The sequence below is a fragment of the Ammospiza nelsoni genome, chromosome 3 (assembly GCF_027579445.1).
Source record: "Ammospiza nelsoni isolate bAmmNel1 chromosome 3, bAmmNel1.pri, whole genome shotgun sequence".
NCBI classification, from domain to species: domain Eukaryota; kingdom Metazoa; phylum Chordata; class Aves; order Passeriformes; family Passerellidae; genus Ammospiza; species Ammospiza nelsoni.
This window is the reverse complement of record NC_080635.1, coordinates 96,971,082-97,214,874: the sequence shown is the minus strand read 5'-3', so window position 1 is coordinate 97,214,874 and position 243,793 is coordinate 96,971,082. Positions and strand designations below refer to the sequence as shown.

The window sequence follows — 243,793 nt, the reverse complement described above, 5'->3', positions numbered from 1 at the left end:
TGTGCCTGTCTATACCACACACAGGAGCAGTGCAGGAAGAGCCCCAGGTTATCATGGAGAGGCTGGCTCTGAAACTGGAAGCTCTGCAGTTGATTTCATGTGGCTTTGCATCTGGGTTCCCAATCCTGCTTCTCAGTTCGGCTGCTGGTGGCTCCACAGCTTTGGTTTCTGAGTCTGCATGAATTTGATGCTAGCCAGAGGATACAGACCAGTATTAGTGCTGTATTGAACCTAACAGACAATCCATAAATAAATAACTTATTTTTTAACAAAATCCTGGACTAGAAAAAACGCTCAGCCCAGCCATATGAACTAAGGATTTAAATTCATTTCACATGAAAAAGGCAGCTTCATCAGAACTCAAAATGAAGAAGTGCTTTCTAGTCTCCTACATCATACCTAAGCAAACAATTATTTCCAGGCTTCCCTATGTTAGTTATTAGTGAGAATAATCCATAAATTCATTATATCTCTAATAAGCAATGTTATCTCTAATAAGCAATGCTCATCAGTGCATCCAGGCTTGATAGGATACCCTTTTTGTGGCAGTTCTTATATACAGCACCCAAACTTTAAAAATGTGCTGAAAACAAAGACAGCTTTGGACTGAGTGAGCTGCTGTTGCCCAAGGTTGTCCTCATTCAGGGCTGTCAGACCATCCCTCTTTACAGGGACAAACAGGGAGGCAGCAGAAAGCACATGGGATATGTGTGGGATGTCAGTGGTCCCTGTCCCCAGTACTCAGCTGCCACGTGCCAAAGAGGGACAAGGTTGACAGGTGGGCTGATTGATGATACATCTTGGATACAAGTGGATTTTTGTGAAGGATGAAATTAGATTTCTCTAATGACAGTTCTGCCATTTATAGGAGCAAGCTGCCAGTTTTCTGCTCATATCGGTGGACAATACAGTTACCAAGAAATGCTTCCTCCACCTAACGGGAAAGAAGCCTGCAAGATATATTCTCCTAAGAAGAAGTCCAGCCAAGGCTAAGGAGAGATAAAATAACAAAAAAATTACGAGCCAGATAAGAATTTATCTGTGCAGGTATATAAAAGCCTATCCAAACTGCCAAGCCAGCTTCTGGCCTATTCAGCAATCAGAACATCTTCAATAACATCTGGCTTTTGAGATCCACAGGCATTATCCAGTGCTGAGCATCTTTTAGTACAAAGCTACTGAATTTCTGAGGCAGGTCTGAGGTGTGTTTAGGCCTGGTGAGAGCTCGTGTCAGCCAGGCACAACTACTCCAGTGTTTTTTTGGTTGTTGGAACTGACTCCGTGGGACCACAAAGCAGTTACTAAAGCCTATCCCAAAACAACCAAGGACAAAACCAAAAAATGGCAGCCACTGATAATTTCTGTCCTTTTTAAAAGGACTGTCCTTTTTAAAAGCCTTGAGACATTCACATGCTCCTGATAAAACAGATGCAAGTTTCATTTAAATCATTAATCTCCCATGAACTGAAATCTCTTCCACAAAAATTAAATTTCCAAGTAGCCATGGGTTCAGCCTGCAGTAAATTTCTGCCAGCAGTACAATCTCAATCATATTTAACAGAAATAAGAGGTGCTGAGAACTCACAAGGATGTCTCACAAAGCTGATTTTGATACTTCATGACAATCAGCTTCTCATCCCTCTGTCATTTGTCCCAACCCAGCATCAATCTGGCTCTCTGCCTTCACAGTCAATTTCCTGTTTGCATGTCTGCATGCTAAATCAATTGGTGACAAAAATATTAAAAGAATTCTATGCAAACACTAATGTAAAATTTAACATTGCTGCCACCTGACTGGACTGAAAGACCCCTTCAATTAAAAGCAAATTGCCCGCATTCCAATTCCTCTCTGCAAAACAGCTACAGAGTGAGGTGTTGAGAAAGAAGCACACACTGGAAGTCTGAAAAACTATTTTTTATACAAATTTTCTTTACATCCAAGATTTTTTTTTTTCAGATAGAAGTGGAAGAAGAATAGGATTTTTCTTCAGACAAACAATCATTCTGTTTGCAATAGGTCTCTGAACAAACTAATTTTCAAGCTACACGTCGCACTCGTTAATGAGAGAGTAGTACCCAGCATCCCTCCTCCTCAACGTTAAAGACTACCAGTTTTATTACTGCCGTTTACAGCCGATTTACTATTTGGGTATCACGTACTGATAAAAAGTCTTACTTCAGAACGAGAACTTTTTCTCAATAAATGCTCATTAGCGCCCGTCCAGCACCGGCTGGCAGGTGCCCCACAGCGGGCCGGGCCCGCCGCTGCCCCCACCCCCCGAGGAGCGCTCTCCCCGCGGGCCGCTCTCTGCTCCGTGCCCAGGCCGGGACAGCGGGCACGGGGAAGGCAGCGCCGGCGGCAGAGGGCAGGCCTCCCCCGTCACGGCGAGCGCCACGAAGGGCTCTCCGGGGAGCGGGCCGCGGGGGGAAAGCAGCGAGGGCTGAGCCCTGCGTGGGTCGCGCTCCTCCCGCCCCGGGGCTCTCCTGGCCCTTGGGGGCCGCCCCCACCGGCCCCGCGGAGCCGCGGGAGGGGCCCGAGCCGCGGCCCGGCGGCAGGGGGAGCACGAGCGCCAGCCGGGCGCATCGCGGGGACAGCCGGGGCTCCCGCTGCCAGCAGCGGCCGCCGCGGGAGCCGCACGGGAGACTCCTCGGAGCCGGAGCGAGGCGGCGCGGAAATCCCGGCGCGGGACCGAGGATGCGGCCGCTACCACCGGCCTCTGCTTAGCCGCCGGCGCAGCCCTCCCAGCGGCGGCTCCGGCACCCGCCGCCCCTCGGCGCCGGGCAGCAGGAAGCGGCGCTCGGCCGGCTCCCAGCGCCCCCCCTCGCTCCCCGCCCAGCGCAGAGCGGGCGCCGGCGGCACGGGCCGTCGCGGGAGCAGCAAGCGCTGGCGTCGGATGCCTGCGCTACGCCATCCCGGTGCTGCCGCGGCCTGGACTCCGCGGGGAGCACGGGCGATCGGCGGGCAGCGGCGGCCGCTCCTTTGTGTCCCAGGTCGGTGCCGGGGAGCGGCGAGGGGGTACAGGGTGGTCGGGCAGAGCGGCGGGACCGTGTCCGTCCCCTCCCGGAGGGCTGGGGCAGGCGGGCAACCCTCCGTGGCCGGCCTGTCTCCGGGGCCGCGGGCATGGCGGGCAGGGGACTTGTTTGTGTCGGTCTGACCCCCCGCTCCCCGGCAGGAAAACTCGGGGAGCCTTTCCCCAGCCCCACCGGGTGGGCGGCGAGGTGGGGCGGGGGCTCGGCCGCCGCCGCCGCGGTCTGGAGACTCTTTCCGAGCCCCCGGTCGGGGGTGGTTCGTGGCCCCCGGGAGCGGCTCGTGGCCGGACAAGTTTGTGCCCAGGCAGCGTTTGGCCGCCGCTGTTGATTGTTTATCGCTCCGAGACGGCGCCGAAAATAGGTCAGAAATAATGTCCCGCTCGTCCCCGCCGCGAAGTGTCCGAGGGCCGGCCGTGGTACTAGGAACTGCTGGAGGCAATGGTGCTTTCCCCCTCCTTCCTTTCCTGAGACATACGGGACCCTCACAGGGTTTGAAACAGAGGCGAGGGGGCGAGGAAGGGGCGTTAATTTTTTACTTATTTATTTATTTATTTATTTATTTTAAATGTCGGCTTCTGCGTGCGGTGTGGAAAGTTGCTGGCCGAGCGTTAGGAATAACTCCCAGCTATTTCCTGGTGCGCGGAGGGCGGCACTGGCGGCCCCCGCCTCCCGGTGCGAGCGGGAACAGCCCGTGCCCCTCGGAGCAGGCAGGGCAGGGCAGGGCAGGGCTGGGCTGGGCGGCGGGGCCCTGCCTCCCGCGGATGCTCCTCACCCCGCTGCCCACCCTGGCATCGCGGCAGCGCTCAGTTAACCTCGGGGCGCGCTCGGCTGGATTTGCACGATCACTAAGCGCTCTGGTGCAAGTAATGTTCGTTTCTTATTTTATTTCACGCAAAAATTCGAACAGAACCAATTTGAAAGCTTTATTTGATAATTATGCGTTGCAAATATACTGCTTGGAAGAGAAGTTGCGCAGTGTAACAGATTTTTCAAAATTGTAATTTGGGGATTTACAATCATGTTGATACTATACCCAAAGAGATATTTGTGCTGATCTGTTTAAACCCACTTCCCCTTTCTCCTGGTTGCAGAGAATTTTGCTGGCTGAAACATAAATAAGCTACTGTTTGAGATCTTACATTTTATCAAGTAGAGTGGACATAAATGCCTATTTTGTTTTACTGGGTTTTAATTTATTTTTTTAAGTAGTTCTTTCAACTTGCTTAATGTCTTATAAATAGGCAAAGCCTGAGGTAAGTTCCACACGCACCACCTTTTGGTTTGCTTGCCTGATAGCAAGTAGCAGATGCTGCAGAATCTGTATTACTCTGGAAGGGAAGGCATTACATTTTCATCCATTAAATAACTCCAACTTTGCAGTTTGACTGTGAAGACAAAAATTGCTTGGCCTTTGCTGAGGGATAAATAGCACAGTCCAAACCCAGTTCAGTAAATCTCTGGTTTGCTGGAACATTACGGCTTTTTTACAATGAAAGAATTCTGGATTTGTGGAGGAACAAATTAGGTACTCCAGCATAGTTTTTATTGTTCTGTTCAACAGTTCATTGCCCATTAGAACTGAATTGTTTTGTAGGAAGTGGACAATAATCTGGGCTCTGGCTGCATCTTTGCAAGTACTTTAAATGAGTGAAGGACAGAGTTGTGATCTTGTTCTGTTTCTTCCATATGACTGTATCAGTAATGACAGTCTGAGTACCTGCATTTGGTGTGTCAGAGCACAGCTGTAAATCTTAGTCTGCATTTTCCTTGGATGGACCAATTGTTTTCTTTCCCCCCCTGTAAGTGGCATAAGTAAATTCTTAAGCTTTCCTTTGGCAACTGATAAAAGTCAGAGAATACAAATTTGAACTCATTCTTTGGAGTGGTTTAAATATCCCCTGTGTGAAATACAATCCTACACTACTGTTGAGAGTTGACTGATATGTGAAAATACTGGTTTTGGACTTTAATTAGTCCTTTATTAGTAAAACTGATTTGTTACTTTCAATTCAAATTACGGTCAATTTGACTGGCCTGTATAAGGTTTGGCATGAATAGTAATCAGTAATAGTAAAGTGCACACAGCAACCAAATTCTGTCTTCAAAACTGTGATTTTGAAAATGTGCCAGACAAACCAACACAGTTATTGATTCAATTTGATTCCATTGCGATAGAATTTACTTTTGTTTTGAGCGAAGTAAAACCTCAAAAATAGCACATTGGGCTCTGTTCAGATTTCAGAAGAGCTAAGCCCTTGCGTCTCTTCTGAAGCCCCAGTGATGATGTGATGCTGTTACCTGACACTGCAGTATTGTGGTTTTAGCATTTCCCTTGGCAGCCCATGGGGTTCAAAGCTCAGTTCCAGGACTGTCTCTGGTGCTTTTTTCTCACAAATACAGAATTAGTGAAATCAGTTCCTAAGCAGGGGGAGATGTAGAAACTGAGATCCGTTGCTCACTCCAACATTCCTTGTTGACTTTGCTAGTCAGTTATCTGCTGACAAAGACACTGACAAGTTCTAGTGGACTTGGTTGTGGTTTTGAGATATGATGAGCACTCTTTGACAGGATGTTTCTAGCAGTATCTCATTCTCACCAGGTTACAATCTGGCGTTTTGGTGCTCTCTTGCTGGAAGTGATTAGAATGGGATATGAATGCCACAGCCATCTGTTGGCCTGGGGAGGTGCACAGGAAAGCAAATCCTGGCAGAGGAATGAGGCAGATTACTTTGAGTGGCAAGGTTTTGAACTACTGCAGGTAAAGGTAGGGGAGCCCTTCGTGAGCTCTGACTCTTGCGCTGTTTTTTCCTTGAAGAGAACCTGGTTGCCTGCACCAGCCTAGGAAGCAGGTAACCAAATGTTTATTAATGTAATGCTGAGAGTGCTGGTGCCTGTGTCTCTCTCTGGGACTGGTTGCTGTCTTGAATAAATTTGAAAGTTAACTCAGTACCAAAGATGGACCTCAGTGTGAGAATCAACAATCAAGGGTTGTGAATTCTTGTTACTGTTGACCTTGTTTCAGTGTTTGAAGTTGTTATTGTGATGAAGACTAATGTTACTCATCTTTGCTTGGTAACTGTTTCATCTTGCACTTTGTATTTTCTGTCTTGAAGTCTCTTTTGTTCTTTTTCATCTCCCAGTCCCTACACAGTATAGGACAGCCTTGGCAGAATATAGTCTCTTGTTAGCCAAGGTGGAAGAGTTGCAGTTTTATTGTGTGGGTTTTCCCCTTCCCCTTTTTCTCTGTATGGAAAAATACAGTCTCACTAGTGCTTTGTTTTCATGGCAGGAAAGATGAGTAGCACCTGTGTGTTGACCAGCCTTTGTCCCTGATGGATGTTTGTTTTGACAGCCTGTTATTGTATGTCAGTTACCTCTGACAGGCTGTTGCTCAGAGAACCCGTAGCCTAAATGTACTACTGTGTCAAGTACCAGAACATGAGTTTATTTTGGTTAACTAAGAGCATAGCTCAGAGTTTTTTGAATTATTAATTATTTAATTTTGCATTCAGTATTCCTCCTAATGAACAAGCATGGAAGGTGTGATTTTTCTTTTTTGTTAATGAAAAGTTTGTTTATTTTGCAATCTTCAAAACTTTTATAATTTCCTATATCCTGGTGGTACAGTTCAGTGGTTACCGTGGTAGTGCTGGGTTGCCATTTGGACTTGGTGATCTTTAAAGATCTCTTCGAACTTGGGATGATTGTATTCAATGGTTCTAGAAGTCACAATCCTGCTGCTTTAAAACAGGAGTGAGAGATTGGGGAAATCCACTCAAAAGTCACATTTTTGGTCCCTTTGAGCTTGTTACAATTATACAGTGCTTCTGTAAAAAAACTAGTTCTATGTTTTTCTGCCACAGCTAGGCAAAGCAGTAAAGTATGTCCTTACATTCTGTTAATATTAGTGTGCCATGTGTTTTCTCCTTGGCAAGACACGTGATTTTATGTTTGCTACACATCTGATGATTTTGGCCTTCTCTAGCATTTTGCTAAGCACCTTTTGAACAAATTAATTTGTTGGACACGTGTCATTAAGTATTGTGTGTCGAAAAATAAGTTAACTGTTGAAGTAGGGACATAATTAAATATTTATGCTTTCATTTATAGCAAAAGCAGTTGGTATTTAGTGATGTGGTGTTGCTGATATTTGTAAAAGTCTGTTGTACAAACCATCTTCCTCGAAGAACAATGTGTGGAACCTTTGTGGTAACAAGAGTATATAACAAAGAGTATACAAGAAAAAAATCTGAAAGGGAGGAAATAAGTTGGCCATAGTTTTGGGTCAGGAAGAAGTCAGGTGAGCAAATTGTGTTTACTTCTAGCAGGAAATTTGTGACAGCATTGTTCTTGGAAAGAACAGACAGAGAAGTAAGAAACAGAATCAAGAGCTCAACTTACAAGTGGAACAAAAGTTGAAAATGCTAATGCAAATTGAAATTGCATCAATTCTGTTTTTTGTTAAATAGTTTCAGTGCTTTTTTTGTAATGGATTTTCTGTAGAGGTTTTGAAATTGGGAACATTTTTGATGCAAAGAATTTTGAACTTTATATTGTGCAAGCAATTTTGTTGGAAACAAGATTAAAAGTTTCACTTACCAGTATTTCTTACCAAAACTAAATAAAACATGTCTGCATTTCTGAATTACAAGTCCTGTATCAGAAAGAAAGGAAAGCATATGTATTTAGCTTTCTAGTGAAAAGTTATATTCTAGTGAAAAGTTATAAATTTGTTAGCTCTAAAACTATAGAATTATACACATATATTCGTACATATGTGTGCATATGGTTTGCTGAATCTTCTTTGTGAAATAAATCACAAACCCATACACATCATACCCCCAAGTCAAGAAGAAATCTATAGCATTCAACAGTTAATTTTGCAGGAGGATTTACACTTGACCTCCGACATTTTGAAATAACAAACTGACTTGTTCTCCAGATGCAAGTCTGCTTACTATAATCACAACCTGTTCACGTGCTGTGACCTCAAGAATTAATCCATGTTACTGACAATGCCATAGGTCACTCATTACCTGTTGCATAAAGGATCTCTCAACAGTTGAGAGATAATGCTTTCTAGTGCTTTCTAGCTATAAAATAAACTGAATTCCCTTTATGCTTTAGATTATTTTTCTAAAGTTAATAAGAAAGCTTTCCCTTTCAATTTTCATATTAGAATGGCCTGCAGTACATTTTCTGTCTTCTTTCCATTGAAATTTACAAGGAAAATGTTGTAGTATTTGTGCTTCTGTAGAAGAAGCTGTACTTTCTCCCCAGGCTGTCAATTCTGTTATCGCTTGATTATTTCTCTGCATAATGATTGTGTATTTCCATGTAAAAAATCAGTCCAAACAATGTAATTAATGCTCCTGAGTTTTAGTAGTAGAGGTAGTAGTAGTTGCATATAAGCTTTTAAACTTAATTATGCTTGCTTTTCTGTCTATTTATATGTGGCCCATCTAGCTTTCTATAAATGCTTATATATGTTTTAAAAGATTTTCTGGGTAAATTCCAAGATGATAGCTATCAGATGATTCTAGAGCTGATGTTTCCTGGTACCTCTGACCTTCAGTCCCTCACTGTGTTGAAAAAATCCAGATTGAAACATGCCAAGGTATTGAAGATATTTGAAGTACTGAAACAAGAAACCATAGATAGTAGAAGACATGTTTTACTGCTTTACATGTAAAACAGCTTAGAGGAAAAAACCTTTTAATGAGTGAGGTCAATACTTGATCTGAACATGGAAGTCAGGACCTAGATCTCCACATTTGTCATCATTCTTTCATGCTAGGCTTTTTTTTCTTGTGAAGGCCCTTGTTGCTGGGGCAGAAGCTCTGAGCCATAGGGTTACCTGTTATTAATTTTATTTTGCACGTCCTTAAGAGACAACCTGTGGAAGGTGCATTGTGTACCTGTGAAATTGGTTTGAGTGCCAGCTAATGCTACTAATGTTTGAGCTGAATTTTGAGTCTGTGACTCGAAGCTCTAGCAGATGTTACCCGCCTTTTGATGGAAATGTGTAAAACCTGATGAAGTTTAGCTAGAATGATGAATTTTCATCGCCAGTCACTTTGCTATTCTCAGGTGGGAAAGGAAGGAACAATAACCTTTTGAAAACCAACTAGCCGTGATAGCAGGGTAGGGAAAGCCTCTGATGATTTTGTTCCTAGTTGTTTGGCCTTTTTTTCCCTGAATATTTGTGCTGTATTTAAGGGGTGGTACTTGTTCTAGTTGTAGCAAATGTGAAAGCAGCATGTGAGGGATTTAATGATTACAAAACGTTAGTACGAGAATTTCTAACTAAACATGACAAGTAAATTGTAGGAGAAAAGGAGTGAACAAAAACTGTTCCATACAAAACACTGTCAAAAATTGTTTAAGTAGCATTGGTGATGGTTCAAGCTAATTCAGAAAACAGTTTTCTGATTTGTTTTGATGTAACCCTGCAAGTGTACCCATTGAAGTTGCTAAAGGTGATAATTAGATTTGTTTTGTTTCCAATGTGCTATTTTGGAAACAGAGTCTTGCCATTTTAGGTTTGTGTCAGTGTTTTTAGCAGCTTATAACACGTCAGCATTGTTCTGTAAGTGAAATGCCATGTGGGGAGCCGAGGTAAGAGGAGCATGAAACCTTCAAGCTGCAACATAAACAAAAGCAGATCTTGAAACTGAATTTGTTAATGCAGCTCTACTTGCCTGTTTCATAGGACTCTTCAGTGAGATACTGTGGCAGTGCATTGGGGCAGGAGCAGTGCCGGCGCTCTGAGGGAGGGCTGCAGCCTGTGGAGCTCGGATGGAGCGGGCTGCACTGACTCGGGCAGCCCTGTCCCTCTCTTCCTCCGTGACAGGGAGCAGAAGAGCCCTTCTTCAGCAAAAATGGTGCCTGTCTCCTGACACCAGATGTGTTGGTTGGTCTCTCTGCAGGCAGAGCATATTTTTGGACCATTTGGGACAAAACTGCTGGAAGCTGCTCAGCTTTCCATCTTTCTGTGCCTCCTTCTGGAAGGAGATGGCCTGGGGTGCCAAGGAGGGTTCCTAGGTGAGACGTTGGCTCCCTGGGAAACCAGGCCTGTGAGTAGAGAGCAGAACTGCCCTGTGGGGCAGGGGGAGGTTAGACTGAGCTGCTGCTTGGGCTCTGGGGTGGTGTCCATCCATGGTAGAAGTGGGGCAGGGGTAGGGAGTTACTGTCCAGCTTTGGGGGTGAATCAAAGAAAGGAATGAAGGGTAAAAATACCACCTCAGGAATGGCTGTGAGAAGGGGCAGTTTCTTTCACCCTGCTACTGAGATCTCTTTGCTTTGCTGTGCCAAGGCTGTGGCTTATGGAGGCTGAGGGACAACTGGCCAGGGAAGCGCTGTGCTGTGCTGCTGCGTGCTTCCCTTCCCCATGCTCCATGGCACTGCTATTTGTGGAGCTGTGCTTTGAAACCGGATAAGGAAGTGATCTGATCAAGCCCTGCAAAAATAGATTATTCTAAAATGGTAACTAATTAATTTTAAAATGCTGTCCCACAAGCACTGTGTTGGCAGTGTTGAGGGGGCGATTGTATTGATGCTGTGAAGATGTGAATGAGCACCTGAGGCAGAAACTTCTGAAGCTGTTTCTAGTGTAGGAGACTCAGTGCAGTTTTCTGGACAAAGTTGGCTTAAATTCTTGCTGTGCCCTCACTCACTTCTTCGGGGTTAGATGTTAATATAGCCATACTCTGAGGTAGATCAGTGCAGCTGTTTGTGGAATCATGCTGTATTTAAATGAGTGAAATGTTGCAGTTTAAATTAAAAATAAAAAAAGCTAACCAACTGCCCCCCGCCCCCCCAACCACCAATATCTTACAGAATAACCTACAAAATATCTGTAAAGGTTTGGTTTGATGCTGTGGGGCTTTTTGCCTCCCACAACTGCTAACACAATTGCAAAGATGGCTGTTTGTGGCGTGGGTGCAAGCAAGTCTGCAAGGGTAGCAAAAGGATTTAATTTAAAGACTTTGCTACTGATATATAATGTGCTGTTTTCTCAGGGTGCTTACTGGCATCCAATCTTATAGTGTGCATGCTAAGATCTGCTCAGTTTGCGCAAGCTACCATCACAGCTGTCCACCAGTGCTGATCAGTGTTATCTTTACTTGACACTTGTTTCTTTAAAGACTTTTTTGCCTCAGCATTTCTCAATAAAAAAGCACACACAGTACTCTGCATATTGTTTAGTCCCTTCTCTTCTAAACAGTGAAAAAAAGTAGAAAATGATTAAATTTTATTGCATTTTTTTTTCTTGGGAGTGGGAAGCGTGGGTTGGTTGGTTTCATTTGTTTGTGGGGGTTTTGTTTGATTTTTGTTGGTTTTGTTTGTTTGCTTGGATGGTTTGCTTGTTTGTTTGTTTTCTGTTAGGTCAGATCTGTTTTGCTCCAGGCTTCAGTGGCAGAAAGAAAGAGTGTGGAACATTAAGGACAGAGCATTAAAATCTTGTGCTTGGCTGGTTTGGGTAATAACTAAGTGAATTTATTAGTTTAGATATGTTTCAGCTTAGTGCTCTTAGATTTGGAAGTGCTCAATTCAAGCTGCTGGAAGTGCCACCTGAGGTTGCAGAGAAAAGTATTTCTTCCTTATCTGGTCAGTATGAAGATAAGTGAGCATCAAGAGAGCTTAAAGCCTTGGGCCAAATTGACATATAGGTGTTTGTTTGCTACAATATGTTTTTGAAAAGCTTTGATGCACGTTCTGAAATACTTTTTATGACTTCATTAGGTCATGGCTTGCAGTGACAGTCTGCTAAATTGTCCTTCCACTTTGCACTTGTATCATTGAACCAGAACTAAATTGCAATTTGTACTAGAATAATATGGATTTGACTGTAAAATTAGTGCATGTTTTGTGTAGCAGAAAGGTTACAGACAGGGTCTTAGAAGAAGGATCAATTGAAGAGAGGGTCTGACACTCTTCATTGTCAGAAAATCATTAACAAAGGAAGAACAAAACAAGAATATATGACTTTTTTCAGGTGAGTATTGAATAAAAACTATGGGCAGATATTATGAGATGTTAAAAACAGTGTTTTATATTTCCAGTTTGTAGGTTTGGTTTTTTTGCACTGAAGATCAAAGAGTTAAACTTTTAACCTAAATTTATGTGTTATAATGCTTACCTCAATTTGTTTGTTAATATGGTAGGAAACTGGAAACCAAACCCCAGGGAAATCAGCACTAGTGTGGCCAGCAGGAGCAGGGCAGTGATTGTCCCTCTGTACTCAGCACTGGTGAGGCTGCATCTGGAATCCTGTGTCCAGTTCTGGGCCCCTCACTACAAGGCAAACATTGAGGGGCTGGAGTGAGTCCAGAGGAGGGCAGCAGCACTGGAGCAAAAGTCCTGTGGGGAGCTGGGGGTGTTTATCCTGGAGAAAAGGAGGCTCAGGGAAGACCTTATCACTCTCTACAACTACCTGGAAGAGGGTGTAGCAAGATGGGGGTTGGTCTCTTTTCCCAAGTAATAAGTGATAGAATGAGAGAAAATGGCTTTAAATTGTGTCAGGGAAAGTTTAGATAGGAAAATTTCTTCACTGAAACAGTTGTCAAACACTGAAAAGAGGTGCCTTAAGGCAGTGGTGAGATCACCATCCCTAAATGTGTTTAAAGTGTGGAGTTGGCACTTGAGGACATGGTCTTGTGGTAGAGATAGCAGTGTTTGGTTAAAGGTTGAACTTGATGATTTTAGAAGTCTTTTCCAACTTTAATGATTCTGTGAAAAAAATGAAGTCAAGGATTATGTTTTTAAAGATGTACTAGATATCCCCAAATCAGCTGCCTTTATATTGGGTTATTAACTTTAGATGTTGAAAAATAAAATAGTTTTTGATACAGTACTCCTGTGTCTTTCTGAAAGCAATTATATTTGTAAGAATGCCCTGTCAGAGTCAGTGTTTTTCTTTGTTGGCTGATCCAGCCTTATCACCACCAATGCTATTACTGTAGCAACTACCAAGGAAGTGGTTTTGTGACCACTGATCCTGGATCAGATTTACTATCAGATTATCCCCTAATGTAGCTTCGATCAGGCAGCCGAGCTATCACATTTCTTAAGTTAATAAGAGTGTGCAATATATCATTTGTGCTAACTTAATGCCTACTGTGGGAGGAAATACAGTAACTATTTGGCATAAAGCCTTCCAATACAAAATCAACCTGTCAGATCTAAACTGTATTTACTGTCTTGTCAAAGAATGACCTCAGAGCAGATATTGGAACAATGACTCAACTCTGTAAATTGTGTTGTTTTATTTACAGAGGACAATAATACAGAATTATTACCTATTAAAAATAATTTATTGATCATATAGCGTTAGTATTTTTCATTTCTCTTGAAAAAAAGGGTTTATTTTTTTGAAAACAAGTTTACTTGTGGTGGGAGAGAAGTTGCAGCTTTCTTTTGGAGAATTTTGATTCATAAAATATGGCAGAGTAATGATGTTAACAGTCATTGGAGACATTTTAATGCCAAATTGATCCATCCATATGAAAGCTATTTTTTATTTAATGACATTTTTGGGACATGGTATTCAAAGAGAGAGAGCTTTCTTCCTTTGTGTAAGTAGGAAAATGAAGTATGTTTTAAGTACACTTAGATAGACCCTTAAGGTTTTATGAAGAACGTATTCCACTGGATGGAATCAAATTATTTTAGTAAGCATCCCTCTCCTGCTTTTTTAATTCTTATCTGATGCATCCTTCATAAACTCAGTAGTTTGGGCTATGCAATTTGGGTATTTTAAAGCCAAAATACTACAGCCTGCAATTTATTGGGTTTTTTCCCATTTACTGTAAAGTTCTTACATGCTTTTTATGTAAAGTTCCAAAAAACTTTGGTTGATTGTTTAGTATAAGCACTTCATTTTGGTTTTTCCTCTATAATGCTCCTCTGAATAGGTTAGGAAAAGATAGATTGTGAGTTCATTAATGGAAGATGATAGGCAAAGCAAGTAATAAATTTACAGATGTATTTCTGCATTTGCAGGTGTATTTCTACATAACTGCATTACTGCTGCTATAGTCAGAGGTATTTATTTTCACCGCTGTTGTTGAGGTAGCTCAGCTTTACTGCTGATTTTCATGGTCCACTCTCCATGGTTCTTGGCATGAGTGTGTGGAAGTTCATTTTTCTCACTCAGCCAATGTGTGGGATCAAAGTGGGACAAGGTGGCTGGCATAATGTAGTAGCACATATCCTGAACTGCTACTGGTTATCATCAAAATGCTTCATTTTAGTTGTTTCCGACTCAAAAGCAGTCACATTTGTGCAAGTTATTTCATACCCCTTTCATAATTTTGAAAATGTGGGTTTTATTTTTATGGGAGGTCTTAGTAAAAGGCAAATAAAGCATTCAGTTTGGTTTGTTCATGTTCTGTTTCCATTTTTCAGTGCAAATTACTGTTGAAACCATTGCTCAGTTCATTTTAATGAGAAAGAGGAGAAGGCATCTCAGAGATGATGCAGTTTTTGTTTAGCATAAATGGTTGGCTGAAGTGAGAAGAAGTTAGTGTCCATACTGGGAGGAAAAATGCTGACATCTGTAAGCATGGGGTCTGTTTTGCAGCAGGGGTTTTTGTGGTGGAGGGAGAACACATCAATAAGAAAGAACTTTTAACTGTGCTCCCACAGAACTTTTCCTGTTGAAGTTTTTAATGAGGAAGCTTAGAAATAACATGTCATTTGTCAAACAGACAAAGACCAATGCTAGGATAGAAGGGAATATGCCTAATAAGTGTTCAAGATGAATTATTGTATCACATGTATGATCTATTAATAGGGGAGAAGAAAAGAAATAAATGCAACATCTTAATGACTTCTGTGCTCAGTGGGAATAATCAAGTTGTCAGCTCAAAGTAGTGACTGTGTTGTTTTTATCAGTGTGCTGCATAAAGGATGAGATATTGGTGCTAAATTTAAAGCAAAAAGTATGAAAACTTGAATTTTAATGCCTGATTAAGTTGGCTGTTTATCATCTAGCACATTAAAATGTCATCGGTACCTTGCATTATCTTTGTTAGAATCAAACCTTATGGTTGGCTGGGAAATAGTGTAGTCTTAGAGAACTGGGTATGAAGAAAATTGTAATAGTTGAGTTTTGCCCTGAGCCCATGAAAATCAGGTCATTGTTTAACTATATGTGTAGTTATTTACTTCACATAATTATGATAGCTGTGAAGCTTTAAAAAAAAAAGGTAATTAGGAAATCCTGATGTAAAACAGTCTGTTCTTATGTATTTGTCTAGTGGTGGTGACGTTGTCTTTTTAAAATCGGGATAATGAGTTGAATAAGGTATTCTCAATATTTCTGCATAAGGGTTTTGTTTGTTTATTTGCTTGTTTTACCACATGATGATTATGCAATCCAAAACTCAACTACCATTTCTTTTCTACACCCTCACCTTTTGAATTATGGAGGAGCAGGGTTTATTTCTAGTGCTGGGAAGCTCTAGTCTCAACCAGAACACTGTGATATTGAGTGCTGCACAGCTCTGAAAGGATTTCAAAGGACACAGGAGTTGTGCTTGCAGTAGTCCAGGCTCTCTGCAGGGAATGCAGAGAGAAAGGTGAAATGATCAAAATAACAGGCTGATTCTTTGCAGCACCATGCTGAACTAATCCATGCGGTGAATTATGCTTTTTCAGCCTCACAGTAATTAAAATAAAAGGATATTAGCTTGGAAGAGTTTTAGATGTATGGGTAGATGGGACATATTTCTAAGTGAATGCAGAAAAATTTGGCACATCTTCTGTATAGTCTTGCCAAAGTCTGTGAGACCCCAGAGAAATTGAAATGAAAAACAGTGTCCAGGTTTGCAGTCAGATTGTGCCAGTGTGCACACCCAGAAAGTAGGCATTAGGAATAGTCTGGTTGGTCAGGTCAAGAACTTGGTTTTCACCACATTGAGTTTCAGCTGAAGGCAGTGTCCAAGAAACAGCTAAAATTGGAATTGAAGGCAGTTCTCAGGTGGGGGGAACATGCCTGTGAGTCATCAGCACAGAGATAGATGGTGGCTGAGTTTGTGTTGGCAGGTGCTGGATCTCTGAGCATACAGGAAAAGAGGACTGGTAAAAAAGCTCAGGAATGGTGGTGTACAAGGCTTCTACAACAACTTTGAAGAAAAATACTACTTGAATGTTAAATGAACACCTTGAAACAGACTGGACCAAAATGAATGCTTTGTTCTATTTTAATTAGTAGGTTCTTCAGTTTTACTTTTGATTTCCACTGAATATAAAATACAAAATCCAAGGCTAGAAAAAATTCAGTTCCTCAGAATTTTGCATTTTTTTCTCTCTCTCTTTCAAAAAAAAGAACTCAGTCCTCTTTAAAAGAGAACTGGTATGACACAGGTTGTAATGTATTGTTAAATAAATGTAATATATTTGGTCGGTGCCATATTTATGTGGCATTATGGCTTCAGGATTTTACTAGGTTATTATTGAAAATTTGTGGTATCAAATATGTAATACCAACATGACATGCACAAGTGAAATCTGTTTAGAAAAAATCCAGATAATATTTTTTTTTATGTTCTACTTTCTCTGTTTTCTTCCCTCTTGAGCTAATGCAAAACCAGTTTAGTTTCACAGCTTGTCTGCACAAGCTGTGATAGATTTTGTCTTTGTAGTTCTCTGAAATATACATACAGAAAGATGCAAAGTTCCTTTAAGAGGGTAGAACTAAGTGTTCTCTTTTCTGTGTCTTTGAAATCTAAAGGCCATCAGATAAAAAAGAGATTTTGCAATTTTTTATTGTATTTTTAAAGTACCCTGATGATTTCAGAGTGCAGGAGAGATGAACTGCTTCTTAATAAATAAAGTAGTGGTTTATCAGGAGCTCCAGGGAGAGTTTCAGAATTTTAGGTGGTGTTGACCTACCTGTAGTGTTTGCTCTAAGAAAGTGAGTTCATGGTCTTCTCCTTGTCCCCTGAATTTTGGCTCCTGTGGAGAAGGGACATGAGATTTACCAGGAGAATCTCATCAGACCTGTTCTTGTAAGTTGTCTCCTCCCTGGTGGCTGTGTAAGGCTGTGTGGGGGCTTCAGCTGTATTTGATGACTCAGGCCGGAATATCCTCCTACCTCTTTGGGGCTGTGTTGCTCCTGGAGAGCTGAGAGTCTCTCTGAAGACTGGGGAGGCTGGGGGTGTACCAGAGTCCTCTGGGAGCTTAGGATTCTGTGGTGAAGACAGGGATAGTTTGGCTGGGCATAGCAATGTCAGCTTTGCCATAGTATTGGCTTCATGAGAAGTTATATTTTTTACTTATATATATATATATATTATATATAATATATAAAAATATATAATAAATATATATATTTTTTTTTTACTTTGTAAAAATACGTATCAGGACATAAGTATTTTTAGGAGAGCTGAAAACTACAGTGCAGGACCCAAGGTCAGACTGGAGAATGATGGTAGGCAGTTCCTGGGAGATTGTTGGAGAGGACATGATAAAGGTTGTTATTAGAATGCAGGAAAAGAGAACAAAGTGCATAAGTACTGAAACATTCTAGAGATGTTGCTCATAGTAAAACGTGTTTGTTTGTTTGTTTGTTTTTCAGTTCAAGCAGTATGTTTTTGACAGCAAAGAACTGGAAGACTGGTTGATTGACATACTAAAATGGAGTATTTACCAGTGCAGGTAAGACATTCTTTGAACATTTTTTTGCAGTTTCATTTCTCATTTTTTCATTTGCAAAAGTGTGGTTTTGCAGTTCCCAGTGCAAACAGCTAGATTAATGGCAGTGTTACAGAATCATTTTTCTGAAAACAAAGCTGGTTTAGGAGGTTTCTGTATTTTCAGTTCACTCTCAGGTGCTCTGATGCAACTGCTGTAAAGTAGCACTAAAATGATCAATTAAGGAAAAAGAAAACCAGAAACAAGAAACAAAAGAAACATCCTTTTTTTCCTTCAGACAAACATTAAAAATATGTTATCCTGTGATCCAGTTTGTATTTTGTCCTCAGGAAAGGTTAGTTTGTATAACTAAAGAAAGTGGTGAGATGATGTGGGGACAGCGTGGACCAGCCAGGATATATAGGAGATTTTCCAACTTAGAAAAATAAGTAAACCTTCAGAAGTATGAAGAAAAGGAAAGGTTTGGCCCTCAGTTGTAGGATCAAGTAGCTTTAACTGACATTTTAACTATTGGAAATGTGAAATGTCAGTGCTCTGAATACTTTTGAATATAGAAATGCTATTTGGATTGTAAAAGTTAAGTAGCTACCAAAAGTTTAGAACCCCCCTTTCTAATTTATGTATTAAGGTACCGTAATTTATTATCAGACCTTCTGGTATGGGTTTATATGCTGCATTAAACTCCATTTCTCATGTAGAGAGCTCCTACTGAAGGATTCTTTTGTTTCTTAATGCAGTTTAATATCTTGGTTTCCAAATGCTAATAATGTGCTTTAAAATACAACAGTAAACTCATGAAATATTAATTTGAAGTTTGTGGAGTGCAGCTGTAAGTTTGACAGGAATCTGTACAACAAATACCTCTACATGAGTTCAATTTTTTTGTTGGCTTTTGTATGATTAGTGTAGAAGCTTAAGACATTGTCCAAGTTGAGTTTCTCCTTTAAAATATTTATTCACTGCATAACACTTTCTATTACATAGTTCACAGAACTGTAACTGTTCTGTACTAACTGTTTTCCTTTGCACTGGTACGAAAGACTTTGGCAGAAAAGTAGTGACGTGGTTTATGTCAGCCCAGGGCAGTGAATGTTCCCCTTCTTCCAGTTTAAGGTGCACGTGGAACACACTGAAGCTCAACAAAGCAAAAGCTATTCTCAGTGGTCAGCTGGGTACCTGCTTGCTGGATGTGCTGTTCTGTGAACTGTGCCACAGTATTTCTTACTGGTTTTGCAGTTGGTACTGGAGCAAGGCATAGACACTGTTTTTTCCAAATGCAGTTTGTAGTTGAGCAAGAGCTGTGTTACTGGATTAAAATGCATGGTCTTGTGTCATGCAGGACTGTGGTTGCTGGACCCTGTGCTTGGTCTGCAGGGAAAAATTGCATGCCAGGCAGTTTTCAGTGAACTGGCTGGGAGTGCTAAGTAAGCTCAATAGAGGAAGAAGGGAGGGAGTGGGCCCAGCTAGAGCCCTATTATACCCAGTAGGAATACCACAAGTTCACTGGGCAGTCCTTTTGGCAGTCATGCAAGATATGACTCTCTTAAGTTTTGGGGTTTTTTGTTGAATTAACTCATTCATGAAATGGACCTAATTGGACTGGTTCTGGGTTGTTCTGAGTTTTTCTGCTGGGGACTTCAGGGACCCAGATCAAGGCCCAACAGCAACCTCAGGAACAGTCTTCACTTCATGAAGGCAAACTGCTCAGGGAGTTAGCACCACTCATTGTGCCAGGACACCAGAGCCTTGTCATGTCTTCCTCTCTTTAGAATGTAGTTCCATCAAAATGCAGATTGGATGAGACTGCCCCATGGCATCCTTAAAAAGATAAAGATTGTTTTACTTTTCCTTGAGTGCTTTGAAGTGGCTTCCTTCTGAGTACTGGACAGTTTCATGCATAGCACACAGGGTTTGTTGCCCAGCAGCCAAAGGTCACAGAGGATCTAGGGTCTCTGGATCTCTGCTCTGTGGCAGGTCAGGTTTCATTTGCAGATTATATACTTGCATTTTGGTAGGTGATGCCCCTGTGATAATGCAGTATTGCAGCTCCAGAGAATTACAGTGCAGAACATTTTGTATCTAGCTTTAAAGACCACAGAGGACATCCCTATACAGTACTACAGACAAAGCAGTGGAAGAGGGAATTGCTGCAAAGCCCTGTAGGCTGTCACTGCCAGTCCTAACACTACAAAACTGTAGCATAACTTATGGCATCATTCAATTAGTCTGTTGAAGGCCTTTGATTGAAATTCAAATGATGACAAGATTATTTTAGACAAGCTGGATTAATAGCATCATCTAGATGCTGTAATTTTGATCTTGTGGTAAGAGCCCTTGATCCAAGTTCTTCATGTTGTCCTAATGCAGCAAAATTCCTCTTCCCTCATCCCCTGTTACACCAATAATATACTGTTCCTGTGTTTTTGTAAAGTCCATTCAGAGTCCCTGTATTGGCTGTTAAACCAAGATCAGAATTAATGTCTTGTTTAGAGTTTAAAATCTACACTTGTGTTACAGGGCTTGAAGTCTTTCAGCTCCTCTAGAGTGAGTACAGAAAGGGAGGTCTTATCTTGAGTCATATTCTAAGACAATTTAGTTGATAGGCTAGAGGTGGTGCCTCTAAAAGTAACTTTGCTTTCAGCTGAATAATCCCTGCTGCAGTCATGACTTTTTTTGCCACCTGCTCTGTTTAGTCTCAGTACTGCCTGCTACTTCACAAACACCCAAATGCATGTTCAAAATTTTAGAAACAATAAAACCCATAATCCATTCAAGCTCTAGACAATGTTTATTGCTTCTACATCAGAGCCAGAAAAATTGACTAATGTGTATGAAGGACAGCCTGCTCAATTTTTTTTGTTTGCTTAGTCCTCAAACCAGACAGTGCTTGCAGAAACTAGTAAGTTTAAAGTCAAGTGTTGGTGGAAGGTGTAGTGTGTTTCATTAGTCTAGTGTTGAAGGCAAACCAGCAGAACTTAGTAAAATCTGTAGGATTTAAATGTAGGTATCAGCAGGCAGCTGTAAAGTAGCAGGAACTTGCTACTCTGTGGCTGTGAAGATGACAGTGAGAATTATCACTTTACTATTACACCACAAAAAAAATTACTAAAAATAGGCGTGTTGCTTGCTTAACTCCTGCCTTCCCCTGAAATCTCTCAGTCTAAAGCCTTACAGGACCTGGTCAGACACTTTCTCTTTACTGTTTGGCTACACTGTAATTGAGCTGTTGCTGTCTTCATGCCAGAGTTGTGGCTCTGCTGCCTGCATGGACATTCTGCGCCAGCAAGGGCTGGAAGCAGCCCATGCTCTTTTTCTCCTTGTCAGAGAGTATTTTTCCCTCTCCAGCCAAGAACCTGAGCAGAGCTGCAGTATGCAGGTACCAGGAAGTGCCAGGATTGTATTATGCTGACGCTGTGTTGTGATGCTTCTCTGATAACACTTGATTCCTTTGCAAGAAAGGTAGAAGTTACTGTGAGCTGGATTTGGTACATCCTCTATTCTTGTTTACCTCAGGGCCTGCATATTTAGGAAAGCTGTGCAAAACTGTGTGTAAGCATTGTCCTTTTTAGGACCAGATGTGCACTATCCCCAGCTTGTGTTCTAAATAGTTTGTTTTCTCTTTGTTTTCAGTAACTAAGGTGCTGACAAGTTTTGACTTCTTCATCCTCATAAACATGAGTGAAGTTCAGGCTATGGTAGAATTCTCCGTGGAGCTCCACAAATTCTTCAATGTGGATTTGTTTCAAAGAGGGTAGGTAGCATGTTCTTTCAAACTTTACTCCGTTGGATGGCTTGTTGGAAAGACCTTAATGGGTACTCTGTCATGCAGTGTTGCTTCATGTGTTACTGACTATTATTATAGGGATTTGATTTTTTAAATTCTGTTTTGGAAAGTCTTATTCTTTCTAGGGTTTTAATTTTAAATATTAAAATATTTTTTCTTAAAATTTAATTTGTAATACAATATTTTTGTCTAATTGGAGATGAGGGAAAACCATTAGATATGGAGAGTGCATTATATTCTTACCCAGACCTTTACCCTTGTATATGTTAATTTCTGTAACCCCTTTTGTTTGAAATATGATAGGTGTTTCTCTTCAATATTTAAAAAATGGTCTTGCCCCAATTAACCTACTCGTTTATCAGTTTGGCAGTGGAGAATTTCACCAGCCTCTCTCTTCTCCCTGTGCTGTGCCTCCAGTTGCACAAAACTCCAGGCTGCCTCTTTAGACTCTCCTGACCTCCTCTTACTCCACCTTATCTCTGTAGAAGTCTTTTCCACATTCCTTCCATTGGATATTACGTGATTGTCCTAGATTACTTTCAAAGGTCCTTGTTTCCCATGGCTATGCAGGAAATAATCCTTTGTAGCTTACTTTGGAGCTATTAAAGATTATTGGTCCTTTTGTGTTGTGGTACATTAGCCTTCTGTCAATCCTCAAGTAGACTACAGTAAAAATGCATGTTAGAGTTTAGGCTGTGTTAGTGTTTGCAGAGATGGAACAGGGTGTATCAGTGTTGATTTACGATAGCTGCTTTTTCCAAAACATTGTAGAGTCACTTTCCTCAGAAGTAGTGATAAGAAAATATATTTGTGTTTTTAGCGTTGCCTTAGTTCGAGACTGGGGTGTGGGTGTGTGCATGTGAGTATTGTTTTCAGTACAGTTGGGGAGGTGTTTTGACAGAAATGATGACCCATTATATTTGGCACTATATGCAGTCAAAGTATATACAACAAACTGACCTCTTTTTAGGGAAAATTGTAATTTCACTCTTCATTGGAAGAGAAGGATTATGGAAGGCTTAAGAGGTCTGTGAAAACACTGAGAATATTCTAATTACTTCAACAAAAAAGCACAGTCTTTTGAACTGTAGCCTTTTTAAATCTTTGAAATCAGTGAGCAAGGAGAGGGTAGAACATGGCAGCACATTTACTCTAATGGAGAACCTGAAGAGAAGAAAGTGTTTTGGTTGTCTTAAGCTTACAATTCAAATGGTTCCTCAGAAAGGTAGTTGAGAAGCAAAGCACAGCAGTATAATTACCAGTGCCTTACCTGGCGTATTTCTTTTTAGCTTACTCTTGCAGTAAGCTAAAAAACAGTAAATTCACAGGGCAAGTTCAGAGAGGTGAAATGCTGACACAAAGAGAAAAGTGACTTGAGGAGATAACTTCTCTGGTTTTGAGCTGAACCTTAAACTGTGGGCACATTCCTGTAGAAATTAATGTCAGGAAGAAGAGAGACCTTCCAGAATAATTTGACAGACCAAGTAATGTGACTATTGCAATTAATTTAATTTGGGTAGGCCCCAGTATTTTTCTAGGAAACTGTTTATTTGAGACCATATGTAATACTTCTGTTGCGGCAGGAGCTTTTGGATAATGGATTGAATGAGCAGAAAAGGAAAATCTTTAGTTTCATTGTTAGCCTCCTATTTTTTAGCTATGACTGTGTTTAGCATGGTTTGTCTTGCCAAAATCAAGTACAGAATTGATTGTATTGTGTGCATTTAAGCCTTCCCAGTGTGGCATGCTTGTCTCATGGAGTTAGAAACATCATGACCTTCTGAACTGTATAGAATAAAATGTCAGCTATTGCAAGTAGTCACATCAAGTTCCTTATTAGAACTTAGAAGATTTTACTCCAAAAGTATTTGTTTGCAGAGTGAGTCCAGATTCTCACTCATTTGATTACTGGAGATGTCATCATTCCCAGCCTAAATTTCCTTCTGATCCATTTTAGCTGTTTTTCTTAACGGCTTTGTCTTGTGAATCACTCTATCAGTCTAAAAGTTCACCCTTATGTATTTTAGATGTCAGTCTTTTGTCCCTTTTATTAAACATGAGCTAACATGAGTTTGGTCATTGGAATTTGTGGCATATTCCCCACCCTCCCCTCCTTTTCTGTAGAGTCCACATACCCTAATATCCAGTCAAACCCATTTTACTGTCTTCCTGCTTTTATAACTATTTGAAGAAATCTGCCAACTCTCGCATCCCAAGTGTCTCATATTTTCTTGCATTTGTATCTGTAGTGGCACTACAGTTGCCAGAAGCACTTGTGACTGTGTTTACACTAACAATTAAGTTTGGTATTTAAGGAACGAATTATGAAAAGCAGTGCTGATGTCCATACATCTGTGTGGTTCCATGGTTACTTCAGACCAGATTTTAACCTCATCTTCTGCTGAGGACCAGACATTTTGTATCATGAGTGTACTGGGAAGTTGGTTGTATCAGTAGTTGGTTCAGACTGTTTTGTGCCCCCAGGGGCTGAAGTGCATTTTGTGACAGGTAGATCAGAGTAGTTCGACTTCCTTTGGAGACATCCAGGTTCTGTGACTGGAAAGCTCTCAGTGAACTGAACCAGCATGCAGCAAACTGGGGTCATTGGGGAAGGTGCCTCAAATCCTCAAAAGATCAAATCTTTTGATCGAAACTCAGTGCAGACTGAGCCCAAATTTCTCATAGTATTTTACTCAAGATCATATTTATATGAAGGGTTATAACTATCTTATCCTCCTAAGTGACCCTCTAAAGCAGACTATTTTCTTTACTTGAAGATAACCTACTATTCCAAGAAGGGCTAACAGACAGTGCATTGTAATAAAATATTTGTCTTATGTATCCAATACAGCTATTTTGTTATGTTTTCTTATAACTGTGCCATTTGCTTTAGACCCAGCTTGTTACAGATGGCTCCTCTGGTTTATTTTTATCTGTTATTACATTCAAATAAGGCTTCACACAATTTTTGTTTTGAGCTAGTGCGATGTGATGATAGGAGTTGTGTTCAAACAGTGATTGATATGCGAGTATCGTGTAACAAAATGAATTAAAGAAATGTATCTGTTTGGGACCTGTGAGAATGATAGTCTGAGACAGTGAAGTTTCAGGCTGTTTTGTCATCTTAGCTTGTAAAAGTTCACACCAGTAAGGTGGAGGCTCCATAGTACTGGTCTTCTATAAAGACAAAGGTAGCATAACATAACTTGATTACAGAAGGGGAGAATGAGTTGAGTGGAAAATCGGTTGGATGATTTGGCTCAAAGAGTTGTGGTCAGTGGTGCGAAGTCCAACCTAAAGCTGGTGACCAGTGGCACCTCCCATGGACTGATACTGGGTCGGCAGTCCCAGCAGTCTTTGCATAGAATCATAGAATGACTTGGGTTGGAAGGGGCATTAAAGGTCATCCAGTACCAACCCTCCTGCCATGGGGGAGGCACCTTCCGTCAGAACAGTTAGAGCCCCATCCAACCTGGCCTTGAACACTTCCAGGGATGGGGTGATCACACCTTCTCTGGGCAGCCTGTTGCAGTGCCTCACCACCCTCTGACTGAAAGAATTTCTAATATCTCATCTAACCCTAGCCTCCTTCAGCTTAAAGCTGTTCAGTTTCAAAGACTTTGCTGTAAGAACAGGTTGCTTAGCCCCTCATTTACATATGTTTTGTATGTGTCAGGATACATATATATCCTGAACTGAGATATAAATGTGTTCAGAATGTCTCATTCCAAGGAACTGCTTACTGAAAGTGCCTCAATACTTTGTAGTGCTCAGTTGAAGTTCCCATGTTCCCTATGGGATGATGGGTCCTGATGTCTAACTTGGGACAGTCACACCTTTTCTGTGGGCAGGAAGAGTTTCCTGGTAACCCTCACTTTTGAGAATGTGAGGTTTGCATTTCGCCAGAGCTGTGTATTGCTTTTTTACCCGTAAATGGCAAATCTAATGAGCTAAAGAGACTTAGCTAGTAGTTTGTAGTTTAGCATAGTGCACACATTGCTGCAAGATCTGCTTGGAAAACAGCTTTCATCTACATTTCCCCCATCTCTGTGCATTCGTATAATCCCAGTGTTAAGTTCTTACTTTCTCACTAATCTTTTGTTACTTTGTCAGTAGTATGCATGCACACACAACAGGCCAAAGCTGGCTTTAGAATACTTGTAATAGTTATGTCTATGTGTTTTGCCCTTTTTTTTTTTTTTGGTACCATTTTAATTTGTAAGGTACAATACTTGCAGTTTCATTGTGGGTTTCAGAAAAAGAACTTCCTAATGGTTTTTTTGACTGTATAAATTTCTTGTTATATAAATGATGAGGAGAGGAGGTAAAATAGAGTAGTAACAGTAGCTCTTTATTGCATATTTACTGTTTAGTGTGTCTTAGTTTTCTTTTATTTGACTTTGTTTTGGGTTAAAAGATTCTTATAAAACCACATAAAGAACTTATATTAGTAATATAAGTCTACCACACTTTTTAAAAGTCTTTTTGCTTTTAACTGTTGGGTAACAGATGAAAAGAATAATACTAAATACCTTCCACAGGAGAGACTTTGGCAGATTCTAACCTAAAAGGTATTTTTGGAGATATATCATATCTGAAAGGTTATTGGTAGGATTGCAGCATAAGTTGCTTGTGAACCTAAATCCTATTAAAAGTCAAAGGAATTTAAGCTTCTGAGACTACTGAAAATTTAGCCTTATGATATTCTTCTGTTCCATAGATTTATGTTTTTCCATGTGTAGATTCTCACTGATGTATCTAAGCAGCATTGACATTTTATGCTTTCATGCATGTGGTTGTGTAATGTAGCTTAAAAGAAAATAACACTGAATCAGAGTATGAAATTTAATAAATCTTATTATGATTACTCAGTAATGTCACGAGAAATAATGCAATATATAAAAGGTTGTATTGTTTTCTGGATCCAGTGAGTTGCCTACATTAATTTAAAAATTTTTAGCAAGAAATTAAAATTCAAAATGTACACTTCCAGCAGGACCATATTTCTTCCTCCTGTTTATATCAGAAATGAAAAGTCCTTAAATGAAGGACTTTTGTCCTTAAATGAAGAAGGAGCCCTTGCTAATGGTTTGTGTTGCTAGCATATGATCAAATAACAAACTCTTGATGGACAAGGAACATTCAGGTTCACCTGTTTGGTTTTCTTTTTAATTCATACAGCTCAGACATACTTTTACTTTCAAACTACATTTCTGTATGACATATTTTTCTGGAAATAAGTGTTGTGAACTGCCTTCTGACAGGATAGCTTATCTTTTGAAGTATTGTACTGTGATCTTTACCTAATGTAATGCATTTTCACAAAGAGGGAAGAAAGCTGTCAAATTTGTCCAACAGTTGTAAGATGAGCTCTGTTTTTCAGTTATGGTTTTACAGCAATACAAATAGCAATTATACAGGTTTAAGATTTGGAAGGCTAGGCTGTAAACTCAATGGAATAATCTGTCTAGGAAAAATTATGCAAATATTTTTGGTCTTGAGTTTTTTGTTGTTGTTTCATTGTTTTGGTTTTTTTAAGTGGATCAGTTTCTGATTGGAGTTTGTCAGTAGATGCCCACACACAGGTCCTGCTTGCTTTGAGGCAGGAAAGGGTAAGACTGGGAATGAGCAGTGAGAAAGTCTTATTTTAAATTGCCATTGCTGCAGAATTTGAAACTTAGTATCATCAATTATCTATTAGCCCCTGTGATGCAGCGTGTCTGAGACACCAATGACATGGTCCCAAAGAGCAGTTACAATTTAAGACAGATTCTTGTCTCCTGAAATATGACATCTTATTTTTGTTGAAAATAGGGATTAGAAAAGTAAGTAGAAAACTGAGCACTGTTTCCTTTGAGTTAGCTGAGAAATTAAGGTTTTTTGAAGCACACTGAGTAGAACTGAAGACATGGATAGGTTGTTCTGCTTGTCTTCTTCAGTTATCTGAAGACTTCAGTTACCTGTGACGTCGAGCCACACAGGGAAGCTTGTCTGGGAGTCACCTACAGCCACTGTAAATTGGACTCCTAGTTTTGAATCCTCCTTCCTGCTCTTCTCTGTGGTAATTCCTAGAAGACTATACTCCAGGTTAAGAAACGAAATGAGATACAGATGCTTCAGGTTTTAGCTGCATGTTCTGACCCATAAAGATGATTGTACAGATGCTTGTTTCTTCAGTCATTATACATAGAGGTATAGCTAAGAGTTGGTAGTTATAGTTGTCCTGAGGGTATGTTTATTTTCCTGTATCCCCCCATATTCCAAAAATATTACTTCAATGTTTTATAATGTTCATGGGTACTCATTGCATCTTCTAGACTTATCAGATATGGGATACAAATTTCAAATCACCTGAATTTTATTCAGATTTTAGCTCTTGCATTAAAGTAGTACTTTTGGACATTTTAAAAATAACAACTTTTGCAATTGAAAATATGATTTTGCAATGGAAAACATTTTCTCAACTCAGAATTAAAGCTGTCTAATGGCATCCTCAAGGCATTCAATTTGGCAAAATTCCATTTTCTAAGAACAAAAAGATGAAGAGCACAGATGCCTGGTTATGCCATCTTGCCGCCTTTCTGGACCTGAAAGGGCTGTGGTAGGGACAGCTCTTTGATGTGAAAGTCATATGGCATAATTTGCCATCCTCTGAGAGTGCTTTTGGAGGGTCTTTGTAATTCCTTCTTTCTTTATGCAACTGAAGAAATAGGGGTCTTGTGTATGTAACACCAGGTACCGTTTCACACTGCAAAGTAACAATTGTACTTCAGCATGCCTTGCCATGAAGTCTCTCAGGAGAAACATGATCAACGAGTTTAGTTTAGTGAGGGAGTAAATGGCAGTGTAAGACAGGAATTAGTATAAGGGGATTTTGTCTGGAGAAGACCCATTCTTTATTCTGTAGAACATATAGCACTCAGCTGTGTATAATATGAAGGTAGAATGGGCATAGGTGTTAGTTGAAGGCATCACAATAATGATTTCTTGAATATGCACCTTTTTCTAAATGGAGTTTTACTGAGTTCAGTATTATGGAGTGGCATGTGACAGCAGTAACAGTTTTAACTTTGCATTGAATACATACTTAGTTACTAAAATTGCTACTTTTGAGATTCTTTCAAGTGTTAGCACCCTTATGTGCAGAAGGTTGTAGCTTGTGCATAGTCTTACAGTTCAGACCTGACACTGTGAGATGGTAGCAAAACCCAGAAAAATCTGTCATTCATGGGTGTTTTGCCTTATTTATGTGTACTTGGTTGATACACATAATAGTTACAGCAGAAATATTATTCCTTAAGTTAGTTTACCATCTATAGCTATCTGAGGGAAGAGAGAGAGAGAAAGATGTTCATCCTGTGTTTCAAAGTCTTGACTGCCTCACAATACAGCAGAAGTTTCTGGTATGGTGGTTTTTTGTGCCTCCTTTGCTGCTTGCACAAACTAATAATATCTTGATGTGTACCTCTGTCTGTAATCACAAGCAGCACTTTACTGGATCATCACAAACTGCAGAGAGCATATAGCTTTTTGAAATAGGGAACCAGGCTCAGTCCCACCACCAAACACAGCCTCAGTCAGTGACTCCAGTCAGGTGTTTGCTTCAAAATCTCTTCCTTTTTTACTTCTTATGCCTCCTGCCAATTACTGTACTCCACACAAAATAACTCATCAAATTTTTGAATATTTTTTACTCTTATTTCACCCCACTCCACTTGTTCAGCCTTTCCCAGATTCTGACTCACATTGGCCATGGGGGAAGAAGCTTAAAATATCTCCAAATACTTAGAGGCCCTCTAGACCTGACCATCATGTTCATGCTTATGTATACATAACTTCCTTTGTTGATTTGCAAAGTTTTAAAATTGCTTTAAAATTTTGTCTCATATTTTCTCAAAAAATATGATGAATACCTTAGATTAAGTGATCAAGACCTGCTGCTAATAATTTTTTGTATTTGTGTATTTTTACTGCAAAAAGTAGCATCCTAGTTATTGGAGGTGATCAGGCTAGGAAGAAAAAAGAGGTGTATTTTTCACTTGTGCATGTTTCTTTGATGTGGATGGTTGTGCCTGAGCTCCAAGGTTTTCTGGTGGAAGGAGAGGGTGAGAGAGTATACCCAGCATGGCCCACTGTTGGTGTCATGAACCCAAATCTGGAGTGAAATAGCATTCTATGGATTTATATTGGGCCTGAGAATGTATCTGCCAAAAGGTGGGATATGCATGGTCTTCTCCTGCTTTGTCTGCTCCTGCAGTCAGGTCAGTCAGATGGGCTTGCTGTTGGCAGCAGTATAGTCAGAGAGGGGGTTAAGCAGGCAGGAGCACAGGGATAATGGTAGAGATCTTACAGGTATGGAGATGGGTTGGATAGCATCTGCCTGAGTAGGGTGATCCTGCTTCTGGTGCTTCCTGTGTGCCTGCAGCCATGCTCTTTCACCTTATGGTTGGTCAGCTCAAAGTGGTAAACCAGCAGGAAAAAACTGGCAAAACCAGAATCATTCTGGGTTATATTTTTTTAAATCTCTCTGGTCCACATCAGCATCAGATATTCTGTCAGTGATGGTGCAGAGTATAGAGTACCCAGGAGGAATGGGATGCCTACTTGTGTTACCAGCTAGCTTTTGGGTTGGTTTAACTGTAATCCTGGACTACAACTAATCCTGAGAGAAATGTCCATAAAAGTTCCAGCCTCTATGTTAGGAAGACATATCTGGCACAGGAGAGGCCATTATGTCAGTATGATGTGCTCAATGACAGCAGCCCAGAGATCAGTATGTTTTGAAACAAAACCTCTGTTTGAACTTTTGCATTCATCTCAGTTGGCATCCGTGCCCCAAGGATACAGAGTTATGACAGACGTCAGGTATGTCAATTCTAATTTCCCTAAGCCCTCATGTGGAGATACAGAGCTTGCCTGGCAATGCCAGTTTGCAGTTTCCACCTCCCTTGCTGCTGGCAGCGTCGTGCCACTGCAGTGCCCTGCCCTGTGGGTTGTGCTGGCTGAGCTGCTGGATCTCACCAGTGTCCAGAACTGCTCTGCAAGTTGTGCATTGGTGTAATTGAGAAAGGTGGCAAATGTCTTGCAGGGGAAAGAGTTGAGTGCCTGGGAGGACCGGACAGAGGAAAAGGGGTAAACAGAATTCCTTAAACTTAATTTCTTGCAGAAGTCCTTCTATGGTAAAAGCACAGTCTAAATTTCAAGACATTATTCTTGACATTCCCTTGCTATAAGAAAGGATAAGGTTTCCCAGATGCCAGCTTGCTTGACTGGCACAGAGAAGGAATCAGATTATTGCAGAAGTCAGAGAGATCCAGCTCTGGTACTTAGCAGAGAAAGGGCCCCTAATCACGTCCAGAATGCACAGTCCCTTTTCTGTAGGTCAGTTCTGAAAGGGGGAAGGAGGAGGTGATAGAAGGGGATCCAGAGCAGCAGAAACCCTCAGCTTCCAACTCTGCAAGGAGACCTCGGGCTCTTCTTCAGTGGATTTTGCAGATCTCAGCTTACAGGGAGCACTGGTGGGAGGTCAGCCTCGTAAGGGGAGCAAAATGAGTTCGACACCCAGATGCGTGGAAAGTTAGAGGCCCCTCAGTGTATGTAGAAAGTAAATCATATGATCACCTTGATGACCATCTCTACACTTCAGTCATATCACTATGATTAGTGCTTCTTCTTTGGAGTTTTTCTCTTGTCCTGGTTATTTTCTCAGTTTTCATCTCATAGTACTTTTGCATGCCTTCCTTTCAGCAATTTGTTTCCTACCTTTCCTGAATACATTCCTACATAAAATTGATTTCAAAATATTTTGGATATCATTTGAGGTTTTCTGTGGTGCTTTTTATGGTTTTCTCAAAACAGAAGCCTTTGAAAAATGTAGACTTTAGAAAAACAAATTGGTTTTTTGCTTGCTTATATAATTTTTTTTAACTTGTGAACAGGTTCAGCAGGTACTGTGTGTCTTCAGGGTATCCAGCTTATGGAACCTGGCAAGAGAAAAAGGGATTTGAGTACTTAGTGTGTTTGTTCTCCTGTAATTTGTTTCATTTACATAAACTGGCCTCAGAAATTTAGTTCTTGTGAGTATACTGGATAGGGTAGGTCTTAGGAGATGGAAGATACTGTTGCTGTAGGAGGTGGCTCTATCATGTCAAAAAGTCTGTTCAAGAACAGTAACTCTTCTTTTTTATGAAGGGGAAAGAAGTGGAGTTTTTGCTTTCAAATCTTGAATGTTCACTTTACTCTTTGACATTCATAAGCTTTTAGGATCATCGTAATTTAGAGAAACAGGTCTTAATTTATGCTGCTAACTTTTCATTACTTGCTTGTGACATTGTTCTGGTAATATTCTCTGAGGTTATTTCTTAAGATTTATTATAATAATAAAGCAGTTCTGCCTCTCAGTGCTTTTGGAGTTGAAACTCTTGAAGTTGAGGAAAAAATAATTTACCAGAAGTGGCAGTACAGTTTCATATTATTTCTGAGCATGGAGCCCCACCACTAGCTCAGCCTTTCTTAAGCCCCTGTCATGTCACACTTTTTCCCCTGGCTGTATGATCCTGCCTTCTGTTAATAGCCCCTACTGGATTCTTCTTTTCCCTTTTCAGGTGGATGAGCATGTTGGTTTCTTTTACCATAGATGTGATGGACCAGCAAAACTTATTTGAGGCAGGACAAAAATACGCAAAAGAGGTTTTGGTCTGCAAAATGCTTCTACCTGGGGCAGTACTGGCTTAAGGTGATTTAAATGAATCATGAAAGTGTGCCTTGCTTGAAGGAAAAAAGACACTTCTAAATCTGAGAGATTACTTTTCTTTCTTAGTGTGCTAATAACATCTCAGAGCAGTATGTTATATTTGAAACTACAGTGTTTCAATGTAAAAAATTAAATGACAGGAGCTAATGTCACTTTTATGAATTACACAGCTTACTACAGGGGCAAATATGAAAGGGATGAAAGTGAAAGAGACCTGCCTTTTTTTGATTTATCTTACATAAGATATGGTAGCTCACATGGGCTCTTCTGTCATGATTTTTGCAACAGTTTTCTTTGCGGTACCTGATTTTTCCTCTGGTTAAATGTTTGCTATTTGCAATTAAAGCAGAGATTGCCTTTCATTAAAATTAGGTGCAAAGTGAATTGTAAGGCTTGTGTTCTTGTGTACTGATAGATGAGAGGAACAGAATTGCACAGCTGCAAAACTTACAACGTTTGAAAGACTAGTGAAGGCCAGAAAATGAGTTGTCTTCTGGTCTCCCATCTGCTGTGTTTGCTAAACTTTGATTTTGAAATTAATATGTTGTGATATGTCTTAGTAAAAACTGATGTCTGTTTGCAAGGGCTGAAGTTATAAAATTGTGACCCTGTATGCTAGGAAAACCTAGCATCCCATACTTTTCTCCCCAGAAAACTGAAAAGTTCCAAGCCACAAAGTGGGTAAACAATGGTGATATATCATTTGCAAGGCTAGTATGAATCAAAAAGTCAAACGAAAAATACTTTCAAGCTAAATAAATATAGTTTAAAAGTTGTTATAAGAGAATGAGAAATCATTATTCTTGAAGAAAAGCTTTATGGGACTGTTGTACTTTAAAGATGTAAGAAAATTTAGTATTATTTCTTTCTTTTTCTCTTCAGTAAGAACAGGAAGTAAAAGAGGAACTAAAATTATAAACATAGACTAATATAAGTTAACATATATTTGATTATATAAGAACTCATCTGGTACTGCATGTTTATGTGTCTCTTTAAAAAAGCAATAATGATTTGAGACTGTTCCCCTTTCAAGTTTTTTAATAGATGTTCATAAGCATTGCAGGAATTCTGCCTGAGTATGTTTTGTGGAAAGAACATGGTGAAAAGGCTTTTGTAGTAATAAGGCAAAATCTCCAGTTGCATTTACTTTCCTCTCTCCTGTTTTACGTATTTAATCCTGTTTCATAACAAGCTGCTGTGACTCAGTTGAGGTATTAGTCTATAATAACTCTCATCAAACTTTTGGTCTAGTTACTATTTTGTTTATATGTAAGACTGATTTTCAGAAATGTGTGCTCTAGGCATGTGAGGTACTTCAAAAAAGTAATTAACTTTCAAGGAAACTTACTTTCAAATGTATAAGAACCTCTTACCTGTTTCCTGTAAGTTTGCCCATTCATTGTGTTATTCGTCTTAATAAAAGTCAGTTGGGAATTACATGGATTTTTCAATGAAGGGACTGCTAAAAGATTTTAAACATAGGGCATAAAAGTTTTCCTGTTACTCAATTATCTGAATTAGAGTTTCTCAGATAAATCCCACCATTATCACAGAATGTAAATCTCATATTGGTTCCTACTAGAAGTACTTATTACAAAATGATTGCAAGATATGAATCTTTCTATGCATTCTATACTTGTATTAAATAATACCCTGTCGAGATAAACCCTCTACCTAGTTTGATGTCCATTTGTTATTTTGTGGGCCCCAACTGGGTTTGGTGGGATTAAATTTTTATAGACAACTGCAAGTCTCCTGAGGAACAAGTCTAACCAATACTCATTTTAATTTTGTACTTCAATAATCAACTTTTTATTGCCTGTGCTTTATTGCGTCTTTCTCTGTTCTCTTACTTCTGTTCCATTGCACCTTATTTTATTTCTGTTGTGATTTTCCTCTTTGCCTGGGTTGCCTTTTTACAGAATGCTTAGGAGGTAACAAAAAAAACCTGGCAAATTTGTGGTAATGTTTACGATAGAGTATTTGTGTTCCACAATCATATGGAATGCTTTAAATGTTACAGGTGTACTCAGATTGCCTAGAAAACTACATCGGCATTTGTCAGTGTTGGCTTGTAACTGTGGGAAATGCTAAATGTCTTAACTGCTTTTTCGATTGGTTTTATAAATGCATAGAAGAATTAGGGATGTAGGGTCTCTCCAGTAGCAAGGGGCTTCTCTTGTAGAACAGAGGGGTGTTGAACAGAAATAAACTAATATTTTTCTCATTGTTGGATCCTTTCAGTATTTGCGGACTCAGCCTCTCTGTGCAGTGGGCGTTTCTGTCAGTGCCCGTTTGCTGCCGTGGGAATCTGTAGGTGTGATCTGTGGGACAGAGCTGTGCCAGGGTCAGGCTGATGCTGCCTCCAAGAACTGCTGCCCCCAGAGCTGCCTGCTCCTCTGGAGACTTGCTCTTCTCTCTGTTTTCCCTGCAGTTCCTCATTTCACTGCCACAGTCTGTAGCTGCTAAACAGCGCTTCATCTCCAGCTCTGTTTCCTCCTGCACCAAACGAGTCCTGTTGGCCTGAGCCACAGCTCACCTTGGAGAAACAGAGAAATCTTAGTGGTGGTCTGAGTGGAGGGTGTGTTTTTAATAGGGCCCTGCACTCGGTAGATCCCAGGAGCTCTCCTGAGGTTTTGCATATACAGAGTCACAGCTGTTCTTCCATTTGGTTAACTATAAATTTAGAATCTGCCCTGCAGGTGACCCAATGTGCATGTGAATTTTACAGTCCACGACATTCAGTGCTTGCTCTTGTTAATGTGATTGAGCACATTTAAGTGTGCAGTGGGATCTAGGGAAGAGGAAAGCTCAGATTCCGATGCACATGCTTCTGTCTTTCCTCTTCTGATGAGAGAAGCAGCAAAAAAAATTTTGTGGGAGAGGAACAGCAAAAAAGTTTTACCTCAATGATGAAGTGTGTTAGGAAGCTTTTTCAGAATGTACACTTGCCTTGGAATGTTCTTTAGCTGACAAACTAAGTGGTTTTTCAAGTGAAGTCTTGTGCAGCTATTGCCATAAATACTCATATGCTTTTTTAATGCTGAGATTTTTTATTTATTTTAATAATGGTTGTACTTTATGACTGCATTTGCATGCATTACTCCCTGAAGTTCCATATGGGAGCATTAAAAAGTCAAATCACTATTACTTCATACGTTTCTATTTTTGTCAGTAGCAAGATACATTCCAGTTATTGATAAACCTATTTCCTGCTCAGATTATAAGTTACCATTTTCCACAAATGTGGTAAAAACTCCCTTACTCACATCTATCTAAATGAAGTTCCCCCATAGTGGGGATAAAAAAAAGGAAGCATATAAATTTTCCTGTGTGGGAAAGCATTTTCTGGCGCATGCCAGATTTTTAAATCTTCAAGATTTTATTACAACTTGATGAACAAAATTTAATCATTTATACACAAGATGGACAGTGGAGATGTCCTCTGCCTAAAGGAGAGCAGTAATTCTAGCTGTTTATTTCAGAACACCTTTTTCTACAAGGTCTGTCATAAGGACACTGAGCTCCAGATATCTTTGAACCTTTTAATATCATGGTTATATATTTGCATGCAGTGACATTGAGGACCAAATGACATAAACAGACACGAGTGCATATATTTACTGAAGAATGACTGCGGAGGCTGGGTTTGATAGAAATCACTTGGATATTTATAAGCTGTCTACTTCAGCTTTGCTTGTGTCCTGTCTCAGTAGACATCTCAAATGTTTGAACTATCTCCAAATTTGAAGCAAAAGCAAAGGTACCTTTTGGGGGGGTTGATATCAAACTGTTTCAGGATAAAGGTTTTAAGTAGTACAACTAGAGCAAGAGATCTGGTATTTTTCATCCTAGACCTCATGTCTGTTGCCAAGATGAATAAAGTAAATGCTGTAAACATTTAGAGAAGGAGAGGTTGGCAAATTTTCAGAGGTGGTGTTGTAGGTCATCTTTTTTTTTTTTTCCTAAGTCAATGACATTTAAAATTTTATAGGAAGTAAAAAATGCTGCCTTTCAGAGAAGCTGTTGAGAGGGATTTTGCCTGTGTAGCCTTAAGACCAGGAGCTGAAATACGCTCTGCTGACAGGTGTGTCTGCAACTTGTTCTGTGTACCAATTCCCAACCATATGTGCTTTTTACTGTGTTGCCTTTCAGTCATCAAGTTGGAAAGTGCTGAACCCTGTTTTTCAGGTTTCCTATAACTTCTGTGATCATAGACTGATTGAGGCTGAAAGGGATAGTAGCATATCGTACAGTTCTGACTCTCTTCCTGCTGAAAGGAGGGTCAGAACTTGATACAAACCATATTGCTTGGAGCACTGTCCCCTCATGTCTTGAAAGCTTCCATAGGGGGAGATTCCATAGCTTATCTGCTCCAATGCTAAAGTATCCTTAAGACTGTTTCAAGTTCCATTTACTCAGCCTCCCTCTGGAGCCTTTAAATCACATCACCACCCATGAACATCAAACTGTAGCAAGCGACTTGTTGTCTTGAAAAAATGGTTCTCAAGACTCATTCAAAATCTGTTCTTGGTGTAGTCAGACCTTCATCCAGCTGTGTTCCCTGCTTGTCACTGCTTGTACTGCAGTGACTCTTGTTAAGGCTCAACTTCCTTAGCTGCCATAGTAACCCAGCCTTTTAAAGTGACAAATGCTAGCTGTATCATCTAACATCACAGTATCTTGCTGAATTATCAGGTGCTGATTCTTAACATCATGGCATAATCTGTCAGGGTACTTTAACAGTTAATGCATATCAGGCTCTTGCTCATGATTAATTTTTTAGTGCATTTTCTGTCATACTGTATATTAAAGTTCTTGGTGGTATTTCTGTTGGTTTGTTCTCTGTTTAGTGAAATACAGGGTAATCTTGCTTGAGCTGATGGCACAAATGATAGTGTGAAGGATATGGCTGTTTTTTACAGGTCATTCTTACAGTATACCACCTTTCTGAATGCCACTAATTCTTTTCTTCAAAACAGAGTAACTTTAAAACGTCTTTGTCAAAATACTTCTGACTTCTTTGTTATCTTAAAAAATCAATGATGATGTGGCAGTTTCAGTTAATAATCTGAAAATGGTGGGGGTTTTTTTCATGTAATGCAGTCAAAACAGAGATTAACGGAGAGATTGTAACTTTTTTTTTTTTCAAATTATTCTTTTAAAATCTTCTCATAGAAACACAGCTGTTCTATGCTTTAAGAACCCTAGCACTTTTCTGGAATCTTAATGCTGTCTGCAAAGCTTGAGCTATTTTGTTTTTTCTAGTATTTCTGCTCTGGCAAACAGTTTTGCATATAGCTTTATATGAACCTGAAGCCCTGTCTCTGTTACTAGTAGAGCATTTGTCTAGGCTGCTCTCAGAATCAGGACTTGAAAAAGTACCAGACTGGTGCAGGATCAGTTTGATAATTCCCCTGTCATGTTCCTGTGACTTAGAGATGCATGTTAAAGAAAATGTGCTGTACTGAGGTTGGGCATGTGAGTCTCACTGGCTTTGCTTCAGCACGGGCCATGCTCTGGGATGTTTGTGCTGAGTTCTGCCTTCCAGTGGGCTTCAGGAAAGCAGTGTACTATAGACACACCAATGGACCCGAGCTGTTGTGTCTGAAAAGTTCTAGTGGTAAGCCTGCAAGTGTCTGTTTAAGTCTGCCATGTTCCACCATTTGGAAGAAGCTGGAGTGGGGTTTGAAAGCATTGGCAGCCTGGAGTTTACTTCATCAATTTGGGCACGTTTGCTGCACCATGGGTTGTGTGATCTGTAGCACTGTTATCATCTGGAATTTTCCACTAGGCAGGATACCTTCATTCTCTCATTACATTAGATAGTGGGGAGTTGATACGTGAGACAGTGGAGAGCTGATTGTATTCAGATCCTATTTATGGAGTGTTTTAAGGATATTTGGGAGAATTGAATGTGAGAGGTGAGTAACAAGTCCTTGATACTGAATTGCTCTGTGTAGGCCCAAGCAAATACCATGGATCAGGTTTGTGTCAGCTGTCCTGACGAAAATTAAACAATGTTTATAGTACAGCCAGGAAATAATTGAAAGTGACTTGGTTTTGTTTTGGTTTTTAATAGAAATGGAAGCATTGCAACACAAATTGATTCGTGGGTTGAACAAAAGATGGCAAGATGAGGAGGGCAGGGCTTGGGGAAAAAGAGTGATTAAACTTGTTCCATTTTATTTCATTACTTTTAAAATTTGCTGTCAAATGAGAAATGTATATCATAACTTTAAAAAAGTATTTCCTTATTTACAAATTGCAAATATAATACCTTTGTGAATCAGGTATCCTGTTTCAGTGTAATAGCTCTTCATTTGCAGATAGATCCTTAATCTATACAGCATTTAAAGATGAATGACAGTGAATAATTCAGGTAAATACTGTGTAGGGGGCTGTCTTTCCTATTTAAGTAACTTAGTGCAGTTAAATAATTTTGTCATCTATCTAGACATAAGATTTTGAATTAGTGTTTGCGTATTTGCCCTTAGCTGAACTCCTACAAGATTTTATTATTCAGCATAACAAGTGAATGTTTTGTGTTCTAAACTGCTTAAAGTATAAATCTGCTGAAAAGCTAACCCATCTGTCTCAAACAAGCAAACAAGACACCTTCATCTCCTTATGAAACCAAATAAAAATATCAGGCAGGTAAAGGGTTTGCTGAAGAAAAAGGATAGAATGGTCTGCTCTTGATTAATTGCAAGCAACAATAATAAGAAAGAAAGGATGTCCTAACATCCTTTTGGTTTCACAAATTACATTTTAAGCATGAACAATTCTATTGATCGTTTTCTTTGAGGCACAAACTCTAAACAGTCACTTAATAGTATCTCTAGGGTGAATGAGCCTTATTGGATTAAGTAATGGGAATATCCCATTGCACCTTTTTTCTGTTCAATGCTCAGTTTTTATTTTGCTTTGCCTTTCATTTTACCTTGTTACAGTCCTTATTCGGTAATCTATCCACATTTGGTAAAGTTGTTAATCCTGAGTTAAATTTATGCTCTGCAGAGCTGTCACATGCTTCTGAACATCAGCTGAGAATTATGCAGGTTTTGGATTTTTAAAATTCTAATAGAATGACAATTTGGTATGAATAGTTTGGTAGGCTAAAGCCAAGGTGAATTAAAATATGTGGCATATCTCTGAACTTACTGAGATGTGATGTTTTAATAGAAAACTGCAACAAAATATTGCATGTAAACCATATAAATAATTTTACATTCTTTTAATACAATGAAATAATTTCTTTTAATGAAATAACAAGCAGCATGCTTTACCATGACAAGCTGGTCATCAGGATCATGGGAAGATGCAGCCAGTAGTGGTAAGGCATCAGTCTCTTGATGAATGTTTACTGTGGATCCAAAAATGACACTGTGAAGCTGGGGCTGGTGGAAAGTATCTCCTTGCTGAGGCTATTGTACATTATCATGTATCATGTTTCTTCAGTATAGGTGAAATGAGTCACTAAATGAATGATGGAAGTCTCATCTGACCCAGAAAAAAGGAGAACATCACTGTACTGTGCTGTATCCTCCTGGGTTACTGTTGAGAGGGCACTCTTCATCTTCTCAATTCTGTATACTCTTGGAGGAGATAACAGTGAAAGCTTAATGTTAATTCATATTTCTTTAACCCAATACAAAATGAATTAATTTACTATTTATTAATCACTTAGAGAGTGTATTTGGAATCATGTTTGACCTGTGGGTTTCAAAAAATGAAATGTAACTAGTAGCTTGCAATAGGTTAAGTTTTGCTCTACTTTTTAAAAGTAGGAATCACTTAATCTCTTATCTCTAACAATGTTACTGCTTCATTATAAAGCATTCTTTGATATATAAGTTTTGATGAATTTAAAGTTGACTTTTAATTTTGTGAAAGAATTAAATTAAAGGCTTTTTCATTGGCTGCTTGTTAGGCTAATTCACATTCAGTCCCAGATGGGGAGCTTCAGTTGAAATGTTAGAAGTCAAAATCAGAAAACAACAAATACATTAGTCTGGGTTCGGATTTTTGGGGATGATGAAAACCATGACCGTGATTGGGTGTACACTGTGGGTGAAATATGAGGGGTAAAAATGTACTCCTAAGGGCATTTATGACAATGCTCCTATCAAAAAAGGTGGGGTTTTCTTACCCTCTTTACCTGTGTTTGTGCTGCCTCTTTTACTCGTCCTAGTCTTCGTGGAGCTGTGTGGTAGGTCACATCAGCTCACTGAGGAACTGAAGCTAATTCTTCAAACAAAAATAAATTATCTGAAATGGGATGGGATGGTTAGAAGGTGTCATCTAAGGGTATTTGTGGGTGTTTGTGTTATGTAGAGGCTTCCATAAAATCAGTCTGGTGACAGTTAAGGATTTCTTAGATGAAAATCAAAGTTGGAAATGGTATCGAACTGAATGAGATGAAAAATGGTTTAGAGATGGGGTAGAGACCCCAAAGACTTGTGTTGGGGTTTTTCTCAATTTTAAGTTTGAAGCCTGCAGTTCCTGGCTTTGATAGCATAAAGGTACTGTCACGTTTTGCTTAGTGTGACCTTTTATTTGCACTTTTGCATAGCTGGTGGCCACAAACCGCACAGGGAGTGTCTGGTAATCAGTGTTTTTTCAGAGGTTCCTGGAGGGGGGGAGTTGTACAAACTGCAGTTTCACCTCCTTCAGTGTCACAACTGATTATAGCAGTCCTGTAGATGTGCAACATGGCAGATCCTTCTGAGATGACTGTAGTGAATGTGGTAATCCTGATTTTTCATTCATACCAGTTTCCCAGTGTAGTTTACTGCAGGTCTTTACAGGTATTTCCCCCAACTCTGTGGGGTGTGGAAAAGCTAGTGTTGGGATTTCTTTTTATTCATGTTTGACTATTACTTTGGTTAATAATTAAAAAAAATAAAATATAACAAGGTAAGGGTCAAGTGAGACAGTATTAAGCTTTGTAGACTTCCTTGATCTGTTCCTTATTCCCATTATCCATTCCTGCCTTTGTCAATTTATCTGTATATGGTAAATGAGATGTACTGTAACACATCTTTAGCAAATCACTCTTTTGCTTTAGCTTTTACCAGATTCGTGCATCTATGAAAATTCCTCCAAGAATTCCACACATATTGGAAGCTAGTTTGTTACATGGAACTGGTAAGTGTAAAACCTTTCAGTAAATTAGGTCATTATCTTGCCTTGCTAATTGAGGAATTACACTTTTTGTTGTATATTTTTCTTACTAATACAGAAGTGTTTTTAATTTTGTTACTAACACAATGCAAATACATTTTGTTCTTAACAACAGGACTTAAAAGTTAATTACAGAATTTGTGTTACTGTTTTTCATCTGCTGATTGTCTCTGCTGGTAGCAAAATATGGTGATTCCTTTGTATGAGTTTCTTCTGTTTTTTTCCACTGATTGGCTCAGTCTTCTCCGTGTTTCAGGGTAAGATGACCAAGGGCAGATCTAAGTAGATATCTGGAAGCAATGGAGAATTTCAGATACAGACTCTTACACAGATTGATAAGCCCATTCTTTTTCTGAAAAGAACACTTTGAAAGGATGCAGTTTTCAAACTTACTCTGTTGTTCTCTAATGGAACACTTGAAAATTGATTTAGCCTCCTGAACAGATTTGCCTTATCTTTTTTCTTTTTTAAACCTGTCATTCACTTTTGATTTCTATGTCCATGCAAACTAAATCCAGAGAAACCTCTTGGGGCTCGCCTAATTCTGTGTAGGCCATACCTCAACATGGTGTAAAAATGTGGAAAGCAAAAAATTAATTAAGTTTTCAAATGTTACATGGAATTATGGGAGTTTAAAGGAAGAAAAACCCAATATAGTCTGAGAAAATGTAACCGAATATAGTCTGATAGGATGTAACTGAATTTTTGAGGCTATTTTGAAAGTAGCTCTGAGTACAGCAACAATGTAGATACTGGATTTTGGTCAAGCTTCCTAAATATTTATTGGATTTGTGTGAAATAAATGAATAGTTCTGATGAGCCAAGATTACTCCACTTCAAAGGCAAAGTTTAATGCAGTTTAGAGAATTTGAGTCTGGTAAACATCCTTTAGTAAAACACACTTTCTGTGAAGTGACACTGAATAATATGATTGATATTGCTGGAAAAAAAAAGTTTTTCCATTTCATGGTATATTTTTGAATGATCTTAGGTTATTTTTTTGTCAGAAAGCTGCAGTCTTGTTGGCAAATTGTGACATGTGTGTTAGCTCTTGTTTCCTGTTACTAGGCATAAAGGGGTACAAACATTAAGACTGCAGTTTGGTGTGAGTTTAGATCAGCAGTTCTGACAAAGAAAAAAAAAAAGAATGCTTGATTCCCCTGGCCACTCTGTCTTACCTTCATATTGCTCTGTGTGCTGTTGACACAAATGTTTGATTTGGTCTGTAACTCAGCTGGGGAACTCTTTCAGTTGACAAGCAGCTGTTTTTCAAGAAACCCAAACCCCTTCAAACCCTTTTTGGGGCCCTTTTTCAATCAGTTTCTCAGTTCTGTTTTCAGGTAGTTACTGATAATGTTTGTCTCACGACAAAGCAGAAGGAAGGGTACAGGCTGCTCAGTGAAAGGGGGTTTGTTTGTCCTTCTTGTGGACATGGTAGTGCTAGGTCTTGCTGAGAACCTCTGCTTTCCATTTCCATTTAGCCACCTGCTTGATTTAGCAGAGCTGGATGCTGTAGGCTCACATGCAGCCCTCCTGCTCTAGGAGGAGGAATAGCTGATAGCAATTCTGAGACTGCTGTTATGTGCAGAAAATAGCTGCTATTGGTCTCAGCATAGAGTAGCACAGTGCTGATTCACTGTGTGAAAATGTTGCTTGCTGACCACAGAGGAGGCTGGTCAGGATCCCCACTCTTGGGAATGGTGTCCTGTATTGATCAGGTGCTTCTTTCTGTACTTTCCTCTCTTTTCAGTCTTTCTCATATTTGCCTATTCTAAATTCTGTTCGCTTTGTCATGTCATGATTTTCCCATTCCTCTCCAAGTAATTTTGCCTTCTTCTAGGCACAAGTCATATGCAGTTTCCTTACTTTGGCTGTGTTTTCCCCTCTCCTACAGATCATTTGTTTGATGTCTCTCCTCATTTTATTTTCCCAAGTCAAATACACAGTCTTAAGTTTTTCCTCTTTTTCCAGTTCACTTTTATCTCCTTTCACCCCTTGCCCAGCTCTTCATGCAGTCCTCCATTAATTTAAATAAGTATTTTTTTCCATTTCTATTTTTCACATCTTTTAGTAGCTCACGAGAACTGCTTGGGAAACAGCACGAGTGTCATTACAGATATGATAAAGCAATTCACTTGCTTTAGCTCCAGTCTTGTGAAGGTCTTTTATTATTCTTGGACTTTGAAGAAAGGTGTAGTTGTGCTGTAGAAAATGAAAAGAAAAACATATTTATTTTTAGCCTTTATGAGGTTGTTTCAGATTTGAGGATGTTCTGAATTCCTCCTTCTCTCAAAAATTCATGGCTGGTTTTCAGAGAAAAATAAAAGGGGGAGGAAAAACCAGCGAAGGCAGACTAGGAAGGAATGAGGTGTCTGGTTTTATGATGCAAGAGTAAATAATCTTCTAAATAAATAAATAAATAAATATATATATATATATATATATATATATATATATAAATATAATAAATGTATATGCAAGAGTAATGAATATGTAAGAGTAAATACATCATTTATATGCAAGAGTAAAAAAATTCCCACTTTTTTTCTCCTCTGTTGTGGAAACAGCCTTTTGTGTGGATAGAAGCTTAGGAACAGTCCTGGCCAGTCAGTGCATCTTTGATTTAAAAGACAGCAGTTTTGCCTTGATGACCCCACATTTGTGAGACCTTGCTCCCCATGTGGAAGTGGCTCAGCCTGTTCCTGACTCAGCTTTTGCTCTGCAGCTCCTCTCTCTCTTCTGGGGATGCCGGTTTGTGTTCCGCTGAGGTCAGCAGAGCTCAGGGCTGCAACCCAGGGTTGGACACTGCAGAGCGAGTGGGACCTCAGCCATTTGTCTCCATTACTTCTTTTGTTTCAGACAGGAGTGGGAGATCCCTTTTGCTGATGCTGTGCAGTTATATCAGATTATGTGCCAAGTGAAACCATACCTGCTCTGCCCTTCAGCTGTAACAGATGACACAGATGGATGTAAGCTGAAAGTGGCATTATTCATAGGGGAATTACACAGTAATGATTCAGCCTTTGTAAGCACTTTGTCCAGGATATCTAAACTGATGATATGTATGAAAACACTTCAGCAAAACCCAGTATTTGTACATTTCTGATGACAAGTTGAATTAAGATGTTACTAAGAGTGGGAATGTTTGCCAAGGGCAGTAATATTCTATCAGAGGCCCCAAAGCTGTAGACTGAAAACTGCAGATTTTTTTTTTTCCTCTTGTGGATTCCTTTGAAGTAATTTATTAAGAAGAATCAAAAGAATTTTAAAAATCTTTTGCACCCTCATTTACACGATTTCTAAAACATTTTGTCTTGGAAGATGTTGATGTTATTGTGCCATTTTTTAAGAGGAGTTATAAGTGTCAGTATTTCTGTTATTTCTGTTCTTCAAAGTTCCAACTTCTTCTAGGTTTTTTCCAGAGGATAGTAACCATCGTGATACTTCCTGTGTGATAATCCTTTGCTATTATGATGTTTCCTCAATTACTGTTTTAAATCATTCCCTTTCTCATTTTTTGTCCAAATCTTTTAAGTCTTTTTTTTTTTTTTTTCCAACAAAAGATTCCCCAACCATTTATCACACTTTTCTGAGCTCTTTGTGATGAGTAGCCTTTGAGGTGTCATATTCCATGCACAGTGCCAGGTTCAGGTGATAAGCTTGGTATTAGTTTGGCCTGAGTAGGATGCAAAGATCTTGAAAGAAAGAACAAACAATCTCTGTTCTTGATTGATTCAGTGGAGTGCTATATGTCATTTAACCTCTTTGCCTCATCTGTAGGTAATTTTGTTTTCAGTGTGGTTAAAACCTGCAAATTAACATGAATGCTAGATGAAAGACAATTCAGGATTTTTATTGCAATTTTTGATGCCTAGAATGTCTTTTGTTTGTAACAAAGCAAAAATTCTTCAGAACTTATATTAAAAGCAAATTATATTAAAAATACTGATAGTGTTTCTTTGAAACAAAATGTACCCCTTCAAACTTCATCAGTCACTGACTGAAAACTACTTACATTACTGATGTTGTTACAATTCTAATATTAATCATGAAGCTGATGGAAATTATTAATTTTCTTTTTTAAAAGTTAATTAAAATATTAAATTATTAAATAAATAAAAATTAATGCTTTTTTCTCTCTTCAGGTGCAACAGATCTTGCCTTTCCCGCTTCAGTCCATGACAATATAGTTTGCAGTAAAACATTTCAGATTCTTTACAAAAATGAGGAAGTTTCTGTGAATGATGTGATGATTTTCAAAATAAAAATGCTGTTAGATGAGAGGAAGGTAATCTGCTGTTCAAATTTACTATATTCGGATAATTTAGGCTTTGTTATATGCAATTTGAGTTAGTACAAATAAGGGACCTGAAAGATTTCATGCTTCTACAATTTCTTTGTAGATTGAGGAGTCGCTTAATGAAATGAATTTTCTGCTAACATTAGATTTACACTTCACGGATACAGACTACTCGTAAGTTTAAATATAGAAGATTTTGTTAAAGCAAGACTATATGTTAACCCCTTAATCTGTTTAAATCTGTGTTATTTATAGATGTAGTTTGTTCATATTAGACATAAATGATGGTAAAAAAGAAATCTAATGCTGAAGTCGCTTAAGATTTCATAACTGGTTTGTCTCATTCTAACTTTTTTTTCTCTGGGGGAAATGCCATTGTGTTCCTAAGTATGGACTTATGATAAATTGCTGTCTGAGTCAGTTACTAATAACTTGCACTTTAAATATGATTGTTTTAATTGTATGTTGTTCTGTTGATTTCTTTTTAGACCAGATGACCTGAGCACACTACAACCAATTAGTAGCCGAACTTTAAAGTTGCACTTTAACCTCCACCAGGGCCTTCATCATTACGTCAATGTTATGTTTGATTACTTCCACCTTTCTGTCATATCGGTTGTAGTCCATGCTTCTTTGGTTGCTCTGCATCAGCCATTGATAAGGTAATCTCTCACTAATAAAATGCAAATCAATTCTTGATTGTCCAATTGGAAATGTTATAAAACCGGAATACTTAATAAGGAGTTAAATCTATGGACAATATTGTTTTCTATGATGATTTTGGAATTCTCATTCATTTGGAATTTCTCATCCAGAGGGATGAGAAACTTTTTGTTTTTTAAATTTTCTGAAACAATTTTTGAGGGCTTTTTAATTAGAAATAAGAGTGTGTAGTATAGAAGAGAGAGAATACCCAAGGCCAGAGAAGTGGAGGATTGTATAAACATCTCTATTTGTAAGTGTATGTTTATATGTATAAATATTTATGAATTTCTTTAATCAGGAAGATCTGCTGTACACTATACACACTGACTGAAATAGCTGCTGTTAATACAAATAGGGTGCCTTCTGTTAACTATCTTCACAGTTTTCAGTTACTACTGCAATGGCAGTGATGTCTGCAAATGATACATTTAGCATTTTATTCAGTAAAAGGAACTGGAGAATTAACTTCTTTCTTTAAAAAATACTTTGGCTATTTTTTGCTGGAGCCTTTTAATTTCATCTACTGGTGTCAACCTTTGCAATCTCTGTTTACTTTGCATCTCTCTCTGTGTGAAAAAGGGCTGTACAGTCAGTAACTCATATGAAGTATTCTTTGCACACCTTTTTTTTAGCATATCTATCTTTTCCTTCTTTCATGGTCTCCAAATACTCCATGCTACTGCCCTCAAGTTTCCTCATATTCAAGGCCGATCTGTGCCATAAATGCCCAGACCTCTAGCTTCAGGTATTCCCACTCCTTGTGCCTGTCTTCACATCATGGAAAGCAGCATCTCTGAGTGTGTTAGACAGCTGTTCTGTGCTGGAGGGCTGGGCTGGTCTGGAGGATTCAGCTGACTTTCATGGGTTTGTGTTGTTTTTCCCCCTGCGAGTTGGTTTGAATTGTTTTGGTGATGTGTTTTAGACATGGTTATATAGTAAATGAACTAACACATCTGAAGAGATGGCACAGCCTTATTTGGGAAAGAAACAAGTACTGAGAAGGTGGGAATTGTTGTTGAAGACATAATCTGATAAATGCACTTTTAAATTTACTTAAAGTAGCATCATGTATGTAAAATGTACATGGTCATACTGTCCCACAAGTGAGATTCAGTCATTTAACCTATATTGATCATTTGTTGTTAGAAAATGAAAAGCAGGTTTTGATACTAATTTTTATGCACAAACATATTTTTCCCTACTGACCTTTTTCAAAAGTTGCAGTAAATCTGAGGGGTTTCCTATGCATTTTTCCTCAGTTTCTGGCTTTTCAAGTGATGATATAGTAATGCTATTTAATTTTAAACCTCAGCTTGATACAGTTTGTGTAAGGAGGTACTGAAACAAAACAGCATCTTCTGTGCTGCTTTTGTTATCTTGAGAGTAGGGTGTTGCTGTGTCCACAAAATTAAGTATTCAAGTTGTCCTTTATGATGGGGAGAGGAAGAAACTTTTAAATTTACAGTGTTTTATTTCAGCTGAGCTGTCCCATGTAGCAAATGCTTGATGGTTGCTGGATCCATATCTGGCTCACTTTTCTGGAGCACTTCTTTTTGAAAAAGCTGAGAATTGCAGATACCACTCCTTTTTGTCCTTTGGGCTTTCATGGGTGACAGTTTGGTCTTCTGTTTGGATCATGCTCACATTATTGGCACCTCTTCCTTTCCAAGGAGTTGTCACTTTTTGAGTGTTTTCTTCTGAGTAGCATTCAGACTCACCTTGTGTTGGGAACTGTTAACCAGTGTTAACACTGCCCTTGAAAGAGAAGATAATTCTACTTGGGTACAGCCCTGGACTCCTGTATAATATACGCTTTTCTTTAATCTGTAATTGCTTATTTCTGCCTGTTATCTAATAGTCTCCACTTTCTGCATTCATTCATTTTTTCATTCATCTTTCCTAGTTTTTATCACAAGGCTCCTGTTGCAGGATGCTCTGTTCTTCCAGGAGTTCAGGAATCCTCTTCCTGAACTCCTCCTCAGCAGGCAGAGGTCAGGCATCCTTTAGGAAAACAGCAATGTCAGTTTGTGTAACAGCTTTGAACTTCCTGCTGCTGCTTCACTTTTAAGAGGTTAAGTCTTCACAGCAAAATCCACAGAAACTGAATCCTTTATACCTGTATAGTTCAAAATTTATCTTTCTGGCTTAAACCTTCAGAAATATTGTTTAAATTAATTGAAGTTTGCATTGGAAGTAATGAGGCACAGTATGTTCAGATTATCAGTTCTTTTGTGCTTTTTGCAGTTTTCCTCGCCCAGTGAAGAATACGTGGTTGAACAGGAATGCACCAGCACAAAACAGGGACTCTGTGATTCCTTCTCTTGAAAGCGTGGTCTTTGGCAATAACTACACAAAACAATTATCAGCAGACGTAAGATTAAATAGCAGTTTAAAATTTCATTTGTATTCTGTGGGGAGGTGTGAATTTTATCTTTTCTGCAGGAATATTATTTGATAAAGAATGAACTTTGTTAAAGTGGTTTTGGGGTGGCATGTGAAAAGGGAAATGAGAAAAATTGTTCCAAGAGACTATGTTACCTGCTTCAGGAATGTACATATGGGAAGCTTACAGTATTAAATGTTTGACCTCCTTTTTTAATGTCTTGCAATCCATTGAAAACAAAAATCAAGTTTGTGAAAAGAGGCATTTGCTTATATCTTTAGTCATTCTGCTAACACTTCATTTATTAAGCAAAATTAATATGTGCCTTTTCTTTTTTATTCTAGGGTTGCAGTTTTGTTGTTTCAGAGTCTTTCCTCAGCCATGCTTATAATTTCCACTATACACTTTGTGCCACTTTGCTGCTTGCTTTCAAAGGGTTACATAGATATTTCATTACAATAACCAAGGATCTCCCCTCTTCTCACCGAATTGAACTGGGTATGTTCAATTTCATAAAACTTATCACTTTCTTGTGAATGTTTATAAGACCTCTTCTAGATTAACCTGTCATTGATGGCATATCTCTTACATCTGTTTTTTGCTTAAACTGATCTGAAATTTAATAACTGAAGAAAAACAAAGGAACAAGTACTATCTCATCTCTAATAAAAGGAGGAGATAACAGCCTTAATCTATGGAAATATATATTTTTCTTCTTGGTTTTGATTTGCTCTTTTTTCAAATTACTGTGTTTAGTGGTGAGAAAGTTAGAGAAGCTCCTAATCCAAGTAGCACACTGCACTTTGTTTGTTGTAAGGAAACATTGCATATTTGTACAAAAATCTAAATTCTGTAAGCTTTGAGGAGAATATTTCACTGAAAACTTACATGCAAAAAGACCTACAAGAAAAAACTGCTGCTGGCTTAATTTGACTTTTTAAGCAGACTTAGTTGCCATGAAGATTTCTAGCTAACCACATGTGATAAAAGTAACTGCAAATGTATTACATGTAATGTATGGAAATGTACGTGTACATTTCTTTTCTGTAGAATGAAGATATATTAGAGAGCCTAACCTTGATTTGTGGACTAGAAGAGCAGTGGAAGTAAGAAAGGAAAATATATTGGCATTGTAAACAACAATTTAGACTTTTTCCTCATCAACCATATACTTCTTTTACTCATGGTCTACTAAAGAAAAAAAAGATCATTTGGCATTTATATGGATTGTAGACAATACTTATTTATTTTTGTATTGTTTAATTTTATCAGTGTCAAAACTAAGCACAGTGAAACAGTAAGGTTGATGATTGAGATATGAAAGATATTTTAAAAACGTGATGTGGTCAGTTAGTGATTCAAAGAAAGAATGTTTCATTTCTTTATTTATATATCTTCATTAATACTAAGGCATTTGTCGTGGAAAAAAATTCAGGAAGCGTATTACAAAGCTGTCCATAGAAAAATACTAGAAACTGAGGTGTTTTCTTTATTGAAGCAAAAATACTGCTACAGTTACTGCTACAGTTTTCTGCCAGTTATCTTAGTTTTGATATGGAGGGAAACACCTTATTAAAGGAGTGACTCAACTCTTAGTTTTCCTTGTAAGGTGAAAATATACTTTTTCTCAAACCATAGAATCAGAGGGTCATTTAGGTTGGAAATAACTTCTAAAAATCATGAAGTCCAACAATTAAGCCAGCAACACCATGTTCACCACTAATCCACATCTCCCAAGTGTCACATCCACAAGCCTTTAGAATGCTTCCAGGGATAGTGACTCCACCACTTCCCTTGGCAGGCTGTTCCAATGCCTGACCACCCTTTCAGTAGAGAAGTTGTTCCTAATATCCAATATAAGCCCCCTCTAGTACAACTCAAGACCATTTCCTCTTGTGCCACTTGTTAGCTGGGAGAAGAGGTTGACACCTGGCTACACCTCCTTTCAGGCAGTTATAGAGGAGCAGTAAGACCTCCCCTGAGCCTCCTCCTTTTCTCCACGTTGAAGAATCCCAGCTCCCTTTGCTGCTCCTCACGGGACTTGTGCTCCAGACCCTTCACCAGCTATTTGCCCTTCTCTGGATTTGCTTTATCAACTCAATATATTGAGTTTGATGGCAATATTGTTGTTCTAAGGATAGGCTTAGACTAAATCTTAATGCTTAAATGTTTTAGATATGATCTTCAGTTTCCCTAAAATATTTCTTCAAAATATATATGTAATAGAAAAAAGCTGCCATTGAGTTGCATACTGGCAATGCAATATTGGGTTGTATCTTACAACCACATTGAAGTAACCAAAACCACTCACAAGCTTCAGTGGAACTTGAATCAGACCTTTTCTCATCTATATGGGTAATTTAGCTTATTTTTAGGAATGTAGTTTTGAACAGAAATGCTCACAATAAATATCTGAAGAGAAAATGACAACTTAGATTTAACATTCATTGTACGTAGTCTACTGACAGTTTGTTTCCTGTGGGTTTAATTTTTTATTTTCATTTTTTAAGTCTCTGCTAGAATTACTTGTTTTTTTCATATTTATAAATATCTTTTTCATTTACTTTGGTTATTTTGTTTGTACATTGATTGGGACAATTGATATAACAAGAAGTACTAATAATGTAAGCTTTAATTATTACTCACATTTTGCTTATGAAAAATAATGCCTGCCATTAACACTAATGTTTCCAAAATCCATCAGCAGTTAACAAAAAAAAAGCTATGTTTCTGCTAAGTTTCTGTAAAGAAATTGAGGCTCAGTAGACTTCACAAAGTACACAATTGTAATTTGCACTTTTAAAAAATTTTTAAAGTAAATTAACTTTTTTATAGTGGATATTTTATCTGTGAAGTTTAAATATGCATTACAGAAGATAATATGCAGTCCTGTTTAAACTTCAGAATCATCACTTTTTTGTTTAAGATAAAATTATTCTCTCTTTAATTTTGTTTCTTCTGTTTGCTTTGCTATTTCTCTGTCATAAAATTTTAACACAAGGCACTGATTTTGCAGAAGCATGTGAAGACAGCTGTTAGACTCTAACTGTAATTGAGCATTTAAATATTACTGGTTTCAGGAAATAAAAACCACTATCTTAATGTGTATCACAAGTGCTAATCTAGAAACTACCCTAAAATGATTTGTTTTCATGTACTGATCTAACTGCACTAATTGCTAGGCTAGCAGTAAACTCTTTTACTAACTTTAAGGCAAATAATAAATCACAGGTGAAAAAAGGAGTGTAGTAACTAGTCATGTGTGTACAATCCCTGTAACTAGCCAAGGCCAGCATGCAGGTCCTTTATGAACGCCTTCTCAGAAGAAAATATCCACGAACCCAGAGAACCGCCTACCTAGGTATGTTTCCAAAGCAGGTGATATCATCCCTCAGATTTTTATTGATATTATAAAATATATTCTTATTAATGATATAAAATGTTACTCCTTTTGTAGAGAGAAACAATTTCAATATTCTGCCATAGCAAACGTGTTGAACTCTGAAGTCTGCAGAATTGAGCTACTAAATTTTAGGCTGATAAATAGATGATAAAATGAGACATCATTGCTGTTTTTTGGTTTAGTGTTGTTCTACTTTACTAAACAAAAATGAGTGAAAGTTCAGTCAGTCGTTGACATTTAAAAAATAGCTTCAAATTATAGCTTCATTTAATGCAACACAGACTCATGATTTTTAGGTATTTAAAGATAGTTAATACCTTTGTTTTCTGAGAAATCTTTCAGATTCCTTCTGGTATCTCAAGACTTAATTCTTCCAAACACTACCAAGACATTGTCAGTGTTTAGGGTGTATTTGTCCATATCTACATGGGCCAGTCATCCCTCTGGAGCATCAGTGTGGGCTTAATGCTGGACAGAAGATTGCAGAGCTCTTTAAGCACAAGGAAGTTTCTGTTGGGAAAAGGATAGAATAGCAGGTCACTACTTTAATCATCTGTAAGTGTGTTTTGGTTTTAATATAAAAAGGAAACCAAACTGGTTTTTAGCAGAGCCAGCAAAATTGCATCAAATGTTTGCTGGTTAACATTACTGCTATAGAATGTAAGTGCTTAAATTCCTTTTGTGTTGTGTTAGCTCTATTCTGTCTTCTCTTTTTAATATAGCATTGGGGTATGAATATAGTTAGGGGTTTTCCATAATGATTTTAGATTTCAGGGTTTTAAATCTTGTTCCACAAGCCTGTTCTCAATTGAAGTGTGACAAGCAAATAATCAGTATGGTTTCATAAGTAAACCATTTAATTTTTTCACTAATGACAAGATTTGTGTGGCCATACCAAAACTAGTATTATAGCTTAAATTATTTTTCAGAAAAATTATTATGAAGTGCTGTTTAGCAAAAGGTACATGTAGATACTTTAAACAACTTTTGTCAGCTTGTTTCTGAGAACATCATACATTTCTGCAATTTGTTTTGTTCCTCAGAACTCGTGTTGTGTGAGTTAATTTGTGTGGCATTAAGATCAAACCTAAGCATGGTGAATGCTGTTAGTTCAAAATCAATATATACTTACCAAGTATAGGTGGCATAATTAGAGAGAAGTTGAGTAGACACACTGCTGCTGTTCTGTACACCTTTGTTCATTATCCATACCCTGAAGTTACTGTTGGGGCTTTCAAGGCATATTTTGTTGCTGTCTGTTTTCAAGAAATATTGAACATTTTTGTCCTTAATACTGTGTTTCAAAAATGAAATATAAATTCTTGTTATAGGCAATTTTAGGGTTTATTAATTGTTCCCTTATTACTCATACTTCAGATGCAGAAGGAAATTAAACATAATACCAAATTATTATTTGATTTATCAAATCCTCCAAAGTAAACAGGGCTGTTTAACAGGGAAAAATATCTTTGTGAAGGAATGTATCTGTTCTCTTCATAAATGAGTGACTCAAAGTTCAGATCCAGTTTAAGCTGCCATACTGTGTTAGATTGATTTGCTCTTAACATTGAGCTACTGAGAGATCACTTAAAGAACACTTTAATTAACTAAAGAAATTCCTCATACAACTAAAGATTCGTATTTATATTCATGTATCTTGTAAATTATATACCTTTAGAAAAATGATATGGGAATAAGGCTTCTCTAGAAAATCTGGTAGGAGAGGAATTGTATTACCTTGATTTGAAATGATGACATTGCTGCTGAATAGCAGTGGATAATCTGAAAACTCTATCATCTAAACTACAGTACTTTCAAATTTAATTTTGAGTAGAAAATTGTTGTCCTTGACAAGGTGTCATGATAAGCAATCATGATAATTGCAAATTTTTTTCTTAATTATGTTCTGTCCTCAATCTCAGAAATTGCTATGAAGAATTTTAATGGAAGTTTATAGTTTACTTAATAACTGTGGCACTTAATATGGCTTCAAGTTTTATTTGATGAATTCTTTTTCATGTCTTAAAATTGTTTTGTGAGATAATTTGTTGTTTCACTCTGCAACTGAGAAAGTACATTACTCATGGGTATGTCCTCTCATCTTTCCAGAAAACATAGATGTAGAAATTCGTCTTACAGAATTGTGTGAAGAAGTCAAGGTACAGGGCTTTTTTTCATGTATTAAATAAGTGAAATAACTATAAAAGTAGAATGTGCTGATTTTATATGCTACTTGGGAATAAACTCTTTGTTTCAGGGATGACAGCATCTATGTTTTTCCCAGCACTTATTTAAACTCTTCCTCCAAAGAGAAATTGCGCAATTGTCGCCAAAACTGAACTGTTGATCTGGTGGCTTGGTGTGTCAGTGGTAGCTGTGTAACTATTTATGTCATGAAACTGAAAGTTTAGAAAGGTGGATTACTTGTATGGAAATCACACTTTCAATTTTCTGCAGTTAAAATTAGATTTTTTGGAATTGGATGTTACCAAATAGCAATGATGCAAGATCAAATAGTAATAAGTTTTACAAAAGGAGATTCAGCAAGTCATCCCCTCATCTAAAAGCACTTGTTCTGATGCTGTCTCCTTTTCCTGTTTCCCTACATTCTTAAGGAAACACTGTCTGCTTTAAATGGCTTAGATTTGTCTCCCCATCTCTCTCCATAGTCAGAGCTAGCCCCAGCTGAATAACCAATTTCTTGGTCATGGTGAAGTCTGAAGGACAGGTTTTAGAACTTCTTGAAAGTTTATCCACCCTTTGCTGGCAAGTGGGCCCAGCTTGGAAGCTCACCTTTAGTACTGCAGTAGTAGTATAACTGCCATAAAGTGTAATGTGGCCTTTTACAGGATGTAATTTGTATAACTGGAGACAAATTCAGCTCTGCTAGCTCTCTATGGGCAACGAATAATCTTACTTTATGTATTAAAATAGTTTTTGTATTTACATAGCTTCTCTAAATTCGTTAGTTTCTCCCTTAGCTTGCTAAACATTTTCTGTTTTCTTCATTCTGTTTTGTACAATTCATATCAAAAGTTTCTCTTATTTCTTTTCTTATTGGTTAAGTTGTTATTTCTATATTCCCAATCCTTTTTTCTACTAGCTCTGTAATATTGCTAGAGTTGGTTCTTTACTATCTTTTCATAACTTTGCCTCAGTGCCTTATGGGCCTACAATGAGTTTCTGAAAAACTGTGTTATTTTCTAAAATGGCAGGGAACATAAGCCTAACTATCTACAATTGCTGTGGAACTGTATCACAGGATTACATTAAATTGTAAAAAAAGCAAAACTTGTTTCACACCGAATTTGTCCTGGTGCGATCTAGTTCTTGGAAGGCTGTGCTATAACACTGCTTCCTGGCTATGCATAAAATGTATGTAGATACATAGCATCTTATAAAGGTTAGTGTGAGTAATAACTATTCTGAAATGGAGATATCTTTATTAAATTCTTAAGATTTTGTCAAAGTTGGACTAACATAGCAAGTGTCAATTTTTGGTTTCCTGATTCTTCTTCCTTTCAGGCACACAGGACTTTTACATGTTAGAAAATACAACAGTTGAACTCAGTTATCTTTGCCATAAGTGGAATTATTGCTTTAATTTTTGGACAGGAGTCCTAATTCTAAAAAGCAATGGGATAAATACTTAATACAACATAAAATAATCTAGTACTGTTTTAACATAGATTTATCCATTGTCTTGTTTTGAGGAAACTCCAGGACATCCAGTTTTGATACTTAGTTTAAATGGTTCTCATTTGAAAGTTGCTTTTTAAATTAAAATTCCCCCTAAGATAAAGTATATATTTTTATTATTATTCCTATGTGTACATTATGGTTTCATCAGTGAATCACATAAATATTTTTTCCTGACTTCAGAAAATGGAAAATCCTGATGAACTGGCAGAACTTATAAATATGAATCTTGCCCAGCTTTGCTCACTTCTGATGGCTCTCTGGGGGCAGTTTCTGGAGGTCATTACCTTACAAGAGGAGGTCACAGCTTTGCTAGCACAAGAGCATCACACATTAAGAGTAAGTATTGACCCAGAGACCTTCATATGTTTACTGGGACACATTGTTATGGCAATGTTTATCACAATGAGCCTCCAGATTACCATTTTTCTATTTATATTCTGGAAAGCTGGTTAGAATTGTAAAGGGAGCTGTTCCATTTCATTTGTTACCTTGTATATAATGTATAATGTTGCTGGAATATAATGCATAAAACATACTATTTATGTTTATGAACCAGGTAATTCATTGTTTTTTTGAATAAGAAATGCAGTTCAGAAGACAGACTGCAGGATGTGGAATAACATATATTTGTGCAGACTTTTCTGTAGAAGCCATGTCTTGTGCCCACCCTACATATTACTTCTCTGCATTTAGGCTGCCTGCTTACATCATAAACAAAGTGTATTTCTTTCTGAATTAAGGATTTATGATGTTAATAAGTTTTGAGAAGTCTTTTACATGGGAATATGTAAAAGAAGGGTATGTAAAATGATCAGGCATGTGTTTGTGTGTGTGTGTGAGTGTGTGTACTAACCCATGTGTAGTGCTGTTGGTCTGTCTGGGGGTGTGTGCAATTGCTCTGGGCTCTCTGCAAGCAGAACCACAGCAGTGCTCTTCCCATAGTGAAATATAACCACATATGGACTAAAGCATTGCTCTTCCTTGATAAATCATATTGTTTAGTGAGGAAATGGTGGTTGTGGAAATAGCCTGTTATGGAGAATAAATGGAATCTTTCACAAAGAATGCAAAGGGTTATTAGTTTGATGTGCTAGCCATAAGAAAGGTGTCATTTTATTGTCTCTCTATGAATCTTACCTTTCGGTGGGTTTTGTATAAATACTGGAATCCCTCAAATTAACTGGTGGAAGGTATGGAACAAGAATACTGTTTCGTTTAGCCCGCATTTGCATTCAGCTGCTGGTATGTTAGTGTTTGTAAAAATTTATATTTAGTAAAACCAAAGGAAGAAGTAATATATGAATTTTTACTGCTCCAGAAAAGACTATTATGTATTTATCTTCTTAAATGTGGTTCTTTTAAAATCTGTGCTGTAAGTTATCCTCCTTAGGTCATAAATGCCTTAATTATGGAGTTTTCCTGCAATTGTTTTAGGGAGTATAAATCCAAATATTTCACTGTACTATGGGAATTGAGACATTGCACATATTAAAAGTATTTCTCTGATGCTTTCCAGTTTGACAAAAATTCAAATAGGAGTTCCCTTCCTCCCTATGAAAAAAAAAATAGTATAATTTGATTACACATCTGCATGCCCTGCATCATTATGACTTGCTGTTATACTCACTCCTTTTGTTACCTGTCACTGTACTTTGCAGATACTCTATAATCAGTCAAAGACTGGAGAGGAGATGCAAGGCATGGGTAATCCTAAAATTACATTTTTATTTAGTGCCTGATAGCAGAAAGCAAGCAGGCTGACTGAGCCAACTTAGAACCAACAATGTGATATTACTTCATTTTAAAATGGACACTTGTTTTCGGCACTCCAAGATTATATGAGTTTGAATACTTTGCAAATACATGTAATTAAAATATACGTAAGAAACCATTGCTCCACTGGGCTTCCCATGTGGCAGTAGAGCAGGAACTCATAATCCATAAATTCAGTATACCTTTAAATGAAAAAGAGATGCTAAATTTCAGCCTTTTCTAAGACTGTGTTCAGATGGTTTTGGACCTTGTTTTGCAATGCTTAGTATAATAAATTGTAACTTTTATTAATAATATCTTGAGAATTTATATTCAGAGGGATTGTATAAACATACCTCAGGAAATCAATATTGATGAGCATGTTCCACTGGAGCCATTATCTGCACCAGTGGAACATGCTCATCACCAGGCCTACCCCTAGATAGGCCTGCCACCTGTATTTGGTCAAATGACTTTCACCCTCTTTGCACAGATGATTATAAACCAGGCATAAACTGGTTTATAAACTCTTTCTGCTCAAGAGTTGTTCATGTATTGAAATTGTTATTTTAATAATTTTACTTATGTTTACTCTAGTGTTTCACTATTTAACTATTTTCAAATACTTGGAAAAGCCCTACATTAAAAAGTGAGGAATACTTTAAAATTGAACATCCATCTACTACATGGATCATACTGATCTACCTGATAAGGTTTACAAATGTATTTTATTGAAAACACTGCTCAGAATATGTTAGTTGATATTACAAAACATTTGAACACTAAACTGGTTCATCTCTTTATTCTGTAGTGACATCTTCTGGTAGGTCTGAATATATTCTTCCAAAATTATTTCTTTCAGTTTGATTAGTCCTAAAATAGGAGAGCTGTAAACTAAGATCTCTGACTGCTATTCCTAAATATGCAGACACATAATATGTATTCCACAGCAGTTTTTATACACAGTTCTTCTGTTCCCATTGGGAGGACCATAAAAACCATGCCTCTGGAAGTCTAGAGATTAGGAATAGCAGCTGCAATTTCCTCCTGCAAAGTCCTTGTGGAGTCAGCCCAAGTCAGTGGTTCCTGCATCATTAGCAGAGCTGGCAGTCACTCTGGTTCTGCAGAGCCTGGTTAACAGTGTCCTAGCAAGTGCCTCAGTCCTTCAGTAAGTTAAGCACCTATTAAACATAATAAACTACTGTTGATTGGGGGTCTTTTCTCTCATTAATGAGCTCTTATGTGCTTTAGGAGCTTGCTTTCAACGAACTTTATACTCTTGCTAGTCTATGTGGAGCTGTCTGGAGCTGGTATTGAGATTTTCTTCAGAAGCACTGGAATTACTTAACTACAAATGGGATTTGTTGCAAAAGAAAAGATGCCTTCATCTTCCATGGGAGAGAGTGTAGTATTCTAAAGCTCTACTAGCCATATAACTCCAGTTACTTTATGTGGTGAAGTGCTCTCATGTAAACTCAAAACTACCTTGCTTGCTTCCTGGGAAACATCTGTGTGCCCATGTCTTGATATATACCACAGACATCTACTAATTTGGCAATGTTCCTGTAACTATATTTACCAGGAAGTGCTTGGTAAATAACCTGGTTGATTAGGATCTTTAATTAATTTTTAGATTGCTTAATTTAAAGTGATTATGTCCGCTCTTCATGATGAATTGTTCTAAAATCTAGTTTTTAAGCAGTAAAATTATCTGTTAAGTCTATTGTATAACAGTCCCTCCTTCCTGGATAAGGGGGTGGGGATTATCTGGAAAAAATCATGTATTTGCAAGGTAGGTGTCTGTTTAGAAAAGACAGCAGGAAAAATGCAGCAAATTACTTGGGAGCATCAATTCTCGTTCCACATGTGTCTGTATAAACTCATAACAACAAATTCTGAAAGAAAGCAAATTGAGTTCTGGCAAGAGTGAAGTTGCATTTACAAGTAACTGTTGAATTGTGTGCTTTCTTTTTACTTCAATGCATTTTCCATGACTATTCAGAGATGATGTTATGACTAAGATTAATTTCAGGTAGTACAGTACAATAAATTCCGGGAGGTTGGGACAAGACTTTCAGTTTCTATTGCAAGTTAGAGATTGGGGGTAAAAATGTTTGTGATTTGGGATTGGGTTTTTTCTTTAGCACCTTAGAAAAAATTTTCCTCAGTTCTTCTTGTATTAAGAAAACAAAAAGGTGTAGAAGCTGCAGAACTTAATCCAAGTGTTCTCTCTAGAAGTATAGTGGGCAGTGTATCAGGAGGGAAAATGAACTCCCATGCAAGTGCTCATCTCTGAACAAAATTAATGTGGTCCTAAAAGTCTCATATTTGCCAGTTCATGGACAAGATTTCCAGAGAGCCATGTTTGTGCTCGGGGTGGGGGCAGATGCTGGGTGAGGCTCTGAGTGAGAGAGCTGAGGGAGCTGAGCTCGGTCGTCCGCTTGTTGCCAGTTTCACACTGAAAACTCCCACAGTCTGTTCAGGAAGTTCCGTCATTTAGGGGGAAGACACAGAGTATACTGAGAAAATAAAGGAGTGTAGGAGGTCAGGAAGTGCTTGGTAAATAAATTATTGATTTGGTAGACTAACATGTAATTCTCTAAGTGGGATAGAAATTCTGTTGAAATTGATACAACCAAATTAATGTTAACGAACAAGCTGTTGCCAACAACCATTGCACAGCACATTCCCTTTGTTTTGCTTTTTTTAGATGCAGGTAATTTGGCAGTTGCAAAAATAAAATGCATATTGATTGAATTAGTATCTATGTAGAATATTGGAAATGTGAGAAATCTTGTACAAAACCTTTGGGGTTTCTAGATACTACGTTTTCAGTACATTGATTATGTTTTCAATTGCAGCAAATTGCTGTATAATTCACATTCTCTATTTTAGCAGGTATTTGATGGTATAATATTGATGGTTTAACATGTTTGATGGTAAAAAATATACTCCCATGTGTTAATAAATATCACTTCAGTATTGTATTGTTTATTGACCTCAAACATACAATTAAGTCTTTAATACAGTGCTTATAATTAATATACATTCTGTTACTGTCTTCATAATTTCCAGCTGAAATCTTTGCAAACTAAAGATTGTTTTGCAGAGTAGTTTACTGTGGGCTAGAGGACACTTACAGAAAGTTTGAAACACTCCTCTGTATTTTGAGATGGCAGAATATCTAATGGGTTTCTGCTTCTGAAGGTAATACTCAGGCTCATTCAGAAGTGGGAATTGAAGAGTCATTTCCTTTCTTCCAATTGAAAATTCCAATAGTATTTTTGTGCATTATTGTTTGAACCTGATTTGGATGATTGATTTATTGGAAATAAAATTTTCAGCAGGCAGTTGAGTCTAATATAATTCCCAGTTATCCAGAGCACAAATTAAAATTGTTTCAGTCACTGGTCTTGTCTGTGTCACCCATCCAGAATGAACAACTAAAAAAAAAAAAGTAACTGTCTGTATTATACATACAAATGATACATTGATGCATAGGAATGCTGGTGGATTTTTGAAAATTATTTGTAAGGTAAAATAAGCTCTACCTTCATTTGTGTCTTGCAGGTGCGCAGATTTGCTGAAGCATTCTTTTGCTTTGAGCATCCTAGGCAAGCTGCTCTTGCCTTTCAAGAACTACAGTGAGTAGCCTTTGAAATTGCACAGTATATATAGCATGTAGTACTGTTACTGTATAGTTTGTGTTGTGTAGAAGTAGCATTGCAGAAATACATAAGAAATTAATGAGAAACTTTTGTTCTCAATATAGATTTAAAGTACTGGTAGTTTTATAAGAAGTTATTAAATAATCAATCTATTAATAATTAATTAGTAGAAAAGCTTCTACTAAAATGAATTAAACTGTTGGTAATTTCTGTTAATGTAAAAATAAATAGTTCTGTTTTTTTCATGGAGGACTGCTTCTTTTTTCAGTGCTCAAAGTCATCTACAGGTGTGTGCAGCTATCAAAAACATTTCCTTCTGCAGTTCTCTTCCACCCCTCCCTATTGAATGCAGTGAACTAGATGGAGATATGAACTCCTTGCCTATTATCTTTGAAGATCGGTATTTAGATTCAATTACTGAAGGTAAACACAGCTCACAGTACAATTTCCTTTTGAAGAAATTAGCAAAATTATGTAAAACTTGAGTATTTTATTATAAATTTCTTGGTGACTTTAAAGAACTACATTTACTTGATAGAATATGGGGTTTTACCTTAAGTGTAGAGGATGTGTAAAATTCTATAATTGCTAGTGTGTTATAGCATTACTTATCTGCATAATTTTAATGTAAACATACTTTCTCTTTTCCCCCTTTTTCTTTGAAAGATTTGGATGTACCCTGGTTGGTAGCTCAGAGTGTTCCAAGGGCAGAGTCCAATAAACTGGATAAATTAGAAGCTGAAGAAGGTTTTGTTGCTGGTTTTAGTAGCCCAGAACTCAAAATGAGACCTGCTGGTGCCTCCGTCTTTTGGCATTCAGAAACTGAAAAGATGCTAACAAAAACCTTCAAAGGGAAAAATGAAGATACAAATAAATCCAAAGCAAAGGTTGCTAAGCTCATAAAAACAATGAAAGCTGAAAACACCAAAAAAGTCGTAAAACAGAACTCAAAGGACTCTGTGGTGTTAGTAGGATACAAATGTTTGATAAGTGCAGCACTGGAAAATGCCTGTAGAAGGTTAGAGGGCGAGCCTTCGTACAGTGCTAACGAGGGGCTGGACCCTGGAGTGAGTGGAATTCCTTGTGATACAAAGGCCTGCATCAGGCCAAGAGACCTTCCATTGATGCCATATGACGAAATGGCTGTCAAGACTGAAGGTGACCAACCAGGTCCCAGTAGTCCTGTGCACTGTGAAAATGAGGCTATTTTTGATAGACTGACCATCTCCCAGACAGGTTCTGGAACTGCTCAAGCAGATGGTGCTTTACAACACAGAGGTACACTTGAAGATTGTCATGGAGATCAACCAGCTTCCTCAGGAGTCAGGACAACTGAGGTCAAAGCAAGTGATAAGAATCTTTATGAAGAGGAGAAAGGAGTGGCTCACACTGGATCATGGGCTAAGTTTCCACAAGATGAAGAGCACAAAGAGAATTTGTTGGCACCCAATATTCAGTCTTCAGGATCTGGAAACAAATTGAATTTGGGAGAACAGGACCCCATGCCTGAAAAGGAAGAGGTCCATGAGAGAAACTGTCAGCATACCAGTGACATCTTGACAAAAATGAAAAGCGATCCACCTGCTCTTTCAACAAAAGAAAGTCAAATCTCTGCAAGTGGAGACATGACTAAATTACCTGATGTTAGTGTGACGTATGCCTCTTCTAGATTTTCAGATTCAGGTGTAGAAAGTGAACCAAGTTCTTTTGCAACTCACCCCAACCCTGATCATGTTTTTGAAAATGTTCATGGACAAAGTGCACACAATGGTGAGAGAGCATTTCCTCAGCCTTTACTAAAACCAGACTGTGCAATAAAAAATACAATCGAAAGCCATTGCACTGAGAGTACAAGCGCTGTAAGTGAAATACAGTCATCCCTGACATCCATAAATTCACTTCCTTCAGATGATGATGAGCTGTCACCTGATGAGAATTCAAAGATATCTGTTGTACCTGAATGCCAGCTAAGTGACAGCAAAACAGTATTGGATCTAGGAGCAATTGACTTGCCAAAATGTGATGACAGTAAAACATCAAACACCAACTTGCAGCAACAGCTTGTTGTGTGTTCAGAGCACTTGGATAACAAAACTCCCTCTATACATTCCTCACTCTCAGGAAAAAAAGATTTGTTACACTTGGTTGTTTCAGATGAGGACACGCCTACTGATGTGGAAAGTTACAGCCCACAAACAGGCCCTGGTGCAACCTGCAAGGACCCTCAGGACCTTGAAAGGCCTCCTAGAGCTACAGAAGAAACAGTTAACTTGTGTTTGGAAACAACTTGTATGGGTGAGCCATCTGCTGTTTCAGGTTCTTCATCTGTAAATGCAGCAGTTAAAAAAATAAACAAAGGAGAACATAATGAGCCTTTAGAACTAAAGGGCACAACTGAAGAACTGTCAGGAGCTAAAAGTGAAACTGGTACAGATAATCCTTCTCCAACTGGTAGTGCTGACATGGTAAAGCAAGGGCTTGTTGAAAACTATTTTGGCTCTCGAAGCAGCACAGATATTTCAGATATTTGGCCTATGAACAAGAGCAATCCTGTTAGCCCTCAAAAGGAAGCATATGAAAAACAAATTATTTGTTCTTCCCAACAAGATGAGGAGGAAGAGGAGGATCAAGAAATGATTGAAAATGGGTATTATGAAGAAACCGACTATAGTATATTAGATGGAGCATGCAGTGCTGACCAGGATCATGGCTTAGGTGGAGAGAGAGTCCTGAGATCTGAAATGATTGACAGTGGACACCTGCAAGACATAATGCCTGTGCCCCCTGTCTGTACTCCTGGCTGTTTGTCTTTCCCTTCTTCTCTAAGAGACTCTCCCTGCAATGTTACCTCTTCTTCAAAGAACAAATCTGATGCAATTACACAACAGCCAGGCAGCACATCCTACAGCTCAGCTTCAGCTGTTTCCTGGTATGAAAGCTCCCCAAAACCTCAAATGTTAGCGTAAGTGATTGTTTTAAAACAAGCTTTTTACTTCTAGAAATTATGTTAATATAATAGAGAAGGGGAAAAGAAGCATGGTTGGGCTTCTGGGTAGAATGCCCCAGAACTGTGGCTTGTGGATTCAGCATGCCCAAGTAACAGCATGTTCTAGATGTTCAGATAAAAAGTGTCTTAGCACTACACTTCTATGAGTTATCTTGTAGTTTCATGTGGTTTGAAAAACAAGCAAAACAGGATTTTTCTTTGTTATGTTTAAAAAATAATCATCCAGCTGAAGAATGATGTTGTAAAAAATGTTATGCTATTGAGCATAAAAATGGTGTTTTATGAAATAGGAATTGTTAAAATAGCCAGCTTGGCAAAATATGCTTTGACTTTAAAAACATAAATCCAGAAAACATTGTGTAACTGGTTGTCCATCAGATTAGTTAAGTGAAGCAAATGTGTAATGCAAGCTATGGTAATGGCCTTATTTTTAAATCTTAACTTCAAATATCAAAAATGTAACACCTCAGAGACCATAGTGCTCTAAATTACACTGCAGTTTGGAGACCAGGAAAGCCAAATTTAAAGGAATGTCAGGGATCCCAGATTGTACCTCTTCTTGCTGTAAACATAGGAGTTTCCCTGATAAACTCCTGCTGCTAAATAAACATGTGAAGCAGCAATTTATGTGTTTTATTGGAAGTAAAATGTTGCAATGAGAGAAAATTTAAAAGAGAGGTAGAAACAAATGCTGAGCCAGTGGAAGAGATAAAAGACCAGATAGTTCGTGAAAAGCAGCTTGAGAACAGAAAGAAGGAGTAAGCAGTCAGGTGGAGGAAAACAGGTTAGAAGTGGCCAGAAAAGTAGCTTCTGAAATACTGTATGGTGGTACTGGTGTGCAGTGGGAAAGATGAAGAGCAGAGACTGCTCAGGCTGTTCTGTAACAATAAAAGGGAGCTTGGAATAAAATCAAGGACTTGGCTGTAGGAAAAGCAGAGTCTCCTGGAATATGAGATAACTGTGAATCCAGAGGGTATGGTCTGCTCCATAAAGAACCACCCTTGGTGTGTTCAGGAAACATGCCTTGAGTACAAACTTTAGTAGCTTCTGTTGCAGAGTGATAAGAGCAGCTGTCAGCAGTGGTTTCTGTTCAGGCTGACTTCATTGAGGCCTGCTCCTGCCAGTTAGTGAGGAAGGAGCTAAAGATAAAGCAGGGAAAACAGAAAACAAAAGGTGGAATGGGAGGGAAACAGTGAGCAGGCAGAAGAGGATGGGGTACAGCGTGACACCATGAGGGATCATGCAGAACAGATGGATTAAGGAAGCATAAGAAAGGATAAAGCTTTATGTGCTGCAGGGAAACTGATATGCAATTAGGAAGGCCATGCACAATAACTAAACAAAGTGGAAGAAAGGGAGGAAGAAACCCAAGAAACCCAATAGCATGTGAGGATCTCAGCTATTAAAAACCTTATAGGGTATGCCTTCATAGAATAGGTAAAAGATCAGAAGTCTGGATCTGGCTGTTTGGGAAGCAAGTGTCAGTTTTTCAGCCTACCACAGGAACCTTATGGGGAGACATTACAGCACTGACTCCAGCTCTCTTCTGACCTAAGAAATAGGCTTGGCTAGAATTATCAAAAGACAGTGAAAATCGTAATCTTGACTTCCACTTGGTTATAATTTCTATAATTTTTTTATTGTGTGGAAACAAAGCTGTTGCTTGTTTAAGACCACAATGAACGCGTCATCTTTAGTGGTTTCAGAAATACTTGAGAGTTTGCAAAGATGAGAAGAGAGTAGAACTTGAGATATGGTTTTTGTTACAGAGGAAAAGGGGCTGTAGGAATCTGCAGTAAAAATGTTCTGAGGAAATGGCTTATTTTGTGAAAATAGTAATTTGATAAATATCTTTTCCTTCATATTAATTACATAGAATACAAAGCAAAATGACAGTAGAAAACTGTATCTTGGAAGACCCTACATTTATCTAGCAATAGTAAATGTATAATAAGTAATTTTTTGTTCCAGTTTCCTACAGGCTAAAGAAGAATTGAGGCAACTTAAACTTCCTGGATTTATGTATAGTGATGTTTTCCAACTGGCTTCTTCAATACCTTATTTCAGTATGGAAGATGATGAGTGTTCAGAAGAAGGAGTACATCTTATAGTTTGTGTCCATGGCCTAGATGGTATGCTGGGAAATGTGATATTGTACAAGAAAGCAGTTCAGATTACCAGTGAGATTTTGCTTTGGGCATTCAAACTCTGAACTGAACACTTGAAATAGGCTCAGTGAAGGGAAAGGGAATCTGACATTGTACTGCTACATGTGACAATGTGTTTTCTGTCTTTAATAAAACTTCCCTGCACATAAATCTGTTTAATGCCACAGTTCACATCAAGTGCATCTTTCAGTTTTTTATGTCATAAAGGAATTTGTCCATGTTGTGGTAATGGAATGGAGTTATTGACAAAACTGTTTTCTTTATAATTGCTGTCTTGTCAAGAAAAATGAAATATGTGCATCTTGTTAGGAAAAAGAAATAGTACATGTAAAAAACACAGTCAAGTGTTTATGAAGTTTTAAAAGGTTAAGTCACTGAATCACAGTGTGGTTGAGGATGAAGGGGATCACGGAAAATTGTATCTTTCAACTTCCTTGCTCAGAGCAGAGTCTACAGCAGATTGCCCAGGATGCAACCCAGCTGGGTTTTTGAATATTTCCAAGGACAAAGATTCTACTTTGGTAGAAGTGAGAAAAACCTCTTTTTAATTGAAAGAGTTATAAAAGTTTAAGTAGCTTGAATATATTAATCTGCTTTTAGTTCAAAGCATAAATGTATATTAAGAAACAATAGCCCCTCTAGCTTTTGTGCATTTTTGAGACACTTCTTAAATTAACAATATAAGGAAACACAAGAGGGCAGTAGAATAGAGTATTGGACTGCACTGACACTGCACAGGCACCTTCTTCATTTTTCAAATTCCTAAGTTAAAATAAAATAACAGCATAGTTTTTCTTTCCTCATTTGGGCAGAAAATAACCTTTGTTAAGTACTTTTAAAAACAGGATTCAGAGGTATTCCCTCTTACTAGTGTAGATATTCTCATGCTATTGCATGTAGAAGCAGCACAAAAGTTAATTTGACCAAGAAACCTGTTGTTAAAAAAACATGTTTGAAGCCTTAGGAAAGTCCACATAGTTAGAATTTTCTTATGAAATGGCAAGCTTGTACAAGCTATTTCCTATAAATGACAGATGTAAATAAAAATCCTGAAGGCAAAAAAGGCTACCCTTTCTTCAAAAACATCCATGACTACTGATGTGGAAAAATCTTCAGGATACTAGTTAAATTAGCACTTGTTGTTTTGGGTACCACAGTATCTAAAAGTATCTTTATCTGCTGATAGTTCACTCTGCCTTTTCATTTTATGAAATACTCCTTCACTGAATTCTTTAAGCTCACTTTGAGTTCTTTAAATTGCTTTATCAAAATTAATTAGGTTTCCAAGAATGTAATGTTCACAGTGCTATGTATCAGTTGGAGGCTAAGACAGAATCAAACAAGACTTCCTACATCCTTGCTTTTTTAAAAGCGTTTGCATCAAATGTCATTTTCATAAACCATTTTGTCACTTAATTTGACATTGTAGTTTATCTTTCAAAGTCTCACTGAATTTTAATTAGGGCTCAGGCTATAATTAGCTGTGTTTAAATATAAAGCTGTGCCAGAGATTCATTTCAGTATTCTGAGTGCTTTTATTGCAAGTTAACTTTGCAGAATCCAACTCTTGATTGTTTTTCTTTTGAAGGTAACAGCGCAGATCTAAGATTAGTGAAGACTTACATTGAGCTAGGGCTGCCTGGAGGAAGAATTGAATTTCTTATGTCTGAAAGGAATCAGGTATTTGCCAACTAAAAAAGAATTTTTGTAAAACTATGAACAGTGTAAACCTTCAGAGACATTTATTTAATTGCACTACTGTGATTACCACATTTTGTGTATTTTTATTGTATTCTCACGGAATCCATGATTTGATCTGTGCCTTGTGTCAAAGTAATTACAAAATCTTGTATGGTATTGAAGGTAAATATTTTAAGGGGTAACATTTGTTACTACCAATATGTTGTGTGTACTGCGCCTCCTAAGTTCTCAGCATAAGCAGTTTGGATTGGGGATAAAATATGCTCAGTACTAGTGGTAAAAATGGTAATAGTGAAAACTGTTGGTGTGGCAAGAGGGGAGATATGTTATTTCAGAGGATCTGAGAAATACAAAATTCCTGCTGCTTTTTCTTTTGTCAGCATTCTGCAAGGTCTACATCATAACACTGAACAAATATCAAATTACCTCTTGTGTTAAACTTCTGTGAATTTTATTATTTTCTTATGAATTAAACTTGCCTAAGCACAAAAGACCAATTTTTACTTTTTGTCTATGTGTATGTGTGTATTACATATTGTATCGGACATACTTCAGAGATGAACTAGAACAAAGTCTTGTCAGTGGCTCAAACAAAAGCTTCATTACGTGCACAAGCATTTTTCTGGCAGTAGCTGCTGGGATGCTTTGTGAAACAGGCTGGACAGGCACCAAGCCAGGCTTTCTCTTCTCTAGCCCTATAGTTTGTGTCAGTCAGCAGCTGTGAGACTTTCTGATTTGTGGATTCCACTGAGCCTAATAGCTGCTGACAGACCTTTTCTCGTTAATGTTGGCTGATTCTTTTTGAATCTTTTTACTTCTGTATTCATAGCATACAGTTGAGATTAATTCTATGGTTTGTGTACATTAATAATTCACTTACAAACAAGGAAATTTACCTTACAGGTTTTTTTTGGAAAAAATACTTGATAATCATTCCTCATTCACTGCTTCAGTTTTTATAATTTTTTTTTATCACATATTTTATAAGCAAGTACGATTTCTCCCTCAAGAGGCAACTGAAGAGACTTAGTCCATTTATTATTTCTTACAATTAGACGTGAAAAGTTTCTGTTCTTCCCTGGTGCCCTTCCTGGCCCGCTTGAAACTTCTTGTCATTTAAACTGAATGATCAGAACTAGACAGGGCATTTAAGATGACAAAATGCTATATTGCCATTTTCTTTCCTTGCTTTCCTAACATGCTGATTATATGCAAGACAGACATGTAGATTATTGGTTGCATATACAGTTAGGGCTGGTTTTCTCTGTGTAACATGTGTTAGCATTTCTTGCCATTTTATCACCAGGCATGCAGTAGTATAAGATTCTTGTGAAATTCTGGTTGGTTCTAGATTTGACTACTCTGGATATTTAGATTTGTCTACAAAGTTGTTTTTCATCTCTTTCTTTCCTTTCCCAGATCATTTACCAATATGTTGAACACTACAGATTTTAGCACAGATCCTTTGGAACTTGTGTTGAAAAGTTCTAGGCAGGCTTTGCCTATCTCTTGTAATTTCTTAACTGCTGATCATTGGAGAGAATCAGCTATGAACTGAGAATAAGGCCTTAAGGATTTTGTTTGTTTGTTTGTTTCATTTTGATTAACTGGTATTACTGCAGGCTGCTGTTGCAGTAATTAACTCATCTCTATTTCATGGGCAGTGTGATATAATTCTGAATATGCAGCTTGGTTCTGTTTCACTACAGCTAATCTTAAGTGTAGAGAACAGTTTAGAAGTAAGGCTGGGTGTATAATGTTAAGATTTGTTTTGGTGTTTTAGAAGAAAGTAGTCTTACAGTAAAATGTGTATCACTTTATTCCGTGTTACAAGAAAATGACATGAAAAGTTTATTATAACTAGCTGTAGTGTTTGTATTCAGAGTTAATATCAATGCTTTTATTTGTGTGCTGTTGATCAAGACACTGGGGAGTAAGAATTCAGACTGAATGCAGAATGTATATTGCTGCATTGGAAAATACAGTTATTATTTTTTATTTCTTTTATTTTACAGAATGATACCTTTGCTGATTTTGATTCCATGACAGATCGCCTTTTAGATGAAATTATACAGTATATACAAATTTATAATCTACCCCTTTCAAAAATCAGGTAATATCTGTTCTATACTATTTACAGAAATAAACTTAAAACTAGAGCCCTGGGTTGTTTTAAACTGTGATGCTCAGGAGCAGGTCAAAAGAGAGATGAGAAAAAGCAATTTGGGATGGGGGAGGAGTAGGGGAAAGGAGGACAGTGGAGAGAGAGGGAATTGCCAGATGAAGGAAGACTGAACAATGTTGTAAGCTCATCTGCTGGTGATTTTAGGGCAGAGGTTAAGCATTACATTTAAGGAATTGCTTCCTTGTGCTTCCACAAATTCTGCATAATAGAGTTCTGCAGAAAAACAGACGGTATTTTGAGAAAGTCAAAGGAACCTGTAATAGCACTATGCCAGGATGAAGTTAGCTTCCTTCTGATTCTATAGTCCCTTCACCCAGTATGACATGGCAGACTGTCTTGTCGCTCCTACAGGGCACTTTCATCTTACCTGTGACATTGAAGGGCAGCTGCATGAAAATATATTTCATTATTTTTTATGTTTTCTGATTGCTTCATCTGCTAAAGACCATGTTTTACATCTTATTAGAGGGCTGACCCACAGTCCATGCACTCCTGTTTTCTTTTACATTTACCTCCAGGGAATGCTGGTTGCATTTATTTTTTCAAACTAGGGTGCACCATTTGGGCAGACTACCTTACAAACTCAGCAGTGTTGCTGCAGTTAGCTCATCAATAGATGAAAGGACCTAATTCAAGCCTGACTTTATCAATTTGTTTAGGCACCTTCAAATTATACATCCAGAAGGTTTTTTGACTTGCTGGTCACATGTGTTTCTGACAAGTGTGTGCATTCACATGTGTTTGGTAGGCCTTGTTCAGCTGGAGGAAACATCTAAAACATTTAAACATAATCTCACTATTTAAACAAATGTTTCTGTTTTGAGATAGGCAAGATCTGACATGCTTAATTTTGTCTAAACTGTTGATTTAAAAATTTAAAAAGCGCTGTGTGATCATACTTTTGTTTGACAGGCTACATGGTGTAGCACACCCCTTGTAACACCCTTGGTCTGGGAGAGATCTGTAACCCACTAGCATACACCAGGATCTTCTCTCCCATGCTGCTGTCTGAAGGCTGTAATGAGCTAACCCACCCACTTATCTTCTCATTGTTTATACCTGAGAACTGAACTCTTGTTTGCTTTTGGTTTGCTTCTCTCATAAGACCTTGGATTTGTAAATATTCTTCAATTTTATTTGTTACTTGTCATTTGAAAGAAAAAAACAAACCTAGGAATTTTTATTTTAGTTTCCTTTTTAAGGTGTGTACTTGTTTTGGGCCCTACTGAAGCTGAAGTTTTCATTTCCCAATTTAAGCTTTTCCTATGAGAAAGTTTACATGAGAGAGCTGTTAGAAGGACAATGTGCCTCTATGCAAGGCCTTGAAGGGCCGACCCAGAAAGCCTGGGAAAGTACTGATGAGAAATCCTCTGCTCAAGAAGCCAATGCTTTCCTGCCTCATTTTGGTTATGCCACTGTAAAAAACAGCCCTTGTAGTAGTTATCTGTGGTGTCCTGAATGATGCTGGTTTCTTTCCAAAAAATCTCCCCATCTCCTAAAGGAAGTGTTCTCTCTATGAGTGTTGCTCCATAACCAGTCAAAATAGACATCAGTCTCCAAATTTGTGGTTTTGTATGGCAAAAAAAGCCAGCATCCTAAGATGGTCAGATTCTGTTTTGCTTAAGCAGTTGGACATCAGCATCCCAGGCTTCAGTATAAGGACAGTAATGTTCATGGTGGGAGTTCCAGCTTCCTTGGCCTTGGGTCTGGATAGATGAATTTTGTATTTCTATATGTCCAGTTGGCATGTATGCTCTTTTGTTTGTTTCCCATTTACTCTTTTTTCCCTCCCATTATCTGTTATCCCTAATACTGACTTTTTCTCCAAAGTTACACAGCTGTGCTCCTGCAGTGACCATTAATAGACCATTGGGGACCTCTGCCATATGATACCTGTACCTACAGTCATACACACCACACTTCATTCTGGTGATACACTGTTCAGGCTACAAAGAATAACTACTTGTTATTAATAGAAACTGTAGTGGAACTAGTACAACTTTAGACCTGACTTGGTAGTTCACTGGCAGATGATTGTTGTCACAGCTTAAATAAATCAAAATCAGCTCAGGTCAAGATAGGTCCAGAGATGTTCTGAGATTCTGCCCTGTATTTCGATAAGTGCAGAGTCTCGTGCTCTCAGGTAATGGTGAAATTCTACTTACTGTGCTACGTTCCTGTACTGAGAAAAGACCTGTACCACTGGCATAGTGTCAGCTTCAGTAAACATTTTTGGTACCTGCAGAGCTAATACCAGCTGTTGCAGCAATTCACTAACACGTTCCTTCATCTCTCAACAAAATCTCTGTACTTACAACAAGCATGGAGCAAGCATGAGCTGGAAGCTTGATTCAAAACAAATGCAATTTGCTTTATAAAAGAACTGTTTAATAAAGAACCACAGGAGGCTTTAGGTTGAGGGGACATCTCGAGGTCGTTTGGACCAGTCAAGCTAATGCCACCATCAAAGTTAATGCAACTTTGAAGCATGTCAAACTGCTCAGTCATACCCATTCCAGTTTTAAGTATCTATGAGGATGGAAGTCCTGAGGTAACCAGGCAGCTGGGAAATAAAGCACCTGCTCTCATATGGTAGTTTCAGAAACCATTTTGCACATGTAAGGTCTTAGGTAAATTTCCGATGACTTCTATTGGACTCTGACCTCAGGCAGATTAATCAGCTTGTCATCCTCTTCCCTAAGAAACATTGGCTCATAAAAAAAACAACGAAAGTTTTTAATGCTATGCATATATTAAATCATCTGTTTGTTGTTTCAGCACCTCATTGATTATGAATCTTAATTGATTTTCTTCCTTCCATGAATTTTTATAGTTGGACAGGATTTTTTGTTTATTGGCACAGAATAATGAGGTTTTCCTGTGTCTGATGTTCTAGTATGATCTGAATTGGTAGACTTGTATCATAAAGCCTGTATAAAAACTGTAATTCCGTTAACTTCAGTGTGTTAATGATATGTTTAGAAGATAGTAATATTGCCACCTAGTGTTCATTGCTTTTGCAGAGCATCCCACGAGTAAGATGGATTACATTCCTGTTTTACACTTTCAAGACCCTATTTGAAGGATTTTCCTTTTCCTCCCCTTTTTGATTTCAGCAATTTTTAAAACCTTTCTCTATTAAAAAACAAATTTAAGACTTATTGTGGGTTTGCCTAAGTATCTGAATTGGATCACAATATATTACTGTAACCTTTATTACATTTCTAAGGCTTTTCAAATTAACTACAAGTGTTTAGTCTTTGAGGTACGTTCACACAGCTGATTGTGAGCTCCCAGTTTTCCTCAAAATGGATCTTCCATGTTTCTGAAGTTTTGGTTAGGTATGCCTGTACTCTTAGGGATGATAGAATTGATAGATGGATTGCTGCTTTTTCACAGAAAATGCCCTTTGTTATGGTACAGTATAAGAGTTTCTTATCCCCTTATGACTTTTAGTAAATACTGTCTGAACTGTAGGAGAAGTGTCAAGAGAGTATCTCTGCTAATATTCAGATCTTCTTTAGAAAACAATCTGTTTTACTCAAAAGCAGTTCCATCACACAGATCATCTTTGGGATCAACTCAATTTCTGTGTGCATTTACTTGTTCTTAAAGAAATCTATGTTTTTATTGTTCTTGTGTGGATTTTTATGATGTCCTCCAGTGGAATAGTTTTAAATTTTAATATTCAAGAGAGCAGCTCAGTGTTTTGTTTTGCGAATGCCCTGCTGTTGTGCTGACACCACAGAGGATACATAATCTTTCATTTCAAAATTAGTTAGGCAAATATAGCAAGCTCAAGCAAAGGATTTCTCATACAAATAATATTGGAAATCTAGTAGTAAAAGCAACTGAGAAGAATATACATGCATGCTTAAACACTGTATTGATAATGTACAAAACCCCCTTTTCTGTTACAGAAATGCATAATTATTTCCAAGTTTAGGAGTTCCGGGTGGTTCTGCCATTCTATAACCAATTGTTTGAACTGTTTTAGTTACCTTTAAATTGGTATTTTCCAATTTTTAAACAGTCAAGTAATCTTTTAGCACTGTATTTTACACAGATGTTGCAGGAAGCTTTGTTTTGGCCACTTTTGTTGATGAACGTAGTGATACAGAGCAAACAGGAAGGATGATCCTAGAGGTATAATACTGTAGCACGTATGTGATCCAGCAGTGATAGTTCTACTGTACATAATTTTGGATGGTTTTCTGTTTTCACCATATCCTGAGGTTGCATCTGTAATGCAGGAAGGTACTTTTTCCTTCTAACTTTGTGAGTCCGGTCTTCTTTAAGTCAGTGCCTAGTCTGGTGTGGGCCTGATCTCAGCAGGGATCTGTAAGCATAATAATTAGAATTGCTTGATTTTTGTGGTGTCCATTTAAAAGAAATGCTTTATATAGGCTTGCATATATGACAGTAAGCACCTCACATTAAGTAATATTTATCTTTAGATACAAGAAGGTAAAGAGTTCCATCCGTCTTTCCCTTAAATTGTTTAACCAGGGAAACACCTAAAAGTATGATTGTCCTGACAGAGACATATTCTTCAATTACTTGCTCAAACTGATAATCACTTCTTTTGGTCAGTCTACTAAGCAGATCTGAGGTGGTGCTTCTGTTTTTAAATAATCAGGTTCATTTAAGCCCTATTAGGACTACCTTTGGAATCTATCTCCACTAGATTGTTTCAGGAATGCTCATACATTTATCATATTGAGTGCCATCACATGCCAAAGTAATGATGATTTCAGTCATGCATGGCTCATAAAATATTTTCTTAATAGTTGGTGCTAAGGGAAATTAACCCAGAAATAATCTTGGATTTGGGTGGTAGATGCTGGTGGAAGGATAGTTCGGTTTTGTTAGCTTTTCAAAAATGCTGTATTAAATATTTCTGGAGGAGTTCAAAACATGTTTCTAATGAGTTTGTGGAGCTTGAGAGACATGGACAAGCTATGCCTCCTGAATGACATAAAATACAGGTCTGAATGGAAACCTTTCGTTAATTTTTTCCTATGCCCTTTTAGCATTTCATGACACCAGTTTTCTTTTTCTCTGTGAAAAGAAAAAAAATCCTGTTATAAAATTCCATGTTCTATTGCTTTTTCTCTTTAACAGCTTTATTGGACACTCACTGGGTAATTTAATAATCCGTTCAGTGCTCACAAGACATCGATTTAAGTATTACCTCAACAAACTTCATACCTTCCTGTCTCTGTCTGGACCACATCTTGGCACCCTCTACAACAGCAGTGCTCTTGTTAATACAGGTGAATATTATTTTCAGTAGCTTTAGTTTAGGGGAAATCTTGTCTTTGAAATGAACTTAGCGATTTCATGTGGGGTGCACATTTCTGCATTACCGTGATTGTGACAAACTGCATATTTCACTGTCATAAGCAGAGAGAAGGGTTATAAAAATAAAATATCAATAAAAGGATGTGCAAGAGGAGATTGGCTTAAGTATTTTCCAGTATGTTTGGGTCAGATTTTCTGCTGCAGCATAAATAAATTCCAGTTTTAATCTGTTGAGCTGAATTTATAATAAATTGAACTTGAATAGACTTAACCTGCCAAACAATTATATAAGATACATTAAAATAATTCTAAACTATTATGTCTTTTCTCTCTCAAAAATGCCTTACAACCTGCAGTGTGTTTCTGCAGATGTGCATGGTGAGGGAGGCAAGATTTCCTGAAAAGTCAGTTAGCCACCTATTATTATTATTGACTCATAAAGAGAAATAGTACCAAACAAAACTTTCTACTGTGGCATTCCTGTGAGAAGATTCTGCTTCCTTTTTCCAAGTTACATTTATTGAGTTCCGTTTAGAAATTGGAGAAGTAATGCCTGTTGTTTTTTGAACATCAAAATGTTCTAATATTATACAAATTATTGAAATAGAATGTGTATATTCTGGCTAACATTACTGTATTTACACTTTCTGGAAGTTATTTTTTGTGGGCAGGCATGTACATTAGTTGAAATAAAGGCCTTCATGCTTCATTGTGTAGATAGACAGGAAAGAAAATGAAAATTTAAATTGTTTTTGAGCTTGACAATGCTTACATAAAAAGTAAAATTAACATCTGAGATTAGTTTTCATATTTTATTGTGGATCCATACTCATGTTGTACCTAACAATGCAGGACTGTGGTTTATGCAAAAATGGAAGAAGTCTGGTTCTTTATTGCAACTGACATGTCGAGACCATTCAGATCCACGACAGACATTCTTATATAAACTTAGTAAAAAAGCAGGTAAGCTTTGTTAATGCTTCTTATCTCTTAAAGGCAACTGTGTATAACTGTAAATTTAAACCCCAAAAAAACCCTTTATTTTCAAAAAGCTCCTGTTTCAGTTTTAATATTTAAGAGTTACTTAAGTCCTGTATTCTTCAAATAAAGTAAAAAGTGAACCATTTCTGTTGCAGAGGTAGGATATTACTTTGAGACTTTCCTTCCTAACTATTGAGCAGAATTTGAGTGCAGCCACTATACCAATAGATAAATAGGGCATTGTTAAAATATCTATCTATGAGCCACTGGGTGACGAGTCAAGTACATTCCTACACATTTAGGATTATCTGTTCCTGTATATGCCTTTCTTATCTATACTATAAATCTTTTCTTACCTCATTAAGATGGTCAGGGAAAACAAAACCTTATTTTCATAAAGGAAGGAGAAGTTGTACTTAGCATAATAGCTAAATCCCCAATTAGATTATTCATACTATATCATTGATACAGTTTTCTCTGGGTTGAATATCTTTATTTCAACTGTTGGCCAAGAATGTGTTTTGCCAGTGGGTAATGTGCCAGCAGGGGGGTAGTTTCTGACAGATGTATGTGAATGTGTGTCAGTCAAGCAGTTGTGGAGCCCGAGATGCTTGTGCTGTTTTGTGAAAAATCCAGGCACACTCCTGGATCAAAGTATTTCTAGGCTGTCACAGCTGAAATTTTGTCAAAAGCAACCAAGTACAAATATATGAGCAGGAAAAGACTGAGATATAGCTCTTGAGGTGCTTGGAAGAAGGACCTGGAAGAAGCAGAAAATAATAAGGAAGGAGCAAAAAGAAAAATTGTAAGATAGGAATATTGATCAAGAATTTATTTTAGAAAAACTTGGGGTTTTTTTTCCCTTCAGAATCTACCACAAAGTGATTTTGTTGATGATACAGTAATATTTAAATCTGAATTGTTATTTAAAGGTGAAATCAATCTAGTTTTGCTGTCTTTCTTGGAAAAGAAATGTTTGAATATAAATAGACATTATGTGAGAAGTTACACACTGGATGCTGAGTAAGACTGTGGGACCCCTGCTAAGACATAATCAGATTAATTAATCAGTTGGCTTTAAAAAAATTCATATTCCATGGGTTTTGTGTGTATGTATCTCAACACAGCTAGAGACAATGTCATCAGAGTACTATTGTCTGTTGTAGAAATGTGACACATTTTCTGATGGCAGACCTTTATTTGACAGGATTTTTGAAAGACCTGCATAGCACTGTCACCATCCCTCGAAGAGTTTAAGAAAAGACTGGATGTAGCACTTGGTGCCATGATCTAGTTGAGGTGTTAGAACATGGGTTGGACTCGATGATCTTAAAGGTCTCTTCCAACCTAGAATTTCTGTGATTCTGTGATTGTCTCAAGAGTCATAATGTGCATTTCAGACTTTGTTCCCCTTAAATAGTAGAAGGAATATAAAAGTCTTCAGGCTCAGTTTTTTCTTTCTTGCCAAAGAGATGGAAAGAGCTGTATTTTGGGCCACAGACTCAGCTACTCCATCTTGTTTCCTGGTCCTTCAGTGAGGTCAGTGTAAGGGAGAAGGAAAGGCTGAGGGAGACAGGAGAAAGAGGTGTTAAAAATTAGTGATTTTAAATAAAGAGAAAAGAAATTAAGTTTTATGCTTCCCGCATAGAGAAGGAAGAAAGTTTTCCTTTGAGGGGTGAGTTAATATACTGTATGTACAATGTAGGTGTTGATGCCTTTAACTCTTGATATCTGTACAAGGCTTGCTTCTGTCCTGCCATCTCTCTCTTCTCTCAGTGGGTATACAGTACTGGCTAATCTTGACTCTCAGACACAAGGTGAGAGGCATTTTGGGATTCCCCAACTTGCACAATTCCTCTTTTCAGAATCTCAATACAGGTAACTTGTGTGCTGGTCTCAACAGTGATTCTAAACATAAGTCTTTCCAGAAGTCACTTAACCCCAGGGTACATGGAAGAGATTGACAACACTTTTGAGAAGTGCAGCCCTGAATTTGCAACTTCTGTTGATTTTTGTATCATAGAGTTAAATGGGGGTCTAAAATGAAGAAACTGTTGCTGCTTAATGTGGTGTCTTCTTTGGACATTGGCTTTGCCTCTTGGAAAATCCCAAAGGCAGCAAAACCTAAAACTTGCTGTGGATCCAGCAGGTGGTGCTTTGAGGGTCAGGGTCTCAGCTACATAGTTGTATGGTGGCTTGTGACTCCAGATTTTAAATTTGCTGGAGAACATACATGTTAAATACATCATGTTGCTTAACCCCAAAATGGATAAAGAATAGGTAAACAGTAAAATTCACTTATGAAATACCCTATATACTTTCTTTGCTCCTGCTGAAGGTTTTGATCAAACACTTACTCATAATGAAAGATTGATGATACTTATGTCTAAAATATGATATTCAGAAGGGGCTGTTCTAAGGCAAACTATTTTCCTAAAGTGCTCCATTGTGTTTGGTCTAAAGCAGATGGGCAGCGCCAGAAATCTGCTGCAGCTTTCTAGAGAAAATGTAACAATTCAATGTCTTTAAGGGCTGTAACTCTGTCATTACTGGGGGTTCCTGCATTTGCATTGTTCTACTATGAGCATGCTTGTTCAGGAATTAGGAAGTCTGGATTTAGTTATAAAGGTTTAATTATACTTCAAGGTTGTTTTGGGTGGATTCTGCACCTGCGCTTGAGCTGGTTAAGCCTTACAGTGAGGCAGTGCCTTAGAGAGGCACCTGCACAGGGTGGGCTGTATCATGTGTGTGTTGGTCTAGGCACGAGTTCTAATGCAGCTGTTATCTGAAACATCAGTGAAGATAAGGCACCATCCATCTTTAGGTGTCTTAAGCCATGTGGAGGCTTTGCTCTCTTCTGTATCGCCAGGAACCAACCACAGTATTCCTAAGAAACAAGATGAAGGTTTGAACCACACTCAGTTTAATGGGAAACTCTAAAACTGAGCCATGGCCATGTCTATTAAATATGTACAGAGGAAAGGCTGGTACCAAACAACTCATTATTTTGTAGCTCTACCTGTCAAAATTGGTTTTTCTCCCTTTTTGTGCAAGATGCTGTAATAAATTAGTGCCAAACATCAATTGTAAAATGTTTAATTATTCAGTAACAATAGATGAGAGGATTTGCTATAAGTGATACCTTTTTTCTTGTAGGTCTTCATTACTTCAAAAACATTGTGTTAGTAGGATCTCTGCAGGATCGTTACGTTCCTTATCACTCTGCTCGCATTGAGATGTGTAAAACAGCTTTAAAGGATAAACAATCAGGTAATAAATATCCACAAAATAAACAAACCACTCAGGTTAAAACCTCACACATATCAATCTCCTCCCATTTAATTCTGGCTGCTTAACTGAGGCATCTCTATTATGCGTTTAGCAACTTTGGGCTTACTTTGTAGTAGCAGTAGAGGCAGAAAATCCACATGGAGGCTGACTTGCTTTCTGTCTCTGTCCTGTTCCATTACATGCAGATGGAGATGAGACTGAACAGGTTTCTAGCTCACTGACTTCACTGATAGTTAGGTGAGATAGACAGAGCTCTTGATGTACTATTTCATGAACAGGGAGGTCAAATAATTTTGATTCTTGAGGATGTCAAATTGTAGCATCAAGCCCTGGGCTGTATTTAGCTGTGGCTTAATAGTAGCACTGGAAAAAAGGTAATTTTTCCATAATCAGTTAGGGTCAGTTGCTGTACTTACTGTTTAGATATCCCAGCACAATTGCATTCTAGTATTATATATTGACAAATAACTTTTATGTAATATAATAAATTAATACTGATAAGTACATTCTCACTATAAATGTACAAATACTAAAATGCATAGCTTCAAATTATTTTTCCAACATTTCTAGAGGAAATTAAATTTTCTTTATATTCTATCTTAACAGAACCACAGCCTAACACATTTCATTACTTCTCTTACTCTGAAATGTGTTCATTCTGAGTTCAAGGTCTCAAAGAATTGTGTTAGTTTCTGGCAATTCACACAGTACAACTTTTCTTTTCCTCTACAGGACCAATTTATGCTGAAATGATCCAGAACCTGCTTCTGCCAGTTCTTCAAAACAAGGAATGTAATTTGGTTCGTTATAATGTAATTAATGCATTACCCAATACAGCAGATTCTCTCATAGGGAGAGCTGCACACATTGCTGTTCTTGATTCAGAAATATTTTTAGAAAAATTCTTTCTTGTTGCTGCCCTAAAATATTTTCAGTAGAGAAAAGCATTGTCAGAGACTTGGTTATTACCTCATTAAAAGATGAATTCAAATAATGTGTGGTGTTTAAGTATAGCTGCAGCTGTATTTTAAGAGATATTTATACTTTTTATATGGAAGATAATTTATATCATCCACACTTAGGGCTTTTTAACATCAACTTTACTTTCTAGGTAATGTGACTGTGCAATATTTTTTTATTTTGTTCTTTTTACTTTTCTATTACTTTTTCTTAATTTTGGGTACCTAATTATTTGGAGATTAAAGCACAGTGTGTACTTTTGTTTGGTTGGTTATTGGCTTTCAGACAACAGAAGTCGATGTTACTTGGCTACATTTTACAAGAGGCTTTAGATGCCAAAAATAAATTGGATTTTAAAATTCTAACAATGTCTTACGTGTTCACTTGTCGTATTTTAGCGCTGTAGGAAGTTTAACTGGAAACACAATGAGCTGCTAAAATACTGGATATTTGAAAATTACTATATCTGCTACAGCTTAACAGTTTTCTACAAAATCATTACTGTCATTGTTAAATATGTTATGCCTGTGGGAATACATTTTCTGCTGATCTCAAAAACATGTTAGTTTACATACTCAAATTTTAAGACTGGAACTTTTGTTTTCAGAATTAAACGGCAACTAAGGATATTGAATGTTCAATGATAGCTGCCTTCAAATAATTGGGGTTTTGCAAACTGTATTAAGATGGTTCCTTACTCTGTCAATTCTTCAGATGAACATGGACTATTTTATGTGGACTTCCTTGTATATACTTAAAATAAGTAAATGTTATAAATTTCTGCAATACTTTTATGAATTTAAACAATTTTTAAATATTGTTAAAATGTTTTATTGACTATAAAGTATTGTAAATATAAATCAATACATCTTCAAATGAGACTATTGTAAACTTTACCTGTTTAGTGACACAGATAAAATGTTTTTGATATACAGGAATGTTAAAGATCCGACTTTCTACTGGTGCTGAATAGCATTGTTTGGTTTCTTCTTCCTTCCCTTTTCTCTGTTTCAAACAATAGCTCACTAAAGGTGGGGGAAAAGAGTTATATGTGCATTCACTAATTGTACACTAATTGTAATGAACATTTTTTGAAAAATATAAATTTGTTGTATAATGCATGTTTATTTTTAGCATTGTGTTATTGCATCTGGTGTTAATAAAATGAAAAAATTACTCTAATGAAAGCAATTAAAGAAACTGAAATGTTCTGCTAATTACCAAAATTCTGGGGAGGCTTTTTGTATATAATTAATAATTTTGTACTTTTGAAATTAATACAGCAATAATAGTTGAAGTGATTCTATATATATGAAATTTCTTTAATAATAGATGAAATGATATTGCATTGGATATGGAATGTTGTATAATTGTCTTTGTAATATATAGGGGGAGTTCCCTATAACTTAAAAGATGCTGAAATGAGTATCTGAGCATCTACAGTTCAGCACTGTATACACTGCAGAGTATTTTATTAGTGTTGTGTTAGGCAAGTCCTTATGACACAAAGATATCTTTAATACATTCTCACTATAAAAATGCCTATTTTTGTTTTTAATTTTGTATTATGATGTTGCTGTTAAGCTCTAAATGTTTAAATTATGTTCTTGTATCTCAACTGTCTTTTATTTAACATTATTATTGGATTTGGCTACTGGCTCAACTTTGAATAGCTGTTGAAGGGAGCTGAAGTTACAAAATGTTCCTTGATTCACAATTCAGACTTTAAACTGTTCTGTTTAAGAAACAAGTATTTAAATGGTTCTGTCACTATTGAAAAATGTCTGTCTTGCTTTCTGTCTCTGGAAACCAGAACATGTAAAGCATGCTTTTGTGGTCAGGAAAGCAAAAGTATCATGACAGAAATATCCACTTTTTTCTTTTTTTTTTTCTTTTTTTTGGGGGGGGGGGCAGTGGGGTGGTAACGTAACAGTAGGTCCTGTCTATTTAAAGCAGTCTGAATTAGGTTTGTTCTTTGAGGAAAATGGATGGTGCAGGACATCGTGTGATATTTTTGTGTAAGTATCACAAGAAACAGGGCATTCATTCTCTCTTCCTTAATTTTTATTGCCTACTCCATATGTGGTGTGTTAGCCCTCTCAGTACTGCAGCTTGTGTGAGGGCTGTTTGACATCCCAAAGTCCCCAAGGATGTGCCATCTGACCACAGTGAGAGGCGTGATGACCCCAACATGTCCTTGAAGCTTAGGAGGTTCACATGCACTCACAGAATGTGTGGTCACTTGTAGTTGCTCCCTGAACAACACATGCAGGCTGGGATACTGTGGACAACTGTGCATGTGTTGCCTGGCATTTCCCCCTGCTCCTGCAGTGTTCCTAGACCTAAATACAGACCAGTGTGTACATAAGTCAGTGTCATCTGATGCAGCAGAAGCTCCAAAGTGCTGCTACTCACCATCTCACCACTCTTCTGTTTGAATGAGGGCTTCATCTTCCTTTAGAGATAGTGACCTCTCCTTCATGGAGGTATCCTGCAGCTGCTTCAAAGAGAATTGTGCTGCTTACAGAATGAGAGGTAAGAACTGAGGTCTTAACATTCCTTTAACTGTCAGCCTCTTGTTCCCTGAAGGCAGTAGGCTGGTGCTGTTACTTCAGAAAGCTCTCAGTGATGTAATGAGGAGATCACTGCATAAAATGACATAGTGTCTGAACCTCTGTTTCCATGTTCTGCATATAAATTAATTCCTTGGGTTGTGTTTGAATCCTTGATACAAACTCAACTTTCTCTCACTGTAAATCTAGGCATTGCAACAACTTTGGAAAAAGAGTTCATATTATACTGGAAATCACCAGGATTTGCAGCAGAGTCAAGAGATTTGACATTGATTGAAAACTTACTCTGTAACCACAAAACAACCTTGATTCCAAGCTGGTTTTATTTGCTTAGCCCTGACCAGGTGTGGTGTTCAGATAACCAAGGTTCTTGACATGGTCTCAGAGGCAGAGGGGGCATTCAGGCAGTATCAGTGCTGCCCAGGACAGTGCTGCTTGTGGTGCTTTCCAGGTAGTCTCCAAGACCAGTACATCTGGCTCATCTGAACTGACCTGCTGCAAGCTTTGTGCTAGCTGTAAGTCTTTTATTTCTTTTATTCCCCACTTTTTAGAACAGCAAAGCTAAATACAATATTGTTTCTGTCATCTTGCAAAGGAAGCTGCAGTGCAAGAGATAAATGATCAGTAAACAGAGGAAGGAAAACAAGAAAACAGTCCATTTAATCACAAAGTAGAAAATTCCTGTGGTGTATGCTGCTGTTGTTTTTACCAATGTTAAGATGTATTACCTCCTTAGCCAAAAGATCTAGGAATGAATAATTCAGGAGTTACAAGTGAACTTTTACAGCAGTACAATAAAGATGAGAAATATGTTTTGATAACAGTTAATTTTTAGGTGGATAAACGTTACCTCAGTAGTCTTTCACTGCTGTTTCATTCTTATAATTTGAAATTCAACATGCTTATACATATGATGTATGCACACATGTATGATTTCTCATGGCACGTGTTAAGCAGTTTAGGAGCACAGCTTACTTGGTGTCTGCAGACAGCTTGGTAAGGTTTTTAAGGGAAGCATTTCATGTTTTTATTGTACTGGAGACATAAACAATAAGTTCTCTTGAACTTTGACAAGATCTGTTTAGGTTTTCTCCTTGCTGCTTTCAGGCAGAGCATTTTTTTCTGCATTTGTCTTTATTTTCTCTGATCTAGAGGCCCAGCATCTTGCTGTTAGAATAAAGGAAAGGTTTTCCATTATTTTCAGTGTCTAATGTCTAATTAACCATGTTATAAAAGGCTGATAGGGAAAATGTCACTCGTAAGGCAGTCAGTTAAATTTAATTACTTTCAGTGTGTAGGCATTGCCAGATGTAGCTCCAATAAACTCCAGGAAGTGCTGCTGCTCTTTAATTTACCAAGATTTACTTTCCTAAAGCTTTCAGATGTGAACAAAAAATGCTATTTTACATTCAGATCTCCAAGTTACCATCTTCAGGTTAGTATCATCTGTGGACAGTGAATTCTGTTTTATCTAAGAACACTGTCAGCTGGAGAGGTTTAAAAAGTGACAAAAAGCAAAAGTTGATATATTCAAAACATTAACTGTACTTAATTATGTACTTACTCATGGAGCGCCACTCCATGAACTCAGGTGTTACTTATCTCCCAGGGTTGGGTTTATACTGAGCCTTAAAAGCAACTTCATTGCCTGAACTCGGAAACTGCAACGATGCTGTCTGAAAGCATGAACACTGTACATCACTATGGTGTTAGCCAAAGTGTGTTATTTGAACAATGTACAATTTTTTATTATTTTAAAAACCAACAAAACGAACAAAATAATAAAAAAACCCCTAGCTGGACTACACTACAGATTGAGGGGAACATGGGTTCCTGCAGCGCTAAACTCTTCACTGCATTGAAGAAAGAAGACGTCTTTTCTCTCCACGCCTAGACAAACGTAGAGCAGAGTTACAGCGCATTTCTCGAGCATCTCCGTGAGCCCGTAGCTGCCTTCACCGGGACCGTGGCTCCCCGGGCGCCGTTCGCCGCTGTTTGCCGGAGCCGGGGAGCAGCGCGGGGCACGGGGGGATCGTGAGGCCGCTGAGGCAGCGCTGCTCGGGGCCGCCTTCGCCGCCTGCCCCGGCTGGAGCCGCCGCCGCCTTGGGCGCCTGCGCGGCAGCGCTGCCCGCCCCGCACGGCTCCGTCCCGGCCATGGCTCTGCGGCTGCTGCGCGGCGCGCCCGGGGCAGCGAGTAAGAGGCGGGCGGAGGGCGGGAGGGCCCGGGTTGTGCCGCGGAGGGGCCCCCGGCTCCCCTGCCCTTCCTCCCGCAGGAACTGACGAGCGAGGGGACGGGGCGGGCGCCGCCCGGGGCTGCCGGCGCTGGGGGGGCTGGAGAGCGCCCAAGATGGCGGCGGGCGAGGAGTGTGGCGCGCCCCGCCTCCTCAACCTGGGGCCGGGGCTGTCGCAGCTCTCCCCGCACTTTCCGTGGCCCCACAGTTTCCCTGCTCTTAACTCCTTCCCTGCCTTCCCCCTCGCCCTTCCGATATTAATATTCTCGCCTGTCCTGTAAACCTGCTGCTATCGGGCAACTGTTATTACGGAGGTTTTCTTGCCCTGTCGTTGCTTCGTTCTTATCGGCAGTAAAATGTTAAAAAGCAGTGTAAGGTTTGGAGAATAGCTGGAGGAAACGTGCTGTGGACCTGGAGGTTATTGCTCCGTTCCCTTCACCTGAGGAAATTCAGGGGGTTTGTTAATGGAGAAGTCAGACTGGGTAACAGAGCCTGTCCCACAGGCCTCAGCTTGGGCTCTTTGTTGGGTGCTTCCCTCTCGCCAAAAGCTGAGGTTCTGTGCTGCCATTGATACAATACACTAAAACAAACCAGTGCACTGTATGTTCATGGAATTTTTGTTAGATGTTTGTGCTCCATTTGGCTGTCAGGTTCCTGGCAAGATGTGGCTACCGCTCTAATCCTCTGAGCATCCCGATGTGTTCCCAAATCCCACTGCATGGATGGCTTTGTCAGGATAAATCACATGCTGTGGGCCACTTCAAAAGATGGAATATTGCAGCACAGCAACTTTAAAGAATTGGGATTTTCAAGTTCAGTTATATAATTAACAAATGGTAGGGCATTGTGACACTGTGTAAAAGAGGAGGGAATCAAAGATCAGTTTGTACAATGTGGTTTACTAGTATTGATAGTTTATCTCATCTTTTTCAGAGATGTTTAATGTTGAACTTTTGTCACCTCTCTGTCAAGAAGAGTTTATTTTGGTCAAGAGCATCAAGTAAATCTATCAAGGAAAATGGGTTTTACCTCTTCTCTAGTGACCGAGATAATAAATTTCATACCAGTACCTTAATCTGTTTTTTATTTTAATTTGGACTAGAATACCAGCTATAATTGAATTTTCTTGCTAGCTTTTCTTTCTAGCTTACTGAAGAATGACAAGAAGCTTGGCAGGAGTAGAAAGACCCAATATTTGCAACAGATTGGATCCTTTACTGTTGATAATTTGTTACACCATGCTTTACTCCTTTGGGGCATTGGTGCAGTTGGCAGACATAATACAGTTTGTGTGGTTGTAGGGTTTGGTTTTAAAGATGTGGTATTTTAAAATGAATGAGTATGCTGATTCTGGGAATACAAGTGAGTTGTTAGCTGCTGTATATTTAGGTGAGTCAAGTTGTCAGTGCTTGAGAAGACTTCCTGATTCAATCTCCTTAGGACAGTAGAATAATAGTTCTTTCAGGTACTTTGCACCCAGCTGGTACAGGGAGGATTTGTGTTTGAATCTTGCTTGTTAAGAAATGTCAGAACTGCTTTAGGCAGCTGTCCACAGCCAAAATATTTTTAGTGGATAGTTTATGCTCACTGTGGACATTTACATTTGGTTTTTTAAACCAAACTGTTAGTAGGAGTTTAAGGAAAAAAGTGAATGCTTTTAATGAAAGCATTTGCGTACAGTTACATAATTGAACTTAAACATGCTCAAAGTTTTTCCTGCCTTTGACTACCAGCTGAATTATTTTACCATCCTAAGGGAAACCCAGCTATCTTCTGCCGACATTCTGGAAAACCTGTTACTAAGGGAACGTTTTATTTTTTTAAACTTTCCTTTGGGAAAGCAGAAGCTTTTTCTAACTAAAAAGCTGCTGGAAATGAGCCAAGATATGGAAATCAGCAGGTTTCTTGGGGGAGGTTAGGATTTCTCCTGGAAAACAGACTGTACTGGTCTATGCTAGCATAATTACTGTTTAAGAGTCTAAAATACAAGAAAGTAACAGCAAAGATAAGTTCAAGCAGTTTGAAATACACTGTTAATGTGAACTGAGTTATACAACTAACACAATTTAGCCTACATCTGTTTCTAGGGCCAAAAATAATTATCTGTGCTGATTTCTTAGGTGTTCATGAGTTGAATGTTAAATAATTTTTAGAGTTTGTTTTCCTGCCTTCCTCTCCCTCATCCCTGAAGTAGTTTTTTCTCAGAGGTGTTCTGGACAGTCACAGCATTGCTCAGTGTTAAACTCCCACATTTATGCTGCATGTCCATTTGCTTGATAGAGTCTTCACTTCTTTGGCACTCACGAAGCAGCTCCAGCTCTAAGCCAGGAGGAAGAGCTCAACCTGCCAAGCAGCCACTAAAGAAACCAAAGTTACCAGTGGGGAGGTTTGATGAACCAGAGGAGTCCAGTATGGAGAAGGAACCTCTGGAAAGTAAGTAATGTTTTACAGAATTGGAAGCTGTGTTTTAAAGGCAAGATGCGAGATGTTCTGCTGATGTCAGTTTAAGAAGGTGACAGACATTCAGCACTCTTTAGAATCATTTTCTAAGCTTACTGCCTGCTGCTCTGAAAAACAAACCAGGAAGGCAGGGCAGTGGGCACAGCTGCAGCAAATGGTGCCCCAGGGGAGAAGAACCTTCAGAACAACCATGGTCAAACATTGTAGCAAATCACACAGAGAACCTGGGCTTCCTCTGCTCTTGAAGATAAGCACATTTGCCTGGGGGTCCTGACTTAGTGCCAGCCCTGCCTTTAGCAGGGGTACTTTCCATTAGAACAGGCTGCTCAAAGCCCAGTCCAGCCTGGCCTTGCACATTTCCAGGGATGGAGCATCCACAGCCTCTCTGAACAACTTGTTGCAGTGCCTCACCATCCTCACAGTAAAGAGTTTCTTCCTAATAGGTAATCTAAACCTACCCTCTTTTATTTTAAAGCCAATGTCCCTTGTTCTGTCACTACATCACCTTGTTAAAAGTCCCTCTCCAGCTTTTTCACAGGCCCTCTTCAGGTACTGGAAGGCTTCTAAAAGGTGTTCCCAGAGCCTTCTCTTCTGCAGGCTGAAGAGCCCCAGTTCTCTCAGTCTGTCTTAATAGGAGAGGTGCACCAGTCCTGTGTTTGTCTTAGTGGCTTTCTCTGGACTTGTTCCAAGAGGTCCACCCCTGTTTTGTGTTGGAAACTCCACAACTGAACACAGTACTCTGGGTGGGGTTTTGTTGTTTTTTTTTTTTTAAACAAGTATTTATGATACAAAAATTTTCAAAAAGGCAATGCAAAGAATAACTTTTAACTGTTTGCAGCAAATGAAACCCAAGTTTCTTCTGCCCAACATCTTCATGAATTAAGCATTAACAATTTGATGAAATATTTTCTTCTCATTCTTCTATATACAGAATATATTCTGCCTTACCATCTAAACAGGAAGCCAAGTCTGAAAGCACTAACATCCTGAGGAAAAGAAATACAGACTGATATAAAGTCTCCAAAAGGAAGGCAGCAGAGTGCCCACTGGAAGCAGAATTTCCTTCATCTGTAGACAGTACTTCATGAAATCCTTCAAACCCATTAATGTGCCCTTCTGTACAGTGCTGGTAATTGCTTCAATTCTTGGGATGAAGCCTTGGATAAAGTAATTTTCCAGAACTGGATGTAATACTGTCTCATGAGAGCATTGCCACTCACCTCCAGAAAATTAAAAGGTGGTGTAGCTGTCACATCTGTCAGGGACTCTATATCCAACATCCAGGCAAGCCAGTGCCGTGCATAATTCAGTCCATGAGGATGTGCCTCTTCTTTAATTCCATAGGGCCACTAGAGTTGAATGATAGCAGCATAAAGACTAATTAATCCTTACATTCATTTAAGAAACTGATTGTGTTCTTCCACCTTAGAATCCTTCATTTCATGAACAAAATCCTCAGATACTCTTTCACAGAAGTCCCCTCTTTCATACAGGCCAAAGGGGCACTGTGTAGTGCCATTTTAGTTTGTGCAGCAGAGCTAAAAACTGGTCTCCAACTCCAGAGTGTATTACCCTGAGGCCACCACAGCTTTGCATCATGGTGCAAAGCTACTTCTGCTTCTCCTTTCACAAATTTCTCCACAGTTTGTTGTTGTATTGCTGTATTATTCTCGTATTATAAAATCATTTCCATGCAATTTCAGATTGTGGCTCACTTGAGAACTAACTCACAGTTGGAGTTACTGTGTAAGCAGCTGTTAAATCCTTGTCTTTTTATTCCCAGGCAAGTCAGTGCCATCACTGCTGCATTTAAAACATGCATAATCCTTATCTTTTGTTATTTGCTTAGGTATTCCGGGTTTGGAGCAAGACTCAAGGTCTCTTTAGTTGCACATGTATTTTTTACATGTAACACTAGCAATAGTTTGCAAACTGCCTGTTGTATTATTGGAAAAAAAACTTTGAATTGAAGCTGGATTTAGAATTCCTACTGCTGTAGCTATCAGTGGAGAAATCTTTTGAGCATCAGCATCCACTGCCAGCATGAGCAGTGCTTTGATAATGGGATGATGACATGTACAAAGTAATATCAGGTGCATTTGCACCCCTTGTACTGCCAGAGGTGCTCAGATACTGATGTTTCTTTTCCTGGTTGGCATCAGTTATGAAACAGGTATCCTGGTATGTATCATCCTGTGTAGCCTGTAGCTGTATGAGTTTCCTCCATCATTTCTTTTTGTCTGATGTCCAGAATTTCTGTTGTAGTCCTCCTGTTGTATTTTCAGCCCTGCACCTCATGACTGTGTTGCCCACCTGGGCTGAGTTAGGGATATGACTGAGGGATCCCAAGTTAGGTGTGTATGTGGGAAGCTCTGGAGAATCAGCATGGCCAGGGGCACGTGGGGTACTGCGAGTTTCTGGGAGCCCCACAGTCTGGTGCAGGATGAGACTCAGCCTAGGGGGTGCTGTGCCACAAGTGCTTCGTGGCTTGTTGGCCTGAGTTAACTATTCTTAGGAGATGGCCCTGAGTAAAGGTGCACTGAGCAGTGTAAGAATGCTGGCTGAGGTACAGAAGGCTCTGTGGTGTTTAAGAAGGTAGCATGAGCTGGCTGTGTGCTTCTCTTTTGTAGCAGGGCAGGGGGTTGGATGAAATCTGGACATGATCTGGCAGTGTGTCATTGCAGGCCAGAAAAACAAATCCTGGACTGCATCAAAAGCAGTGGGGCCAGCAGGTCAAGGGGGGTGACTGTCCTCTGTTCTGATGAGACCCTGCCTGAATGCTGCATCCAGCTGTGGAGTGCTCAGCACAAGAAAGGCATGGACCTGTTTGAAGGGTCCAGAGAAGATGATCAAAGGGCTAGAGCACCTCTCCTGCCAGGACAGACTGACAGAGCTGGGGTTGCTCAGCCTGAAGAAGAGAAGGCTTTGGGAAGATCTGACTGTGGGCTTCTGATGTCTGAAGGGGGCTCAGTACCTTAAGGGGGTTTATAAAATGCAGGGAAGGAGTTTTCATACAAGCAGATAGTGACAGGACAAGTGAGAGGCAATGGTTCTAAACTGAGGGAAGGCAGGCTTGGAATAAATGTTAGGAAGAAACTCTTTACTCCAAGGGTGGTGAAGCATTAGAACAGGTGAAGCATTACATGGCTCAGCCATCCAACCTGGATGTTTTAAGTACAAGACTAACAGAATCTTGAATAAATTCAAGCTAAAATTAAAACAGAGTACTTAAAATTAGAGAGGTAAACAGCAAATAATACCTGGGGTTTTAGATTTCATGAACATAAGTACAGCATACCCAAATGATGCAAGTTCTGACTTGAGAAGCTGTGGTCCTTTAATGCCTCTGGAAATTCAGTTGCTTCTTTATTTGCATAATAAATAATATTATATCTGTATTTGTATATATATGTATATATATAATTAATATATATGATCATATAGCAGTAAAAAAACCTGAAATTCATTTTCTAGGGCTCTGGGAAATATTTAGTTCAAGGTTGCCTTTCAAAACAAAAAAGAATTGATTTTGTCTTTGAAAATGAAACTAAAAGGAAAACATCATTAATGATAGCATCTTTATATTTGTCAATATCGTAGAAATTTTAATGGACTTTCCCTGTCATTTTAGAATTCCCTGATGGAATCAATCCTACTACAAAAGAGAGGGGTGGACCCAGAGGCCCTGAACCTACACGTTTTGGAGACTGGGAAAGAAAAGGACGTTGTATAGATTTCTAATATTGAAATGTCTGTATTGCTAATAAAATATTTCTAATTGCTAAAATATATAATGTACAGAAAAAATCACACCTGGATTTGTCATGGATCTTATTGTTTCTGTCGTGCCACCACATTGTCATGTGATGAATTTTTTTACTAATGCAATGTGTTGTAATTAAACACAGTGCTGCAGCTCAGATTATGGAGCTGTTAGTGGCTCAATGTCTGCCTGATCTTTAATACTATTTACACTGTGCAAGTATAAATGCAAGTACAGTGGTGTGAAATTGGTAGTCAGGAGCTTATTGAGATGTATAAGGGCTTATATTTCTTCATGAATATAAAGATTTATGTGGTGGTGTAAAAGTGTTGAAAGAACTTTGCATTTCAGGAACCTGAACACCATTCATCAAAGGTAGAACCAACTCTGAGATCAGTAGGTCACTGATTTCACACAGTGGTTCCCTGGTGAAAGCCCCTTTACTCAAGAACCTTCCCTCTGTCCCTGTTGCAGTGGGTTGGGTGTTTTTTCCTGTTTGTAGGGAAGGGACAGTCTTGTCTCTGATTGAGGACTGTAAGTGGCCCAATGGAAATGGAGACTTAAATTTTGGAGAGGGTCAGCTCTTGATTGCAAGTAGTGTAGAGGTGCTCTATTTGGAATTCTAGAACACTGTCCTTTATCACCTGTCTTCTTCATGCTACTTACATCATCTTTTCTTTTGTAAGTGGAGTTGTCCTTTTGCACATGGGCTAACTGCTGCTTTGGAAAAATACAGCATTGTTGTCTGAAACCTTATGGTTAAAGGGGGCAAATTCATTAGGTGAAGTAATATTGCAGGTCTTTAAGTTATCTGGCATCACAGTAAATATCTTTCAGTCACACTGAGCTCGGTTCTTGATTCAAGAATTTGCCTAGTTGTAAGTGCTGTAGTAGAGTAATAGTAGCATGCAAATCTACCACTTGTGTGGGTACTTACTAATGAGAATAAGTTGTCATTATTGAAATGTGAACATTTCTGTGCAAGTTCTTTGTGATAGCCTGAACAAATGGATCTTCTCTAGTCAGAATGAGAGAAGGGTGTGGGCTTTGCCCAGCTTTGCCTTTGCTTGGTTTAACTTTACTCGAGCATTAAAGTGTGAGAGTCTTGTCACAAATCTGAGCAGCCTCCCCTCAAGCTCACTTGACTGGCAGCCAGTGGGGGAGCTCCTTGTTGAAATCTGGCAGTTTGTGTATCCAGTGAGTGTGTTAGAGACACAGTCTTGCTCTAGTTGTGAGTTTGGATGTTTGTCTCACTGTGGTGTTTCTCTACAAAAATACTGAACTGAACTATTCAGTTACAGGTTTATCAACCAGATACCTCACTGACAAGAAAAATGAGATTAATGAAAGCCTGTTTCTCATAAAAGGTGTTAATTAGTGGTAATTAGATTTTGAACCTTTAAATTCTGCAACATGGCTTGGATATTGGAAAATTGGTTTGTATTTGTATCTGATTCATTCTGTTTTCCCTCTGTATAGTGACAGATCATTTTAAAATCTGTTGACATTTTCAGTTACCTAAAGATAGGCTGGGTCAGCTGTCTTCAATTTCTTAATTATTTCTAGTAATGTTTTGCCTTTTCAGTTGCTGGTGTGTTGGACACAATACACCACCTTTTCAAATAGGAAGTGGAAATTTTAGTTGGAAGCTTCTGCCTTTTCTGCATCGTTATTTATAGGCTTAACTTCTAAATTCACAAAGAAGAGGTGAAATACAGCAGTTATTTTATTTTTTAATTCTAAATCTCCATGGATTGTTGCATTACTTCATTATCTTCTCAAACCAGGTTTTACCCTTTCCAGCACACACTCCATGAATGTTTACCTAATCGCACTTCTTGGCATTCCTGATTTTCAAATCTAATTGCTTTACTCACTGCTGACTGCAGGTGCATTCCTCCCTGGATGCAGACTTACAGTTTTGAGTTAGCATATGAAGAACTGCTCTCACTTTTCCATCATTTTCCTTACATTTCACTTGCTCATCTTTGTCTCCCTCAGTGTTAAGGGCTGACCCAGGTGCTGTCCAGAACCCCTGCTTGTCTTCTTTCATGCAGGTGATGACTGCTGCTGTCAGAGCCACAGGCAGGCAGCCCTTCTTGTCAGAGCACAGGAAGGTCCAAATTCTCCATGCCAGTATCCATGGCATACCTGGATTTTGAAGATAATTTTGAGAGTGGTAGCATCTGTAGCTATAGGACAGTGTCTCATAAAGGCAGGGGATTTGCTTTCCCTCAAAAAACAGAATCACAGAATAATTTAGGTTGAAATAGACCTGGAAGATCATCAAGTCCAACCAACCACTGCCAAGTCTGCCACTAAATCACGTTCTCGAGTGCCACATCTACACATCTTTTAAATACCTCCAGGGATGGTGACTCAGTCACTTCCCTGGGCAGTCTGTTTTAAGCTTGACAGCCCTTTCGTTGAAGATTTTTTTTCCTAAAATAAAAAGGCTGTTTTTAACCCATTTCTTGCACAGAAATGTTATAAATAGCTGAAAAGGAGTTGGTGCATGGGAAATAGTGGATAACCCTTCAGTCTTGAGCAACTTCAAGCCTTTTTTACCACCTCCCAGGCTGGTGCTGTTAACTGAATATTTGCTTAACTTGTTTATGGAAGGTGTCAATGAGACATAGGAAACTGAACATATAAGCAAAATAATATGTAAGAGTCAAAGAATGCCAAGAGGCCCTCTTACATTGTCTGGCGATCTGGCATTTACCAAACAGAGCCCTGGGCTCCAGTAACAGTTAAGCACAAAATCCTGTGGTGCTGCAAAATCTCTTGTGGTACCTGTCAAAAGTGATCAGGGATTGAGTGTAATAAATGATACAATGATAGTGTAGGGTATAAACAATAATTTCTCTTTGTTTTCTTGCAGTGCCAGCAGTTAGGAAAGCAGCACTTCAGCACTTTTTCGGAGCTGTCTTCCTGCCCTTCCCAGATAATCACTATTAGCAATTCACTGGAATTTAGCATTAGGGTAAGAAAATGGCTTGGGGCATTAGCTATTAGATCAGCCATAGATACGGTTTTATCATAAATACTGATTGATTTTTTTTAGCTCTTTTTGTTAGTATAAACAGTGAAGAGCAGCAGGGGCTGTATCCTAACATTTTCTGTTAACTTTCTGTGAGACAAAGGAAAATTGTTCTGTGTGTGTAAGCAAATTCTTGCAGGACTGCAGGATGCTTGCTGCTCTGTTTCATTTTCTTTAATAAAAATCTGCATGTTGTGTTTCTGCAGTAGGTTTTCTCTTTTAAACCTGTTTCTGTTACTTGGCATAGATACATTTGGTACATTATTAAAATTATGAAGCCTTTATTGTTTGAAGGAATTGCACCATAATTACTTTATTTCAAAATACATGAAGTTTCAATTTACAGTTAAAGAAAATGTTTGCTATATATTGCCTTGTTTAGAAAGCATGTATTTCAGTGCTGATTTTATTAAATTGAAACACAGGATACATAATAGAATCACAGTAAAATTACCTGTGATGGTAGCATATGTTTGTAAAGCACCATAGAATGCTGTTATAGATCTTTACTGCATTTTTAGTTGACTGCAATAAATGGTGACAAATTCCAGTGGTCTGTAGTGACAGATAAATTAAATGCCTCTTTATGACCCTTATTTTGGTATTCTTATTGAAAAAGCATTACACCATCTTGTTCTGAAATGTCAGGAAGAGGAGGAATACTGCGTTCATTTCTAAGAGAAGCAGTTTTGGTAGTTCTGTGTTTTTGTAATTGTTCATGAGTATCAAGGTATAATAGGGTATCAAATATATCAGAACACAAGGAAATGGTTTGAAATGTGTTTCCATGTGCTGATGGAGATCAGAACCATGCTCATTAGTGGTCACTTCCTTGCTTTTGTAAAATGCAGTATAAAATACCTTTGCTTAGCTGGTGGTCAGTGTTTTATATCAGACCAGCTGAGATGTGCAGGCTACATTCTAATGTGGGTATGGCTGTGCTCCCTCTTCCAGCTCCAAACCTGCTGCTTGTTTAGGAGTTGTGACCTGTAACCTTCTAAAACACTTTTGTTGCAGAAAGGGTGTCCCAGTAGAAGCTGAATCTTAGTTACAAAATGGCAAACCCTGAGAAAAGAGCTCTATTTCAAATGACTGCTCTGAGGGCAGTCAGTGACACCCCCTGCAGACTGAGCATCTTTCTCCATGTTCCTGTGTTGATTGACATTATCTCAACTGGGCCAGGGGCATCTTTCTGACCATCTTTTCCCCCTGAGAGGAATTATTTGGACCTCTTTTGCAGCCACTTAAATTAAGTCTTTCCTTGACACCTTTTCAGAATAGGTTGGAGTTACTGACTTTTGAAGTGTGGGGGCAGTGCAGATATTGGCCTCCCATCCTTTGGAAACCAAGCTGCTGAATGACTTTGACCATATGCATTTTCTTCAGAAATACTCAGCATCTCTCTGCATTTTTTTGCTGTGAGAATGGAATTTTTCCCTCAAATAGCATCAGAAGTGCCAATTACAGCTTGCAGCAGGAAAGTCTTTGACATGCATTCTCTAGGCATTAAATCTCCCAGTCAGCTACAGCCTTTTGCCTTTAAAAAAATCACATCTTAATGTTGCCATTTTTAGGGCGAGAGTGTTCAAAGAAGCTTTTTAAGGTCCTTACTTAATACATTAATTTATATTAAAACTGACACCCATGGCCTATCAAAACACAGCTGTAATTCTCAAATGTTAGCCCCTGACAAAAGTCAGGTGAGCTATGCAGTGGTGATCAGGTTAATTCTAGAAGCCAGATATTGAACTATAACTTACACTCTTCTAACTGATTGTTTTAAACTTGAGTGACTTATGTAGCCAGCTGTGCTTCCTTCCTAGTTGTAGTTCAGGGAGATGCCTCTCAAAGGCAGTCTTGTCTCAGTGTGGGGGGTTTGTCATTACAGGTGCTGAATGGGGGTGTTTTAAGGGCATCCTCCCTACTGACTTTAAAGGCTGCCTGAATAGCTGTCCTAAGCAAGGTGTATTAGGTGTCAGTGCCCTGGTGGTGACAAGGGAAGCCAGGGTGTCCCTGAACATGAGTGTGAGCTACTCATTTCCTCAGAGGGGGAGGGCTGCAGTGAGGCAACGGGACCTGCAATGCTTTTGCTGCCTGCACCATTCCCAAAGAGGGTGGCAGGGAAGGGGATGTCCAGGGCCAGCTCTTAGACACCTTGTAAAAGGGAGTTACATTGTCTTCCAATGAGAGGGAAAAGGCTGAAGCTAGTTCTTTAAATTCCTTCTGCCTATCCTCCTCCCAAGCAAATGCCTACAGCATGATACAGCCAGGAGGGTAACACTCCATAAACTTACACTCAGGTGACAACAAGTGTCTCAAACCTACAAATCAGTGGGATGTTTTCCCTAATAAGGGTGAAGCGTGTCAGACTAACAACTAAGCAATTTTATGTGCTGAGAGGGACTTAGCATCAAAATAAAACTGGCAGACTAGGAAAAAGTCATATATTTGCTCAGCAAACCTTTAGTCTGTGTGACTTCCTTGTGAGAGGCTAAAGAACAAAGGATGATGTGTTTCCAGCTACCATTTGAAAGCTGGGGAAAATTTCACCATGACTTAAAAGATAGACAAGCAAGTGTTGCTTAGCTCAGGGAGTATCCTGCTTTTGGTTTACATTTTACCCCAGAGTTTTCACTTACGAGTTCTGCAGTGTGTATGTGTGATCTTGAGACAGATTTTTTCCCAGATGATTTTCTTGAGACAAGTCTGCAGTAGCTGTTTGGTCTAGCAGACATATTGTTTCATTCTCCTGGCTTTTTTTTTTTTTCAACCTGATAATGACAGCTACAGCTCTCTTATTTTTAAATTGCATATTATTTAATTTCACTTGTACTTTTTGCCTTGAAGTGTTTTTTTTTTGATAGCTTGTACCCTTTGTTTCTCTGTTGTAATAACAGGGCACATCATAACATTAATCACAAATTACAGGTTTCTCCTTCTGTTTCCTTTCTTTGAAGGAGATCTTTTGCTAATATGGGGGATTTTTGTATGTGAAGATCTTAGCTACAGTCAAGAAAAATAACTGGAATTTCTCCAGGGGCATTTGACTCTAGTTTCAAATTTAAGCTCATTATTCTGTAAAAATCTAGCTTTTGTAGGAAGTCAAAGATGCAAAGAGGGTGAAGGATGTCTGTAAGAAGTAGCATCAGTCTTCCTGAAAGCTTTATACTTTCAGGAGTTTAAACCCAAACTCATTTCAAGGTCTCCTCTGTGAAGGTCACTGAGCTGTCAGGTTATGTTATTCAGCTTTTTCCAGAGCACATGGCTGTGGTCCAGTCTGTCCAGTCAGGACATTCTGGTGTGTCAGGACAGTCCCTAAAGAAGCTTTTATGGTTTCAAGTCTTAGTGTGCACAGAGATATACCATGCTACAGTAGTACACATCTGACTGGTGGGTACATTGTAAGCTCACTTGTGAATGACTGCAGGCATCACAACCATCTCTGAAATGGCAGGGAGATTTGAGTAAAAGGGCTCAGATAGCCAATGGTTACCTTCTGGTCCTACTGTCATCTCCATTTTGAAGATAAAATTGGATTTATTCCTCCTTAAGAACAGAAATCTCAAGCACCTGCTGCTATTTCAGGAGACGTGCTGCATCCTCTCATCCCCTCGCTGAGGAAGAGCTCTGATGGGAGAGCAACTGTCAGAGAGAGGCTGAATGACACTGAGCAGGTGCAGGAGGCAGCAATTGTGCATTTGGGCAGCTGACCACCAGATGGTCCTTCCTATAAAACTGTGGAGAACTGTGGATAATACTGGGTGTATGACAAGGCCTGCTGGGCTCCACAAACCCTGTGTGAGGGGAAAAAACAGAATGCTCAATGTAGGATTTCTGCAGCAACTGTGGTTCTTCAAAGGAAGCCAGAAAGCAAAACAGCCCAGGTATGCAAGGAAAGAAGTATTTTCATTTTGCCATATTATTGAAATAAGGATGGCTGGAGAATGAGGTGACCAGTAGTGTGCTGTGTTGTGGAAAGAAGGGGAGGAGAGGAGAGGCAGGTGTAGACTTCTCCACATGAACTGCACCAGGCCTGGGCTGAACCTGGATCCTGGTCTCTGTTTCTGGAATCTTTCCTTCCATCCTTGTATGTCAAGGTCACTGTAACATCCAACTGATCGTTTATTATAGCCTTTTCCTTGTTGCAGCAAGTCCTGCAGTGCTGGTCTGGCAGCATTCCTGCATTTCAGAAAACCCCAGCTGACCAAGGAAGCCCCTCACATGTCCATCAGCAGGTTCCTCCTTATGTACCTCCTTTAGCCCAAAATGTTTTAGACCCTTGAATTGGCAGCTTGTGGAGGTAGGCGAATACTTGTCCCTCACTAAGAAGAATGTCCCTGACCTGCAGTGCTGCTGCATACCTTTCATGTCTGGTTATCAGCAGAAAATGGAAAACTTATTTATTTTATACCATGATAGAAAATTCAGTTCTTAGTTCTTTTTTTGTGTTCTTCCATCACTGCTTTGACATGATTCCAAGATTTTTTTCCTGTCACAGAAGTATGTTTTTTCTTTCAGTTTATGGTAACAAAAAAATGGTTCTGTCCTTTCAGATTTTGTTGAAACAGGACTGATGGCAGGGCAGGATTTATGATGGTGCTGGCATTAGTTTAGACCACAGTGACACTGGGAAACGTGGTGTTGGTTTGTTGTCTCTGGGCGAAGGAAAGAACAATTCCTTCTGGCCTTTAGGAGAAAACTAATGTATGATGAAGCTTGCTTCATCATCTTGTGATTGCTGGGAGAGAAATTTTAAGGTGGGGATCAGAAATTTGGCAAGGAATCTCTCTAACATTTTGAGCTGCCTCATCTGTAGGAAATTCTCAACCAGGCTAATTTGGGAATAGCAGTCCAAATTTCACTTTGTAGTCTGCAGAACCCTTTCTGTCTGCATTACTTCAACAGCCAGACACTAATTTATAAAACTTCAGGAGTGGATTGGATGGCATAGTGTTCTGGACACACAACAAACATTTCCTTAAGCCTGTGTCTTGCCCATTTTTAGTTTTGTTTTCTAAAAGTTAGGCTGTCTCCAAGGAAGTTGCCTCCTCAGAGGCAGTTTTAGCATGAATATGCTGCTTTTCTAAACTCAAGGACAAGAGACCTGGATTTACTGTAGATTCTGGGAAGGGTTCAGCGTGCTGGAGACTGATCACTGATTCCTTGGTAATTTGTTGGCACTGATTGGCATGCAGGGCTTTTCCCTGGTCCATGACAGTAGAACACACTGCAGTGCTTCCCTGGGGGCACACAGCAAGAGCAGGTTCTGTGGGAAGGCAGGCAGCTGACTTCCCTGAGGACAGTAAGGCATGGACAGGGTCACTCAGCATGTGGCTGTCACAGACCCCTCTCACACACCCTCTGTGCTGCATCCAATCACAAATTCATCCTTTCCCATCACCTCACTCCGGTACTTTCAGTTTTTTTTCCTAATTTCCTTGGCTGCAGGCTGGGCCAAGCACAGCAGCTGCAGAGTGTGTGGGTGACCCTGCTTTGCTGCTGCCCATGCAGATGCAGGATAACCCACAGGCCTGCTGAACAGCATCCCAGCTTTGTCCTCTCAGGGCACATGGGCTCTGCAGGCTGCTAAGCTCCCATTGTCCTGGCAGACACCACAGAGGCAGCAGGCTGGACTCTGAGCATTCCCTGCTGAGTGCTAATCACGGGGTTCTCCTCTCTGCTCAATAGATGTGTGGTGTTCCTCTTCACGGAAGGAAACTGCCTCCCACGCAGGGCTGAAAATGAAAATTGTAACTGTTTCTAGAACATGAATATCTACATACATTTGCATATCTTTATTCACACAAATATATATATGTACACACACACCCTTAATACAGAATCATTTGCCAATTTCATCCGTGTGTGGGAGGTTGGCACTTTATGAAACTGTTTCACAATGCATCATGACTTCATAAATAACAATGATAATAAAGTGGTTTATGTAGTAAAAGCACAGCTAATGCAGCTCCAGTTTCTTCTGGAGTTTATAAATATCCTAAAGAATTTTGATAACTGAAAAAATTACAGGCAGCTCAAGACTGGTTTAAAAGGTAAATACTAATGTCTCTTCTCCACTTCTGAAAAGTTGTTTAGCAAAAGCCTATTTTTGTTACTAACAAAGAGGAATAATACACTGAACTGTAGAAGAACTGATTGTGTCTGCTAGGACTGGCCAAAATCCAGCTAGGCCAGCATCCTTCATTTGACAAAGGTATCACCAAGTGCTTTGGTAGAAGTCCTCTCATAAAAGACTTTGTGGAAAATCAGTGGGACAATTTTTTATTTCAATTTACTGTTATCTCTTACCATAGTCTGACAGTTAAGCTTTTAAGTCTATGTAGTTTTCCAATACAATTCTCTTTCAGACCCTGTGGTCTTGAGCAGTCCTATATCTTGTACACAAAATAAATTGTCCAGAGACAAGACTAGACAATAGGCATAAATTAACTTTGGAAATCATTTAGGGATCATTTGATCAGCTGCTCCTTTGAAACTCTTTCTAGTGGTTATTTTAATGCTGTAATTAGTCAAGAGGACCTATAGAGTTTCTGAGTGGGAAAAGAGAGTCAATAAAAAATAAAAATAATTAATGAAAGTCATTTAGAGAGGAAATTTAAGATAGTAGAGACCTGTACAGACCTGTACTTTTCTAGTGATTTTATTGTATGTGAGACTGAATCCAGTGTGAATAAAGATGTATTTTTTCCTCATTTCAGATATTCAGTTGAAGCCACAAGAAGGCATGTTGGGTATTTCTCATTTGTAATAAAAACATCTTTGTGCTCTTAGAGTAGTGGGAGAAGAAAACTTGAAATAGTGCCAGCTGCAGTTATATTTCTCAGTGGAGAAATCTCTCTGAGTATATCAGTCTTTTGCTTAGTTCTGTTTTCAAAATTTACACTCAGAAGTGAATCCTTGCCTTTGCCTATTCAATTTTATTACTCTTATTTTCACCTGAAATTCTAATATGATCAGTATCTCATTTCTGTGATCTGTATCCTTCCTTCTAATTGCATGTGCCAAAACAAGAGGATGGAGGACTGTGTCATTCTTGGTTTCTCCTCAGGTATGCACAATTTGCTGTATCCCTGTCATTAAAAACCAATTCCTGGCCAACTATAGCCCATATTTCTTACTCTACTTAACCAGTTCTGGCTTGTGCAGCTTCTTCTTATGGTGTTTGCTCTACTACTTGTGTTGCTGTTCTGCAATGGCCACAGAGCTGACACAGAATACTTCCTTTGCATCATCAGTAAACTATGGGAAGAATTTGGAAAATACATGGAGCATAGTACTAGGTAATCAATGTTCTCTGTGGTCAACAGTGCTTAGAGTTTGAGTCATATGAACTAAACCACATCAGTTGTGGCTGAAGTGTTTTTAAGAACTGGAAAAACAAGACTTCAATGAAGTTTGTGTATGTGAATCAATTTACTGTAGTTGGCTGATGGTGAGGAATGCCAGCTACTGCACAGCATAAGGAATTAGGGTCTGCAGAGGACAATAGTAATTTAAAACTTCGTTGGAAATATTCTTGTGCACATACCCCTTACTTCTTGAGTAAGAATCAGCTCAAATATGATACATTTGCATATGTTACCCCTAAGTGTACAGATATTAATACTCTTGGATGCTAATCTGAGATACTTTTAAAAGCAGAGAACTGTGGACACTGTATGTAGCCTGAGAAAGCACCAGAGCAAAGACAGAGAGCTGAAGGCCCACTCTGCTCTCCAGGCTGCTGACATTCTTTGTGTGTATTCATTGTTACATCAACATGTCCCTCAAAGATGAAATAGATATAGGAGAATTTTAGAGAAATTATTCACCTAAACCCTCACAGTAAGAAGAAAGGATTATTTTCATTGCACATACAAGACAATGCAGGCTGAAATAGCTGAAGAGAATCACTGATGAACACAAGCACCCTGGCACACCTAGCATCAACAACAATTTGCTGAACTACACACATCTAAAGAAAATTTGAGATAATGCTCTCCAACCAGGTAAAGGTCAGTCTGTTTGTGATAGGAGTCTGCTTCTCAGACTCCCTGCCAGTCAACATCTGCAGGCTATTTAATCCAGCATAGGGGCTTATGTCAGAAAAAGGTACATAACTGGGCTCCACTAAAGGCCACAGAGGGTGAGAGAAACAGGGGAGGAGACCAAGAAGCTGCATCTCTTGGTTAGACTGAGGTGAACAACAAACATGTGCTGTCCTTGGGCAAGTGACCACTTGAAAAAATCAGCTAACCCCCAGACTTTAACACATTAAACCATGTCTGTCACATTTGGGCTGCCTACAGCCTGTGCACACTTTGTCAGATCCTACACACCTTGCCCAGAGCAAGTACATCTGTGTGTGACCAGAATAAAACTCAGAAGGAGCAATGCTGTCAGTGCTTGTATGTCACCTTAAGCTCTTTGTGGCCACTTTCAAGTGGTTCTTTTCTGTAATACTCAATAGCCTTTACCCTTCCAGGAGATTTTTTTTGGTCAAGGTTTCACTGACATTAAAATCAGGTTATTTGAAGGAGGAGAAATCCCATTTCTTCTTCATTTAAATTTACTATTAAATTATTTGCTTTTGCAATAACAATATTTTTTTTCACAGCATCTATGCTACAAGTACAATTTCAACAAATTTCATGTGTGGATGTGGTTTATCTTTGAAAATTTAAAGGAAAAGAGTAGGACTCTTCACAGCAATCATTCAATAATCATTCAAAGCCTCAAATTTTGCCAACTGTGTAGATTTCATCCAATATATTTTTAAATGCTTTCCTTCACCCACATTTGTAATAACAAAATACTTTAAAAATATTTACACTTTAGTTTACTAGAAAAGAGCTTTTCCATAGCAGAAAATATTACTCTGTTGTTTTGACCACAGATAAAAAATGGCAGCTTTAGGACTAAACCAGAAGGCTGTACCTGTATAAGCAGCACAGCTAAAGCAAAGCACATAGAGCACCCAATACATGCAATTGCAAGCCCAACTGGTACCCACCCACTGGGCACCTCTCAGCTGCACACCTGGTCTGCAGGCTCTTCAGCCTTCACCCTGGTTTTCTCAGGCACAAGAATTTCTAAGAAGAGCCTTCAGCTTCAGAGATATGGAATCTAAGACACATGGGGTATTCAACCTCAGCCAGAAATAGAGTCAGAAGTGGGAAAACCTGCTTACTTTCCAATTCTGCTCTGCTGATGTATATTCCTGGGAGCTTCAATTCCAGGGTGAGTTGTGCCAGAAATTCTCCTGTAGCTAAGACAACTTAAAGCTGTAAAGGGTCAACAAAGTGAGGCAGCTGCTTCCAAGTGCAGGAAGCATTTCCTTGAACCTCAAAATCCATGCCATATTCTAAAAATAAATGCAAAGCAGATAGATATTACAGAAAGAACAAATGAACACCAAGAAAACATCTTCACATTAATCCAAGCTCCAGGGATGCAGGATTTGATGATAAAATGTTATTTAGCAGCACTTCACCTCTATAAATCTGGTATCACATTAAAAGGAGACCAGTACATTAAGTCCATCATATTAATGGAGAAACAAAGCTGTTGGAGGTGGAAAGACTTAATCAAAACCAGATCTGGGTCTACCTGTATTGGATTAGACCCATTTTATCCAGAAAATGCTGTCACTGACTACAGACACATCACAGGAAAGTATAAGAAAACCCACTTACATGTGTTGACAAATCTACCTGGTTACATTATTGTGAGGTGCAGAAGGGAGGCTGATGCAATTGGTGAGTTAAATCTTCAGTAAAAAAAAAAGCACAGGAAATTATTATTCTTTCCTTTCATATCATACAAGTAGCTTATGGAAATGTGTGCTAGAAAAGAAAATATGAAAAAGCTCAGATTTGTAGTTTTAATTACACTGTCAATATCATGCAACTCACGCTGAAATTAGAGAGCCACCTAAAGAGCTTACTTAATCTGTCATGTCTCTGAAGGCTGCAACTCAAAGGACATGAAGTCTTGTCTTTAACTGTTGAAATGCAAAGTGAAAAAGTCACCAAAAATATAAGGAACTTGTATAATACTGACATGGATAAATTTCAGTATTGGAGTGACACCCAGGGAAATTTGCTGCTTGGTTATCTGAGGCTCAGGTAGTGAAATTCAGCTAAAACCAGAGGAAGTTGTGAATTCCTTGCAGTTGTTTGACTGTCAGGACTTCAGAATCATCAGGACACAGGAAAAACCATACTTACTGCTGGTCTTGAGAGATTTCATGGAAAGCAGCCCCAAACTAGAAACAAAATTAAATGTTTATTAACATTCAAGTGTAATCAAACTAAAAACCACCTCCCATGGAAATAGCAGAGGAAGACACCTGTCCAACAATACCTTTCCATCAGAGGCAATTTAAACAAATATTTGGTTTGCATTTTTCCATTGGTTAAAAGTCATATTATCATCATAGTCTCCCCTGAGGGAGTTGAAAGGGTTCAGCTGTCTATTTCAGCATTCTGATTAGGAATTCTATGGAATAGTATGTCAAAAGGATGACATAGCTGCATGATTACCAGAATTTAAGAACTTTTGTAGCTTAGAAAGATCTAATGTTTGTTAGAACTATAAATTTAAATTAATTGACATTACTTGAAATATGCTACCATTTTATTTTAACCTTAACTGTTGTTCACTTATGAAGGGGCCTCCTGCTAATGCTAAGCCCTTTACTGCCTAGTAAAGACAATACCAAAAGTCTTGTCGGGCATTAAAGAGCAGCCATGGACATGAATGCTCTATGCATGAATATTAAAGCCAATTCCTATCAGACTGTGATAGTAAGAACACATAGAGATAATGGCTGACCTCGGGTGTGTCCCTTCAACTGAAGATTCAGAGATGATCTCAGTCATCAGAGTTGTAAGGACCACATTGGTTACTACAAATTGTGCTTTAGAGAGCAAGTAATTATGTTCTGGCTAGCACTAGACTGTTATTAAGTGTGCAACGTTACAACATTTAGACAGAGTCTAAATTACTCTGACACACAAAGTATTCATGTGTTATGTAGAATACCTTCTTTCAATACTTTGCATGTTCCAGGTCATTCCTGCAGCTGATCTGATTACCAAAGACCCCTTGTGCATAACATCCAAGCAATGAGCCAGGTGTAGCAATGTACTAAAGCCATTGGTATGAAGCAGCAGTTGCTACCACACAGCATAGCTTTTCCTTGCCTTTCCTGCAATGGGAAAGGTACACCCCAGTCTGTACCACAGGCTCTGTTCTGCACTTCTGAGGAAGAGAAATGCTCAGCTCTGCTGCTCCATGCCCTTACACCTGCCTTCAAAGAAGCAGGTACTGGAATTTAAATTAAAAAAAAAAAAAAAAGCAGTGCTTGCTTGTTAAATGATCCTCTCTAGTAGTCTCAACATTACATATATGATGCATTATTTATTTTTTTAGTCTTGAATATCTCTGCTATTTTATTCATTATTTTATAGTATTCTGTTACAAGCTCCATATTTTTAGGAGATAAATACCACCCCTAAAGACTTGCAGTGCATGCTGGAACTATGCATGGGAGTAAAGCCTGAAAATAGACCATCTTCCTGCACTTCAAAGGCCCTAGAATAATCTGGCAGACAAGCGACATTAAAGAACACAAAATGAAGATGCAGAAGAAAGAAATGAGTTGTGGAAAGTAGATCTTGATATTGCTTTAATACAAGTGTTCATTTTGTAGAAAATTTTTAGAAATGAGGCATAAGACTTGTCTTGGAATCTCTAGCAGTCTTTTTATGTTACTACAAACTGTCATTAAATCTGCCCTGTGATTCTTACAAGATCAATCTTTTCCCTTTTCTGTCTGTGACTTTTGCACCCATTATCTTACTAGACTTTTTGTTCCATAACCTTCTCCTTTGACTTCCTAAATAAAAAGATCATTTCATATTCAGTAAATTAAACACATGGCTTTCAGTGTATGTCTCTGAACAGTACACTTCAAGAAAAAGAACTATGTTTTCCAGATAAAACATCAGTATTATATAAACACAGAAACAATGTGCCTTTGGGGAGTAAGAAAACACTCCAGGGCTGATTATATTTGCCAGAACACTGAACAAGGACTCATCAGATTGATTAAGTCTGTCATAACAACGAATCACAAAGTTATAAAAGACAAAATTCAATATTCTTTCTAAAGATAGAAACCTATTTTTAAACCATCAAAATAGTACCGCATTTAGAAAATCCCTGTTGCTTTTCTGTACAAGTATTTTGGGCAGCACTTTGGTATCAAAGATGCTGTAGTAATAAAAGCACAGACACTGCAATGGTAATTTTTCTTTTTTACATGATGTGTGTATGCGTGGGCCTGTGTCAGTAAAGACAAACATGGGGGGAAGGGAAGGGAAGGGAAGGGAAGGGAAGGGAAGGGAAGGGAAGGGAAGGGAAGGGAAGGGAAGGGAAGGGAAGGGAAGGGAAGGGAAGGGAAGGGAAGGGAAGGGAAGGGAAGGGAAGGGAAGGGAAGGGAAGGGAAGGGAAGGGAAGGGAAGGGAAGGGAAGGGAAGGGGCAAAGGACTAGATGGATTTTGTATGGACAGAAAACTGTTTCTGAAAAGCAATGCAGTTATGAGGGACTTTCCACAAAATATTTCCTATTCTGTGAAAATTTGATCTGATCTGGAGAGAATTCCAGAGTCAGCCTAAGGCCAGGAGTAAAAAGTTGAAGCAAACTGGTCAGCTGGGGGAGGTCCCAGTCAGATGCCTGTCCAGAGATCTCCTGTTCTCCTGCACATGCTGGGCAGGGCCGTGCAACTCTTTGAGAGCTGGAAATTCTTGGAGTCAGAGCTCACACTCTCCTGACATCACACTTCCTGTCAGTACAACTGCAAGTTTTGTCCAAAACCCAAGGAAAACATCACATCAACCATCACGGGCTTCATGCTTCTAGAGGCAGAAACACAGGAGATTTTTTATCTGCCAGATGTAGCCACTGCCCTGGGAACACATCCAAATATGTTTTTCCTCAAGTGATGAATCACAGAGGAACTGAAGGAAGAGCTTATTTTTTTTCTTTTGTACAGCAAATCACTTTTCTCATTTCTTGAGTATCCAGTAGCTGAGGAAAAACATTTTCCTGCAGATATAAGCTCAGCTTGTGAGTGCTATGGACATTCTTTTCTTGATAAAAGACTCACTGATCACTAAAAATATCAGCTTTTGAAGTAGAAATTATTCTCCTTAAGCATCTCTGGACTGCAGAGACACTCAGAAGCCAGGGTGATTTGTTATAACTTTACCCCCTCAGTCTCCCCCAGTGGGAAATTATCTCAAAGGAGAAAAAGTATTTTAAATGTTTGTCCTCAACTTTTCCACTTTTCTGAGGATGATTCTAAGACAAAAATAGGTAGAATTTGCAGGGAATTCATTGCAGACCTCCAAACAGGTAAGATATAGCACACAATTATTAGTTACTCCTTATCATAAAGGCCAGTGACAAGATAAACACAAATTCTTTCCCACTAGTATTTAAAGAGTACTGCAGAAAAGAGAAGGAAAAACATAGTGTTATAGAGTAAAAAAATAATCTCAATTGCTATATATATCTAAATTCTATTTTGTCTGCAACAGTCTGAAGCTTGCAATTCATCAGTTAGTCCTTAACCCACACTCTCTGCAAGTTCCTGACTTCATTGGAGGCAAAAAATGAATCACAATTCCTATTGTTGAAGAGCTAAAATTAAGATTTGTGAAGATCAAAAACTGTCCTAGCTTTAGTGTCTATCTAGTCATTTACCCATCAACAAAACATTTTTAAGCTTCAAAGACTACCTTTTGCACAGTAGGACATGAAACAGTAATAACAATAGAGTTTAGCTCCCCCTCTTTGTATTTTTTTTCATATTTTTCTCTAGTGTTTCAAATTTATGATTTTGCAACTGATTTTACATTTGATCATTGCTCTTCATCTTGGCTAGATATTAATGACTGCTGATACCGAAGGCTGGTATTCTTATCCTCAAAGCCCAACTGAGCCAAATGCATGACTCACAAAGTTCCATCTAACAGTCTCTGTTCAGAAAACCCAGTCTAAAAATGAGCTGAATGGAAATGAGAAGACTCCGACCGAAACACACAAACAGCCTTAAAGAACTGAAAATACACCATGAGCTTGGAAAGTGCAAAGCATTTCATTTTAAATATCACTTCCATGCTTCCACTGGGACCATATGGAGCTTACATGTCCTTATATTCTACACCTACACTCTCCTGCATTATAATTCACATGGGAATATAGTGGCCTAATACATGCACTAGTTCACAACACAATAGAGCATATTAGCTTTGCAGTATGGGGTTTTTTCCCTGAGTTTACACAATTATGACTGACAGCAAAGGTCATTGAAATGTATTTAATCATCTTTCTATTAAATTGCAGTTTCCCCTCAGGCCCTAATTTATTTACAATTAAAATTCAGATTTACTAGTAATTCTCAAGAAAACAAGACTGTTGGTGAAGCATTAGAATTTTTGTCTTAATTTTCAGAACTGCAGTCACATCACAAGCTTTCTATTTCACTGTATTTCAAATGCTCAGCAGCTATAGAAATTAGACTGCCTTTTCTGGGATGTTATAATGTCAATAATTCATCTAATACCAGGTCTTTGAATAGAAGTAAAGAAAGAACCAAGAAACTGGAGGAAAGATTTACTGCCTCTAATATCTAATCTCTCCAGTCAAGTTGCTGTACAGAAACTAGAATTCATTGAAAATGCAGCCTCACCTATAAATCTTGGTCCTTTAATAGTTTTTAACCATCTTAGGAGTGAACTATCACTGTTTGGTTCATTGGCCAGGCAGGAAGGGCTCACACTGTGAGAACACGACTCATGGCACTCCTGGGGCAAGCCCGCAGAGCTGATCAACCAGAGTTCCCATTGCAGTGACCCTCCAAGGCTGTCAAACACATCATACTCACTTTGGGGAGGATGAGATATCATCTTGTTACTCCTGTGTACACAGTGCATCCAACTACAGTTTTGAAAGTCATGTCCCCAACAACTTTTGCATTGAATTAGGATTCTTTTTATTGCATCAATATATTCTGACCTACATAGCTTAGGTTTTGTAAGGCATAAATCAATGCATTATGTTCAAATGTACATGTAGTTTGTATATTAGCATTAAAAAGGTTTATCAAGGCAGATTTAAAATTGGGCTTTGAAAGCTAAACTTCCTGATTCTCCAAGGTTAGGGTTTGTTACGTTTTGGTGGGGTTTTTTTGGTAAAAAATACTGAATCCTTCAATACTATTGAATTTGTTTTCAGAGATGTATTTTTCTTTTTAAACAAAGAATAAAAATATGTGGAAACTCTTGGTATAGCTGTAAAGTCTCTGATACAGATGTTATTTCATGATGTTACTATGGCTTTCTCCTTTTTTTTGTTTTCCTGATTGAAAATAACAGCGCTAGAGCTGGGCAGGAATCGTCCTACACAAAGTAAATGGCTGAAAAAATCTCATTAATTAAAACAACGCTGAGAATTCTTTTTTAAAATATCTTTTACCACTCAGGTAGGAGACAGTCACCCTGTCTACCCTTCATTCTCAATTAGGAGACACAAACAATCAAGGAAGTCATTCCTTTCCTTCTGACACAGGTCCTTCCAGATGGAAATTCTGCTCCCCCCAGTCAGACACCTGTCTGAGAACACAGCAATCCACCTTCACAAATGTGCTTCTCTCCACTGGCCAGCAAGGGTACACAGGGTGACAGGCTCACAGCTCAAGGTGTTCTTAAGATTGTGACAGAAATTGCACCTGAAGCATTTGCTGAAACCCAGTGGTTACAGTCAGCATTTCAGGTTCTGCCATTCTCTGCCAGCCAAGGATCACAGGTACCACATTGTCTGACCCGGGGGCTGCCCAGACACTGCAGCACGGGCAGCCAGCTTGGAAGAGCCAGGCTTCAGAAACATGACTGAAATTTCCATTTCCCAGGAAGTTATATATATATATGTGTGTGTGTGTGTGTGTGTGTGTATACATATATATGTGTGTGTATATATATATATATATATGTATATGTATATATATATAACTTTTTCTTAAGAGCTTGAAAATATCTGAAGCACCAAGCTTTCTTATGAATCAGAAATTCTCAACTCAACAACTCTAACTGAAACCTCATTTATATTTATTTCTGGACTTTGATATTTGAAGATGAGGCATTAGAGAAACACAGCTATTTTAACACCTGCTTTCAATCCAGTTAATAACTTTGCACCTGATACATTCTTTCCCATTAAGTCAAATTTATGCTAATGCTGTCCTGATTAGCAAATACTATTTAAAGCTGGTTTATGGCATGATTTCTGAATAAAGTAGGTGTCTAGACTTGGTGAATTTCAGCTATCAGATTATGAAGTTCACAAACTATCGATAGGTATCTCTGCAAAACAGTGGAATAGCCTGCAGGATGACAAGTAGTGACAATTATGGAGAGATTTTTCTCATGCTGGGGAATCTGCTTTTACCAAACAGAACACAATCTCTAGTATTGAAAACCATAGAGCTCCAATGTTAAAGTTACTTTATGAGAAATTCAGTTAGCCTCATGAAACACTCAATTCTGAAGATAAAGGTCTTGAAACACAAGGCATGTACTTTAAACAGTTCCAAACCTGGATTGCACAGGCTGTGCACTACAGGGCTTAATGAGAGGTGAAGCAAAGGGCACCGAGCTGACAGGCTCAGCGTGACACTGGGGATCTTCTTTGGAAGGAGCAACATCCCTGCCTTCTCTGCACCACATGGCATGGCATGGTGTGGGCAGACCTGAATTCATTCTATAAATCATACTGGATCCTGACAAACATCTTTTCTTCCTTTCTCCCCCTCTGAACAATGCTTTTGGCAATAACTTCACATCTCCAACATTCTGCTGCTCTTAAGGATCTAGAAAAAGCAGCAAAGACACAGAAAGGATACATTTTTGCTCTCCTTCAATTCATTTGTGCTCTGAGGGAAACACCTAATGATGTATTTACAGCATGCTGTTTTCAAAGCTCTATCTATTAAAATATTAATAACCTATTCATCTCACCCCATGGTGAAACAGGTGATTTCATATTTCTACTACATTACAGAAGCAGAAGTACTTAGAAGAATAATTTTCAGAACTGAACACAAGAAGCAAATCATCATGCTCAACAGTTAGAAGATGATATCTCACATCAATCAAGATATATCATCTAGTTCTAAGGAACTAAGGAAAAAGCACATTCTAAAGAAGACAGTCTGCACAGCTGTGTAGGTTTTTTCAAGCACAGCAACTGGATCAACAGTCACCTTACATGGGAAGCATCGCTGTATTTGTTTTAGAATCAGAGAAACTGATGCACATTAAACCAATTGCTTAAAGCTATTTGATACCTTCTGGCAATATGGCAGAGAGTTCAGACTATGTAACCTACAGGTCAAGCCTGTCACACAGAAAAGCAACTACTATTTTCTTCTAAAATGGCAATGCTGCTCCTTATCTAGCACATGAGAAGTAAGTGCATGTCCTTTTCTCTCTCTGCCCACACTCTTGCCTTTCTGACAAGCATCCTGGTTCTCTGAGTCCTGGGATAACAGTAAGGAGTAGAATCTCCCTTTCTAGCTGAAGCTGGTTTTCTCTAAAAAAATAAAAAAAACCAAAACAAAACAAAACAAAACAGTGAAAAAAATGTAGCCCACTTTAGGCTAGAAAACAGTTATATGCTTGTAGATAAAGTATTCAGCTAGAAGAAGTCAGTCCTGCTTAATGTCATGTTTAATGTGCTTCAATAATCAATAAATTCAAGTCTCCAGGCAAAGGCTGATGGCAAATATCAGGATACAGTAACATTTTTGTTACACACCTTCTACTTGAGCATGTCTTTGTATTTTGGCACTGTAAGGCAGGTGGAGCTCAACTTTGCTGTGCCATTCTATATTTCTGCTTTTAACCCTTAATGCCTGCCCTGAGCAGGATGATAAACCTTCTATTAGAATTATGTATTTACGCCATATCCTCACTTTGCAACCTCCTACCCAGAAACTCACTGGCCAGGAGACTCCCACTGTTCAGGCAGACCCTCTATTTGAGGGAGATGTAAACACATTTTCCCATCTTAGGTGCTAGTTTAACTACTAATTAACTTAATGTGTAGTATTTTCATTTTTTTTCCTGTTGCAACTCTTCCACACTTAGGGGATATTTAATTCACTGTTGTCTCTGAGAAAGATACAGAGAATGATTCAGTAATTTAGTGGCTGAGAAGGAAAAGACCTGAATTTCCATCTGCCTCACATAAGCATTTTATAGGCTATATATAGGCTTCAGCTCTTTCCAGAAGGGTTGGATTAGAGGCAAAAAAATGCAGCAAGCTAGAAATGATCTGACAAAAAGGATGTTACTGGTGAAGACTCTGTAAGACAGTACTCAGCAGCAGAAAAGGGACCTGATACAAAATGGAGGAAGGGGACAACAGAGACACGGCATTTTGAGGGGCAAAGTGTAGAGGTGCACTCTTGGTCCCAGGAAATCGGGCTCTGCTTTTCTGCAGGTACTTTGGATCCAACTCTGACCTCCCAGAGCATCTCACCACCTACACACGAGTGGGAAAGCCCAGGTTTCCTCACTGAGAGGTCTCTGCCGCCTGTACAGCTTTATTTCAGACAGAAACACGTACTCTCAGAGAAAGTTCACGGGGCGAGTTCCGCCTATGGCAGTGTCCATTCAATCAAAACGCTCTAAGAGCTTTTTATTCTCTCCCAGCAGCGGCCTGGAGAAAGAGACAATGTCCCAAGGACACGGGGTGCCCGATCTCACGGACCTGCAGATCCCTTGGCCGTGTTTTGGGGTACTTGCCACCGCTGGGTCGGTAACACACGGGCAGGGGTGTCCGATCGCTGGGCTGTGCGTTTCGGGGTGTTCACACAGCGGGAGAGCCGCGGGCTCCGGGGTAGCCGCACCGCTCCCGTCCCCTCACGGGCTCCGGCACACCCGCACCCATCCCGGGCTCCGGGGTAGCCGCACCGCTCCCGTCCCCTAACGGGCTCCGGGCGCCCGCACCGCTCCCGACCCCTCACGGGCTCCGGGGCGCCCGCACCGCTCCCGTCCCCTCACGGCCGGGGCGGGGCGGGGCGGCGCGCGCTCAGGTGCAGCGGCTCGCGCCGGGCCCCGCCCTTGCCCCGGGCACCACCTGGGGGGCGGGGTCAGGCGCCGGCGGATGGACACATCACCTGCTGTGGCCGACTGACCCCTCATGCCCGGGCACCGCGCCGTGCCCTTCTAAAGCCAGGACGGCGTGGTTTGCTCGTTGGCAAGCGCCGCAGAGGGGCGACATCGCGGCGCGGCCTCGGGGACCCGGCGGACTATTTGTCACCCCCGGCTAAGGGACTGTCGTGGCCAGGGTGGGCGTGTGCGCGCGCGCGCCATCCCGGTAGCGGGCGGGGAGGGAGGCGGAGGCGTCCGCAAGTAGTTCCGGTTGAGGAAGCCGGCGCTCGTGGCCGCCGGTTCCCGTGGCCGCGCCAGGGCAGGAGCGTTCCCGGCCCCGCTCCAGCCCCGCTCCAGCCCCGCCATGGCCACCCGCTCCTGCCGGGAGAAGGCGCAGAAGCAGAACGAGCAACACCAGGCCATCCTGGCCAAGCTGCTGCGGGAGGAGGACAACAAGTACTGCGCCGACTGCGAGGCCAAAGGTACGCGGGGCGGGGGGCGCGGGGCCCGGCCCGGGCTCGGCGCTGCCCCGGCGGGTCCCGGCTCGGGGCGGCCGCGGGGCCCCGCTCGGGGCCGCGCCACGTCCGCAGGGGCGGCGGGACCGGAGGGCGGCTCCTCCCGACAGCGGGCCCGGGGGCGGCGGCAGCGGGGTCGGGGGCAGCGGCGGCGCGGACAGACAGACAGACAGCCTGACCTTTCGGTGTGAGCCGCGCTCCGCTCTTCCCTGGGCTGGGCTGCAGCCGCCTCGTCCTCCGGCGAGGAGCCCCCAGCCGGGCTTTATGCAATGACTGGCCCAGCCCTTTCCTGAAGTTTCACGGCCGCGGCCGCTTCCTGCGCTGCCAGGTATCGATCGGAGCGGGCCGTGGCCTTCGGGAAGGGACTGGCCGATGCCAGGGGTAGGTGCCAGATGAGCTGGATGTCGGCTGTCCAAAACAATATTCCCTGCCCTGCTGACTCAGTCAGAATGCCGGGCTCTGTGAATCTGGATGTCTCAGTCTGGTTAAACGTGTCACAGATGTGGCTTTGACGATGAATAGAATTTTAAAGATTGTATCACTGGCAAATCTTACAGTGCTTTAATTTTGTTTTCCTGCACAAAAGTAGATATATATTTGCGTTTGTATTTACCTTGGATTCTGTGGCTTTCAAATGGAAATTTATAGCACATCCCTCTTTCATCTAGAGTCAATTTATTATGATCTTGTTCTAGGTAAGGTGGCTGCACAGTAAGTTATTAAGTCTAATGCTTCCTGAATAACAATTGGAGTTCACGGTGTATGATTAATGCCAGAGCTGCCTTGTTCAGTCCTTCTTCACATAAAGTGGAGGTGAAGTGTGAGTGAGCTTCGTTTGAGCAACCAGAAATGGCAATGTTTGTAAATTCTCTTCCCATATGTGTGTGCCACTGGATTTCCCTGTGCACACAAGTCATGCCATGCACACAGAGAAGACTGTATTGTCTTAACGCAAACTCTTAGAAGTACAGGATATGGATTGCACCAAAGATAATGGGTCTGTATATTTTGTAAATAACTCTGCCTAACCATTTCCAAACAGAGCTCCTCTTGCCCCCTGACAGCTGGTTACCATGTAAATGACTCTTCATAACCAGTGGCTCTCTGGAAAAAGCACATTTGTATGTTTCATCTGTTATTGGCATTTTTATTTTCATGCTGAATGCTGCTTAGTGTTGCTTGCTGATGGAATTCCACATGTAATTGTTCTGTAGCATTGGCCTGAGGGCTGTGTTGCTCAAGACTGGAGTCCAGAATTCTCCAATCACTTGTCCCATCTTCCAAGTTTTCTCTTCTAACTCTGGCTTAGTTAAAATGTTTGCACATCTCTGTAACCCTGAGTGCTCTGTATCTTTTGCCCTTTCAGTTCAGCAGTGCTGGCACTTTCAGCTTCCTTTTCCTTATATTTGTGTTAATAAGTGGTTTTATTCACTGTTCTTTTCTTTGGTGCTTTCTTTCATAAGATCAAGTTTTGGTGTATCTTGAATTTGGTTTTCTTTTTCCTGTTCAGGTTCTGGAGGACCTACCAATATCTTGACCAGGCTGTCTTCTGCTAGTACATGTTCATTCAGTTTTCCAGTTTCTAGTAGACTGTTTTACTTGGGTACCTACTAAAATCTGATGGCACTTTTGAAAGCTTCTTGCTTTTCTTTTTTGTTGAACTTCTCTTTTTCTGTCTCTGTACGCCAGAAGCCTGGCTTGCCTTCACCCTGTCTCCAGGAAAGGTGGCATGAAAATACTGGATGATGCAATGTGAGGGACTTGTGGTTTGGCAGTTCCTTTTTTATTTATTCTGTTCTTCCCTTCAAGTTTAATTTGCGTTTGCTTCATTCTGTTGTAGCAATTTTGATTTTAAATCCTGTATTATATTAGCTTTGTAGTGCTATCTGACTTTGCCTGTACTGTGTATGTTTGGGGGTTTTTAATAGTTGGAAGGAAGAGTGTGGAATGATAAACTTGCTTTAGTTGCAGCTCTTCTAAAGGCACTCGACTGACATGTGGCCATATATACACAGTTTGTGGAGATTTTTTGCTTGAACTTTAGGAAGCTTCCTTCAGGGAAGGAGGGTTGTGTGAACAATGTTGAGATGCTTCCACTATACCCTGAAGTCTGGATCTCCATGTACCTCCAGAAGACAGCTCAGAAAAAAAAGAAAACATAATCAGTTGTTAAGTTGAAAATCAAGCTTATCATGAGCATGCAGTGCCACTGTTGAACTCTGCTTAAAGGCTGCAGCCAGCTGTTTTTTCCTAATGTGTTTCATGTTTAATCCATGGTGTATGAGTGCTCATGACTTGCTGCTGCCTAGCAAAGCTGTAGTTTTGCTAGTCCTGGAATGCAGAGCTGTGTGAGGCAGCAGCTATTAACGTGGCTCTGTTAGCTGAGCAGAGCCTGCCAGCTGTCTGGCATTCCCCAGCCCGTGAGATCTCCTTCACCTCTTGCAACACTGGCAGCATCCCTTTCATCTCTAGTCCTGTTTGTTGTTAGTCTGGAGCTTCCTATGGTCAGTTCCACCGGAGAGCCTCTTGATCCTGGATTCTGCAGAAATTAACACGACAAAATGTTAACGACTTCACTTGTGTCAGTCCTAGTTTGGCATGTCTTTGGTTTTCTTCATGTAATGTATTCTTTTTTTCTTTGCAATGTTGCAAACTTTAGTTTCTGTTACTTTCCTCTCTTGTGTGAACTTTGCTCCTTTGTCTGTCCTTCTCCCTTCTGTTGCTCAGTAGGAGGTTCCAAGTTCTGTGTTTTGTTTCTTTTTCTGTTCACATGATTATGGGGTAGCATCTTCATGATTAACTCCAGTTGTTTTAACTGAGTTGCAGTTGTCTTGAATCTTATTCTGTCAGTACGTAAAAACATCCTTTCAGTATGGTCTTTCAGATTGCTGCCATTTCAGCATGGGCACTTAACTGAAAATAATTCCTTTCTCTCACCCTAAATATTATAGTATCTCTTAAACCTGAGGTGTTATATTTACCCTGGGCTTCTTTTCAGTTAGTCACATCCAAAGGTCGTGGAAATCTTGCAGATTATACTTGTATATCTAGCTGCTATTCTTTGAGGCTCTGGGAATTCTTAAGTATTCTTTCATACCAATATAATGCTGGCTTTTACTTCTTGTATCAAAAAGGGGATAGAGGATCTCACTACCATCCTGTCACTCCTAAGTCACTGAGTTAGCTTTCCTTGCCCACCTGCAGGAATGCCATATGCATTGCCAGCAAAGAAGTTTGAAGCGTGCACCTTTCCAGTATTTATTGTATGCTTGCTCTGTGTAAGAATTAGAAAAAGCTATTTCTTGGTCATCCTCAAAACAATCTGTCATTAGCAGTGGTCTTGTATCAAGAATAAACCTATCCTTTGATTTGTGGTCTGCTTCTTCAAGTGTGAGGTATGCAGATTGGATGGCTTTGTAAGGTGAAGAACACCTCTGCCAGAGTAGTATTAAGTAATAATTAGGATTGCTGACCCTGGAAACAGTTTCTAGAAGTGATTTTTATTCTGTATTTGACTTTTGCCTGTTCAAATAGCTGCTCTGAATCTGACTGTTGCTGCTAAAATGTGTTGGAAACTACCTGTTGTAGGGCCATACGGTGGTTGCCATGTGTCACCTTCAAATTGTAAATCTTGCAGCTGGCAGAGAGATGAGATGACACTTCTGTGGGGAAGAAGCCTGAAAATGAAAGGTTCTGGAACTGTCTTTGCAATCACTGAGACTTTGGAAAGAGTGAGGAGGCTGGGATGACATTTGACAAGGCAGTTCTTGTCTGTGTACTGTCTGTTCTTTACATCCCTATGTGAACAGCTGTCTGCATAAGGAGCTGATGTCTTCCCAGTGTTCTGTTACTAGGAAGGAGTTACACTACTGTTTCTGATACTTGTAGGAAATAGCAGGGTATGTTGACAGTAGATTAAGCCACCCTGAAGTTTTGAAAGAGAGGCAACTGAAATTCCTTTGTGATCCTTTTGTTTGTATAACTAAGTAAAGCTGGCAGGAATTGGAAGGATGTAGGAGAAGCTGTATCAGGTATGCAGACTATGCTGAAAGCTATTGTAAAGAATTTGAATTTTTGTTACTTTTGACTGTAGAGGGAGGGTAATGCATTTTTAAAATTGTTGTTTCAATCCTGATATTTGAATCCCTTAAGCAATAACACCTCTTAGAAATCTGTCAAATTAAGCCAAAATTAAAAAAACTCAAACTGTTAACATCAGTTGGGGACCCTTTGGCTATAGAGGCTATAATTTGCCATTTCTGCCCTGCTTATAACATGCTAGAAGTCTTCTAGACTTGTGTTCTTATTGCTTGACAGCAAGGATGGTGTTGTTAGGATGCTGATATTGAATACTGAATCAAGTACTTAGAAGTTGAAGTGTGTGATGAAGCACAAAAGGAGATTAGTTTCAAACATGATTAGGAACAGTAATCAGTCTTATGCTCCCCATTTACAGAGGCAGCTGCCCTAGACCAAGACTGGTGGCCTTCACTTTGCAGGCTTGCTTGCTTAGATGGACAGTCCTTTGATTCTGCTGAATATCTTGTCCCCTACTAAGAAAAAACAATGTGAATGTTCTCTGGCATACCTTTTCTGTCTGCTGTGCTTGTATTTGGATGTTGTCTTTAAGACCAATGGATTGACTACTGAAGTCTGCGAATTCATCTTCCTATCAAGAAAGCAATTACCTGAGCTGTCAGCTGCTTTAGATTATTTTAAAACTGTAATCAAGTTAAAATAACATAATTGGAAACTTGTAGACCTTAGTGTAAACAAGTGTAGATGTTTTGGGCCTTCAGAAAAGGTGAATAAATTTCTGTATCAGAGGAAGTGTTCTGGGGGATTTTTTGGTTTTTTTTTTTTTTTTTTTTTTTTTTTTTTTTTTTTGTTTTGTTTTTTTTGTTTTTGTTTGCTTACTTCATGCCTGATAGTGCTTGAAGCCTGTATAAATGATCTGTTACCAAAATCACAGTACAAAGAAGCACATTGACACTGTTGCTTGTTCAACCAGATTAAAATTGGTTTACTTTGGTTATAATATTAATGAGAATACTTTTCAGTATATATAGTTGTACTGTACAGTCACTGAATATCTGTGTGTGATTGAAGACTTGGCCTTCTGTCTGAAGAGTGGCAGGTACAGGTCCTTGGGAGTGTGGAGAGAGACTCAACAGGAAAGATTGGTACTAATATTTGTGTAGCTAGAACGTAACTTTAGCTTCCCTAACAGCTAACCAGTCCCAAGCATAGTGCCTCTTAGCAGTGGGAGAGAAAAATATAGTTTAACTAAGTGGGCAAACTAGCTATGTTAAGAAATCTGGAGTATCCCAGATATGTTTACAGCTGTTCAAACTCCTTTGTGTAGACATTCAAGTCTTGCATATGATCTCTTCTATGGCTGGGAGACCAATTTAAATATTTGTTTGATGACTTTTTGTGAAGCTGCCTTGTTGTTTACTTGTTTGATGTCTGGTCTTTTAAGTGCCTTAATCTTGCCTGTATACTTTAATAGCTAGTGTACTTCTTTCCCAAGCAGATGGATAACTCTTACAGCTCACTGCCCTCAGCCTGTGCAAGGCATCAACCCTTGTCTCACTGTCAGGGTAAGAAAGCTTTGTGACAGCTCATTGACAGAGCTCCCACCAGGGCAAGACACTGGCTGCTGTACCTCCTCAGGTGAAAATCTTTCCTGTCTTCCTCCTCAGGTGGAGAAACCCCTGAGAGTACACTAGGGGAACAGAACACATGGATTATGCTGGAGGTCAGTTCCACACATCATCTCTGGTGCAACTTCTAGTCCTTTATTGAGGTTCAAGCACAAAGTACTAATTTTCTGCTAGCTGATTGTGCTCTAAGGATATTCTGTACCAGTTGTTGCCAATAGATGTTACTGCAGGTCACTCAGATCAAGAAATTGCTGGTGTTTCTTTGTGTGTTTCTGTTGCAGGGTTCACATTGCTTCAGTAAGATAAGCTTGGGAAAGATCATGTGAGTGTAACAGACTGGAATATGAATTGACAGATACAACTGGAGGCCTCTGGCTCTCCAGTAGGGCTTTGCAATATCCTTCCTTAAGGAATAATGAAGGCAAAGGATTTTGATTCAGGGTTGTTCTTACTTAGGCTTAGCTAACGAAATTATAGATCTTGAGCTCTAATAATAGTAAGGAACTGTATCACTGGAAGTCCCACTGATAATCTGGTACTTAGCTGCTAGTTTTCTGGCCTTTTTGTCAAAGACAGTGCCTTCAGAACCCCTTAGGGACCAGAACAACTTTAATCTCTCTTGGGACTGGATAACCAAGATTTTTTTGTGATTTCCTGCTACAAAACAAAACTACCTTAATGCTCTCATTCCATGTGCTCTTACCTGTTGCTGACACTGGTTGGATGAGAGTGAAGCTTAGGAATTAGTTGCTGTTGCAGCCCTGAGAAGGATAGTTGTCTCCCCCAAGGAAAGAGCCCTTAAGACAACTGATTTGGTGGGAAAAAAGTACAGCAGCCCTAGCGTAGGACTTCTGAATGGATTGTGGCAGTGTTGGGTGACACTAGTGGCCTCTGTAAGGAAGGGTGACTCTTTTGGACTCTTACAGTGCAGAAAAATATTTTCAAATAAGTCACAGGAAATAAGTTTAGCTTGTAATACAACTGGATTGTTTGCAAAATTGAAGGCTTTTTTCCCAAAGTGGATGCAATCTTTATTCTTCAGGACTTAAGTTAACCTGACTGTGTGAGACCCAAAGCAGCATGATTTAACTTTGAACTTAGCATTGCTTTGACAACAGGCCAGACTTGGTGACCTCCAGTGATCCCTTTCAACCTAATTATTTGTGACTACTAATAGAAGTATTTGTGGGACTTCTTTTTTAATTTTTTTTTATTATGTTGCAAATCTTTAGATTCTCTGAGGTGTATTATACAGGTGCAGAAATCCTTATGTGCTTAGTTTGCTGCCCTGTGTTCAGAAGTTATTGGCAGTCTAAGCTGTTTCTGTTGTGTGACCCATAAGGATGGGACAGTTCCTGAAAAGTGATTATTGCTATTGATGAGACCATGCTCTTGCCTTTTTAAAGTGCAAAACACCCCAGGTCAGGGCTACAGGTGTGTGTTCAAGTGGTCCTGAAGCTGCAGTTCTGCCACCCTTCAGTGATATGCTCCTGCTGGATGCTGTTTGTACACTTGGAGTTTGCTTTGTGCCTGAATTTCCTTTTGCAGAATGGAACGATGCTGTGTTCCATCTTTGGTCTGAATGCTATAAAGAAGAAAGAGCAACTGTGCTGCAGTCTGCATCATGTCCTTGTCCATGGAGGAAGCAATTAGATATATCACAGAATCACAGAATCACAGAATTTTCAAGACTGGAAGAGACCTATAAGATCATCTAGTCCAGCCGATGTTCTAACTGTTCAGCTAGATCATGGCAGCAAGTGCCACATCCAGTCTTTTTTTAAATTCTTCAAGGGATGATGCCTCTACCACCTCACTGGGTAAATGATTCCAGTTTCTGACCACTCTTTCTGTGAAGTATTTCCTTCTTACTTCTAACTTACATCTAGCTTGACGCAACTTGAGACTGTGTCCTCTTGTTCTATCCGTTGTCGCCCGGAGAAAGAGGCCGACCCCCAGCTCACTACAGCCACCCTTCAGGAAGTTGTAGAGAGTGATGAGGTCACCCCTTAGTCTCCTTTTCTCCAGGCTGAACAACCCCAGCTCCCTCAGTCGCTCTTCATATGGCTTGTGTTCCAAGCCCCTTATTAGTTTCGTTGCTCTCCTCTGGACACGCTCAAGTAACTCAACGTCCCTCTTAAAGTGAGGGGCCCAGAACTGGATACAGTACTCCAAGTGAGGCCTCACCAGTGCCGAGTACAGGGGAAGAATGACCTCTCTGTTCCTGCTGGCCATACCATTTCTGATACTGGCCAGGATGGCTATGTGATATGCAGACTTTTAGGGAGGTTCCCTTTCCTGGAAAGGTGACTCCTTCTTTAATGCGTGCATCCTATAGGATTTAAGAGAGTCAATTATCAGACATTATCAGGGAGTAGTCCGCAGGTGATTTAGCTCAGGTGTCACATTGTCTTGGACTGGCTTCATAAGGTTCATTTGAGCATGATTCAGCTTTACTTTAAGAACTCTGGTGCTTCACAGTGTCTCATGGCCACAGCTAAATTCTCCTAGACATAATGATTTTGCCTTCTGAACAGGCAAAGTTTTTCACTGATCTCTTATTTTTGTGTTGAGGTGGTTCTGAAGAGTTAGGCTGATGAACCCATGACTGGTTAAATCCATCTTCACTGTACTGGCAGCAGGTTGTTTTGAGGTATTATGGCAGAATAAAATGAGTTAGGACTGAGCTATGATTTTTGTTGGCATTGATGAGTGGAACAGCTCACAGCTGGAGGACTGCAGTGGGTAAGTACAGGTGCTTAGGAGGGGCAGGCTGGCATGGTGGTAAAGGGGAGTTGCCGTGAGAGCAATGGGGCTGCTGTAGCTTTATCTGGAGATGGGTGAGCCAGTTGAGAGCTTATGAGTCAGGAGTAGTAATGAGGATTTCCTCAGACAACTCAAGCCTAATGTTCACAGGCTTTCTTGCTAATAGGGTGCTTGGACCTCTCTTATTTTCTGGGGAGAAAACACAGCAGGGAGTAAGAAATCAAGGAAGTTTCTGGCATGCATTGATGCTCATATCTCAATACAAGTGCTTGCAAACAAGCAGTGACAGGTTGAAGATGTAGTCTTGGCTGCAGTGGTCATGAGATAGAAGAGTTCAGGATCTGAACTGGAGACAGCAAAGCAAAGAGTAGGATTACAGCCATAATCTTCAGAAAGGAAGATTTTCTTCTGTTCAAGGATCTTCTTGGAAGAATCATTTGGAAGCTGGTTCTGAGCAGAGAGAGCTAGGAAGGCTGGTTGACTACTTCTTTAAACTCTGGTGTGGCATATTGCAATGAATAGGAGATGGTACAGAGGCACCAGGAGTTCTGCTTGAATGAATGAGGAGCTTCTAAACAAGCTCAGACACAAAAAGGAAGCATACAATAGGTGGAAGCAGAAACATGTTGGCCCAGGGAGAGCCTGGAGACATCATCCAAGCATGCAAATGTGTCCAGGTCAGACAGCCAGTGTCCATGTGGAGTTTGATCTTACAAGGTGTATGTGAATGGCAGCAAGGGAGGCATTTACAGGTAACTGGCAGAAAAAAGAATGGACAAAATGTAGGCCTTCTGCTGAATGGGGAGGGGAACTGCTCATAAGGGATGTGGAAACAACTGAGACATTCAATGTCTTCTTCACTTTGTTCTTCACTAGTTAGGCTTGTTTTCAGCAATTGTAGGCAAGGAAAGCATACTCTCAGTTAGTAGGGAAGGATCAGGATTGGGATCACTGTACACAAGTCTGGGCTCTAATAGGATGCAGCCAGGAGTGAGACAGGGTGGTCAGGGTAATACTGTGGTGACTATCATTAACTGAGGTCATGGTGACTGGGGGATGGGTTTTGGGGGCTGAACTCAACAAATGTCCTTACTGCCTTTGAAGAGGGCAAGAAGGACCGTCTAGGGAACCGCAAGCCAGTCTGCTTTGCCTTTGTTCCTGGAAAAGTGACAAACCAAAGAATTCTGAAAACACATGAAGAGAAATGATGGGCAGTAGTTGGTATGGGTTAATCAAGGGGCTGTAATGTGTGACCAACCTGATGACAGCCTTTCACACTGAACCAAGCAAGATGACCAGCTTGGTGGATGACAACAATGGGTGTTTTCTGACCTTTACCTTTCATGGGGCTTTGGAAACTGTCTTCTAACAACTTCTTTGGTAAGTTGGTGAAATGCTTTCTGGATAAAGACACAGTGAGGTGGATTGAAAATAGCTTAGAGGCTAAAATGCCAGGCTCAGGGTGGTGATCAGCATCTAAAGGTCAATGGGAGGCCAGTCCCTTTTGGTGTAGCTCAGGGATTGTTATTGAGGCCAGCACTGTTTAACATCTTCATTAACAACCTGTGTGACTGGATAGACCCCTCCCTTGGCAAACCTGATGGGATGCAAAGCTGGAAGGAGTGGTTGATAAACCAGATGGATGTGCTGCTACTTGGTAGCAGGCAAGTGAACACACGGAAGAAATGAGCCAGCAGGGATGTTATGAAGTTCAACAAAGGGAAATGCAAAGCTCTGTCCCTAGGGAAGGGATGTTGGCAGTGCAAAAGAGATACTGTGGATCAAAAAATGTCATGAATCAGTAATGCATCCTTGCCACAAAGACATCTTGGACTGAATTTCCAGAAGAGAGTGGTCAGTATGTGGGGGCAGGAGATCCTTTCCTCAGCACTGGTGAGACTGCATCCGTAGTGCTGTCCCGTCCTGGGCTCCAGAAAGAAACAGGGACAGACTGGAGCTAGTCTGGCAAAGTGGCATGAAGGGGAAGGTCAGTGTGCCTTACAGTCCAGTAGAGGCTGAGTGCACTGAGATTGTTTAACCTGGAGGAGAGAAGACTGCTGGGGGGGTTCTTAAGCATGTGTATAATATATACCTGGTGACAGAAAGTAAAGATGATGGAGGCAGACTTGTCTGGGATATCTAGTGATAGGACCAAAAGGCAATGAATGCAAATGAAAATACAGGAAGTTCCACTGAAAGATAAGAAGGTTTTTTGTTGTATTTTTTTTGTTTGTTTGTTTTGGTTTTGTTTGGTTTTCTGGGGTTTTTTTGTTCTGTTTTGTTTTGAGGGTTTTTTGTTTTGGGGTGGGGGGTGGTTTGTTTGTTTTTGGTTTTTTTATGTGCATGTATGTGTTTCTGGTTTTGTTTTTTTCTCCAGGAAAGGTTTAATAGGATCAGGTTACCTGGAGAAGCTGAGGAGCATGCAATGTGGAAGCCCCAAAAATCTGACTGGGAACAGCCCTAAGCTACCTGCTGTGTTCTCTGTGCTCTGAGCACCAGGGCTTGGTCTAGCTCATCTTCTAGGGTCCCTTCCAGTCTCTGCTACTTCAGATCCATTTCGGTTGTTGTATCACTTACAAGCTGATATGGAGTCCCTCTGTAGATACCATGCAATTTTTTCCTCTTTTTCCCCAGTGAGCAAGTATCAGTCTAGGTCAATTCAAAGCAGATTCTTTGTTTAAAGTTGAAGTCATTTATGAGAAAGTGATTAAACAGTAGTAAGTGCAGACTGCAGTAGAGCTTTGAGTTTTCAAGAAATACAGAAATCTTTGTGCATCCAGAGACAAAAAGGACCAAATCTAGCCATTTAGAGCAAATTGAGATGCTATGGTAAAAGGGTTACTCATGTGTTGTGTTTGGCTGAGGCTGAAATGTTTAAGTCTAGCTAGGAGAGTAACTTCACAACTTTCACTGCTCTGTAGGGCTGGTAGAAAGTTGCTTAGAGCTAGTGTCCCTTGTGTCAGAAATTTCCCTGGCTTTTAAAACTACTGGTTTGAACTCCATGTTATGACTAACAGAGATTTCCCACTGGAAGTCTGGGGCAAAAAAGATTCTACAGATCTACAAAAGATACTGGTTTTCTTCAGTTCTGGCCTCTTACTTGATTAATGTTTGAGAGCTTGAGCAATATTAGTTCTCTTAACATTTTTCTCATGAATGGCTTTGCAAAAATCCATTCAAACAAAAGTGCTTTATTGTCTTAGTGATAACTTGACAAATTTAAAATTTAAATTGATATCTATATATGTTCATCTTTGTTTACAGTAGACTCTGATTATGTGATATACTGCTAACTCCTGCTTATCTTCCACTTCTTGTCTTGATCACTTTTTGCTTTCTATTACATGATAACCTTGTCTGAGTGTATATTCTCAAGGAACTCCTGCCCAGTGCTATGAAACAGCCCAATCAAGAGAACCTGAGTTTCTGCCTTGTTTCCTGCTTATCTAAAACACTGATGAGATGTGTCTTCCTCTGAGCAGAGAAGCCAGATGCTTTTCTGCTTTGAGGTAACAATCTGCAGAGGAGGAAGAACTTGGAGGAGCAGAGAACATCCTTGTGCTGCAAGTCTGTGGTAGATGTGGATGTAGAGTGCTGATGTTGTAGCTTATGGAGTTCGTGACAAGTTTTATGTGTGTTTTTTGTGTTCTGCCTATCTCAGTAGCCTTAAACTGTCAATTGCCCCTTTAGTTTCTTCAGGAAAAGTGTTTGTTTCTGGTAGAAAATGGAGAAAAAAAGAGGTAGAGACTGTAGCTCAGTGCTTGCCAGACTGGAGCTGTGGACAGCCATGTGAGTTGGAGGCAGTGTTGCCAAGCAACTGACTTTGCAGGTGTGGTTTGGTGTAGGAGCAGTTCTTTCTCTAAAAGCTGTGTCAGGCTGTGATTTTTTTTTTGTTTAAAAATAAGAAAAAAACAACGGAGTAGGTAACTTTCTCTCCTGTATGGATGAGAAAAGGAATGCAATGTTCCACATTCAGCTATTGATTGCTGTACAAGAATCTAATGCATTTTTACTGAAGTCTTTGAATAGAAATGAATAAAGTTTCATAGTACAGGACCTCATTGGTAGGATTAAAGGCAGTTGCAGTCCTATAAGAAATTCTGCAAAACACAATGGAAGTGATTCATCACGTAACCTGGTATTTCTGAATGCAACTGAACTTGTGGGTGGATTCAAAACATGGCAGTGAGGGACAATCTGGAAATGATGATCATTTGAAATAGCTCCTGGAAGTGTGTGCTGGAGGCATTTGGATTTAAATTTGTCATTCTCAACAATTTATAGAAGCAACCAATGTATTGATAAGCAATTATGCTTTTATAATATAGGGACTGATTATCCCATTAAGGTGTGTATATATGGGGTATTTGTTCAGTTACCTGTTATCTGTAGAATGACAGAAATATCCCTTTAAACATGACAAATGCCACACTTTATGTGCACTCTTTAGATCTTCAGAGGAAGTGTGCTTGAGCACTTCAGCAGGGGTGAAACCAGAGGCATGTCAGTAGGACACTGAGTGCAGGCTTTTTGGTCTTTGTTCGCATTGCCAAGTGATACCAATGTTAGATGCATTGAGCTGCTGTACTGGGGTTGGCTGAGAGGGGGGTAACTTTCCATAGCAGCACTCGTGGTGCTGTGCTTTGCAGCTCTAGGGGGGTGTTGATGTCACAGCAGTGTTTCAGCTGGAGCTGAGCAGTGCAGGTGCAGCATCAAGGCTCTCTTCAGCCTCCCCCAAAGGCCTCTGGCTGCAGGGGGGTGAAAGTTTGCCAGGGGACGTAGCCAGGACAGCTGACCCAAACAAACCCAAGGGATAGGCTGTAACAAGTGACAAAGCAAAAGCTAAGAGGAAGCAGGGGAATGGGGAGGTTTTGTTGTTAGGGTGTTGTCTTCCAGAACAACCAACTGTGTACTGAGACCTCACTTCCTAGGAAGTGGATATCACCTGCTGATGGGAGAATAAATATTTTTCTTCTTATTTCTGCATATGGTCTTTGCTTTTCTTTATTAAACTGCCTTTATCTTGGCCCATGGGGGTTTTTATCTTATTTTCTCCTCTTTGGTGGGTACATGATGACCAGACAAAGTTTATGCACCACAGCTGCTGAGGGTTTCTTGTGTGTTCTAAGTACAAAGTAATGTCATTCTCATTAATGAAGATTGAGGCCTTGGTTCCATTTTCTAGGTGTTCTGCAGCATAGAGCAAGCAACTTCTGAAAGAAGTAATGGTGCTAAATACCCCTTGATACTTGTCTTTTTCACTGTGATTTCTGTGCAGCTTTCTGGGTGTTCATGGAGTCTCTGCTTTAGAAAGGTTACTCCAAAAATGTATTTGTGGCACAAAAGGATTCTGTCAAATGTTTGGTCTTAAGTGAGAATTTGAAAAATACAGCAGATCCAAGATCTCATGCCTGAGAGGCTTGCAAAGTTTCGAGAGCACATTTGGAGAATTGATAACTTCTCAAGCAACCTTAATCCTGCTTTGAACTCATACTCACAAGTCTGTATTCCAGACTGAATGCAGCTACTGCTTTGGTATTGTATTCCATTTCTCTTCTGGCATCTGAAGAAAATGATATTTTGAGGAAAAAGACTGCACAGCTACAACTTATTTTCTACACAAAATGCAGAAGATCACTTTGGAAAAATAACTTGCACTAAAAGCCCTCCCAACTTTCTCTCAAGTTTTTGAAACGCAAATCTAGCTAAATCAGCTGTGAAGAGCACTGCTTAAAAGTAAATTTGTTCTTTCTTTTCTCAGTCACATGTAGCTCATATAATGATGTCTGAGTATTGATGATTGTCTGTCATGCTGGAATGTTTAACTGTGTTAGTTTGAATTATATTTAATTTATTATCATCACGCAGGAGACCAACATAGTTGTAGGAAAGAAGAAGATGCCATTAGAAAAATGCAAAGCACATTTAAGCCTTGAATGTGTGGCATGATGCATTTGAATTGGATAGAAATAAGTTACTTTGTGGTTAAAAACGACAAAATTTTCAAATACTGGACTGAGTTTTTCCTCAAAGAGTTGGTGAAATATGTCTTAGAGTTGTTCAAAACAGCTGAACAAAGCCTAAGCAGCATGATCTAATTAGATCTGATTGAAATATGAAGTTAATCTAAGTGACCTCAGGAAGTCCATTTATGCCTAGATTATAGCTCCTTTGTTCACTGGCTGAGGAAATACAGAAGTTAACACCTGCTCTTTAAAAGATAGATCTCACAGAGCATAGATACCTTCAGTTGTGTGGATTGGCTCAGACCTAGATTCAGGGAGAGATATTGAAGCACTCCAAGGTGTGATCCATTTGCTGAGGCTTGGGCAGAGTGCAGTATTGGGGTGTAGCTACCCTGACATTTGTGGGAAGGGTTTGTGTCTAGACATTGGAGCTTCAAGTGGAGAAAAGGTGTGATTCTGCTTGTCCTCTTCAGCCTGTTCTTTCCCTGGTCTGTTAATTTAGTACCCTGAGCTCCACTGGAAGTTCTGCTCTGAAGATTGACAATATCATTACAGTTAACTCGGGGGTCAAGACCAGAGATGACAGTGCCTCAGTGCCTGAGAACTGTGGTATATTAGTGTTTGAGGGTGGGCCAGTGAGCTCTCTGTACATAAGACATGAATGGTGCAGCCTAAAAATCTACTTGATCTGTTCTCTATAACCTGAAGAGGAAGTGAGACAGTATGTAGAGGAGGAATGTAGATTAATGTCTGCAGTGTATGTGGATGCCAGTGGGATGGCAGAGAGACTCAGAAGAGTAATATTAAGAACTCATGAGTTGATACAAAGACAAGTAAAGCAAAAGCTGTGCCCACAGGCGAGGCAAAATAAGGAATTAATTCACTACTTAGTATCAGCAGGTGGGTGTTCAGCCTTCTCCAGGAAAGCAGTTCCATCACATGTAATAGTTATGTAGTTATTCACTCCAAATGTCTCTTTCTCCTTCATACTCCAGTTTTTATTGCTGAGCACAGTGTTATATGCCATGTTCCTTTGGTCAGATGGGGTCAGATGTCTCAGCTGTGTCCCCTTCTGGCCTCTTGCTCACCCCCAGCCTGGCAGGACAGTCTGAGGAGCAGAAAAGGCCTCAATGTTATAATGGAAGCACTGCTCAGCAATAGCTAAAACATTGGTGTGTTATTGACACTGATTTGGTCTCAGATTCAGAACACACCACGTAGGGCTTTCTATGAAGAAAATAAACTCCATCCCCACACAAACGAATATAGCAGAGAGGATTGGTACATGAAACAATCTAGCTGTCATTTTAGATTATTTCAGGATATTTCTACTGTCTAGAGGCTGAAATTTGGCACTTTACTTTGCCTGCTCATGGCTGCTTGAACAGCCATGTGTACTTTTTGCTCAGTATAGACTGACTGGGTGGCCAGGCTCAGAGAGTGGTGAATGGAGTCACATCCATCTGGTCACTTGTGGGGTTCCCCAGGGCTCAGTCTTTGGTCCAATCCTGTTTAATATCTCTATCAATGATCTGGATGAGTGTCTTGAGTGCACCCTCAGTCAGTTTACAGATTATACCGAATTAGGTGGGGCTGTTGATTTGCTGGAAGGAGGCAGGAAGGCTCCACAGAGGAATCTCAACAGGCTCTATCCATGGGCTGAGGTCAGTTGTATGAGAATCAACAAGGCCACGTGCTGGGTGCTGCCCTTGGGTCACAACAATGCCCTGCAGTGCTACAAGCTGCCCGATGGAGGAGGACCTGGAGGTGCTGGTTGGCAGCAGCTGAACGTGAAGCCAGGGTGTGCCCAAGGAGGCCAGTGGCATCCTGGCCCGTGTCAGCCACAGTGTGGCCAGCAGGAGCAGGGCAGGGATTGTGCCTCTTTGCTTGGCACTGCTGGGGCTGCACCTCAAATCCTGTGTCCAGTTCTGGGCCCCTCACTGCAGGAAGGACATTGAGGTGCTGGAGTGAGTCTGGAGAAGGGCAGCAGAGCTGGTGAAGGGTCTGGAATGCGAGTCCTGTGAGAAGCAGCTGAGGGAGCTGCAGGTTGTTTGGTGTCAAGGGGAGGATGCTCCGGGGAGCTCCAATCTCTCTGCAGTTCTTTGAAAGGAGGTAGCCAGGTGAAGGTTGGCCCTTTCCCCAGGCAGCCAGTGCCAGGACAGGAGGAAGTAGCCTCAAATTGTGCCAGGAAGGGCATAGAATAGATACTGGGGAAGATTTCTTCACTGAAAAGTTGGTCAGGCATTGGAACAGGCTGCTCAGCTCCACTGCCTGAAGTGCTGAATCATCATCATCATCCCTGGAAGTATTAAAGTGCAGCTACTTGGCCCTGTTTGGTTACTGGTGGAACTTTAAAATGTCTTTTCCAGCCTTAAAGACTCTGCTTCTATGGCTCTTGGATAAAGAAGTTTCAATCTCTGGTTTCTCTGTATCTTTTATCAAATTTAGTCTCTTGTTGGAGGGGTTATGGGAGTTCATTTACCATCTTTGTTATGTGTGAGAAAGCACATCCCTGGAGTTATTGGGGACTGCACAGAGCTTGTACAGTTTTGGAATGTTTATTTAAGGGTCTCTTCATTTATATTTGGGAGAAAAGGAAAGGAAAACTGACTAATGCAATTGCTAGATAATGTCTCTGCTAGAGAAAGGTTCATTCTTGTTTATGGCAAACAGGCTACATGATAAGCCTGTCTGGCAAACAAATCTTATCTCTGAGGTTTTTGTCATAGTTAAAGGAAGAACTTTAATTACTGACTGAAGGGTGTTGGTTTTTTTTGAAGCAGGTGTTTATATAATCTTTGTCCTTTGCCTGGGTGTGCAGAGGGGTTATTACATCCTAAAAGAGTAGTGTAGGTTTATAAATTTCCTTTTCTTTTTAGTGATGCTTTTACTTAATGCTTAGCTATCAGCTTATGAAAGCATGTTGTAAGAGCACACTGTTGCCCATTTTCCTTTTATTTCTGCATATGAAAGGAATATAAATTGTAAACTTAAAACAGTAAGTGTTTTAGCATTTCTTTGCTGAAAAGGGAAAAATTGCAGTCAAGACCCGCTCCAGAAGCTTCCTACTAATACGGTAATATGCTACATAACCTTGTCTTTTTTAGATAGCACCAAGTGCTGCTAACAGGAAATGACAGCTTGCACACCTTATTCTTGCAGCCTGAACTCTGACACAAGCAGTCTTTCTCTTCACGAGTGAGCAGGCAGAATAAAATTGGAGTGCTACCCCTTAGCCTCATGGAAATTTTATTTCTGAGGCTGTTAGGTTATTGAATGTACCAGGGTTGGCACCCCTGCCATCTCTGGTACTTGGGGCACTGACTTTACTTTCCAAAGGGTGCTGTAGCAGCCAGCAGGCTGGTAGGAGTGGCTGTGTCCTGTGCATGTGTTCTCCTGTACAGTCACCGACACGGGCTCAGGCTGTCCAGGCGTGGTTGTCAGCCAAGGTCAGGAGCTGCTCTGTCGACAGTTCAGAAGCTGATTATGATTCTGCTTACCTGGCTTGTGTGGGGGATGGGTGAAAGCCGAGGTGTGAAGTACTTCCAAGTCAGGAATGTGAACTCTGGAAGATGGTTTTAAAGGAAGTTTCATTGCAGAGGACTCAGTTATGTTGATATTTTCATTAAAAATAAGTGTTTCAATGAGGTAGGTGTTCTTTTTAAATTCTGTCATCTGATTCCTGAGATAAATAGGAGGTCTTTGGAGGGCAATTCTCAAAAAAAAAAAAAAAAAAATCTCCTTTTTCTTGTAATTTACATGAGGAGGCATCAACTGTGTATTTGTGTATATAACTTTATACTGAACTCTAAACATTGTATTTTATTTCACAACTTAGCTTTTATGTCTATAATCAACTAATATTTGATAAAATTACTTTATTTTGGAAAAGGAATTTGTTAATAAAGTGAAACAAAGTTCTTTCATTTTGTCATCTTACTAGATTGCTTGTGCCAAACAGCTGTTAGACAAGAAAAAGACCTGTTCATTTCAAGACTAAACTGACACTACCTGTGTATCTCCGATAGCTAATGTAACCAACCAGTCCTCTGCTTTACAAACTGCACTTGCATATTCCACACTTAGTGGAAGTAAAGCTTTTGCTGTTTGAAATTACTTGGATGCATTCCAGAATTAAAGTTGTTATGAAGCCAGCCACTTGATTTTGTGGCTTAAACATAGAATTGGAGGAACATTCATGTCACTGTACTTCTTTTCTAGGTGAGGCTTGATACAACCCTTGACATTTCTTTGAAATACTTTTAGCAATTTTTGATGCTACAGAAGCGAGTGAATAAGTGAGCCGAAGGAATAATTACAACTGATATGTTTCTCCCTCTGACTTACAGAGATGGGACAGAGTTGTGCAGGGGAAGAGTTTCATTCATTATACTTCTACAGAGCGTATTTGGAGTTATGAATAGATCTGCACTTTATGGGTTTTTTTGATGGCTTTCATGAAAAATGGTTATCTAAACCAAAAGACAAACTTGGAGGAATTCTGTCCATGAAACTCTACTACCTGCGAGACACTGGCTAAAAATAGCTAAGTAATGATTCTAAGGCTTGTCCTCCCACTGTTCCTGCAGTGTACCTTGAACCACATGAATCTAGGTGCTATTCACCTGGGCTCTGGAATATTGTACTTGAGTTGTGTGCCTTCAGAACAATTTCATGCTGTTGAGTTTGACTTTATCTAAAATATGAAAACAGCCTGTTACAAACAGTTATTGTTTAAGCTCCTGTCACGCTTTTCTAAATGTGGTAAATTTTAAGTTCTCAAATTCTGGTCTTGACTCTCTGAACACAGGTGTACTGCACCAGCTGTGAGAGACTGCTAACAACTACCATTTATGCCCTTTGTTGCCTTTGTTTATATAAAAAAGTATTTTGCTGCATACTTTGACACCTTAAAAGCACATAAAGACTGAGCTTGTGTAGTTTTCCCAGTCATGGACATGGAAATAAAGCAAGGAAGCCTCTTCTGCTGTAAAGGAAGTTATGGTTAATGTTGGAGTAGATGTGACGTGAGAACATGCTTCAGGCTATTTGGTCTGTTTAATCAGAAACTAATTCAGTGGATCAGGTGATGAGTAAATAGTGCTTTATCAGTAGTCTCAAAAGACTTAAGGTTCAAGGGCCTTGAAGAATATTTTGTAGAATAAAGATTCTCGTACTGTGGTTCTTACATGCTTTCCTTTACTTCAAAATCTTTATGCAAGATCTTTTGTTCTTTGAAAGGTTTGCTTAATTCACAAAGTCTCTTTTTGTGGACATCAACATTGCAATTTAGCTTTTTGTCTTGAGGGTGGGTGGGTGCTGTTTTCTTGAAGGATTTGTTTCAATCCCCCACCCCATTGAGCCCAGGAGTCTGTCAATCGGAAATGGGGATAGTGGATCTCCCTTTTGTATGAAAAACTAAGCAACTGCCAATGAAATTAGTAAGAGATGGTCTTTGAACCAACAGGATTAGACTGAAAAAGCATAATAGTAAATTATTTGCTTGGAGCATTTCAGTATTATTTTGATTTAATTGCTGTCTCTAATGTGTAATATTTTGAACAGAGAAACTTGGAGAATCTTTCTAAGTTCTGCATTGTTCTTTTATTCTTCCCTGAGTAGCCACTGGAGAAGGGACTGTTTTGTGTTGACTATGATCTTCTTGTATTGAATTGAATTACATAAAATACAACTGCTGCTTACTTGTTTTCCTTCTTTTCTCTCTACCTGCCATGAAAGGGTGCTTGTCTCCTGTTCGCAATCTTTATTTGTATCTCAGCTTGGAGAAGTTAGATATTTTCTGAATATATTCTTTCCTAACTTAATTGAAATCTCGAGTAATCTCGAGTAGCAGAACACTTGAGCAGTATGAATTGGGTGTGGGAGTAATGCAAAGAGACAGAGCACTGCATGGATATGCTTGGATTGATGCAAAAACTGAGGCTTTCTTTGGCCAAAAGTGATAGTTTTTGGGAACTGACTAACAAGCACTCGGGATGAGTCAGGTGTGAACATTTTCTTGTAGTTAATTCTCTGTTCCACAAGATGGAGCCAGTTCTTTGGGAAATCAAGTCTGTCAAACAGCAGCCAGATTTGGGGAAACAAAGCAGAGTTAAAGTAACTTCACTGCACTTATGGGTAAAGGACAGGCAGGGTGCTGTTGAGAGAAAAAAGGAATTGTATTCTGTCAGAAGTCTTTAAAGATGTTGTCCTAAGATATTTGCTACAGACAATATTAGAGATGCAAAGTTAGTACTCTATTATGTGTAATTCTTGGCTTCCTTCCTTGTAGAATTTCTAACTGGTAACTATAAGAATGTAAAGTGAAAACTAGCTTTGTGTTTATGTGCCTGTATCATACAAACCATATTTAAAACTAGTTTTAACCAGCTTTTTTCATTTAAAACTTTGTCTCAAAACTTATTAGTTTCCTGGTGAGCTGGTTTTACGCACATATTGTAAAGGATTCAGAATTACTTGTGAAGATGTAAAACGGTTGTCCTTCCCTTTAACAACACGTGTAAAATTGAAGGGCTTCATGATTGCTTTTTTCACCTCAATTCAGACCTCTGTGTTCTCTCTATAACTTAAGATGTTTGGGGAGAGGGGTCAGCACCTGTATTGAGCAAAAGGAGTGCTGCAGTATTAACTGCAGTTGCAGAAAGCTGAACAGACCGTGGGGGAAGGAAAATCTGAATTGGTGTAATGAGGAAAGAAGCCATCATCATTCGACTTCATAGTCAAATCTCCAGTAAAATTATTCTTGCTCTTTTGTGGATGTCTCCCAGTTACATCACGTTCAAATACTTCTCGTTTTCTTTTGCCTCTTTTTAGTTTGCTCTGGTCTCCACTGCTTGCTTTTTTTTAAATTTCCTTTTTCTTTTTTTTCCCCCTTTTTTTTTTTTCCTGGCATGTTTGTGTGATAGGTTCTCCTGCTCTGGGCCAGTCTTGTCTGATAGTGTATAATATTTCTTGCTAATTTCCTACTGCAGTTGGAAGCTGAGTAGAGGACAGTGTGTTGACTGAGATGTTTAAAACAGTTAAAAGATTTTTTTAACTAATCAAGTGGAGAGCTAAAGCAATGTTTCACACTGTATTGACTGCTTGGATTCATATACTGTCAGTAGTGTTAGTTCACTTTTTTTTAATGCTGATAAAAGTACTTTTTCCTCAGCATTTTAAATGAACTGTACCATGTAAGCCTTGTTTAGTACCTGATGCAGTACTATACATGTGCTATGAAAAATAAAACCTGAGCAGTTGGAGTAAAACTTAAATCTTGGACATATGAACACTAATGTACTTTGTGTTTTATTTCCTTTGAAAATGCACTATACCAGTTTCAGCATTAGAATTCCCAGCGTTATTCTTGCCCAAAGATGTTTGTCAGCTGCACTCATAAGTGGATGGTTGAATTGTGTAGAAGTGCATTAGGAGAGTTTGTCAGCAATGTGTGAGTTTTGATGGTGGCTTCTTCAATCAGCTTATTCTAAAATAGTGGAGCAGAACACATGGTCCTTTCTGAGTGAGTTGATGGGACCAGAGAAGAAAGTGGTATTTGGGAGTATGTGCACAAACGTACATATGGCTTTTTTTAAGCACGTGCAAGATATGAATCCAGTTTAAATAATGTGGAGGAGAAATCTGTCATCAAAAATTGGATCCTGAAAAAAGGAAAGTGTGAGGGAAAAGTGGGAAAGATTTTGAAATATGTTGAGAGAAAAGCTTTAGCCTCACCAGAGAATATGTAAAATGATGCCTTTTTCACAAAATTCACACTTTGATGTGCACTTTAGAATGAAAGAATGGCATGTGAGATTGGATAACTTTTTTTGGCAGTTTAAAAATTGGCTTGAAATCAACTTATCTGAAGAGTTTTATCTGAAATTATGCAAAGTGCTTTCAAGCTCTTTATTGCTTAAATTTTAAACAGCTGAAGTTGGTTTTTGAAATGTTCACAGTTTTTTAATAGCTGTAGATATTTCTGTGAGTAGGGATAATGTTGGTTCCATACAATAACTATACTGGCACGGAAGTCTACTGTAACTAGAAGTAAACTCTCCAGGCTTTTTCTTAAATTCATGGATTACCTAAAACGTCTGAAAACTTAAAGATATAACAGGCTACATTGTTTCTTGATGGCTAAGTATTTATTATGGCCCAGATGGTCTCTAATAAAGGACTCCTTAAATACCTTAAATACGTCACAGTTAGTGCTGTCTCTGCACCTGATTGAATTCTAGTACATATTTGTCATGTCCCTTTGGTCAGTTGGGGTCTCACGTCCCTGACTCTTCCCTCCTGGCCTCTTGCCCACTCCCTGCCTGCTGGGTAGGGATGGAAAAGCCAAAGCATTACTGTTACCAGGACTGTTTTGGTCACAAATCCAAAGCATATCTCCGTAGGAGCTGCAATGCAGCAAGTTAACTCCATCCCAGCCAAGCCCAGTATTGGGAAATGTTCTTGGTGTTTTTATTTAACATGTAATAGCCAAGACTCCAAATTAATTTTTGTGCAGCTATATGATGGCTCAAATCCACATTTCTGTTTAGCTCTTACAAGAAACTTGCACTTGTGCTGTGTTTAAATTTCCGGTCAAAATTCATTACTCCTTTTTATGAAGGCAACTGAATTGCAGTTGTCAGTAGGACTAAACACACACAATAAACCTTGTGCACCTACAAAAATAACCTCGTTATTTTAAGGATTCCTTGAATTGTATGTGACCTAATGCATTCAGAATCTTGTCATGATTTCTCTGGAAGACAGCACACACCTTCGCAGCCACTGGCTAAGAACTGAAATAGGAATTTAGGTCTAACCAGTAAATGATGTATAGAAATATGGCAAAGAAAGTTTAACATGAAGAAAAAAGAAAATTTATTCATCTCTTGGAAGCAGCAATCTGTCTTTGGGTTGCTGAAGTTTATTCCTTTGTTCAGCTGGGCAGTGTTCCAGGGACTTCACAGTATTCTAGTATATAGTCTAGTATAAATATTGGTCATTTTCAGTCCTATGGCTTTTTTCCTAAAATTAACTTTAGTAAAGGATAAAAGAGACTGAAAATATTTTCAAGCAGTTGTCTATATCTTAGATGACTGAAGAAGTAACTTTATTTTTATATTGGAGTGGTGCAGCAAGCTGCTGAAGTGCACATTGGCACTTCTAGTAAAAATTCAAATGGCTTTCAGAAGAACAAAATTACAATTCTATTAAAACTTACATCAAACGTGACAAGTATTTCACGTTACTATTGGCTGACTGAAGTTGCAGTGTACAGTGCAGCTCTAGGTAGGTAAAGTAGCATTACTAATGACATGTAAAGGTGTTTTAAATAATATAAAATAGCAGTCACCAAGATTCTTGATGTCCAGTCTTCATTTCTGAAGCCAAATAGCCATCTTTTTAATTGGCTAGCCATGGCAAGGAAAAATATATACAGCAGTTAAACCAGGCTACTCTTGAAAATTTTTCTAAAGGAAACCAAATGTATCTTTAAGGGCCCAACAAAAAGAAACCTGTAAATATTTATATTGGTGCAAAATATTTACTGTGTACAGAAACAAGGATCCTGACTTCATATAGAATTGACAGCACTGTAAATTGTTTATTGAATCACTCTGAACATTTTTCACACAGAAAGGTTTGCAGCCTAGGCTTTAGTTGACCGTTTGGTTAAGTCAAGCATAGTTGGTATGATGAACACACAGAAAATATTTTCTGATTTCTCTTGCCTAGTGCTTAACTGTGGTTATGATTGATTTGGATTAATGAAAACATTTTTCATTTGATGTGTTTAATATTGCATATTGTCATTACTCGGAATTAAATTCAGAGGTTTCACATGAATATTTTTGTCTGGCCTCAGGTTTGCCTGTTATTCCACTGTTTAATTTGTTCCTTCATTGCTTAAATATATTTGATTTCCAAAATTTATTTCATAAATAAGTACTAATTAATCAAATTGAAGCTTTTGGGAAAATACAAAACTGCTCTTTTCCAGGAGAAAGCCATCTACTTGAAAAGTTGTATTACTTTTTGTTAACAAAGCTTTCAGTGTTTGTTAACAAAATTTTCTTAATGAAGTTTCAATATTTTAACTACAATTAATAATCTCTCTCTTAATTTATTTAGACTTCAGTCATGTCAAGTCCTCCTTCTGTTCTTGTCTCATTCATGTAGAATTTGCCTGTCTGGTATCTCCAGTACCTGGATAGTAGGAAATTCATGTGATGTGTAGTTGTACAAACTCATCTGTGGTAAAAAGTTCATAGTGGTTGCGTAAACACCCTGTAGGGATAGAAACTTGGACAGCACACAGGTACTACAGTTAAACCCCTTGTGTCCCTCTAGTAACCTGATCAAAACTAGCTCTAGTTTTCAGAAGACACATGGGCTATACTTCAAAGGGAAAACTGGAGAAGCTGTTGGGTACACAAGACTTTATCGTATCTATTTCTAAACTGTCATGGCTAGATGAATCTTTTGTATAAACTGAGGTACTTGATCTATCTTGGTGGAATGGCTATGAAGGTTTTTTAATTAAGTTTCTTCTGGTGGACTATTTTAGCTGAAACTTGATTAATAGGTTGAGGTAAATGACCTGCAAAACTCTATCCTGGAGCACTAAAACTAAACGTGGTATAAATTTTAAGTGAGGCCTTCCCCTAATATAAATCTACCAAGTGTAAGAGTGAGTATTTTGTGTCTGTAGTGTTTTATAGGGAGAAATAAAAAGGCAGATCAATAGGTTGCTAGTTGTTGTAGTATTTAGGACACATTGCAAACAGTCTCACCAGTCTTACCTGACTAGTAGTAGTTGTAATGTAAAATTGTCATATGGGAAAAAATGTGTTAGGTGGATGAGTAATTCCTAGATCTTTTGACCCTTGAAATCTAATTTTATGATAGTAGCACTTACTTTGAAGGCTGCCAGTCATTTTAATGATTATGGTCTTAAAGGTCAAGCAGTGGACATCAAGTGCTCTGACTTTTTGAGATATTGAGCAAGATAAATTAAAAGCTAGGTGATTACCCTAAATATTGCTAGTATTTCCACTAGTAAGAATAATGCTTCTTGCAGCAAAGGTGGGGATCTGTGAATGGGATTTTCAAATACCCTTTCTAAGGAATGGAGTCCAACTGAAAGGATTTCTCCTGTTCTCTTGTTTTGGCTATTGCTTGAGCAGTGCTTAAACACTATCAGAGCTTTTCTTTTCCTGTTCTGTTCCCCAGAGTTTAAAGGCTGAGTGGGTGGGCAGAACATGCAGCTGAGGTGTCTGCTGACTGGAATAGATCATTCTATGCCATGTGATAAAGTGCTCAAGCAACAAATGCTCAAGGGAAGGCAGAAAGGACAATTTGGTTATAGTGGTGTCCAAAACAAGTTGTGGGTGCTGAAGCACAGCTTTCTAGGAAGTGGCTGGTCATCTCCCTGGCCATGGGAAGTAATGAAGAAATCCTTCCTTCTCTCTTTCCCCACTTTTGTCTACGGTTTTTGCTTCACTTATAAGTGAAGCAGTCTTCACTTGCAGGCTGTTATCTCAGTCTGCAAGCCTTCTCACCTTCCTGCTCTTTTCTCCCTGCCCTGTAGGAGAGGAGGGTGAATGAGCAGCTCTGTGGGTGTTTGCCAGCTCAAACCAACACAATTCTAAGCAAAAGATCAGGAGAGGGAAGCAGAAAGCTCTTCTGTAGGTTCCAGGAAAGTGTTCATTCAATATATTGGTATTGAAATGCAAACAGCTGCAGTTGCAGGAGTGGTCTAAGGGCACATTTGTCTTACAAAAGCAGAAAATAACTGCTTGAAATGTTTTGCAACTCTTCAATATACCTTCTTGCTTTTGATGGTAATTATTTAATCTTTTAACTTCTTAGAGCTCAGAACTAGATGGACTTCAGAGTAGTACTTTTAACAGTGATGATGTACAGAGCTGGAATAAAATTATATAAATGTGTTTAATTAGAGAGTGAATACTTGTTTCAAGGGAAAAATCCTATGTGTCAATGTGTCAATGTGATAATTCAGGCCAGCATACTTTAACTGTCTCAAAATGCAAGCACAGTTGAGAAACAATGGTGGTTAGTAAATCAGCCTGATTCTGTTGGAAAATCCATTTGACTGTGAAAGGTAGTTTAGAAATCAAGGATACTGGACATAATCAGTTTTCCACATTCTTAGATGGATATTTTTATCAGCTGGTTTTGCAAATCTCTGTATAAGCATTTCCTAAGAGCTTGCATGCTACTGTTTAGAGCCTATGCTATATGAGGTGTTTGTTGCATTAATGTAAGATTGCCCTGCAGTTAATTTCAATTTAAGTAGTGATGCATGTCTTAGGAACCTTTTAAATGGAAAAAAAGGGAAAAAAGGAACAACTTCTACTTCTTGTGTTGATGCTTCATCTGAGGCATAGCCATAAAGATTATTCAAGATGCAAGAAAAAATCTTATTGCTAGTAAGCAAACTTTATAAACTCTGTTGTATTGTTTTGGAGGTAGGGAGGTGGACACAACATATACACTTTCTAGATAAATCTGACTGGTTAATGTTTTGTGACATTATTCAGAAGCAGAAATCTGTGAATAAAATTGTTAACACTGGAAATTGTTAAAAGTTATAGATACTCTAGAGAGGCAGAGGTGAACCTTTATTCAAGCCTGTTCATTCGTGTTGTCGATATAGAGTTATGCCAGAGAAAATCCTCACAGTATATGGAATTTTGAAAATAACTTATTTATTTCCTCGTTCCTTTTAGGACCAAGATGGGCTTCCTGGAACACTGGTGTTTTTATCTGCATCAGATGTGCTGGAATACATCGAAATCTTGGGGTTCATATATCAAGGGTCAAGTCTGTCAACTTGGATCAATGGACACCAGAGCAAATACAGGTAGAATATCTTCAAATATGCTTCCAGTTTGGAAGGTATGTCAGGAGTACTTCTGAAAGGATTTGCATTTATCATGATGCCCTGCTTACAGGTTTTACAATCCTATTAGCTTTTGCACGTGTCATACTTCTACTGTAGTGAGCCTAAGTTCATAAAACTCACTTCAGAAGTTGGTTTGCCTCTAATTTCTGTATCATTTTAGAGGTGTTCTACCTTACCCCAGGGACTCTGAAAGCTACTTCTTGGTTGTATCTGTAGAAAAAGTGTTGTAAGCCTTTTTAGTAAGTATCAGGACAGTAGCACTCACATATCTGTGTGATATGTGGTTGTGTTCTTTTGGTATATCAAGCACTGAGTCTTCCAGGTATGCTCCAGTCTGAAGCCTCTTCCTGCCATCAGGCAAATTTTCTTACTCTTTGTCTTCCTGGTCTGAAGAGCCATCCTGAGAGATCAAAGCTTGTCTTTCCCTGGGTGGGTTGGTTTACACTGCAAACAGGATCCATGTTGCTAGCTTTGTCCATCAAGGCTGGGCAGGCAGCCCTCCTGTGCCGTGCTGGTATCTCTCAAGACCTATGGCAACAGGGAGCTCTCCAAGTTAAAAACTTGGGATGGCATTTAAGCACTCCACAGTAGCATTCTGACTGTTTCAGAATTTAAACTATTGACAGACATGAACTAACTGTTTTCTACCACTTTTCCCTAGTGCATGCAGGAAATGGGAAATACTAAAGCAAGACTACTCTATGAAGCTAATCTGCCAGAGAACTTCCGAAGACCTCAAACAGATCAGTATCCTTATTGTTTGGGCTTTCACATTGAAATGACTTCTAATGCAATTGAGATGTTATGACTGTTTCAAGGAACTGCTACATTTGTCAACTTATGTTATTTATTTCATTGATATTGTTGTATAAGAAATGACAGTGGAAGTTGAGAACAGTTCAGAAAAGATTTAAATTACTTCAGTCATAGCAAATCTACTTCATAATGAGATTTGGCAAGCACCATTTATTTTTGCTTTCAGAGGAGGTAACTTCATAAATTCCCTGATGTAGGAAGTTAAGAGTGATACTGGAGAGCTCTTGAATATTTTCCTTGTCTTGAGTAACTGCCATCTGAAGTTTGGAAGCATTTGATCAGAAAATAATGAGCTGAATGGTACACTAAAATAAGCCATTGCATCTTACTCCAGTGAAGCATGGATTTCTCTCTAGGTGACTAGCATGGAAATTCATAAATAAACCCAAGCTCTCTCAGGGCCACCAGTTGTGTTTGTGTGTGGTTGTCACTGTGTACCTGGACAGGAAGGGTTGGAAGAAAAGCAGTCTGCTGGCAATAAATAACTTTTCTCATTAAATACCTTTACTGAATCACTAGGATAATATATAATGCCATTAATTTAGGTCTGGGTTTTTTTCTTGATTTAGTCAAGTTACTCCATAGGTAGGATTTGCTTCACCTGATCTTATTGTAACTCTTTAATTATAATGAGATCCTAAACATCTACTCTTAAGTGAGCTGAGTCTTTCCCCAGCTACAGGAGCTGATAAACAGACTTAGTTGTAACTTGATCTTAATTTGCTATATACAAAGATGACTCTGGTTCTTCTGTTTATTAGATACTACACTCGATATAACAGAAGATTTTTTTTTTCCCTTTGGAAGAGTTAGACTTGTTAAAAAATGCACTTGAGCAAAACAGATTGTTTAATGCAAAAGCTTCTAGAATATGAAAAAACTTACATCCTCATAAGAAAAGAATCAGATAGCACCATAGTATTCTAGCTGTAATATTCTGTAACTTTATTTTAGCCATATGATTGAAATATTTTGACTAAAACTTACTCAAAAATGGAACTTGAGGATGTATTTTTTTTTTTTTTTTTTGCTGCAACTAACTTAAATTCGCTGGTGCTACTGCAGGAAAAGTAATAATGCTTTAAACTTTTCTTGTCAGATCAGACCAAAAGTCTAATTTTTAGACTTTTGAAATAGTTCTTTTTTTCACACTATGCCTTGAATTAATTACATACCCTTTTTAATAGCTGTGGTCTATCTGGTGGACTTAGTCAACTGAATATACTTCATTGCCTGTGTTTTCTTTATTAACACTGTATTGTCATAAGAGATGATTGCAACAATTTCTGATTTATTTCTCAATTTTCGCATAACTTTGGCAGCTACTTATGTACTTGGCATTCATGACAAGCTGTTGTGTTATGGATGTTTTTTGCCTTTTTTATTTGCCCATTGTATCACTACAAAATAGTATTGATGCTTAGTATGTCATCAGTGTTCTGCTTGTGAATATTGTTATATGCTAAACATTCTTTTGGATAAACGTTGAAACTATTTTGCATGTAATGATCAGTTTTGTATATGTTCATCTATATTAGTATTTGACTTCCTATAATATGCTTCTAGTTTTATACTACAATATACTTCTAGTTTTAAGGTAGTAAAGTGGAGACACAGGAGGAATGTGTTTGTGGGATCTGCTCAAAATTTCCTGCTAAAGATCCCTCTTCATTTCTGCTTCTTAATCACAAGAGTAACCTTTCTAAGCATTTTTTTTCCTTCCCTGGTACTTGACAGGGATGCTGTAGTATAGGAACTAACTTTTAGGATCATTGTGATTTTTTATTTTTCTTTAATGAAAGCTTTTTACTGTTGAAAGATATTTTTTTCAGCAACAATAAATAATTTTTTCACACTATTAGTACTAAGACAGCTGTACCTTCAAAGTGCTCAGGATGCCCTTTGCAATTTATATATATTTGGAAAGAGGTAGAAAGCAGTGTTTTGATTTTCGTAACTTTTATGAAACTGTCTTCAGGTCACATTTGCATACTGTTTGAAACTATGATTTTTGAAAATATAATTTGATGCACAGAATGAAGGGACTGAGTGCTCTGAATTCAGTGTTAATCTTAGGATACAGTATGTGGAGCTAAGAGTATCTTTCCATCAACTGAGGAAAAATGCTTTGGAAGTTTGAGGCAAAGAGTGTGAGCTTCCACAGTTGCAATATCAGTTTTTGAATGGATAATCACATTGCTGGACAAAGTAGTTAAAATTTATTCTTCAGATCCTAGAGAGTCAGCTTTACTAAATGTAAAGTATTCACATTGCTTTGGATGAGCTGCTTTATGAAGCTGAGAGAGTAACTGAGGAAAACAACTGGCTGTCTTTTTTGCATTTGAGCTACTGAGTTGTAAGTTCTGGTTTTCTACAGCAATATGCTTGCTGCTGTTTCCATCTTTGCTTCAATATCTTTTTATCATTAGTTGTTTTGGCTTTTTTTCCCCTTCCACAGGGATGTTTGTTTTAACAGGAGACTCTCATGGAGGACTTGGTCATCTCAGAGAAGTGTTTATGATGAGCATTTGATAAATGGTATAACATGCAAATCAGAGAAGATACATACATTTCACCTCTTCTATAAAGAGAAAGTATTTTTCCCCAAGTTAAGATGGTAAACTATAATTATTTACCATATATGAGTACCATTGTTCAAGTATTTTCAGTCCCACAGCCATGTATAATAAAATAAATACCAGGTGAAAATGTCCTAATTGTGAAACACTGAGTTACTTTTACTCTATCTTTCTCATATTGTTTTCTTCAGAGATGAAGCTGATTTACGAAGAAGCTCACTTTGGGCACTGCAGCAGCAGTTGTTCTGTGTAGAGTGGTTGATGTTACTATTTATATGAATGCATATTTTCCTTAAACTAGCTACTTCCAGAGCTGTGGAATTTTTCATCAGGGATAAGTATGAAAAGAAGAAGTATTATGATAAAAATGCAATTAATGCCTTCAATGTAAGTAAACACTTTAAGCAGGAATTGTCACTTTGTTTTTGAAAGCTATGTAAGAGAAATGTAGTGAACATTATGCATGTTAAAATGTCTTTTACATTTGAAAACCTTTTGACTCAGACCTAAGTGCTTTTTTTCTCTATCTTTTGAAGACTATTCCTAGGTTCCATAAATTTTACCTCTGTTGTCTATTACATTCATATTAGCAAAGCATTATGATCCAACAGGTTTTATGATCCTTTATTTTATGGTTTTCCCTCATGGGTATTTCTTTAACAGTACAATTTGAGTTTTTTTATTTATCTTTTCCATGTTACAGGGGTAAGATAGGATTATTGTTTATGGTGACATGGTCTTCCCTCACTCTCTGTAAACCTTGATGAGAAATCCTCGAGTGTTTTGAGCCCTTCTTCTGCTGAATTCCAGGCTGTTGCTTGTGGTGAGGTGCACTGTAGTGCACACACAGGCAGTACAAAGAACCTGCTGTTAAATCCTGTAGCTGTGTGTTCACTACTGTAAGTTGGGGAGTGCTTCTCTGGCAAAGGAGTTTGGAGAATTTGAACCTTTATGGAAGTTCAGAGTCTTCTTAGGTTTCTTTCTTTGTTTTCTGATACATCTGTTTCTGGGATACATCATCTAGTTCATACATTTTTCATTATATAGTTGTATTTATGCTGAAACATACACAGCTATGTGCCTGCTTTGTTTAACCATGGCCTAACACGTAGCTTTACTACTCTGCCTTAATATGCAGTGAACTTTTACAGGGGCAAGTGCAAGTGTAGGTTTAAAGCATGAGAATTTATGCTGCATTTCCCATTTGAGAAAATGAATCTTTGAATGATGGTTTCATTTTAGAAGGGTAAAAAAGCAAACCTGGGAAGTAGAAAAGAGTATTTCAGTAAGTACTGTTGAAATGGGGGAAAATTGCTTCTCTTAACATGTAAGGTGCAATTGTGGTTTGAACTACAAATCGGTTACCCTTCTTTACTTTTATTCCAAAATATAAAGTAGGAAGAAGAGTTTAAAATTATACTTCCTTAAAAAGTTTTTAAGACGCTCAACATTTTTCTACACAGGGAACCTTGGTGTCTAATGTAGCAGTTCACTCCTGCCTTAATATGTTTGAAGGAGTAATTAGCTTTATCATATTGCAGAGTTAGCTGCCATAGCAGCAAGGATAGAATCCAGACAAGCTGAAGAGATACATATGTGTTACTGCTGATACTTTCTTCCTACTTGGGCTTTCTTGGGCTTTCTTCCTACTTGGGCTTTTCTTTCCTTGACTAGTGTAAATGCTGTAATCTTTCTGGGAACAAAATCTGATCATACAATATTTTAGCAATAGATGTGTCATACACATTCAGAGTCACCTGTGTTTCTTGAAGGCCACAAGGCATCAGGTTTGAGGTGGACAATCTGTAGTCACAGTTGTGGCAGATCCTAAAGTACAGGGTAGTAAATGAGCTGCACAAGGGCAGCACCTGCAGTCGTTGTCTGATGCTTGTGCTGGGTTATCCTGCCTGGCCCTGCCCAGCTCACATGTGCCTGTAGTGCTGCAGCTGGTGTCCAGTGATGGTCTTTCTACTGGGTCTGGGCCTGACAAGGAAGAAGAAGTGAAGTTGAGCCTCTGTTCTGCTTGTCTGATACTCTGCATTTCTGTTCTTCTGGAAAATTTCTTCACTGTACTTACATTTGCAGAGAGCATCTTGTACCCTATTTTTAATCAAAATTAGTATTCTTGGTGGGACACATGAGCTTTTAGCACACTTTTTGTTACCACCTTTGAAATGGAAATGCCTTCATCTTGGATTAGGACTAATTTAAGTTAGAGATGCATGCATACATTGTCTTTTCTTAAAATTAGTCCCTTCTAGGTATAAGCAGATGATATAGAAGTGCAGAAAGAGGGCTGCAATGCCTAAGGGTCGCTTTCCTTAATGTGATACTTTCACTGAGGTGTCATATGGAAATTTAAGGGACTTTCCCAGATTCTATCTATGTTGCAAGTTGCTCATGGAAAAAGCTTCCCATAGCATAAATGTTGTTTTGAATAGATTATTTTAAAAGATGCAATACAATATTTCTCTTAGTGTGATTTTGGTGGGTTCATAAGCTTTTCAGGTTTGTCTACCAGTACATCTCTGTCAATGTATTCTGTGTGTTGAAGCCCAGGAGTATATATCAAGGTTCAGTTGTTGACTGACAGGATTCATTTGTTACAATGAGTTATGAATGTCTTTTTTTGCAAATCTTCTATTTTATTTTTCCTAAGTATAGAAGATCTTTTGTTCTATGACAAGACCGTTGTATTACTAAGTTTGATTTTTAGAGTTGCGCAGTATAGTAACAAAATAAGCTAGTGCAGAGGCCAGTGGTGCCATGCAGACTAAAAATATGCAAATATGAAATTTTTTCAACACTAAAACGTGATGAAGGATAAAGCTATGGGCAAAAAAGGCATCTGTGATTTTATTGGCTAGTTACATTTAAAATAGAATAGGGCATTTAAGTAGAAATCAAATATACATTAGAATAATCTAATGCTGACTGACTGAAAGCAACTGGACTTTAAAATCTTTAAAATCTACTAAAATGTATATTATCTCAGAGTTTTCTGATGCAGCATTTTTGGAAAAATGTGAGAAGCTTGTTCTGTATCACTGTTCAGGACTACATGTGTGGTATAATTTTCTCAGCTGTTGTAAGTGGGTTATCAGTAAATAGTTACTCTCATTTTCTTGCTTAGACCCAGTGCAGGCTTGTGGCTAATTTATAAAAAGACCCCAGAGCCTAATGCCCTGGAACAATGTATGTATGTTTGTCCTGTGAATAACACATGGGATGTGGTATTGTTTATTGGAAAAAACTGGTTTTGTTCTTTGAACAATCAGCTTAGGAGCAGCAGTAGCTGTTGGCAAGTAAATGTATTTTAAATATCTTCAGCGTAATACTATTGTCCTGGAATCGATTTTTGCTAGACCTCATTCTCGATTTTTAGGCATACATAAGCTATGAATGATGTATAGCATAGAATCTAATAAATCCAACTTCAAATAGCAGTGAAACAATTAGGGCATCTTTATAAATGGTGCATCCAAGGTACAGTAACAAGAACAGTTTCCTGTGCAATATGCTGTACTTTTTGACTTCATTTATTCTTGAAAGCTTCTGAAATGTAAGTGGGAGCTTGCATTGCTTCTGTAGTTAGCAACAGACAGTTGCCATAGGTCAACTGGAGGAGGTGATTTTGGGTGATAAAACTACCCTACAGACATGAAACTGGGAACACTGTTCCACTTTGGAATTGTACGTGGTCATCACTTTGCAGCACCTGCAAATCCTTTTATATTCGTCATAGGGTTTTTTTGTACCCAGCAATCCTAGAGCTAAAGGGTAAAGCATGCAGAGCAGTTTCATCTATAACCACCTTAGTCCTGAAGACTGGTAAACCTTGTCTTTGCTTTGGGCTCTCATTAGACTCCCTATGCTCCTTTAGTTTGTCTCCTGGAATACTCTTAAAAGAGTACAGCTTACAATTACATAAACACTTTCCCCCAAGAATCTGAACTTGTATGCTTAAATAAATGACTTGATTGACTTTTTCAGAATGGTTGCAGTCAATATAAGTGAGGCAAATATGAGCCATGGAGAAATGCTCTGGAGTGTGGGGTTTTATGAAAGTCATGTTGAACAGAATATTCATCTTGACTGACAATCTCTGTACTGAGTCCCAAATACTTAGCATTTCTATGCAACTGGTTATGTGGAGGAGCAGTTATTAATGAGGTTGATGATCTTAGTGACCAAGAGATGTGGCAAGTCCTTGTTTTAGGTTGTTTGTGGAATTACTAAGGATCTTCCAAACTTACTGGCCTAGAGGACTTCAGCTTTGAGGTAGATGTTTACAGTTTATCAATAAATAAAAAGGAAATGTGTCATTTTTAGAACCAAGCTTCCAGAAAGAGTAAAATCTGTCTAGAAAATGCTGTTCTAGAATATGCGGTAAGAACCGCTGGGGTTATTCCTAGAGATGCAGGACTGCACTAAAGAAGTTTTTTCTGGTTCACAACCCCAATAATTGAATTTGACACTATCTATATGCAGCTAAGTTAAAAGTTTACTAAAGTTGCGCAGAGATTCAGAAAATCAAGTTTGAAGCAATCATATTTTCTCAATTCAAAAAAAAATAGCACCTCTTATTTAATGTAAAATAAAACCTGTAAAAAGACAATCTTCCTTCAACTCTTGGTTATTTTTTATCTAATACAATGACCCTTATGCTTTACAAGTAATGAGGAAGAGCAGTGAGGATAAAGGTTAGCTATGTAGGTATGTATGTATCATCATAAACAATCGCTATGGCTTTTAATAAAAATAAGTATATAGGAGAATGCATATAGGAATCACCTTATTCAGGTTGGATGATGATTCAGCTGAAGTAGATTTCAAATACTTTCAGTCTCAAAAATTATGAACTGGTACAATCTATTCCACTACATGAAATGGGAATATGTTATCACATCCTGACAATGTTTAGAGAATAGGAAAGAAAGCATGTGAATTATGTATGGAGCAGAAGTTTCGTGTAACTCTTAAGTTCACTGAAGGAAAAGAATTATGGGTCTACATTTTTCATGTTTTCCTAAGACGTGTATAATTTAAGAAGTGTGAACTTAGACAACTGGCTAAAACGTGATGTGCATTTAAAGATTGTGATGGCACACTTTCCAGAAAGTTACCTTAAAGGAGATGAAATCTGTAATATATTTACTGCACTAAAATATGTTAGGTAGGCATCTTAAGATATAGAAATTGGGGTATTAAAGGCCACATGAACATTTCAGTTTATAGTAGCCAGCATTCAGAAGCATTCAGTCATTATTGTGGAGGGACTGGTTACCAGTTACCCCTCACAAAAGTGCAGAAAAACAAACTGGGATTTTTTGTGGTCTATGAAAAACTTTGGAATCAACCAATAGGAAGTGTTTTTAAATGTGGTTGTCAAGATAGGCATCAATAGGGAGCACTGAAATACCCTACAGGATTATGACTTCAAGGTGGGGGTAGGGAAAGCAGGGTAAATTATTTTCAACATAATTTTGTTAGAATGGATTAAATTGTAGATTTGCAGAATGTGAAAAACGCCAATCACTCTTTTTTTAATTTTAAAAGTTTAATAGTAATAAAATTGTTATAAAAATATGAATACAATTAGAGTAATAACAATTTGGACAATTTGAATTAGGACAATATGAGACAATAGAGACAAAGAGTTACCGATGTCTGGGTACCTTTTTCTGGGCAGCACAAGCCCACCCGTTAACAAAGGATTAACCCTTAAAAACAATAGCCTGTTGCATATTCATACACTTCATACATGATGCATAAATTCCGTTCAAATACAGGATTCTGCCTGGTCAGCTTCTTCTTCTGAATCCTAACAGTGCCTTCGAGGCGGGAAGAAGTTCGTTTCTTCTGATAAGAGGGCAGTAAATTCTTTTTCTCTGAAAGATTTAGGTGTCCTGTGGCTGCTATCTCACTGCGAGTCCTTTCTTTAAAAAAAGTATCCTACATAGCATAGTTTCTATTTTAACATTTTTATAACCTAAAAGTATATTTAACACACTACTTAAGAGAATTAATACAGCATTGTTTCTAACACAACACATATAATATTCATTTTAATATTTGTGAAAAGCCAATAATAAAATACACATTAGTCTTTGTTCCCTGCTCATTCCCCACCCCCAGTTTTCTTTCCTCCAGACTAAGTCTAAATTCACTAAGCCTGTCCTTGTCTGAAAGGTGCTCCAGTCCTTTAATCATCTTAGTGTATCTTTGCTGGATTTGTTTCAGTGTGCCCTTGTCTCTCCTGTACTTGTGAGCCCAGAATTGGCCATGGGGCAAGCTTGTGTCCAGCTTGTCCACCAGAATCTCCAGGTCCTTTTCTGCAAATCTGCTTTCCATCCACTTGATACTGAGCCCATACTGGTGCATGAAGGTACTGTACCACCAGTATGGTGCAAGGATTGGCACTTTCCTTTGAACATCAGGTGACTCCTGATGGCCCATCCTGTCAGTGCTGCTCTGAATGGCAGTATGCCTGTATTAGTACATGAACCACTCTTGCTGTTTGTACCCTTTGCAAACCTCTACTCTGCACCACTGCATGGCTCGTTGCTGAAGAAATTCAATAGTGTTTGCCCCAGTGTCAGTGCCTGGGTGTATCACAAGTGACAGCCCTTCAGCAGCACTTGGCCAAGCGGTGGAATAAATGAAGGAGTTGGAGAAGCCAGACTGGATTTTCAGTAAGCCAGCTGCAATCCCAGTAGCTCCCACATGCAGGGTCTTGTTTTCACCACTTCCATAAATACTTCACACAGCTAGACCCTATAGCTACAAGTTGCTATGTGCAAGTAAAGAAAACTTTGCCAAAGATGAAATCTCTAGTGACTACCTTGCCAGTTTAACATGGATCATGAAAATGTAAATGATCTTGCCTGCAGCAGAGAAAGCCACTTAAGGGAAAAGAAGGTATTGTTCTGAAGTGCAGAGGAATTCTCACTAAAGACAATTTTACCTGGAACAAATGCAGAAAACACTGGTTAGGCTGGACAGGAGAAATGGAGGGCAATTCAGTAAGAGATTAAAAGCATCTGTTTTGTTTATCCAGTGTCAACATTTAACTAAGCCATGATGACTCTCTGTAATATCTCACAGAGGTGGTTATCGAAAGCGGAAAATTAATAACCTAAAAAAAAAGTGGGCAACAATACGTGTGGATGTTCTGGGTTAGAGTTGTGAAAAAGTATTTTTTTCTCAAGTCTATTAAATATATCTGTATTCCCCAGAACAGTGTATAATTGTGTCTCCATACCATGTAAATGTTACAAATGTCTCTAGCTCTCCACATGTTCAGAACTACAACTGGCTTATGCATAAGCATCATCTATTCCTGTAATTAGGATAGTGGCTCTGAAGAGATGGAGGAGTGCTGAGTGTGTTCACAGTATTGACAGAAGAGCAGTTGGCTTCTTTCACAGCCAACCCCTGCTCTGTTTTGTGAAACACAGGATTCTGGATCTCTCTTATGGGTGTCCAGTGTTAAACACAGGATAGGGGAGTGTTGTGGTTTCACCCCAGTCAGCAGCCAAGAGCTACACAGCTGCTCACTCACTCTGCCACCAGGATTGGGAAGAGAATTGAAAAGGGTAAAAGCCAGAAAACTTGTGGGTTGAGATAAAGACGGCTTAATAGGGAAAACAAAAACCAGGCACACAAGCAAAGCAAAGCAAGGAATTAATTCACTGCTTCCCAAGGGCGGGTGGGTGTTCAGCCATCTCATGCGTAATGGTGACTTGGGAAGACAAATGGCATCGCTCTAAATGTCCCCTTTCCTCCTTCTTCCCCACACTTCAAGTATTGAGCATGGTGTCATGTGACATGGAATAGCCCTTAGGTCAGTTTGGGTCATCTGTCCGGGCTGTGTGTCCTCCCAACCTCCCATGCAGCCCCAGTTTCCTCACCAGGCTGGTGGTACAAAAAGCAGAAAAGGCCTTGGCTCTGTGTGAGCCCTGCAATAACAAAAGCATCTCTACAATTAATCAACCCTGCCTTCAGCACAAATCCAAAACACAGCCCTCTACTAGCCACTGTGAAGAAAATAATTTCTACCCCAACCAAAACCTGCACAGGGAGACGTTTTAGTAATTTAAAAAAAATGCCTTGCTAGCTAGCCTTAAGAACTTCTAAAAATTCATAGGTAAATGTTGTTAATAGTACATTAGTATTCTTACACTTCTTTTGGTATTTCAAGAATAGACCTCTTTAAAAAACATCAAGCAATTGATTTGTGTGTTTATATCCATTTACTAGCAGTCTATAACTGCTACTGCTTTAGGATAAATTACTGATTTTAGTATTGTCAACATTTGTTGGAGATACATAGTAATGAAGTCAAAAGTCTGCTGAAATCAGAAAAACGTATGCAGCAGCTAAACTTAAAGCCTGTCAAATGAAAGCGGAATAGTCCTCTTCATTTAGGCTAATTCCCTGCATATTGTGTGTCTATAAACTGGCCACTCGAGGGCACTTTTGTATTTGGTTCAGCTGCAGACTTCCTGAGTGGTTTGATAACACACTCATTCTTTAATGTCTTGAATCTTCTGCATCATAGCAGCCTGCATTTCATATTTAAATGGAAGCTTAGTATAGGCCTTTAAAGCTTCAACTTTGAATCCTTTTTAATAAAAGGCTGAATAATGACATGCATTACATCAGCGCTGGATTTTGGAAAAACTACAAGTAAGAGCAGGTGAAAACTTTATGAAGTACTTACACCCTAATGACCAATAGTGTTTGTGTGACTTACATAGCATCACAAACATGTCAGTACAAACTAAACTAAAGTAAAATCATTCTTAGTTTTTGTATGTTTTCTGATAACTTCATTTAGTTCTTGTTTAAAGCTTACTTTTTTTTACTTGGAATAGTAGTCGGGTCAACAGACTGCATCAGGACATTGGGCCAACTACTGTTTGTGTTGTTGCTTTTACACAAACTGTTAACTTAGCATGTATTTGGGTAGTGCCACCACTTAGTAACAACAGATAATACAGAAGTGTTTTAGGGAGGAAAATGGGGACGGGTAACACATTTAAATGTAAAAGGGGCTGGGAACTGGACTAATACTGTAAATTGCAGATTCTTTCTTTTCTCATCTTACATTTTTTATGCACTAAAGGGTTTCTCAATGAGCCCAGGTGAAACTGAAATCTTACAGTACTGTTGCATGCGTATGTAATTTCTTGCTCAGCAGTAAAGGTAGCAGATGCTTTAAAGAGAGTATTGAATTTGATTGTGCAGAATGGTTATTTTTGCTGTAACCTCTTTCTAAAAATGAGTCACAAAACACAAACAATGGAAGAAGATTCAAGAATTGCTAAAAAAAAAAAAAACTTCAAGTCTTCTGGTCTGAAATGCAATCAAAATCTTGTGGAGAAAGGTGAAAACTTCAGAGACAGCTCCTTTCCATCCTTCTTTGTTTTAGGCAATTCTGAGTTTCTTAATCAAAAGATGTAACTACTACTAAGTTAAAAGTTTAAATGATGTATTCATATGCTAGTTGTCATTCTGCAGTACATTGGTAATGCACACAATCACCCAACTTTATTATTTTTCTGGCAGTATGTGTGATTAGTTACAGAGGTCACTATTTGATACTTTAAGGTGCCAATAATCAAAGATGTCTTTAGTTGACTGCTTTTCAGAGCATAGTGCAAACATGTTGTCAGAGTAGATCAATGTGTGCTTTTTCACTTGGATTCTGGAGTAGGGTAGAAAATTGCTTTTTGGATTTTCATGGAGAAATTTAGGTGGCTGTCAACCAGCATTGCCAGATCCTTTTCCCCCAGGGAAATTTTCCAGTCACTCATCTCCAAGAGTCCCAAGTGCAAGAGATGGAACCTCCTTGTGTTGAACCCTGTACTGTTGGCCTTGGGCCACTGATCCAGCCTGTCCAGATCTCTCTGTGGAGCCTTTCTGTCCTTCAGCAGATCAACATTCCTGCCCAGCTTGGTAACATCTGTAAACTGAATGATGGTGCACTCCATCCCCTCATCCAGATCCTGCAAAAGAAAGATATTAAACAGGACTGGCCCCACTACTAAACTCTGGGGAGCCCCACTAGTGTCTGGCCACTCTTTGGTTGTGACTCCATTCACCACTGCTCTCTGGGCCTGGCCACACAGCCCCTGTGTACCCAGAGAATAGTGCTCCTGTCTAAGCCATGAGCAGCAAGTTCCTCCAGGAGAATGCTCTGGAAAATGGTGTCAAAGTCTTTGCAAAATTCTAGGTAGACAATATTTACAGGTTTAGCTTTGTATAGCCACTCGGTTTCATTTGAGTTTTTCATTCAGCTTTCCTTATCTGGTGCAGCCTGGTAGATAACAAATTCAACATGATGCAGTGATGATAAAGCTGTTCAGCAGCACAACCTTGTACTGTTGCTTGCATTACGGAAACTTAATCTGTTCTTTACACATTGTAATGTGTTTTCTCTTAAAGATTAGCTCCAGTCATATGTCTTTTGTTCTCTGGCTTAGTTGAATATTTGCATGTGTGAAGTGTGCTTTCAAGTGCTCTTTTTTGCCTGAAGTGGTTGTAGTGATGCTGGCTGTCTTTAAAAATTATGCTTGAGCATTTCTCAACTTGTACATCCTGTTCCATATCCCAGGCTAGACAGCAACTGCTTTTCACTGTCTCACAGCTCTGTCTGACAGCTTGCATGACACTTCTTCATTAGTTCTGTGATTCCATTACTTGATTGGCAAAACTATAATAATTGCTTTCAGGCCTTCATCGAATTACCTTCTTCTAGGTTAGATAATCCTTTATCATATGAAGTTTATCATAAAAACTATTTATCATAAAAACTATTATGGGAGGATGGAAATTGACAAACACCTACAGTGCTGATTTTCCCCCTAACCCCCAAATGAAATTCTGTCTTCCATGTTCTGGCTGGCAAGTAGCTGCTTGCTGGTGTTACCTGCTGTTCACCTGTGAGTGCTATCAAGCTTAAATTCTCCTAAAATCTGAGTATACAAAAGAATGAAAAAACTCCAAACCGAAACCAAAAATCTCACTTGTTAGCAGCTTAAAAGATGATGATTCATTATCAGAATTTTACACATTTTTATCTAATTGAAAGCTCAGAAGCATGATTTTCGAGTACACAGTTCAGGGTATTGTGTAGTCACCTGATCATTTTTCCGGCATTATTTGGTTACAATGTGGTGCAGTCAGAATAAACAGGATCCCATGTTCCTATAGCAACAGAATGCTACTGTTTGTGAAACTGCATCATTGCAGCAGGTTTATCCATAACTCTGCTAATAACCCAAGGATTTTAAAGCAGTAAATTTAAAAATGAGAATTCTGTTTCATATTTCTGCAGGTAAAATTTGGTTTTAAAATTAACTTTATAAATATCTTTCCTGCAACTCTGCACCACCTTCCAGCATAGACATAGGTTTTTTTTGTAAAAATACTAAATATGTAAATTCTATTAATATTCCAGCTGTATAAGTAAAGAAAATGGTAGGATTTTCTGTAAGAAATATGGGGTATTTAGACATGACATATGATGGGGTTTTTTATCAGCTTTCAGTTTGTGCGAGCTTCTTTTTTTAAACTAAGTAAAAACATGTCATTTAAATTGCTTATTTTGGTCCAACATAATGACCTACTCTGTTATAGCTTAATTTCTTTCTAAATTTTCCTTCTAGATAATAGATGTGATACAAAATAGTGTAGAAGTGTCAGCTTTATAGCTCTGAAGATCTTCTACGTATTTAGAAAATTATTTCAGTTTTGTTTTTATAAGGGAAATAGAAAGATAATGTTTCCATTAAAATAATCAGCTATGCATAAAAAAATTGGATAGGAATATGTATGAAAATGCCTTTAGGGAAATCCTTTTTTTTTTGAGCAAGCTGTATTTGTTGCACATTTAAGTTACACCTTTTGGAGAATTCTGGAAGTCTAGTGGTGCTAATAGCAATTTTACATACCAATTCCTAGAAAAGAATGTCAGTTGTCTGAGATCCTTCAACCTGCTGCTAAGATGTGGCTTTATATTAACCCTAAGCTCTTTATGTACTTGGAGTGCTCTTAGAGAAGAGTTAATTAGAACTTTAATTAATGTATAACTTTCAGAGTTATTTTGCATTCCTCTTAATAAAAATATTCTGTTGCATTGAACAAGAACAAAGGCATTCTCTTCTCTCCCCCTCCTCTGGGACAGTCTGCCTTCATGCTTCAGGACATTAATATTTCAGTAGTTACAGTGGATAAAAATTGAACAATGGATGAAAGCTAATTATTTTTCTTAGGCCTTTGATATGATCTTATCCAGGTCCATTTTCTTGCATTCTCTCCTAGTGAATTTCATTATAAGTCACACTTTCCTACCTGAAACATTTTAAATACTGTACTCAGGAAAAAAAAAAAAAAACCAACTTTGACTCCTCTTTATGTTTCTTCTATGTCGTGTAACCACTTCCATCAATATTATTTAAAAAAAAGGAATGGAAGTCATGTCTCTTAGCGGCCTCTACTGCCTCCCTTCCCAGCTGTTCTTGCTTATTTTCTTTCTCATTTCTTTCCTCTATTTTGTACAGATATCATCTGATGCTGCTCAGCCTTTGGCATCTTCTCCTTCTCTGCAAGCTGCTGCTGAGAAGAGCAAAGCAGAGGTATATTGATTTTGGGTGTAACTCTTATCAGGTTACTGCTTTGCACAAATGTTTACATGTCTATAGAGTAATTTCACTGAGGTAACTTGAGAGTTTGAATTGCTGTTAATCTTTCACACATTTGAAATACATCTCTCCTTTTTTCTTGGACTAGCTAAATGAAAAGACCCAGCAGAACTGCAAAGTATGTGTGCGGTTTTCAATTCTTGGTGTTTGTATGTCAAAATTCTGGTTCACTTCTGATTTACTGTCACAGAATTGTGGAAAACCCACTTAATTCTCAGCTAATAGGTATGAGTGATACTGTCCTGTCTCATCAGAAATAATTTCTGGTATCTTTTTTGGTATTACTTGCTTGTTTCAGGTTCTAAATTATCAGTATTGTTCCATCCATTTAGTTCATTCTCCTTGGAGATAAATGTAGAATTAATTTGACTCATACTGGTTTTAATATCTTTCTGGCTGGGATATGTGTGTGTGCTAACACATTTACTGTTTAGATGGGTCTTTGAGAAGCATAACACACAAGCAAGTTGTAGATAAGGCATCATTTATATCAACTTTCAGTAAATGTCATAATTTGCAACAATAATAAAATGCATATTTAGAATGTGAATATCCAGTGTTAGTTTCTTTTAGATACTTCACTCTAAATTGAGACTATACAATATATGAAATAATTTATGATGTGAACATAAATCAAGCTTTTTCCTTCTAAATACAAAAAAATTGGACAGAAGTTATAAATTATTTTAGTTCAGCTATATTTAAACATTAATTAAAATTTAAATGTCAGTGTCATGGACTAAGATCACAAGCCTTGTTCAATTTGTCATGTGTTTTAAGTTGTACGAGGAGTTGCAGCAGCCACTAGGAATGAAGCTTGCCTTTACTTTCTTATCTATCTCTCTTGGTGCATTCACACTTGAAAGTTCTTCTGTGTAACTAGAATGCCATGTTATTAGAAATGAAACTTGGAAAAAAATTAATAATCTTTGCTTACAATTTAAGACCAGTATAAAGTCAATTTAATTTTATTATCTTCATAGTGCTTTTTGACTGTTTTTGCAAGTAATGAAGCACTTGAGTTGAAGCTCTGGCATGATCAGTGCAACATCTGAGAAATGTTTTTATTTAGTCTGAATTCATTTTTATCTAATGGAGCTGAGGCAGAAAGCTTGAATATTGAAATCAGGAAGTGTGAAGATGAAGGACTTGTGGCTTTTCAAGTCCACAGTGAAAATGAATGAAGATAAAGTTGCTGAGAATCAAGACTCTTTCTGTAGACTCTGTGAGGTGTGGAGGACAGTTTATTTTAAGTCTTAATATATTCACTATTAAGTTTTTAGAGATTTGTTAAGGGCAACAAGAAGCATATATTTATATTTGGTCACCTTTACAGAGTGTTTGCCATATGATACTAGCTGCAAACCCTCCTTGTTCTTGAATCCTTGAAAAAGAAATGTTTCCAGATACTTTTTACTCCAGAAGTGAGGTTTCTTTGACAAAACATACTTTAAAAGTATATTGAAGTCAAACTGGAAATCAGAACATACTGAAAAACTGCAAAAACTTTACCTCTGCTTTCCCTTAAATATATTTAAGGAAATTTAAGGTACTGTGATTGAAAAGTAAGAGTACTTGCATGACACTTCAAACAACCTTTCCTGGGAGGAGAGGAATCAAATCATAGAATTGTAGAGTCATAGAATGGTTTGAGTTGGAAGGGCCCTTAAAGATCATCAAGTTCCAGCCCCCTGCTATGAACAAGTTGCTCAAAACCCCATCCAACCTGGACTTGAACACTTTCAGGGATAGGGGATCCACAGCCTCCCTGGGCAATCTGTTCCAGTCCCTCACCATCCTCACAGCAAAAAATTTCTTCCTAGTGTGTAATCTAAACCTGCTCTCTTTCAGTTTAAAGCCATTCCCCCTTCTCCTGTCACTGTCCTGCTGGAGTCCTTACCCATTGTTCCTGAAGCTCCCTTGAGGTACTACTATAGGAAGACTGCTGTGAAGTGTCCCAGAGTCTTCTTTCTTCTCCAGACTCAGACAACCCCAATTTTCTCAGCCTGTTTTCAGAGACAGGTGCTCCAGCCCCCAGTCATTTTTGGGCCCTTCTCTGGGCTGCAGTGGGTCCATGTCCTTCTGATGCTGGGGGCCCCAACTGCAGAGGAAGGGTGTGTGAGAGCAGAGCAGAGGAGGAGAATCATGTCCCTTGACCTGCTGGTCACACTTCCTTTGATGCAGTTGTCTTCAAGAGATTGCATTTATTTAAATTATTCAGCTTGAGAAGGTTGGAGCGGGATGTGGGTACAGAAAAGGGAAGACTTCAAAAAGTTGTTGCTCTGGCAGTGTAATTTGTGTGTATACCAGAATGCAGGTTGGTACTAGGGTCAGTGAAACAGTAGTGGAAGAAAGGCTGAGCTTCATTGAAAGGCATGGCTATGCATTTGTAATCCTAGTTCAGTAAGACTGCAAGCCTCAGGTTATTATGTGACCTCAAAATAAAATACTGCTCTGTATTTGTCCCAGTCATACAGACATTTCTTGAACACCTTGCATTATCACAGGTGAGATACAGCATTGGCAAGGCCTCTCGTTTGGACCACTGTGTTCACTTTTGTGTTCTTTTATTCAGTGAAATCTAAGCTGGTCTCTGTTTCTTTTCATCAAAACAGATGTCCCAAATTTCCTTATTGGGGTTTCATGACTGTGGTCATTGCTTTCTGTTGCTTGTATGCAGGTGCTTGGTGTGATAGTCTGATTTGCCAGGAACTGAGTGTTCAGGTTAATGCCTGGTGAAATAATTCACATGGGTTAGTTGGGACTTGAGTAGCCCAAATCAATGTGGTAAATATGGTGAAAGGTTTGAAAATGAATTACTGGAAGTTTTGAAGAATGTGTTACTTGTATCCCTCTGTGTCCAGTCACCTCCAAAAAATAACCACAAACAAACAAAACCCCCAAAACAAAAAAAACCCCAAACCTTCATCTGAGTGTTAGAACTATATTAAGTGAATAGCGTGCTATAAAAATTTTTAAATTGGATGTACTGGATATTAAAAAAAAAAAATACAAATCTCACAAATATTCCTTACTGTCACAAACTATTAACTGTTTTATTTTTAATACTGGAGCTGCATGGACAGATCTAGCCTCTCAACCTTCTGCCTAATATTGGGAAACTTGTAAACAGTAGCTTTTTCTGAAACAAGGCTGTTTTGAAGCTTTGAACAAACAGGTGCAAGTCTAATGGCCAAAAGAACATTTAGGAGCTACAGTTTCATCCATTTAGTGTTGAAATATACTCACTAGTACTACTCTGTAGGTGTACCAGGTAAATGCAGGCAGACTAACACTTTGTCAAAGCAATTGCTAACCTAGCAAGTCTGAATCTTCTTCATGTTATTCCTTAAGGCATATTTTATGCTTTGCTTCAGCCAGATGGGTCAGTAATTTTGGCACATTCATTCATCAAAAACTGAAGTGAAGAAGTATCTGTAATGTTATTATGATGCATTCAAAGTAAAGGGATCTTTATATTTTCACTTTCTGGAACAATATAATGTCTCATGACTCAGCTGGCCTGTCATATGGCCCAAGGCAACTTTTTTACATTCAGGAGTGTTTTTTAGGACTACTAGATTGGCTTTTAAAAATTAGTACCTTTCTGCAGAAAGCAGAATGCAATTTACCTTAATCTAGTTCTTTGGTCAAAGCAGCTGACATCCACCCTCAATGACAGAGGCTATCAGAATTAACAGAGATACTTATACTTGCAGATTATTTTTTCTCTTCAGCTCTGCTTAGCTTAGGAGAATCAATACTGGTTCTTTTTTCCTTCTGCTTATTAAGCAGAAAAGCAGATGAGCAGGTAAAAAAGTGAATTTCTTGAATTTAATCTAAAAGTCACAATATTTTTAATATTACTATTTTAGCAAAATTAGTCACTTCTGGAAGGAGAGCAGATAAAAGCATAAACTATGATTTAAAAGGGAGTAACTGAAGATCTTTGTTTATAGTCTGTGTGACTGTAGACATTCAAGATGTTTGCAAATTGGGTGCTAGCAAAATGCTTTTTCTTTTTGCAGAAGGAAAAAGAAAAAAAGAAAGAAGAGAAAAAGAGAGAGAAAGAATCAGAAAAACCATCAAAACAGTTAACAGCTGAAAAGGTAAGAAGAGTTTCTTTTTTTCCACTTAATTAAAAATGGCACATAGTATTAGATACGTTCAGAGATTTGGGGAAAAAATCAATGTGTATGTGTATATGAGTTGTGATCTGGTTAATCCACATGAATTGTTTGCTTGTGCTGTTGCTTGCATACAAAGGTTGGTTGGCCATGTGATGAGGAATGTGTTCAGGGGAAGACGGAAATGGGTTAAGCTTTGTTGAAGTTTAGGCTCAGACCATAAATCTAATGAAGATTTTTAAGATCACAGGATAGTCCTGAGTTAGGAGGGACTCACAAGGATCATCAAGTGCATCTATTAAATGCACAGCCTGTATGGGGATTGACCCCCCCCAACCTTGGTGTTGGTGGCACCATGCTCTGACCAGCTGAGCTAAAACCTCAGGGTCATGGACCACTGCTGTTCTTGCACAGAAAATGTCAGTTTTATTGAGTCCTCTATAATCATCTAATACTCTCTTTGATAAATTAATATATTTTAAACACAAATGTAAAATCTGTAGAATTTAATTAGTAATTTTAAGTAACTTAAAAATTTCCGACTAAGATCATGTCAACAAAACATGACAAGCAAACAACTTAAGGTGCTTCTTTCCACAGCCAGGGTAAAGCATAATGAGCAGCCTTAGCAGTGTAGGTACAATTAAAATTTCATGTGTGGTTCTGCAGAGTTAATATTAAACAAAAACTAAATAAGTAATTTTAGTATTAAATATATTAATCTCTTTTAATAGAAATATTGTCTTTCTGATCTTGTGAATCCATTAATATGTTGAGGTCTGTAGTGTAGTCTGAAGAATGCCTTGGAGTCTCCATCTGTCAGTTTATTCCCCCATATTGCTGTGTTACAATTATGAAAAATGTTGTGTGTTCACAGACTATGATTGCAGATGTATTTCTAATTCAGTTTTCAAATAGAGTATTTTTTCATTTTACATAATAAAACAAGATACAAAAAAATATATACATACTTGGAGGGGGAAAAAAAGCCCCTCCCCAATAGGAATATCATTTTTCTTAAATTAGAAAGCAAGTTTAGAATGAGTTAGTGCAGAAGCAGGTTTTCTTATGACAATTCCTGCTGCTTCACTGAGCTATTGTTATTGATATGGTACAAGGTTAAAGAAAAATTACGGATGGGAATGAAAATATTAGAATTGTTGATTACTGAAGCTTTACGGGGGTGTCCAGCCAAGTTAAATGTTTTATTTTGGTCCTTATAATAATATACTTTAGTTATAAAGGCTAAAAACATTGCTGTGGTTTGGAAAATTATCTTTCTAGAGCCCAGAAATCTACTTTTGGTCTGGGAGAGAGGGTCTCACTTTGTAAGGATGCGTGAACTTTGTTATGTGGCTGGAAGTATTTGGTTAAGTGAGGGGAAGTGACAACAGAGCATAGTTACAGCTGAGGGATTATCCTACCACTTGAAATAAAAAACCAATTCTAATGCCACTGATTAGATTTACATTTGAAAAGTCATTAGATTATCAGTTAATGATTAGACAAATAAAAAGAAGTATTTTGATTTTAAAGGCTTGTACTACAAAATGTGGAATTTGGTAAATATATCTGTATTAGATAATCGTGCTGTTGTAACAGCTGCAAAATGTTTGAAGCACTGCAGCATATTTTATTTCATTATTAATGTGTCAGTGTTGACTGCTCAAATGGAACTCATCTCTGTGTCATCTTTTTAATTTAAAACATTCTTCAAGCGTGAGCTTTTAAAGGATCATTCATTCAAAATAACCTGCTTTCACACTGTAAATTTTATATATCTTAAAAGTCTAGTTGCTTTCTGTAATCCAAATGAAGGAGAGCTGTAGCATATGTTTATTTCTGCTGGACAGTGTTGGTGAGGTAGAAAACAAAGATTTTCTTTTCATACATGGAATAATACATTACTGCTTTTGCAGTGTGTTTCTGCTTTAGGGAGCTGATAAACATTAGTATCTCAGTAATAATGATACACTTCACATCCAGGTAGAGACTGGCTGTAGGATGTTTTAAATATTGCCTCCTGAATCAGCAGGGGAGTGCAGGCATCTTGACCGTAGTATTTATCATGTTTTCAGCAAACACATCAAGCAGTAGATGATTATTTTTCACAGGTCCTGGAGGAGGAAACAATATGAGAAGTCTGCACACTTCATATTAAAAGTCACAGATTGCCTTTAGTACAGGCATGGTTGATATCCAGTCTAGTTGTTCCAGGCTTGGGAAGTTAATTAAAAATATGTGAGCAAGCAGTTTGCAGTTCTGTCACAATTTTGAGACTTCTTTTAGATTAAGGTAATTCAAGCAGTGTTTTAACTATCCTATAGAAGAATCAATAAAGATGGAAAACATTAGAGGTCTTAAATTGGTAAAAAGAATTCATCTTTTTACTAGAGAAAACTTCAGATCTATTCTCAAGTGTCATGTACTCCTATAAGTCTTCAGTTCCTAATGACTTCGATTTTGTCTTTTGTTGAGATTAAATTTCTTAGCTCTTAAAACAAGAATATGCATCCTAAAAATTTAAAATGTTCACATTCAATTCTCATGTTATCTCTGCTTCATAGAGTTAATTTGCTCCTACATCCATTTAAGTCTTTCTCTTGTCCCTAACTAGATCCTTAGCCTTTAGCAAGCTAAATGTCTAGCATGATTTCTTTTGCATTTTCAAATATTACTGAAAGATTCTAGCATTGATGTAGTAAGCTTGTGATCTTAATATTACATTACTGTGTCAGGCAATTATGGCATAAAAGATACTTTGTTGATTATCATGCTTTGATAAACAAAGACCATAATCTTTTAACTTATTTAATAATAATGAGTTTTCTTACTGAAATCGCTTTTCAGTAAAGAATCATCATGTGCTTGAAGTGGGTTTCTGGGGAAATATTTTTTTTGTCTCTCACATTGGAGAGTTCAGACACAGTGTAGAATTTCCTCAAGATCAGAGAGACCTACTGCAGAATAGTGAGTAGCAAGGATACTTGCTTGACTCTGTTTTTGTGGGCTGTTCATTTTGCTGAGATTACTGGGTAATTTGTAATATAACAAGATCTTACTATGTCAGCTAGTGGTTGAGTCTAGTCCTGTGATTAGCATTTTATTACAAGCAGCCAACAATAAGATGTTCCACATCAGATCTGCAAAACTCTTAATAAAACACATGACATTGCCAAGCTACTGGCAGCTGTAAGGATTTTTTCAGTCTAACTGAAGAAAGTTAAGAAACTTGCATAAGTTACCCAGGGTCTTTCCTCCCTCTCTATGCTCTTTCCATAATTGCAGATCTCAAGTTTCCTTATGCTTCTGCCTAAAAAAACCTTATCCTTACAGTTACTTTGAAGAAACAGGGAAAATACTGCAAGAAAACTGCTGTAACAGTTATTATGTAATTTTTCATGACATGAAAACTGGGGCCAGGTAATTTAAAGCTGAATGTTCACTCAAAGCCCAGCTTGTTTGCAAACACAGAAGTGCAGATTTTAGCAATATTAAAAATGTGTTGAATTGCAGGAATAAATAATCAAACTGAGCTAATTGAGTGCTTCTTAATGTTTCCTATGGGCCAACAGCAGGATAATAGCATAAGACAGACTGCCATGTATGAAAGCAAGTTTTACATGTTCTGTAGAGGCAGTTAAGATTAAGAGATTTTAAATTGACTAAAAAAGTAAGTCTTATGTTGCAAGAGTGCAATTTCTTAGAGGGGAGGGGAAGAAAGTCTGTAGTTTGGCCACCAATCTTACATATTTTGTTGGTAGTTACAGAAGAAAAGCTTTAATTTGTAGACAGGAAAAAACAGCTAGACTTTCACTAGCCAATTCTAAACTTCATCATCCTGCCTGCCCTTTCATCAGCTGCTGAAGAGCTTTCCCTGCTTATTAATTGCTCCTCTGCACAGCTGAAGGTAGTGAAATTTCATTAATCAGCCATGATTTTCTTTTTCTTTTTTTTTTTCCCTTTCTTTTCTGCTTAAATTGACTGAACAAGTTCTCTGTTCAGGAACAGAGTAAACCTCTGAACTCCTTTTTTATTTCTAGCATGAGTAGAATTTTAGTTCATCCTTGAGTAATTGGATGTGTTCAATTTAGAATTCTTTGGTGATTTAAAAAAGAATACATAGCATAAGTATTGTACTTGTGCATGAGAGAGCTCTCAAAGCCTTGTACGAGTTTTCTGAAACAAAATTTAAGCTGTGTAGATAGTTTAGGTAAAGTTTCTTCTTGGAACACAGAGGAGCACTTTAGGTAAGCTCCTTGCTGTTCTTCCTGCAGCAGGTTGGAGCAGGCTCAGTGTGCGCTCCATCTGCCTTGTACCTGCTTTCCACTGAAGGGAAGCACAGAGAAGGGGGAAATGAGGTTCCACTGAAAGGAAGCACAGAAAAGGGGGAGATGAGGTTCCGCTGAAAGGAAGCAAAAAGGGGAGATGAGGTTCCACTGAAAGGAAGCAAAAAGGGGGAGATGAGGTGCATTTAGGTCCTTCAGGCTGAGCAATCAGGAGTGTGCTGGGCTAGTGTGTGATGTGGGGAGACTGTGTGCTCCAAGGATAAAAACAGCAGCAGAGTAAACTGAGGAATTTTGTTCACAAGCCATCAAAGAATATAAGGAATATTTCATTTAGTAAAGGCATTTGCTTTGCACTACTTAGAACAGAGAAGCTGGAACGAGCTGTATGAATGACTTCTTGAATTTCTGAGTGACCAGAACTGTTTAGTTTTCCAAGACATATCTGTTTATGTGCTTCCGCAGTACAAATTCAAATAAAAAAGGCATCATTAGGTATGATGCTGTAAGGCTCTGGAGTGCTCCCAGAGTAAAGAAGAAGAAAATTGGTGTGCCTATATGTTCAGATTTTTGTGGGGTTCAACTTTTTATGAAATCTATTTTTTAAATAAAGAAAACATGGTATGCAACAGTGTAACAACCCAGAATTAAGCCAGAAGTTATTTGGAAAGCTGTCCATAGAAAACTTGGTAAGTATTTCTAATACCCAGAATTAGAAAGTTCAGCTAAGTCCATGACACTGAATGCTTTGGAAGTGTTTGGGTTCAGCGCTGTGTAGCTTTCTCTGCTGTTTAGTTTAGAGCTTTCACAGGAGTTGAGTACTGTCATGAAAATATTGTGATGTTTTCTCTGTAAAATACTGCATGTTGGGGACCATCTGAGGTATGGAAGTAACCCCTTTAGGACAGTACTGGGACAATAAAGTTAAATGGTTAGGGTATAAAGAACTATATAAAGAACTATAAACTACTTTTTTTTTCTCACTAAATACTTGTGCATTTGCAAACTCAACACTCAAAGATTTTTGATTAATATCAACACTCAAATTTAAAGATTTTTTTCATTCTGCTGAACATACCTGGATGATTAATGGTTCTGAAGGACTGCAGCAGTTACACTTGATTAACTGAAGTTCAAAATGACACTGTGAGTTAGTTTGTTTTATTATATTGCATTTTGAATTTGAAACTGGCTCTTGTTTTTGTATAAAGTTATTTCAAGTGACAGGAATGGGTCAGTTGGAGGTTATTTTTCAATGGTAGTATATCAAATGCTGTTTTTCTTCCCCAAAATGAAGACTAAATTGGCAGATTAAACTTGGCAGTAACAGTGAGCTGCTGCCTCTCAGTCAGCTGGTACCAGGCAGCACCAGATGGCCTTTATTAGAGGTACAGACATTGGTTTATTTGCCTTTAAAATGTACTGGAGAGCCCCTCAAAAGTGAGGGCAGGTCGCACTAGTGGCTTTTCCCCTTCCTATAGGAAAAGCAATGTCAAATACTCACTAACCAAATAGGAAGAGCTTAACATAGCTTGTTAGGATGGTGTGTTTGTTTTCCCCCAAAGACAGCCTAAAACTCCCACAAAAATCAACCTGCTTGGACTATTGAAGCAAAAGAAACTATTACTCCCTCTTATTTCTCTGGGATGTAATTTTCTTATAAAAAATATTACAAGTTATCATCTAATAATTTTGTACAAGTAGAAATGAGTTAGAGCAAATAGTGCTGTAGTGTTCTTCACTTCTTTAGAACTGAGTAGCACTGTAAGAATGCATGGAAGAAATGAAAGCCTGCAGAACAGTTAGTGTCCACCTAAATACCAGTTAGGTGAAAGTGATCTCTTTAAGTGTTTACTTTTAACTTGTAAGCATAAATGGATTCACAAATATTGACCTGAATGATAATTTAAATACAGAATCCTGTTAAAAATAGTCTAAATGTTTTTTGTTTTGATAGACTGTATTGTTGATAATTTGCTAAATCACTTGAACAGTTGATAATAACATTTCCCTAGACAACTTAACATTATTTGCCTGAGTGATTTATTTTTGAAATATCTTTTCTTTCTGATTGTTATATAAAATGAAATATTACTTTAAACTGTAATCAAAAAATCATGTATATCATGGGAACAGAAAAATAAAAACCTGTTTTGTTCTTTGATTGAATACATAGTCTTATTTATGCTCTTAGTCCTTGTTTTCATAAATTCAGACTAAGCAGATAAGAATTAAAGCTCAGGATTTAGGATATGTGATAAGAGACAGGGCAACCTGTTTCCCTGCCTCCTGCCCCCACAATGAGTGAAGAGTTTAAGGCTTCTCAGTCTGCATTTTACAGCCTGTGGAATTCTCCCAGCCTGGTTTTACATTTCTAATCATACCTTCTCAGTCTTCCAGAAGAGATCAGATTATTTTGGGTTCTTTGGTTGTTTTGAATGCTAATCTGGAGGAAAGCAAATCAAATTAGATTCTTCCCAAAACGGTGCTATTCATTTCTTTTGCAAGTAACAAAGGACTTCTTCTGTTTGAGGATTGCCATGAAAAATAGTCTTACTTAATGGAATTAATCTGTCATGGCTCTTATTACGTATTTGCAGTTGTAGACAAAGAAATTAAGAAACAGATATTGCAGGTAGAAGCAATGAAAGAAACCCCGTTTTTGTCAGGAAAAAAAAGGAAGTTTTTATCTTTCAGATGTTGGAAAAGGAGTCAGCGTTCAGGAAGCATATCACTTTTTTTTCTTCAGCCATGTGTGTGTTTACTGTATCAGCTTGATCCTCTCTACTCTGGTCTTGCAGCAGAACAGTATTTTAATGCAATTTTAAAAAATTCTATGCAAGAAGAATCTGACAACAATTAAAAAAAAAAAAAGAGAAAACCTTGAAAAATTTGGTTAAATTGTTTTTGTTTAACTTGCCAAACTGTTTTTACCAGAAAGCTGGTTTAAGTTTGCTTAGTTTTAATTGATCCTCTGTTACACTTTTGATCCATGCCGGTTCAAAACAGAATACTGCCTTGGGTTTCAGTTGTTAATATTTATTAACAGATGGCATTTTTAGCTTGTGATAAGCTTCATCATTTCTCCTGGTGACTTTGAGACAATTAAGACAACATTACATCTGCTTATTTGTATATTGAACAAAATTAAATGGACACATTTAAACAAGCATGTCCTAAATCAGCCTTACTTATGGGTGTGTGCTGTCTTTAGGAAAAAGAAGTTCTGAGACATTTGAGACCACAGGACCATGTGTGATTAAAACTGCAAATATACAATCTCATGTAAAAAGTTATATGAAAATTACAGTACTGTTAGGAGATTGTGTACAGTCAGTCAAATGTGCAGGAACAAAATGGATGCACTTAGCTAAGTGGTACCGATACATGGAACTGAATGTAAAGGAGGATAAGGATTAGATAAGATGAAGCTGATAAGAGGGAAAAGACTTTAAATTATGTTAAATTATGTCGCTCAAAATAATAATCTTATCTTGTTTTGAATAATAGCCTTCCTTTGTTTTCCTAAAATAATGCAAGTACTGGAGCATGGTTAAAGCCATCAAGTGCTTTTGTGTGTTCTGTTTCATTTCAACATGCTTAAGCTAGAACGTGCTTAATCTCACTCCAGCGTGTGACCATCAAGATAGGGCAACGGCGTAGTGGGAAATCCTGTCAGAAGGGCAAATCTCACTGAAGAGTAAAGTCACTGGCATGTTTTTCATAAAAAATTATTTTAGATGTCACTGGCAATCTGGCAATATAAAATCTCCAACATGAGCTTAAGTTTTAAATGGATGATGATGTTGCTAAGATGCCATAAGATGTTTCAGCAATGTTCCAGTGCCATGCAACAACTTTGTGTGTCTTCCAGCTTAAATTTGCAGTTATCCTAGGTATTGATTGTGTGCCTTTTTTGCTAAAAAGAATATTTCTTTGGACCATTGAATTTATCACATTTTGATAGTTGCTTTTGGCGCTAGAAGAGTTGTGTGGAACCTTTTATGACTCTGGCATTCATAGTGTTGCATAATTATATCTTCACCAAGTTAACTCAAAGGTAAATAGTGCTGTAGCTGTGGTAGAGGTAGAAGCAGGGTCTTTCAACACAATTTGAAGAAGTTGACAAATTTCTCACACTAATTTTGCCAGATGAAAAGTTACCAGTTGCCTGGTTGTTCAAATAACTGGCAGCTCTTTAATGCTAAATTGCTTACATGTATCAGTCAGAAATGTTAACCCATCTGCAGTGAATTGCCTCTTGGCTCTGTCAAAAAAAGAATTGGAACTGGATGAGCTTGTGTTTCAGTTTTACTGGAAATTTTTCTTTCATGAAATCGGTACCTTAAGTTAGAAGAAAATGGGGCACTTCTGAGGTTATCCCCAGGCATTCCACTATACTGTTGTAAAATAAATCTGTCCTGCCTCTCTGCTCAGCAAGTATTGTCTCTCTACTTGAGAATATTGTACTTCATGTCAGAGTAAGGTACTGCAGGCTTGTGTGCTAGGCAGAAAGTGTATATTACACAGAGTAGTAACACGGGTGACTTCTGTTCAAAAGAAAATACAGATTTTTTGACTTACCTATTTCACCCTCAGTTTACACTGTAAGTAGATATCAGTGTTTCTTTTTCTTTGGTTCAGAAGTGGATTATTTTTGTTTAAATGAAACAGGTTGGGCTGAATCTTAGCATAAATGTAGAAATGGATGATGGAGCAAACAAATATGAGGCCTTGTAATATCACTCTGAAGGGCCAGTTTAAAAACTTGGGCGTCTTTGAAGCTGTGAAGATCAAAGCTGTAAAAGGCTTTTACATTTTGTAAGGATGATTTAAATGTGCCATTTCAGAATATACAGAAATGTCATATAGGTTCACATTTATTTAAAAAGGAGAATTAGAAGCAGGAAAAAGCTTGACTTATTTCCAGTTGAGATGGAGGCTGCAGTGTTTATTGATAGTTCATGTTAAAGATTATGATGGTATGGAGAATGAAGACAAAGAAAATGGTGCTTGCCCAAGTAAAGAGAAATCCATTTTGGTATTGTATATGATCAGTTAAAATTACTTAGCTTTTAAAGTAATTGTTTCAAAGTGATTAACTTTGAAATGAGAGCAGAATTGAGGAAAAATACCCTGACTGCCAGAAGAAATTCATGTAGCTAATGATGCATAAGTATTTATTAAACATTTCTCCCTCTCACTAAGTTCTGCATTTGTGAAACACAATTATGTATATGTACATGAGGATGATAAAGTACTCGTCAGCTCTCTCCTAACTTCTCTAGTAGTTCATGAAAGCAACAAGCTGATTCAGAAGTAAGAAAAATAAACCTGTGGGGCTATTTCAGTCTTGTTAGCTGTCACGGAGAGGGTTGAATTTCTGCGGAGCTAATTGAGAGGCTTTTTCAAATTCATCTCTAGAGAAATAGTATGCTTAGACTTCATAAAGTGTTTGTAGGATTCTGTTTGTGATAATAACAGAAATTATACCAGCACAGAGCATGAGTCCAACACTCATGAGTAAAATGTCCTAACTCAGAGGTTGTTTCTATGAAACACTATTCAGTGTGATGTTGTAAGACTGACTAAAACATAAAGACTGTAAGAATCAGATGAGCAACAGCAGAGGGTGAGGTGGAGTAATTTAATCAGTAAAAAGAGGGCCAGTGATCTGCTTCTAGTACATCAAAGGAAAGTACTGAAATGGGTCAAGGAAAAAGATTCTTTCCCAGGAATACCAGGCAAGTAAAGGGTGATTGCATAATAGGGTATAGGATGCGGGATGCAGAGAGAAAAGAGTTTGGGGATGGGACAGAATATTGTACACAACTCATTATGGGATGTTCAGATGACACAGACCAAACCGGGGGAATACAAAAATCAAGGCGGATTGGGGTGTAGCAAGCTTGAGGAAGCAGGGGAGAAGTGAATAAAAAGGGGCAGTCACATATGTGCTGATGGTTGAGCAGGTTGGTGGGCAGTAGGATTGTCTGAGCCTTCACTTGATCTCTGCAGGCTATTCTGTATTCTTGCCAAGTTCTATTTGCAACTATTGAGCATGAGCGCATTGTCTCTCTGTGCCTGTGTGTCAACACCTGCAAACTTCAAGTTCAGGTACCAGGCAAGTGGGGTAAGAGGCTGGTGCTGGCCACTGGAAAGAGGCTGCAGGCCTGAGGAATTGGAGGGTCAGCACCTGCAGAGACCATTATCTAGAAGCCAACTCTTTGCAAAGGCAGCATGTCTAACAGCAGCTGCTGGAGACAAACATACTGTGATCACACCTGATGTGTGCTAGCAGGTAGCACATTTCACGCTGGACTAACCAGTGAGTAAGATACAAGCACCTGGAAAGTTCTAAGGTAGAGCTGATTGCTGGTTAAGGGTGTAGGGTCTTGATATTGAATGGAGTTTCAGGTAAAAAGCATTTTTCAGCAAGAAGAGCACTTCTGGTATAATTAACAAAAATATTGAGAAGCATACCTTCATGAATAGGGATGGAAAGCATTTCTTTGATTGTTTTTTTTACTGTGAGCTCAATCAGTTACCATGCCTGAAACAGGTCATTCTTGTCTGGAAATATATGAAGAAGGAATTACAAATAAATGCCCTTTAGTTCTGGTTGGGTACAGTGATGTTGTATTATGTATTACTTGAAAGGTTTTTGAAAAGAAAGTTATAAAAGTTATAAACTTTAACTATAAACTATAGTTAAAGTTTAAAGTTATAAAAGAAAATAGTTTAATGAGGAACTGGAATTGATATAGCTGCATTATTGTAATCTTGCTAATGAGGCTAATGAGCACAATAGAAATCAAGTAGAAATGTATAAGCTGAGTTCATATAACCATAATATGTGATTTGAAAACTGAAGGTGTATTTAAAATAGCTCACAAAATTACAAACCCTGTTTATTGCATTTCACAGCTTGCAAACCGAGATGCATTAAAACACTTTGACCCTAATCCGAATTACAGATCTCGTAACAGGACACTGGATTAGCTGTAAGATGGACCTTTTGAGGTTTTCTGATTCATAGTGATTTCTTCTATAAGATGCAAAAAAATCCAGATTTTATTGGATTAAAAGCATTTCTTCCATTTTATCTAAATCAAGTTCCATGACAACATAATACCAAATAGTAAAAGGGTTGATAAACAGCTTGTTCTCTGCCTTTTGTATCCTTGTAAGCAGGTCCTTGCTTTTGGGCTCAGATGCAGTAATTTCAAAGATTTACAGCTGCAGGAAACTTTGCTCAAGTCTTTGCCCCCAGAATCTCTCGAAAACTTGAATACCTCTGCACTCAGACTGTGTGCCTCTCCTGTTCTGCAGTCTTGCCACCCCTAGCTCAGCTTCAAGTTGCTACATCCTGTGACCGTTACCTGGGAATCATCTTGCTATCTTTTGATGCTTTTTTCAAGTATCAGACTTGGGAAAAAGAACTTTTCCTCTTTTTTTCAGACCCTACTCTTAACTTTTCTGCTTTAAGAACCTAATATATTTGAATGCATAGAACTGTTGTTTCAAAGGTGATTGTTGCTGTGTAGATTTAATGCATGAATATAAGAATAAGGAATTATCTCTGATACGTGTCTGAAGTCTCAGCAGTAAGTATAAAAAGAAAGCCAACTTAATTGTGGGAAATTGTACTTCTACACAGTTCGTATGTTGTTTTGAGCAAGGTAAAAGGGCCTCTAAGATTGTCTGATGCATTAGAAAGGAGCTAAACCAATTCAGCTAAGTACAAGACATAAAAGGTTATAAGCCTTCTTGGAATACATTGACTAAAGTAAATGAGATCTAAGCTAACATTTTAAATTCAGTTAAAATACAATGTTAGTACTGCTTGTTCAATAAGTAAGAACAAAGGAATAGTCTTAATCCATTTTCACAGAAATGATTAGTGTATTAGCCTAGACCCAGCTGAAATCATATTAATGGAATAAGATTATGGTGCAAGGTCTGTTATTTCTGCCATGAAGTTTTTTATTCAAATTACTAAAGATATATAATGTATTTTAAATAATCTTGCTCAAGTATCTTGCTCTAACTGTGACAATCTAATGAAAATCCACATACTCAGGTTTTTAAAGTGAAGATGTAGATCAAGAACCACTTTAAAAATTTTTCCTTTGGGTATGTATTTTGACTGAAGGACCTTCATGTGTACAGAATCATATTTAGCAACATCAAAAGGCAATTTGGTTTTTTTTTGTTTGCTTCGTGTGAATGCCTTAAATAGGCTTATCCAGGTGAGTGTGAGTAGTTCAGTGTCTGTGAGTGATTAACTGAAATAATCACAATAGACTCTTAAATAATCAATTTACATTTTCCACTTGGCTTGGCTCTTTGTTTCAAGATAATTCTAGTTTGATAAATCAGAATGGTGGCTTTTTTGTTGTTGTTGTTGTTGACATGCAGCCTTTTCTCTTGATTAGAAATGCATCAGGGTTTGATTGCAGAGCTGTAGTCTGTGCAACTTCACAATGATACCAACATAGTTTTACTTGTGTTTCAATATAGTGCATCAGTTTTCTGGCTTTTTTGCTAGTTAGGCATCATCACTTGCTAAAAGTATCACCAGTTCTGAAAAGTTAGTCTGATTTCTAAATTCCTGCATTTTTAGTTACAAGTCTGAAAAAACAAGTGCTGGTATTTGATAGGAGGGTAAACAAAATAACACATTTCATCTTTAATGCCATTTAAATAAAATATTATGAAAATACTAAATTTTACTTATTTTCAGGTCAGGTATAAAATTTATAAAAATATTCTTTAAAAAATCTAGGATGTGCCTGCATGAGTAATGCTGTAAATGGATACAGACTAAACTTCTTAGAGCATAGGTGTCAGGAAAAACCATATCTACAAACCTATTGCAAGATATAGTAAATTACTAATATTATTTTCTCATATGGCAATTCTCAAATGTTTATGCTCTCCTGCAAGTTTTATTGCAAGCAGGTAATGAAGAGGGAAGGAATCCAATTGCTTTATGCACAGGGCATACAATTCCTATTTATTAAGAGCAAAGGAGAGCTTTTTTTCAGTAACCGTAGAGGTGGATATGAGCTCTAGTGAGCCAACTGGAAATTGCTCTTAAGTAAGTTAGAAGTGCTCTTTACAAAATTATTTGATGTGTCTTCAGCTTTCATAAGGCTTCTTGTAGTTAAGGTAGGGAATAGGAGTTAGAAATATAGTGGTAATCAGATGCATTTTAAACAGACTGAGTTCTAGATCCATATGAATTTTTCATTAAAGTGGAAAATTGAGGAAAAAAATGAAGGAGAATGGGAGCAGATAAGTGGACTGGACAGCTGATGAATCAGATTTTTGACAGTGACTGATATCTTGCTTGAGAATAGGAGAGATTTTTAGATTAGTAACTTATGACTGCTCTGGCTGTAGTGTTTTTCTACTTCAGAGGTATTAATCATGTGGCTTATGTCCTGCACTGTGTATTCTACCTCTTTAAATGCTCTCACACAGTGTAAATGAGAATAAGGTCAATGATAGTCCTAAATGCTGGTGTTGAAATCTGCTAAATTATTTACATTATCATCTTGCAGTAGTGAATTTGGCAAAATCCTACTTGTTTTTCAAGTATTTGGTGTGGTTTACATTTTTTACTGAATGTCATATTTTTAAAAGCTGTTAAACCCTTAAAATCTGTACATATGATAACTCGCATGAGGTTACAGAAGCAGAAAATGGAAGCTTGAATCTCGCAGTTATAAAGAAAAATAATCACAGTATTTTCCCTGTGTGCTGGCACTTCTGAACCAGGCCTTACCAAAAAGATTTGTTCACAACTGTCAGTTCCAGTGCAAAATGCCCTCAGCTGCCTGTCAGAGGAGAATATTCTGGGCAACAGGGATGTACAGAAGAGTAGCCCATAGATTTAGACCATAGGCCCTAGAATGTTCTGAAAGGATACCAGTGTCCTTACTTATTTAACAAACATGTATTATTTTCCTATTTTACTACAATAGTGATTTTTAAAAAGCAGTGGGTTTGACTGCAGAGCAATGTATTTGATGCTAGATCTGAATATTCTTACTGTTTTATCATTAAAAATTTAGCACTTATCAGAAAACCTCATGTATGTCATCTGTTCTGTAAACCAAGCAGATTTAAAGCTTTCTGCTTGCAGTTTAAAGCTTTCTACTTGCCTCTTGTCTTTCCCTGCCCATCTTGTGCACCTAATAGCCAGATGTGTTTGGGCATGGTGCTGAAAGTTGGGAAAGGACAAGCTTGTTTTGCAGTAAGGGAGCTGTGGTTGCAGGAGCCATAGACCTCATAGCATCGTGTTATGTATGTGAATTTAATAGGTGTGTGACAGTCAGACATGGTGGTACTGACCCTCCTTTTTGTCTTGCCCATATATAACCATATCCCCCATAGGCAGCATCCTGTGTGCTGTACTAGAACCTCTGTACAGAGGAAGGAGGAGAATTGACTTGGCAATGCTTTCATTTAATTTTATTTTTTTCTGGGGCAGGATGAATCACTCATTTAATGGTTATCTCCAAAAATAGCTGGCTGAAGAAAATTTGATTAAATACCCCACTGACATACTGGACTTCCTACTGTACGTGACATGCTTCTGGTGTTACTCAGTTTTCTTCACAATCCCATCTCCTCCAGACTTGCAGTTCAAGTTTTTGTGAGAAAGTATTGCTGCTTGTTTCAGAGACTTGGAGTTTACCATTGGATGAGTCAACTGCAAAACTGTAATACTCAGATTCAGATCTTTGAGGCTTGTGTACACTGAGCTTCAATGGGAAAACTGAATTTGGGAATTCACTTAGTTTGCTGGATGAGGTTTGTGCATAGGTTGATTCACTTGATGCATTTGCTCCTTGCATCTATCTGACAAATTCTATAGAGTGCCAGAAAAGGGGAACAGAAGGTGATTGTGAAGAAAATCTACCAACAGGAAAGTACTGCTGACTCTTAAGTGCATGTCTCTGTGTGTGTGTGTAGTCCTTGAATGTACTTAAGGAGGTGCTTGGAGGTTGGCTTGCTTAAATTAGCAAAACAAGAAATATGATTGTGCAAAGCTAGCAAAACTAAAATGATACAGTTATCAAAGTATCACCACTCAGCAATAGCCAAAATACCAGTGTGTTATCAACAGTGTTGTAGCCACAAATCCAAACTATGGCATTGTATTGACTGCTGTGAAGAATGTGAACTCCATCCCAGCCAGAGCCACAAAGGCAATTAGTTTGAAAAACATACAGCATAAAGTGCCTATCAGTTCCCTTGTCCTTGTCAAAGAAACATATTTAATCACTAATAATTTGCTTTAGAGTGACATATAAGAGAAAGAAACAAGTCTGTAAAATCAACTTTAAAACTTAAGGTGTGAAGAGAGTAGTTAACACGGTTACTTGCTGATTTATTTGGTTTCATTTAACTCAAGAAAAGTATTTCACATAAATTAGATTGAACCTGAATGGTGTAACTAGGAGTATATTGAGGGCAATACATTGTGAGAACTCAATAAAGGCCAATATTGATTTCTGTAAAATGGAGCTTTCTTTTTTAATTTGAGACCTAGCAGAGATCTTCTTTCTTTCTTATTCTTTTTTTTTTTTTTTGCTGGCCTAACCTGGTGTTCTTACGCATTTTTTCAAAATTAAACCTCATATAACTTCTGTTGTTGCACAAAATTAGTAAAGAAAGATTAAAGGAGAGTGGCACAGTAATGCAACATTAAATGCAGGTTGCTGAGTTAAAAGATGCTCTTTCATGATGGAATAGAAAACTTTCTCATCCTGTGTAAATTGGGACATTTTTGACAGTGGTGTTCTTTTCATCTTTAAAGGCGAAGCCAGAACTGCAGCAGAGTAAGCATCCAAACTTTGGTGCAGATTTTCACAGCTTTTCCATCGAAACCTGATAGACTGGAAATTACCTTAAAGTCTTAGAGCTGATGTTGGATAAATGAGCAAGATTGATAGGTGACTAACCCTGCCATTCTCTAATGGTAGGGAAATGAGCAAGATGAATTAAATCATAGACAGTATCTCTATGAATTACAAGAAGCTGGTGCAGTTTCCACTAACGAAGGCATCATCTCAGTGTGAGATTAAAGGAGGCTTGTGCACTTGGTTGCATTAAAATTGGCTCAGTTAGAGGTGACCTGGTCTTCTTCACTGTTACCTGCTTTTGGATTTTGTTTGTGGTGGTTTCTTAGCACAGAACATTATAGTTGGCCAAGGTGCACTGTGGAGGTATATGGACATTACCAGCATATAAATTTCTATCCACTAATTTCAAGCCAGTTGATTTACAGTGACAGTGTGGGGGAAGTTAGGTGAAGGTCCAAATACTCATTTCTGCATTTCCATTTTAATTAAGTAGAAAAGAGATGCTGCTTCTTAGATGTAGACATAATTTCTCAGTTGTTCATTTTGGTAGAGGTGGAGTTATGAGGAGTTCACAAATATTTTCAAATATTTGCTTTTTAGATACTGAAAGATGATCAGTCTTGTTGTGGAAGGACTACTTACAAATGTGGTATTGGCACCATACTTTAACATTATTGTTTTGTAGATGTACAGCAGACAGAATTAAGGCATCACTTGATTTGGGTATAAAATTGGGAGTCATTCATCACTGGATATTAAGAATTAAATGACAGCAGGAGCTTGAAAAGGGAATTGTTGCCTTGATGGCACCTTTATCAATTATCAATGCCTACCATAAAACCTTATGGAAGTAAAGGAAGACACCCTGTGATGCTCCACCCTTGTCTGCCAAGCCAGTCACGACACTGTTAAAAGTGTTGGTTTGATCAAGCATGGCTTCCTCTTGATGAAGCCATGCTGATTTCTTCCATTAACATTCTTGTCCTTTATGTGCCTGGAATTGGTTTCCAGGTTAGTTGTTCCATTGCCTTTCTAGGTATTGATGTGAGACTGAGCAGCCTGTTGTTCCCTGGGTCTTGCTTCTTGCCCCTGAAGAAAGGACTGGCAGAAGAGCATAAGAAGAGTGGAAGGTTAAAATTACTGCAATGGAAAATAAAACAATGACAGATTATTGTATCCCAGTTACCTGTCATCTACAGGATTGCAAAAATTTATAGTGCCCATACTGGATCTGAGTAACAAGTGTGTCCCTGCTCCTGTGCTAAAAATATGTGCTTAATAGGTGAAAATACTTGTAAGAGGTTGCAAGGTTAATTCTTTATTTGCCTCCTTAATTTGGCCAAAGTATCTAATACCTGCTGATCCATGGGGTAGTTTAAATTAGGTTTTGTGGCTCTTTTCATAACAAGGACTCAAGTTTTTTAGGTAAAAAATTCCAAGTCATGCTGATCATGTGGAGCATGTAAAAGAGTCAACTCCCTGGAAGCTTGGTCTGGCTTCAGTTCCTTTCAGTGATATTTGCAACAAACTGTTTTCAATAATCTCAGAATAATTGAAGGCAGTGGATATTGCTTGCTTTCAGTAGGTCTCCAACATAAGAAGAACCCTGAAGGGTAATGTAGTGGCCATTAGTGACAACTGTGAAAAATGGCCATGTAAGACCTGCATATCAAAGATGTGTTGATGTTCTGCAGTTTGCAAGGACAGTATTTCAGAAGAATGTACTAGCAGCATAAAAATGATTTTGAATGAGAAGCTGTTAATACATGACCTGAAGTAAATATATCCAGAAATTGCTATAACCATGTACTTCATTCACTAAACCCATCTATATTACTAAGACAATCTTGGATGTCATTAAAAAATAGTAGCCCCAGTAACCTTGAAGGCTCCACTTGAAAATAAATGCACAAAATTGTGTACCTGTTCCTTCTACTTGCCTTTTTCATTTCAGATTCTTAATGCTATTTTTAGTTTACTTAATGCTGCTTAGTCTCCTATTTTTAATGTGGTCTTATTCCAAAGGGCATAACAAGGAATAGGTTATCTAGTACTGGTGTCAATACTTAAAAATAATTGCTGTGGGATTCAAGGAGACTGGTAATAGAAACTGAGATGGATCTTAGTGCAGCAAGACTCCCAAGCATTTGTCATGCTACCTTGCAAGTCTACAAAATGTGGTGTTTTTTTAGATAGAACACAACACTAAATTAAACAGTAAGTTTAAGAAATGTCACTGCTTCCTTATGCAGGTTTTTTTTCCTCTTGCACACTTCTGTGCTCACTGGGTGCAGTACTTACCTTGAAAGGCCACTCTCTACATAAAACTTAGTGATGAATGACTCCTATTGGGGCAAAACTGCTAAAAAGAAATTAAACATCACATTTCTCTTTATGATTTGTAGTAAAATTTTCTAGTGACTCCGGTGTGGCTTCCTTTTTGTTCTTGTCCAAAGTTTCCTTGTTTATGCCAGAATTATATGGGCTGGAAGAGACCTCTTGAGGTTCTCTCCTCAACCCAGTAACATGGCATGATCTCTGCTAGAGAGCACTGAAGTAAGCCATTGCTTTTTGTTGTGTCTGTCTCAGGTGGACCACAGTGCAGAATCCATGGGACAGAACAGATAACAAGACTCTCAAAAGCAGCATGGTAGTGAGGGTCATTTAGGTATTCTTAAAAGTAATTGTGTGTGTGTGCAGGTTTCTTGTTCTACCTCATCCCACTGGTACCTTACCTAGTTCATGCCTAAGTGCAGGTGACTTAGAGAAGTCCCTGTCTGTGAATCATGGCAGACCTTAAGCACCAAACACATGTGTTCTGAATTTGCACCGGAGCCCTCCTGTGTGCCATGAAGCATCTTAAACAGAAATAAAGGCATACCAAATTACAGAATTGCTTGAAATCTCAGACAGGAGGATAGGAAATTCCAGGAAATGGTGCTTGTTATGGTGAGAGAATGGAGGAACAAAATCATTTTGCAGGTATAATTAAAGAGGAAGATCTTTTCTTCCAGATAGCTGCTGAATATTGCTTTGTATGTCTGCTGTTATACAGATGAATTATTGGTAAATGTTAGGTGACTAATGTGTTTTTTCATTTTTCAGACTGAAGGTTAGAATGTTGGTGAAAACTGTATAGCTGCAATGTTAAATAGTGCTTTAAGAGAAAATCTTCAAGGAAACAAATGCAGCATTAATGGCTAGAAATATTTGATATACTGATGACCTTGAAAATATTTTTTGCAGCTTTTCTTAAAGTAATTAACTATAAAGTAACCTTAAAATCTAGTAGTTTACATACTGACAAGGGGAGCAAAATGGGACAGAAACTTTTGATCAAGGAATAATAGTTACAATATTGGAAAATATCATTTTAAGAGATCATATTTTTTTAGAAATTCATAGTTTCATACCTTATGTCTTCATTGCCTTTCTTATTTAGAGTGATGAAACAGAAATATGCATTTAGTATGTATTGAAAACATTTATTTGACAAATCAGAGGACCTAAGCAGATTATTCCCCCCATATTTTTAAAATTTTAGTTTAGATAATGAGATTAAATTGCCACAGTAGTAAGTACCAAATAAAAGAAAGTGCTATTTGAACTCTTTCTCTTTAGTTCTTATTAATGTATGCACAAGTGTGTGACTTCTGTGAAAAGTTTGCATTCCAAACTAACCTGTCAAGCTTTATATTATTTCAAACTTGTGGTTTTAGGTAGTTATCAGAAATCTAATACAGTGTAATGAAGATTTGGAAATTTAATATAATTCTAATGGTTTTTCTTTTCTGTTGAAAGAAATAATTCTATATTCGTAACTTTTAAGCTATTTAAGCAAAAGGAAAAAAAGCCAGTGTCATGAAATAAAGGAGCATGTCAGAAATGCTTCTTTTTACAACTTCTGTGACCCATAGTGTTTCTTACAGAGATGGAGAAAATTCAGATGTTCAAGGTTTTATGGCACACTCTGTTCTGAAGTACTTACTGTTAATTCTGATTAGTGTTTATAATAATGATTTTATTGGTTTATGGCATATTTATTGAGATATGGTCAGTTGTAGAAAACTTCATTTTGAATTGTCACTTTTAAAAAATCCTTGATATGCTGTCATGGTTTACTTTCAAAAATGATACTTTTTTTGTGTTTGGAATTGGTGTGCTATGCTCCAGATTGCAAACAAGGTGTTGCAAGTTACAATACACAATAGAATCAGGGAATTTGTGGACTGCTTTTTCATCAGGTTATTTCCCAAAGAGCTGCGTCTTGAGCAAGATGTGTAAAGTCAAACTACGGACTTTTGGCAAGAGGGAGCAAGTATTTCTCTGAAAGATTAGCAGGGATCAGAGTATGTGTGATGGTACCTGTTTGCAGTACCTGCAGGAATGGAGTTTGGTTAATTGGGGCTCTTACTGAAGGTTTTCGGTGGGGATTTGCTCATGCAAGAGGAGTGTGTGGAGTGTAACAGGCTTCTGTTCACTTGGGCTGCCTTTGAATACTCCTGAGTTTCCTCACTGCTCTTTACAAACACCAAGCTCCCTACTCTTTATCCCCCTTTGGCAGGAGAGGAAGAAAGTAAAGGAGTACCTAAACCAGATCTTTATATGAATGTGTTGAACTTTAAAGTATGAAAATACTAAAATTCAATGACTTGTGCAACCTCAGGAGCCTCAGTGACCCTGTGAAAGCCACATTGTGTTTGTGGTTAAAGGTGTGAGTGAAGCAGGTTCTGTCAGTGCCTGCCCAGTGCCCAGCCTGGCAGTGCCCTGCCACTGTTACTGGGTAATCTCCTCTGGTTAAAGGCTGTACTCATTCATCAACCAGTCCACTTCAGGTTTTTGTGATAAGTATGGAGAAAGGCACATTAAATGCACATGAAGAAATGCATTTGTCGTGTCACTACTATTAACCAGTTCATCTTCATTTTAGTAATTTATGTTTTTGATGGATTCAGGGTGATGATCAGCCTGATACTGGTGTAAGAACTATAAACAGATTTATGATGTAATTTTCGTAATCAAATTTCACATCAATGCCATCATACATTTTGGAATCTTTGGGCAAGAGAAGACTGGGATTTCCCTTTTCAGAAGGAAAGGAATGCTGTTATTAGCATGCAGGTTTATAAAGGAAAAAGTCATGAACTCAGGTTGTGTGCATCAGTGCTCAGCATATCAAAATTCTGAATATTTTGCAGATGTTCTTTGCAGAAAGGCAAATTGATGTCATTAGTATGCTTCTAGTTTGTAAATTTAAGCTTTTAAAAACTTTTTTTTACTCTTTATGCTTCAGAACTGTTTAGTTTGGTTGCTGAAATGAGTTGATAAATTATAGACAGCTTTTTTGCCTGTTGCATGATATGCAGTGGTTCAGTTTAAGACTTCAATTTATTTTAAACTATCCTCAAACTGAAATTTATTTAAAAATTTAGTACGTACCAGTGAACAATAATTTTTCACAGTCATGTGCCATGTCCCTTTTGACCATAACTGCCACATACTTCATTACAAATCAAATTCATTATGATAAACAAATATGGAAAAGAACTTTTACTTCTGACGTTGAAGCAGCGTCTTTAATGAAAATTTTTTAAGCACTGAATCTTTTCAGACATGTTACTTGTATTTGGTTTTTTTCCCCTTACAAGCCACAGAAGAAAGAGGATCAGCAATCAGAAGCTAAAGCAAGTCCAAAAAAGTCATCAGAACCCACTATTGACCTCTTAGGACTTGGTAAGCATTACATAATTGCTTGGTTTTAAATCAAACATAGATATGTAATTTTATATTTTAATATATATACTTTTATATTTTTTCTGTGATTACTGAAAGATTAATATGAAAACCATAAGATTGCATGCATGAATTTAAAACTGTAATGGAAAATGCCATTGGGATGTGGGTATATCACTACTTTTTTGCTAGGGAGAGTAATGAGATCCTGTGGGAAATGGAAGTTATCAAAGTGATTTTCAAAGGCCTTGTGGATTGTAGTATTTCATTGTTTGTGGTACAAGTGTACTTTTTAATGAAAATGCTGAGGTCATCTAAACCATGTATCTGTAAAAGACATTATATCATAATTTCCTATATTAGTTAAAAGAACTGTAAACTGTCAGACTGCAGCTGACTAATACCTTGTAAAACTCAATATAGTGGGCATTTCAGTGTTTTGTACTGACTGCAACTATCATTCATTTTTATCTAATCCGCCTTTTCGCTTTCTGACTGGCAGATAGCTGTGGGTTTGTCCTGTAAATAAAGCAGTTTCTAGTAAAATTATTTAATTGACACTGTCTGCCTATACTCTTGTCTATAGGCCATTCTCATAAAATATGTCTTTCATTTATCTAGTGTTGCTCTAAATGTGTTTTTTCCATTTGATTGAATCTTAAAATGTAAATGGAAAAATAAAATATTGCAGTATTTTTATTTCCTTTTGAAATTCTGTGTTAGGAAAATCTTCTGTTAGTTGAATATGAATAAGATATCAATGATAACAAGTGAATGGATATTAAGAGTATTCACTTTCTATCCATGTAATGGTTACTCTTAATTTTCTACATGATTTCTACATTATATTTGAGGAGGCTAATAAGTCTCTTAAATGCAATTCTAAAAACTTCACTTTGTAGAAGAGTGTTTTGGGGTTTTTAAAATTTTTTCTTTCAAGGTATGAATAATGTGACAAAACAGTAAATGTTTTCTCTGTTTTAAAATTCACATTCACATCAGTGTTTTTTTCCCTCTGATGTAGAGCTAACTGTAAAGTACCATTTTTGCATGGGTTATGTGTGTGTTGTCCATATCTCACTCCAAGTAATTGCTACTATAGGCATGCAAATCTTAATTAACACCATAGAATGAATGTAGAATGAGCCTATTAAAAAAAAAAAATGTAATTTAGACCTGATGGAAAGCTGATTCTCCTTTATTTTCCTTTAGCAGACCAACAACCTAATTAAAACCTAAAATTTAATCAATATGTGGTTTTGAGATTGCTAGGCTTCTGTATTCTGTTGGTCATGATTTGAAAAGTATCTTGGTAACACTGTTTTATGATACAATAATGAACTCAGATTACATTGGCTAACTTGAGATGTAATGTGCAATGAAAATAGTATTATAATTGGTGCTCAACAGCTCTGCTTCTTCAGTGAGATATAAAAAGGGCAAAGTTTATAATATGTATGTTAAAACCCCATAATTTCAGAGGAGGGAATGCTTAAAGATCTTTTAAATAACAAATTGAAAAGCAGTGTAATAAGCCAGTAGCACTTGGAATCCATTGAGCTGCAAATGAGATATTTGTTAATGAGACCAGACCTGCATATTTCATTTGGAGAGTCGTCTTTTAATTAGCACCTGCAGTAGAAGACTTCAGATAGTATTAAAAGAGAGGTGACATCAACCCAGTACATCACAGAACCATAGAGTAGTCCAGGTTGGAAGGGACTTCAAATGACTTCTGCTCCAAGGAGTCCATGGGAAGGGGAGTGGAGGGATTATCTAGCATCCTATATATCTAGCATCCTGTCTGGGCATACAGCCTGCCAACCTCCAGTGATGGGAGCTCTGCCACATGTGGAGTTGTTCCAGCAATTGATCTCACAGTAAAAAATTTCTCTCTTACGTTGACAAACTTGTACCTGCTGCCTCCTGTCTTCCCTGTGTGGCTCCGTGTGTTGTGCAGAGAGAGGCTGTGTCCTCCTCCTAGCTGCCCCTCAGGTAGTGGCATGCTGGGATGGAATCTTCCTGAGCCTTCCCTTCTCCAGGGAGAAAAGACTGACCTCCTTCAGTCTTTCCTCATAGAGCAGGTCCTGCAGCCCTTTGGCCATCTTCATGCCTCTCCTTTGGACCCTCTCCATTCTGTGTCTGTCCTGAATTGTGGGAGCCAGAACTGGACACAGACTCTAGGTGAAGCCTGGGAAGTGCTGAGTCGAGTGGGCTGATCACATCTTTGCCTCAGCAAGTTAACACCCCTGTGGATACATCCCAGAATTTCACTCACCTCTTTTGCTGCAGTGATGTGCTGCTGATTAAAATGTTTGATATGTCATATCAAATAATATTAAAATTGATATGATTCCTTAGCTCGTTCTTACTGAGCAGACATTTTTCTAATGAGGATTCATTCTCTCAGGACTTCATTTCTGCTAGTGGAGAATAGTACTAGCTTTTAGTAGGGCAGCTCAAAATCACTTGTGATAGCAGGTTAAGTAATTTTAATGGATCAGAATTCATGCTAGAATAATTTTGGCTTTCAGAACAGCCCAGCTTTTTGGCAAAGTATTTTTTGGAATAACCCTCACTGCTAGCTTTGGGTATGATGTTAGTCTCTGGGTTGTTGTTTTTGTCTCAGTTGGTTTTGCAGTAGTGACCTCATCAGAAGGTAAACTTCCTTAGACAGGACTTATCCTATGAAAATTATAGCTGGGCAGTTTTCTAAAAGGAAACTCTCTTTCACTTCTATTTACAAATTGCAAAATTTTCAAGAAAATATGACTTGGGGAATTGTACCTTTAAATCTTGTAATAGGAGAAGAGGCGTAATATCTTCAGTGACCCTACTATCACTTTTGTGCTTGTTCTGAGCCCTTTCAAATAGATTTGTGTGCTTCTCTTGATTTCCTCATCAGGGGGTTGTTATTGAGATGCTCTTTAGGTACTTACTTTTTGATAATGCAACAACATTCATAGGTTTTTGCTTTCTGATTCAGATTAGATTTTAGTTCAGAACTCCTCATACAGAAAGGTGGAGAAATGGACATGAATAAACTAAATATTGTTATGCTCTCTACAGGCAGCAGTGTCAGTGTTCTTGCTGTGCAACCCCAGATTCCTTCCCTCTCTTCCCAAGCAGTGGGAAATAACAGCCTGTTTCTCTAGGCCAAGCCTGAAGCTGCTTTTTTAGTCATCTCTACAATTATTTGGATGTTACCCATGCTGGAAGAATGCCCTGTTGAAAATGTGGAGATCTAAAATTGACACTAAAATCAATAATACAGGATGTTATAAAATGAATTTTTAATAGGATAATTATAGGAAACACTCTTTGGTTTAAAAGTCACAATGTGTAAACCTCAGTTCTTCAGCACTTACATGATTGGTGGTGCTGTATTTTTATCTCTCTAGTGTTAACCTTGTGCTCTGTGCTCTTTTTTGTTTTTTGGTTTTTTATACTTACAAAGTAGATGTCTCCACTTATGCCAGGTTGATGTAAATTATTTCTTAATATTCTGTAGAAAATGGTATGATAGTTATGTACAAATGTCCGTGGAATATTGGAATGTTACACAGGCAGTTTGTGATCATTGTGTTTGCCAAGGTATGCCAATTAGAAATTACTTTGACATAGAGAGGAAAAAAAGGAAAAAATAGTGGTTTTAAATTATATTACCTTACAGAATTACCAGAAAGAAGAAAAGTGCATTTTGCATATTCTGCATCATTTACCATGTTTAGATGTGCCCTTCAAAAAATAAACAATTTCATATTCTGGATTAACCACTATAGGTACAACAAATAACTAGAAGGAAACAGATTTATTATGGTATTTACTGAATTTGATGTGTGGGGCATTCATCTGGCATGACTGGAGGTAAAATATGATATACTAAAAGCTGCTTATCTGCTTCTGCATGGGAAATATTTTCTGAACAAGTCCTCTGAAGTTTTGAGAGGTTAATAGTGATATGAAATGTAGCTGAATGTTGCATAACTGCGAAATGTACTTTTGGCATTTGTTGGACTGTTGGATAAGTACCAAAAGCAGCATGGTTGGTCCTAAGTCAGAAAGTTGTATTTAAGAAATAGTGAAGATAGATTTTTAAATATATAGTTATCATATATGCACATATAGATCATAGACTCCTAGAATAGATGAGGTCAATTAAAGGTCATCTAGTCCAACCCCCTGCCATAGGTAGGGACATCTTCAACTAGATCAGGTTACTCAGAGCCCTATCCAACCTGGCCTTGAATGTTTGCAGGGAAGAGGATACCTACCACCTCTCCCTGAGAGGGTTGCCCCATGAAACAGCAACCTTTCATGATCCTCATTGTGGAAAATTTCTTTCTTATATCTAGTCTGAATGTATCCTGTTTTAGTTTAGAACCATTTCCCATTATTGTATCACTACAGACCCTAATAAAAAGTGTATCCCCATCTTTCCTGCAGGTCTTTGGGTACTGGAAGGCTGCAATAAGGTCTCCCTGGAGCCTTCTCTTACCAGGCTGAACAGCCCCACCTCAGACTTTCCTTACAGGAGAAATTCCTCTGATCACCCTCATAGCCTTTCTCTGGACCTGCTGCAACAGGTCCATGTCTTTCCTGTGCTGGGACCCCTGAGCTGGATGCAGCACTCCAGGTGGGGTCTCACCAGAGTGGAGAAGAGAAGTAGAATCCCTTCCCTCAACCTGCTGCCCATGCTGCTTTGGATGCAGCCCAGAATACAGTTGAGTTTCTGGGCTGCAAGTGCACATTGCCTGCTCATGTCCAGATTTTCATCCTTCAGGGTCCATAGGTCCTGCTCTCCAGGGCTGTTCTCAGTCCATTCCCCCTCAAGCCTGTATTTATAGCATGGATTGCCCAGACCTGGTGCAGGACCTTGCGTTTGGGCTGGTTGAACCTCATGAGGTTTGCATGGCCCCACTTCTTGAGCTTGTAAATATGTTAACATTTATAGTATTGCTGCAATGTTCAGATTATGCTTAGGTAAGCAATATATCTACCTAAAAGGAAAACATTTACAACCACTTGAGGTATTACTAGCTTTCTGGCTTTCCACATTTTATTTTCAGAAATATTATATAGAAATTGCTTCCCTGTGAATGCTTTTTCCTTTCTGCAAAGGTTTTAGCAGTAAATAAAATTTTACTTATGCATTAAATAATTCTGCAATAATTTTGGCCAGACAGACCTTACTTGAATCTTTGAATCTTTGCCCCAGATTTTCATTGGAACTATTGACCTATTTCTCTCAGTTCTGCCTTTCTAGTAATTTAGTGTAAAACATAATCATATGCATATTCTCTTTATTGAAAGTCTTGGTATGGCTGTCATAAATTATTGTATATATAAAAATACATGGCTGCTTAGTAACAAAGTTCTTGTAAACAGTTTGGCCCATGAAAAATGAGCTTCAGAAATCTAGAGTTTAAGACCAGATCTGCTTTTTTGCTGTTCCCTATCCTGCTGTCCCTTTGAAGCCCTTCTGCTGGTCTTTCTCACTATTGGTGCAGATAAATATACTAAGGATTGATGATGTATATGAAAGCTATGATGCATATGAATAACAGAAGGCAGCACTGAATTGGAAATCATGCAGTGCAAATCATGTCAGGGATTAATAAAATCTATGCATGTAAAGGTAAACTTCACTGGAACCCTTCACTGTATTATTGAGTATATCCTGGTAAGCAGTTCCTGTTTCTGCTGTCAAACTGAAACAAGATTTCCTAATCTGAAGTCAGAAGCATCATCTGCTGTTACATTGTGGCAGACAATAGTCATATATTATGTGTAATATTGTCATAAACTGTAAGAAGAGAAGATTTGGAACCACACCTAGGAGCAAGGGTGAGGAGCAGCATCTGTAGACTCTTCACATTCCCTTCTCTGACTGAGCATGGAAACCCTGCTTTGCATCTGCTCTCATTGCAGTGGTTCTTGCTACATCTAACATTTCATTCCTAGCTATGGATGTGTTCTCCAGAAAAGTGATGGAAGTACTGTTTCTCAAAAGCTAATTGCTTCAAAGTGATCATGTGATGGCTGAAGCTATAAATGTCTCAAAATACTCAGGTCCATGTAACTTAATCTGATGTTTACCTGTTCCCTGCAAAGGCTGCAGCTCTGTTTCCTTCTGTCATATACACACCACCTCTTCTAATTGGGTTTTAATGATAGGTGGCACAAGTTGTAGGAATAGTGACATACTTAGAGTAAATTAAAACTGAGGACTCTGCTGAAGTATCTTTTTTGTATTACAGAAATATTTTAAAATGAAAGAGAAAGGAGGAAATACATCCTAATCCATGACCTAGTGTGTTAAAGTTGAGACTATCCATAATCTCTGTATAATAATGTGAATTATTTTGTTGAAAAACAAGCTTGTATCTGCCTGCATAGAAATATATTTAAATTGAAACACTAATATTGCTACAAGTAATAAACTGGAGTGAAAACACTGTTAGGTTTTCTTCTATATTCTGAAACTTATTTCTTTCAGTAGGGAAGGGGAAGGTTTTTGGAGTCTCTTTTATTACCTTTTGAGAAATCAGTAAAACAGGATCATCTATTAATGTTATTCATACTGGCTTAAAACCGTGTTGTAAACAGTAATTCAAAATGTCTGGTTTCTGCATCAGTGGAGACAGAGAGGTATTTATTCAGTAACAGATGAAAGGCATGTACATTGCCAAATAGCATTCTTACAGAACAAATCTAGCAAAAATCTGAGTTTTCATAATATTAATTTATAAGCAGCATATTAAATACTTGAAAAATACTATATTTTTGCAAATGAGTTCTGTCATGACTGTTTTAAATATGTGAAGTGCTTGTTTCAGTAAATTATTGCATTTAAATTTTCAGTCTTCTATGTTAAACACTTTTACATTCAGGAAATCTAAACTACTTTGGAATGTGACAAGAAAGATTTTTTTTTAAATACATGTGTCTGACTGAGAAAATGAGAACATTAAATTATTAATTCCTGACAGTTGTTTTGCTTGAAAATTATGCACAGTTCATTCCTAAATTTATCTGAAACAGTGAACCTTTGGGGAGATGTTTTTGGAACTGCCAGTCTGCAGAATGACCTCAAAAGCAGTTTATGCTTAAATGACCAGTACTCTTATTTGCACACATCTCAAAGCACTAATGTGCATCAAATGGTGCAGTAGATTATACATATGGTCATTTTGCTGTCCACTGGCTTCCATTCATCAGAAATAAGGGAAAGAGGCAACCTTTGCATTAAGGTGTAAGTAGCTCCATCCTAATCATGGCTGAGTTTGTAACTGTGCTTTTCAGAATCAGTGCAACAGCAGTCCCCCAGCAAAGTCAAATCACAGAAGAGTAATAAAACTGACTGAGGTGGCTACTTCACATTCCTCAAGCTGCTCACTTTTTATTCAGTATAGAAGATCTACTAGTGTTAACTCATTCCCATGGCCACTTTCCCTTCATGGAAGGCAGACAGAAATGAGAAGGCGTCTGTCATGGTTTTCCCCAGCTGGCAACTAAGCCTCACACAGCCATTTGCTCTCTCCCCTCATGGGATGGGGAAGAGAATCCAGAGGGCAAAAGTGAGAATACTTGTTGGTTGAGATAAAAATAGTTTAACAGATAAAGCAAAAGCTGTGTGTGTAAGCAAAGCAAAACTAGGAATTCATCCACCGCTTTCCATGGGCAGGCAGCTGTTCAGACATCCCCAGGAAGCTGGGGTTCCAGCACATGTAACAGTGACTTGAGAAATCAAATGCCATCACTCCAAAGGTCTTCCTCCTCCTCCTCCTTTTTCCCATTGCTATATTTACTGAGCGTGGCATTATGTGTTGGGCATGGAATATCCCTTTGGTAGTTGGTGTCACTGGCCTGGCTGTGTCCCCTCCCAGCTCCTTGTGCACCCCCAGCCTCCTCACTGGTGGGGTGGGGTAGGGGGCAGAAAAGGCTTTGACGCTGTGCAAGCGCTGCTTGGCAATAATGAAAACATCCCTGTGTTATCAACTGTTTCCAGTGCAAATCCAAATCAGAGCCCCATACTGGCTACTGAGAGAAACATTGACTCTATCCCAGCCAAAACCAGCACAGCATCTGTGGGTAATGATCTTCTGAGTGGATTGTCTCAGAATGCACTCTTATGATGTTAGTGTACTGTTTTCAGTGTAGTGTACTTTGGGGTTTTTGGAATACTGACCCTCCTGTGATATATAAACAGCTGTGCCAGTCATGGCAGTGTTTCTTTTGCAGAGAAAGTTTTGACTTAATTCAGCTAGGTTGTTCTACCAGAGAAGTCTAACTTCTACACTGAGATTGGTTAATTTTAGACTTAACTTCTTCTATTGCCTATATAAGCTTTCTTAAACTTGCTGCTAGGACTATTCAGTCATTATAAAGTTTAGCAGAATCTAGAGTCACCTTTGTATTTGTCAAGCCCTATGTAATGGCAACCCACTTGTTATATGCTTAGGTATAAATTTATTAGCCAATTCCTAAGCCTTTTTCTTGAGCTGCTTGAAATCAAAAGAGGATAGTTGCTCTGTTCCTTAAAAACACTTTTGTGATATTTTTGTCCCTGTATCTTTTTATTCTCTTTAAGCCATGATTATTTTTTTGTCAAGCATGCATCCACTTTCACCTAGATCAGTAAATGTGTTCATGTGTTAAAGTGGCTTACAGACACCAAGGCTCAGAGTGAGAGCCATAGGTTCTTATGGGTTATTAGCTCGGTGTGCCTGGCAGGTGTGCTCATATGGAGCTATGGAATAAAGTCTGTGCAAAGGACTTTTGAAAAAGGGTTGACCTTTTCCCTACTGCAAAGTTTATTTATGTACTATTAAGTAAATTAGCATATCAAGAATAACTTCATGGATTCTAAAATGCAGATTTTAATTCTGGAGCACAGATGAGTGTATTTTGTCTGATACATGGCTACCAAATTTGGACCTTCTCAGTAAGACATCTATTTAAATTCTTCCTACAAATCTTGGTGTGCAGAGACTCCTGAAAAATAAGTAGTCTGTACTGCTAAGTTGGTGTGGTTGTCCTTAGGGAAGTTTTAAGTAGGTTTTTTATCACTGGTTGTTTTTTGTTTGGTTTTTTTCTGAAGGACAGTAATGTGCCATCTTCTTCAGGAAAGAGGTCTTTACAAAATCTGAACAATATTGCAGTCTGAAAAATATCTCAAAAATTGAGCACATCTTTGATGGGGGCAGGGCAGGAGGGAATAAACAGCTTTAATTATTCTCATGGTGTTAAGATATTCATAATTTTCACTTTAAGAGTGATTCTGTTGCTTTTTTAGATGGTCCAGCTGAAGCATCTGTTACAAATGGAGGCACTGCTGCTGTCACAGCACTGAATGATGACCTGGATATCTTTGGCCCCATGATCTCTAATCCTTTACCAGCAGCTGCAGTACCTCCTGCTCAGGTAAAATTTATTAAGTGTATTTAGTTATATGTATGTGTAAATGTGTGCATGCACATGTGGATTTTCCTTCAGGAAATTGTTCATTCACACAGAAGGAGTGCACAATTCTCTACACATCTTAAGCACCTCATGACTAGAGATGCTAAAACTGTAATACTGATATTTTTCTCACCTCTTCAAGCTTCTGGACTGCTTGGATATAGAAGTATAGAAGGTGTTTCCTTCTGGTTATCCAGCTAAATTGGATTCTGTCTTACCATGGTGATGGTAGTAATGTTTTCTTTTCATTTATATTCTTTGGTCTTATTCTTTTTTTAATAGGTATTGCTGAATATAACTTTATGTTCTCAGGTTATTGGGCATCAAGTAATACTTTTTAAGACCTCTTATTTCTTTGTGATGCTGATATTTAGGAAAGGCTGCAGCAGATGCTTCTCTCTTAGACATGCTAAAAATTTGGGGTCTGAGGTTTCATACTCAAAATCAAGAACAGATATCAAGAAAAATTTATATTGCTGCCTGGGCTGATCTGTCTTTTGTATCATCTTGGAACTTGTACTTGAGAGTAGCATAACTCCTGTGCATGGCCTGCTCGATGATAGTTTGATAGTTTGGAAGCAAACCATCACCATGCCAGTTATAGCCTGGAAAGGGACAACAAAGAAACTGCTTGAAGCTGCAGCTCTCCTGAAGTAGCCATACAACCCAAAGAGCAGGGTGTTGGTGGTGCACATGTGCATATTTCCTTAACCCACACTGGCTTCTGAGAGGGAGGTTTTGGAGTAGTGCTGGGCTAGCTTCCCCATCTGGGGCGTTTTGTTAAGGTCATTTAGAAGGTTATTTTTGTGTAGGGCTTTCTGTCTCACTCTGCTGAACCAGAAAGGATTGTGTGTATTCTTGAATTTATGATTTTGGACATGTGATCTGTACTCTTTTCATCCTTTAGTTTTCATAGTATGCACAGTGAAAGGGATAATGACGAAAGGAGTTCTGAGTGCCTTAAAGTAGATACATTTTATTCAACACATTTTGTTATCTTTTACTCTCCCTTTCCCTACTTGCTGCTAAGGGCTGACTTTGTGCAATGTGCTAGTGAGGGTTTCTTTTTAAACATAATGCTTCAGATAGAGCAAGCTTCCCACCATGTGTTAAGCTACCCATAAACAGTGAGGGAAATAACATGTGTATTTGCATTTCAATTTGGATGTGTTAACTAAAATTGTAAAGGACATCATTGGTGTAGATGTTCTTATCTCTTGTGGAAGTCTTTGGTCAAAGTACCAGGAACAGCAATATTTGAGTGCTTGTTGTCTGGTATTCTAATGCTTTATATCAGAATTGATCCCTGTAGAGCTAGATGTGAAAAGCAGTAACCCCTTTCTAGCTTCCCTTAGTTTTTAATTTATTACATTTGGGTGCAGATTGAGTAAATTCAAACCTAGAATTTTGAATTTGTCACTTGGCCTCAAAATAAAGGGGCCAATGGTAGTATTGTACTTATTGGGTAGCACTGAATTCTGGTTTTCCCCCTTTCCAGTCATTCTGAAGCTGGAAATGATGACTGCTGTATATAGTTACTGCATGCCCAGGAGAAAAGAGCAACCTGAGAAAGAAAAGCCTTCTTTTGTTTCTATTCCTTGGATATATGATGTGATCTGTTGGTTAAAGAATTATTTAGCTGAAGAATGCAGGAAATCCAAAAGAAGGCTCAATATTTAAGAGTGAAAAAAAGCAAAGTGAAGGATGATACCCTAGGTGATGATGACTAGTGAAGGGTTAAATAATAGAGTAGCTACTAAAGCATACTGAATTGTGTGTATATATAACATATTAAATTCATTTCTGTGATAAAGATTTGGTCACTGGACCTTTTGTGAGAGGAATATTTTGACATGGTGTTCATCTTTGTGCTAGCTTCTAGACTAAGTATGGTACTACTAAATTGATTAAAAAGTGGTAGAAAGGACAATACTATCTCAATATCTGGTGAGTATCACCTTCTGTATACTAGAAAGCATTAATATGTTCACTTGCTGTGAACAAACCTGTCGGATTTGTAGTGACATTTTTCTTTCCTCTGAGTGCTGTAATCAGGAGGAACAAACAGAACTTTCAGCAAGCATTTTTTTATCAAGCACATGATCCTTATGGTGTATTGCAATATTTAATTCTTGGTTATCTTCTGTTTTTAATCAGTATCTCAAAGAAAATGTAATGTAATCAGATAATCTACAGATAAGAGACAGGAACACAGGTAGGTAGCAGAAGACAGGTTTCTGATGGTGATTACGTGGGTTGCTTGCTAAAGTGGGGCAAAGAATATTACTATTATTATCCTGGTTCTTTATTATCCTGAATATTATTATTATCATCCTGTTTTTCTTGGGGATTATCAAGACCTTGCACGTTTCTGTTTCAGGATGGTGATGTCTAGTCTGGGAACTGAGACTGGGGAGAAGTTGCCTCTCATTTGGCAGTGCTATAAGTATTTTGTGAGATCTTTCACCTTGCAACATGGAAATAAGTTGTATGGGATTCAGAGAAGAGTTAGGAAGATACAGATGCCTTATTGTGGGAGGGTTTAAGGACTTGGTCTATTTAAATTTCTTGAAGTAAATAAGAGGTGTGATTATAATGTGAAGTTATTTTGTGTGAGGCTGTAATTCGTGAAGTGGGCATGAACTCAGATCAGCAGTTGAGTAACCCTAATATTCATTTCCTGTGCTTTAAATTAGAAAATTTAAAGTAGAAGTCCATGGTCAAACCCTAATTTGAACTTGTTTGAATATCTATTAATGGAATGTATTGAAATTTATAAAAATTAGGTAGAAGAAGGGGATAAAATGTGGAATAGCGTGGCTTGCTTTCTCGCTGAGATTTTTACCATTATGTTCTGCACTGTAGGCGTGTCTGAGGTGCTACAGTGGGATTTGAGAGCTTTTCTTCTGAAAAAGAAGGGAATTTATTGTTGCTCCTCAAACTGATCTGTATGACCCTTGAGTTTTCACAAGATTGCTTTTCTTCTCCATTTTAACCTGAAAGGCAGCATTTGATGCTAAATGCACTCTGGTTTATGGCACAGTGGAGCACAGAAATGTCTGTTTGAATGTTTTATTATGAGACTGAAACATCATGATGTCTGCAAAACTTAGGATTTATGTCCATTGTCATAGCCAAACGTGTTTTTCAAGTGAAAACAAAAGCATTTGTTTCTCCTTTTTCAAATGTGACTTGAGCATCGATGATCATGAGTACTTTGACTCTGCTGTCAGATGTGTCTTTATCACAGTTTTCAAAAATATTTAAATGTTTCTTCCCACCATTCTGTATAGCTCTATGCTATTGTGCAAACTGTTGAATTTATAAAGGACTGGTAAAGAACAATATGTGACAGAGTAATTTGGTTTTTTATAGAATTTTGCCTATTAGCAAACTCAGGGGGGTTTGAGAAGAGTTACCTTAAGCAGCTTCTACAGTAGAACTAGATAAAAGGCATGTGCTATAAATTATGCATTATTCATGGGCACAGAAAGGAAAGAAGAACATTTCATATGTTTAATGATGTTTTTTTCATATGAAGTGGGCATAGCTAAATTATAGGTATTAGAATAGGGTTTGTTGCCAAATATTGTATAGGAACTGAGCAAATGTCTATAATTTTTACCTATATTAAAACAGTTTCTTAAATTGTTTTAGCCAGATGTTAATTTCAAATTTTGTATAGTATGTCTTCCAGAAAAAGTGTGAACTTCATTCTTCAGTGAAGTTTGTAGGGAGGAAGAGAAGGAGAGAACTGTGAGGTATTAAGTTTGGAAATATGTCTTTCTTCAAGCAGGATACTCAAATTTAGTCAACTTAAACTTCCTTGGATTTTGTGTGTGTGTGGGCCTGATTTGAATTGTACTGTATTGGGAGCTGAGAATCAATTCAGTGGCTACAAAAGTGTATTTTCTTAGAGATGGTGTGTGTTTTTCATGATTCATATCTGAAAAACTTTGGTGGCATATTTTAGATAAAGAGATGTTCATAAATACTCATTTTTCCCTGAGGTCCAGTGTGTGTATCTTCCATGGTTGCCATAGACTGGCAAACAAGCTTCAAGTTATTAATGAATTGTGGTGATGTTAGTGTGTCAAAGTCCTGAGATTTTTTGTAAAAATGTGCTTTTTTGTAAAAATGTGCTTTGTGATAAATTTGCTTTATCATGAGTGCTATTTAAGCAGGGCAAGACTGGAAAGCTATGTAGTCCTATTCCAATACAATCAGTTGAAATGCTTGTAGCTTGTGCTTATGTTAGCTTTACCCCTGTCTAGATTTTCAGTTATCTGAAAGCAAAAGTTTAATTCCTTCAAATGGAGTTAGAGCAATTCCAAACGTGACTCCAGGCTGGGCAATAAGTTGAGAGCAGGCCTGCACAGGGGGATTGGGGGGAGCTGGTGGGTGCAGATCTGAGTGAGATCTGGCAGTGTGCCCTTTCAGCTTGGAAACCCAGCAGCATCCTGGGCTGCATCAGGAGAAGTATGAGCAGCAGGTGCAGGGAGGTGATTGCCTGACTCTGCTACACTCTCCTGGGAGCCCTGCCTGCAGCCTGGGGCTCCCAGCATAGCAAGGTCCCAACATGGACCTGTTGGAGCAGAGGGGGCCACAAAGATGCTCAGAGGGTTGGAGCACTGCTCCTGTGAAGGGAGGCTGAGACAGTTGGGGTTGTTCAGCTTGGAGAAGAGAGAAGGCTCTGGAGACACCTTATAGTAACTTTTCAGTATTTGAAGGTGGACTACAGGAAAGATGGGGAGGGACTCTTTTTTAGGGAGTCTAGTGACAGGACAAGGGAAAACGTCTTCCAACTGAACAAGGGTAAGTTTCAATTAAATATTAGGAATAAGTTCTTTACTGTTAGGGTGGTGAGACTCTGAATCAGGTTGCCCTGAGAAGTTGTGGATGCCCCCATCCTTGGCATTGTTCAAGGCCAGATTGGACAGGACTCTGAGTAAGCTGATCTGGTGAAAGGTGAACTGCCCATGTCAAGGGGTTGGAACTTATAGTTTTTTAAGGTCCCTTCCAACCCAAACCATTTATGAATCCATGATTATACTCTCTTAGGTGCTTTAAATGCCTTAGGTGGAGCACAGTGGAAGGGCAGACATCAGGGCAGAACCAGGAGGAGTCAGCTGAACAGAGTCTAAAGGAACAAAAATTTATTTTGAGTTCTAGAGAAGGGAAATCTGAAGAAGGAGTTGGAAATGGGACTGCAGGGAAGATAAATGTTTTCAAGCCTAGACAAGGAGGATTGCAAAGGAAACATTACTTGTTGTGAGTGCTGGACATGCAGCAAAAAATAAAGTTGAATTTTTAATCTTATTGTAGGGTTAATTATATTCTTGGATATGATCTGAGAAAGTGATAAAAATCTTAGTGTTTTTCAGATATTGCTGATAATTCCTAAATGCAAGAGAACAGATGAGATTTCTTAGTGTTTTTCTTTGTGAACTGAATATAGTTGACTGCTCATTTCCTCATTAGTTATTAACAGGAAATAACAGTTGATTATTTTTAATGGAACTGGGTAGATTTCTAAAACCAAAATATACAAAATCAAAACAGGAAGAGTTGAAATAAACATCAAGTCCATTTACAGTGCAAAGACAAAAAGGGTAAAAATTGTATATAGAATTTGAGACCTTAATAATGTACTTAGTACCTTGCTTACTTAAGAATAATTGTGTGCTAGGCTGTATTTTCCCTATGCAAATAGCTCTTCCAGTCAGCAGGGAGAAATTGAAAATGTTGTGTGGGGCTCTTATTTATCACCATACAAATAGAAAACAGTGGAGGCCTGGCTTTTCTGCAGGCCATCCCTGCTTTCCTAGATACCAGCCAGAGACATGAAGATAGCAGGAAAGTGCACATGTGCTTTTTTCTCTCCTGCAGTCCTTCCCTCAACCCCATGTGTCCCACTGTCCCACTTCCCTCTTTCATTTCCTCCGTTGCCACGTCTCTTTCAGTTTGTAGGAAAAATTCTGTTGCATTGATATCATGAAACTGCTTATCAGTATGATCCTTAAGCACCCAATGAACATTTAGTTTTAGTATAATGACTCACTAAGAGCACTGTGTGTAGGAAAATGATTGTATGAATGCCAGGTGTGTTTTTGTAGAGGTCTTGGGTCGCATGTCAATGTTAGAAATACAAAAATCGTGTCAATGTTAGTTGTTTTTTAACTTGGATGCCACCTGCTGTTTTCTTGCCATGTATTTTGCATTACCTTCCATTTATTCAGCTGATGAACACTTCAGGGAGTGCTTGTCCGGTGCTTTGGCTCCTTTGAGGATCTTCCAAAACCAAACCGAATGAAGAGACGTTAAATGAACATTTAATCTTAGGTTGTAAACATGACATGATCAGACCTCCAGGCTTCCAGCTCTGCCTTCTAGAGAAGAGTAAATCCCTTCCTTGCTGCCTGCAGGCAGCAGAGGGGAAGCTCCCTCTGTTCACCCACTTGCAGTGCTCCTGTGTGCTCCTCCCTGCAGCCTGGCTGTGGCACAGGGGCTGTCCTAGCAGGCACCACGGGAGATCTGGGCCAGCAGGGAACAATTCAGTAATGGGCCTTCCTGGGTGTATGCACAGGAAAGCAACGCTGCTCTTCAGGATGGGCTTTTGCCTGAATGTGTTGTTAAATCTGATTCCGGTATTTTTAAAGACTGGTTATGTCACACTGATAAAGAATTGTCTTAAATAGGGCTTCCTACTACCCACTTAAATAAACATTTAATTGCTTTGCAATCATAAATTATTGTGAGAAGGACGAGGGAGAAGGTTTTTTTTTAGTATGTACAGAAAAAAAAAAGAAAAATTTAATTATAGAGTGGCCAGAGAGGTTTCATAGGTATTTTTCTGTTTGCTTTCCCTTTCTAGTGCTGTCAGCCCACTCTTGGTTGCCCACTAAGTCAACTTGGCCCAAATTGGCTGTAGTACAAATGGAGATTTTTCACTCTCCAGGAAGTTCTTATTTTTCTTTGGTTTTTTTCTCTTCCCTTTCTACAACTGTTTTGGAAAATTTTCACCATCAACTGTGTGAATCTGCCCTTCTTTCTTTTGCTGGTTTCTTGCAAATTTAGCTGATAACAATTGTTCTGTGTTGGTGTTTGTTTGTTTTTTCCCTTTATCTATGGCACCGCTTTATGCTAGAGGTTTTAGCACTTCAGAAGTCATACACATAATGTGTTTTTTGAAGCTGCAGATTGAATATTTGTGTTGTAGTGTTTGTAACAAATCCAGTGTGACCATAGTGGACTTTTCGGGGCTTAGTCACAGCACACCAGCAAAAGCAGCAGTTTGGAGATAGTTGCTTTAAGGAAGATTGTAGGGGTGTTCCATATCTGTGTATTTTGTGGTGTCCTTTGTCTGCTAAACTTGGGTGTCTCAATAAACAGACCTGGTTACATGTTGAGTTCATTGACAGTGATATTCCAAGGAAGATTTTCCTTTAGTATGGAGAAGAGTTGAAACTCATGCAAGCTGTGGGTGCAGTAGGTGTTTGCTAAGCAGTAGGAGATCACTTAGCTGGACTAAATAGGGCCATAGTTTAAGCATGATTTGCAGTCCTGGCTCTTTTTCATGGTGTATGCAGTTGATTTACATTAGAAGTTCCCACTGGTAACAGGATGAGTTGTGCATTTTAAGGAATATAACAAGAACTTATATATTGCCTGCTTCCCCAGTAAAGCCTCCACCTGGAAGTGAATGGGTATGAACAGCAGCATAACAGCACTGAGAGACTGGATGTAATTTGCTTACAAAACATTCTATTGCAAGAGCAGTACAAAGCCAGGCTGCCTGTATTTTAGTTTTTCATTTGTAGATTGCAGTAAGTTTTAGATAATTATGCTTTCTCAATAAGTGAAACATGCTTACAGAATTCTAAGCCAATTATAAACAACGTATTTTAAAATTTTTATTACTTGAAGTAGATAACCAAAATTTTGCCTTTTCTCTAAAGATACATTTCAAAGCACTTAATCTTTTGTTTTAGCTCTTCTCTAATCTATTCTGCCTATGAGAGGATTAATGAGATGTGAATTTTAATCTCCTTATTGATTTCCTAATTATTTTTCATAATCTAACTCCAGTTCTTGATTTATGCTTCTCACTGATGAAAAATGTAGAAGCAACAGGAATGAATAATCTGTAGGTGTACGCCCTGAAGCTGGTTGAAGGTTTAGTTTTCTTTGTTTTGTAACCTCCATCTGGTCTGAAGGTCTTTCCATATTGCCTACATTGCTTTTTTCTGTCTTTAGTCATACCACATATTTTTAAATTCCCATTCACTTAAATTTAGTTTCTGTAAATTAATGAGGTTTTATTAAGTTGAGGGGCAAGGCTGTACAGCAAATATTTAACATCATCTTTTGCTGTTTTCTTTCAGTAGTCTGTCTTGTCTTTTATTTCCCAGAGCACTTCCACTAAACCAGCAGCTGCCACCTTGTCTGGAGCAGCCGGGGATCTTGATCTATTTACTGAGCAAACAACAAAATCCGAAGAGTCAGCGAAGAAACAACTCTCCAAAGACTCCATTTTATCACTCTATGGCACAGGAACAATGCAGCAGCAAAATGCTCCGGGTAAATAATGTTGTGAAGGTTTCTGTGCAGTCCTATTTTAATCTTTATCTAGAAAAGTACATGTATAAAGCTAAGGTTGGACACCTGCTAAACTATATTCAAATGAAGGTTTTTATTTTCAGCTTTTATAAAACTGAGAAAACTTACTGAAATGTAATATGGATGCTAAAGAAAAACGTATATGTGATTTTAATTTGTTTATAGCTGTTCAAGTTACCAAGTGTACAATTTACGGAAAGATTTGTGAAGTCTGATTCTGCCATGCAATTAATCAGTGAGGGTCTGAGTCTCCAGTGTGCAGGCAGCAGTCTGCCAGGATCCCTGCAGAACTGTCAGAGCTTTGGTTTAGCTGTGTTTGTGTGAACACAAAGACCTCCAATACAGCAACTGAAAGATTCTGGTTCACCACAGGGATGCCAGACTTTCTTGGCAGTTTAGCTCGTGATGAGTTCCTTTCCTTTGAGAGTTTTAAAGTAATTTTTTGCTTTTACCAGAAGCTAAATTGGCAGCACTGACATACAGATGGACGGAGTTATACTTAAAATTATTTTGGTGCACTTCTGACTTATGGGATGGGGGTGGAAAGTAACAAGACACTTCTGCTGAAATCTTCCCTTCTCTGGTACAGGCATGTTCATGGGTTCGTCTTCTATGCCATTTACCACACAACCATCAACTCACTTTCAAGGCTTTCCAGCCATGGGAGTTCCTGTGCCAGCAGCAACTGGGATGATGGGAAACATGATGGGACAATCAGTGCCAGTCATGGGACAAAGCACAGGCGTGATGGTAGGAGTGGGAGTGCCCAATGGATTTACTGGTACTGCACCAACTGGTGTGATGGGACTTCCTCAGACTGTCGTTGGACCTCAAGGTGGAATGGTGGGACAGATGGTCACACCACCACAAAATAAGTATGGATTGCAACAAAACCAACAAGCTCAATGGAACCTCTCTCAGGTAAAGACTGGCAATTCCCAGACAAGAGTGCTTTAGGAAGAATGATGCTTTTCAGATACAAAATGTGTGGCTGTAGGAGGAAGGTCAAATGTAGCCAAGTTAAAGACTACTGGACTGTGAACTGCTCAGAGGCATATGTTAACAAACCAGTGAATAGTTCAATGAAAGATAACTACTATGAAAGCAGAGAATAATTTTGCCAAGGTAGACCAAACTCAGTACCCTGCTTCCATAGCTCTTATCATCCTGTCATCAGAGCCAGCCAAGTAAAAAGCTTAGCTCAGGTAAAGTTACAAAATTTTGAAACGGAACACAGCCTTATAACTAAAAGCAGAATTTAACTACTCGAGGATAGCCATTAACAATTAATACTTTCATTCAGATTTCAGGATAAATTTTGATGGGATGTGAAATGCTTTCTGCTCTTAACATTTTCCTATAGAAAATTTTCTTAGGTGCATCTGTTATTTATCTGTAGCATTTCCATCCTATGTTTTAAACATGTTTCAAAGAGTCTCTATAGGGTTAATGTACATGTAGTACTGTATTTGTACATTTTCCAAGGAAACATCTTCCAAGGAAATCAAGTATTTGAGTGTTTATTGGGGCAGGGTGAGGCAGCGGGATCAGACTTAAATTATTCCCTTGGAGTTCAGCATGGATGATAGCAACTATTTTTTATACTATTGCTTGTATTTTGATAACAATATAATAATTCCATGCTGCTTACTTAGTAATGCAGGAAGAGAACCTTAGTGACTGACTTAAATTGGATGATATGAATTTTTACTGTTCTGCTCTGTTTTACTGTGTGAACATTTATGAAGGTAAACAGCATTGCCTACATGGATAAAAAAGCCCCTGTTTGAAAATACAGGCTGTCATTCTGCCTTGAAAAGTAATTCTTAAAGGTGAGAATTTCAAAATGTCAGATCAAAAAAATCTGTGGATATACTGGTGGCAGTCTTCTCTTAGGTAGCTAGCTTTAAAAAGATCCATATCAGCTTTGAAATTAAAGTCTTGCCTCTTATCAATTACATGTTAAAACTTGGCTCCTTGAACAAGTTCTTCACATGTTCCTGTACTCCTTGCACATCAGATGTTGTCAGTATGATGACATTCCACAGTCTGCAGAACTGTGATCTAAACTCTGACTAGTTGAAAGGGGGAGAGCTTGCTTTACCAGACAACATGTTTTATATAGTCCGCTGCTTAAGAATTCTACTCCAGAAGAGATGAACCACTGGGTAAAGCATGTTTTTATCAGCCTTTTTTATATTTCCAGGTTCAGTGGTGTCTTGTTTTCTGCAGATACACAGTTCTGTGTGAAAGCATACAGAACTTAATTTTACACTGAAATACTAGTTTGCAATTTACTTGAATTTTTCACCAGTGTTCTAGTTTCATTTTACAACCTGGTATTATTTGCTCATGTTTAAATAAACTCTGACTTTTACCTAGTGCTGCCTTTTGTTTGAATCAAATGTTACTTATCCAACATCTCTGTTCATTGGCTTTGATTATTAATTACTCCAAATGCTCTTTTGCTCCTAAACTCATTTTGACATTGAGCATTTAAAACTACAGTGACTAGATATTTGTAAAGACTACAAATAGTTTTGCAGCAGCTCTGACGTGAATGTGCTGAATTTTGAATTCTTTCCCACCTTTAACTAGATGTTAAATTCATCTGAATTTAATTTCATCTGGATTATATTACTTGTTTTTTAAGGAATTACAATATCTTGGGTAGATTTTTTAGCAAAGATGGTTGGATAATACTCAAGTTTATAAATCCACCTCATACCTCATTCTTTGTTGATTGTCACCTAAATGGACAATTTCTGTAAAAACTGATGTAGTCAAGATTATGAAATATCCAAAGAAATGTTGCTGGAAAAAAAATCTGGAAATGCAAGTGCAGACAAGACTATATTACTGGCTTTGCTGTTTCTTTACTGCAATTACTACAGTTTTGTTCATTAGCTTTGAAACTGTGAAAGCAAACTTTTACCAACCAGCCACACTGGCCACCTCCTTCACATGCTGTCAGTTCTCATGTGACACATACACCAGGTGCTGCAGCCCATCAGCTGATGTATGTTGGTGGTTGAAGGGCTCCAGAAAAGCTGATAGTATGAGAGAAAGCTTAGAAACTTAGATAGAGTTAATATTTTTATTTAATGAGAAATATTTTTAGGGAAATGTACTTGTAACCGGGTGGCTGGTTTGAGGCAGGACTGCTTTTGACTAGCAGCATGCTGTGTTTCAGTGCCATTGCTAACCAGGCTCGTGTGTGTGTGTGTGCTTTGCAGATGAATCAGCAAATGGCTGGAATGAACCTCAGCAGTTCCAGCAACGTGATGGGCTTTGGGCAGCCCCCCAGCACAGCCGCAGGATGGACTGGAAGCTCCTCTGGCCAGACTCTCAGCACACAACTGTGGAAATGAAAGTTGCAATAGAAATCTTTCCCAGAACAGCCACCTAACATTCCTTGTTTAAATACATTTACTTTTGCTGTTCCTTCCATGTACATATATATTCTTTTTCTTTTTCCCCAGCTGTTCAGATTAAGGATATAACTGACTGACCGTGTTGTGGTCTATATTGATTTAAATTTGATGTAGTGAAAAGCAGATCAAATATATTTATACATCATTGGATGCATTTTCATACAATGCATATGATTTCATAGACCATATTAAGAAGCTGCTTAACCACATACTGATTTTTTTCCCTCAAAATTCTAGATCAAATGTTTGCATATAAGGGATGTAGCTATCATGTTAGTAATATTCAGAAATAAGAACCCCAACCCCCCAAAATTACCCAGTAATCCTGTAGAAGGTACTGTATGAACAAATGTTTAATCATATATAAATAGAATGTAAATGTATCACTGAGCAATGTTTTCTAGTGTATCAAACAAATTTTGTTTCATCATACATTTCACTGTGATGTTGTTATGGTGTGCATAACAGGGAATGTGGTTATTGAAAGAAAGATAAACCTGGATGTTACTGTAGTTCTACAAATCAATAGTTTATTCTTCTAAAGATGAGTATTTGATGCATTTGAGTTTCCTGTGGTAAAGTCTCTGACCTGGCTCAGGAGGCAAGCACACAGTGTTAAAAGAGAACTGACAGCACAATATGCATTCAAGGTAACTCAGTGTGAACAGATATATTTTGTCTTGCAGACAGATCCAGGTTTATGACAGTGATTGTGTTTACATTTTATGGTGCCTCGTAATGATAAAATGTTATTTCCCTATATTAAAAGGATAAATCCGTAAATGATTGTGGGTATTTTATTTCATTATTGTATGACCTGTTTGACTGCTACTTCTAATGAAGTAAAACATGTTCAGTTTGGAGGATCCATTTATACAGATATTTAGACCAACAGTTTGTGAGTTAAAATCAGTTTATAATTACACCATTAAGCTGGATAAATACAAAAGTATATACATAAATAATAATTTTGAAAATACTCCATTGCAGCCATGTTTATGTATGTGGAAACAGCGTTAAAACAAAGGTAAGTGTCAGTTTATTAAGCTGAGAGTTCAGAAATGCATGCAGACAAGTTAGAACAAAGCACACCCACTTGATTTGCTTGTTAGAGTCTCTGAAAGCTTCCTTTTGTTTCCTCAGAAGTCTGTCAGGTCTCAGGCAGCAGCAGCAGATGACCTTGGCTGTCCGAAGCGGAGCACGCGCTGGTGCGTCCATGGTCCTGCTCTTGTGGGACTGTCCCCCCGTCATACCTCAATGTTCACTGTGTCCAGGTGGTACTTTGGCTCGTTAGCTAGGTTCACTTTCTCTGTTCGGGTGTGCCATACAAGAACCTGGAAAACACCATGTGTGTCAGTGAAGCCATCTACAGAGATGAAAGCTTCTCACAAAGTACAAACTACCATGTGTGTCAGTAAAGTCATCTGCAGAGATGACACGAAAACTTTTCACAAAGTGTGGCAATCGGTACCTTTGTGCAGTTGTTTGCTTTTGGCTCCAGTTCCTCCACTGTTGTTATCTGTTTCAGAAAATCAGATTCTTGCATTCCTGGTTGAGAACCACGACGCTTGAATACGGCTTTGGGATGCGACAGGATCACTTGAAGACTCACAGCAAATCCTTGGAGAGAGGGAGACAGGGAAAAAGGTTGAGAAAAACCTTTAAGCCTTACATTTTTGTGCAGTTATGCCTAGAAATCTCTCATGTTCTTTTTAAAAATGTGTTAATTTGATTATGTGGATAGGTAATATTTGGTAGGTTTGTACATCCTCCATTACATTGTTTTGTTTTGGTTTGCCCTTAAGATATGATCAGATTTTTTTTAATTGCACCATATTTTCAACATGTTAAATCTTAATTTCCCATCATGTAGGTAATATATGCTTTTTTGTCTGAAAAGTCAGGTATTGCTAGAACTTTGGGTTATTCTTCCTTTCTACTTTTAATTAAGAAATAAAGCTCAATTATAAGTAAAATAAAATGTATGAAATTTATACTGTACAAACCATTCTACACTTCAAGGTGAGAGTCAAGAAAAAAGGTTAAAACATGTTACAACTGTAATATTTAGATAGCTTTAGCCTGTAGATTTTTAACAGCCTTGCTGAGGAAAGACAAGTCATACTAATGCTCTGCCTTGGGAATGACTTTCAGCACCAGGGGTCTGCCAGGCAGTCTCAGCGTGGCACAGCATGGCTCAAAGGATTTATTCAGTGTACACACCTCTCTGCAGTGCATTTCTCTACTAACATGCACCAGGTTCCTTGAAGGAAGACTGCAAACTGAGAAATCCCTGCTTTGAACAAACTCACCTTCTCTGAAGAAGCTACCATGAATATGTAATTTACCATTATTTTATAGAACTCTCCCATTTTCCTCCAGCAATGCTCAGTCATATGTATGCTTCTTTAACTATGACTCAAAAACTCAACTGATAGATTTGTAAAGAAAAATTACATTTGTAACTAACTCCTTTTGTCTGACTGCCAAGCCTACCAGAGAAATCCTTTCTTCATAATTTCAGAGTGGTTCCAGCTGTCCCTTTATGAACACAAATAGTAACACTTTTGACATCAATTCTGGAAAACTCCAAAAACATTTAATTCTAGAGCCACTATTAAAATTTTATCAGTTTAAAATTGAGCATAACTTTCTATAACTTAATGTAATTCTGACCCTCTTTTAATAGAAATGTCTTGTTGCTGTATTTTCCTTGAAAGTATCTGTGACTTTTATGGGAGCCTTTTGAAGAGGAAAATGTAAGGAAGTAATTACTACATCATCATGTAAAGAAAGGCACACTGAAACCACTTTATCATGGTCTTGCTTGTAGGAAGCAAAAGGAGACACCAGGAATTTGTTTTGTTTTCAGTAGGATTTGGACCCTGATGGATGTAAACAGGTCCCAGTTCACTGATGGACACAGAAAACATTTATACACTATATCTTGGATGTAGCTTTATACATCCTGTCCTGCCTGAGGTAGAGAATAGGTGTCTGCATGGACAGGGTCTGCATGGATCCACACCCTGCTGTGCAGTCTTGCTTCTCACTCCTTGTAGCCTGGCCATGATGGAGCACAAGGTGGGCTCTATCCCAGTGCTCTTGGTAGCCAAATGTAATCATTTGGGAAGAGCTGAGGGTGAGAGTTTAAACTCCCTCAGCTACAGACAGTATGTACAGCCAGCTTGCTGCATCTTGAAGGGTGACCAGAGACTGTACTGATGAACAAAACAGTCTGCTTCAGTTTATAGGGTTTGGTTAGGTTTTGTTGGCCTTTTTTCCTCACATAAAACAAACAATAAATTTTGGATGCAGCTGGGCTTTAATAATTTTGGGCTCAAAAAACAAAGTAAATGGGAAGGCATTTTTTGAACCCTGATCAGCTGTGGGAGCTGCTCTTTCTTTTTAAATATATTTAAGATTCAAGCTACCCATGCATAAAGAAGAAAATGAAGTAAACACCAAAATTAGTGTCCTAGATTTTAGTGCACAGAAATAATGTCACTCTAAGCAGAAGAGAGGCAGATTTTCTGCTGTTTATCTCTACAGTGTCAGTGGGGCTCCCAGGACCCATAGCCTATACTTATCCATACATTAATTTCTCGTAACTTCTTTCGCTGCAAGGCTTGTTCCTCTGTTGAGAAAATTGCATTGATTTCTGAGGGTGGATTTCTCCTACATACAGATGTTCAAGTGGGCCATGGCCCCTGCATGTGACATGTGCCCTTGCTACCGTGCTATTGCAAATTGTCATTTTGAGGCTGCTGTGAAAACTACTGGTGCCATCAAGTAAAAATTAAATTATAAACTGAGTGTTGCAGGTGGCAAGGATGTGGGCTACTGTGCACTGGCTGGCCTAAGGTTTGTTTCCTTGGTCAGGGTCCATGCAGTCTTTGTTAAAAGAATCCAATAAAGCAGCAACTTTAGGAGGTAGAATAATCCAAGGAGACTTACATCTTGGCTCTCTAGTTCTTTAGCTCTGCTTTATAACAGCTTTATTTTCACATGTATGACATTTTGTAAGATGGATTTGAGAGCAAACCACTTTCTAATGACAACTTTAAGTTGACTTTGTCAGAGGTGTCATTTTGGTGTCAAAAATAGAAGAGACAGCTCAGTTTTGACCAGACTGGCACTAATTATTTCTCTCAGTAGATAATGATCCTGTGCTAATAGATGAAAAGACACTGTTGTTTTGAATTCTGTCACTAAATGGGATTTATCTGGGACTACTGTCTCCAGTGTAGCATAACTGAACAGTACTTACATGCATACAGTTATTTTACTTAGTCATTATTCCTACAAGGTCATACTGGGCTTAACTTCACATGAAATGCCACAAGACAATTTCACAGCTGGAGTTTGAAGAGGTGTTTCGAGGTTTTTTTGGTGTATAATGCAAGGTTATAAATTAACTCTAATTGGCTGAAGGGCCACCTAGATAGGAATTAATTTGTTGGAGGACGAGATACCTGGGAGACAGCAGATATTACATCTGTTCTTTCAATGTAAGCTGTTTCCGTTAATTCACACCTTGACTTGTGTTAGACCAATGGCTTCTGTTAAAAGGCAGAACTATTTTTCTTCATCATTCAAGTTAAACTTCAGCCAGGGTTTAAAGATGTTGTTGCCATGGTTAATGCCATTGCTTCCTGGATGTTCTAGGCAGGACAGTAGCTGAAGGCAAGCTAGAAACTTGAGTGTTTATCATTTCTGGAGTGTATAAATGCTAATGCTCAGCGCTGATGTTAGAACAGATGTGCTGGCTTCCACATAGATCAAGGTCCCACCTTTGGCTTGGGCTCTGTGGCTTTCAAGTTCTGTTCTCCCTGTGGTGTACATTTTGGCTTGCAGTAAGGCAGAGATGTCTAACCAGGAGGTTTTGTAGTTAGTGTCAAAGGCATCTGCTGATTAATTCACCATGAAAGAGGCACTTGATTATAAGCTCAATGCTTATACAGTATTTATCCTTGGATGGGAGGGGAGGTTGGTGTTTTGTTCTGGTTTTGGTGGGAGGTTTTGAGTGCTGGCTGCCATACCACTTAAAATTTTTTGTTTGTGACTTCCAGCAGTGGCTCTTTCAGATTCAGTCAAAATATGCCATGTTTTGCAGTGCCATGAATAGACTGGCATTTTCTTAGGGAACCCTAAGAAATATGAGATGTACTGAAGATCTCATGACTATAGCAAAATGTTAATAAAATACAATATAAACAGGTGGTTGCTCAGGCCCTAGCAGAGGTGCCTGGGGCACAGTGGACGAGCTCTGGACCCAAAGTCCAAAATCTGCTGGCCCAGTGTTTTACAGTCACATATTAATCTCTGTTACTGAAGTGGCTCCTGGAATGCTAATGCAAAGCAAACATCTGCCTTCTTGAACAGCCTTCACATTAGGAGAATCACAATCTAACATTTTTCTTGAGTGATCCAGAATTCTGGCAGTAGGGAACAGGCCAGAAGTAAAACAACATTTAATATAGAAGACTTGAATTCAGATCCATACTAAATAACACAGGTTTTGCTTTCCACCTTCTCTCTCACTTTTCTTCCCCAAGGGTAAGCAAGTCTGTGTCAAACTCTAGAACTCCCCTCGATTAAAAACTGATGCCAAACTTTGGAAATACCAGAACTAATTCATATGGTGTGTTGGTTGCAAGGCAGGAAGCAAGAGAGAAAACAACTCCTTTGCTTTGTGAATCCAGTTTAACATTGGAGAACAGCAGTATCAGCCACAAATTTCTCAAAATAAATAACCAGTATTTAATGAACTGACCTAATATGATTGCCATGACCAAGTGTGTTGCAAAGAATCTGGGGAGGTGGGCCAGCTAGGGTCTGTGAGCTGAGCCTGATGAAATCAGCAGGACCTGAATTTGGCCTTGTATTTTGCTGTCTAGAATAAGAATTTTATGTGCTTACAGTCAAGGATCTGCTTCCTCTGAACAGCCACAAGTTAAATTGGTGATCCCAAATCTTTTAAACCATCACTCTGTTCATACCCAGCCTCATGATCAAATCTTATGAAAATCACTGTGAAAGATGGTTCACTAAACCAAATGAAGCCTCCTTACCGTGCACTGGGACACGAGCACAGAAAACATTACCTAGAGACCACTGATACAGCTCCATATCAGTATTACTGTATGCACCATCCTGTTTGCACGGCAGTATTTTTGACAGAGATTCTTCATCTTCCTTATGTGCCACATTCAGTATAACCTAAGTTCCTTATATATGGAAAAATGCCAGCAATGGACTAAGCATGGACTTAGGTTTGGTAGCAAGTCCCTGGAGGTCTGTTGGGGAGTCAGGAGAGAAGGGCAAGAGAAGGAAACTGCATGTTGACACACATCCTGTAGCCTGCTCCTGCTCAGACACCTATGGAGTTCTGGATTTGCAGTTCTGTTCTCTTTATTCCCTGACACTGTATTCCTGAGGGGAATTAAGATGAAAATTTCACATCATTTTTTAGCAGTCTAAACTGCATCCATTTCTTTCCTTGCTGAAATTAAAAATGAAATTCAATTTCTTCAGTATTTTTGAAGACTGAAAAAGTCTCATGCAAAAGTTCTCATGCAAAATAATAACTCTTTATTTGTGGTTGTGCATTAACTTCCTGTATTCTAAAAGTTTTGGGGGTTTTTTGTCTGTGATCCTCCCTTACATGACTTTGGTCAAAGCACAAGCAGGGAATGCTCCTAATGGACCTGCTTTTCCCTCATGCCAGCGATTTAGCCAGCATCTGCAAGGTAAACAGCTTAAGAACTTCCCATGTATATCTTCATGTCTGGGTTAGAGTCCCTTGGCTGATGTTTTGTAATGGCTTTCTGCCTGCAGCTGATGGATTATGGACCATGCTCTCACCTTTATAATGCCATCAGTAATCCCTTCTGGAGTCCAGTATCAATGTATATCTCTAAATCCACAGGGACTGTTCAATTGCACAGCTGCAGTCCCTAACACGCTGCATGGTTTCAGGCTTTGCCCCTGAGGAATGCCTTTATGTGAACACCCAAACACTTATTTTTATGCCAGGTCATACTGTTGAATTGAAATGCCTCTACAGTGCAGAAAAATTCACCTGATAACCTTTTTGTCTTTGAGGTGATAACCATAAAGGAGCAACCATTAGTGATCCTTTATCTACTCTTTTTAACCAGTTGGACTGTACATATTTTTATCAATAATTTCAATTAACATAACATTACTCCATTAAGATGAGAAAGAACTGTACACTGTCCTTTTCCCTCTCTCAAAACATTGGGGTGTCGGGATAAAAAAAGTGGCTATTTGTACCCTATTCTTGCCCTTGTGTTGTGATCTTAGTGTAAATCGCCCATACCTTCTCAGTGATTTCTCACGGTCAGCTCCTCGCAGCACTGACTCCTTCACAGCACAGCCAACAAACTCCAACTCTCTCCACAGCACAACTAACAACCTCCATCTCTCTTCTCACCCAGCTAACCCACTCTTCTATAGCACTCATCCTTATTGGACACAGCTGTGGCCTGTTAAGGGCAGGCCTGTTCCTAATCTTTGGTGATTAGTACAGCTGCAACTCCTCAGGTGTGAGCCTACCTTCTGCACTATTCTCTTACATTCTATCCCTCCACACCCTTGTATTCCTACTTTTCCCTCCTGAGTACAGAAGATGTCCAAGTGCAAATACCATATCATTTGCTGGGAAACCAGCTTCTGCTGTATCAGAAATTGGACCTGTGACCAGTGGTGATTCATGTGGCAGTTGTGAGTGTATACAAAAGACAGTCTAAGCATGGACTGTCAGCAAGACAGAGCTGTGTGGTGTGCAAACTTCACTGCAGAAGATTGATTAGATTCATTTTGAAGCTTTTCTGCCGCCTTCTACCAGGCAACAGCTGTCAGTGATTTTTCCCCTAAGCCCAGTGTTTCAAACTATATCCATCTACAGTTATCACTGTCATTCCAAATAACCAATGCAACGTGAATAATTTCATGATAAAGTAGCATTTTACAATATGAGGTCTAAAAAGGTCTGCATTTATGCTGCCTGGTTTAGATTGATGACAAAATGACAGGCAGGGACTCCTTGCAAGAATTGCTAGGATGAATTAATATACAATTAACTTGTTTCAGACAGGCAATTTATACAGCATAAAAGCCAAGTTGCCACATAAAAATAAAAACAAATTAAAGTAAGTTCAGATACCACCAAGCAGCAAATTAATTAGACAAGATGTACAAGCTTAGACTTCCAGGATAGTTAGTGCCAAAGGGCTGCACACTCTGCCAGCACTTCAGAAGTGTAAGAAGCTGCTGAAATTGTGAAATGGAAGCATTGATGTACCACGAGCGAGCCTCACCTGCCATGTCGATGGCAAAGGGCCTGTCAGCTCTCCAGCCCGTGTACCAGCCGACCACCTTGCCGTTCTCCACCACGGGGCGCTCGTAGCGCCGGCCGCCCACCAGCCCCACGGGCCACACGGACACCTTGCGCGTCGTCCGCATCTGCAAGAGCCAGCACAGCATCACTGCCCACCCACAGCCTGGCACAGCTCCCTGCCAGGGCTGTGCCTCCCACAGCACTCAGCACCACCGGGAGTTCAAAGGCAATTCTGGCTTACACACCGCAGCCCAAGAGCTGCGTTTGCCCACCCATTTTCTGTGAAATCTCCAGCTCTGTATCCATAGGCATCTCAGTTCTACTTTAAATACCTTATTTATACCAAGAGTTTTTAAAGCTGTGGATAAAACGGGGTTTTGTTCTTGTTTGGGTTTTCAAAGGTGTAGTAGATCTTTTTTATCTGCAAGACTGCAGCATTCTGGCACTTGGCTTATGTCTATAGATAGCTGAGATACTGTAGAAACCCAGTGAGAGAAAATATAATAATAATGATTAATACACACTTCACTAGGACAAGTACAATTAGTTTGGGACTTGTTAAAAATGCATTGAATAGAGGAAATGATGACACACAACTCTTTCCTACTGCAGCAGACCTGAGATGCAGCTCAGATCTATTAAGGATTCATGAAAAAAGATTGCTAAGGTTTTTTAACTTCTGTATTTTCCCTTAAAAAGCTCTGCTAAATTTCTGAAAAGGACAAAAAGCAGGCCAGGCAGGATGCTTATTATCACCAGCAGCAGTTTTTCCTAGTGATATAAATTAACTAAATGCAAAACTGGAAGTGTGATCCTTATCTAGCGTAGAAGAAGCAATAGTGAAAAAAATGACTGTAGCAAGAATTGTCCATGACTGGGAGTCACTTCAAGAAGGGCATTGAAGTGCTAGGGCATGTCCAGAGAAGGGCAGCAAAACTGGGGAAGGGTGTAGAAAAAGTGAGTCCTAGAAGGAGCAGCTGAGGGAGCTGGGGGTGCTCAGCCTGGAGGAAAGCAGGCTCAGACCTTATCACTCCTCAACTGTCTGAAAGCAGGTGGAGCCAGGTGGGGGTCAGCCTCTGCTCCCAAGTAACATTAGGAAGAGCCTCAGGTTGTGCAAGAGAAGGTTCAGGTTGGCATCAGGAAAAAATTCTTGCCTGAACAGGTTGTCAGGCATTGGAATGGGCTGCCCAGAGAAGTGATGAAGTGGCCATCCCTGGAAGCGTTCAATAAACTGGATATGACACTTAGTGCTATGGTTTAATTGATGTGGTATTCAGGCAAAGGCTGGACTCAATCTTGGAGGTCTTTTCTAACAGTAAAGATTACGAGTCTGATTCATTGAGTTCAGATAACTGGTTCAGTGCTCCATTTTCTCCAGTAAACAGGAGATAATATGGCACAAACCCTGACACACTGCTCCCCGTGGGAAAATCAGACGGTCTGGCGTGAGAACTCGAGCAAGCGAGGGCACCGACACGGCGACCTGCACAACTTAACCACGCTGGTTCAAAAGCCACTGTTTTAACACTGTGCTCTGAATGTGGTTCTATTGAAACAAGTATTCAACTATTGCAGTGTAATGTGGGCTTAATTTGATCTATTCTAAAAACAGACTGGTCTTTTGTTGTAATTGAAACTTATTCCTTTGGGAAAGGATATCCCTTTTTCCTTCCAAGCACTCTTCTCAGCAAAAACAAACACAGTTTTACATATTTGTAACTGCAGTCCCCTATCGATGGATACTGAAGTAAAAGACAACCTTGGTTAAATATTAAACACTTCCCTCTCTCTCTGCCAAGGTGAAAGATTTATCATGCATATCATCAAGACTCACAGGAGTCAACACCAGAAAAAAACAAAGACATCACGTCAGGGTGGTTCACATTTCTAAGCTAGAAACATTAGCAGATTCTTAGAACTTTCACATAAAGTGTATAATACATATTTAAAAATCCACAAAAATGTAGGCACACGCAGAAGAGAGAAATGTACCTTCTCTCCCTCCAATTATTTATCTCCAGATTTGCTTATCAAAAATTCCTTTCACCCTTAGAACTGTTGCAGCAAGCTAGAGCACCTCACTCAGTAGCAGCAGCCCATAGTGCATAAGAGTAGGGTATGTATTCAGCTGGCAATATAGAGAATTCTCATGATAAGGATTCTCTCCAAGCCATTGCCTGGTTAATTGCCAGTGAGAGGCTGCCATGAATCTTTCTAAGGTTATTGATAAATGTATTTACCTGCAGCTGTACTCCCTGCTTATGTTTAGCTTTCCAATCTCTTCCACTCCTCTGTGTAGGAAATGCACAGTTAGCAATTCACTATTTGGGTATGGATATCAAGCAAAACTTCAACTCATGAAGATCTTTTAGCTCTGGTTTTAATGATACATCTCTTTCTTATTTTGCTAATAGCACATGGATATTAACGTATCAGACATGGACCTAGGGAATCATCCTGTTGGGCATGTCTACACAGCACCATCGAGCTACATTCACCCAACTGTGCTACACCAGTAAATACCACAGGATAAACACACATGGTGCCATTAACACCTCCTGGAGGCTGTGGATACCTGAACCAATTATTAGTCTTCAGAATTGCAGTACTTAGGCCATCCTGTGCCAACTGTCTGTACTTAAACTCAAGATGCCACAAGACAAGGGCAGGCATTCTCTGACTGCAGGAGAGTGGCCAGAGCACAGTGCACCCATGCCCTGCCTGTGGGCACAGTAAAAGTTTGGGCAGCTGTACTGCAAAATGAGCCAGGTTACACAGGACTTCTGAACTGGGTCAGTAGTGGCCTCAGCATCTATGCTGGCAGAGCCAGATGGATTTACATTAATACCCCATGATACACAGTGTTTTGGAAAAGCTTGTCAATGAAGAGTATCTCACTGACCTCATAAAACCAGCATAAAATGACCCAAGAAGTTTTAAACTAATAATCTTGGGTCAATCTCTGTGTCTATGAGTTATGTCAGTAAAGCCACCACATGTCAGATGCAAGTCACCCCTTACAGAGCTCCTACTTCTGTCCTTGGGTGACTTTATTCTTACAGGTTACGTTTCTGAAGAATGAAATAAGCAGGTGTCAAGAATACAGCAATTCCTTTAAGTAAAAGCTGAAAGAGCACATCTAGACCAGTATTTATGCTAATTCTGAAATTCCTCACAGCCTTGGGATATGCTAGGCAGATGAAAGTAGGAATATTTCGTTTAATCTTCTGAGAATAACATTACTGCAGTTAACATACTGATATGTGAAGGCTGTATTTATGTATGATGGGGAAAAAGCTATTATTTGGATTAAAAGGTGAGCTTGCACCTGGAATTTTATGCTGCTAATCATCAGGACACAAAAAAGTGATTCAAAAACATGTTAAATCTGAATACCTTTAGTGCCGTGGGTTAAACAACTGCCAAAAATCCTAGGACTTACAGCTTCCTAAATGACTGTTCTATCTGTCATTGTAATGACAGCAGTAGCACAAGCTGTGTTAACACTCAGCACTGAAAGTCCTGGTAGCTTACAGAATGGTATTCATCTTTCTTACACTTCACTCTCTGCAAGTCAAGCAGCTCCTCTGTCCCAGTTAGACTTGTGTAGTTAACGAGCAGAGAGGAGCCCACTGGCAGGATTCATCCTGCCCCGCTTGGACAGCTCTCTCACGGGAGAAGAGCTTTCGTCCTCTGTTCACTTTTTGAAAGGGGGTCTTGGACATAGGAGGAGAGTGATATACTGGGTGGGGAAGATGGTAGAGCAAACCTCAATGAAGTAGGAGGGGGAGGAGAACTGGGAAGAAGTGGGCAAGAAAATGACCGGAGAGATGAGTAACAACTGACCAAAGAAATGCCAGTGAGGTGATGGGCATACAGCAGTAAATACAGTAACAACACAGTAATCACTGAAGAATAGCAAGAGAAATGCAGGAAATTGAGCTGAGCAATAAAAGGCAGTGATAAAAGCATTGCTATATTTAGCACCTCATTAGTCAATCAAAAAAAAGCTGCTTAATGGGATGTGCTGGACTGATGGATAGGGAAGATACCAAGCCAGTAACAAAATATAAAAGCCCAAGGGGAATGAAGGTAAATGACACAGAAAAGGAAACATGGCTGTACTTCCTACAGTGAAAATGCTTCCAGACTGGAACAACCATCCTGCTGTTTTTGCAGCATGATGTCAATGTGTTTCTGTTTGGGATTCACAACCCTCTGCAAGGGCAAACCTGCTGCCACACTTCATAAACTTTTTTCCCCCTGTCATTTCAACCCCTGTGTAATTTGTGATCTGTCCTGGTCAGGCTACGGGTTCACATCCATGCTGAGCATCCTACCCCACACCCCTGCCCATCCCATTGATACTCCAGCAGATTTCTGTGCCAAATTCTGATTTATTACTACCAAAGACAGGCTCTAGAGCTCCTTCGCTACAACAATTCCTGAGTTAAAGCAGAAACACAGCCAGGTTCCCTGTCAGTTCTCACACAGTTCTCTGCATCACTCATAGGCCATTTAAAGACAAATTCTGCTCAACAAAACTTATGTGAGAGCCCTATGGCTCAGCCAGACAGCTCAGCCTGACGCTGTGCCTGTTTGCTGAGGCTTTGGACAAAGCTCCTGCCCCCACTTACCATCATTTCAAAGGAGGCACCAAGGCATAGAAAACCTGTGCCAGTGGCTTTTGTGTTCAGGGACTAGGATGCTTAGGGGTTAGGAACTTAAAAAGATAAGTTTGTTGTTGGCAAATTTGACTGTGAAGGGTATTCTCCATGGGAATGCTTGTAGAAGGAATCTACAAATAAAAAAATTTCATTCCTTGATGTAGCCCCCTCTGCAGCTCTCACAGATGATCTGCTTCACCATCCTCCCTGCTAGAAAGCTTTCTTTCCAAGCATCTGCTTGAAACCTCCTCTGCTGATTTGTACACAATCTACACTGCAGAGGGAGGATAGCTTAGTTCACCCTTTTCTCCAGCAACATTTTATATATAAGGTACATGACTAATTTTCTAAATTATACCAGCATCCTTGGGCACAAATATCAATATTGCTTCCCTGCAGAAGAAAACTGTACCAAATTTAACTAAAGCAGTTTGCAGCCAATTTCTGTGGACTGGGCCAACTTCCAAAACATTTGCTACTCGTTTTACTTCTGGGCCCTTCTATTTACTGGTTGCCTCATTCTACTCCCTATCATTCTGCTGGGTTGTGTTCACTGTACCTCTGAAGAGCTGCTGACCCCATGTAATTAATTTCCAGCAACAGTATCAGTTTCACAGGTAAAACTACTGCTGCCAGTGCAGAAACAGAGAGTACTTGGTAACCAAGCAAAAACCTGTTTCAAATAGCCTTTTTTTTTTCTTTTTGGTCACTGTTTCCTCTCATTTTTAAGCTGTTTCATTCTCTGCCAGTCTTTTCTAATCCAGCCTCTTTAGCATAGGTATTACATGTCTATGAGGAAGAAAAATGTCAGTGTACATTTAAAACCTGTCATGTACTCCTAAATCATTTATATACTAGAAAGGTATTTAATGCACTGCTAACTCATATCTGGATCACTTTTTATCCTGAAGAAAATAACTAATGACTGCCAGCTAATATTTAATTCTATCTAGACTACTGAATGTTATTTTTAAGACTATTATAAAAATCTGATTTTTCCAACCAGCTCCTAGAGATACAAAAAAAGATTTTCATGTTTTCAAAGGTAAGGAGATTCACTTATACTACTTTTAAATCTTTTGCATAAATATATCTATTAAAAAATACACAGAAGTTAGCTTAATACAGTGTAGAAAAATTAGGACAGTTATATAAGTATTATTGAAGGAACACTAACCCTTCCCTAGTCAAAGCTAGAATAAATAGTAAATTTATTTTTAATTTTAAATTTACCTCTTCTATAATGCATTTTTTGAGTTCCCCTCAAAATATTTTATAAAGATGATCACAGGAAAACTGAAGCCCGTGTGACATGCAATGCCTGCAAGTATTTCTGTTCTATTTTTAATAACAAGGAATCCTTTTTTTAGGCTACTGAAATGGCTGTTAAAAGCCATTAGAATATCTGCCACCTTCATACACACCTTTTGAGAGGGAAGGACAGGGGCACAAGAAAATTCTTTCTGTCTGAATCTGTGCCTCTTTGAATCTTGAGCTACCTGTAAAGATTAACTCAACCTGGGGAGAGCAGGATGAGCTCTGTCCTCTCACACCTTTCCAGCTTCAACTCTACCATCATATTCAGGGCACTCTTGTGCAGGAACAGCTACAGCAAATTGAATTCTGGCCCACAGCTCAGTGGGCACTAGGACTAACTGCTAAGCTGCTGAGGTTTGGGTTGGGTTTCTTTACCCCTTAGAAATAACAATTAGTGCTGTGATCTACTCTGAATTCCACACTGCAAGGCTGTATCCACATCACACCTTAAAGTGTGGACTCCTCTAAGGAGACCCAGTCTGCAAATCCTCTGTTTGCACTCAGACAAGACAGTGGAATGTGCCACACTTTACATGGTCTAAGTATCCATCAAACATTCTGGCATTGATGACCAGAAACCTGGGGGTGGCAGGGAGGGGGAACGTGGTTTTAGATATGAGCATTTTAATTTCAAACATATCTCAGTTTAGGGGTCTGAACAGAAAACAAACAAAAGTGTCAGAAACAACCTAGATCAGAATCTCTAAAACTCAGTGTGTTTTTGAATGCAGCAAGCTCACTTTCAGACAGATACTGAAGACTTTTACTCCTCTTCTTGTACCCCTCATGCTCCTCATGCTGCTCACCCCTCACCTTCAGAGGATTCAGGGCAGTCTGCACAATCAACAGCAGAGTGGATCTCCAACACCAATTCCTCCAAATTTGCACACATATCCAAACATGGACCATGGAAGTGATGGCCTTTGGCCAGCTACTCAACACATGGAAAGAGCAGAGAGAATGCCTGAGACACAGAAACACAGGAATTCTGTGAAGAGTTAGGGCACGTGGAACTTAGCTGTCGATATTCAATTCCCAGTCCTTAGGTTAATCCTGTTTTTAAAATCTCTGTGTGAAGGTGGAATGCCAGTATTATCCAAGGTTTTTTCCCTCTGGAAGTTTAAAATGTGAAATCAGCAGTTGCTAGGCATCAGTCACAATATTACAATAACTTGCATTCAGGAATAAGATGAAGCACAAATGCACCAGAAACTATAAGAATCACTCCAAAATGAACAGTGTGGTAAAAAATAGAAGCTATGGTGAGTCATGCAGAAACATTTGTAAAACATCTTAAATATAACAGTTGGAATTTCAGGCCTCTCAGTGGCTTTTTTATGAATGCAGGCTGACTTTTAACATAACAGGTATTTTCAGAAAGCAGACTTGTTTTTGATGGAGAGATGCACAAGGACACCTCCAAATGAACAGATCATACCTGAACAGAAGATACATAAATTATTTCTGAGGTTTCAATCCCAAAACAATAAATAACAAAATGCAATATGCCAGAAACACAGGCATTAAAGTAAAAGCATGATTTTTCACCTGACCACCACTACACTCTCAAGCAGAAAGAGTTGGGAATAACTTAAATGCCACGCCTCTACTCCTGGAAATATTTCTTCATCATTGCTGCATCCTTTTCAGTACTCTAAAGAATTTCACAATCATTGAACAGGTTGATTCCTTCCCTGCAGCCTTTCCATGGAAGGTGAACCTTTCCTAACAAAATGCCAACTGACCCAATGCTGTAGCAGCAGAAAGACAAACGAGGCTCTCCACCTTATTCTAGAAAGGACAACTAAACCTGTTTAGACCCTGCCCAGTTCGACTTTGAGGACATGGTTTCACCAGTCAAAAACTGACCTGTCCACCCACATACCATCATAGGTCTTCGGAAAAAAGATAACTATAAACAGCAGCCAAGGATTCCATATTTACTACAGAAGGTGGCATTTTCCAGACTGCTATAAGCTGGGGTTGTTTTCTGATTTCCATTAAACACACTTAGCCTAGGTCTACTGGGCCCAGCTCATGCCACATCAAATGTAAAATACTCATTGCTATAAGCACCAGGCAGAAGTACTTTGGACAGAGATTAGAATTTCTTCATCGAAAGCTCTCAGAAGTATCCCATGGCATTCCATGTCAAAGCATGCTCCTTTTTGATCATGGCCTCATGGTTTATACACTAAAGCTCACAGGAAAGCCTTTGCTGATCTTGCTTTGTTAAAAGGCTCCATCTCCTGTAAGGACACCAGGGAAATCCACAGCAAAGGAGCTTCCTTAAACCCAGTCCTCGAGGATGTGCAGTTCCCTTGCTCATCTTCTGCTCCGCAGTCCTGCTTGTTTGACCTCTGAGCAAAACATTTCCCTAACACAAATGTTCCTCTCCTGCTGGCTTTACAGTCTAACCAGCCTTGCTTCCCATCTCCCTGGGGCCCCACTGCTGCCCCTGGAGCCAGCTCTGACCCAGCAGCAAGCCATCACAAAAGGACAGACCTGTGTCCCACAAAGCAGCAGATGAACACTGCACACACCTGCCTGCACACAGTGCTGCTGGCACTGGGGGCCTGCACACCCCTGTGTGACAGTGACATGCTGAAAGTCACACAGCCACACAGGATGCTGCTTGGATGAGAGCTCAGAGCTCCTGTCTCATCCTACATTTAAACTTCTCCCTCTTAGTGAGCAGACTGCATTTTATCAGACCTCCTTAGGGAAAGCAACTGCTGGTCTGGAGAATTGTTCCTGGCAGGGAAACAAACCGAAAAAAACTTCCTCTCAGGTATAGTTACCACCATTTTCATAGCAGGAATTACTACCAGATTTCATCTGCAAACAATGCATTCTGAAGCTGTTCTCTTCATGCTTGGAGAGGACAAGTATAATTTACATTCATAAATCAATCAATTCCTGAAGGGCAGATCAGGATTTACCACAGAGCTGTCAAGCCAGAATCCATGAATACATAGATTTTCTTTTATCGAGTGAAGAAGCAACCCGCCCTCTAGCAGTGCCTGGACTGCAAAATCAGGCTTCTGGCTCGCTCTAAATGCAACCTCCCACACGTAAAGGCGCCTCCTGTTGGCAAAACCTGCCAATGGACCCTGCCAGGGCGGGAAGGCATTCCCCATGTCAGTGCCAGTGTCTCCCAGGGACCTGCCAACAGCTCCTCAGTGACCCCAAAACAGCCACAGCAACTCACGGTGGCAACTGAAGCAAAAGCTCCTTCTCTGCTCTGGTAACTGAGCGCTCCAAGCTCCCCATTTCTCAGGGAAAACCATTCAAGCATGTGTGCCTGCCTGCGAACACAAGGCTCAGAACAAACAGCCCTTTCCCAGCAGCTCAGTGCTGGGGAAAGGGAAGCCTTAGGGTTGCAGAGGTTCATGCTGGAGGTTACAATCCTCGTTGGCAAGAGGAAACACAGGTTGCCTGTTGTGCTTGCAGTTCTCAAGGTTAACCCTTCAGACAGCTTTATCCCTTCATTTTCCTGCACTTCCCAGCTAATTAGAGAGGTGATTTGTACCTTTCTGTTTCATAATTCACAGCAATTAGTACAATAATGATAGAAATTTTAAAAGAATAAATGTGACCAGACTCCTTTTCAATAGCTGTGGAGCACTCAAGAGAAACGCCAGCTAATACTGTTCCATTAGCTTGTCCCTAACGTTGGTACTCAACAACAAAAAAACCCAAAAAACCCAAACAAACAGTAGATATTTGCCAAATATCTTTTGTCCCACATTTCTCATTGCGACAAAGTGTATTTTCTGTTTCTGTTAACAGACTCCCTAAGATTCAGTCAAATTAACCTTACTTCTACAAATACACGTGAGCACTCCTGTAACATCAAAGACAGGTATGTGAAATTACTCTGCATTATAATGCACTGAGCACAGCTATGAGAATTTTTAAAAAATCAATTGCAACAAAGGTTTAGCCTCGAGGCAAAGGTCCTTAAATTAGCAGCTTCAATGCTGAAAGCCAAATGCGCAAAAGAAGTAGGGCATCCCTGCTGAATGGGGAGCCTGCACCTGCCCACACACTGGAAATGGAAAGGGATGCATTGGCAACCCAAACACAAACGACCGTAAGCATTTCTAACCAGCTTTCCCTTAGGAGTTGCATGTGCCTCACATTTCCGTGTACCACGTTTAACTCACTGACTGTGCAACACGCGGGGAAGGGCACGGCTGCAGCCAGCGGCAGGGAGGGGGGCTCACCTCGACCGACAGCCCTGTCCACCGGCAGGACACACGGACACAGCGCGCCTCAAGTCCTCCGCTGCCAACTTACTTTGCGGCTTCCCTCCCGCATTTCCCTGCCAAGGTTACTCTCCCAGCTGTCACAGAAGATGTACATGATCTTTCTTCTACTGTTTTATGTCCACTTCTTAAACACCCTCCTTCCTGCCAGGGGGAGGCCAGAAAGAAAGCTGGATATCCTCTGCCCCGAGCGCTTGCCAGTTCCCACCAAAATGACACAAAGCCTTTCACCAAGGGGAGGCAATGAAGACAAAACCAGGTCCTTTCACAAAAGAGACTCCTGAAAGGGCGTTCAGTCGTTATACAAGCGATTTGCTGCTTTTAAGAGCGAAAGGCTTCAAAAGGCAACTCCAATGAAGAAGCCTGCTCTAGCTTAATTCATTAGCGCCAATGAAAAAACTGTGAAGGATGGCGGCTCCTGATGCGAGTTTGCCCTACAGGGAGAGGGATGCAGCCTGAAAATAACAAAAGAAGTCGCACTTTTCAACACAGTTTTGACAATACACATAGGATCCCTTATATAAACCTTAAACTTGCCTCGCTCGGCAGCAAAGTGAGAAAACAGCAGTAAAAAGTTAGGGGAGTATGGAGAGGAGGGACAAGAAACTTAAAACCAGCAGAGCGGCTGGTCACACAGCGGCAGCCGCGGGGAGCCCGGGCGAGGGACGGGCACAGCGAGGTCTCCGGGCGGGGAGCGGGCTCCACTCCCCCCTAATCGGAGCTTTTGGATAACGGAGATCGAGTTCGCCGCAAAGCGGGGATGGGGAGCAGCCCGGCGCGGGAGTGTGGGAGGGGGAACGGCAGGAGCCAGAGGAGCGACGGGGAGCGGGGATGGGGACGCGGCGAAGCGTGGCGGCCGAGCGCGCCCCCCTGTCCCGCACGCACCTCCTGGAACAGCTCCAGGCTGTAGGTGTTGTCGTCGTCGGCGAAGAAGAGCACCCCGGGCTGCGGGGGCGGCAGGTGCTGGTGCCGCTGCCGCAGCCAGGCCAGGCCGGCGTTGCGCTGCTCGGTGGCGCGGGGCAGCCCCGGGCGCTTGTAGCGGCGCGGCGTGGGGACGTGCAGGTGCGTGCAGGGCAGCCCGGCGCCCGCCACGAAGCGGGTCACCAGCTCGCTGCGCGCCGCCGCGTCCTCCACCAGGATCCAGTGGAGCCGCGACACCTGCCGGAAGGTGTTGGCCAGGCGGGTGAGCTCGGCCTTCTGCACCGGGCGGCTGTAGGTGGGCGTGATGGCATAGATGGTGGGCAGCGCGGCCTCGGGCCGCCGCCGCGGGGTGGGAGGCCGCGCCCCGCCGCTACCGCCCTCGGCCCCGCCGCGGGGGGACAGCGCGGGCAGCGGCGCCCGGCTGCTGTCGATGTCCAGCACGATGATGACGATGAGCACCCAGGGCAGCAGCAGGAGGAAGCGGCTGAAGAGCAGGGACTTCATGCTGCCCCCGGCGCCCTCCCGCCGCGCCGCCGCTCAGCGCCGCCCCATAGACGGGCGCGGCGGGGCTGCCCCACCGCGCTGCTCCGCGGGGCGCCCGGGCGGCGGCGGCGGCCGGGGAGGGGGGCAGGCGCTCCCTCCCTCCCTCCTTCCTTCCCTCCCGGCGGGGCGGGTCGGGTCCCGGAGCCCCGCGGTGCCTGCGGGGCAGCAGCCGGCCCCGCTCCCGCCGCTCCTCTATTCCAGCGGCCGCTCTTCCTCCTCCTCCTCCTCCCGCTTCGCCCTCGGCATCGCCGGACAGGGGCTCGGCGGGGGGCTCTGGGGAGACGCTCCTTCTCCTCCGCTTCCCCGGGCGGCTCTGGCGGAGCGCGGGGGCGGGGAGGGGAGGGCGGGCAGGCGGCAGGCAGGGAGGCAGGCAGGCAGGGAGGGAGGCAGGGAGGGTCCCCGCGGGCGGGGGCTCCCGCCCCGCCCCGCCCCGCCCCGCTCCGGCTGCCGGCCGCGGGCAGGAGCAGCGGCTCGGGGTGCTCCGCGCTCGGCGTCCGCGGGGACCGGGACTGGGTGGCCGCGGGGTGCTGCTTCTCTCCCCTCTCTCCGCGGCGGGCGACAACTTCGGCCGGTGGCCGGGACGCCTTACCCGGGCCAGCGCCGGCTGCCGACGGGCAGGGCAGGGCGGGCGGACGGGTCCGTGCCCGAGCACTCACCCCTCGGAGAGGCGGAGAGCCGCTCGCTTCCTCTCTGCTTCGGTTTGGTTTTTGGGTTTTTCCCTACGCCGGCCGAAGTAAGAAGTTGTAAATAAGGCGGCGGTTTGCCGCAGCTCCCCCCGGTGCCCGGCAGTCGCTGTCGCCTCCCGCACCGCCCGCGCTCCCGGTGCCGCAGCTCCCCGTTGTTTGGGCGTGCAGCTTCCCCGGAGATCACACGGAATCGAGAGCTCCTTCTTAAAAAGCATGCGTATATCAGAATTTCGTACTAATCTGCCTGTCTTTATTTTGAGGAAAAGGCATTCATCAGGTGCTGCAACACACATGAAGTGCACAATCTAAAACCTCTCACAAATCCCTTCCTCACAGAGAAGTTTCCGATGCATTTTTCAACACTCCCTGCTGTCATAACTAAACGCTTCCTTACAGCTTGAATTATGCTTTTAAAACTTCATGCTGCATAAGAACACAGAAGCACAGCAGTAGAGTTTGCAAATTACTGAGTTCGCCACGACTCTCTGATTAAAACGTAGAGATCGATTGATGTTCTCCCTGGCTTCTGAGCTACTTGAGATAAGAAATAGAATGATTCGTCACTGATGCTTTGATTTTTGGTAGGAATAGCATGGCTTGCAGAAAGGGGGATGCCTGCACACCAGCCTCCTGAGTTTACACCACTGCTTTCTTCCCTGTTTTGTATTCAGCCTTCACATTTGCATGTGTGTAACAAATGTAGATAACTTGGACACTCTGTCTATCTATCATTCATATCTATCCCAAATCGATTTGTTAATCAAAAGGACACACACACAGAGGACATGGATCTGATGTAAGGTAAGCTGAAATTCATGACAAAGTGAGGGCGACACCTGGCCTGGCACTGAACATCTGAACGAAGAAACATCTGCGTAGTAAAGAGATAACAGAGTTAGCATGTTTAGTGGAGGAGTGGAAGGGTTATTATGTGATTAATGAAATAATATGGAGGAATGGAGCAAGCATAAATAGTCCAATATATTCAAATCAAGAACATCTCAGACACAAAATTACAATTGCCCGGTTTATGCCGGTGCTGTTTATCTAGAGGACGATCACCTAAACTGTATCTTTCCAGTGACTGAGCACACCATTGTTTTCTCATTTCCAGTACAATTCTATTTACAGAGATAATTTGTTCAAATAATGCAAACATGTGTATCAAAGCAACATACCAAGAAGATATTGCTTGGTATCATTTGCAAGTCAGCAATCATTTGGAGAAGTTAATTCTAAGCTTGCCCTTCTAGATACTCCATGATACCATGTCAGGATTCTTAAAAACTTATTGGGACAGAACCTAGAAACTAAGGGTTACAAATGAATGCATTTAACTGGCATTCTTTATATCCAAGCATATTAAAATATTTTTAAAATACCATTTTTCCCTTTATATTACCTTTCATCCAAAAATATTATCTTTAGTTAACTTGTGTGTTGTATTCAGAGCCTATAGAGGATACTTAATAGCTTGTGGCTGTAAGACCTTAGGAAAAGGAGCAATAAGAATAGCTGAATGTAATTGCTGCAGTTTGGGAAGGAGCGCAAACAGTGAGCACCAGGGAGGTATCCCGATGAACTGTGATCTTCCATCTCTTTAATTGTATTCCTCAAAGCTGGCAACTCTGTTTCTCTGTGCTAGCTAACAAATGCTGCCTTTACTTCTGGCACGGCTGCTGTAACAGCAATATGAGACACGTGGTTATTTGATATCAAATCACAACGGTTTCATTTTGCCCTCAGAACCACTGTAACACTTTCAGGTGCCACAGAACAGGCTCGGAGGTCATGAGCCAGATGCATCAGGTGTGATAGCAAATAATGCAGCAGCCTTTTCCCGTTAGCTTCACACGCAGATTATTTCAGATGGAATGGTAAAAGATAACAAAGGCACTACATACAAGCCAACTGCTATTTATTAAATTGTTGTTTCTTGATAAGCAAGGCATAATGTTCTTCCTCTGGAAACTGGAAGAACCCAGTCAAATTACCACTCCATTTGTGGGGGCAAACTGTCTACAGAGATACTTTTTTCAGCTGAACACCTTAGCACTGGTTATTATAAAAATTGTCACATTTGATTTGAGGCCTCAGGTGCAACTCTGAAACAAAGGACGAGTTTCTAACTTGTGATGGATGGTACCAATCACTGTGTGACTCAGGCTGTTCCTATGGTTTCACACATAGCATGCAGTACAGTGCATATTCTGAGTACTATCAGAGTGTGTGGGCAGGCATTTCTCTTTAGGATCTGGTCCAGAATTGTTTGTTTGCAGTAGTTTGTGGTTTGGGTCATCTATTATGGTGTTGTGATTGCTGCCTCCATTCTCCAAAGATTTTTTTCAGAGATGTGTCAGGACTTGGCATCCAATTTTTCATTTGTTTTCAAAAAAAAGCTACTTCAGTTTCTTGTGCTTTTTACCAGCAGAGGATGTGTGACTCTGGCAGGAGAATGCTCAACACAGTCCTGGAGAGCAGCCTGTGTGTGCAAGTGTGCATATGCACACCCATACTAAGGAAATCCCATCCCTAGGAACGCTCTCCACAGGCCCACGGAGGCTTCCTTTCCAAACAGGAGCACACAGCAGCTGCTGCCTGGATGCAGTCACAGGGGCTTGTGCGATGCTAGCAATGCCAGCAAGGTTGTGCCCTGGCTCCTTCCTTCTTCATTGCTTTCAGTCTTTTCAATGTCTGTGGAAAAGAATAGGTGTGGCAGGAGAGTTGCCTAGCTGTGCAATAGATGTGCTGTACCATCATCCTTAAAACAATTCAGATTTTTTTGCCTTTCTCCCCCTCCTGAGTCAGGGTCCCCCACCCACCAGGCAGCTCTGGGTAGGGACTTCTGCTGCACCCCCATCCAGCCTCTCATGCCTGGCAAGGGACAAGCTGGCCAAGCCTTTTGCTTGCTCCATTTGAATTTCCCCAGTTTCTGAACATCAGGATTTGCTAAAGCTAGGTACATTTAAACTGTGTTGTTTGGGTTTTTTTCCCCCCAGTTATTGGAAAGTTGGTCTGAGTTATACAATAGCATTTGAAATAAAGCTATTAAAATTTATTGTTTCATAGGTTCTGCAGCTGATAGAACCATTACAATCCCGTGGGAAGCAGAAGCAAAATCAGTTGGATAAACATATAAAAATGTGCAATTATTTTTAACTAGTGGATGAAACACTGGAGAGAAATAGTTTCTATTTCATGTGGCTGTAATTGAATAGATTAAACCCAAGGATGGTTCATTTCTTTGGGCTGTTTGATATTTTCCTTTCAAAAGCAGTGACTGGTGGTGACTGGAGGTGGGTAATTAGCTCTGGCATGCAAAGGGGGCTCATCGACCTGGCTGCTGTGACGGGTAAATCCAAATGCCAGGTGACTCAAATCACAGCAGGCAACAGAGTAGCCTGCCTGTCTGAATGAAATATTGCTATAGTGTAGTTTCTAGTGTTTGCAGTTACACCTTTTGGCGTTGCTCAGTCAATCAAAATGTGTACTTAGCCAAAAAAAAGGGCATTGAGGCTGCATCCCACAGGAGTGTCAGAGAACATCTGCTGTGCACTACACACTGAAGTGCACAAGCCTGATCTCAGTGGAGTCCCAGAGCATCCAGGGATTCAAATGAGAACAGATTTATCACACGTTAGTGAGGGCCCAAGAGACCAGTGTGTAAGCCAGGCATCCTCCTGAGAAGGTGATGCTGTGCCATCTGACAGGCACGGATCACCACTCCAAGTCTCTGCACAGAGGCATCTTGGCATCAGCAAGGGGCAAAAAAGGTACCAAAAAAATGAAGCTGTAGCAGAGAATACAGCAAAAGCACAATTTCTTCTGTCATCTTCTGCTCCTTTACTTTTATTTCAGCCTCATTAGATCACCTAACAGTTTTTCTAAGAAAGTACATTTTCCTATACTATCCAGTTATGGGAGCCCCTGAGATGTTTAATTATCCAGCTCAGGAGAGAAAGCCCCACACCCTCACACAGGACATTCTGTGTCAGAAAACACAGGCTGTGGAGACTGGGCTGGACTTGCTAAAATAATGTATGAGGGGTCTGTGCTGCTCAGAAACAGGAAACCAGCTGCCCAAGCTGACAGTGAGAAGTGAGATTGCATGTTTATCTATGCATGTAGGCCATTTTGAAATAATTTTCTCTAGTTCTTTGTTCCTTTTCCTAATAAGCCAACTTGTTTATCACTATAGCAACCAGTGACAGATTCCTGGAAAGAAGAGCTGCAAATGCCCATTTGGACCTCTGTGGTCACGGGTCTTGGTAGGAGCAAGGTGTCACACCTGTCCCCCAGAGCTCTGAAATGCCATGCAGGGGAAGAGCAGGGTGAGGCAGGTGTGACAGAGTGACACAGTGTGAGGGGCATGTGCAGAGTGAACAGGGCTAATGGAAGCCATCACAAACCTAAAGATTTTTGTTTTAAATGAAAATAAACCTGTTAAACACAAAGCAAAGTTTGAAGTGCAGAACGAATCCTGAATTGAAAGGATTCAATTATCCTTCTGTGACATCCCTCTGGTGATGAGGACTGGAAGAGGTGGGAAATGCATGTACAAACAACCTGCTCAGAGGAGGTCCTGCAGGCATGGGTATGGATGGAAATCAACACTCTCACCAAACATCTGCTGACAGCAAACACATCTGAAACCTGCACCAGTGACCTTCTTGCTGGCACTGAGCCACATTCCAGGTGACATCTCGCAACTACAGCATTTGTTCAAGGGGTAAAATTTGTGGGGCTGAGAAAAATGTGGTGTCCAGAGACAGCCCTCAGGGGCAACACAGTTACACAAAAATGAAAGTGTTTCTTCGCTTATCTACCTAGAAAAATTCATGCACAACCCATTTTGCCAACTTTCCCTTCCTCCCCCCCCCCATCCCCCATTTACAGGAATATTGGCAGAAATGCAAACTCTTCATCTTCTTTTAAATCTGCCTTTTCTGATAATATTGAAGAGGACCATTCTAATGCTGTTTGCCTGCTCCTCCCCTGTGTTCACTTATATCAGAAGCCCCTGAGCTCTCCTTATGCTCTGGTACCTACTCAGTTTGCTTATATTTGAGCAGACCCTGAGTATGAAGAGATGAAAGTTAAAAGCTGCAAGGTTGAAAAAGGCTACTTGACCCTTGGTCTTCATATGGAGAGGGTTGATTTTTTTATTCAATTTTTTTTTTTGTAATGTAATGTTGTACTAATGAGGTAATGTTGTTGTAGCATCAGTGTCCTAGTGAATGTCAAACGACCTTTTAAGGAGACACATCTTCTAGCAGACCACATGATACAGTAAAAAAGAACCCAAGCAGATGAGTGTTTGGGCATACAAATTTTTCTTTGGGTCTCAAAGAGCCCTCAAAAAAATGCCCTCAAAAGACAAACAGTTTCAAGATACTTTATGGAATTACTCCTCATGAAGAAAATGTTTTCTTTCACCATGTTGTGATTTTTTCTGAGGACCTCAAGCTGATGATTTGTGTTTTGGCTTGGTTTGGCTTGGTTTAGTTTGTTTTTTGTCCTTGAGAAGTCAAAGATTCTGTTCCAGTTTCTCTTGAAATCATAAAGGAACCTCCCACCTCTTTATGTTTCAGACCTGCTTGAGGCTTTATTGACAGAATGAATAGTTTTGGCATAACCAGGCACGGACTTAAACCAGCACTGCCAGATGCAATCAAACTTCTCAGCAAGCATGATTTTCCCTACCTGAAGACTAAATCAGTGCTGTGTGAATCTGTTATCTTCCATCTCACTGCTCAAAACCGGATCTGGGCTGACAGCAGGAGCACTGAGACAGCTTGCAATCACCATGGTAAGTGGGTATTATATGACAAGGCTTGCAAGTCAGCTGGGTGACACCTCATATTGTGAACCCGCAGATAGGAAAGTTTCTTGTCTTGGCTAGATTTCATAACATAATATTTAATTCCAGGTTGGCCCTAACCATACAAAAATAACTGGCTGACACTGCTCTGATTTTATATAAAGATGTATTTTGAAAATGGTACTGAAGATGAATCTCTGAGGTGGTAAGTGGTTTATGGCATCTCTGAGTGATTTATGGCACTGTAGTGTTTGAGCAGTTGGACACTGTCATATCATTTCAAAGACCTAGGGCATACACCTGCCTCTCCAAACCTGAACTTTGGGGAGCTAGCTGGCAAAACTGGGGATATACTCTTTATCTTATATTTTTATGTGTGTTGTATAAGTAACTGTATCAGATCCTGGGAGACATTAGGCAGGCAATGTGAAAAAGCACATACAAAGTTGTGATCTCTGTCCAATAACCCTGTAAGTCCCAAAACAACCAAGGATTTATTGTGGCTAGGGAAGAGCAGGCACCTTTTCAAATCATCTCCTCCCTAAGCTCACATTTTTCTCCTCTAGTCAGGCTTGTCTGTGCAGATCCAATATAAAAAAGAGAGAGGAGTTTGCTGCCTCCTGGTGCAGACTGTGAATGGTGGTGCTTCTGAGGCAGTGAAAATGGCATTCTTGTCTGGCCATGAAAAAAGGGTCACACTGTATCAACACCAAGCAGAAACTCATGGGCAGGGAGTGTTACTTGAAACTCTGCCTCTTTTTTCCTCTCAAATACTCTAGAAGAAAAGAAGGGACAGCTGGCCTTGGTCGGCACCCAGTTGGCCTGCCTGCCTTGTCAATATGTCTGTGGATTACTGCTGCCTTTCCATCTGTTCATGGCATCTTCTCCCACGCCAAAATTCTCATTGAACCCTAGCAGTGGCCATGGTACAGTAAATATAAAAGTTACACAGCACCCTGCAGTGGGCTGGCACACTCAGCTGAGATTAGCTGGGCTCAGCAGCCCTGAGGAACAGGCTCTGTGCTGGTGGCATTTGCAGCACTGCCACCAAGCCACAGAGATGATATACTGCTCCTTCCCCCTTCACTCACCTCCCCAGTATTTCTTCTGTGTCCCAGCAGGATGTCTCTGGAGCCTTCCAGCTTGTCAAGCTCAGCACACTGCTCTGTGCTTGAAAGCATATGGCCAACAAAACAAAGAGCTTGCAGCTGGAATTTGAATGTGGCACAAACTGAACTGCTTTAAAAAATCAAGGTATGTTGCTAGGAAGAAACAAACTGTAAAGGTACCAGACACAAAGGGAAATGTTGACCAACCACTGGTCTCAAGCCAGGAGCAATTGTCTAAACTTCCCATGATGGTAATCCAGCCATCTCCTGATGCAGTACCTAACTGTGCTGATGGTAGCAAAGTTCTCCTGATATTTTACACAAGCCTTATATGTATAGGTTACTGTCTCCTTGCAAATTGAAAATAGCTGACCACTTTCCTATTTATTTATTTCCAACATTTTAGACAACTAGCACCAATACTTCCCCTTCATATCTGCTTTTCTATAAAAAACATTTTTTCATATAAATTATATTTTAAATTCATAATAAATAAAGGTCTTTTCACTACATCTGTATATTTCTTAAAATGTGGACTTCAAGACAAGAAATATAGTTCTGATCAAGATCTTACCAGTGCCATGTCAAGGACATTATTTAGCATCCATGCCTTTCATATGATAATTGGAAGAGTTAGATTCTTTTTGTTATCTGTTATAGGTCCATTTCTTTGGTAGTCTTCCATAGTGAGGTGTTCTGTACATAATCCTACTCTCTCCTTTTCAAGGTGATCATATGGCTGTGTTTCTCAGGATTGTTCTTGTTCACGTCCTTTTTCCTTAGACTTTTCCCCTTTCCTCACAAAGTCACAAAATGTTCAGTGATTTCTCTGATTTTTTCCCACAGGAAAGCAATTTAAGTAATTTCAGCTCATCCAAATATTCCTTAAAAGATTTTTTCTTATTCCTAGACTGTTCTCTTGTTATTAATTTTAAAAATTGTTAGCCAATAGATCACAGTTAATGTCTTTAGGAAAGATTAATTCAGTCCTATTTAGGCTATAATATTTGAAAATATATCTTTAATATTTGTGTTAATGGATTTTTAAAGGTTTTCTAAATTACCCTTTCCAGTACCTGCAAATTGTGGAAAACAAATCATGACCTTTCTCTTCCTCAAAATGTTCTGATTTTGAAAACTTGTTGTAAGCTGACTGTCACTCTGAAATATGATCAACAAATTCCCCACAGGATCATCACAGAAGGTGTGATGGAACATTTCTCATGAAAAGCTGGGATAAAATACAGCAGCAGAGACTTTTTCTGCAGGTTGCTGATAGGCTCACACACTCACTTTCCTCGTGATTTCATTTGCATTTGTGCTTGCAGTTGATGCATGAGTGCAGGAAAAGTGAGAGTAGAATTTTAGTCAGGAGCAGGATGAAACAGCAGACCAGAGATGGGAGAGCTCTCACAACCTCCCAAACCTGTGGTACCTGGGGTGTAATGTAGGAGAAAATTCCTGCACAGATTCCCCCAGAAGAGCTGCCCAAGGCCTGTGACAGTTTAGTGATGCAGATTTTGTCTTTCCAAGAGTGAGAGGATGTCTCAGAAGATGTTGGCAAACATGGATCAGGTAGGTTTAAAAAGGCTCAGGACAGCTTCAGGGGGTGGGGAATGGGAGGAAAAGGCTCTTCTTCATCACTAGGCAAAGGATGAGGACATGCTATTCCCAGGAGTTCTTTTTCCAAGGACAATTTGCCCTCAGGCACTTTTGTTTTGTTAATAAGGATGTGGCCAAGCTAAGCAATTTTCTCTAAGTCATTGTGTGCATTTCTTTCTCAAACCATGTCCATGGCAAATTATGTATAATTGGTCTGTAAGGCTCTCTGTGTCCTGCCTAATCTGCTGTTTACTGATATGGCCTTTATCAACAGTGACAGTTCTTTTGGTGATGATTTTGTCACCTCTAACAGAATGTAAACAGTGATTATGTAAACAGCTTACACTCCTATCCACCATGTTCCAGCACTTTGATTTCTTATCTCTTTAAGGGTGAGGGCTGTGTACAGAGAGTGGCAGCACTCGCTGCAGTTCCCTGGGGCTGGATGAAAGCACAGCCCTGCCTTAGGGAAGGGCCACCCCTGCCGGGCTCTGCAGGGCTGCACGTAGGGCTGGGGCTGTAGGTGGCACTTGGGGCACATTGTCACACAGATCAGCCCCTCCTTCGGAGCACAGGTCTGCGCCAGATGTTGGCACGCTAGGGAGCCTCTCTGATAGGACAAGAAGCAGGTCCCAAATAAAAATACACCCTCATCCAACCCCATGTGCCAGTGTAAAGATACCAAAGCTTTCAGAGATGTGCATTACCAAAATTAGGTATTTCCAAACAGATTTCTTGCCCTGCAGCTTGCAGTTCAGTACATATCACTGAGATACTATGTGGAGAAACTTTGGGGGTTTTCTCTCCTGGTCGGTGGAAATTTATGTTTTGAGGAATTATTATTCTTTCAGAAATCCTTAACCAGTTTTGGCATTTGAGAAGAAAAAAGCATTTCATCCTTTTTGTGAAAACAAGGCAAAGTTGTATCTGTCACAACCTTCCTCTCAAATTACTTTTTGTAATTCTCAAGTAATCCAGCTTAACATAGTTCAGCTATTTGCCTGAATTTTTCATTAAAGATGAGACACAGTGTAATTCTCAAATAGCACAGTTTAGCACACCAGCTCTTCCAAAACTGCATGTATCTGTTATTTACAGTATAAAAATAAAAGTCTCATGAACTTGCTCTCTCAATACTGGATACTGGAACTGCACCATTTTTAATGTATTTTTTGTTCTTCCATATTTAATCCTGCTCTTATTCCAAAGAGGAGTGTAATTATTCCACTACTTCATAGAAATCTCTGCAGTGTAAGGTTGAAAATTACCTCAAGAAATCATTTCATCCAGTGGTTCCCACATGTTTTTAGCTAGTGGGGGATAACTTCATCTCAATTCTATAGCCAGTTATGGGCAACTGAACTCCAGGCTCATGATATCCTAAGACTTTAATATCGGTATCTTGAGACCAGGAACATCTGCTTATCACCTCCTCTTGCAGATTTGGGTGTATCCTACTGCCACCTTTGTAATTCATACAACTTGTTCTTGGCTCCTTCATTTTCAAGGTGATCCTTGAGGAGAGAATGAGCTCTGAGCAGACAAACAGCACAGGCCACAGCCTGCTCCCAACCATCCCCTTCCTTAAATAGCTCTGGCCCTTCCTTGGCCAGGGAAGGTGACATTCACCCACCACATCAGAGATTTTCTGTGCAACTGTGAGCTGCTCAGAGGCTGCCAATGGTAGACTTATATCTACCCTTCCCCCGCAGCCACCCCAAAGGTTCAGCCAGGTTCACTGGCTTCTGGCTGGCAACACACTGGGCAAACTATCCAAGCAATCTATGGATGATCATCAGCACAAGCATCCCTGATTTAGTCTCTCCCCATCCTTGAGGCAAAATTGAACAGATTCACACCATTCTCATCTGCTCTTAAAAACATCCAGTGTAGAGGATGCTGGCTGACTCTGCAGTAAGCAATGCTCAACTGGCCTTTCAATTAAAAGGACAATGTTTAATCTACATTATCTTCCCTCAGAAAATGAGATTACTTGTTTATCTGATGATTTTGGAGAAAGAGCACATATCTCATGCATGTGAAGGTTCACATCATCCTTGACTTCCTAGACAATAGATTGAATTCTTTCTGCCATTCCCAAGAAGTCACATGCCTTAGGATAGGTGTTGCTCCCCTCTGAGCTCTGTGATTCATGGAGCTACATTCTTCTAAAAATACCTAGCCCAAAAATGGACACAGTTTTCCAGCTGAGGTCACTAATGCCAAGCTGAGTAAAAGGACAAGTTCCTATATTTTGTACCTGTTAATGCATCCCAGAAGGGTATTTGAATGTCTTGCAGCAGCACTATATTTAGCACCAATTGCAATCTATTGTCATCTTCTGAATCCTTTTCTGCAGCAGAAAAGAACAAACACATTAGGACAACTTCTACAGGGCCCTAACTCTTGACTCATCACATTTAAAGACACACTGAATGACAAACTCAGACAGTCATTTGCAATCAGTTGTACATACACCTCATAATTTTATCTGAATCATTTTTCTTCAGCTTGCTTTTGAAAACATTGTGTGGGATTATCAAAAGCTGTGGTACAGTCAATATAAATTCTGTCTGTGGTTCCTCAAGGTTTTGCTAGGTTTCTATTAATGTTTTAGATTTTTTTTAAGGAATCATGTGATTTGCTCTTTAAAAACCTGTATATTTTCTGTTTTGTTGGTCATTAAGTGACTGCTCAGTGAGAGCATTTCCAGGTACTGAAGTTAAACTCATCCATCACTGTATGTCCCATAGATTTCTTTCTAGCCTTGCCCTAAACATAGGGGTTTTTTCACTTTTCACAGTAAAAACCTCCCTGTCCACCTGCAATTTTCATAAATGATCATTAACAGTTGAGAGGTTGCTCAGGATAAATCCTGAAATACTCTTGGAGAAATTTCCTCAGAACAAGCTCACATGAATAGAGCTAGCCTGTGCTAATCTATCCTGTCCTCTTGTTGGAATTAATTTGATGGATGCACCTGGTCAAAATTAACTTTATTTTGTCATTAATAAAGGAAAAAACTCTATTGAGTGTCCATCAATCATATTGCTTTTAAAATAGTATGCATTCTTGAATAGATTTTTCAGAAAATCTCATCTATGATGCAGACCCCCATGAACAAACACAATTCATTGATTTCAAATTCCACCCTGAGCTCTGTCTGATAAATATGTTAATTTCACTATTATAACTAGATTGCAATGTAGAGATGGAGTCACAGTTGCCAAATTCATTCCATGAGACTAGTCCTTTTTAGATCACTATTTAAAGTTTGAATTATTTGTCTTTCTCAGAATCCTTGAAAGGATTAAGTATTAAATTATATATATTATTTTAAGAGCTGGATTTGCTAGTCCTTTCTCTCCTCATAATTCGTTTGCCTTCACTTCTACCTGTATTTATAGTGTGCATGAATTACTTTGCTCAGGCAGAAAGCAAGATTAAAATACTTTTGAAAATCAGTTAATATCTCTGCTTGGATGCATCACATAGCAATGATCATCCCTATTTTTTCAGCTTCCTCATGTTCTTGAGAGGTTTTTTGTGACTGATATAAATTTTACTCTTCTACATTTTTTATGCAGTTTTTTATTTTATGTTTAAACAAAGCTTCTCCTTCTTATGCCAGAGTTTTTTTTTCTCTGATAGATGCAAAACACCACCTGGGTGTGCTCCTTTTGCTCACACACAGGCTCTCCATACAGATGTGTATTCACAATGCCAGGTCAGATGCCAAGAGTAACTTTAATTTCTAAATGAAATTTTTGCCATTTGGTAGCTTGGTACAGGCACTGCCACGGACTTTAACAGTGACAGACCATCAGCCACTGTTTGTGCAAAGCCTTCCATGGAGCATTCCTGTTGTGTCATTCATATGACTACAGGCTAAATGCAGGCATTTGTCCTCACTTGCTCACCTTTTCATTTCAGGGAACAGAAGTCTCAGAGTGCACCAGGATGAAGGACTCACAGCACTGGTTGCACATAAAGAAGCTCCAGTCACAGCATAATCTAATTTCAGAGACAATAAGTGACTTTAGCACAGAGGTAGAAAACTAAAGGAAGCTTGAGAAGTTTTAAAGCTCTTACAGAAAAGTAAGATACTTCCCTCAATGCTAAATAGGCCTTTTTGTGTGTGTTTAACAGACCTTTTGTCCTCAAAAAGTAGCTATGTACTTTTTATACCTTCTAGGAACTGCTGCTCTAGACAGAAATGCAGTAAACCAGGCATTTTCATTATGAAAACCTTTTCTTCAGCTTCTTATAGCTTTCTGGAAATAAAACTTGTGTGATTTCTTACCATCACAATCAAGAGAAAACAAAGAAAAAAGAAGCAGACACTAAAGTGACATAAGGAACATGTGAAATATTTAAGAATCAGAAGAAGAACCCCAGAAATAAAGGTTGTCCAGTCTCTCAGATTTCAAAACATAAAGATTAACTAAAGTAAGTTTAGGGACAGTGATACAATTTTTCTGACAAGAGTATTCTTTGCAGAAGATTGCATGAGGTTAAATTGCCTACCTGGTACCCCTTGAAAAAATTAAACAGCACTGGGTCAGAGTACAGCCCAGAAACCCAGGACACCAAATTACTTCATCTGCCTCCCCTTGATGAGCAACTCTTCCCCGTCATAGAAAAAAGAAATATTCAAAGACAGCCCCCAAAACTTTGCAGGGCTTTGCCTGCTTCTTGCCTCTCACCTCCTTCAGTGAGCCCTGGCCCAAGGGGTGTTCCTCACACGGAGCTGCAGTGCTGCTCCCAGCTGTGCTGCCCCTTGCTTTGTCACTGCCGGTGACCCAGGAGTGGTACCTGAGACAGACACACAGCCCTGCCTAAAGGACACCTTCACAAGGAGAAGTTTCATCCTTAGCAAATCCCCATTCTTGTTTTCCTGAGGTCTCATTATCAAACCTTCCCAAAACAGAGTTGTGTTCAGTGCTCATTTAATGCAGAGCATAAAAGGCTGGCAGAGAGCTCCCTCCTCTGTAGGTACTTCTGTCCCCTGCAGCTCCTCAGAGCTCTGCTCTTTCCTCCAAGAGCTGAGGACTCTTCCAGGTAACTGAGAGGCTCCCTGCATGAACTTGCAGAGGGTTTGACCTTACATGGACTCCTTAGTCCATAAATGCAGACAAGATTTTTACACCTGCACAAAGTTCATGGCAAGGCTGGGGCCAAAATAATTCAGTGTGAAATATGTGTGTGCCATAGTCAGGCTCTGTGACTCATCCCAGCCTCACACCAGAAAAAGGTCTAGGGGTGAAACCAGGAGGAAGAAAATCAAATTAAACATCCAGAATAATACAATTTTCTTATAGTGTTTTCTCCATGTCTCTGTCTTCCCCAAGCCACTTTTGTCAAATGCTCTCTCTGATTGGTGCAGGATTGTTAGGCATGAGCATGGTCTGAAAAACAAACGTCACCCCCTGGAGAATTTTGCTGAGAATAATAGATCTGTGTGAAGGTCTAAATCAATAGAAGTCTTTCTGAATGCATTTCTAGGAAACCTAGAAATATCACCAGTGACTTTGACTAAAATACAAGGTGCTATTGTTTGGAAAGCAATTTATAGTTAAGTAATTTAAATTTCATAGCAAAGAAGGCCATATAGTGAGAACTTCACCCACTGCAGGAGAGGGAAGATGGAGCTGTTCAGGGACTGCAAATACCAACACAATTTAGGTTTGACAGGGTTTTTTGGAGTTTGGTTTTTTTTGTTTTTTTTTGTTTTTTTTTTTTTTTTTTTTTTTTTAAAGAATGATTTCTGGATCCTATTTCAATCCCAATACCCTTTTCTGTCACCCTTGAATTTCAGCTTTTGCATATTTTTTCTCCCTAAGGTTTATTTTCTATCAGAGGATTACTTTCCCTTCTACTGAAAGCTTCTTTTAGGTTATCAGAGTAGGTGTTTAAGGTCTGCATTCTGTCACTTCTTATTTACGTGTTTTTAAGTGTTTCTCCGAAAGCTTAAGCTTAACTGAAGGAGAAATAAATGTAGAGGCTATGCTACCATACAGTCAATTGAAATGCACACCAGGGATTCTTCCCCTTTTCCCACTATTAGGATTGGCATTTATGAAAGGTCTGATTCTCCTAACCTCAATTTTGTTATCCAGTGCCACCCACAAACCTGTTTTTTGAGCTTCAGCACCATCTTGTTGACACCTAAAGTGGGGATGCATCCCCATGTGCCAGTTCCAGGATTCAATGAACCAGTTTTACTCCTGCATCTCTTTGACTGAGTAGCTCAGCAACTGCCTTCAGTCCAAATCCAGCTGAGATGCCTCAAGCCTACCTTTTTCACCTTCCAGAAACATGTCCTCCCCATGAGAATATGTGCTAGTCATGCCAGGAATGAAGGGAGGAAAGAAATTGTAATTTCTATAGAAAATTGTGATGTTCTATAGAATTTGTGATTTCTATAGACTGACTGAAGTGATGCCAGCGGGTGGATGGCAGTGAGGGCAGGAATCACAGGGCCAGAGAGGGAGGAGAAAGGGATTTCATGTCACCTGGTGCTCTCACCTGATATGATAGGAAGTGTTGTTCAGAGCTCTCCCATGCTGTGGAGCTGCTGACCCTGCATTTCTCTCTTTCTAAAACTGAGGTTTCACTGATCACCAGGGTATTAAATAAAATATGGAATCTGCTTTCTCCAGCCATTTTAGTTCTTTCCCTTAGTTTATGAACGAGTATTTCTGCTGTTTCTCTTGGGAGACAGCCTACATGTCTACAGTGTGTTTAAAAGGGGGCATCATTCCCTTGCACCCTGTGCCTTCACATCCCTGCCCATTTCTCTGTGACCTGCCTTTCAAGGGTCAGGCTGGCCAGGAGCACAGCAGAGGAGGAGGATGACCACAGCACTGGCTGCAGGGCCCACTGCTGGTACCAGGATCCCCGTGGTGAACAGAGCTTGATGGCATCCATGTACTCTGTGGGGGGCTCAGCTGGGTCAGCCCTGCAGCAAAGCCCTGTGATGAGCTGAAGGCTAAAGGCCTGGCTTTACCCCCACGCCGCTATGAGCTGTGTGTTGATGACTTTTAAGTGTTAATTACACTTTCTTTTGTCCAGGTTTGATTGATAAAAACTCATTTGGGGGATACAAACTCATTTGCTTCCAGGGATCTCTTACTGGGGGCCATCGCAGCCTTGAAAACCTTAGAAAGAAATTCAAAGTGTGAAAACCCATTGCAGCAGCAGAGAAAACGATTTGCAGGAAAACAGAGAGCACCAGCAATAAAGGCAGGCAGGGGGAAGGGATGCAGCTCTCCAAGGCTCCCCCAGGGCACAGTGAGCTAAAATCAAAAGAGAAAACAGCATGCAAGACCAAATCCTGCCAGTGGCAAGTTCAACAAACAGCTGGAGCAAAAGGCAGCTCTTGGAAACAAAGCTGCCACTTACCCTCACCCTTCCTGTATAAGTATCCCCCACATGAAAAGCAAGATACTGTGAAACATTAGACCGTTCTGCTCTCATGAATTTCTCCCTCACTCCTCTCTTGGGTCTGACTGTTTTTTTAACCTTTGGCAGCCTCCTCACCCGACCTGCTGTGCAGGGGCTGGGACACCATTGGAGTGTGCAAGTCCATGTTCCCTCAACAGCCTGGACAGGAATGGAGGTGAGAACAGTGGGGAAGTCACAGCTCCAGCTGGCTTTCCACATCCTTATAGTCAGATTCTCTCCCTCATCAGGATAGGAAAGGCAGCTGGAGAGAGAGTATTACATATCTGGTGTTCATAAAATAGTTTGGGTTGGAAGGGATCTTCAAGGATCCAACTGTCCTGCTATGAAAAGGGACACCTTCCACCAGACTGCATTGCTCAAAGCCCCCTGCAGCCTGGAGCTGAGAAATTCCAATGATGAAACATCCTTGTACTTGGTCCTGATGAACTTCATGAGGTTTGCATGGGCCGCTTCTCAAGCCTGTCAAGGTCCCCCTGGGTGCCATAGCTTCCCTGCAGTGAGTCAACTGCACCACTCAACATGGCATCATCTTCAACTTGCTGAGGGAGCATTCAACCCCACTGTCCATGTGTTAAGTTACCCATTTTCTTATTGAATGCAATGTTCCATTCACATATGTATGTAATCTTTACATATATATATATATATGTTTATATAAATGAGACCCCTCTTCAAAGTGTTGTGCTGGTTTTGGCTGGGGTAGAGTTAATTTCCTTTGCAGTAGCCAGGATTGAGGCCATGTTTTGGGTTTGTGCTGGAAACAGAGCTGATTACACAGGGATGTTTTCATTATTGCCAAGCAGTGCTTGCATAGTGTTAAGGCCTTTTCTGACCCTACCCCACCACTGATGAGGCTGGGGGTGCACAAAGAGTTAGAAGGGACATGGCCAGGACAGGTGACCCCAACTACCAAGGGAATATTCCATACCCAACACATGATGTCATGCTACATATAAAGTAGTAGGTAAAGCAGTGGAAAGAAAAAGGCAAAGGAGAGTTTTAGAGGAATATCTTCCCAAGTCACTGTTACATGTGATGGAGCCCTGATTTCCTGGGCATGTCTGAACACCTGCCTGCCCATGGGAAGTGGTGAATGAATTCCTGGTTTTGCTTTTTCCTTTACCTGTTAAACTGTCTTTATCTCAGCCTGTGAGTTTTCTCATTTTTACTCTTCCAATTGTTTCCCCATCCCACTGAGGTGAGGGGGCAAGCAGTTGTGTGGAACTTAGTTGGCGGCTGGGCTTAAGCCACAACATTTCTTTTTGGTGCCCAACAAGGGGTTCAAAGTGCCCATACTAATGACAGATTTGATTG

General features: G+C 39.3%; 4 protein-coding genes across 11 annotated transcripts; 3 read left to right on the top strand and 1 right to left on the bottom strand.

Moving 5' to 3' along the window:
- Positions 1-2,772: 2,772 nt before the first annotated feature.
- Positions 2,773-82,496, top strand: FAM135A (family with sequence similarity 135 member A). Of its 3 annotated transcripts, XM_059467576.1 has the most exons (22): positions 2,773-2,991; positions 17,615-17,694; positions 21,322-21,442; positions 41,299-41,378; positions 45,560-45,702; positions 45,818-45,888; positions 46,203-46,376; positions 48,664-48,790; positions 49,147-49,300; positions 52,086-52,163; positions 54,315-54,364; positions 56,088-56,243; positions 61,230-61,303; positions 61,596-61,750; positions 61,994-64,289; positions 66,306-66,466; positions 68,091-68,182; positions 70,219-70,316; positions 75,513-75,664; positions 76,545-76,655; positions 79,830-79,943; positions 80,697-82,496. In XM_059467576.1, the coding sequence occupies exons 3-22, from the start codon at positions 21,366-21,368 to the stop codon at positions 80,900-80,902; spliced, it is 4,569 nt and encodes a 1,522-aa protein (XP_059323559.1). In that variant the 5' UTR covers positions 2,773-2,991; positions 17,615-17,694; positions 21,322-21,365; the 3' UTR covers positions 80,903-82,496. The 3 variants fall into 3 exon arrangements, 2 of the variants coding, with proteins under 2 accessions (XP_059323559.1, XP_059323560.1); XM_059467577.1 differs by lacking the exon at positions 52,086-52,163; XR_009418028.1 differs by lacking the exons at positions 70,219-70,316; positions 79,830-79,943; positions 80,697-82,496.
- Positions 82,497-85,620: 3,124 nt separating this feature from the next.
- Positions 85,621-95,590, top strand: SDHAF4 (succinate dehydrogenase complex assembly factor 4). 3 transcript variants are annotated; one of them, XM_059469039.1, is made up of 4 exons: positions 85,628-85,691; positions 88,009-88,161; positions 91,820-91,938; positions 94,836-95,590. In XM_059469039.1, exons 1-3 carry the CDS (start codon positions 85,652-85,654, stop codon positions 91,927-91,929), a joined length of 303 nt encoding a protein of 100 aa, XP_059325022.1. In that variant the 5' UTR covers positions 85,628-85,651; the 3' UTR covers positions 91,930-91,938; positions 94,836-95,590. The 3 variants fall into 3 exon arrangements, with proteins under 3 accessions (XP_059325021.1, XP_059325022.1, XP_059325023.1); XM_059469038.1 differs by lacking the exon at positions 94,836-95,590 and having other exon boundaries at positions 85,621-85,691; positions 91,820-92,000; XM_059469040.1 differs by lacking the exon at positions 91,820-91,938.
- An 18,899-nt stretch (positions 95,591-114,489) lies between these two features.
- SMAP1 (small ArfGAP 1) lies at positions 114,490-206,493 on the top strand. Of its 4 annotated transcripts, none has more exons than XM_059467860.1 (11): positions 114,490-114,700; positions 141,887-142,020; positions 142,724-142,809; positions 145,769-145,844; positions 158,027-158,101; positions 162,196-162,276; positions 184,114-184,192; positions 193,491-193,618; positions 202,069-202,237; positions 202,866-203,197; positions 205,513-206,493. In XM_059467860.1, the coding sequence occupies exons 1-11, from the start codon at positions 114,583-114,585 to the stop codon at positions 205,645-205,647; spliced, it is 1,413 nt and encodes a 470-aa protein (XP_059323843.1). In that variant the 5' UTR covers positions 114,490-114,582; the 3' UTR covers positions 205,648-206,493. The 4 variants fall into 4 exon arrangements, with proteins under 4 accessions (XP_059323843.1, XP_059323842.1, XP_059323845.1 ...); XM_059467859.1 differs by having other exon boundaries at positions 184,108-184,192; XM_059467862.1 differs by lacking the exon at positions 158,027-158,101.
- On the bottom strand, positions 206,219-226,092 carry B3GAT2 (beta-1,3-glucuronyltransferase 2). The gene is made up of 4 exons (XM_059467863.1): positions 225,216-226,092; positions 214,056-214,200; positions 207,182-207,330; positions 206,219-207,044 (listed from the first exon to the last, which is right to left on the bottom strand). Exons 1-4 carry the CDS (start codon positions 225,753-225,755, stop codon positions 206,958-206,960), a joined length of 921 nt encoding a protein of 306 aa, XP_059323846.1. The 5' UTR covers positions 225,756-226,092; the 3' UTR covers positions 206,219-206,957.
- Positions 226,093-243,793: the final 17,701 nt, after the last annotated feature.

Coding starts and splice junctions, on each gene's coding strand:
- FAM135A (XM_059467576.1), top strand. CDS start 21,366: ATGAGTGAAGTTCAGGCTATGGTAGAATTCTCCGTGGAGCTCCACAAA. Junction 61,304..61,595: donor CTTGCCTTTCAAGAACTACA/GTGAGTAGCCTT, acceptor TTCTTTTTTCAG/TGCTCAAAGTCATCTACAGG. Junction 70,317..75,512: donor CTACCCCTTTCAAAAATCAG/GTAATATCTGTT, acceptor TCTCTTTAACAG/CTTTATTGGACACTCACTGG.
- SDHAF4 (XM_059469039.1), top strand. CDS start 85,652: ATGGCTCTGCGGCTGCTGCGCGGCGCGCCCGGGGCAGCGA. Junction 85,692..88,008: donor CGGCGCGCCCGGGGCAGCGA/GTAAGAGGCGGG, acceptor TTTGCTTGATAG/AGTCTTCACTTCTTTGGCAC. Junction 88,162..91,819: donor GGAGAAGGAACCTCTGGAAA/GTAAGTAATGTT, acceptor CTGTCATTTTAG/AATTCCCTGATGGAATCAAT.
- SMAP1 (XM_059467859.1), top strand. CDS start 114,583: ATGGCCACCCGCTCCTGCCGGGAGAAGGCGCAGAAGCAGAACGAGCAA. Junction 114,701..141,886: donor CGCCGACTGCGAGGCCAAAG/GTACGCGGGGCG, acceptor CGTTCCTTTTAG/GACCAAGATGGGCTTCCTGG. Junction 162,277..184,107: donor AACAGTTAACAGCTGAAAAG/GTAAGAAGAGTT, acceptor TCCCCTTACAAG/CCACAGAAGAAAGAGGATCA.
- B3GAT2 (XM_059467863.1), bottom strand. CDS start 225,755: ATGAAGTCCCTGCTCTTCAGCCGCTTCCTCCTGCTGCTGCCCTGGGTG. Junction 214,201..225,215: donor GCCTGGAGCTGTTCCAGGAG/GTGCGTGCGGGA, acceptor TGGCTCTTGCAG/ATGCGGACGACGCGCAAGGT. Junction 207,331..214,055: donor CTTTGCCATCGACATGGCAG/GTGAGGCTCGCT, acceptor CCTCTCTCCAAG/GATTTGCTGTGAGTCTTCAA.